The sequence below is a fragment of the Euwallacea similis genome, chromosome 6 (assembly GCF_039881205.1).
Source record: "Euwallacea similis isolate ESF13 chromosome 6, ESF131.1, whole genome shotgun sequence".
Lineage (NCBI taxonomy): Eukaryota > Metazoa > Arthropoda > Insecta > Coleoptera > Curculionidae > Euwallacea > Euwallacea similis.
The window spans coordinates 5,566,883-5,816,511 of record NC_089614.1 but is presented as its reverse complement, the minus strand read 5'-3'; the positions used below and the strand labels follow the sequence as shown (position 1 = coordinate 5,816,511).

The following is a 249,629-nucleotide window of genomic DNA, read 5'->3' as shown; positions in this document are numbered from 1 at the left end:
GAAAGTTGTAGGTCACAGATACTATTTTAAGCTTTTTCACCTACAGCGCTGAAATTCTCAGAATAGATACCTACCTGCCTTAATCTTAGGGGTCTACATATTTAGTATTAAATATTAGGGAAGTCTAGCCCAAATTGCGGCTGCAATACCAGCCTAATTCTTTGTTAAATGGTGTGTTAGTTTCTGCGATTGTTTCTATGCATTTTACTTAAAAATTTTAATGCGAAATTGTAGTTAAAGGGGGTATACTTTTTTGCGGTTGCGTAGACCTTCTTAGCAGGCTTTTTAATTTTTTCTTTCATTCTAGGAACTACAGGAACAAAATGCAGGTACCGAAATGAAAACAAGAATAATTTGTTTGTTGATATTTAGCTAAAAACCAACAACCGTGGAATTAAAAACCGTACTAAATCGCATTAATAAATTATTCCCTTTGTCTAATTATTTTAAGCTTAGTCTCAAAGTCCTTTTTTTTCGAATTGGTTATCCCCGCTTTAATTTTCTTTTAAAAACAAGGGCAAGATTTGTTCGCGACGAGTTGATAAATTTCGTCTAGGATCCACTGAAAGATGAAATCATCAAAATATCTCTTTCATTCGACATTTCAGGAATGCTGTTATGCAACTGTGATAATTTTCAACATAAAAGCTAAACTGTATTTTATTTAATCTACTTGACGGTGCCAGAGTTCATGGCACCCCAGACATTATCTCATTAATTAATACAAGTAACAATTGCTGCACTGTAGGCATCTTTAGTAAGCAAATTCTTATTTGTTACCGTTTTTTCATAGTTAGGTGACATTTCACACATGACACGCAAAACAATTAGGTGATTGTTGTTGGTTGGTACTAGAGTCGGGTACCCACATAATCAGTTCCCTCTCCAAAAACCCAGGATCTTTGGAATCGCTGACGCGAAACAAGCAGCACGCTCCGAGGTAGCTGTTATATTGTTGTATGGTTTCTACGCCATGAGCGACTGGAATCATAAATATTAAAAAAAAAAACATTTTCATAAATTGATAAGCGAGGTTATTGATACGAGAATTGCTACTGATTTGCAAGCTAATTGAACGGACTGTCGTCTGCAACAACTACGTTTAATTCCTCACGTACGCCAAGAAGAAAGTTACCCTACCACTTGGCCTCTTTCGCCTCTATGCCATTTTCTTGCTTGTATGCCATACTACAGTAGATGAAGGATGATGTAACACAATTGGTTTAAATGGCCTTGCGAATGTGCTTGTTAGCAGTCTCATCTCCACGATTGCTTTGCACTTGTAACCTCTGTTAAATGGGATCGATGTTTATATAACATTGGATTTACAAATTCAGTTGCCATGAGGGTTTTTTAGATAATTCCGGAAATTTCCTTGTTCATCTACATTTTATTAATGTCGTCGCGGATTTTTAAGAATCAGGTGATTAATAAAAAAAGGAAATTATTAAATGACTGTTATAAAGTTCCTATTTATCGCGCCGCAAATCAAAAGCATCATGATATATCGCGTGATAAGCATGCACGTTTCATGTACTTTGAACGAAACGATCAGTAAAGCCATAACTTACTTTTGTTTCATTGGGTGATAAGGTAATAATAAAAGTTTGCAGGCAACTTAGTCATAATCTAGAATTTTTTTAAATTGACAATAATCGTTATTTTGCACATTCCTTTTTAAGTGGTGCAAATGTAGGTAGTGGCAGCGTAGAGTAGCCGGCCAGCTAAAAAAAAAACAATTAAAAAAATTGCCTTAATTCCTTCAGGAAAGGGAAAAAATGGCCATATAAATATGTAACGATGAGACAAAATTAACAACCTACTTCGAAGTTAATTTTCAATTAATGCTATATACGTTGCAGTCGACGCACTTAGCATTAAAACATACGCTTCTTATCTTAACGGTCACATATGAATTATGGTTTGCCAATAATTTTACCTAATTGGAAATCTTTCGAAAAGGACGGGGTAATGATTGCATTAAAATTATATTAATAAATTAATTGAAAGAGTAATTAGAGATTCATGCATGCAAATTGGGTTTGGTGTCATGTTTGATTAAGACTTCCTTTTTAGTTAAACAAACGATAAAATTATATTTCGCTGATGTTGAAAGAGATTTTTTGGCGAATGTGCGTCTTAGTGTAGGCGTGGCATTACGCGAGTGAAACAGTGTTGATCGTCACCGATTCGAAAATCAGCGATTAGTTTTCTATTAAAAATACATTGTTACGTATGATCAGCTGTTAGGAATATTGATGAAAATACGGTAATTACTACAGACAAAAATTTGCATTTTTGCAGTTGGGAGTAATAGATTTGAGTAAATATATGCATATCGCACTACAAAATGCAACACATATAGTTAGCAATAATTAAGGTATGAACTGATCAAATAAAATTCTTGCCGCACGTCATCATGTTGCTGAGGAAATATTTAGGACATATGTAGATTATGTTTAAACTCTAAATCAATCCTCGGGAATAATCTATGGAATTTAGGTTATTTGGAATATTCTCAAAGGTCTTTGGAAATATACTCACTATCAGAAGTCTTGCATCTCCTACCTACAGTGTGTCCCACTTAAGTTGAATAGTCTTATATTTTTCTTATTTTTAGAAGAAAAGAAGTAATTTTTGGTACACTTATAGAGTTCTGTAAACTGCATATTTTACGACATTTAGCATACGCAAAATGTCGGAGCGTCGCCTCCTGCGATTTGATGAACAAAGCGACTTTTTTAATACATATTTGGCTTCGCGTTAGAGATATCGAAAAAAGTTATTGGAAAAAGTTGTTTACAATATTATTTTCAGCCTATATATCGGTTTTTATCGAAAAATTTGAATAAAAAAGTGATAACTATTGTGTTTAAATAACAGAGTGCCTGCTTATTGAGCTGTCAATTCAATTGTTTTTGTTTCCATAGTTTTTGCATTCATGGCCTACTACTAAAAATAGTTATAATATTAGAATTAAAGAACATTCCTCAGCCAGTTTAAGAGATTTTACATAATATAATTATAAAACTGAAAATTCGAATTTTTCGATGAAAATCGGTATATAGGCTGAAAATAATATTTTAAACAACTTTTTCGAATAACATTTTTCGATATCTCTAACGTGAAGCTAAATATTAAAAAAGTTGCTTTGTTCATCAAACGCAGTAGGTGCCTCCCCGACATTTTACCTATGCGAACTACCATAAAATATGTAGTTTATGGAGCCCTATAAGTGTACCAAAAATTATTTCTTTACTTCTAAAAATAAGAAAAATATAAGACTATTCATCTTAAGTGGAACACACTGTATATTGGTTTTAGCAAAGTTTTGTAAAATCTTTTAAATTCCTAGTGACATGTTGTTTTCAATGCCTTTTTATTGTATATAATTGTAAACAAAGTGCTCTTTTTATTAACAATACTATTAGGAATGTGTTAAATTTATGTGTGTAATTAGCATGGGGGTGCAAGACTTTTGAAAGTCAGTGTATTTGTCCAGAATGACAACTCTTATTATCTTCAAAGTGGCATACGTGCAAAATTCATATTTAATATGTTTAAATGTAGTTTAATAGGGCAAATAACATATGAGCCTAGTAAATACTATTATCCGCTTAACATCATTATCGTACACTTATTCTATTGGTCAAACGACCGTTCAGCAAATTGGGACTTATTTTTGCAATATGTTATAATGGGGCATCGTCATCAGAAGGATCAACCATTAAATTTCCATTAAGGTGTTCCTTATAATTTAAAGCCATAGACACTTTTAAGTGGAAGATCCTGTCCTGTTTTTGGTATTTACCTCCCTACCAAATGTTTAAAATTAGATTATAAATATTTTTGTTTGTGTTCTACAAGGGAAAACATAATTTTTTGGATTACGAAGTTAAGTAAATGAAAATTGCAACAATTAGATTGACGCAAAACGGATTGCCGAAAAATATGTGTATATTGTGGTGAAATCTTATGCAAAAGGAATGTTATGAATGTAAATTATATCGCTAATCTTATTAATCTCGTGATAAAGCAAATCCTGAGCGTCAGATTCACGCCAAATTTCCTACTGGGAAATTTGGCGACAATATGTACAGGGTGGTGCAGAAAATCGAAGCATGCCAAATTTTTTTTTTTTTAATGAAACACTATATTTTCTTACTAATTCTAATTCTATTACTAATTCTGCTTCTAACTATTAGTATTTCCTTTTATTACAAAATATGAAAATTTTTAGCAGTTTATAAGTTTATTCCATTTATAATAAAAATCGAAAGAAAAATAAGCTTTTTAGAATTATCAATAAATCCACATATTATTAATTGAATCGTTTCATAACTTGTCCAGTTAAATACAAAGGATTGTTCTACTAGAGTATATTTTTAATTCTATAGAAATTTTATACAAGATATGAAAAAATCCAAACTTTCTACATTTCGCGCCTTAAAATCTTTTTTTTAATGGAACACCCTGTATTTTTTTTGAAAATGAATTCTTTTAATTCCCTTTCATATGATATATGTATACATACATATATCTAAAATGAATAAATCATCATCAGACATAATTAGCTCATTAAAATTTATAATCAGCATTTTTTAATTTAAATTACTGATTACATATTTATTATTAAATTAACTTAAATAAATAAAATAATTCATGAAAAACTAAATATCTTTTATATTAAACTTTTTTCTAAACCTTACAGCTTTTGAGTTAAGGTAGTGGACGATTTTACGTGGGCCATCCTGTACGTATAATGTAAACTATTACAAACAAGTTGAGTAACTTGCAATCGTACCTCAATATTCATGAAAAGTCTAGCCGTATACAATACATATTGTTTGTTTATTATTTTTGTGCAATTTAAATAATTATTCTCATTATCAAATGCAGAAGAATCAATATTTTACTTTCATATCACTCGTTTATGTGGTTAAATAATTATCCTTAAAATATTTCTGTCAGTCTGCCTTCTGAGAAAGAGATATCTCATTATCTTGTTTAGGATAGTGGAATCCGCATATACATACGTGTGAAAAATAATAGCGGTGTACAGATACTTTTAAAAAAATTCTTTAGTTTTGAATAACTTTCAATATATTTTTTTTCCAACAAACATAAAAGTTCACTAATCACGCAAGGAAAAACAAAACAACTTATGAAAAAAAACCCTTATTCAAATAAAAAAAATATTTATATTCTTCTGTTAAAAATAAATGTTTAAAAAAATAGCAGTATTTCTTGAAAGTTAGAGGGATTTAAAAGGAAAGTATTAAAATTAAAAAAAAACAACTTATTTAAGTAGACTAATATTAATATTTTATATTGTATCTTTTTTGGGGCAATAACAGCCAAATGTCTATTCGGCATTGAGTCGACTAAGCGTCGACACCTCTCAATTGGAATTACATTTCAAGTATCCAGGACAATGTTTTACAGATCTTCATTATTAATGAATTTTGCTGCAAAAACTCCTTTTTTAACATCTGCCCACAAATGATCAAAAGGGTTGAAATCTGGAGATTGAGTAGGCCATTTTGAAACTTCAATCCTACTGTCGACAAATCATGTCCTTGCCTCTTTGCTCGTGTAGTTAGAACTATTATCCTGCATAAAGATCCATCTGATGGCCATATTGTCCTCGGCATACAGAAACATACATTTCTCAGGATGTCACCATAGGCAACTTGGTCCATGATTCCATCAATACGATGTATCACACCTATACCGTAATACAAAAAACAATCCCATACTATTGTAGAGAACGCACCATGGTTTATAGTTTTCAAGGTATACTTTGGGTTGTATTCAGATTGTGGAGGTCTTCTAACATATCGTCTCTGTCCAGAAGAATAAAAAAAACATTTTTTGATTTGTCTGACCAAAGAATATTTCTCTATCTAGACGGGGGCCAAGAGGCATGCTCTCTTGCAAATTTTAGGCAGTTGGAGATCTGTTTGTCAGTTAGTTTAGGAATTTTCCTTAGGCTTCTCCCATGAAAATTTTCTTCAGCCGATAGCCTCTGTACTGTAGGGGTGGTCATATTAACTCCAATTTGTATTTTTATTTATTTAGATGTTAAGAAAGGAGACACTTTCCCCACCCTCTGTATTCGTCTATCATCTATTGGTGGTTTTTCTGTTTTATACCACGCGCTCACAGTTTTTCTATAAATTTTGCTGATCATTTTGGCGGAACATTTTTATACATTTTAAATACATTTATAATTTTTCCCTTCATTTCTAAGGGCTAAAATACTGTTTACCATTTTTGTCGTACAATGAGCTTTTCTACCCATAGTATTTCGACTAAAAATCGTCAATGTATAGTTCAATCTTATTACTTAAGTTATATTTACCTTAAATGAAAACTTTAAAACTTTTAATTAATTAAAGTATGAAATTAAATAGTATTTTAATGCGTACGACAGTCAACACTGCTATCTTTTTGCACAGATGTGTAAGTATGAGATTCGCACAAATAGGAGAATCCGAAAAAGATTTTATCATAAGTTTTCTGTAATTGTAGGCATTCAAAACCTAATACGGTATCGTGAGAAGGCCTGATATCCATGATTCCCAAAGTTAATAATCAACCCTCTTCAAAACGGTCCTTAGGATCGCAACTATTTTGCACACTGCACACTGCATTCTATATTACATCTTTTCCAACATTAACTTAACGTATTATTACATTAACAGTATTTCTTGATACTTGAGTGTTTTGGAATTTGCAGTGCTCAGAAATGAATAACCAGATGCCGTGAGAATAACATTTTCAATACAAATTTTGATAACGCCACTTAAGCAGATATTGTACTTATAATGATCACACCACGTGCACCAATTGCGGTTCGTGACGTAATTTTCAAAAATAAAAGTTATTTTTTTAAACATGAATTATTCGGAAATTAGGTCCTTTTAAGCATATGATAAATAGATTAATGGGAAGTAATTTCCGAGTATTCATGATTCCGTTAAATGATTCTACGTGTTTTTGTACACACCACCGACCCTAAATAGTGACTCAGGCATTCTTTACATTCCACAGACTCCATAAATTACCAATAAAACTTACGCTTTAATATATGCACATATGAAGAGATCTTCAGATAATGTTTGCTTTTGATCTTTAAGCTTGGTGCAACCCTGAACGTTTGCCCACACAACGAATAGTAAATACCACGAATCGAATCCCGAACAAAACACTAATTTGGGCGGGGTGAAATACACCTTTACGAACCCTACAGGTTTGTTGCCCCGTCCAAATTAGTATTTTATTCGGCTTTCGGTTTGTTGTATTGTTCGTTATGCAGTTAAATATTCAGGTCTCTGTCAAGCTTTTTGAGACTTTATGCGGAAATAAATACAAATGGGAAAAAAATGAGATAATAATATTGATGGCTATGTAATTTCCCCAAGGTTAAAGGAAAATACATACACGTAGATGATTTAATGCTGTATGGAATTACTGTCTTTTTAAGGGATTAAAATTTATTTATTTAGTGGTGTAATACACTTGACCGAGTAAAAATGTTTGGTTTTTACTGACTGAATGTTTATCGTGCACACTATACGCAACATTGTCTTAATACACTTTCCTATAGCTGAGAAATTTGAAATTATTTTCACTTTGTTTGGGATGCTAAAACTCCACTTTTTAATTTAGGGTGCATCACATAGGAGTTTCGCGTGCAGATTGTTCGATTTTTGAATCAACTATTCTCTAGGGTTGATTTACTACCTATAGAAATCCCATATGTCCTATTCTTTCCGAAAAATATCAGGATTAATAAGATTAATAAAAGTACGCCTTCGAGGCGCTGTAAAAGTCTTTATGCCCTGAAAGTCCGATTTTCGGTACGATATTATATGTATATATAGGACGTCCCAAAAACAATGACATAAATGAGTATTAGGTGCTGGAGTGATTCAACTGAACTTGTTTTGTAAAGATATGATTTGTTATGAAAGACATTTTTTTTAATTCTGTAAATGGGGGATAAATCTCACAATTTTTGATACGATAGTCATGTAAAATATTTGTTTCAACATAACTTTCTTATCAGTGCTAACAATTTCAATATTTTTACAAATTCTGATGTTCCAAGTTCTTCTATATCAAGAATGTGTTTTGAAAAAAAAAATTTAATTTAACCGTTTTCGAGATATCGTCAATTAAATTTTTTGGGGCGTTGCCAAATATTTATGAATACCATCGACATTCGCTAGTATTACTTGACAAGCATGAAAATGGTTATATTTCACACGGGTAATATTTTTACACACGTGCACAATATCGATAATTAATTATAATTGTACTACTGAAGAGCTTATTTCAATAGTGTGATAAGTAAATTGCGTTATACTTTTAAGACCGTCACGACGCCACGAATTCGCCACTAACGTGATGAGAAATATAGTTTTTTTTATTCTTAAACAAAGCAGTTGTCTCATTTTAAAGCACCTGAAACTTTACCCCAACAATAGAAAAAAAAATGACAATAAAATCTAAAGATCAATTGAACTTCTGGCAAAAGGAAATAGGAAATGGTCTTTCAGCTTCTTGACAAGTAATTTAATACAGTTTTGGCAAATGTTCCTTTAGCCTTAAGACATTTTTTTAAATTCATGCAAAAGGGCGCTCATGCTCATTTCCCTATACATATAAAGGATTTTTGAATATTAATGTTCCACATCGATGGATTGGTCAGGGTAGTGAACATCTGTGGCCACCAAGAAGTCCCGACTTAAATCCATTCGATTTCTTTTTTGGTGTTTTATGAAGTCACTGGTATACAAATTCATATCTAAACTAACCTGAATTAACAGAGAACTTGATTGTTTCGGATAATAGTGAACTAAAATTTTTACGCTAATCTAATGTAAAGAAAATTGGTATTATTTTACATTTTATTTGCGGGGTGAGGCGCATCAAGGAATGAATATTGAGAAATAATTGAAAATGCACGGAATGACTCCATAGAAAAATCTCGAAAATCGTTAGAGACGCAGGTTTTTTTGCCAAACACCTTTCTGATGTAGAAAACGAGTTTGGTACTTTGTAAAATGAAAACAAGCAATTATATGTAAGACAAATTTAATTGAATCCCTCTATTTTTTATCTGCTAACATGCTATATTAATTAGTACCAATGTTTCTGAGACACCCTGTATATTTATTTTTTTAAATTACTTTCGCTATGTTTGGGATCTGAAAGCTTTATTCTGTTTGCACATAGAGATCTCTATATCAAGCTCTCTTGCTTTTCGGGTAAGGATTAATAAGAGCGTTTTAAAATGCTTTTTAATGGATTTTTTCCATGATTCATATAAAATACCTCGTACACCAGTATGCTCTTTTAACGACGTTGCTATTTTGCTGACTAGGGCTAATTTGCTGATGGAGACAATTTGAGCCTATTTTATAAGTTTTCATACAGAAAACCCTTTTTGGCAAATTATAGGTACCGTAATTTTGGATAATTTTATTTTCTACACTTTACGCAATTTAACTTAACTTATTCTGTATATATTTTTTTATGATAACGGTGGTCCTACATGTCAAGGTTTCTATGGCATTTTTCTGCAAAATTGAAATCGATACAAAAAGCTACTACATAGGTATGTAGATACAAACGCAGAAACAAATCATTTGCTTGTTCAACATTGGGCAATTGCATTTGGGCCAAAAAACCGACTAATGGGCGCCTGGCACCTTTCTTCGAAAAAATATCATAAACTTGTTAGTCACAAGAGTCACAAGTCGAGCCAGTTGGCTCAGAATTCCTGAAAAAAAATGGGGCTACGTGATCACGCAACTTCTCCCGACAGGTCTTTGCACCTTTTTCGTTAATTTTATTATTAGATTCACGTGCGTGTGTACGTTTAAATCGAATTCTATTATACAATTACTCTTCCCATATTGGTTAAAAATAAGACAATAGGCAAACTGTAACAATAGCGCGAGAATAAGACTTGCTATAAGGGATGTTCTGCACGGGAAACATCAAGTATAGTTAGTAGTACCGAAAACTGAACAGTAGATTAGTCGAAATTCCAGGTTTGGCGTTGGGATATTGAAGATTGTAAGGTATTTTTTTGTAAGACAATTTTGAGGTATACGTTAGTTTTCTGAAGGCATTGAACTTGGATATAGAACCCTGCAGACCAGTCTTCTTCGAAAAAAATCTTGGTAGTACCGTTACGCCCAACAGACGAGCACGCCGTACGTTGCCCATCTTAATTGTGTGGTATCATGAGAGGGCCATTTGTGGCAGGGCCAGCACAGGTAAAAATTGCCAAATTTTTACCTGGGCTTCGTAGACGTCTAAAGTGAAGTTGTTGCTTTCCAAAACGAATCAAACGATCAATCGTATTTACAGTAGATAGTAGAAATTACCTGGATTATATTGACGACATGTGAAAATGACGCGGGCTGGATTTTTTCTATGAATACGATTAGTGTCGGTTTTCTTTGATAATTACAACTGTAGCGACGTTCCATTACTGACCTGGGCATAAACTTCCTAAATACTTTAACGGTTTAATCCCTTAATTGTTAGACAATACAATTAATCTATCACAGGATCTGTTACGTGGCAGGTGTAATTACGTAGACCTTAATTTCACAATAAATTAAGTCATACCTACGTGCAAAAACAGAAAATCTTATTTACGCTAAATGTGCGTAATTGTCAATTACATCCGTTTTTGATTCTGCTTTTTAGAAAAATATGCAAGGTTTTGCAATACGTTCTATTAACTTTATTTGCATAGAGCTTTCGCGACATAAGGCTGCGTCATTGCACACAAGAAGGCAAAAAGTGCGGTTTTTAAATGGAAGTTCAATCACAGGTAAACGCCTCATTAAAAATTGTGATTTCCAAATGATGTGTTTTTAGGGGAAACTGAAATTGATTGAATGGCTCAGTTCTGCTTCCCAAGAACAAAGCGTCAACAAAATTTTCGCAAAAAAATTTCACGGTTCTTAACGGTTTACAATTATTCATATTTTTCCTGTAAAATACATGAGAAATAAATCAGCATGTAGGCGAAACTGGAAAATTTTACTTCCTATTACGGTATCGGTATGGTAGTAATGTGGTACTTTCCGCATTCTAAAATATAGATAACCTCCCCTAATGAATCTTTACGAAATCAACCTGATATTGTTAATAAAAATCATGTGTCGCCAGGTACATGACCAAAAATAGGCAAACATTTTCCAAATAAACAATTTGACAATTTCAAAGGTAACAAATAAATCCTTGTGAAGTTTGGAAATTTTCTGGAAATTTTCCAAAAACAACACATGACTGTAAAAGTTTAATGATCACAACTGAGAAAACATTCCTGATGACGTTAAAAACTTATATCTGACCATTATACGTAGGGACCACGTGAATATTCGTTATTATGCGTATTCGATTTTAGGTAAATTGCTTAGATTGCATTTAGTGTTTAGTACGGATGAGCATTGTCGATATCTGAATACCATATGCAATTTAATAAAATGAAATTTTGAATATCCACCATTTAAGCCCCGATGCTACTTAGAAGTGCCGGACATACTCTGCTTCGGACGAATTAAAAAAAAATCATTTTACATATCACAAATACATGAAAAAAATATGGAAAACTGCTGGACTTAACTTGAGTACTGTAAAAGTCATTTACAATATGAATATTTTTTTATTTGAGTACTGTAAAACAAGAGGCGCGCTGAACGCCTTTTATAGTAGGTATAGTATGGATCCAGAAAGTTTAAATGATAGAAATTATTTTGGAAAATTGATGGCTTCAAAATACATCCTGGTGCGCTGATGAGTTAATGCATATGCAGTGCTATAAGAATTTTCCGTAATTTCCAAAACACGCATTTTAATACGGTAAAAGTAGGGCCGTACAAATCACAATTTCCGAGCAATAAGCGGCCAACAAAAAATAATAATGAGGAATATTTGGAAAATTGTGGGACCTTAGGCAAATAGACCTATAATTTAATGTATACTGAGGGCTGTAAAGGTTTTTTAAAATTCTAAAAATTATATCGTAGGTGTAGGTAAAGCAGGGACGTACTGGGCGCAGTTTTGTATGAATAAACTGGCTGAAAAAATGTAATAGCGGAGGAAATAATTATTATAATTTACTGAATCTAAAATATTATGATACGCTAATGACTTATTGTAAATTATGCAGTATAAGGGCCCTCTTAAATTATAAAAACAGCGTTTAATCCAATAAAAACAAGGACGTACTATTAAGATACACTATATCATACGTCAATCATATACATATGTATTGTATTTTAAGCGTTCTACGGGTGCTTTAGATATTAACAAACATGCATTTAAAAACATTAAAGACAGAGGTGCACGTAATGCAAGTTCTAAGTAAGAACCAACATACCAAAAAATCAAATAGGAAATAAATCCGGAAAATTGCTAAATCTTAAAAGGCTAATAATTTAGTGTATACTGAGGGCCGCAAAAAATTTTTATGAGTTAAAAATTCTGCATTTAAGTTTAGTAGAGCAATAGAGCATCGGATGCAATTTTGACGTAATAACCAGGACCAAAAGAAAAATAAACAGGAGAAGTAAAGTTTAAAAATGGCCAGATCCGCTACAAAACTTTTTCATACATCCATTGACTCTGATTTTTGCAAGAAGTAAATTGCGTAAATATCTCATGTGTTTCTATATCTCTGTGCTTTATTACTTCAGTACCTTCAATCTTATTTAAAAAAATACTCCAAATTGAAATATCTGCTGACCATGGTGATAATTACAGAAATGTAATTAATAATGAAACTCGAAAATCACACCATCTTGTAAGCACTTAATCAAATTTCAATAGAAATTAATAATATAGAAAAATTGTGTAATGCATATATTAATTACCCTGCACATAAGATCACAAGCAACATGCACTATATCGATAAGTACACTCATTTCTAGTGACTGAGTAACTAAGTAGGGGCAACCAATATAAAACAGGCACTTAAAGTCCAACGTTACGTTCAGGTTGTTCCGTGCCTTATCAGACAGTTACTAGCATAGCAAGCTTCATTCTTTGCCGACTGAAGGTCTGTGATCTCTATCGCACGTTTGTGATATTTCAGAATTGTTAGTGATAAAAATGTGCGTAGGAAGAGTGCCTAGTGGTGAAAAGGAGGTTCACTATCCAATAAGTGTAAATCTGCAAAATGTGCCACCTGTCGATGTTTGTACCGAAGAGAAAGAAGAGATTAAAATAATACATCAGAAGATTGACGTGGAGTTGACTCCGGATATATTGGCTGTGACTACTATATGGACCAAATATATCATTTTTACCATAAACGATTATATTAAATCAGTCAGTGATACTAAAACTTATAGGTAAGCCATGGCCTTATTGATTGCATAATAGCATTAATTTTTGCGACCACTGTGGTAATACTTTAAGGAAAAAAGTCATGCACTAGCGTAAATAATTATGTAGACACTAAATAGAGTAAATGAATTGCAATAGATAGGGGAACTCTCAATTGACGTCAACATGTTTTATAATTTTCTTGCTACTTTGCTTAAGAGCTCACACCTGATAAAATAACAACTTAATGGCCCCCCAGACACGCGTTTTTAGATAACAATGAACTTGCCTGACTAAAAGCACGTTTCACATTTATGATTATGATATATGATATTTATGATTATAAATCTCCAGTAAATAAAACATAATTTTTTTTCATCGTTACAGGATATTATGTTACACCACTCAACCAGCACATGTAGTGACATCCTTAGCAGTACTACTTGTGGCATTCCTGTGCAGAAGTAAATCAGCGGTTGCCACCTTGTCTCCGCTTTGGACCCTTTTGTATTTGGGATCCTTCAGTGCCCACTTTGGAGCCCAAATCTGGATGACTTTTGTTTCTGGATTGTCGCTCTACTTCACCATGCCCAGGCATACTTTTGGAAACGTGCAGAAAGTACTTTTTCCAAGGTACTTCCTGTTAAACGCTCTCTTCAGCCTCATCACTTTAGCTATATTCTTCCGAGTGAAGAATAACGAGCTACGTACCACAGAAATTGGCATTCAGGTCAGTTTTTGCTAATTAAGAAATTGCTATTACATAAAATAAATAAATTTGAAAAACTTGATATAACACATGAAACTGTAAGTTTTTTTTTGTTACAGGCGGTAGCAATGAGTCTTTGCTTCCTCACTGAACTAGTCATTTTCCTCTACTTTACACCTCCATTGCTTTCCCTCATATCTCGTAAAACTGCGATAGAGAAGGAGGCAGGAGTGGGGCTTGAAGTGGGAAAATTTGAGCCTGGAAAGTTGAAGAGCTGCCCTCACTATATGAAGATACACAAGGACTTCAGGAAAGTGCATATGAAAATCGCCATGGGGAATGTTTTTACCATGGCGTGTACGACGTTACATTTATATTACTTGGCTAGTAAATTGTGTATGCTAAGTCTGTAAATATGACTTACTACTTATTTATTTATTTATTTATTTATAAGTTTTTCCAATCGAAATATTAGAATAACAAATTATTTATTGTTTATCGTACGTAGGTATACGTGCTTAGGTTGAAATTGCAAATCAGTATTACTTATTCGTTGTACGAATTGTGATGTTCCTTTTTTATTAAAGACAATTAAATATTAAGATCAAATTAACACAGAAAATCGAGTTTTTCATATGCGTAAAACACACCGTATTGAGCAAAGTGTGAAATAAAAGCTGGCAAAATTGCACTGTATTTACCATCTTCAGTAGTTCTTAATTGGCCAACTAATTATGTAAGCAGGCAATTTGTTAATCACATGCAATGTTGATAGGGGCAATAATGCATGTTTTAATCTCTAATTGGTTACATTAGAACTACAGAAAAAAGTTTCGTTTTGCATATGGTTGTGAGTCTAAGGTGTTAATAAGCAGGTGTCTGAAAAATTTTATATTAAAGAAGAGAGTGGAGGATGCAAAAAATCACTGTCAAGACTCCATCAGAATTTCCTGAGGGAATAGAGAATGAAAAGTTTCAAATAAATCTATACATGTATGTGTTGTGTCTGGTAAAATTGTGTTAAATTGTTCAACTTAAGCAGCATTTAATCAGTAAATTATTAAATTACGTAAGTTTCTTAATAACACTATAAATGCAATTAGAGACAAGGATACAAATTTTTGTCTTTGTAATTCGCTGCATTACTATCACTGGGAAGTGCTTTTCTTCCATATTATAGTTAATTACGTGTGTGAAAATGTTAAAAATTACGATTAAAATTTCCTGACAGATCGGCGAATAAAAACTATCCAAGTTCAGCTTAGGATATTTAGTGCAGTTTCAGAAAAAAAGATAAGTATTTCAAAGTTAGATATTTAGATTTAAAAAATGTTAAAAGAAAGCGCTATCGTTTTTTTCATAAGCTGTTATGTTTTATTTTCATTACATACAATTAAATATTAAGACGAGTTTAATAGTAAATGACTACTTTGTATTTTCTTTATGCGCGACCCCAACACAATTTTGACTTAACGTGCATGCCAAAAGCTGGTATAAACGTGCTATGTCTATCAGAAATACATTAAATGCAATTAGGGGTAATGGTGCACAGTTTTATCCTTAGTTGGCTGTATTATAATTATGACCTTACGAAATTGTTCCATTTTCCGTACAACTACCTTTGACCCTGACAAGAAAAGATGATCAGTTAAAGATAATAATTAGTGACGTGGGTGAAACATTTAGTGTAAAGAAATACTACAATGAAGAGTGCAAATTCAATGTTAAGACTTATAGATAATTTCTTGACAGAATGGCGAATGCCGAAGATTCCTTTAGACTGCTAGTTAATAGTAGTGTAACGTATGCACGAAGAAATATAGGAAATCTACGTTAAAAGCTGGCAAATTGTGTTAAACTTTTGAATCTAAATGTCATTTAATATGTTAATTGATTACATGAGTAGGCAACTTTTTTATTACATTCGATAGAATCGCTAGTTTCTATACATTTTTTTATCCAAGGAGAAGATACTATAAACATGAAAATTAGTGTGATGTATAAAACTTTTAACGTAAAAAGATACAATATACGATATAAATAATTCGATATAAACTCATTTCAAATTTTTTGATAGATTGATAAATAAAAATAATAAATTTCTTTTGAAGTCTATTAATTTGCGCTTATTTTTATTATCACGAGATAAATCGAAAAGTGAACATACAGATCTTTCAAAATCGCCTTTTTCTGCCCCTATAAAGCGGTCGTTTCATGTTTTTAAAGCTCACATTGTTCTTTATGCTTGAAAAAATCTTAAATGTTTGTCGAGCAAAAATAATATTATTTCTGTTCTTACATAAATACGTTTAAAATAGAAAGGTTCTACCATCAAAAAAGCAGAGGCAAATTTTTTCTAGTTTCCTAGAAACATTTTCTGGGATCAACCATGCATTACTTATATGAGTGTCCTAGGGAAGACGCACATGTTTTCAGTTCGTTTTCAACCAACCTTGAAATAAACGGTTGTATGCACCGGTATGCATACACCAGTTAAAATATTAGAATATAACAATTGTTTTGTATTTGCATTTGAATTGGCGCCGAATTTCTTATCTTTGCGTTAACGCACCTTCTTTACGGGCTTTGAAGAAATTTATTCTGTAATAGAAAGAACGTTCTTTGCACAACTTAGCAACAAGATCAGTTTATTATGCATTACAAGCTCATTACGATAGTAAACAAAGAAACTATGCAAAACATTTTCTTGTAGAAGCATTCTTGAATATATCGGTATAAATTAAGTGGTTCTGCATTTGTCCTGCATAATTCTGCTTGTGAGTTCCTTGATTACGGGCAAGGTTTATTTGGCAAGTAAAAGTGAAGGGATCTCTCCTTACATATGTTACTGTTTATGGACTTATTGCCTGATAGACTATTACCATGAAGGTATAAAACGTGTATAATCATTGCGACGGCCGTTCAAAGTTGTCCTTGACCGAAAGCCGGCGCTATTTTTTTGGTCCAAATTTCGTGCCTGATTGGGTTTTATACACCAACTACAAAAGGCAAATAATTGCTTTAGAACTTTGCTTAAACGATTTTTAATAAATATATAACTGGTAAAAAACTCTTCGTCACTACATGGCGAGGTGATTCGGAAAAGGAGGCAATAGGGATTTATTGGTGAATATCTCTTACTTCTATCAAGGCAAGTATTTAGCTTGGTGACTCGACACCAATAATATATACAAGGTAAACGATATAATTTTTCTCGCACTGCAAAACGCCAATTGTTATTCAGTGAAATTAGTGAACTGTGACTACTTGGTTCCTACGTCCGAGCTGTTCCAGTGAATAATATTAATCCATCTAGTAACACGTTGAGCTAAAAACTCGAAAAAGTACAGAAGCATGTGGGCAGTGAGTGATTCTTCTTACTTATCAGCCGAACATCATACTCCAGCGGGAGCCTGGTAAAAAATTAAAGGTTACACATTTTACCAAAATTGTCAGCGGAAATGATTCTTATTATTATTCTTATTGGAGCCTACACTTATTAGTTTCCTACACTGAAGGTGGGAGTGCCTTTGATTGCAATCAGTTTAATAATATAATACTCCCAGTGGTCCATAGATACATTTTAGTAACACTATACCCTAATTACTGGTAACATTTTTCGTGCAAGTTCAGGTATGTAGTGATTTTTATTTACAAAGGGCCAACGCTTAAAGGGCATTCGCATGAACATTGAAACAGATTGAATTGATGCGCCTGTTTATGGATTCTCATGTATCAAGTGCATTTCTAATTTATAGTAATTTTTTATAATTTATCGCTGAATTTTTGTCTTCTAAATTATTATTATCTAATATAAATAAATGCATATCTAGGCATGTTAAAAAAATTGTTAAGAAATAAATATCCAACAAGGTATAATGTAAAGGTATTGTTCACGTCCGACTGTAACTGAGGCTGTCAATTGCGCAAGGTTAAGAACAAGATTTTTTTTTATTAAATAAAGTTTTTCTTACACATAGTTTACTCATGAAAGTAGACTACTCAGACAAATAAAAAAGCATGAACATTTTCTATCTTTTGCTGAAAGGTGAAGGTCGCTTAAGAAACTCTTGTTTTAGAATACACTTGCTACCCGTAATCAGCAGGTACTTTAACTGATTACCTTTTCCTTCCATGTTCAGATGTATTGACCTTTTACTTTACTTCCAGTTCTGCGGAAAAGTGCGGCCAGTGAAGACTTTGAAACTTATTTTATACCGAAAATGTGCAGTTGTTAATTGTGCAATATGTGTATTTAGGATGATTTAATTAAAAGTTTTTAGTGACTACTACGTGCTTCTGTACGTTTTAGAAAATATTATATTTAAGTAATAAGTTAAATTTGTTATTTTAGAATCATGATTAGACTGATAACCCTAGCAGTATTATTCCTAAGCACTGCAGCTGACCCAAGATCACCTAGAATATACAATGCTCTAATAACATCCAATAAAAATCTATCCCCTAGTCATGCACAACCTGTGTATGAACCGGTACTTAGGACCACATCATTGGGATATGCTTTTCCTTCTTGGTTTTATCACACCTCATTTCTACAGGGAGTTCCAGCTTCTTATGTAAGTATTTTCGCTACTAAATATCAATGAATTTTATATCTTAATTTTTAACTAAGATTCATTCAGACTATTCTGGATTGAGGAAAATAGAACCCTTAATACAATCTGATGGTCAAGTGCCACCAAACAACCCATCGCAGTTTGGACCTCTGGCCGCAGTAAGTTCTTGAACTTAAAAAATACCCCTTAATCAGCCAAAAAATTTGCAGCAAGGCTTACGCCTACCTAACGATCCAAACATCAACCCTCAACAACAGTCCTCTGATGTAGGTCTATTACCACCAACAGGAGAATTCCCCAATAAAAGCAACCCTTATGCCTTAAATTTTGGGAAATATTTACCAAAAGAGGAAGAGGAAACTGATCCAAAGAAAGTGATAGCAAATCTTAAAAAAAATTCTAATATTCCTGATGTGCCTCCGCCTCCATTGCCATTCCGAATTCCCAAAAAGGAAAAACAGCAAGAGGCTTAAAAATACTTTAAAGAAATGGCTTTATGATATTTTTTTATAAAAATTTGTAAATTTCCAGTGTGTTAGAGACAATTAGTAGTTTGTAGATATTCCCTTAACATGATTTATGTACCTAATCCATAATATATTATGTGCATATCATTACAAAGAAATTAATTTTTATACCAAAATTATGTACAGCATTAAGGTTCATTTAAAATTTCATGATTATTAGTGTATCATATGTAATTCTGACATCCTATTTCAAACAATAAAATTGTCACAGGATACATGTGAATACAAACACTTCTCATATCTTAAATATCAAACATCTTCAGGTATTTTTGATTCTGGAGGCAACTGACTATTGAATTTCTTCACAATCTCAGATAGTGTAATGACTCCTGTAACTCTTAATATTTTATTACGAGATTTATGACCCTAAAAGTAAATATCACATAAATATCTTTATATTGAAAAACTCAAGTTCTTCAATTACCCTTTCTAAAGACACAGCACTTGATTTCAAGCCCAAAAATGAGGCAACAAATTTCACTAACTCTATATTTGCAGAGCCTTCCACAGGAGGAGCATTGATTTGTATGCCTATGCCATCTTCGCTTACATCTAAAAATTGTAATTTCCCTGAGCATATTGGGAAGAGAAAACAGATATTTTTCATTCTTTTACAGACCTGTAATTGTGTTCTGTTTAGCACCAGGCTTGGCATGTATTTGAATTAATATATTTTTATTTGAGTCTAGTTTTATAGGTCCTTTTGGCTAAAATTAGTCACCAATGAGAATATAACATACAGTGTGGCCCCAATTAACAATACATGTATTGGGATCTTGAGAACTGTAAGAGATACAGACTTTTATAAGAAAATTATAATGGGTTTAAAACTTGCGTTAACTTACCATTTTCCCAAAAATTTAAAAGTTTTAGGGACACTGACTTTTAAACTCTTTTCAGTAGTTCTCGAATAAAGTCAAAAAAGATTTTCAAAATAGAAGACTATAAGGTTTAAGGCACTTTTTTTATGTAGAATGAGATGATAGATCGAGAAAATCTATCACCAGCTGATTCTGAGTTATTCATAGCAAAATTATAAGGTCTTAAAGACACCACTTTGTTTTTTTTTTAACCTGTTTCATTTAAAGTACTCTATTTTGTACTTTCAAAATGCGTTGATAATAATGGGGTCAGCAAGGTCTACATTGCCTAAAAGGTCTATTTACCCATTTCACCTCTTATTCTTTTGAAAATCCCAATACATGAATGACCAATTTGAACCAGTCTTGATAGAAAGAGCTTTAAATTTGAGGTTCAGTTAAGATTATTTGTAGCTTTAGATTTATTTAGTAATATAATTAATAATGTGAGAGTACTGTACCTTAAATTTGTATCACCCTGTATAAAATGGATTAAAAATGATACAAAATATGGTAAAAAGGAGTACTTACCATATTTGTCTTGGCAGTGGAAGATGCAGAGGTTTCTTTGTCAGATTTACTTTTTGATTTTTTGGGCATTTTGTTAATTTTATATGAATAAAATCTAGTTACTAATATTACACTCCAGGTCTTTTTAAACATTCAGCATGAAATCGAGTTACTCATAAAGAAATATTAACAAAAACAACTGAGTTTTGCTCGATATTGATAAAAACTTATATATTTAATAAATAAATAAAATTTGTTTTGATTTGCACTTTTAGCTAACTGGAAACCTCCTACCTGGATTGAGCATTTCTTGATAGCTCCACAGGGAAATTGGGAAATCAATATTGAATGGTACTATGAGTTTTGAGGGTTTCTTAAAATTTTTTGATACAATCAATTTCTTTTTAATATAAGCTAAGTTAATGAAAAACGTTTGAGAATAATGAAATAACAGAGATTTCAATATTTTATTTTGATTTTAAATTATTTCTAGTAAAATACTAAATTTTTAAAGAATGAAATGTGGGGTTTGTGGTCACATCAAACCTGGGTTATTAATTTTTGAACAAATAGAAGTGCATATTTTTAAATGACGTCATTAAAGGATCGGATATACGCACTTTCTATTGGTTGCAACCGGTTTCAGATTTTAGAATGAATATGCTTTTTCAACACGTCCATAGATGGCAGTAAAACAATAACAAATAAGAATGACACTGACAAACAGCTGATTTAGATATATATTTTGATAGTCAATAAGTAAATTTCGCAATTAATTGAAGAAATTTAATGAATTAATTTGCCAAAAATGCCCAAGAAATTTGCCACGGAAAATACAAAAGCGGTGGCTGCACGAGAAAGGAAAAAAGCTGCAAAAGACACCGAAAACCAGCGGCGAGAACAAGCATTGGAAGATGCTAAATGGAGAGACGACGACAAGCAAGTTCTAAAAAAGCAACAAAAAAAGGTTTATAGTAGAGCTGAAATAATTTGAATATCCAATAATATTAAATTGTACGTAATCCACCACTTTCTTACAACTCTTAAATTGTAGGAAGCAGAAGAGAGAAAACGCCAAGAACAGCTCCAACGAAAGGCAGAAGCAAAGGCATTATTAGAACAAGAAATGAGTTCGGGCTCCGTTAAAACCGTAAAAGCTCCCCCTCTTGTTAAAGTCACCAGAGCTCAGATACAAGCTAAAAAAGAAGATCCTCCAAAGAAAAGAGAAGTGGAGAAGACCACTGAAACACATCTTGATTCCCCCTTAGTGGAAAACCTTAATAGGTTGCAAGTTGATGGGGAGGAAGCTAGAAATATTGAGGAAGCTATTAAAATTTTAGGGTAAGTGGCATTCATTTGGTGGGTTCAAGGAAGAACTGCACAAAGCCCATTTGACAATTTTAGAAAAAATCATTCAATCAGCTCCATTCCAAACACCCCCTTAGGCATCTTTTCTTCAAACAACACACACTCACACAAACAAAATAGGTCCTGTTTACAGAATCACCATAAAACAATGTCCTGGATCACATGGAAGACTGCACATAAACATGATTTGCCAATAAAGCCCCAAGGCTGACAAAGTTTTTTAAAATCCTTAGAGTATAAAAATATGTTAAGGCTTCCCCAGCCAGCACGTTTTTACCCCAGTCAAGTTTTTGATCTAGAGCCACATCCAGGAAAGACAGATTTTCAACAAAGTTCACATTCTCATCATGAAGGCCAACACTGAGATTTCCTTTTTTGTGATCTCCAAATGTATGACACTGCATTTTCTAGTTATTTAGCTTAACTCTTCTTCAAGAGCATTACTGGTTTAAAACATTTTCTGAGGTCAATATCTCAGTAAAAATTGACTTGTCAAATCCTCTACTCCTAGTTCCTCCCTCTAAATTCATAATCAATAGACTTCACCCTGTATATGATAAATGTTGTTTAAACCCAGAGAATAATAAGGCCTTTTTTGTTTTCATTCTTGTCATTCAGCATGGTTTGGTTTTTGTGCCAAAGTGAATTATTAACAATATTTGGCGTTTATTCAAAGAATATGGGTATAAAACCGGTTTTTGGCGCTTGTTCAAATGTTAAATGGGAAATACAGCGAAAACAATATTCTGACGATATGCGATGTACCTCTTGCATAGTGCGACAGAGAACTGTTATTTGTCTGTTAGGGTGTTTATGATAATTTCAATATTTTTGTCATTTGCGCTGGTCTTCCTTAAACCCATCGAATTTGTCTTGCAGTATGTGGATTTTTTTTTCATAGTGGTACAACTGATGATATTGACAAACATCCAGAAAAAAGAATGAAAGCTGCCTACACGTCTTACGAAGAAAGGAGGCTGAAAGAATTAAAATTAGAGTATCCATCACTGAAACTATCACAACTGAAGCAAATGATTTTCAAAGAATGGCAGAAGTCACCTGAAAATCCATTAAATAAGGCTTAACTTGACTCACTATTAAATATGTACTATAACTTCTTTTTACAATTTATTGTTAGTCAGCAATTGAACGAAAAAATTACATATAGATTTTTTTTAAACATTTCCATTGTTTTTAGTGTTTTTCTCCATAATGATTTTTCACACCTTATTTTTTATAGAATGTTTCTTGTTCCTATACTACTTCCTATACTACTACTTCCACTACCTTTTTTTTAAACAAAGACACTGAGGTAATAATAGAAAACAATTAGCATAAAAAGGTTTAAAATTTCTTAAATTTCTTAGTGAACGTAGGAACGTTTCGCATCTTAAGACTTCTTGCAGGATAACGCTAAATGATGATGAATTGCAAATCAAATATACTTTATCATTAATTACGTATTATTTTTATATTATAACAGATTAAACTACATATTTTAGTAAGTATACGTCTGGAAAATGGCGCTTATTCATTCAAGTCTATATTAAACTAATGCTTTTTTATTTACAATTATTGATCGTCAGTTCGTGGTGTTTTATCTTCGAAGATTAACCTGTCATTGACATAATTATTAGGCCCATAAATGGTCGAAACTACTATAAAAGAAGGTCATTGGTTTGAAGAAACCTGATTATCAAAGAGGGAATAATATCAAAAGTTGAATACGCTATGTATTTTAGTTTGGTGTTGTCCTGTTTATTAGCTTTTGGTAAGTGGTTTTAGTTTCGTGTATGTTTGCCTAATTTTTGAGTTTAGCTAGTTGCGAAAATATCAAACGTGAAGCTGTAAGTTACATCATCTACAGCCGAAGCAACTTAGATGGCTCAATTTCCCGGTCACCTGAAGATTCAGCTTTCAATATTATCGTGGACGCTTTTAACCCAAATTTACCGACAATTGTATTAATCCATGGTTGGCTAGACAATTATGAGTCAAATTTTAATACTTATATCAGATCTGCTGTTCTCACAAAAATTGATGCCAACATCATTAAGGTCGACTGGAGTTCTTTCTCCACACAACTGTACGTGTTGATTTAGGGGCATAAATTGAGATTGTAGGAGTGTTTTTATTGTTTAGCTACAGCATTGCCCGTGATGCAGTACCTACTATAGGAGCCTTAACTGCAGAACTCATCCAGTCAATTTATACATACTATGACTACTCTGCGGACAACGTCACTTTGGTAGGATTTTCTTTAGGAGCCCATGTTGCCGCCACTGTGGGCAAAAACTTAGAAGGAAATATTGGAACTCTCGTAGCTTTAGATCCTGCTGGACCAGGCATCAATTCTCAAGACCTCTCTTACAGCGTTCACCCAACCGATGCTCAATATGTGCAGGTATGATTGCTATTTTTTAGTAGACCTTAATGGGTTTTTACCAAACTAATACAAACTAAGGTAATTCACACTAATGCTGGAACTTTGGGCATGATCGATCCAGTTGGACATGCGGACTATTACCCAAATGGAGGTTCTAGACAGGCAGGTTGTGGAATCGACATAATTGGAAGCTGCTCTCACAATAGGGCTTGGAATTATTTCGTGGAGTCTATTAGCGACAATCAGTTTATGGCTGTTAATTGTGCGACTTGGGATGAGTTGCTTACGTCGAATTGCCATGGGGGGAGGGTCTTTATGGGGGGACTGAGCAACATTGATAGGAGGTAAATTGAAATATATAATATATGTTTTGATTGGTAAAATTTTGTATTTTTCTTTGTTGTAGTGCGAAGGGATTGTTTTACTTGGAAACTAACACTGCAACTCCATTTGGGCGTTCTTAGAAGGGCGTGAGTAAGTTTATAAAATCGCTTCAAAGCTATAGTAAATGTGTAGTTACATTTAAATGTCGTTATTTTTTTCCTTCTAATTTTTATTACTCCTTTTTTTTTATACGAATAAAAGTTGTTCAATCCTCGGGGTCTTCTCTGCAATTATTAATAATTATTGTCGGTCCATGACCAAAACTTAATCTACTTCCTTTGAAAAATTGTAGTTGTATCCCCTGAAACTTTTTATAAGCTGAGCCTTCAGGCTAATATTCTAAGAAGGTTATCATAAGGAAGGACAGCATATTAAGAAGGCTATCGTAGTTAAAAAGCATCCTTTTTGATTTATTGAAGGATATTCTAAAACGTAATCCCACAATTTATTTTCCTCGATCGATCTCAAAATGGAGCTCTCTGAAAGTTTGAGAAACTATTAGGGAGCGAAACTTTGTGTGTAAAGCTGTTTTTAATGCTGATGTTCGTCCAGTTATGGTGGAAGGATGATAATTGTAACTTATACGATTTTCCTGAAAACTTAACTGGTCCTATGAATATAGAACAGAGGAACAATGGGTAGGCATACCTAATTACTTTTGACCAGTTTTCAAACTTTGAGAAGTACGTCAGATTAAAAAATACATCAAATTAATTATTGTATTATGATACTTCTGTTTTCCAATAATAGATTCCATCAATAACTAAAATTTAAAATATGAAATATCCATTTCTATTTAACCTCTAGCAAATGGCGAGGCGCTATTAGTTTGAAGATAGTACTGTCCCTTTCGCCTGTGAATACAGATTATTGGTACACTCAAAAGCTCAAGAATGAAATCTTACGTTGATCTGACCACAGGAAAGTATCCCAAACGACCGGTTGGATTCAGGCTGCACAGACCATTTTGGAAGGCATCGTAACTGTTACAATGAGTGGACAAGAAGTGGTTATTGCTAATGCTTTCAGCATAATAAACGTAAGCCCTGGAATGGGCGCACGTTCCAGCCAAGTCGATGCCGCATCCAGGCTGAGTAGACCCTCCATTGGGATAGTAATCACTATGACCCATATTGATACGAAATCCTAGTAGCCCGTCATTGGTGTGGATTACATGAACGTAGTTTGCATCGGTGGGATCCAGGCGGTTGTTGATGTTGCTTTCAGTGAACAATGGGCCTGCAGGGTCCAAACCGATGATTGTATTTATTAACCCGATGGTTCTGGCTCCAGCATTTCCTAAAATATTTGAAATTAGGTCAGAAATTGAAATATTGTAGTTTTACCAGAAACGTGAGCTCCAAGTGAATGTCCGACTAGGGTGACTCTGTTCAAACGGTAGCCTAATTCGTTATTTAATGTAATCAAGAAGTTTCCAACGTGATTCCCAACAGCCACAACTGATCCTTGGGAACTGATGTAGGTGCCCCCTGCAATTGCACTCCAATCTACAACAATCACGTTGATATTTTTTCGAGGCAGAAGTGCATTTCTGATTTCCACGTTAACTGGAGAGAGGTAATGGTTGTTCCATCCATGAATGATTACCACTGTATCTCTGTTCAGAGAGAAACCTGTTAACCCGACTATGTTCGTTGCTTGGTTTGCCCTTATTTTGGTACCTGTAGGAAATATTTTCAGATTTTTTTATCTAGAGAGTTTAATAAGAAATTTTTACCTGAAAGATTGTTAGGAGTGTAGACGTAAAACGCCACTTGTGAGTTAGAAACGGAAAGCAACGTGTTGTTTCCAGCAGTTTCTAAATCTTCAACTTGAAACACTCCATTGTTCCTCTCAAGAAGCAGATATCTTGGATTATTGATCAGCTCATCAGTTATTTCCAAACTCTTCAGTAGAGTCACTATATTGAATAAGTAGTTGATTGACATAATCGGTGATGATATTATTTTACCTGATTTAGCTGAAGTAGCAGCAAAAACTGCCAACAAAATCACAAAATATTTCATCCTGGAGTCTCTTTGAACACCGCCCGTGGCGAAACTACTAAAATGACTTCTGGTACGGTGGTTTATAAATTATGGTAAAGATAAGGTTATCGTCAAAATCAGGGTATTTTAAATGGGATTTATTTTTAATTAGGATTTCACTAAGAATACGTACTTAAAAAAATGAAAAACAAAAGGTAATTTGGATCAGAGGTAAGTCACTCTGAGAGGATTATTGTGCTATTAGATGTGTATTTCGAAGTTTTTCGAAGGGGTCGACGAAATTTTGAGGAAACAGTAGATTTATCTGGTTTTAAAACGTTTTTGGTGCTGGTACAAATTTTTGAAGAGACAAATTTTTTCCTCCAGCTTACACTCCGTAGCGATAAACATTGTTTTCAAATCTGCTGGGGGTATGGAATGCATAACAGTCTAATCAGTTGAGTGTTTTTGAAGAGTTTAGGTATCAAAATAGTTGATGATGCTATTAAAGAGGATGAAAGTGAAAAAAACAACCATTGTCAATATTAAGTGCGGGAATTAAAATTTTTGTATGCACTGGGATTATTATCTTCTCACGTAATGGCTTAGTGTTGTTGCCTAATTAGCACTTCACCTAGCAAGTTTTGTACCTTTAGGTCATTTAATTTCGAAAAGGTAAAAATAGCGAGTTGACCTTATCAGCAGCATATACTTGAGGAATATCTATCTATACCCAACTGCTAGTCCTTAGCGATAGATATACCAGTGTATCTCTAACACAATAAAAAGAGCAATTAACTATATATAAAGTGGTCACTTTTACGACGCATTCTATGGGGATTTTCGAAACGGTTAAAGATACAAGGTTGGTTAAATGGAGAAAAATTTTCGTATTTTTATGTTACTTGACTTATGTGTCAAAAACAGTCAGTAACTTGGAAACCAATTATGACCTTGACAAATCCAGTGTTACTTGATTTTTCAACAAATATTTAAATATTTTAATTTTTATTATAAAATAGTTCAGAAGACCCTTGTGTTGCACCTCGCCGAAACGGAAATCTTTCGTGTTTTTCAAAAATGCGAAAATCCAATATGCCTCCCATAAGAAAATCGAAAGTTGGTATTATTTTCACGTAAACTAGTAGGTCTAGGATATTTTTTACCTTTCCATATTGAAGACACTAGCGGAAAATATAGAACACCCAAGTTTCAAAATAATTGTATGAAAAATAAATAAGTTATAGACAAAAACAGAAAATCGACTTTTTTGGTATTACTTTGATATCTTAGTAATTACGTAGGATATTTCAATTTTGCTTTCAGCTTTTTGCAGAGCATAAAAATACGAAACTTTTTCTCCATTTAATCAACGTTGTGTCTTTAACCGTTTCGAAAATCCCCATAAAATGCGTCGTAAACGTGACCACCCTGTATAGTTTTTGTGGTAGAAAGTCGCTCAGTTTTTGCACTTGTGCTCTGAAACGTATTAAATTTATGTAAGTGATCGAGTTTGATAATTGTGTAGATATAGGATGGTGTTTATATCTTATAATGAAATCCCAGGTCAGGGAAAGGATTATAAATGTGCGTTTATTAACGCAAAGTGAACAAAACGGAGGACAGAATACCTCATGAATTTACGAGCGTGGACACGGCTTCCGAATTGCCAACGGCTTACCGAACCGAGAAAAAAGAGATCTTATACATACCCTGCAAATACTTAAATACTAAAATCCATGATGATAAACCATGGGCCTGGCTACCCTGGCTAGGGTGCCATCTGCATTACCCGCCCCATTAAACCGTGGCGTCTTAGCTGGGAATTGGAATTGCAACTGTAGGGCCGACGAAGTCTATTACAGGCAGTTCTAATGCCGACCTAGTTTACTGTGGGGGTTTCCAATGTCGATCAGGTCTAGCATGGAAAATTCCCATGCTCCAATTAATTCCTCCCAGAGTCGCATCTCAGGGGTATATCGATCTTAAAAATAGTACATGTTATCTAACATTTATCAAACTTAAAAGTAACACCTATCTACAAGAGTACATCAACAGTCAGCTGCAGCTGCAGCTTAGTTATACAACCTTACATTTATTTCATATATATAATTTGTATGTAAATTTTAGTAAAGTGTTTTTGATCTACCTCGTAAATAAAATGATGAGTAAATATAGTGTGATTGATTATCAAAAAAAGAAAGTTAAATAGTTAGAAAGTTAAAAGTTTCAGAATTTTAATGAAATTTTTCTTGTACATGCAAGTAGTTCTTTTACGGGGCTGGGTCAAACCAAAATTTACAACACAGTACAGAGTAATTTTGAATATTTGCCGATTTTGAAAATTTTTTAAACGTTATTTGAAAATTTTGCCGAAGGTTTCTTTAGGTTGTTTTTGAGCACAGTAAGGAAAAACGCCATAAAGCGACTTAATTTTTTTTAATTACAGGCAGCTATTTGATTTATTAACAGTTAATTTGAAAAATTTAGAATAAAATAATCTATAATTCTTTACAGTTTCCGAGATTCTAATGGGAAATCTGGGTCATACTGTCGTTGCTGTTTTGACTAAAATCAAACTATAGTCAATGCTGGTATAGTATCATTTATTTAATTTAACAATTAATATCGTAGTGGCGGTTCTAGAACTACTCAGCAGAATCCCTATACGCTCAACTTCTGATCTACCCTCGCGCGAATGGCGAAGCGTTGCTGGTTTTCAAATAATATTCCCCTTCTTCCCTGTAAAAAAATCCATATTACTCAAATAAAGCTTGTCAAAACCCTCCTCACGTCTCTTTAATCGGATATCCTCCCATGTAACTGGAAACATTATTATCACATCGATTCCTGTCATAGTTCCTGTAAGTGTCACATTTTTTAGTGACGAAATTATTAGACTTCAAGCTTTCAGCGAAATATTCATAAGCTCTACTGTGGGAGCAGGCTCCAGTGAGGTCAATACCGCAACCGGGCTGAGAACTTCCTCCATTGGGATAGTAGTCCGCATGCCCCATGTTGATGCCGAATCCCAAAGTACCATCATTGGTGTGTATTACATGGACGAACTTTCCATCAGTGGGGTCCAGACGGTTGTCAGTATTCCTAGAGGTGAAAAGAGGGCCTGCAGGGTCAAGACCGATGATGGTTTCGATCAGACCTTTGGTTCTGGCACCGACATTTCCTGTGACAATTTTATGTTAGAATTTTGATATCTGTGAGGAAAGACCAACCGGAGATGTGTGCTCCAAGTGAATGTCCAACGACAGTGATATGTTTGATTTTGTGATTAAGTTCGTCATCTAATCGAAGCAAAATGTCCCCAATGTAATTCCCAACTGCCAATACTGAGCGTTGAGCACTAATGTAGTTTCTGTTGGCAATGGGACTCCAATCTACCACCAAAACGTTGATGTTGCGTGTTTTGAGAGCTGCAGTCTTGATCCTATCATTAACAGCAGCTTCGTAGTCATTTTTCCAGCCGTGAATGACCACCAAAGTTGGTCTATTGATGTCAAAACCGGTAAGAGCGACTATGTTGTGTAGATCTCTTTCTCGGATTTGAACTCCTATTTCGTTAGTGAAGTCATTTAAAAATGTTGATTATTTATGAGTTTTTACCTTTATCCGGATTTTGTGGGGTAAACACGTAAAAGCTAATATCGTCTTCAGTGGCAAAAAGTGTGACGTTCGAATCATCAGGGCTTTCAAGATCCTCCACTTCAAATAAACCTTCCTTAGTCTCCCACACCAAGTATCTAGGGTTGTTGAGCAGATCGATTGTGAGCTCTGAGGGCTTGAGCAGAGTAACTAAAAAGACTTAGTAGTAGTTTTATGTAAAACATCTCAGTTTAAAAATACCTGACTTTGTCAAGCCAACAGAGATAACTGCACAAAAGATGAGAAGCAACTTCATGATTGATTTTATAGCGAAACTAAGTAACTACTAATCAAAAGCTATGCTTTTATAGGGAGGGTTTCTGTAACGTTTTTAATAAGCTGCTGATTCAAATAGTAAAGTTCAGTAAACACAAAGCTTAACGAGATTTCGATTTTTAATTCAAAATTGTATACCCTATAATCGCTGAAATACTAATGAGATTAGCATTCTTTTATAAGCATAATCTTGTTTATTGATGGATTCTGATCTGGAATGTCTATATCGATAAATCGAAATATGCTTTGTTCCCAATTTGCGCGGCCTAATTTGGTTTTTAAGTAATTAGTGTTCATTTTGATTTGTCTGGAATATTCAGGTGAATGGACTAATTTCGGTGTTTATCAAGAGAATCTTGGTAACTATAGGAGATGGGATATTATATGTTGGATGAAATATTCTTAGAAGTTCCAGGCACAGACTAAAATTTAATAAAATGTACATTTGTATCAATCCTTTAAACCTAATAAAAACCTAATAAAAATTTAGACATTTTTATTAAAAATTTCCTGCGGGGGGAAGTACCTACTTTCTGCCGCCTTTCAGACTTTGGGCGCCGATATCTCGGGAATCCACAAAATAATTTTCTTAGTTCAATTAATGATATCACAAGATATAACATTTTTTTAAAAATTCGCTTAGTCTTGAAATATTCCTATGATGGCCCCAAAGTATTTGTCCTAATAAGGACGAAAGTTCCGTAGGCTTATATCATGGAACTTAATGAACTTGGAGAGAAGAAGTATTGAAAAAGTCGATAAGAGCACAAAACAACATGCCAAATGATAAACTGAGAGCTGCATCAAATTAAATTTAGTCCAATAAATAAATTGGTTTGTCTAACTCTGCCGGGTTATAATATCAGTTTTAGTTTCTGAAATATGGAGTTACTTTGAATTTTTTTATCATGATTTTAAAAGCTCCTCAAACTCCTTTTTTCACGGCTTCAGGACTACATGGAGATGCTACAAATCGATATAGGATCCATATCAAACGATAAGAACAGAAAGCAGTGTCAATTGATGAAAATTTCAATGTGTGTGGGGGAGGGGGAGTACCTTTTCATTACAAATTTTCAAACGTCACTATCTCTGAAATCCATGGACTTATAGTATCTCAGATTAATGCTCGTGATGAACCCTATAGGTCTGCGTAGTATAGTTGTTGAATTGTGAATTGAAATGAAAACAAAATTTGTGAATGTTTTAGTTTTTAAGATATGAGGCCGCTTTAACATATATTTTAGAGGTTTTGAAAGTGCTTTAAAATAAAAAGTACCTCAAACTGCAATTTGACAGGTAAAGTTGAAATATTCTGGTTCAATAAAGGGTCAATATCAAGTCAGTCAGTTAGATTGAAAAATAGTACATAAAATTTCGAAATTTTTTAGAAAATTTCCAAGAGGTTTTTTTTGACAAAGTGTCAAAATTTGAGCAAAAAAAAAAATGGAGCACCTGCAGCAATTGCCCTAAATAATATCTCAAATCAAAATTGTATTAACTCTTTTAGTTTCTGAGATATGAGGCCGCTTAGATTCCTATTTTCATGATTTATCTGACTGCATTTCCAAAGTAGGTATATAGGTATTTTTATCATTAGATTAGCCCGATAAATACGCCTTAAAAATCAATTATTACGCTAACGTCAAAACTTGCCCCTATTAATAAAAATTATGATAATTATTATTATCCGCATATAATATTGAATATTGAGGCCCTAATTAATTTCCATAATACTTCATCCTATCCCCGTGTGAAAAGGGACTTGCTGTTGGTGTCAAGCTAATAATTTCCAGATACCCAGAAACTTCGAATTAAGATTCCCTCCTTCAAAACTTCAACTAACCCTCTTACTCCTTATCTTCTGACACTCCTCTAAAAAAACTTCTAATCGTTAAGCTGCAGACGGTATTGGCAAAACGGTGGACCGGAAGACAAACTTTCAGCAAAATACCTTCTGTGGGAACAGCTACCAGCTATGTCCAATTCACATTCAGGTTTGCATCTCCCACCATTGGAGTAATAATCTGCATCATCCCTTTTGATGCCAAAATCGAGTTCTTCATTATTAGTGTGAATAACGTAAACGTAACTCCCATCGATGGGGCCCAGAAAGTTGTTAATGTAGTTTTCAGAGAACAATGGGCCTGTTGAATCCAGACCGACGATAGTGCTCACCAACCCCAATGTTTTAGCGCCAGCATTACCTTTATGAAAAATTCGTGTTTAGCATGATTTATGGTTGTTTGTAATTTTTGGTTACCAGCAATATGAGTCTCTAGAGAAAATCCAGCAATAGTAATCTTTAACAGATAGTGGTTGAAGTGATTATTGAGCTTAATTAAGAAGTCCCCAATAAAGTTCCGTACTGTGCGTAAAAGAGGTTTGATCCTCTGGGTTGCAAGTTTTCGATCTCACAAAATCCTGGTTGGGTTTCATAGGCAATATATTTAGAGTTGTTGAGTGTTTCCACAAGAACTTCAGAGGCTCTTCGCAATTTTGCTATGAAAAGTGAAACAGATTATTCAGGCTATTTCAGGTTCATGACAAGGAAGGGTCCGTTGAACATGTAATGGGCATAATTTATTATTCTAATAAAATAGTTTTTCAAGCAAATAGCTTTTCATTTTAAAATGTTAGATTCAAATTTTAAAAGAAATGTACAGGGTGTTTCAAAGTTTGTGTTAAATAATTGAATGGTATTCGAGAAAACAGCAAAAACGTCTAAAATATATTAAATTTGGGGAGTTAATTATTTTAGATATTTAGTTTATATTTTTATTTGTTTTTACATACATAATGCTCCACTTCGATGGAATTATCAAATGAATATGAAAACATTTTTTCTTTGATCAGGCTCCCTTTTAGCACGCCTAAATGCTTTTCTGGAATAAAATTGATGGCTCATTTTTTGATATTTGTAGTCCTTCAATTTAGAAAACAATGTGCCTTTTGAATTGTCTTCGTTTCTCTAACCGTGTCCAGTTTCCGGGTTATTTCGAAGAATATGAATTAAAAAGCTTAATTATGTACTAGTTGCAAGAATTATTAACTAAGTAGGCGGAATATTTAAATATTGCATGAGGCAAAATTGCATTTTTAAAGGTTTTTCATAATGACTAGCGGACTAAAAAGACGTAGGGCGCGGAATTTCAATTACCTTATACCGGCTGTCTCAAAAAACGGGCAAAGCTATAACTCATTTATTTATGAGCGGATTTTGATGAACTAAAAATCAATTAAAATGATATTGTTCAGACTATTAAATTACATGAAAGTTGATTTTTTTAAATTCAACTTCTTGTGGCTTAGGTGTCAAGTTCAGAATTTTAAATAGAACTCCGCATTTTTTTAAAGTTTTTTGATGAAAAGTATTTTTCTGAATTTTATGATGGATGACAAGTTAATGATAAAGCAATTTTTAACTAAAAAACAGTTGAAAAATTTGAACAATATGAGTACTGTAGCCATCTCTATCGTCACGGGGCCATCTGTGTTATCCTGGGGTCATCTATATTTAGTCCCTTTTTATCCAATGTGTAAGGATGTCCGGCGCCATGGACAAGTGGAGCTCATTAGAACCGAACGAGACGGGCAAGATCAAGCTGCCCTTTACCGTGGGAACCACATCGTTCTTCGTTATAATTTTCTGGGAGCAATTATGCTGCACGTATGACAATTGTAAATTAGTTCTTTAATGCAATAAAAATAGTTATTAGTGTTATTATTAGCGACAATTATCAAGTGTCAAACTCAGTTCAAGTTGAACGTTCAAGTGCAGATGAAAATATTTAAAAAAGAACAGGTATGCTTGAAGCATATTTTCAAAGTATTGAGAACTCGACAGAAGCAGTATGTCTTTACTTTACCCGTTTTCCTAATAGAAAGAAGTATCTAATAGTAATAAATTGAAACATTTAGAAGACAACTTATGACACTATGGATCTTTTCGACACACACACACACACAAACACACACACACACACACACATACACATACACACACACATACACACACACACACACGCGCGCGCGCACACTCACACACACACATTCTCTTTCATACCACGCTTCAAGAAGCTTATTTGCCATTCAAACATTTATATTTCATTATAGCGTAGTATGTAAAGTTACACCGTTTTCTTTTTAAAGAAAGAGAATAAAAAATGAAGGTAACACGGAGAAAATGGAAAAAACGTGAAAATGCTATTCGCTAGAGCAATCAGCAGATGATGTTCGAATATTTAAACCGTGTCACCCTTTGAGAGCGCTCTAATCAACTTAGTTTACAGAGCTTTTGGGGATTATTTTGAGTGTATGTTCGATAATCGAGACTTACCCGGCTCCGCCAAAGCGGAAAAATACACGAGTGCGGCTAACATAAAGAAAACCCTCATTTCGCAACCCAGAGCATTTATAACCGACTAACTGCCTGTGTTCTTGTTGAAATGTATTTATTTGCGAAAAAAAATTAACGTATTTCATTGGAAATATATTTCAAATAATCTGAAAATATCAGCCGTCTGACGAATAAACGAAATTGTTTTATGACCAGCAGCATTACTGTGTGATTTTTAAAAATAAGTTTCAATTATGAACTTTTAAAAAATAATCCTGCTTTAAGCCTAAAATCGAGCCGAATAGAATTATTTAATACCCTTTTAGGTATTTGCAGGATTACTACTGTTTAATTCCACGGGCAAATATGTGTCTATGAGCCACTCATGCATTGAAACAACAGTTAAACAGTTTTATTTATTAATATAGATATGACATTTTAAAGGTCTATATCTCCCAATGCGTATGGTGATTCCGAGTTGGTTTCCAGGTAAAAGGTCCCATCGACACTAGAACGAATAACCCAAATTGTTCCTTCACTAAACTCCAATGGAAAATAGCTTACGTGACATTTACAGCGGCTCCTCCCATTACAGCGGTCTCAGCTCTCTTGCATTGACCTTCAGTGTAGTCTGAGTAGCTATCACAGAACTTAGCAATAAACTCCTTTGAATGTACGGCTTCGATGAAGTACAGGAATGATCTGCCATGCGAACAACTGCCTGTTAAATCAACCCCACATCCAGGCTGCGACTTCCCTCCATTGGGCCAATAATCTGCATCACCGATGTCGTAATTCACCCCCAAAAATCCAGCATTTGTGTGAACTGCTTGTACGTACTGAGCATCACCCTGGTTTAATCTCCCGTTGGGGTTATTTTTGAAGAATAGTGGTCCGGCTGTGTCCAGGCCTGTGATGCTGTGTAATTTCCCTTCAGTTTCTTTACCTAATAGAGACAAAATGGTGAAGGATTGGCCCAAGTGGCGAAGGATTTGCTAAAATAACATACCAGCAAATCCTGCAATATGGGCCCCCAGACTATGGCCGACAATAGAAACTTTGTTTAAAGCGTATTTGTAAGCTGCAGATATGTTCTTTATAAATTGGCCAGTATACTGGCCAATAGGCCCTACTGAAGAGGAAGCGTGAACGTAGAGTGAAGCTGCTATATCATCCCAATTTACAATTACTAGATTTACATCAACTTCTTTCAAATAAGCATCTCCTAGTTTGGTAGGGAATGAGGATTGGTAAGTGTTGTGCCAGCCGTGAATAATGAATACCGTTGGTAGATTTATATCAAAGACGGATATTTCGGTAATTTTAGCAGCCTCAGAAAATAGGATTTTAGTGGGAGTCTGATCATTCCTGTTGCAAATATAAAAAGAAACATCTTCTTCAGATATTTGCAGGGGACTAGAGTTTAAAGAGAGGACTCCTCCAGACTCTTCAATCTTCTTTGTCAAGGCAACGAGAGTCTCGATTTCCTTTGCGTCAGCAAGTGCAATACCTTTAAAAATCATGATTTATCAGTAAAATTTCCTGAAATCAATAATAGCGGATTCAAGTGTAAATTTTTATAATTCTTATTAATATTTACTTAAGTGGCTATCTTAAAAGTTCATGAGCAGGAACAATAAAGTACTCCTCAGTTCAGATGTTTTGAATTATCATATTGTCGAGTAGAATATATTTAGATGTATTTGATGTATTAAAAATGATGCTTAAGTTGTAAGTTTTAAAATAATAAATACTTAAGTGTTAATTTGATAATTTTACTGATAGAAAAATGGGGCGTTATTAGATAATCTGTAACGTGCATGTACAGAAAAGGACATTTTTGTATTTTGACTCTTTTCGACTGTATAAAACTGTTGCGATGTATTTTAGTGGTTTTGATTGACGTATTTGACAAATTTTAATTTTTTCAACAAGAAAAAATTTTAAGGTATGTTCAAAAATTTGTAATTTGTTTATTCCAATACTCCGTATCTCGCAAATAATTCATTCTATTTACACAAAATAAAACGTGTCTGAAAGATCATTTCTGGCAGAACCAGAGCCGTGTACTGGTTCATATTAAAAAAAAATTAATATCGTATGTAAAGGACAAAAAAACGTCAGGTATAATTATTACTTTTACATTAACATTGTTCGCACAATTATATAAATTGAAAATAAAGTTTTTATTGTAATATCTTTTAGATATCCTGGAAGATATTTTGGAACATATTTAAGAATTTTCTTGTCTTTTGGTAAACCAGAAAACGAGTTTTCTCAAAGTTAAACATAATAATATTTAAGTTTTTAGAGTAAAGCTTGATCGTATTGTAAAAAATTTATCCGGAACTAAGTAGGTTTTCAAAAAATATATATATTTTTTGTGTTATCCGAGGCAACGACATATGTTCTACACTCGTTATTTTGATTTTTTTTTCACAATTTTGCACGGCGTTTTTCTTTACCCTGTATAGCATCGAGACAATGTTTCTTACAAGTCGAGTACTCGTCGGTGATTCTAGAAAAAACGGACTTTTTCAATCTTTCGTCCATGAAAATCAGCTAAGGCGGTTTCGAAATACAACGACTAAAAATGGTGGAAAAATGTCGATTTTGAAAATTTTTGTCAGAAGTTTATTAAACTGCTGCAAAGCCTTCTGGCAAATTAGTGCAGACTGTTGATAAAAATAAAGAACTTCAAAAAACATTAAAAGAAAATTGATAATTACTTAAAAAATCATTAAATTGCAAAAATCAATTAAATTATCCGTTTTGCTTCAGTATCGAAAAAGTCATACCTGTCTCATCATTGGTTAAGCTATACGGTGCTCTTCCAAGGACCACTGCAGGCACTGAAAATATCAGACACAAGAATGATGATAGAGTCTTCATCATGATCATCTGTCTCCAGGGTTCTTACGAGAACTGATAACGAAAAATATACTATTCATGATTTAAATATATCTCGTAATTGGATGTCTCAATGACCTATTTATTTATTTATCTTAAGTTAAGTAACAATTGCGTAGGCACTAATCAAAGCGCGTGGCCTTAAAAGTATACAATATCCCCTTCTCCCTTATCTGATAGGCATCACTCTGGAGTAAAGTACGAGTTAGAGATTTGATTCTGATTATTTTGAAAAATTATTCGGTTGGATAACAATTTGACCGTCAGCGATCTGCGCACAAGGAAATTTCACTAAAGTGATGGGTCCTGCTGTGAGTTTAGCGCAAACTTCATTGGAAGCAATGTTCACGTGATTTACTGCTAGGCATACAGGGGATAGTGGTGGACATATCGGAGCAGCGCCTGGATCTAAATTTGATAATTAAATCAAGTACAATTAAAAACAAACTTTTGATATACCAACCTATTTTCATGTTGTAAAAAATTTGGCCGTTAGCTTTGAATTCTATGTTTAAAGTCAGCTCCTGGGGCACAGCCTTAATCTCGATGCAATCTAAAAAGTAGCATCATATAGCGAATGCAAAATATCAGTGATATGAGCGCAGAAGAAGGATTCCTATAACGTGAAAATAAGATACGAATGGAAAAATTTGAAGAAAGTATTAGAATGTATAAATTTATCGACACTAGAAGTAGTCATCGAAGTACTGCGCAGTTTTCAGATATTGAATGGATTCGTTGATAATTCGTGTTTTGCAAGTTAGTCTGTAAAATTAATATTTCTAAATATTGACCCAATTATTTCGGTTTGCCTTTGTTCAGAGCTGTTGGTAATCGAAATACTTTAACTGAAAAATACAATAATTTAATTACTACACTCACTGTTTTGAACATTTACGACGAATTTGCTTCTGCTAATACAATCTCTAATTATCAACAAACCTATTTGAATAAAACAGAATTCGAAAAATAATCCCATTACACAGGTCAACAAATAAAAATTTTAATTTTTGTGTCTGTGCTTTAATGGTCATTTTGTAGTTTTTTATTGTCAAAAACAACCATAAACCTCGTTTGTAATTAAAGAAGTTAGATATTGGCTGTTTTACAATTGCCAATAGAAACATATTTCAAGTTTTATGGATATTTAAAATACAGGTTTTTAAAGTTTAAGAATTTGAATTAGTGGGAAAAACACGTGTGAAATTTCGTTTTTTGCTATATTTTACTAAACTTGGGCAATACAACGTACCCATGTTCCGTAATAGGAATTTTAAACGTCCAATACTCGTCTAGGGGAAACAAGGGCGGAAGTGTTTTAACTCTTATTTCAATACCTCTAAAGATAATCGTTCCTAATTTTATTTTTTTGCAATTTAACTTTTTAATGTCTTGATTCTGCTTGTAAATATACATTTAGCTCGGCCATTTAACAACCTTGACCTGTTTTTTCCTGCAATAAAGTTGAGCAAAAAAATGTATTTGTAAAATAAGTAGTGACTTTCACGCTACCTACTACAACATTAAAGTTTTTGAGTTAAAACTTTTTTTATAATTAATTAGTTGAGGAAAGGGACAGTCAGATTGATAACACCTAAACACTAAATTCGCGCTGCTCGATATTCGACTCTTAAACTATGCCATCGCTACCTTCACAGTTTTGTCAAGAATTATTGAACGTACTTACATTCACTTTGAGGAGAGAGAGCAAAATTGACAGTGGCACAACATTCATATATCAAATTTGATATGATTTTACATCCGGATAAGCCAATGTATCTCTCATATGATGTCCCTTTCGCTTTGGCAATGCACAGGGCAGTTATAATGCAGGAAATTAGATGGACCTCCATGGTGGACGTTGACTGAATGAATGCAACAAAGATTGCGTGAATAACCACAGTGTTCCAATTATTTTTTGCATTTACATGCACAAACGTTTTGTGGGCTATTAAATTGAGCTAAGTGACGTTCTCGGCGGAGCTCTTATTATTTAAAAGTTAGAAAACACGTGTTAAGTTAGACAAATTCGCGCATTATTTTTTCTATTGCCTTGCACATCCATTTTGCAGACTGTTAACTTTTTAAGGTGAGATGTAAGTTTCCTAGACTCACAAATTTCAAAACAATCTATTACCACTACTTTTGTTTACGGCCGAGTTCGAGCTTGCTCTTTACCACCTTAATAAATCTTCCTACAGGGAAATTTCCTTGTTCTGTTGTAAAACTAGGCTTTTGGAGTTAAAGGTTCTGTCTTGGAGGGCCATTCTTTGAGAGAGGTTGCTTTGATTAATTTGGAATTCGAGGTAGAAAAATGGTCTCTTTACTCTGGGGTTTGAAGCTTTTAGTTTTATTGGTATTGAAGTTAGAAAGCTGAAACAGAAAAGGCTAAAATCATCGGCAGTGGCAACGGCGAACAATACGATTTCGATTATATCCTAAAAACCGAACTATTTATTTGGCTTGACAGGATTAATTTGGGGAAGGACCCTTGTAAGACCTTTTTAGGGTAAAATTTGTACCCCACATGAACAACTGTAAATCAGCTGGTCTATCTGTTCGTAGACAGACCGAAGCTACGCTAAGTGACTAATGATGTCACAAGCATCTTTAATTAATTTACCACACCGATGTTGATAACTAAGATAAGGCCGAGCTGTCACCCAATACTTAGGTTTTAGGTGACCCGGATGGTTTTGTCGTAGTACCATTATTTTTATCTCACGGGTCTTTATAAATTAAATTTCGACGTTTTAACAATCGGTTCGGATTTTTCGGGCTGATTAACATTCTTAAATTCCTTATCTCCCTGAAGGTTGAATAACCATTCTCTATAATGCAACGGTTTCAGATTAGTAAATTACACGTTGTTTCATGTCTCCTGTGTATCTAAATAAGTGAGGCAATATTTTGCGCAAAAATTGTTATGTATATGAAAGATTGCCTTCCCGACCATTCTCGGCCAGTTTATTATCACCTGCATGCCGTAGCCGATTGGCGCCTTACTGCCCACACATCTCAGTACTACTCAGTAGAAACTAAAGAAAATTCGATGTAAATTATAACTTGTTTTTAGCTCGCCATTTTTACGCCACTTAAGAGATTGTTGAACAAAATCGTCAGCATTAAACACGGCTTAGAATATTCTCTCTTGCCATGCTGACACACTTCAATTGCTATTATTACTACCTGCGAAATTTTCATATAAGTACACGCTTTATAGAAATCTACAAAGCCAAAAACCATGTAGGTTAGTTGCTTCAATAAATTCAAGTGGGAGGTACCCACGCGATTTTGCACCTTAGCACCAGCTGTAGAGCAGCAATTTCTTCATACAATAGATTGTTGTTTAAGCAAATACATTGCCCCTAAATATAGAGTGCAGTAAGTATCACTTAAGCAGCCGTACTCTGAAGAATTTTTGGTGCGTCTTAAATAGAACCCACAATCTGCTTTCCATATTTTGCTTTGCATAACGTATTTTCATATTTTATATGCGCAAAGTGGATGGACAGAAGGTGAATCGAATTGATTTTTTTAGATAATTCATTGGTCGAGAATGCTAACTAAACGTTAAAAAAGAAGGGATTTTGTCGCGAGCTTTTTCTCCAGAACACTCTCCGTGACGACCTGCACGATCCACGTGGAATTCGGGCCGGGTCGGGCTACAGCTCCTTCGGGTTGGTATTTGGCCAGGGTTCGGTGATCAGGTCCAAATTATTTGAAAACGCGAATAACGAAACTTTTCAATAAGAAGACGAGAGTCAGTGGAAAATTTTTCCTTCATATTATACAGGATGCTCCAGAAACATTGGTATAAATTAGTGTTGGGTCTTAGAGTGATTAAGCTAAATTTGCTTTAAAAAACGTGATTTGTTTTGGATCTACAAGGCGTCAGAACAATTTTTTTTATTCAGTAAATTGGGGATAAATTGGAAGGTAAAAAATAGAGTGCCTATGATGAACATATTTGGACGAAAGGTGCTTGTTTTTATCATTTGTAGGACATTCTAGGACAATAATAACAAAATAAATAATTGATACATAAAAATGCGAAAAAATATTCATAGACAACTGCACGTTTTTGGTTGAGACCAAAACTACTTTTTTTGAACTGACGAGTTGGGATGGAATGAGTCGGACACAGGCCGAACCCAATAGTATGTTATTCCATCTTGATTCTCATTCGATCTTTCAGGTTCATTGTAAATCACCAAAGACTTAGAAGCAAACCAAGGCCAGGAAGAAAAAAAAACCTCTAAAAAATTTTAAAAAATGGGCTTTATTGTAACCCATTTATGCATTCGTATTTGGTGTTAAGAGGCAAACGATAATGGCTTTTCATGAAGGGAAGAAGATTTTTAATTAATTTACAGAAAGTATGAATATTTCGCCCTGGACAAAGTATAATATTCTTTTCTCATATAATGGAGAGATTATTATTTCCTCAGGGGCCAAGTTCGTGCATCTGAGGAGTAGAGCATTTCTGAGAAATGATGTCAAACGTTGGTTTATTCATGTTGGCGCTATTCTGTAAAATTGGCTAACCTGGGCAAAATTTTACTCAAAATGAATTTGCACTTTCATATTTAAGAAAAGTTCTTGGTATAAAAGATTTTTGATGTAAGGAAAAGCGGAATTGACAATTATTTCATTGTTAAATGTCTGGTGCACTATCTATACGTTTCTTGTGCAAATAACTTTTTAAATTTCACAAAAATTTCTAAAATACCCTCGTTTTTAGTTCGAACACTGAATGGTGAATTGAAATTGTAAATTTGGTGATTTACCATATTTTCGAGCTTTCAGAGTTTAGACATTCAGATCTCCAGATGTGGTCCCTTCATAACTAGATCTATTATTTTATAAAGAATATCCAATTCTTCATTTACGTTCATTTATCGTTCCAAATTATATCCATATCCAAATACCCATTGTGCAAGAGTATTAAAATATGAATAGATTACTCTTATCTGAAAGTTGATGGCTTTCGATTTATAGGATGTAAAAATTTCAATTATTTTTTAGAATTTTGTCTATAGGTCTGATAGTTTTTGAGATATTTAATTGAAATCTAAGTTGGCTAGATGGCTCACAGTAAATAGAATATATGGGACAACACTTTTCATGGGATCAAATATACTTCCTTTCCTCAAATTCTTTTGTAGTATACCACTGACAATTTATTTCAAGAAAATCGAATTCGCTATTCAGTTTAGAAAGTTTTTCATCCTCTTTATTTTAGTGTACAGCTGTTACTATAATAGTTATAGTTATTTGCAGAATTATGGGATTCAATATTCCGTTTTTATTATAATTTTTTAGGAATTTCCTCGGAAATTTTGACACTCTGTATATCGAAAACTGTCACCTCTCGTAAGACATAAATTTAGCCAAATCGTAATACTTCCCCAGAAAGAAAATGAAGTTGTAGTTTAATTAATTAGACGGAGACCGCTCTGTATAAAGCGCAATGCACAATAAAACACAAAACAAAGTTTGCTCAAGCAAAAATCATTCACCAGTTTGTCGAGAAATTCGATGTTACATAAGCACCTTCGAGAGTAAATTTGCAGCCAATAATATATTTACTGTCTGAACGCGTATGTATAATTTTGCATACTTTAAGTTTATTAATGTAGAACAAAATTTGAAAACGGCTGTTGCTAGACACTTGCGTCTATTACGAAAGAACTACTTCAAAATGTTCAGCTTCTTTCGTTTCGGTGATATAACACATTTTTTCTTAAGGAAACTCATACATATACATATGTGGTTCGATACCTTGTATGTGCGTAGCGTTACAAGTATATTTATTCTATTTGTTTTGCGTTTAATAGAAAACATATATTTTTATTAGATGATTCACTGATCTTCAAATAATATTGTTCTACGAAGCCGCTTTATTTTGCAATTTTCTGCTACTCCTTAAAATGGTGCAAAATGAAATCGAAACATCCTGTACTAGGTAGAATAAAATCGGAAGCCACCAATAAATGTTTGCTCAAGCCAAACAAAAAAAGTCGAAGATGACACTTAGCACTAGAAGGCCTATAAAAATTTAGTTAAGCCTTGTAAATATTGTACGTCTTTCAGCAATTCCCACGAATTGTGAAATGTCAGCTAATAAAAACATAGGCGCAGGTATTTACACAAAGTCATAAAATTGATAGGCTTATTTCACGCATATCCTTTTTCGGACCTTCGGAAGATGGTAGACTTCTGTAGGTATGCTTTGTTCGCCCAAGTTAAATATTTCTCGAATCATGTCGGAGTCGGCGTTTCTGCAACCGGACGATGAAATATTTAATACAAATACAACGTGCAGAGAGCTGAATACGGAATTGCCGTTAAATGGTTTCATTAAATATGAAATAATAACTATTGCCTGTTATTACATTTAATTACTTGGAACAATATTACCAATTTCCGGTGCTCTGCACAGTTGATGTTAATATCAAACAACTACGTTGACAATTAAAACCCCTTTATAAAGTAATGCGCGTTTCGGGGTTTATTAAATTTTTAACCATTCTATAAAATGGAACTGATGTTACATTTTCCAACGCATTTGTCATGCATTTAGAAATTTGTGGCTTTCTGATCGGCAATAAATTTTACAGGCTATTTTTTGAGACAATTGAAAGCAATCAGAAGCGCTTTATTTCTGGCGCAGCTTACGAGGCGGAAAAATAAGCTTTTATGAATGTATCAAGCTGTTTATCAATATGTGTCCAGAGATCCTCATTAAAATTATCCTACGCGGGGCATTGTTGAAATGGGATTAAATTTTTAAAGTACAGCGAGGCTTCCTATACATGGAGATGCAACTAGATCATTGTAATATTATTTCTCTTGCGGCTCAAACAGCTTTTAATTAACTCCACCTCTCATAGTCTATACGTTCAGTGAAAGTACGGAATGTGCAAAGGTGTTGGACGAGTTGTTTAATTTTTCTTAGACGTTTTCTGGCCTGCAAATGTAATCGTTAATATTCCGTTTTCTTGATTTCGTCGAAGTTCAAAGATTCATAAATCATGCTCTATAAATTCCAAATTGACACGGAGATCTTGAGCACATAGCAGTCAAAAGGAAAATTGCTCTCTAATTTTCTGACGTTCGTTTACAGCGATTGCTTCTTGCATCGTGTCTAATCTCGCACACTCCGATTGCTGTTTATTGATTGGCCATGCTTGATTTCAGGCAATTTTCTTGTATTTCAGTTTCATCATTCAAGCACGCCGGATGTTTACCTCATTAGCGAATGTCTGAACATTTTCTGCTTCAATTTGTTACCTACATCAAAACAACTTCATTTTAGGCTAGTACCGCGAGGATTTCATAAACTGACTAAAAACCAGTGTTGTTTTGCCAACTTTTCCCTGTAATCCTTGACTCAGGCCAATAAGTCATAAAACTTATGCATTTGTGTCTCTACTGCGGTTGCTGCTATCTCTCTTTGCACTTCTCTTGTCCGAAGACCGCAGATGTCTACATTTTGCTTCCTCATCTTTGATATGCTCATTCGGCTTTATTTAAAATTAGACCAATCGATCCGTCATAGCGACAGCGAGGATATGTAAAAATTTGGTTGCAATATGTCTTTAGGTCAGCGGGGTTTTGGTATTTTTACATATTGGGCTTGCCCCAGGCTTAACTAGCAGCCTTGTTGTCAGGTTTGGTTCGAAATAAGTGAAAGTAACCGAGTTTTAGTCTAAGCTTTTTTGTGCCGAGAGTTTTGTTTTGATGACTTGCTTTTTTATATTTAATTCTCTCCACTAACTTCAAAGCCACTTTGCATATGCATACTTGGTAGGAGAGCGATCTCTCCTGAAAGAGAGCTGATTGAAGATTTTTTCGTTTTTTTCCATGAATTATTGACGCACTTTGAAGAGCTATGAGTATCAAATAGTTTGCGTCACGCAAACGTAAAAAGCTTTTCATCATAACTCATGGCGCTTATAAAGTATGGAAACTGAAAATGTAACAAATGCAGCATTTTAAACATCGATAGGTCAAAAACAGATAAATCGAACAGGAAATTTTGGGAGGTAGGCAAAGTCAATAGGGATTTTCATAACGTCCTGAATATCCTGATCTACATGAGAGAAGATAATCGAAAATCTTGAAGTAACTCGGAGTAACTAGGCCTTTCAAGGAATTTGAATTCACAGAAATCAATCAAAATACGAAATTTCTGCTATTTTCAATTAAGTAACTTCATTCGGTGTGAACAGAAATTTTCAGAAAATTTCGATCTTCTTTCTTTTCAATCTGACTAGAAACTTTTAGGAATGTTCAAATAATATGGTCCAATAATATGGTCCAATTTTCCAGCCACCAATCTCCAGAAGGTTCAGAATTGTTCGAGAGTACAGAAGTAACTTAGGCCGACCTAAATAATTCTTAATGGAGAATTTGGGCAAACTCGATGCATGCAGAGAAATTTTCTGGCATTCTGAAGTAATCTAGATCAAGCTGACAACGACCGCTCGTAAAGTTTGAAGTAATCCATTTCAATTTAAACAGAGAAGTTTAGACCTTATGAAGTAATTTTGTCCGATTTAGATAGCACTTTTCAGTAATTCTCTAGTAATGGATCTACTTGAGAAGGAGTGTTCGAGAAACTTGAAGTAACCTGGTCAGATTAGAAAAGACATTTTTGATAAATTTCAAATAACTCCCAAACACTCGAATGTGAAATGTCCAAAATATTAAGTAATCTGGCCCGAGGTGAACAGGCGCCATCCCGTTGAAGACCTCATAAGGAATTTTTGAGAAGCTCGAATTGTAAGTCCAAATTCAACATAGAATATTAATAATTTTCAACCAATACGATCCAATTCGAACTGACATGAGAGGAAATGTTCGAGAACCTTGAAAAATTTACAAGTAATTTGGTCTGATATGAACAGAAGTTCTCAAAAAAATTCCATCTAACAAGAATTTATTGAAAAATTTGCAGCAATCTAAACTAATCTGAATAGGAAATTTCGACAATCTTCCCAATTCAGATCCCTATTTTTTAATGTGATACAATCTAAACAGGGATTTTCGAGCAGAACGAATCAATTTTGGCCTTATCTGGGGATCTAGTTAGTTAATAAGATCATTGTGTAATATGGTAGTTCTTCAGCATAAGCAGGAATTATTGCAATTTGCACTTGCCATTAGAGAATCGCATTAGCGTTTCGATGAAAGTTATTTTTCCAATCTGAAAATAACCTAGTAACTAATTTTTCAGAATTTTGAAGTAACCAACACTAATCTAATTAGGGATTTTATGAAATTCTGAAACAATCGGACTCACCTGATGAAGATTTGGAAAAATCTGAAATAGACATCAGCAACATTTTACGGAATTTTCAATAACGAGAAGTTATTGTATCGATGTAACGTTAATCGACCTATTAAAAATCGTTCAAGAATCAATACACGTATACTTTTTTTTTAATGTGGAGGCGGATAGAAAACCAAAATAAGACACAGGGTGGTTTAAAAATAAAATTTTTGGTCTGATCCAGCTTTGTCAAAGGTCTTGCATGCATCATAAAAATCAAAAACCTTCAAGTTTTGTAGATATTTAACATTTTTTCGAAAATTTTAAAAGTATTCGAGCTGTCAATATTTCATCCGATTGCTGTCAGTTGGTGCGTGCAGAAAATCTTTAACCGAAACGCGGTTAGAGGAGTTCTCATTTTGAATTCTTGTCATCCTTATGATGTAGGTACTAATAGGAATGTCTTAAGAGTCCCAGATGGGCTCATATGAACCAAGTAAAAATTGAAATTTTCTTGAGTACCACCTAAGGCAGAATATCGGAACCGTGAGTTGGCAATGCAGCAGTACCAACTCTTTACGACAAAGCAGGAACCGTGGGGCAGAAAGACTGGTCGACTACACACGTCGAGAAGAACTTGCCGCCGACGTGCGTTTCTCTCAGTTAATTATTTGTTGTGTGGGCAGAGACGAAAGCAAAGAATTCTTTTTGCTGGCAAAAAATTGCCATCATATAAAAGGCAACCGCAATATGTCTGATTACTGAAAAATCAGTAGCACCTATAAGCAGGCAGCGACATAAAGAATCTTCGTTGCAATAAATAACTGATGGCAAGAAATTTTTCTATGGTTGAAATGGCCTTAGTGTGACAATATATATCGCAGCGAATCTGTCTGCCGCAGAGCTCGAGCCAGAGCAAATTACTTTTCACACCTCTGGGTGTGAAAATACTTTATTTGTTTATATGACCACTTTTTGTTTTATTATGGGACCTGTAGCTGCCAGAAGCAGGACTCGAATATTTTAAGAGTCACTCGGAAAGGTGGAGTGAATATTAAAAACTTAAGCAACAAGTGTTGACTATTATTAGCCCTCGGGGCTTAAGTTACTCTGGGAAAAAAAAACAATTGTATCGTTCTGTTAAAAGCCGATTGAAAATTATTCGTTGTACACTCAAATTTCCTGTATAAAATCGTCCTATTTTATTCAGAGCATATTCGCTCCATGAAAAAAGTCAATTTCAACTTTATTTCAGTCAATTTTTACACGTGTGAGGCTTCAAACGCAAACGAACGAAGGGATAATAAATGTAGATTAATTATTCAAACTGGTAGTGCATCTGTTTAATTCGATATACATTTGAATTGGTTATTCCTAATGGTCCAGACAAAAACGCCCAGCTTTGATTTGATATCTGATCGATTGATTCGTAATTGATGATTCCCTGAAACGACTTTAACACCAACCAGATTTCACGTTACTGATAATTTCTTGCTCTAGTCAAATACTGTTGATGCACCTCTTCAGTACGTTAAAATGGCTTTCAAGGCAGTCTGGATAGACGTCTTGCTGTTTAATCGTCCAATAAAATCTAATGACCGACTTAAAAATATAAACATCTTAATTTTATAATCTTTTGTTTTTGATCTCTGCTTTATGGTCCAGTATAGCGTTTCGTTTCGTGTACACGAACAATTTGTATAGTCGATGTCCGTAATGTATGTCAATGAGCCAACATCTTTCAAACTTATGACTCACATACACAATGAAATTGTGTTGTAGGCGAAATCATTCTAGCACTTTATTGTAATAGATCTAACAGGCTTTGGTAATATTAATTGATGCAAATTTAATAGTTCATTTGAATGCTGCGTTAGCTAAGAAAATTACATTGCCTCGACATCAGATTTATGGCTGGTACTCCTGTAGATGGATTACAGGAACAAATTATTAGTTCTTAAAGTCCAGCACGGTCTCATTGTGATTGGTAAATTGGATCTGTGGCGTTGATAAAATTTGGTTCAGGTTAGATCAAATTATGCTGCCGGCCAGCGTGTGCGGCATGGCCACCAAAACCACGAAGAAGGAGTCCGACTTCGAGAGGAGATAGTTCGGTACCACCCCCCACCTAGTGTGGTGCTTGACGGCCGTTTCTGGTGTGGATGAGCTATCGAAAAGAGGAAAGGGGGTTTCAGTGGGTATTCAACTACAGCGAGTCTCACACTACCAGCCCGAACACGATCTTACCACCAACGGTCTGGTGTACGTAGACGCATTTCTGCAACTTATATGTACAAAAGAAATTACGCTGATGTAATAAAATCGTTAAAGAGAAACATTAACGCAGAGGAAATGGGAGCAAACTAGCTATCTGAAAGTTAAGTGGAAACACAAGAAAAGAACGGATTCCTAGATGCAGTAAAAATGCATCCAGTTGATAAAGGCAAAACTGAAATCGCAGCGGACATCAGAACAGTATTCGTAAAGGATCTCAACAGGAGTACAGGGGTAGATGAAATTGCGGAGAAAAACCATAAGTCCAACGAACGAGGTCATAAAAGTTCAAATATGCACCAGCAAACATAGGCGTTTTGTCTGGCTACTGAAAAAGTTGCGAACAAATTTTTAAGGGACATTAAAAGGGCGTTGGACAAAGTGAAGAAATGAGAAGCAGGACATCATAGATTAGTACAAACCCACCATAAAATATGAACACCTAAAATCCTATATCGCGAGTTAAAAAACACACTGTATTGATCCTGAGCGCTCAAAAGAATAAAGGCGGTGTTATCTATTGCAAAATATGTATTTGTATTTGTGTATTTACAAGAAAGGGCATAATACAGATTTCAATTATCCGAATTTCGAAATCGCACTAACTCCTGCAGGAGTTCCAAATTCTAAGGCTATAGAAGAAAAAAACTGAAAACATGTTGTCTCATTTGCTAAATACACAGGTTTTGTTATTCCCAGAGTTATCTATAATTCACGACATGATTCAAATTCTAAATAGTTTGAAACTGTGGTAACTCCTGAAAGGTGAATTATACTGACGGTATATGCCCAAGAGTAAAGGAACATTAATTCCGGCAACCGTAAAATACACCAGTCTTGTTGTTTATAAAGCTCCGTAACATCGACCCAATATCAACCGTTAATTGCAAACATCCCGATTTTGTAGTATATACATTTTATTATTTTTTCTTAATTTTTGGTCTTTGGTAGTCTCTAAGCGTCACCCACGCAGGATCACTATGCGACACGCTCAAGAAATTCTGCGATGTAAATGCTATATTTATAATAAAAATGTTGAGAATTTGTAGATAATAAATTCCTGGCTTCTACGACATATTTTATTACAAGACACATAGCTCAATAAAGTTGACGCTGAACGTTACTGCTGTGTGGAAGTCTTTAAAAGGATTAAAAATTTAGGACGCTTCTGTAAGGTGTTCTAAGTATATGTATACAGCTTCTTTAGACACGCTGCAAATAAATATACTAACACGAGCACTATATGGAAGTAGGTGCCTGAATTTGCCAAGGACTATAAAGCGCAACCTATGAAATATCAAATATAAGTACAATAGGAAAAGCCGTGCTGGAATGGTGGAGGAAGAGCAGGAATTTAGATGGATCGGCATCATAAGAGACGACACAAATCATGAAGTACTAGAAGAAAACGTGACAAAAGACGACAATGATAAAGTCTATTAATCAAATAAATTTATATAGGAAAAGGGCGTCACAAAACCTATTAAAACAAGATATATTGGAAACAGCGACAAGCAGCGTGTTTGACCAGACATTAAAGGCGGGTTCATATGAGCCGCTTTCCTTCGACGTGTTAAAACGTGTTATCATTTAAAAACCATGTTTCCTCGCTCGTTCGGAAGTTCTAATCGTGATTCTTATACCTATGGCAAAACAAGGACCCCGATTCGAAATAAACCTCTTTGAAATATTCATAAATGCACTAAGCTCATACATAAAGAAAACATGAAAGGAGCTAATTATACGGGGCGACTTTAACGTAAAATCCAACATGTTAAGTGGACAACAGACTGACAGGCCTGACGCAATAATAGAAGAGTTTGTGGAAAACCGTGATTTGATTCCGCTTAACTACGCAAATCAATCCATATTCTAGAGTTCACATAGAAGCTTGGTGATAGAGGGCGAGTATTAAAGTTGAATACAAAGCCAGAAATTGGACAGTTACATAACGGAACCGAGAACGTAAATAGATATTATAATACTTCATAGAATTTCAAATAAATAAAATTCAAGACAAACTCTTTTAGAGATACAATTAAAGCTGATGAAGGATAACACCTGCAACAGGACTAAACAATCCAAAAAAAGGGAAAGGGAAAAAGCGTAAGAGTTCAACTCCTGAACCCCAACTCATCATCGCTCATCCCCAAGACATACAAAGCAAGCGTAACAAAGCGTTCAATAGGAATAAAGAGGTGCATCTATGATAAAAACCAGCATACTGGTGATTAAATGAAATCACTGCAGAACAGAACAAGAAGGAATAAAGCGAACGAGAAGCATACAAGACAAACAACTATAAAATCGCAAAGACGTAATTGAAAAAACTAATAATGAGAAAAAAAAGGAAATTCCCGGCAAATCCTATGCGAAGAACTAGAAGATGATATATGGAGAAAGGCGGTTAACAAATTGTATCTCTCGAGTAAGGCAGCAGCTATGTTATCTAGGGGGGTAGAAATGGAATGATTTGAGAGCTATTTCCTAAATTACCAATTATCCAATGGCACAAAAATAGAATGGAAGGTAGGGAAATTAAAACTTTTCTAGCGGAAGATGTGAAGCATGCTTAAGCGCTTTATAGAACAATAGATCACCATGATCAAAATAAATTCTACCCGAGGTACATCTTAAAGATAGTGAATGAATGTTTAAACATCGCATTCTTCCAGTCTATATAAAAAGCACCGACACCAATACCAAATATAGAAACCAAAGACATTTTCCGATACCTCTCAAACATAATGACCCATCTGTCTCTTGAGACTAGGGCAAAAGTGCTAGAAAGCTTAATCAAGAGCAAATTAAAAGAGGAAACTGATGAGAAGAATTATTTTTATGTTATAAATTCATGTTCTTTCAGGTATATTAAGCATTATCACAGATTTTGGATATTTCAATCCAGAAACCTAAAGTTTTCTGCTGCAACTGGCAACATTATAGTCAGTATTGATCATCGTTAATGCCATCATTAACGCCAAAATTTGCACACATGCGCATTTGTGACCAAAAATAATTTGTTGCAATTTTTCTTGCAACTCTTGCAGCTTGCAGTTTCGAACACATAATTTATTGCAATTACGCGCAATTTAGGTGACATTTCTAGCAACTTTCAGGACAACAACTTCGTGTCTCCCCTAGATTTCACCATTCAATGTCATCATTTATCAAGATGACTTTCTTTTATTGCTTTTTTTTTAATGGCTGTTAATTAGAAAAACTTAAAAAATAATGGACCATCCGAAACTATGAATCCAAAATTTTACAAGAATTTACTTGCAACGTTGGCTGCAGTGTTTTAATCTAAAAAACAATTTCTTGCTCCAAGAAAAGTTACAGCACTGATAAATTATTTGCGAACAGGAGTGATGGGTTAGTTTTTGCTGCTCTATTCGAGGCACATATGATTTAACACATTCCTGTTTGCCGCTATTTAAATAATCTGAAACCATAAAATCAATACAGAATGTAGCTAAATCGCCCAAGCTGATCAGACCAAGCTTTAAGTAAGTTAAAATAGCAAAAATTTTGCTTAACTGTTCCAAAACTGTTAGGTGTCGAAGATTTGCCTGGAACGATCAAAAGAGTGCCAAATTCAACTAATTCGACCACAACTATAAAACTGAAATACGAATCAGATCGAACACGGAAAATTTCAATTTAAATGATTCAAAACGACGATTTTGCCCCGAAACCGTAAAATCAATGCGTTAGAAGAATCTCAAGCATTCACTGGAATATCCGACGCATGTCTTGGATAAATTCATCTCTGTATTCTCTTGTCAACGTGATGTGTTATAGCAATAGTAAATGGCTCAATCAATGCCCTACGTCGACTGTTTTTGTTTTTGATCATCCGTTACATAAACTAATGTATGGTAATATATCAGTTCGCAAATGTACATGAATTCAATCAATTAAGTGTTTCCCAACCAATCAATTAACGAGAATTTCAGATCTTTGGAAACTTCTCGGTACATGTATATAAGCTATTAGATTTATGTATCCCTGATGGATTCATTAGACATCTAAATCTCTTATGCCAATTGGAAAAGGGACGTATTAGAGAGCCAAGCAAACGCAATGATAACAATTATATAGGCAAGGGTGGAGAGAATGGCTCCTAATACGTCTACCTTGAGGTATTAATACCTCTGCATATTAATTATTAACGTATTATTAGGTTTCGCGTCCCATTTTGTTGGTGATATAGTGAGCAGTGATAAATTTGAACACGTTACATTGTCGTGAACTATTTGTTGCAGAGATTTCACCTCATTATAGCTCTTTTCTTGTCTTTAAACGATCTTTCGGGTTAAATTAGTGACAACTTAATAAACATTCGTCGAGCAATAAACGAGTTCAAATAGCCACCCAGATGCAATGATGGATTTAAGCAATACTCATTAAACCACTCTGGACTGTTATATTAATGAAGGCCAATTTAATGCAATGATTTTTAAAAGACCTTATAAATTTAGCTCCTCTTCGTCAGTTTGAAGGGCCTGTGTTTTGACGATGATTACACGTGATTTAACGTTGGTTTTATGAGTCCCTACTAGGTAAGCTGAAACGGTTCTAGCAGGGATTCAATTTAATGAGGGCTCTGATTGGCAGTATCTTTTATATCTTGAAATGTCCGTAAATACTGTCATTTGGGCATTACGATATTGTGTTTCCGTATGAATAACATGTATAAGTTCTAATGCGTGTCGTTTATTTGTGGAATCTCTGAAGACCATAAATCAACCTAGAAACAATAAATTATTCCATGGCACATAAATAACTTTTTGGCATCAAAACCTAAAATATATATCGCTTCCTGTTTTATAGTCCAAATCATAATATGTATCCAACTACCTTAATTAAAACATTTTATGAATGCCTATAATTAAGCCATTTTTAACGCGGCCTTTCCCCCTTTGGGTCCGACTTATGATTTAATACTCCTAATAATAGTCCCATTAAATGTATATTATGGCTATTCCCACTGCTCATTGAAGTAACTTCGATTCAGCTATAAATTTCCCTTCAGGGGTTTTAGCAACATATAAATTAATTTTTTTCGGGTTGTTCTATGCAGCTTATCGTTTGTCATCTAACGAATAAATGTGTTAATAAAATCAAAGGCGCTTTATGGAACTGTTTGGCGCTCCTACATGAAGCAATTCGAATCAGGTAAATTTATACAGTCCGGTCCTGCGGTCCCTGGTCAAAAAAGGCGACAAATTTATACGAGCGAGAATCTAATAAAACCTAACCATTATTTAACAATAATTTATTCGGCAAATAAAAAAGAGAAACATCGCTTCTTTCACGGATCGACATTGGGTGGTACTGATTTTACATCCAGTGTCAATAATGTAGTATTGATGGCGCCTGATATAAAAAAATGCGTAGGATGAATTCGAATGCCTCGAATTTTAGATGGCGCACTTTAGATAATTTTATTGCGAAATAAATTAGTTTATAAGTTTATTAATCATCCGAGCTGTGGCTGATTTATTCAGTTTTTCGGTTTATTGCGCGGTGACAGCGACAATATTCATCCATGTAGAACCCTGAAGTTGTTCCAAGATAAGGGCTTAACATAAATACTCATTATCAAGTCTCCACCATCTGAAATAACACAAATATACTTTGAGACTTCGTATTCACTCATTAATCTTAAACAAGTTTAAAATCAGGTACGTTTTCCATTTTATTTAATTAGGAACTGTCGTAGAAGGTACCCGCCTAATTAAATGGAGTATTTGTCCGACATCGTCATAAATAACTGAGTGTCATGTAAGGTTTTGCTAGAAAAAATTATGATCAAACTAACTTGCACTGTAAGGATCTGGTCCCAATTAGTATGTACAATAGGACACTGGGAAGTGTATCAAGTCCATATGCGTGTGGAATATAACGAATGAATGTCCGGACATTAGAGATTCATAAAACGATTTTTCCATATTTAGGACTTATTAACATGAGAGCACTTTGGCGGACATTTTGCTTTTCCCACGCTTCGGAGTTGTGTAAAGATAATCGAGTTACTCCATATAACCCAATTTGATCTACTTTACGATCTACTCGAGACCTCAAACTTCTACTTCGCTAACTAATTAGCCGGTATTTGTTAATATTTATATACTTGCGACTTTAAATGCCGATATGGTGAGATGTTGTTCCGGTCAACCGTAAGCACCCTGTATAAAATTGAGTCTATATTCGTGTATGTATATTGCTGTCATCGCACTCACGCGAAGGCGCAACCCATACACAAGCTATAACGTAATTGCACATTGAAACAAAATATTAAATTTCAAAGTTAGCAGATAAAAGTCATTATGTATGCTAATTTATATGCAATTAAATGAAGATGTCAGGAAATTTAAGTCCGTAATGGTGTTAGATGATTCTTTAAATTTACTTATCCTACATAAGCTTTCAGTCATAAACCATCTTATTAGCACTTATGGTTTAAGGTGGGTAACTAGGAAGGGGGTCAAGTTTGATGATAGCCAGTACCAACGAATTCAGGTTTATTAACTGTCAAAGTACGTAAGGTTACGTTCAAATTTGCTAGAAATCCAAGAAATATTGTTAGCATTTTTAGGAAACTTGCAGTGACCTGAAAGCAATGGAAATTCTAAATTCCCTGAAAATTGCTAAAACCATTATTCGCAGTCATTTCAGTCGGGCTATGATTGAAAAATCCCAATAATCTAAATTAAACTTTTTGAATATTTAAAGAATCTGAAAAATTGGCCGACGCATATTCTCCTGAAGTTCTCTCAAAATCTAGGGTATCATGAATGTGATAACGGTTCAGATAGCCATTATTTTTGCAAATATTCAACATTGGTCTGTAGTTTTGCGTATTAAATTTCACTTCTGGAAACGGCAAAATTGCTTGGATTGAGAAAAATATGGAGACATTAATTTTTACAAGGATATTTTGTGCTGAAGTCTCGGTAGTTTGGTGCCGTATTTGTAAAAAAAATCGAGCAACCGAACTCGCAGTGTTATGCAGGGAGCCGTACTGTCTAATTTTGTAATCCTACAGGGTGCGATAGATGTATGGAATGATTTTTGAATTATTTAGATATTTAATCAGACCAAAAATTGTTTTATAGAAAAATAAATTAACATGTTTGTCTCTATCTTTTGTGTTTGTATCGTTTTTTCATCTGCCAAACCATTGTCGTCATTTGTTGCTATAGCAACTAAAATCTCTTTTCAAATGGTCGGCTTTATAAATCTACAACTTTTCTAGAATCGTCCTGAAATTCTTAGCTCATTTCGTGTAGTATGCCTCATTCGGATATCCAATTGTTTCCGAGATAACGATGTTTCAAATATGGCGTTTTTCCCAAAATAATTAAATTTGACATTTGTCAATTTTTTGAAAACTTTTTAACACGTGTCAAAAATTGTCATACTTCCTTTTGTTTTGAAAAATTAAGATAGAAATGTAAATATCATTTTGCCATGACTCACACTGCTTGGAATTGAAGACTGACAAAAGTGCAAAATATGCCATGTTTTTTCCACTCTGCACAAAGGACCCTACGAGAGGTGATCGAAAACTATAAGTGATACAAGAAAGTTAAATACAAAAGTTGCTTGGTCTAAACAAATTTTTTCTTGTTATTTTGCATATACAGTGTGTTTGAATTTTCGTTGATACGCCACAATATTCTTAATATAATTATTCCATTCATACATACATAACAAATTAAAATAGAATACCTTTTATATTAATGTACTTTTATAATTCCATTAATTAATAAGTAATTAAAGTAGTTAATAAGTAATTTTGAAAAATGTGGCAAAAATGGTTGGTGTACCTGGCTGTATCTTCTTTAAAGGAATATAATATACGAATACATTAGTTTTTGACGGCCATTTTTAAACGGTCGAAATTCGAAGAATGGACATTTTTCGATCAAGGCCACGTGGAACTTTTTTAATGTTTTAATTTGACGAATTAACTATACGACGAATAAATAGGATATTCTATTTAAAATAAGTAAAATAGGATTCAGAAGTGACGACCGCGAGGCAAATGTTGATACTCAACCGAAAAATGCAATTTGAATAATGCAGTGCATCAGGCAAGGACGTTTTAATGTTGTATTTTATTGTTGTTGTGTCTGGAAAATTTTTAAATGCATTTGAGACAAGCTTAAAAGACATCAGCAGCATCAACATCAATTTCAATTCTCACACACGTAACAAGCAGCAATGAATTTGCCAGACGTGTCAGAGTATGACAAACGACTGTGACAGCGTAACCTTGACAGCAAATTTGTGTTAGTTTGTCTGAGAGAGAAAAATTAGATCTCTAGCTAATATCTCCATATCCTTTTCTATACACAACATAGTAAAAGGTAATGAATAATCTAATCATTATAGTGCTTGTCATAAAGTGTTATTCCCGCAGATGGAATATATATCTATAGGGCCTTCAACTGGTGGTTAACATATTGGAGCATGCGCACGTCAAAAATGTGACACTCTAGTTAGGAATTTTTAGCTTCAATGCAAGTGCATTGGTTTAAATGGACAGTGCGCAGAATTATTTAAGAGATAGGTGGATTAGGGCGAAGGGGAATTAAAGTTATATGCATTTTTAAATCACATTTTAATTCCAAAATCTTTATTACTAGCTTGACATTAAATTTATTTTTGGAACTTTTTACACTTACAAAATTTCTGAGAAAGTAAAATTTTTGAGAAAATCATGAATTTGAAAAACACTCGGGGCAAATTGTATCGATCAAACAAAAGTAAAAGGAAACAAGAAAAGTGTGGTCAATTTGACGATTAATTCAGTTCTCCTTGTCCCTCTTTGACATGGGACATGGGATAAGGGTACACTTCATCAACATCCTTATTATGCGAGTTTATCAGCAAAAGGAGCAAGTAATAGTGATTTATAAACATTAAACTGTCAAGTGCATAACGATCTGGAATATCGCGAAGAAAAACAAAGGCGAAGTGTCAATGCAAAATGCGCACTTATCGCATGAAGTGAAATAAAAATAATGAGAATATCGTACTTAATTGCGTCTTCAAATCAGAGTGTGTGGGCAGTGGTCATAGTGGCCAATGAGATCCGAGTGGTGAAGAAAATTCAAAGATGTTATAGCACAGGAGGAGCTGCGGTAAGAACTTCAACACTAGAACGGAACAGTCAAACGGTGTTATTCCACGCGGTTACTTCTTTCACCGCGATAGAGACACCCACGTGTAGGCCGCCGAAATGGCCCGATTTAAATCCATGCTGTTTTTTCTGACTTTGTCTGCGGCTGGTGCCTTTGGAAATTCGCGTTTTCTTTCCGAAAACCCAGTTTATTTGCCGAGGTGCAAATTCGACGAGCACATTTTGAAAAACGATGATAAGTTCGAAAAGGAAATTTCGAAAGCGGATTTCGTTTTTACCGGGAAGGTGACTAATGGTGAAATTTTCCATAAAGACAATTCGATCATATTCAGTGTGTCAGTGCGACGGTATTTCAAAAATACTTTGAAATACCCAAAATCGCGGGAAGTGCGGGTTTTGAAAACACTAAACGAGGGTGAAGGTGTGAAGTGCAGACAGCCCATTAGACCCAAGTTTACCGCCATTTTTATCGGGAGAAAGTTGAAGAATTTCAGGGACGCAGACATTTTCTTGGGAATTGGACCTGTGCCCGTTACCTTGTATAATTTGGATAGAGTCAGTGCTGCTACTAAAGGTAAGTCCAAACGAAACAGTACGCTTTGTCCCATATTTTCAATCTACATGGCATGGGCACGAACTTAAATTACTAACTTTGAGAACCTTAAAATACCTTCATGGGGAGCTATTTGTAAGGAAGTATTTATTATTGCGGCGCACACTGAGATTTTGTGAAATTTGCTATAAACACAGCTTGATTTAATATTTATACGAAGGCATTGTGCGACGCGTCCTATAGGGCTGTATACCTGCCGTAAAACATATTTTCCTTTATGTATCTACACCCTTTCTTTATGAAACTAGAGCAGCATTGGCGTGATATTATACTTCAACACCTCGGAGGCGAATGGGAAATTGTTTTTTGGCTGCTGAAAATCAAATGATGGATAATACACATGAATAACCGCTGAAAGCAAAATTTAAAAACCTTAATTAAATTCAAGTACCTCTTGCTTAGTTACGACTCTCCAAACGTATAAATCTATGTTCAGGCGCATGCTTTTTTGTTTGTTTGGCGGGGACATAAGAACCACTTAAATTCATACTAATAATGCATTACTTGCTGAGCATTAACACACTTGACCGCCCAGATGCTAAGGCCATATATTCATGGTTCATTTTGCACTCATCGGAAAGAAGATTTGGAATTGGTGCAAATGAAAGTTGATTGGGGAATGCCCAATTCTATGCTATAGAAAGTTATGGAATGGTTCAAATATCCAGAACAATGGTTCAATGATGGATGAATGAAAGGAGTTAATGGAATTATTGCGCAGTTTAGGTGAGTCAGATGGCATGTACCAACTCAATCACTCTTATGGTTGTTGATTTGGATTTCGGCTTCGCTAGGATGTTCATAAACTATGTGCAGGCTGCTGATAAAATTAAACTGTACGTAGCTGACAGAAAAGGAACGGAAGTTGCATATTTTGAAATTTCTTTTTTTCCCATTTTTCAGTATTTACGTGAGCAACTAAAAAGGAGCAGTGGAAAGCGCGCTCAAAAAGTGCATTTTTAAAAGCTTCAGAATCTAAATTGAGTTATATCTATGCTAAATCAATATTTGATGAATAATGATGATCTTCCTAAAAATTTTCAATGGCAGTTCTAATCTTTGCCATCTATCAAACTTTTGTCGTTGATATTTCAGGAACTTGAAAAAGGTTTGAGTCAAAAATGCATCAAGTTATTAATCGTTCCGATCAGGACAAAAGCCTGCGCAAACGGGGTTTGTTAAAGTTAGTTCAGGTTAGTTCGATATATTCCTGCGACAGGGATTCGCTCTAATTCCTAGTTCTGCTATTTTGGAAATGCCTCAAAATTAAAATTCCTCAACCTGTGCTATCAATGCTTCAGGACGTCTATTGATACTCCAAATAATTAGATCCAAAAGTAGAACCTCAAATATTTACGAAAACCACCTACGTATTCATACTTTGAGTGCCAATATCTCGGGAATTTGTGGATTGCCTTAAACAATAGCTCTAATTAATGGGTGAGCTTTCTAACCTTGAATAAAACAGGTTGGAATATCTCTTTTAGTTTCCGATATACGGGGTCATTTTGATTCTTATTTTCGCGACTTTCAAAATGCCTCAGAATGAAAGTTCCTCAAATTGCATTTGCAAGCCTCCAGGAGTTTAGTACAGGTCTCATATTGGTCAATAAGATCGAAAGAGAGCACTTCAAAAATTAAAAAGTTCGGAGCAATTTCCAAAGTGGAGAAATATCTCATCTTTCAAGGGCCGATATAATGGGAACCCCCGGAGCAGCTTTAGATAACAGCTAAAATGAATCGAGCTTTATAAGTCAGTACAAATCGAACTGGGCCATCCCTTTTGCTTTTTGAGACATGGAGCTACTATTTCATTATCGCCATTTTGGGAGTGTCTCAAAATGAAAGTTCTTCAGACTGCATTTTCAACGCCCTGGGACCAGAATTAAGGTATTCAGGTTCACTACAGGATCCATATCAGAAGATTATTCCGAAACAGTGGAATATTTTCAAAGGGGGAGAGGTACCTGGGTTTTGCTAGAAATCAAAGAAATGCCACGAACTCCGATGATTGTAAGAGGAAATTACACTACTACGTCGAGGAATGCTGCATATTGCATCAGTAGACGCAGATTCCTAAGCCAGGCATATTAATTTTCTGCTTGTTGGCACTCATTACGACCTCAACCGTCTGATGAGTGCCAAAAAGCACAAAACCGGTAATGACCTGCCTCGGGATTCTGCCTCCACTGATGCAATGTGGAACATACCTCCACCTGGGAAATTTTTTGATGTCAAGTATTTCCCCTAAGAAATCAGCGGGAAAAAGAGTGAAGTTCAATGTTGATAGGGATACTAGCCCTAGGAGTAGTTGCTTCTGTTTTCTCCTCTATTTTTTGCAACTTCTCTGAGATTAAGGCGAATTAAGCTAAGAACAGCTCTTAAATAATTTCGAACTTTCCTCAAAAATTCCCTTAAGGCACCATCCACTTAAGAAGAGTTTATTTCTAGTTTTTCACTCAACTCTGTGCTTTATCCCTTGCCGATTTCGTTTTTTTTTCTCGTGCGCGCCCGTCAAATTTGGTCTGAAACTGGTCGTTAAAACTGGTAATTTGAAGAAAAACAAGCAAAGCGGCCGGTATTAATAAAGCAAGAAGAAATAAGATGTCGAGCTGACATGCCAAGAAAAATGATGACATGTAATACTTTAGGACATATTTTAAAGGGAAATTAAGCTCAAATAATTTTCGGTTTACGAGATACCGGCTATAGGCTGTACAATATATAACAAGATCACGGTTGGCGTGTAAGTTGTAAAATTTGCATTTTTACTTCCTTAGGGTAAACTTTGGCAGCAATATCTCGACGTTTATTAAGCCCATGACCTTTTCCATTCCAAAGAGCGTAGCCAGAAGACAGAAACGTCGTTGTTTTACACACAGCTTGTGACACTTCAATTTTCTTTAATGTGGAATTAATACGCCGACACGCACAAAACCTTTGCATGGTTAATAAATTGTATTAGTTTATTCTCTGGCTTTTTTTCGATCACGATGTTTGCAAGTTACAAGCTTCATGTAATTTTACATGACGTGTACACACTTAATAGAGGCTCCACTTAATACTGAACATGCTGTAATCCGTTATGTCCAAGAATTACTTAAGGTAATTAAATACCATTTGTTATCTGGTGTGACAACACGGGTTTGTGATTAATTTCAAATTTTTCAGGGATTTAATCAAGCTATAAGAAAAAAAAATGAAATTTGCTCCCAAAAGCTGCGGTACATATTTTTATTAAACACGTTTTATGAGGTCTATAAACTGGCTAACAAAAGGCCACCGAACAATTTTATTAACGTTAAAGCTACAAACAATGGTATAACCCGATAGAGTCTGAATATATTTAATGTTATAAACATTTATCGTGGCGGTGCATTTTAGGTTTTGTTGATGATTAGTTTATTAAAATAATATTAACAAAACTTTTTTTCTGCATTCTGGGGGATTGCATGCAGGAGCTTCAAAACAGTTTTATCGCTTGCGTAAATTTGCTTTTCATATACTTTAAGCTCTAACAATTTCGGTTTAACAATGTGCTTAAACTTTATTCATAATATTGTGTACATAAATAATGTATTAGTTTTCCTATGGGGATTGTGTGTTTTGGAAAGGTTTCTCAATGTTAGCTTAGCTCTCTTACCGCACAGGAATATCGAGAAAGTTGCAGTATAAGCTCAAATTTATATACCATTGTTGCACAAATGCAATATTTCAACTTCACACAGGATAATTTAATTAGCTCATTTTTTAAAATGCGTCCCTGAGATCAAGTTTTCTTTTTACCCTTCTATTGATTTTCACTCCAACTTAGGCACAGAGCCACTTTACTTGTCATTTTATAAGTTGTTTGGTCTGAACCTTAGAGGAAGACGTCCGATTTTCCTTTGAAAACTCACCCCTTAAGCTGTGACCCTTTTGACCTTTTAGTTACTTCAATAACTCAAGTTTAGTTGTAAATAAATCCAGGAAGTTTTAACTATCAGCGACAAGGAAAGAAGGAAGGAAATTTTGTAGTATTTTATGAGACCAATAAGTGGAAATGTACGCTGGCCTAGCATTCGATATTTTATCTACACATGTTTATAGAAATATGGTCATCATATATAACTGGAAAATACGAGTTCATGGATAGAATATTTAATTGGAATAAATTTTATATCACAAGAACCAGTCGTTTGTCAAAGAAATTTGAAATTATGGGTCTTATTTTCCACCGGGAATAATAGCCTATATCATATGTTCGTCGAATAATACGTTATATTCCTTTTCCATCTGAAGGCTTCTAATTATGCCAGTTTAATGATATAGTCTATAGTAATAGTTTAGAATAAGTAGCTCGACCATGTCCAATGGCCTTACTCAACTAAATAACTTTCTATAGGAAGCACTTTATTTAAAGCAGTAAATGCATTAGGCATTTGTAAATATTGTCACATACACCTACTACAGTGCCAAATATGGAACTGTCGTTTTGCAATATCAATTGGCAAGTAACAAATATTGCTATGACTTCCATGAATCTGTGTTTATTTTGGAACGAGCGCAGAGCAGGAAAACACAATAACTTCGTATTATATTTGTATTATTAATTGCATAATGTTTGAGTTGAAAGCGAGTTTAAAAGATACGCTCTGTCATGGAGTGGCTGTACTAATTGAGTCAGAGACATTAGGTCTGTTCTTCGCTGCAAGGCCTTGTTGGAACTAAATTATTTGAGAGGCAAACTGGTGATTATTTCGAGTAAGCAAAAAGCAAATAAACATAAATCATAAATTAACAATAATCACTTTAGCTTTAGCAGTAACGGAAGGACTGGCCTGGGCAAAATGAAAAACTTGTCTTTGAGTTATAATTATTTTTGCCGTGGTTCGCCCGAAGGAAAAGCAAATAAAGCTTGTAATTTACTTGAAAAAACAATTAATTATTTTATTTATTAATGCCGTTTATGCATTGGCGCCACAACAGCCAGAAATGTAATGACCGAGATAGAGACATCATTTCCGTTAATGTCGGGTGGATCAATCAATGGTACTTGAATATTAAGACAATATTCCAATTATAAATAAATAAGAAATTTTTTGTGATAACCGCTTTATCAAAATTTATATAATAAATATCTCGAGAATAGCAGAGCCCTTTGAAGAAATAGCATACTTACATCATGTTAGTCTTCTGAATGACGGTCTGCGAAGTCGTTTAACAGAGCATCATTCGAAAATAGCTAAAGGTGAAATTTGGCCTAGGGTTATAGTTATATAAGATTCTCGATTTCCATATAAAGTTAATTCCGCATCATTTTCGGCTTAACCGAAAGTCATCTCAAGTTTCTTATTTTCAACGCAACTTTGTGTGTATTTTTTTCAGATTCGGGAAACGCCCCCGTTTTCATTAATTTTATTCAAAGCTAACTACAAACTGTTGCATTGTAGGCACCACTCACATTAGTATATTATACAACCAGCACGAAATGTTACTCACGCGAGTCCCAGGCGAGTTCGGTAAGATATATGAGAAGAAAATGGTGACTTTGTGCAAGTTGCAAATAACGTTTTTCCTACGGCTACAACCATTTGTAAAAAATGAAAGGGATTTACTGTTTAAAACTTCCAAATTCGATGCAACTGCCCTTGAAATTGCCGCCAGGCTATTGATATTTGCTTGCCGTGGGAAATAAGCTTATTTCTTTATTGTAGCGCGCTCAACGCGTAAGAAATGAAATTATATGGAAATCGAGGGTCTGTCGATATTATTTTTGAGTCGGTAACAATGCCATATCCTGGCAGTCGTAGGAAAATTTATTTTCTTAAAAGAACAATTTGTCGTATTTTTATTCGGAAAGTTTAACAATGGTGATTTGTTAGAGATTTCATAAATTAGCTCAAAGGTTGCCTTACATTTCTTCTATTTTAAGTTGCAGCATTTCAATTTTAAAATTTTAAAATGTAGGTATTAAAGAATGGAAAACAAAAAAAATTTAATTTAAACCTTGGCAATCGTCGTATTGTTCCTCTAGAGCGTGGAGATTTAAGGGCGATTCATATTATCGGTCAAGTCACGTCAAATACTCTAACATTCATGTCAAAGAATTTAAGGGTTTACTTTAAGTGCTTCTTGTTCCATAATTTTAAAAATTTTCCCGTAAGTTGCCAAGGGGAGTACCTACTTTTTATCGTTCCTGAGGCTTTTACCGTCGATATTTCGGGAACTTGTGGCCCAAACGAGATCAAAAAATGTATCAAATTAATCGTATAGATAATTTCTGCAAGTTACAACAGCACCTCAAAAATTTTAAAACTCTCTTGAAATTTCCACAGGAGCAGGTAAAATATTTCCCAATTTTTCATTCAAAATTTTCTCCATTCTCTGTACTTTTGTCGTCGATATCTTAGAAATGTGTAAAGCAATTAGCCCTGCAAAATACATATGTTGAATTTTTTGGGTCTGGTGGAGTTTTGGCTCCACTGGCTCCACGATTCTACTTGAATTTAGTTGTGACATTTCTTATAGTTCGCGAGATATTATACAGTTACATATCAGATCCATGTCCTCGATATTGACAAGACAGTCTAAAAGAGGGTCTTGAAAAAATCAATTTTCAACCTTGTGCCGACAATTGAGGTATCCAGATCCAAGTCAGCTGAATATAAAGCGATCATTTTTCATTTCGTAAATCGTGATGCAAACTAGATGCGACTTAAATATTAAAACAATGATTCGATGATAAAGAAACAAGAAAACATAACTTGTCGGTAATAATAATTGCTGGTACTGCCTATGTTTGGCTGCAACAATGTAATTATGCTACCGGTGAGCCTTAAACAATACTAATACAGTTGTTATCTAGTTGGTAAGATAAATCATGGTGATTAAGTGCCATGCACTGGTACACTATTAAGCGCATATTGCTGGGGCTAAACTCAAAAAGGGAATTTTTTTTTTTTGCACGTCGATACTTAACAACACACACGTGGCTTTTAAATGTATTGGAAACGGGTTAGGGCGTAGTAAAACTCACAAAGTTGCAGGTTTATTCGGCAAATGCCTTACCCTCATTTGGGTTTAAACACTTGATCGTCTGCTTTATCTGACATTGCAGTACCCAGAAGTTCTAAACTCATAAATTGGCCGTTACACCCATATGATGTCATATTATTCAAATGCTATAGGCTCTCTTAACCTGTCTTCGAACTTATCGACTTCGTCGAAGCGTTATTTACCCAGAGGGGTACACGGGGTATTATGATAATTAACAGTATGTGGTATTTTCATAAAATCGGGGCCTTCGTGTGTCTGCATTAAATTAAACAAACTGGACGAGTCCAGGAAAAGTGATTACAAATATCAGGATGTTTGGACAACTGTTAGAGACTTGTGAATAGAGAACTATTTGGCTGATAAAGTGATAGTGCAAACTAACGCTGCTTTCGTGCATATACGTGTTCAAATCAGGGTGTGTGCCTTGGAGCTGTCGGGAGAGTGGGTTAAATAATATATTATCGTCTTGCTCTAATAGGAGCAATAACTTTTGTGCCCTGCATAGTTTTCTTCCTATCTTGCATCTTATTTTATAAATTATTTTTGCTAAGCGTTCAGAGCAAAATCGTTTTGTTCCATTTGACAGTGACAAATTTACTCCCCGTTGTATTGGGAGAGGTAACACATAACCGTGTATTTGAAATCAAGTGTTGGCGAGGAAAAAATAAATGACACTTGTCAGCAACGCGATTGGTGGCGGAATCGAGATTTATTCCACGACGAATTTTCTCCTGAGTTTATCTCCTGCGTCGTTACTCGCTCCAATTCATTTTTCCTCGATTTAAGACTTTATTGAAATAAATTAATGTCACATACATTTACATTCGGCCCAATAGAATCGACGACGTAAGATGGTAACTCCTTCCTGCACGAACGTGTGATAGTCATAAATCCTTACTGCGCAACAAATACAGGGTGTCCCAGGAGGAATGGTACAGACAAGCATTGGTCGCTGGAGTGTAAAAAAGTAGGGCGATTCAGCTAAACTATACGGAAAAGTTGTTGGTGCAAAAAATCGACCAGATTGAATTTTCAAACGAGTTGGATTTGAAGAATAAAAATTCTCATTGCGAATCTAGAAGAGGGAACTTTGTCCGAATTCTAGAAGATTCAAAGACTCGCACTAGACATATCTCTAAAGCTATTTGCATACCATTTTACAGCTTTTCAAAACTTGTTGCCAAGGGATTTTCAATTTTGGTTGCGATAGCGAAGGTCTGCAGCCACCGCGAAGTCCCGACTTAAACCTGTTAGATTTAATTCAGTTTTTTAATTATTTGTATACAAATGCCTAGCTAACAGTAAAGAAAAATTATGGGACAATATTTGAGAAGGTTTAAATGCAATTAGAAACAATAACCAAACCATGTTCAAGATGCGACAACATTTTTGGAAAATGTATTGGTGTAGACGATCGATATTTTGAAAATTTACTTTAGTTAATTTTTTGTAATTTTTTTAAGATTGAGCTAAGGCTGTTACTTCAACTAAAGATAATAGGCTACATTTGTTTATTCAGCTCAACCTAATTTCGATGTTTTCATCTGAGGGACGGAGCGCGTCAAGAAACAAAGAGATCACTTATATGAAAATATTTAGAAAACCGCCAAACGTTAGAGACACGAGATACTTTTAGAATACCTTTTTAATGTATGTAGAAGAGTTCAGGACATCAGAATTCGTAAAAATATTGACGTTATCGGCGCTGATAAAAAGGCAGATTGATTTTTTTGTACCTTGGCATCAACCAGCTTGAAATAGATATTTTAAATAAATTTATAGCACCCCAAATTCCCTCTGGGAGCAATTTTAAGTCTGTAAATCAAAAACTGAGATTTATTCCCAATTTACGGAATTAAAAAAGTGCTTTGTTACCTTATAGAATGAAAAAAGCAATTTCTCTATAAGGAAAGTTCGGCCGCATCGCTCTATATTTTTTCTCTCTAACACTGAATACTCATTTGCATCAATGTTTCTGGGACACCCTGTAGAAGCAGGCTTGTAACACAAATGCAAATTCTTACGCGTAAGACTGGTCACTGGTCGATCGGTTTGAAAAAATAAAGCTCTTTATCTAAACTAGTTCTGTAATGACAAAATGGAATTTTAAGTAAGCTTGCAACGTATACATATGCACATTATTGCTCTTTTACTAACTGACTATTCGTTTTAAGCATATAGTTTTAATAGCGGTTTCCTATTTATGGTCTAGTTAAGATATGGAGGTGTCAGGATTGGTAAGAATTTCCAAAGTGTTCTCATGAAAATGACATGAAAATAATATATGGATTTCGGCGACGAAATTTAGGGTCCTACACGTATAAAATATACAAAGGGGACTTCACACAGTGTTAACATTAATTTTATGCAACCACCCAGGTAGAATTCTTTTAATTGTATATTATATGTATTCAGCAAATTCGCAGTATAATCAATCGTTCGCCAATATCATTTTTTACATTTAATAACGTACGATTAAAACGCGAAGAAGAGAAAGCTGTTGTGTCAATCAAAACCCCAGGCCAAGTTAATGTTTCATTCCCTATATGATGGGCACGTGCAGAACCTTGAAGGGGTGAAAATGCATATGTTTTTGTGGGGTATGAGGACACTCTTGAGGTGCAGAGCAGTTATCACTCAAATAAAGCCAGTGTGCCTAGTTTTTTCTATCATTCTAATCATTAAAATTCTAAAAATTCTGCTCTAAAAAAGAGTTCTAATAATTTGAGGGATGTTTTTTGTCTTTCCGGAGATACGAAGCTGTTTTAATCTGAAATTCATATAATCAGCATAAATTGATTGTCTCGATTAGTTCTCCAAGCTTGCGCAAACGGATTGTAACATCAAAACAAAAGGACCTTATACTGCAGTTTTAGATCTCCAGAACCTCAATTATTGAGGTATCCAGGTTCAATATTTGTGCCTTTTATAATTATGGGAATAGTGCAATGTTCGAGAAACGACTTAGGTATATTTAATAAAATTTCTAACAAGGCAACTTTGCGATATTCACTTTTTCCTCTAGAAGCCAAAACTTAAAAGATATTATCACATTTTTTTACACCATCGGCTATTCTAAGTGTTTCCTATGACGAATGTCCTGTTCCTATCGCCAATGGTTTTTGAGATAATGGCGTTTAAAAGTTCACAATTTCCCTTTTTTTCCATAAGCGTTTGCGATAAAGGAAAACGGATAGTACTATCCCATCTGAGTTTCCAAAGGTTTGTTTCTGAAATTGTCAATAATTTACAAAATTTAGGAAACTAAAAAATCTTTGTCATTTAACAGATCTTCAATAACTAAGATGGAAAAGTGCAAATCGTTTTACTCTGTCTCAAATCGCCATGGAGCGTCAGATCCTTTAAAAGTAAAAAATCAAAATTCTATGCACCGTTATCTCAAGAACCAATGGAGGTGATACAGGAGTTGGTTTATAGTGTCACGAAAAGACTTGTGTTTGGTGCTAGAAAATAATAGGAGATCAATTTGAAGGAAAAGATAACTCCTACTCTCTCTTCGATTTTGCAGGTTTGTTTAGATGGTTTCATGATGTCCTGAAAATAACAGGTTCGGTATCAATAGCGATCGCACCGCCTCCAAAGTGTCCTAGAACTTGACATAAACTAGAAGTATGGTTTAAGGTGTAAAGAAATTTTAAGAACGGTAGGGTCAGATTGATCAATGACCTCTATTGGTCTACTGTCATAAAACAAAGATTTTCCTACTCTCAATGTTGCCTTACCGCCTTTTAAGCCGTTTGTTGGGTGGCGAAAGATCTTTCGTGACTCGATTTCGGACCCAACATTTTCGCGCCCGGTTTACGTCCTCGTGACTCAGGGTTGGCCGTGTTCCCACGTCCTCTCGAACATTCAATTTTAGCCCCTGACGAGCTGACGACCGGCCGGTTCAAGATCCTAACTTAAGAGTTCTTTTTAAAAAGGACGTGGGGCACACTTAGGTTACTACGGGAAATGTTCTTTATGACAACAGAAAAGATACAAGAATGACGCACAGAATCAAGAAATGTAATAATGTCCTGGGTGTGTTATTTGATATAAGAAAATTTCTTCTCTAGAGGAAAAAGCTTAAATTTGCAAACATTGCCGTTATTTAGGCGGCAACACGTTTAAGTCCACGGTAAGAAATTTTGATATCTACACGAAAGCTGTTTTTGGAATATTAGACTGTTTCCATTCTTTGGAAAGACACTGCGGAATTCATATCAGCCGATTGCGATTGTTGGACTGAAAAGCAGCGTCTCAAAAACTCCAAAATTTACCGAATTTGTCCAAACTTTTAGGAACACTTTTACAATCTGTGCTTTCAAATACTTTATGGAAGATAAATTAATATCTTTGTTTAGCTGCTTTTTGCCTACCTTCAGAAGTTTGTTAATTTCCAGCGAATTCCGAAAGTATCTTTAATCTGAACCGGTAATTTTCTGGGCTATAGGTGGAGATTTTGGGGGCGTCAAGACGTCCCTGTCTCATCAATTCCGTTATTAAATGGAGATTTTAAATCAAAATGTTAGCAGACATATGCCTTTAGTTCAAAAGACAGACGGTAGTTTTTCGGAACAAAAGAAAGATAATAAACGCCCCTATGGTCGGATAAATATGAAACGTAATTTCCGCAGTGTTGGTGTGCAATTGTGTAGGTTTTCTTTATTTTGCTTTTATGCACGATACATTAATATAAATCTTAAACTTTATACTCGCTCTACCAATCATCGCTGACAAACGAAATGTCGACCGTCTTCAGCAATAATGTTCACCAGCTCTGTTCCGAATCAATTTATTTATCTTCTGCGAATCCTTTGATACATCAACTCGGTAAGATACTATCCCTTGATAAATAACAGATTTCTTTATGAGTTTCGAATTTTAATTTATGTTTCGTACGTTCCTTTTCGACCCTCTAGTAACCGAAAGTCGCATGGTAAAAGTTGCTGCATAGATTAATATTTAGATAGATACACAGCTATTCCAATTGCGTCTTATGGCCATCGATCTTCTCTCGCTAAAAGAAAAAGTAGTAGCTTGACGAATATGCTAATCAAAGATAGGATTCTTCGCGCGTCCAATTATGCGCATCGGTACAATTTAAATGATTTAATTGCTTAGTATGATATAAATCGGTCGTATCAATTCTGTTCTGTAAAAGCCGTTGTCGAGGAATTCATTGAATTAACAAACTAGTTATGTGTTAAATTTGCGTAGGTGGCCGGAATAATGTGGCGTCATCGATCTTCCATGCTGATTTTTATGGAACAATCAATTAGGTCGACGTACACAAACGATCCTGTTTTATGTAAACACTTATTTCATACCTGAATTCGTTGGCCATCATAGCGGTTTTGCAATAAATGCTGCCAGAAGTACTCAAAATGCGACTACCGGCCTTAACAATAGCAACAGAGATTAAAATTTATGTATAAAATTACAGAGGTAGAACACACAATGTAAATAAACAGTCTAATCTGGTGTTATGTATAACAACTGAAAAGAACTAGCTCATGGTAGGTGTATAACTTGTATGTCATGCTCCGAAGTTGGAGCTAATCTCCACTTGACGCACCCAGAAATGCACAGCAAAATAAATTATTTAAGGTTTTAAGTGCCTGCTGCCTATGCATCAGGTGTATTAATATTTTAATTAGCCGATTACAATAATCCCTTATTCATTAAACCCGTGGCAAGCATGTGATTTTGCCCAGCTATTTAGTGTCACGATCATTCACAGGTCGGAATTTTTAATGCTTCTAATGCCTACCTGGTTGTTACTTACACCCAAGATGTTCTACTTTAGACAGGTTAATTTAAATTAAGACTATGTTCTGTCAAGAATATTTATTAACAATTTCTATCTCACCTCGAAGAAGTCACACAAGTCGAAGCGCCTTCTGTGGCTGTTAAGTAGTTCTCCATTCTACACCATTAAATACATAGAGGTGTTGAACTGTTTAACTTTCAAACAATTTTCAATAGAAACCACTTACTATTAGAACTTATTGGATTCTGAAAACTTGTTAAGCGCTCTTTTTCACACACAGTCATCGATTTGAAATGTATATTGACCCACGGGACTCCTTCGGGGATCCAATTTCGAAATTTCTTGAAGCTTGAAGATACCTCATTTATGGATGTACCCATACAAACAGATAGGAAAACGTGTACCTCGGAAACTGAAGGAGAAATTGTAACTCAATGCACTGAATGTTCCTATTGGCGAGTTAATATAGCTCAAATTAATCATCCCGACGACCCTATAAACTCGGTTGTGATATTCCAAAATAAGGTAATATTTTCAGATATAGAATTCTCCTATTTTCTCGATTGTGAGAGCGCCTTGCAATGAAAATTCCTTAAACTGCATCCACGTACAATATAATGTCCATATCAGTTGATCAGGCCGAGGAACGCCACCTCATAAATTTCGAAATTTTCCTAAAAACTTGCAAAGCGGCCAGAAGTATGTACCTCTTTTTTGTCACGATTCAAATTTTGAGTGCCGATATCTCGGGAACTCGTAAAGCGATTGCTTTAAATAATCAATCTTCTCGATGAACCTTCTCAGTATGCGCAAACCGGATTGTAATATCTCTTATTTTCTGAGATATGGGGTCACTTGACAAGCGCCTTAAAACTCCTCAAATTGCATTTTCAAGGCTTCACGATCTCAATTTAAATTCTTAGTGTCTTTCCTAACGACTAGGTGCTATGTTCAAGGTTCACTTTTTCTTATACGCTACTTTCTAACCTGACTTAAAGGTTTCTGCATATACAGTTACGTCTATAGCCCCGTATATCAGTCTTAAACGCCATAAAATATTTGCAAATCTTCAATGTTTTACGATTTTTAAATTCTCGTTATTAACAATATTATTTAATTATCGTTTAATATCCTTATTAAAGAGCAATGAAATGCCATATGTTTATCGATCGACACTTCATACATATAAAATAAAAACTTTATTATGCAGATAATAATTAAATATGCACTAAATTGGACATAAAAAAGTGTACTTTCATTTGAATAAATGCTGTAAAGGAACATCCCTATTTGCGAGGCAATGTTCACAAGGTTTTAAATTTCAGCCAAAAAATCGGACGAGTACGTACTAAATGTCGATCTGCAGTGCGATCGGGCCAAGTTATATGTCCATTTAGGCACTCAAACTGACTTGTTTTATTTATATTGCCTGTATCTATTTATTATATTGGTTTTGTCTCAATGTAGAGGAGCAATTTCAGTGCAGAAAGGAGAGTTCCAATTAAAGCTACGCAGATCTGCCGCAAATACAAATATTTATTACCAATTAAAATAGTTCAGTAGTCAAATTAGCAACTAATTACTGTAATTTAATTACTTATTAGAGTTATACTGACTTGGCTGTAGTATAGACGATTTATCACTGAACATGCAAAATTTATATGTCCGATTTTAAAAAGTCCATCTCAACCTGAGCCTCAACACTCAACTTTTTGATGTTTCCGAAATACAGGGTTTTACAAAAGTTTGAGCCGCTGCCTCAAAAGAACTTTTCACATTTTAGATAGGAAAGTGTTTTTTTTCCTGATACCTCAACGGTAAGTTACAAACTGTAGAAATTTCGCATAATTAGATCCAATATAATCTCGTGAAACAAAAGTTTGAAAATAATAAGCGGCGTGAAGTTTAGGGGATATACGCTCTCATTTTTTGTTAAAAAGTGTTAAATTACCAGATGGAAGCGCCATATCTACAAAAGCAATTTTTTTTAATAACAAATGGTTACTATTTATCAAACTGGCTATATTTGATCTTAACCTGCACCTGAACTTTATTCTTAAATTAACGTGTAGAATGCACTTCTGTAGTAACGGACTGGATTTTTGTAACATTCTGCACAAATAATATCTGACAATGATGTAACTAAAATGCGGTATTTTCCAGACTTAAAATTAAAATGTGCTATATCGACATGACACCATTGAAGTGCCAATGTTTTCAATTTCAGAGCCAATTAATTTTCTTTTTTTAATTTTATCAGTTTTCTCTTTGTTTTTTTACTACCAATGCTTTTTTAAATTTTTTTGTTCGAAATATCGACTAAAGTCGCTTAGGTGAGAATTTAACTAAACTTTTTTGTAAGTTTTAAATTCGGAAAAATACCTGTTTTATGGCAATGTTTGCCAGATGGGAGAGGAAATCTACTTCTGTTTACTGATTGAAACAGTGCCTTACCATTACAATTATTAAGTTTTATTGATAGTTTGGTTCTTTATTAGGAATTGGATTAGATAAAGAGCAAATAAGCAATTAAAAATTACTAAAAACAAATTGTCAATTTTTGCCATCGTTCGACTGAATTCCTACTCATAATTATAGAGGCAAAACAAGTGGCTTGCAGATTACAGGGATAGAGACTTTTTCACTTTTTTGGTGTTAATACCGAGGAGAGAAATTGTCTAATAAGATATGTGGTGCTATCAGGAAGCCATTTGTAAAATAGGTCTCTGACACCTGTTAGGACGGCACTGTCACAAGCACTTCTCTCTTGGTTGGGTCTGCGGCGGTTCAACTTCTGCCCACACGAGAAATTCAGTGTAGGCTGATTAGTCTTAACATGTAACAGACCGCTATCTCTAGGCTTCTATCGGTGAAGTCCGAACATTGGGTCGAATTTTTCTAGGAAAAACTATCGGCGCCAAAATGCCTACTTTGCCACGAACGAACACTCCAAGGCACAGTTATTCATTACAACAACCTGCTGACACTTTTAAGAAAATTTAATGCATTCATTAAACCCATAGTGTGTGTTCTCGGAACACAATGGACTTAATTTATAACGAAGTATTTACTATGGGAATAGCAGTGACCATTAGGATTTTTTAGGCATGCTGGTGCATAATTTTACCAGTAGTCCTAGGGCTCCTTAACCAGAAGGAATAAACAACAGCTCTGCACCAGTGAAATAAATGACCTATAAGCACAGACTTGACAGTGTTAATGTTATTGTTATGATATTTATGCGGACATTGATTGTTCATTCATTTAAAACCGACTCACTGTGACTTGCTTCAATAACTTAGGGCTTGACTGGAACAGGTAGACCGATCAAGATAAAGCATTGGGAATAGCGATGCATTTTAATACGGTGGATCAATATCTGCCTCCACAATAATAGTATTAAAGCTAGGAATTCTGAAAGAGGCATTCTGCGTTGTTTTTGAGCAAAATGTAGATTAAATAGAAATGGGGATAAATAATGAAAATTAACTCCTAAACAACTGTAAATCCAATAAATAAATCCCCGATACATTTATAACACGGTTATATAAAATAAATAGCATGATTATCTAAAGTGCTATGTAATTTCACAGTAGTTTGCTCACTTACAAGGCGTAATGTTAAAAATTAGATTGTGAGGGCCCTGTATAACAGATAACAACACTTGTGCAAGAAGTGATAGCATCTTAAATACTGGATTATGTGAAGGAAATATATGTGAATACGCACATAGTGAACAAAGAGGCGTATAATTTTGCACTTCATCAAAGTGCGGGCTGGGGGCGATGTTAGAAGAATGGTTGGTGTAGAGTTCTTCTAGTTTGATGTTTATTAGTTCACTAATTAAGGCTTAGAGCATTTTCTTGCAATTAAAATTTTTTCTGCATTAATTCGTTTACGAGTATGAAATATATTTTCTCTATTCTGAATTGAACTGTTTCTGTATGTGCAAATGTTGGTGAAAATTTCGATGTGCACCATTAGAATTTCGGAAACGAGGAAATATACAGGCCTTTTTCAGGCACGACGTTTTGTGCCTATGTAATCAATACCTCACTGTGAAATATAAATCAGGAAGGAAATTCATAAACTTGCTTCATGTACATTTAAAACATTCCAGGAAAAATATATCAATAACAATGATGGTAACTCCACTGAATTTTTGGTTTCTTCTCCGAATTTTTTTTGTTTCAAAAAGGACAACTTTGTCACGATTTAACCAATCTAGTATTTTTTACAGCGTCTAAGATTTCAATACGCCTATTGGATCCACGAAAGAAGATCAGTTTAATTCGAAATAGATAAATTAATACAAAATATTAAATAATTGATATGAGCTTCAGATAAATTGTATGGAAACAAATCGGCGGCAGCGGAAAAACTTTCTTGTCATTAACTCTACAGTTTTTGAGATATTTTGTATAAAATTTTTAAATATAATGTTACTGAATATTTCTGTTAGAATGTTTATGGTTTACGAGATATTAGATGTTATTTATGGAAGGAATATCAATGCATACTGATTCAAATTGATAGGACCAAAATTTCTTTCCTTATGGCCATGCAGAAGTCTATCGAATGATTGTCTTAATTTCGGAAATGTATTTTTTATTCAGTTCTAATTCAAACTATTGCAACTAAAGTACCACTTATTGTTACTTCGTTATAAAGATTTTTATTTTTCTTTTTGACATCATTTTTATTTCTATGCAGTATAGGTGCACTGAAACTCGCAAAAATTTGCTGTAGGAAACTATGGTTCGACGTGTGTCAGTAAGTAGAAAAACTGAAATTCCAAATGTAAAATATTCCTCTGGATATGTTCTGGTTACAGGTTTACTATTTTTCGCTTATACCAATTGATTTGGGTTCGATATTTGCCCTGGATAACTCGATTGTGATCCCTTCGCATTAGAGTCACTTTCAAAATACCCATAATAGACTTAATGATCCGAATATCTTCGAACATTAGATTTTCGTTGCCAAAATGTGTTTTCCTAAGTAAAAGAACCAAAGTTGAAAAATTATCGTTTAAAGCATTGTATAAAAGTACAAATTAAAAAATAATATTATGCTGATACTAAATCTTGGATTCAAAAATGGGCCGGAACACGGCCTAATCATGGCATTTCAATAACTTCACATTACTTTTCGACTTTTTTTGTTTTAAATTGAATTTATTTTGATCTTCAAATGGGTTCATTATAAAAAGCTTACGATAATAAATCTCCCATCATTTCTCAACCTAAATAAACTTTGTTATAGTCAAAGAGGGTAAAAATCTCATCTGAGGTTGTGTAAACCCGAATTTACTCCAACTGATCTTAACATAATAAGGGTATTCGAGGAGATCAAACTGAAAATATGATGAATGCTAAAATCAATTAACCTCTGCATCATTTTATGATTTAATGTGTTCTGTAACATCGTTTTAATAATTAAAAATAAATAACGGGTCTGAGGTACTGAATATGCCGTTTTATGAAGATAAAAAAGAATAATAATCCCTACCTTTATCCATCGCCATTAAAGCATATTGTATTAACACTTTTGTCAAGAAACATTCAAGGCCAAGCGTCTTCCACACTTTTTTACAATGCTTTTTCTCCCAACTTCAAACAAAAATCAAACATTCTTCTTATTAAAGCCACGTGCCCTTTTTTCTGAACATTTACCTTCGTTATTTCTGTCTGTGATTTTTGCCCGAATAAAATGAAATTCTCTAAGTTATTATAAAAACGTTGTTTCAAAGGGCTCCTTTAATAGTTCATCCAAAAAAGAAAAAGATATCTCGTAAAAGTGAACGATCGACTATAAATATGATTTGCAAAGCTGTAAAGAAATTATTTCGAAAGTGGCATCTTAAATTTATCCTTTAGCATAAAAGGGCAGAAATCTATTGTCGACAGGCTATATACTTTTTACGGTTTTTATACTGCCGCTTATACAGAACCCGTCGAAGGGATTTCAATGTGTTCAATTTTAGTTATTACATTTTATCACTCTCCTTTGTTCATAAAAGAGGGAATTCTTTACAGAGGGAAGTGTTTAAATTGACTATCCGAAAGCAAGCAAACCTCGATTTAATTTGTTTTTCAAAAATCCTTTAAAGATTAAGCCGCTCAAGAATGGCATTCATTACCATTGTCCATATGCCCTATCGGCCTACGCTGGAAATCTAACTATTTGAATAAACTGCCTCAAACAAATCATTCACAGGGTGCATAAATGTCTCTACAATTGAATGTAATAAAGATATGTAAAAACGTGACGATTTTGTTTTTGTAGTACTGCCAGGTACTGCCAACGCAGAATACGGCACTAAACATGGAACCTTATGTTAAGAAAAGTTGTCAGTTGTCTGGGAGTGGTTTTGTATATACATATTCTTTAAACCCAACGCACCTAAAAAAGGTTTATATTGTAAATCTTTCGTTTCCAATATTAGGAATGCAGATAAAAGTACATGGAAATGGTTCTTATTTACTTCGAGTCGTAAAGATTACCAAATAATGATTATACGTAGGCCAAGGATGTTATAGCGGATATAACTGTGGTCACTGAGAATATATGCTTGTATCGAGTAAGAGTCGTAAAAAAGTTCGAACATTCAGATTAAGGTAGAACTCACCTCAAAGCTTTATCCTATTTTCATTGGTTTCATTTCCAGTATCAGCATCCTAATAAATATATCTAAAAATTCTTGTAAACCACTTTCGCCACACTTCGTTATTCAGCCCAGTATTTCAACTTCATTATTTTCGAGCCTCAGGCCCTCCAATGCTTTCCCATAAAAGGAAATTTAATACCTTTTTTAAATAATTTATTTTTAATAAGTATGAGGCAGGAGATTAATTCTTACAAAAATTATACATTTTAATGCATCGCGAAAGACACATCGCCGCACCCTGAGGGAGGTTACATCTTCTTCGTACCCAGAAAAAATATTTATTGGCAGGTACCACCACTGAACAAAATCCCGAACGTGTTAAGGAATGTAAACCGTCCGCCTACATAAAGACCCAATTGATGGGTATCAATAACCGCACGCATTTATAAGCCAAATAGTATCAAAGGAACTTCCCAGGCTTCATCCTTTGATATTATAAAAACTGTTTTTCGTTACAAGCGGCATTAAAGCGCAACATTATTTACCCCAGAACACGCACATAAAGTGCTAGTTTTAGCTCTAGGAGTAAACCTAGTTTTATAATTTCGTCAGTGGTTTCGTGGCAATGCAATGCCGAGCTAGAGCGATTCAGGGACGACTCGTGTAACAATTATACAATATCCTAATAATATCAACAGACACTTCTGTGAAACTGTAATATACCCAAATTTATTGAACTGATCAGTTAAGGATTTATGATATAAACTGAAAATTTCAAAGTAAATGGATGCTAGAGAGGGAGTCCCTCAAATACTCGTCTATGTCGATGCTTCATCCTAATGTTGACCTCGAAAAGCAGAATTTCAAATTTCTATTAAATGTCATGGCGAATAACATCTAATTTTTTGCAACGAAAAATATAATAAAAAAATTGATTGGAATAATTGCATTGGTAATGGGAATGAATCGTTCAGATTGACAAAGTGAAAGCTCTTTGTCGTGCTTCGCTCGGTTGCTGGCCTCAGCTTCGCTTCGGCGTTTAATCACTAGGTTCAGTATGAAAAAGCCCACTTTTACTCCTAGTAACGTAATCTACTATTTAATGATAATACCTATATGACTTTAAAATCTTTTATTATCATTGGGAAGCTTCAAATAACGTTGTTTTGTTTTGTTTTTTTATTGTTATAATAAATTCAAATACAATCATTTTTTAATGACGTTGTGCTCATTGTAGTTATTGCTAAAATAACATTAAACATGTCTGTTTTCAAATGTGCTTGACAATAATATAAGAGAAAATAATGTGCTTTGTGACTTTATGATCTTGAAAATCGTGGAAAAGCAGACTCAGGTATTGGTTGGGGGTTGTATTAAGAGTTTATCTATTTTCCATATGTCTATCCGTTTGCTGAAAAGTGAACTACTGAAGTGAACTGACATATACAGTGTGTCAAATTTGATATGCAGTGAGAGAAAAAAAGAATTGGAAATGTTGTTTCCAGACACCTACAAAGTGAATTTTTTAAAGAACTTAAATGATATTTTTCCACTTTTTGAATTTCTTATGACATTTTCCAGGTGCCTCGAAACATTCTAAATTTTATCAATTTTTAGGATCATGTTTTGATCAATTTTTACAAACCTAAACTAACTTTCTTTTTTTTGACTTCATGGAAGTTTTCTCTTGATTCGCTAGTAACGTCAATTGATCAGGATTTTTTCTATGTTTTGAAGAATATGTATTGCTGTAATTTGTAACTAAAATTAATGTAAATTTTCAATTTTTGGAACGTCCAACTAATTTGAGATAATCTGAGTTTTGTTCATTTTGAGGAACACATTTTGAAAAATACCTGCAACTAGTAATTTTTTAAAGTAATTTTTTTCACGTTTTGATTTGTTTCCTAGTTACCTCAAATTCGTTCATTTTTATTAACTTGTTAAAACTGTAGCTAGTAGCTGCGCAATTGAACTAACTTGATTTTTTCCCATATCTACACAAACTGTCCCAGAAAATGTAGGAGCAAATATACCTTTACCAAATATGAAGAAAATTAATGTAAACATGGACTCGCAAAAGCTTCGTTGCTTGCGGTAGCTCGGGTTAGTAGTATTTTCTTTTCCGAAACTCAACCGAATTTCCAGGTTTTAGAGCAATATTTTGCTACTTCCTCGAAACTGGGAACAGCCTGAATTTTTTCAATTTTTAGGAAATTTTATAAAATTTTTGCAAACTGCACTAATAGGATTTTCTCACTCTTTCGCTTTATTTTCATGTACGAATTATTTTCTTTTACAGATCGCTATACTTTATCTTTAACGCCTTGTTTTCAGATAATTGTAATAGGAGACATATCAAGAAAAACGTTGTAAAGTTCAAAATAAATGGACACAGTTTAAGCTTACGTTCGTTTATCAGTTAAATATTTCTTTAATTTAAATTGAACATTTTAAATTTCGTTTACATTATGGGGTAAAATAAACCTTCTTCTATACCGTTATAATATCGTCGGATTAATTTATATTAGCGTCACAGGGTCGTTATTTATTAGAGGTTTAAAGAGATTTGGACGTGCAAAATATCACGACTGTTGTGAATACGTAATGAGCGTAGTCCCTGTAGGGAAAAACGTACGCACCTTGCAAAATAGATTGTATAATCCGACTATATATTCTGGGGCGAATAATGCTCATCCCCAATGGGCCTGTTTAACTCAATTATGGTCGCAATGTCTTGCTTTTATAAAAAATGCTGCAATTTTTCCTCCATGATCATCATTGAGCCTCGCTCCTTCGCTCTTTACGCATAATGTTCAATAAATATTCGCCTCGCAAGTTTTCAATATATTGTAAATTCTAATATATACATGTTGTTAATTACATGACTTGAAATGGTGGGATTGCAAACTTACGTTGCCTTTGTATTTAAACCTATTATGTTAAAGCCCACATAGGTTCATCTTTTGACATAGTGAGAGGTGGTGGGTTTCGAGAATATAATAGTAATGATAAATAACGGCAAATTGTCCGCAGAATCGGAGGCAATTCAAGCTGGCGTTTTTAAATAATGAATGCAAAATTACCGCCATTTTTATTCGTGCAGAAAGGTTGCGCCTCGGGCAAGAACACCAGACTAGTAATTTCTTTAGCGATGGTGATTTGCATGCCCGAATTTCCGCAAAACGCTTTTATTATTGGCAGTGTATGTTAATAATTAGAATAATTCCAAGGCGATTATTTGTTTGCCATCTGTTCCCCAAGAGTACTTAAATCCCAGACATATTCGATATAAAATTGCTGCCTATATGGAACTACTTTTAAGAGAAAAGTCCCATTCGTTGAAGCTCTTTTATTTTTTCTTTAAGTGACTAATTCTAGCTGGGAATAGATCAGGAAACTACTCAATCAAATCAAAAACTACACTCACGGAAATGTCTTCTAATAAATCTGAAACCTCAATAGACAAAACACAAAATATATATTTAGTCTACACATATATCCGAGGGATTTTCAAATTGACAATATGGTAAAAATAGCCGGGATTAATGATACTTTGATTTTCACAGTCCAAGTGTAAAAGAAAATTTACATTGAATCAAGGTTCTAGTTGTGATTTTAAGCATGAACTTCTGAGTTTATTCAGCCATCCTAAGCGGTTCTGGATATTCAAATTGAAGTGTGACGATTTCAACACACTGTCACATGCCCTGAGGACTTGAAGTTTTAACGTAATTTATGAGGGTTTTAAAGAATTTTTCTGCAAGTCTCACTGGAATTCTGAGACGTTTTGGCGAATTTTCGACCGTTCAACTTCGAATTAGCACTATTTCGGAAGTGTTTTGACGTATTTGGGATAGTTTTAGAGCTTCGATGAAATTTCTGAGGAATTAGGAGGTATTTTCTTGAGTTGCCAATGAAATTTGACACTTCTCCCAAGGAACTCACGACGTTTAAAATGTCACGATTTCGTCAGAATTTTCACGATTCGATGAAATTTTTGAGGTTTGAAAAAATTTTCTGGAAAAAGGGGGGGCGGGCGCGGTTTTGCAGGAAAAGCTTTTACTGAAATTGTAGTGTACTTGGGAAAGGAGCCTCGGGGAGTGTTACAGATGCAAGTGGAATCTTGAAGGTCGACTTATTTTTTTTTGGTTCAGATGAATCATTTCATGTTTAGGCAGTTTGATAAAGAAACTCTCGAGTTTCACAATCAAAGTTTCAAAATCGGAAAACTAGGTACCTACTTTCCTTCTTTTGGAAGTTTTCAGATATATCTGAAGCGCTGTTCTTCGGTAAAAGATACGAATCTAAATAAGAGATATCGTGCTATAATTAAACAGTAGCGGATTCGGCTCCCCACCCTCAAACCATTTGCAACCTTTCTTCATTGTTGCTCTGATCGACCAGTTTCTTCAGTGACTCATTCTCTCTGACGCTAAAGTGCTAAGTAATTAACAACAGATACATTTGAAGTAAGAGCTAGGTGAAATTAGCAGGATGTATTCATTTTTAATAGAGTTCTAGTTTGAGCAAAGCGGCTTTATATGTTGTGCTATGTTTGCATATTAATAAAAGATACAATGGAGCTGCAAAGAATGCATTTGCACAAGCTCACGCTGCATTGTAACTATAAAATCTGACAAAGATTATACCTCTATTTTAAAAGGAATCCGTTGTTTGGCAGTAAAATACTTTCTTAGTACTTTGCCGTGAAAATATGTACGGCGCAGCCTTCAAAATCTAATTAACGAAGTAACTAATAACAAGTGCCGAGTTAAACAGATTTAATAAAAGGAATTTCTTTGTGCGACCCCCCTGGCTACGGTCCTGGGATAAATTAACTCATTAAGGCAGCTATTAATATGTTGTCAGGTACCAAAGGGAATGCGTAGGAAAAATATGTCAGTTAAGAAGCTAAAGCCACGTTATCGCCAGATCTGTGAAGCGACCGCAATTAATCAAGCTGAAGTTTTCGACCAAAGTCTGAAAAAAATCCCTTATGAGTATTTTCAATATAAACTCTTTATGACCTTTATTCATGTAATGAGTTTGATTCCATGTCGCAATTTCTCAAAAAATTATACTTTTAGATTAAGCCAGTTTTAATAATTAAAAATCAAGCTGTTATGTAGCTTCCAGTGGGTGGACGTAATCCGGTTACTCATAGGATGAGAACATACATCGAGGCGATGTGGTAAGGTTTAATGATGTTTGACGAAATTTCTGTATCGAAGGTCGTTTAGTTTCCATACGGTTCAACACATCAAGAGGCAGTTAAATCAGTTTTTTTTTCTGAAATTGCCTATTTCAACCATCTAAGTGCATACCCGCATAGTTTTCTTAATTTCATCATAACAATAATGAGGCAAAATGGCAATCACGGCAGGCCACCGGTTGGTTGCGGAGGATTCCTCGCGACCAATCACACTTGGCTACTTCAAGTATATGGTTAATTTTTTGAGAAGCTAATTTATATTATATGATAATAGGGCGATAAATCCTGTCGCATTAAAGTAATGGTGTCGGTAACAGTTTTTTGTTTATACACATTCGCCTACGCGTATCTCCGCCCTCTACAAACGAGTTGGCAAGGCCAAAATGGCACAAAAGAATATCAATGTCGCGTATGTCTGCGAGAAAACAAGATAAAAAATCCTGTAATTTATCAAGGTGCAGATATCTCGACGTCATTATAGATATCCATTGTATATATCTTGCACCTCTTCAAAATTCACATTACGGGGGTGGCAAGATAATTATTTTTTAAACCAGATATGGCACCTCCAACGTCGCGACCCATGCAGGCTTTGTCGCATTTTATGGCTCGTATTATGTTAAACAGGCCATATACAAAGCGGCTCAAATTAAATACATTGATTGTTATAGTCCCTGATTTTTGCCATTAATTATCGCCCTGCGATGTTAAAGGTATACGGGTCCTTATCTCCATTTGAATCTGCTGGCTTTAGTGTAACGCAACTTGACCATTTTGGGTGTTTTATTGTCGCAACAAAATGCAGATTGTATAACCAGATAAGGCCAATTATCTCTTTTGCCTTTTTAATGAAACGGCAACGCTTAAACACACAGTTCCCACCTACGTTACCTTAATTGGTCGCCAATATGCTTTAATAAACAACATATCCTATCAGAGGGCTAATCTATCGCTTTCGACGGAAAGTGTGAAATGAATTTGAAGATAAAACGCGAACTCGAACAAAAACGAGTATAAGTAATTAAGGTAATTAAGGTGTGTTGTCAACTTTGTGTTTTAAAACCGTTTTATTCGCCTCGTCTTTAGCGAATATCGGTGACGGCGAGTCTTTTGCAGCAACTGATTCGTGCAGCATAAGCAAAAAATGCGGCACGAATTGCGAATATCACGAAATTTCAAACATTTCTGTGACAAATCCCAAGTTTAATGTCTCTTCCAATTTGAAAAAGGATTTTTGCAGTTTTACTTGAATTAAATCCAATAAAGAAATGTTTCGGAAACTTTCAATAAATGTGTAAAACTTGTTGCAGAAAATGCGAATATTTTCTGCGTAAAATGCGAAGTAAAAACGATTCAAATATGAAAAAGTTTCAAAATATAGGGCTTTTTTAAAAGATCACGCATGTGAGACTGACGAGAATGGCATCTTATTGTAGCGCTGAGTTAATGAAAGGGTGTATTATGCTCCTGTTCTGGGAATCGTAAAAGTTTAAAAAGTACTTTCTAATTTATTAATTAAAGGCGGTTTATTTCTACTTTTAATTGAAAGCTCATGTACTATTCAACTAGAAACTGGTCCATAACCGGCTTTAGAAACGAAAGCAAATTTGGTATGATTCAATTGTAAGTACATAATCAACATGAACTTTTCAAGTCCTTTATTTGAATAATCTTAACGATATTACCCCGGGATATTTGCTCTTAGTTTTTATGCTATTCCTAAATGTTGTGTAACGATACTTGAGGCACAGTCATTAAAACGAGCATATTTTCATAATTTCCATTTTTGTTCTTAATAACTTCCAACGGCTATGGTAAATTAACTCTGGGGACATTAGCTGTTCAATTTGCTGTTCAAATTGATTTTAGGTATTCGTGTGGAAATTTTAAAAGTAATTTTAATCGTTTAGAAATCTCTCTGAGCACCGAGAAAATTCGTATGCTGATTTATTTGTAAAAACATTTCGCATTGACAATCCCATATATTAAGAGACTGAGGCCCCATTTTCTACGCCTATGCTAAATAGCTCCTCTAAATTTTCAACTCACATTGCTTCGACTTCTACGAAATGACTTAAGAGACTGCATTATTTTATGAAAGCTGATGAATCAACGGTTGTTCTGGTGGAACCTACTTAAAAAATGCTGTATAACTTTTGACTTCTGCATGTTTGAGTGTTTTATGGGCTTATGGATGAAATTTATGTCCCTGATACTGGAAAATGCTACCGACGCAGTAGAAATATGATACTGGTATTTTAGATTAAGTATCTAACTTGTTGGCCTCAAGACTGCTAGGCATGTGGCAACAGAATAATTATAAGGATTTATTCGTCTCAACTCATGTTCGGCTAATTTTTATTACCCTTCCTCCTCATCAGTCTTTTATTTCAGATTTTCACACATATATTTCTTGTGGTGATGCCTTTTGATAACCTCATCAATATAAATATTCAATAAGACACATCTCATTTATTTGTAGCTGGAGGCTGAAGAATAATTACCATGAGATACCATACTTCTCAAAAATGCCAGAACGAACCAAAATAACAAATTGTAGTTGAGAGGAGGGTAATAGCGGAAATTGCACGCCAGTTCTGGTGTTATAATAATATTATCCTGCGTGTATAACTATTTAATCTCATTTTTTTTAATACGATTACTGCATAAAATAAGCAGATTATTCATTACAGCATTAATAAAGTATAAGCTTCCAATGCAAATGCTTTTGCATTCTAAATATATGCTCAGCTTAAACTAGATCATAAAAGTTCACTTTGATATATGTTTATATTGCTGGTCAATACAGAAAACTGGTTTTAATTATGTAGGTAAATTGTATTTCCTAGAGGGCAGTTTTGGCCCGAGTAGCCAAATTCATTTCATCTCAAATATTTGATGAGCAAAATCGGTTTCGCATAAAAAATACCAAATGATCAGTTTAGATTTATCTAGTTTAGTCAACGTAGATTAGTGCAAAATTTTGTAAATTTCTAGTCTGGGATAGTTGCAAAGTTGAAAATTCGATGATCAAGTTAATTCAGGTTAGTTCAGGGTTAATCGGAAAAGTACAAAAAACCAATTGATTCAATTCAAGTTAGACGAGAATTTTTATATTTACGATCCAGGTCAGCTTGGGTCAGTCCAGGGAAACTGGGACATTTGCTAAACAAGGCAATTTAGGTTACTGGGAAATTTTATACATTTTTAGTTTAGGTCAATTTCGCTTCAGTTGAAAAAAAAATTTCTAGTCAAGTCAAATCAGATGAGTCAAGAATCTTGCAACTGTTTGATTTACACTGAAGGTAAACGGGATCGTGAACGATGTGTGTGTGCGTATATTTCTTATAGTTCTCGAGATATGAGGTATTTTTATAGTGATTTCATGATTTTGAAATTTTAGTAAAATGAAATTGAATGATAATACATTTATAAGTATCCAGAACCTTAAATGAGTCATCTAAGATCAATATAGAATATACAGAATGTTCCAAAAAGGTTGTGCCAAACTTAAGAGGATTATAGGGGACATTGCGGTGAACAATTTTCGCATAGAAACACCGAGTCAAAAATAAACCTTACCGGCTCCAGAGTCATTTTTATTCTAAAGACTTTGGTATTCAATTTAAGGGAATAGAATAAAAACAAACAACATAAGCACTTTTCTCTCTCCTGATACAATTTTATCAGTTGCATTCCTAAACTCGATGTTATTGAAAATTGATTTTAATTTTGACGGCGCACCTGCACATTTTGCCTGTACCGTGCACGTTCATCTAAGCCAACATTTTTATGAATGATGAAAGAAGCGAATCTATTAGGTGACCAGCGCGACGTCCTGATTTAAGACCGTTAGATTTTTTCTCTGAGGGTACACTAAGTCCTTGATGTATGAAACTCCTGTAACCACCTAACAGGAACTATTAGGAAGAGTGATGGCAGCCTCTCTTTTCGTGCAGAAAGATCCGCACATTTTATAGCGGGTGCGCAATTCAGTAGTTCAAAGAACAAATATGTGTGACCGGATTGGGGGGTCGTTAATTTGAACCTTTGTTATACTTTTTGCGTTATCTTTAATAAAAATAAATTAAATATCGAAGTCTTTTGGTGTCCTCGAAGTACCATTAGGTTTTAAAAAAAGCTAAAACGCTTCATTTTTTACTAAGTATTTGTATGTAAAAACTGATCACCGTAATGTCCCCTATAACTTCCTTAAGTTTGACAAATTCTTTTGGGAACACCCTGTATGTCAGTCGATTTAGACCGAAGGACAACACCTATAAGAATTCGGGGAATACCTCAATTAGCCTGTTGTCTCATTTTTTAAGCTTTGAGTGGAAATATCTGTGAGGCAATTGCCTTAAAAATGCTTTTAATTAATCGTATTCGGGAACACCTTGACACCTATTTTCACATTATTGGAGCATGCCATTAAAGTAACGATTATGACCCGGCTGAGGATCTTTGGTGAGGTGTCCATGTTCAAAACATCATATTTTGTTATTTTTCGATTATTAGACGTCAATGTTTCGAGGGTATCAGAAGCAAGCTCCCTTAAAAAAATATACAGAATCAATCATCTGATAATAATCCCCTCAAACTTTTTTGAAAACATGAGTATTGCTTTCGAATATTTCTTTTGTTAGGTAATTTGCAGTCGATTCCGTAGAAGTCACACTGGATTCAACGTTATTAGATTACATGAAATATTCTAAATTCCGCGAATCTCGCCCGAGTTTTTCAAATTACCCTCGAAGGACTGAGAATATACCATGAAATCCTTTAAAGTATTATATTACCCCATAGCCTTTGGTGATATTCAATTACGCGCAAACTGCGAGTGCCTTTCGGAATTGGCCTGACAATAAAAACTGAAAACATATTTACATACGTATTAATGTTAATAAAGCTCTAAAATTTACGGTTATCTCGAATTCCTTCTGGTATTACTTAACCTAAGCAAAGTACGTGGGATTCGTGTATTTAAATATCACCCTTTAAATTCTAACTGCACGGGCTTGCACACAGTTATTAAAATACTTCATATGCAAATACAAGGCTTCAGTAGATGCTTCACACAGTTCTTCATATTCTTGAAAATCACCTTATTAGCCAGATGCTTTACTGGTAATATCCATGACTATAATAGAGTTTAATAACGGGTTTGTGGATAACCAAATAATCGGCTGCACTAAAATGTCATAATATTAAGCAGTGGTCAGTGAAACTGAACATCATGGCCAAAGCATAAAATTGCTGTTTGCTGAACATGCAATTACTGCAAATATGCCAATATGGCTTTTTGGTTAATGGCTTCAGAGAATATCAAAGAATCAATAAATCTCTCTAGGTTGTAGAATAGTGGCCAATATTTTCAAGGCCGTTACTGTCAGCTACAGAATCTTTATTGACAGTAAAGCAAGAGTGACGGACATTACTTCAATACCCTTATCCTGTTAGGAGGAAAATGGTATTACTATAATGCTGAAATTCGTCTGTCAGAGGATTATTATTTATTGTCTTTTGCAGTGATTTTTATTAAATCCACACCACATTTCGAGGGTAATTTATTTAAGTAAAGGCCTTAAATTTAGCTTTTAATAAGACAGGGTGTTATAAAACGAAGTGACGCATTATAGCGACTTTATAGTGATTATTGCTATAAATTCCTGCCTTACAAATTAACTCTTTATCGCAAGTGCTGTGACCAGATTCGAAATGAAGTTATTATGCGAAGTTTATTATTATTAATAAGACTGCAAGTGCCTAAAAGGAAAAAACATCGATATATTTTAATCGTGAAGGTAAACATAAATTACAGCTAAATAGCCGTGTTGATGTCTGAGATATAAAACGTTAATAAACTTTGGCAATCATACGAGAAGCTAATTTAAAATGAAACGATGGCAATGTTTAACAAGAAGGAAATTCTCAAATGTCATAATGAGTGTTAGTCACTAAACAATCAATTCCTTTGATGTCGACAGAGCGAGATAAATTATGTTTATTCGGATGCTTGAAATGAAAAGTTCTTTTAAGCGCAGAGCAATCTAAATACCTTAATCTAGGGATGATGTTAGTTCGAGATATAATTCTGGCATTTTAATCCTGGCCCAGTGTTCGAAGCAATTTATGATTGTAAGAATAGGTTTAAAAGATAAAAGTAAATTAGGACAGGTAGGAAGGAGGAGAGACTCGAAATATCAATAAAAAATAAAGGGTCCACTCGAACACCGCTGTGAATGGGAAATTATGAGGTGGGCTATAGAAAGAAACGGATTAAAAGTAACCCTATGGGGTAGTCTAGTTTATATTTTATGTCCCCCTTAACTGAGGTTATTATTTTGTACTCATCAACTTGCTAACATAAAATCACCGAAGCCGCCATAACATATACAAAGTTAGTGAGCACAAAATGATATTATTTTCAGCCCTCCAGGGAAAGCTATTTATTTCCACTTTTTAAAGGGAAAACTTGGCCAGAAACCCTTCTCTTCCTGCCCTGTCAGCTCTGCAAACAACCAGGGACAGTTTGCAGTTTATGGGTTAACCAACATTGTTATATTTTATATCGATTTTTCGACGAACTAAGAAATACAATTAATCTTTTATGTGTTACACGTCCACATGACACCTTTTAAAAACTTGTCATCTTCAACAATTTAAACGCGGTATAATGGTTATTAAAATTTTGATTTATTATTTGTATTGTGCAAATATCAAGAACTCTTTCAATCTAAAATCGCCCTCTTGCTTCCAACAGATACGAATTTTATATTACTTCTAGTCATCTAGCTCTATAGGGTTTTGTCTTGATTTTAGTGCCTATAGAGGCGGATTTGATGGACGTCATTTAACGAATTCTAACATCCAATAAATTATAACGAACCGACTGTAAATTTTTATTGCTAGTTGTAAGATAGGATTTTTATTAGTCATTAAACCAAAAATCATCCCTTAACCCTCATTTAGGATTTCAAACATTTAGGTGTGTCTTTGAAAGTCAGAAACATGCACACCTCTATAAAGTTATTTGATCATTTATTTCCAAGTTTGAATTTTGAAAAAATCTTCGGACCTGCATTAGAGCCAAGCAACAGGTGACTACAAATTACAGAAAATATTCAAAAACACAGCAGAACATATCAAACTGTAGTAGTTCTTTGTGTCACAACATTGCCATCGACCAGTAATAATCCGTTCCAATGGTGTACCTGGAGGCGGATCAAGCACGAATCCATACCAAAGCGATCATACAAACAAAATCACAGTTAATGTTCTGCACTAGAATGTTAATAAAATCAAATTACTCACTGGGGATTACGAGCACCTTCACTTCAGGCATCCCAGCTCTATACGCTGACTCATTCATTATCACGTGTTAAAGTATTTATAAACTCTCAAGGTGGACCATGAAATGTAATTTATATAACATTGTAATTAAATATGCACTGCTTAGAACCCTTCAGATACCTTTTGATTAGCGCACCTCCTCCTCAGAAAAAAATGACGAAGTGAGGAAATGGCAAACCAAAAAATTGGGGAAATAAGGGAATGAGTAAACGCTCCTCCGAATATTTGACTGATGCTCAAACAGTCAGCATTCCAATACAGGAACAGAGGGAAGAGACTCCCCCTAAATCAGTGTGTGAATTGATATGCAAGGGAGAACTTCTAAAACTCACATCAGAGGGAAACGTCATACAACGGGGCTTTGTTCAACAGGCAGTAAATAGGGTTGAAGTCGCTTAAGCTGCTGTGTGAACTGATGGATGCGGAAAAAAGTTTTTAACTCTTAAGATGCATATTGGAAGTTAAGATTTACGTCTTCAGGTACCTAGCGATTTCTTCTTTAACGTAGAACTCACCCAATAATATTCTAAATAATTGAACATTACTATGAATGCTAACTAACGCGCTTTTCAGTATCTTCACATCAAAATTCAAATAATCAGAACCATTTTACTCGGCTTAATACTTTAAAACTTCACGTTTTCGATGGTATTACTGTTCTCAGTTTTATCCTTAAAAGATTGAACGACCGAAATGTGTAGCACCCCTCTCCCCCTTAACATTTCAGATCCCCTGATCCTGTTGCTTTGTACTCAAATAAGTGTTTGCTTTCCTTGTCCTTCTCATCGATCTTGGCGCTTTTACAAAACTTTAGCACTTGATATGTAACACATGGCTTTCTTGGATATTTGAAAATTTAGAGACTGATTTAATGGTGAAACTAACAAAAAATTAGTGAGATCTAAAAATTTTAACGTATACTGAACACGATAATATTGAATTGCTTTCTCCCTGTGAGGACAGTGGCAAGTTTGCTTTAAAACTATAGTGCACACTCAAAAACCTTGGAGTTTCTGGATGTAGACTCCCTCAATCGATGCTACTACATTTAATTCTGTCGGGGTCTAACAATCGTTCTTGAATCTAATACATAAAGCATCTAAGTTGCAAGCACCAAACAGGATTGTCGAAGTTACGTACTCCAGAGAAATAAGAAGATGAATTTTTTGCATTATTCATGTGATAATTCACCAAGGGATCGTCAAACTAAAGATGAAACTCAGTCAGTGCAAAATTAGAAATGGGGCACCTAGGGCTAACGCTCTGTAAATACAGAACTAATGATAATGTAAGACTACCCCTCACTGAAAACCAGTTACTTGACTCCAAAATAACTTCAAACACATGATGACCTATTTCCAGGCTTTTCCATACACTGCACAATAAAACTTGAATATCTTTAGACCAGATTTAATTGAAATTCTTAACTCATAACTAGATACCACATCAAAGCTTAACCAAAGTTGACCCATTTTTGAAAGAATTTAAAGGTTCTCGATTCTCTATACAAAATTGTTTTCCAACAGAACTCTATCGCCTCCATCTATTTCGCATTGATATATCGTCTGCGATCAACGTTACTTAGACTAAGACTACTATCTTCAGATTGAATCCTTCTAGTTCATTTAATACTTATTTAAATAGTTACAGATTTAACACTACATTGAGGTCATTCTAAAAAGAACTTTCGATGAGGTGCGCAGTCGAACTAAGCGAGTGCCTGATCAAATACCTTAACTGCCAAATACTAAGATCATAGATCTATCTGAAAAATATTGAGCTGCCTGCTCAACACGATATCATCAAATCTCATCGTTCTTTAGTGCTGCATTCAAAACTCAGAACATACACAGAAACACCCATACGAGGATAGTCCCAGTACACGACCTAACACTTAAAGAAACAAAATTGAAGAATATTACATTATTTCTCAACATAGTCTCCTTTGAGATTGATACACTTTCCCCAGCCATGTTCTATGGCTTTTATATTCTGTTTATAGTAAGAACCTTCGAATGGTTCAAAATAGGTATCAACCTCATGCTCCATCTCTTCATTATTGGCAAATCTCTTTCCACCGAGCCATTTTTTGAAGTTTGGAAATAGAAATTAATCTGAGGGGGTTAAATCTGGCGAATAGGGTGGGTGAGGAAAAAGTTCGAAACCAAGTTGATTGATTTTGGCCATTGCGATGACGGAAGTGTGGACTGGTGCGATGTCTTGATGAAACATGACTTTCTTTTTCCCCAAATGCGGTCGCTTTTTCCTAATTTCTTGCTCAAACGCTGCAATAAATTTGTATAATATTCGCAGTTTATTGTTTTTTCTTTAGGGAGCTAATCAGTAAAAATTATCCCACGCGTATCCCAAAAAACTGATGCCACCTCCTTTCCAACACATGGAACGGTTTTCGTCTTCTTTGGAGCGGATTCTCCCCTTTGAGCCCACTGTTTTGACTGCTCTTTCGTCTCAGGTATGAAATGAGAGACCCATGTTTTATCCATGGTTATGAATCGACGCAAAAACTCGGCTTTATTACTGCAAAACTTTGCCAAACACTCTCTTGAAACATTCTCACGGTGCTGTTTTTGTTCCATTGTGAGTAATCGTGGCATCCATCTTGGGCACAGCTTTCTCATATCCAATTGTTCAGTCAAAATGCGATGTGCAGTACTTTTTGAAATGCCTATCACGTCTGCTAACTTGCACAATTTTAGCCGTCGGTCTTCAAGTACAATTTTGTGGATTTTCATAATAATTTCTGGAGTGGTCGCCGTCGTTGGGTCGATCGCTGCGGAGCTTGTCTCTTGTAGCTCGTATGACCTCTGCCACAAAATATTTTCAGGTTTTTAACGAAGGATCAGATTCCCTCAGAGTAGAATCTAACTTCGCTTTGATGTTAGATGGACTAAGACCTTTCGAACGAAAGTATTGAATCGATGACCAATTTTTTCATGTTCACAAAATCTCTAAAAGCATTCACTAAAAACGGCTCCAAAACAAACACAAATCAACGTGGCACTCTCAAACTTTAAAAATAAGCCTTTTAAGGTTATGTCTCTGTAATATCAGCAAATTTTTAACAAAAAAATCGCCATCTATATGTCAGGTCGGACACCTCTGGGACTATCCTCGTATTTCAATAACCGGACGTGAGAATGTTAATTTTTAAGATGAGAAGTGCCTGTAAACATTCTTCACAGTTTTGAGAAAGCAGACATTCACTGGGTTCTATTATTCAAAGGTCTAATCCTAAGCGTTACCAATGTAAATCGAAACGATGTATCACAACACATTCGTTAGCATTTTAAATCAACTACCATCAGGCTAAGAGCTCAGATACTGCTCTCGATAACTTAATATGAGCATAATGGCCTGACAAATCTCAAATCTGTCATCGTATAGCTATATTAAAAAGACCTTACAAGAAACTGTACTTAATTGCAATATGATGCAGACTTGTTTATGTTTGTTTTAATTTTACCAACATTGTCACAGATCGTGATTGGAGACTCATAAATCAGTCGAGTGCTCGTAAGTACTGCAACCCCCAATATAAACGATAGGACATACCTTTATGTAATATATTGCCCAACGGTTGCCATTGAATGCATTTTCATTTACTTTTGCTTTCTTTAGTCCCTTACATAGAACGTTGAGTCGCCGCACCTAGCTTTATTCATAGAATTCCAGCAGCATTTATGGAAAGCTTGATCCATAAACTATCCTGGGGAATTCACTGAAAGGGGTGGTTAAATGAATTGGAAAAATATCTGTGCAGGTCGTATGATAAAGTGTCGTTTTCGCTACGTGGAGATATCATGGGCATGTGAATGGAAGGCTTTATTAAATTACGCAAACACTTAAGAGTTGCCCTAACCACATTAAAACATTTCACTCGTGAAGACCCTTAGAGCCCAGTTTGCCTAGCGAGGGTTGGAGCAATATATTTCAAACTAAACTATTCACTTATTTAGTTTTCTTCGGGCCAAACTAGCTGATGAATTAAATCATCTCGAAAATTATTTTATGTCTAGACCATGCACGATACATCACTTTCAATTAGTTATTGACAGAGGAGTTGATAGAATAAATGATTATGCAGCTATAAATGTGAATGTTCCAACACTAAATGGATAATTTCTAAATACACATAAGTTTTTTTTGTAAATAGCACAGTTTCAATTATAATTAAATCGATAAATATTCTAGTGCATACATATAAAGTGCGGTATTACATGGCTCAAATTTATGGCGCAAACAATTAACATATCGTGGATATAAGCACTAGGCAGAAAATCCTATTATTCACGGTTAAGTTAAAATCAAGAACGATAAAATCAATAATGGAGATAACATCTCACCTTCCATGTTCGACGCATTAGCGAGTAGCCGTTAGCTTAGTAAAGTTGTAACTATAAATTAATCGGCTATGGGGGTAAACCGTGAAGTTGTCTAGGAGTATTACGATTCCCAGGGGGATTGATCTAGGGGAGAGGCGTAACTAGATGTGACGTCAAAGACACCTGTCTAAACAGTTCTGCTCGCCTCAATCAAAAAGGTTGCTCCCTGAGAAGCAATAGTAAAAGCAGTCACCAGCTGCGACCATTCCCCAGATATCATGGTTTTAGTGGAGGGTAAGTGGAGGTTCCTTGGGAACACCCTGTGATCGTGTCAGAGGAATGCCGTTGAGCTTATTCCTTAAAACAATGATTTTTTTGGAAAATTTTGTTACTGTTAAAAATGTTGAAACTTCGGTATTTGATCACAGCAAGTCAATACACATGTAAATTTTCAAGCCGAAAAAACTCTCAAACATATATTTCAATTTTGCGTAGCTTTCGCGGCTTTTTTAGCTCTACAACTTCCTCTTATTCTTCATTAGCCCTGTTATTCTGCCTTAATTCTTCTTATTTGTGCAAAGTGGACGTTTCATGGGAGCAAAGGTAGATGTCTTCAATTGCGTATGTGCACTTTTTTGATACAAAAATTGCAGGTTTCGGGCATGTTTCTAGGGGATGTAGGATCGATACTGCGTTTAACGCTGACGAGATATGACATATTTTTCCGCACTCCGTTCTATCTTCTTACGATATTTAACACCAAAATCTGATTCATTGTCAGACCCTGTATATTGAACTAGAACAGCAATACTTTAATATTGGCATACAGAATTGAGTTCTGCGGTTTATCCCTCGTTAATCGTGCCAGCTCCAGAATAAGGAGAAATGTCAAATAGTTTCTGTAACTGTAATGCCGGACTTTCTATTGGTTTGCAATTAATATCGGGAATTGTTTCTAACTAAAACTCTTTATATGAGGTGATTAATGCTTTGGTGTTGGTGCAATGCTAATACCAACAGTTTGAAGTTGGAGTGCAAGGAGACTGTGTATCGTTAACTGATAAGGAAGACATTTCGGGATTTTGAAACTGTTCATAATGGCTTCATCGAATCTTCGGAGTTGGGCAGAAGTTGGTGTTTAAATGATGTAAATGTAGTTGGTCCTATGAGTAATATTCCACAAACAAAGGGATTTGTTAAAGCTGGGTGCGGACGATGATGAGTCGCTTTGGCTCAATTTGCATAATATAATATTCATCGTGTCATTTTAATAAACAAACACCGGCCAGCGGTTATATTTGCAGATTGTCGACGCAACTACTGCTCAGTGGTTTTTGGGTCTGATCACTTTGTAAATTAGCCTTAATTATTTGAGAAATTGATTGTACACCCATTAGGCTGCAACTCGAAACCTACTGCGCAGTTCTATTTACATAACATACAAGGAAATTTGTCTATATGGATATCCCTCCGAAGTGACCATCTCTGCTCTTATTCGGGATCAATGTCCCATTTGCTTAAGTGAATCAAAATACACAATAAAACTTAGGTTACTAAATTATACTATAGTGTAAGGCGGCGTTTTCTGTGGGACTACTTCTTAATAAATTTCTTTGAAATAGGTACTAATTTACAGTGACGCTTAGGATTTATGTGTGTGGAGGAATTTCTTGTTATATAAATTTCTCAGGTGAAAAATCTCACTGTCGACCGTTGAAGTCGCGAACTTCTTAATTAAATAATTAACGTACCTATATCTCGAACATTATCCGCAGATTTGCAAAACAGGCGTATACCCTCGTTTACTTTAGATAGTAACTATCTCTCAGACGTATTTTAAGATATGCTGCTGTTTCATTAAACTGTCTGAGCTACTTAGCTTCTGTATATCGTCCGCTTTCAACAGTTTGTAATTAAATGCTACTTACCTAGTTTTGACATTAACGAGCCTCCTGATTTCAGAACCCAACTTCATGTAATTCTCTAACACTCTTAATACATTAATACGTGTACCTGCAATTACATCAATAAATTCGGTTATTTTGCATTCTAATGTTATAATGGGAAACAAAGCATTAAATCTCCGAGAATTAGTAGAGAAGTAGAGTTGAGAATAAAATAGTCATAAATATGAAAATGTCTTCTTGTTTGGTCTCACCGCAAACGAAAGTGGTAAAAAGACGGAATTTAAATGCATCAAGTTGGGTCGTGTAAGGTGGACCATTTGTAAGACCACCCCATTCATTCTAGAGACATATAACCTATTGTTGTCATTCATAAAAGGTAACTTAATGCTTTATATCACTGCGTTTATTCATGGGACTTGGATAAGGTACACATAAAAAGCACAGTAGGTGTTTGTAAATTACGGTAATTCATTTATTTTGTACAGCGATTGGTCGCAGTTTATAGCTTATATTAAATTATGAGTTTTTTGTCACAAATTCCTTATATGGAAGTCTTTTCTATTGTGGATTTCTTTCCTTTAGAAAATTAAACCATGCCATGCTATCGTAACCGTGTTACGTTTCGTGTCTCCAAAATTAACAATCCCTTTTTCCAAAAATCAATAATTTTCAATAATATTTCAAAGCAAAAATGCGCAAAAATTTCAAGTAAAAAATTTCTAAGCATGGCGAACTTTTAAACTTTCAAACTTCGATTTTCAAGACATTTTATGACTTTCCTATTAAGGATGAGAGGTGGGTTTTAGGGATCTAAAAGGCGCTCTTTAAAGACGTGCTAATATTTTAGGGTGTAATAAAAATATTATAATTTATAAATAACTCGAAAACGGTACGTAACAGATGTGAGAAAAACGTAAAAGATAAAATGTTTCTAAATCGAGCCGTGAATTCGATTCAAATGGTCCGTATCATAAAAAGTTTGGGGTGATTAAAGGGGACCTGACTTTTGAAAATGGATAATGTTCTATAGGCTGGCACAGTAATTTGTGACTCATTTTGTATTTCTTATGCTGGATAATACATTGAGCGTTTCATATTTTCCTACCCAAACTATATCTCTATAGTTATTATAACGATAAAACGTTAGATTTTTCCGAAAAATCAGAAAATACATACTGCATTAAAAATTTAAAGAATACTCTAATTCTATTACTGCAGGATTGCTCAAAAGATTTGAGATGCCTTTTATTTTTCAAGTAATAGTTCACCTTGTATTATTTTTTGAAATTGGGGTTCCTCGTACCTTCCTATACAGAGTGATTCCTAAATGCGAGATATAAATTTAATGGAATATTCCTTGGGCCGAAATTAAAAATCCCAAAACTTATTTTTAACGTATTATGTAAAAAGTATGAAGCTGAATAAAAAATCTAAACTATCTAATTTAAAAATCTAAATCACTAAAAACTTAAAACGCGCCAAAAAGTTTCCGTAGTAATGTTTTATTTTCGTACCTCTATGATTAATGATCCATGAATTATTAAGAATAAACGATAATCATAAATTTTGATTTTTTTTAATATCTCCGGAAGTAGGTAGAATTTTCAGAGTCTTGGAACAGATTCTAAATAAGCGTTAAATTACGCATACTTGTCTTAATTAATCCTTTCATCTTTAACAGTTTTCACCCACACATCACACGGATAGATAAAATAAAAACGGACGATTTAAATTTATTTAAATAGATAGTATGGAAAAAATCTAAATCTGACCTTTCTTCACGTCTCGTTTTTAATATTTTAGTGTCTGTAAAAAACGGTTTTCATCGTCCAGTTAGGGAGCGACAGCTGTCAGCTAGCAATTAACTGGCAGATGAAGCGTTTCTCAACCTAAAGTTAAAGCTTAACTAACAGTGGAAGTAAGGACAGCTCTCTGAAACGCCTCCACAATTAACAAAGACACTTTGACTGATGGCAGAGAAAGTAATAGCTACATAGCTTCGTGCAGTTATTATTTTCATTGCTGATAGTTACCTCTGGCTGTAAGCTACTTTATATGCAGTTTTAGCAGAACATTGAATAGCCGGCCCTAGCTCACATAGACGTACTAAAACTTGATGGAGTTACAGAGTTAAAACACGTTTTCTTTCCATTAGAACCAAGCATTTTTTTCTTTTTAATGGAAGTACGAAATAAAAAATCCGCGTTCTGAAAATCCTGTAATTGTTCTGTAATTTTGACCTTTAATTACCGCCCAGCTCTTCTTCCTCTTGCTTTGTGGATTGAAATGCATTGAGAGCATCTCACCTAGTTTCTTAACTAATTTTCAAACGTATGTCTTGAAATCAAGGAAGGATTAGTTGATCCATTGACATGTAGAACAGTGGGTTTTTCTCTTATAAATAGAATATTAGCGCATGCATTAATAAGATCAAAATTTCAATATTAGCGGATAAGCACTGCTCGAGCGAATACATATCTTTAATTGCCTTAAGTACACTAGTAATTTGCATTTCGCGATACTTATTTGACATGCATTAAATTATTCCTGGCTTTCCACGTTACATATCCTTAATCGATTAACCACGGGTTATTAATAATAATTGTATTTGAACAAGCACTTATTTATCATATCTACCATTGCCTGGTAAACTGTTTTATCTTTGGCTTGACATTTCCTTTAATATTTTTAACTGCCATTAATCAGGGGATATTTTCAGTAGGTATGCCCAATCAATAATTAGGAGGCATAGATTCTTAATCTTCTAAGAGTATTATTAAGGGATAAATTGCAAGTCACCACTAACATATTGTTTTCCTTAATCCTTGGGCTTGACATTTAATTTATTTTGGAAAGTGTGACAAATCGGTACAGTTGAGCAGCTTTGAATCATCTTAATACATCTTGCAATTAAGCTGTGCATTAATATTCTTCGTTTGGGAATCAATAGATGCGAATCACTACCAGCTGATGTTAGGGTGTAATTTTCTAATCAAATTGAGAGACAGTTCGGCAAAGTGAAATGCACATGAACTTTCAAAACTATCGAGGTCGCGATAATTCCATTGTGGTGTGTAGGCATTCCTAACAATAGAATCTAATGATAAATTAAAATAAAAAAATTATCTATTAGTCTCCCAATTTAGAATAAAAACAAGTTGTTGTGCTGCACTAGGCGCCAGTGTTAAAGGATTTATTAGATCTGTAGGTGTGAGATTGAACTAAATAAAAGACAACAGTGAAGCAAATGGAATATTTGTATTGAAATAAATGACTAATCGACTGGATGGGAGGCCAATATGTCCGAGCCCACACTTTCATGAGGGTCTTTTCGTGTAGAAAAGGTATCTTCCGTTATTCTTTAAAATATCTAAACGATTTCCTCTGACATGTGGTCTAAATATTTCAATATGCAGATTTTTAAATTTCAACGCCTCTTTGCTCTTGGGAGTGCCAGTCATGACATAATGCTGTTAAACTAGTCAGCGATTGAATTGGTACGTGTTCGCGTTAGTTCCAGTGTACTGTTCTTTCACGGTCAATTTAGCAAATTACTGTTTATCGCAAGGTAGTCTGAGAGGAAATTGTCACCAGCAATGTCACGCCAAACCATGATTAGTGTACTCATAATCGTGATTTCATTGTCTTTTTATAACAAATTTATTACGACTATTTTTTATTCGAAGGCTGTTCAAATGAGAATAATTTCCCTCCTACGCCGTCCTCTGTAGCCATATTAATATGCTGATTTTTTTAGAATGCATTTGAAACAAGTTTTTATTTGTCACTCGGTCAGCATTAATTTCGAAAATATTTTAATTACCTGATATGCAGACATTCCTGGTATACGCTTGTCATAGGTTTTAGATGGTTTATGCTTTTTTAAGTGTGCCTTTTTTGGAAGATACACGATTTTTATTCGATATTGACTTTGCGATTGCCAGTAAATTTCATTCTCAGTTTCAACGGTGTTAAACCTTCTTCTCATCATAAATTTTCAATGATAATAATAGGCGTATAAGGATATTAGTTTAGAGAAAGAATTTTAATATCTATTTCGGTAGTTTCGATAAGCGAATGACCCGTAATTGAGGCATACAGCATCAATATACGATTCAGTCAGTCGATTTTAGCGAAAAACAGCTCCTCAAAAATACTCTTTTTGAATTTTGAAATTTTGACCACCGATATACATGGAGAATTTGTGGACCTTACATGGTCAAAAAGTACATCCTATGCAAAATGGGTTTCAGTATTTGCTTTCATTTCCGAGATCCGAAATCGCTTTGATATGCCTTAAAATGGATTGCCAAGACCCGGACCCATGACAGAAGTATCCAAGGGGATATAGAATTAAAACTAATAGATTCAAGTGAGAAACAGCTTCTCGCATAAATATAGACATTTCCCTGAAAATATCCAAGGGGATACCGATATTTTGCCACTTTTCTAAATTCAACTATCAACAAAGTTGTGGGCCAAATGTGGTTAAAAGGTACACCAAATTAATGGTTTTTATGGACCCTATAAACCTACGCAAAAAGGTTTTTCTATATCCTGTAGTATCTGAGATACGGTGTAGCTTCAATGCTTATTTTCGTGACTTTCAAAGTAGCTTAAAATCATGGAGTTGCCTTAAAATGCATTTCCTAGACTCCGGACCCATAAATTCGTAACAGACAAAGCCTATTGACACATCAGGCTCAGCCTGAGCACTCTAGAAATGAGGTTTCCATTGTCAATATAGGATCCAGATCAATCATTTAAGAAGAAAATAGCACCTAACAAATATCGAAAATTTAAGGAGGGAAGGGGGGGAGGAGGTAACGGGCAGGGGAGTTTATTCTTGCCACTTTCCAGCTTGAACAGCCGATATATCGACAATGTGTGGACTTAATATGTTTAAAAATACATAAAATTCATTATTGCAATGATATATGAGGAATAAGCTTGTGCAAATCAGAGTTTAAATATCGTCTTAAATTTCTTAGATATGTAGTAACTTTGATGATTTGGTAAGTTGAAAATGGACATGCCTAAAAATGCACTTGTAGGGTACCAGGATAAAACTTGACAAACGGAAATGTTGTTCGTTTTCTTACATATACCGGATGAACCAAATTCAATGTACACAGTACGAAATTTGTGACATTAATATGACATACCGGAACTAAAATTTCGTTAATGTAAAATGTCAAATGTCAATTTACTATTCGTCACAACTAATATCAACTTCTTTTAATAGTAACGAGTATCTTTGAATTAAAAATTGAAATTTATTGAAAAACACAACTTTAATTAATTAAGTGAAAAAATTTTTTGTTTGCCCCGGAAAAATTTATCACGATTCTATAATTTTTGGTTCATTATCTGTAACAATACAACATCGGTTACATCCTGACACATATGTTTTTGACAGACACAAATTAATTTAATCTATTTTTCAATGTTGCTATAAAAAAATGGAAAAAATAATATTTTTTCGATGAACAGTTTTAGTCATTACCACTAAAGTCGTTATTAACAAGAAAACATTAATATCTTGTCGAAAAATTTGAATTTTTTTATTATTTGCTCTCCGCCGTGTGGTGATGAATAAGTGAAATATACAAACTTCTTTTTTAACATAAAATTAGTGACGTTTATGTTAGAGGTGTGTTTATCAAACTTAGCACGCTGAGTTTATGTAAACTAATAATATCTAATACAAAAAATATTTTGGTTTGTATTTTAAATCAGTAAAATTCTAAAAGAGCTCTAAAAATAAAAGAATAGTGATCAGCTCTCTGATTCATACAATGGGGACAAACAGAAAATTTAAATAATCTTATCAAAAGGATCAGTATAATGGATGGTCGAAAAGGTAATTTTGCGTAGATTTCGATTTTGAATTAAAAACTATATCTTGCCTTTTAAAAAACAAAAGTTGGTGCTAATTGCAACCAATCGCAAAATGACGTATGACATTTGACAATAGCAAAATCTGTTCCAATATATCACATTGATGTTCCAAATTTAAAATCTCTATCAGTAACAATAATTAAAAATTGACTACATATACTCGATATGGAATTCATCCGGTATAGGAAAATTGTGAACCACTTAAGCATGATATCTCTGTACACATGAAAAAATTAATTCAAAGTGAATTGCCCACCTCCAATCCCCGTCAGTTAAGGGCATATAAATTAATCCGGTGCCTCGCAATTAAGCAAAAATTTTTTAAGCACATGGTAAACAGAAGTTATTAAAGGGACATGAGAGTATCGTTCAGGATTTAATTTAACAAAAGCTCGAACTGTGCAATTAATTACGCGCTAAAACGTACGCCATTGATGTATTAATAACCTGTCAAAGGTGTCACGGACATGTCAGGGGCGCCACAAAAAAAGCCAGGGTAGAAATCAAGGGCTCGGTTTAAGTGGAATTGGACATGTATTATGCCCTAAAGCAGAGCGCTCTTGCCCAGGGAGATTACTTCCAGCATTTCGAGGTTGTCAACTGCACCTGTTCCGATTCCATGCTCTGGATCAAGCCTTACAGCGTCTTCTTGTTAATTATATAAAAAAGTTCAATATCAAACTGTATGGACAAGTAAATATCTTCTATACGTTTGAAATGAAGTGTTCATAATTTTTTAAAATTATTTGAGAGTAACGTCTTATGCACGGCAAAGGTTCTTGCAGCAGTGGATTGCCCACCATTCTCAGCTAAAATTAGCTGGCAATAACATTCACCCTTTCCTAAGGGCTCGGAGAAACACTGTTGTGAACCTTTTGGTGACAAACCAGCCACCGCCTTTAGAAACATGGGGAAAAAGGGTAGAAAAACGAAAATAAACGATAAACTAAAATGCGTGAGAGATGAATATTTAAATTGTGTGAAACACTATGAAATTCCTTTTCTGAATCGTTGAGGGATGAGAATTTCGTCGACTTGAGTCATGTTACCATTCCAAAAAGTCGATTTAAGATATGCGTTTCTTTTTATATGTCCGAGGTTCGCCTCTTGTTCACACAAAGCAAGGCAGGTGTTATTCATGTTTACCAAACAAGAGGCTACACATCGGTTTTTATTAAGTAAAATACATACACTTTTTTATTTTATGCTTGTTTAATAAAGGTCCGTGAGTAAAGAGCAGCAAGCACCGTTCCTGTTAATCCTGTGACCAGCATCAAAGGCGTACTGGCATACATATATTTGACCTACGAAATTCTCTATTTTTATGCAGTTTTGGCGTTCTTTAGTTGCCCTTTTTAAGGATCTAAACGTTACACCAATATAAAGTTTCTCACTTACGAAAAGAATTTTATATATGATATTTTTTGTGTGTTGTTTTGCAGCTACCAAAACTATATTAAAACTAGAGAATTTCAGAAGTCAAATATTTGCTAACATGCCTTTCACAAGGGTCGAAAGATTAACTGGAACGATGTATCGTTATCAAAAAAATGATCAAAGAAGAAGATCAAGAATAAAAAATTTTACGTAATAAAAACTTTTTGAAACAGTTTTTATTTGGTAAGCATGGCTAACATTTGGTTACCTATCCTTGAACAAGAGATCGGCCTCGGACATATAAAAAGATACTAAACACATTATATAACTCGTGTCCCAAAAACCGTCATCCCTCAGCGATTGAAAAAAGGGATTTGGGCAATTTCATACAATTTAAATATTCATCTCTCATACATTATAGTTTAACATTTCTTTTCGTTTTTCCACTCTTTTTCCCCTAGGTTCTGAAGACGATGACATGCTTGTCATCAAAACATTAACAAGGGTGTTCGTCCGAGCTCTTAGCAAGGAGTGAATATTATTCTCACTTAGTTTTAACCGAAAATAGCGTGCAATTTCACCGCTCCAACAACCAAAATTGTAAAGACGTTTGGACACTTATAAAAAAATTGTGGCTTCAAAAATTGCGTAAATATTTGAGTAGAATAAGATCGGTTTGTTGAATTCATCCAAAATTTACCAAGCGTTTGATTCACTTAGTAATATATTTGACCATAGACTAGGAGGGACGTAATAAATACATTTATCACTCTGTCCGGAAAGGATAATAACTTGGAACGGAAATGTCTACTAATCAAAATTTTATTAGCACGCCTGACGCGAGTAGTAATATAGAGAGTTAGTCTGTTGCTCGCAAATGGAAACTATGGATAATAAGATTCCTTTGTCGGCATTAAAAATTGCTTTTATATGGAAAGCTCGGTACTTTTTATTATTCACAAATAAGGAAGGAGCATCTGGAAATCTTATTTTGGAATTGCTCATACTTTTCTTGTTCTAACGCCACTACAGAACTGGCGGAAGTAAGTACGAAGAGAAGACAATTACAATATTGAAGAGTACACTTTGAAACGACTGCATTGTGCCATAATTTTGTCGAAGTGATGAGGGAGAATTCTTGATGAAGAGAAATAGTTTATAAGGGGATGTATATGACTGTGTATGTTGCATCAATGTTTCCAGTTAGATTATGGTTCGTTCCCACACTCTATACGCTTCCCAACTGAAAATTATGGATATGGTTTTGGGCAGTGGGAACCCACCTTGCCAAGTATGAAATTCATGAATTTCATGTGATGCTGTGCTCCTTTTGATTGCCTCATTTTGGATTACATGTTAATTCTTAATTCTTAATTCTTCTAGACCTATTTAAACTCATCTTGGTATATGCAGTGCTCGCAGTATAGGGGTTTTGGAATTTTTAAAGGACCTTTATAACTTTGAAAATTTTATTAAGAAAATGCTGTTACGAGTATCCAGGGATGTTTGCAAATTTTTGGTACTTTGAAACCTTCAATGGTTAATATAATAAAATTAATCAATTAAACAATTAATAATTAATTTGAAAAAAATTCTCTTGCGAATGCGTCACTACATTTTTCTTTTTTCAGTTTCGATAATTTTTTTAAATAAAAGTCCCTCATAAAAAATCTCGGCTTAATTTGGAATCAAAATGGTCGTGGAAGAAAATATTTCCTGAAATTTTTCAGCAAGCGAAGGGTTGTTAGCATCTTCAAATTTAGTACATCAGTTAGCACCAAAGTATCCATTATACGAATATTAATGGGCTATGCCAGCTGCATAAATCTAATCTAACGATGTTGTAATTTGTAATATCTCCTTTAATTTCGGAGATCACTACGGTTTTAATTTTGGTAATTTTGAAAATGTATAGAAAGTAATCAATTTTTCTGAAAAGGAATTTTCAAAATTTTTCGACCTAAGAGAAGGCATCCATTAGGGTCGAAATACGGTTGAAATGAGTGGATTTCTCGGAAAATTTCAGAGCCTTTAGGCACTTTTTAAATAAATTTCAAATAACTTTATTCTGAGCTACCTGAAAATTTGAAAGAGTTACTAAAGCCCTAATATTAATATTAAATCAAATCGCGCAAATCATATCAAATCAAAAATGCAAATCGGTCAAAAAAAGTCTTTATTGTCGCCCAACATGAAACCATTTCCTGGTTGCTTTTTGCGGACTAAATACCGGAATTAGTCCCATGGAAATTTAATATTTCTGAGACCACTTGAGAATTATATATTCAATAATAAAATTCATGTCCCTAGTTTTAAGCATGTGTAATAACAGAACACGTATCCGGATTCCATTGTTATCTGATACAAAATGGGTTTGCGTGGTATCGCGGCCCATGTATTTTAAATCTGGCAAAATTTGCGGTTAATAAAACTTTATAATGAATTAGCCCTATTTAAGCCCAGGGTATGTTTTATATCCCATTAAGCCTTACAATGTGGCCGAAACATTGAAGGTTAGGCCTGCATGAGATTGCGGACTTCAAAAGGCGATGTGTGGGCTTGAAAATTAGTAAAAACGGGACCTTAATCGTCGAAAATAAACAGGCCGGATGTAAATACTGTCAACTTAGAATAAGATATTCATGCAAAATAACCTTTTGGGCCCTGATTCGTTTCGGGATAAGCCAGAAATTAATACTGTCTGATTATTTTCGCATTTTTTTCGGCTTTAACACAGCGTGCAAATGATGGTATAATTTAATCCGCGGAACACCCATACCCGAAGTAATCTCGGGACAGGATTAATTTTTGAGAAACTTGTTCTTAAGTGAAGCAAAAAAGATGTATTTGGTAGCTGACGACCATATAGATAACTGCTAAATACGTCGTATGAGGGCATTAAACGTGTTTTTTTTTAAGGGTAATTACAATAAGCATTTTCACCGAAGAAGAATAATCATGGGCCATTATCATCAGCGAAATTGCCGCTTTTTTTAAACAAGAGACATTGTGAACAGCCTCGAAATACATTTGCAGCCACCTCTATCAAATTATTCCCCTTGAAGACAAACTGTCAGTGATTGGTCCGTTGTGATAAATAGATTAGAAGGATCAGTCTTTGCAGCGGCACTGTATAGTTTAACACCTTCCTAGAAACCGATATCTAATTAAGGATTATCCAGCAAGGGAGGATATTATCGAGACGTGCACTGTGGCTTGTCCAAACTTAATAGAGAGGTACCAGGCTTGCGATGGATCAATAGTGCAAATATTCATTGAAATGTTAGTACTCTATGTTTCTACTAAGAACTTAATTACACCCTGCAGCTGAGGGGATAGTTTATTTGCGGTAAACACAACAATACTACTGCAAATTATCTGAGTTAGGATGGAGCCGGGTTATCGACTAAATTAGTGAGCTCAGACTTATTTAAATCGAATTCTCGTTTAGCCCAGCCCTAACTACCCTCGGTATATAAAAGTAGTCCAGTAGGTTTACTTCGTTTTGTTGTGAGACTCAGTGTGCTGATTTAATCCGATGGGATATCCAGTGATGTTAGGACAATTAGAAGTTGTGGCGGCTGAACAAAATCCTCTGCCAGACAGGATTGCAGGCGAATAATTTTAATGCAGCAGGTACAATCAGGGCTGGATTCAGGATAAGTCACAATAACATCCAGCCCTCCGCATTTCATATTATTCTGGCAAAACTGTCCTCTTTATTATTGCTCGAAGGTGGTTTTACCTTGCTGGAAATTTCCCAAAATGCGACAAAACGTATAAAAATGGTGAGAATTATTCTAAAACTTGACTATCAACTACCGAATGCGACCGTCGCGTCGGTACAAATGATAAGTTTCCCCTGAAGTTATGGTTATGCAAATTGTTTTAGAAGTTTCCCGAGGAGCAAAGGCGGTTTGCGACAAGAGGAGAACTTTTTTAAGGCGGGGAAACTAATTGCAATACACAAATCGAAGTCAACCAGAGGCGCAAGAGAACCCGTTTAACCCCCTTGCGATAGTCCAAACAATATAATATAAAACTTAAAAGCTTGTTATACTTATTCGCTGCAAGCTAATAACAGTTTTAAAAGAAAACTTTCCTGGGCGAAGTTTCCTAAACAAATTGCAGACCCTCTAATGCCCACTTACATTGCGCTTTTAGCGGGATTAAATGTCTCTATGTGTATAGAATAGGGTAAGGACTTTGATTCAGAACCGCAAATATCATACGAACCTCAGGTTCGTTTAGATGGAATGATGGGGACATCGCAAGGATCCGGTTCTAGAAAATAGAGATTGTTTATTTCGTTGTAAACAAGCATAAAAAGTGGTAAGATACAGCTTAAAAATTCATTTTTGATCTGAAAATGGGAAGTAAACAAATCTGAGTAAATGCTAGGTCAAATCACGTCTAAACCGATAAAAAGAATCTCAGTCGCACAATTACTTTTGTAGTGTAAATTTGCTTGAAGGCGGAGACGATCAATTAGAAGACGAGGCTGAATATGCCACATTAAATGAAGATTTGCATTTGATACGCATTTGCATAGTTATTTTCTGTTAGAAATAACAGCGACATCAAAACTTTGATGTACAAGGTGGCAATATTTAGTAAAGGTATATAAAAGTATTGTAAGTTATTTGTCAGAGATGAAGAGAGCTATAAATATGAGAGTTGGATATAAAGATGCTTGACATATACTATCTGTAATGGAGCATAACGTAGTTGCATGCTACTTTCCTTTGAAAATTACAGAGGATTCAAAATTTTAAAATCCAAGTTGCAAATATTTATGACGAAGTACGTAAAAGTTTTAGAAAGTTAGAACTAATCAAACCTAAAACTTCCTGTATCTATTGCAGAATAATGCAGTTGCGTATTAGTTTGTTTTGGAGATAACAGGGCTTTGAAAATTTTAAAATCTAAGGTGGAAATATCTGGGAAGTGATATGTAAAAGTTTTAGAAATTATTTTTCGCAGAGAAGAACAACGTATGATTTGGAAATGGGAACTCAATATGTTCTCAAATATGTCAGATTGGATGAAGAACAACAGAGTTATTTTCTTTTAGAAATAACAGAGACTTCAAAACTGTTGAAAATTATTCCTCACAAACCTTTGATTTGAAAATAAAATTTTCAAACGTGCTATATCGAATGACGAATAATGCAGTTTCACAGGCAGTTTTTTTTGGAAACAAGTCGGGCTTCGAAATTAGAGTGCAAATCTTCAGGAAATAGCAAACTAATCTTCGGTATTTTTATTCTTAGAAATGGGGAGAGCTTTTGATTTGCAAATAGAGGCCTGAAGTGTACTTTTCTGTAAACCTAACGTCGGCTTCAAAATCTTGAATTTCATCAGGTTACAAGTCTTTAGATGGTGACAAGGTAATATTCAGAAAATTATATATCACAAATGAGAAAAGCTTTTCATTTAAAAATGGGAATTACATAAACCGGAATTGTGGTAAATGAATGAACGCAGTCGCGCCACTAATCATTTGGATATAACGTGGGTTTTAGAATCTTGACATTCGGTGCTCGAATCGTTGAGAAATTGTAGATATATTTTTCACAGAATTTTTAAGAAGCTTCAAGCTAATCCTGAAAAAATTATATCTAAGAAATGAGACGAGCTTTCGGGTCGAAAATGGATAGTAAACAAACCTGAACTGTGCCATTTTAAATGAAAAATGAAGCAGTTTATTAGTTAAATTTTTTAAAACTATTTCACACAGACGAGACCAGTCGCTCGACGGTGCCAGTAGCGAAAAAAATTATTTGCATCAAACGCAGTATGAAGAACTTTTTTCGCCAATTGCCATTTCGTGTTAGAAAATAAACATTGCAAGCGAAAGGCCCTTCCTGGATCGATTATCTACTTGATTTATTCTTCAATTGTGTTTGACTGACATCCACTGAACCAATAACCATTGCAAAGACTAAATAATATTCTAAATCCATGGAGGCATTAATGTTTCAATAGATAATCCGAAAACAAAAAAAGCCGACCGACAACGATATTTTATCCTCAATAGCACCAGATATCCAGCCATATATATCATCCTAACGATATTTGATTTCGACAGGTATAATTGCATATCCCGAAAACTTACAAAAGTGTATAGTTCCTGAACCGTATTTGCGAGTGATATTTTTCTATTCTTGTCGGTTTTGCTTTTCCGTTTTCCGGAAATTAAAAATGCACACAATTAAAGTGCGATTTGATTGCTGGCTTTTTATTACTTGGCTCGGTAGCTGATAGAGTGTGATTATCCCCTTTCAATAAACGAAATAAAGACCGTTATTGAGCGACTCTGAAATGAAATTTTGCGAAGTAGTAACTGGATCCTTGTTAATGTATTTTTGTAAACCTCCCTATATCCTCGTTGATTTAGAACGAAGGAAGAGAAATCAAATAAGACGGGCGTGCACTTGTTGTTTCAAACAAGCAGCATCGTTCATCAATACGTAAGACAATATAATTTCATAAGAGTAAGCTAGAGATAGGAGGGTAAATTTATGTTGTAGGTAATCCAGTAACATCGATTCTCCGGAAAACTGAAACACAGCGTGGGCAAACTAAATTATGACACCCCGGAGTTCACAAATATCGCCAAGGTTGTGTTAGGAATTTAGTAATTCACGGGAATAATGCGTATAAAGCGACTGCGATTAATTAAAATGATTGAATATGCATGAATGACTATTTGGACTAAGATTAAGCCGGAGCTGACGAATATAATTTGTTGGGAGGGCGTAGACTTTCAAAGGATGAAATCACTCTTTGCGGTGCATTTCATTGTGCCTCGTTGCGAGCTGCAGAAACGACCATAAAGAGATTGCAAAAATTATAACTTATAAAGTAATTTCATTCTCCACTTGGCAAGATGGATTTTTACGCGGCTTTGAAAGCTTAGACGTATTTATGAAACATTCCATCCCATCCCGATATTGTACTTAAAATTCACTATCTGTGCCGCGAAATATGGTCTCCGTCCTGTGTAAATTTTCACAGCTGGTTTCGATCTGGCAGTTCTCAAGGAGATACAAGAATTGATCATCTGGCAACAATACCTCCATTTCACCCCCCCCCTCCTCATTCAGATATGAGTGTATTTTACATTTCATTTGAATTCTGACGTTGTTTACATTTTCCTTAGGTACCCTTCTCCATTAGCCTCCGAGGATGCGTTTGTAACTGTTAGTCCGTTTTAACCCTTGGCAAAGCTGGCACCTCACCCGCATTCCGAAAGAAAACTATTAGGGGGGCCTTATAAAAAAATACAGACGGAGAATAATTTGTAAACTGTTCTTCGCAGAATGGCAAGAGACGAAGGTATCGGGAAACTGTCATTTATTAAGTCAGTCAAACGACTGCTAAAAATTCGATATACACGCCATTTCAGTTTCGGTCAAGCTTGGGCATTTAGAGCACGCCTTCTTGAAGGATAGCACGACAGACGAGTATAATTGCGTCCGGACGTGATCTGAGTTAATCGGAAGTAGAATAAGAATAGGCAACTACGGTTAAGTCTTGCAGCAATAACCCAACTGACGATTTTAAAATTTTCATTTGGTACACTCATTAATTACCTGGCCTTTCCGTTCCGATCTGTGTTTCAAATTAGTAGAAAAGTTTGTGGTCAGTTCAGGTTGTTAATGGGAAGTTGTACGGGGTGTCAGTACATGAAACAGAACCCGATTTGATGTAGTACTTCCTATGATTTTCAGTTGTGGATGTTAATAGTATAATTAGAGAGGTTCGTGTCGCTCTGGGGTATTGTAGCGTCTCAAGTAGGAAAATAGCTTGTTCCGAATAATTTATGGTCGAAAATCCTTTAATGAGTGAGGAGTTGTCCTAAATTATCATCTCTAAACCGAAAATTTTAATTAAACAATTTTTCCACGATCTCGGTGCGGCAATGACTCGGCAAGATTATCGTTCTGTCAGACGTTTTATATCTAACTGACCCGGAAAACAGATATTCAATTATTGGAATACCACCACATTCCCAAATTCTGAGGTTGATAAATTTCGCCCCAATTTACACGGAATATTGATAATTTAGATAATCTTCCTGCGTAGCGTTTAGAATTTTAATAACCATCTGAAGGATTTCCAAGGCTTTAATTCCCATCAATCTTAACTGAGTAAATATTGATATATCCATCACTTCCCAGTTTAATAAAACACAAATTCCAATTAGACAGATCGTTTTATTTTAATTGTATTTCCTCGAGCACCCTTTCGGTTGTGCCTTTTAATTTATGATATTTATAGCTGGGCCCAAAGCCGGTGGAGTTGATTTCAAATCCGAAATTTACTGGCGACGCTTAAATCTCGATCTGACGCAACAAAACAATGCAAATTGCCCTAAGAGTGAAACTGGCAGAAATTCGTAAAGGACTAATCTTGTGCCTTATTCCGTACGCGTAATTGCGGGCTTTACCTCTCGGTCTGGCTACGAATTATATAAATGTTGAAATAGACCAAAACTTGTGACATTCTGTCTAATTAGCTAGATGAAAAGGATCATTTGTTCGTATGGTTTTCAAGTGTGGATTTGTATCGTGTCAAATTACTATAATCGCGAAGATAAGCCACCATATGTTGGCTTAGCTCGGTTCTCTAAATATTATGCTTACCTCTAATATTAGAAGCAGTCATGACCTTGAAATGAATATGTTTTTCAGACAACCCATTATGAAAATAAACTAACACACGGAGACAACAAATGCTAATACACGCGTGTGTTAGGAAAAACAAATGAACAACGGAAAGAGTGTCTTAAGCAATTAGGCGGCAGCGACTTAGCGATTAGTCAGTATATCTCAAAAGCATGGCCTATTAGGTCGTTATGGAACATGCGCAAATCTGTTTTGATCAAATTGCAGTAGTGTCGGATTTCCAATACGATGACCCGGGTTCGAGTCCTAATCGATTAAACTTTTTTTAATTAATATTTTTGTATATGGTCCATGGTCATGGTAAATAGTGTATATAACGTGCAAGAAAGTTTTAGAGCGCACTCGTCTCTATTGTCGTCCTCGTCTGCACTTCGTGTGCTACATTTCACGCTCTTGCGTTAAGAGTTATTTTTTTCACTTGTCATGGAAACAACCACTGCCTGACCTCAGTGCCCAGCCATAGTTGTAATGTCTCCTTTAGCTTTCGGGATTCTGGGTAACTTTAATAACGATTTTAAAGATTTTAAGCGTAGCTCCAAGTTTATCTTATAATGCATTTCCAAAGCTTCATACCGATAAAGGACTTAGCCTGGGTTAATATAGGATCCAAATCAGGCAATTTAAGGGAAAAGCAGCGCATCGAATGTTTCGAAACTTTTGAGAAAATTTCCAAAGGGGTGAAGTACTTTGTTTTTGCTTCCCGCTTGTCAAATTGTTAGGGGCGATATTTCATGACCGATTGCCCTAAATATTAGCACGTTCGAGGTTTCGAAAGTGCCTCAAAACGAAAGCCATTCAAACTCCCAGCAAACACAAAACTACGGGTCTTCTGCATTAAAGATGCAGCGCGACTTGTGCAGCAAAAAGGGTAACGAGCCGTTAAATCGCCGTGCTACCATACGCCGGTACACGGTGGTATTGCAAAATGCCAGAAGTAGACCTGCTTATGTCAACGAAGTACTGTTTTTATTGGTATATGTGTGAGAAGTATATCATGATCAGCTAAATGTTATTCAACCGCACAGTAAGTACGAATGGTGAATTATTTGGCTCGTTGAGGCTAAACACAAAGACAAGAAAGACGATATGCAAAAGAGAAAGTACATCCCAACAAATAATAAAGCGTTGGTCCTGCGCATTAAATGTACAGGACGACTTGTAATAGACCGCCTATCCTGTGCTACAAAACTTGTAACAGACCGTTATCAGTAGATATGTTCGGGCGGTCGTTAAATCGCCGTGCTGCGATACGCCAATATTTAATCGCTGAATTGTGTCTGTTAGTAGTATATCGCCATAAGCCTATAAAACATTAATTATTGTTACTGTTATTTTTGCACCCCGTAATTTCGTTTCTTTCGTTTCCCTCAACACTGAAATTGTTTTGCCGCATATCGTGTAATAAGCTGGCATGAATATTTCGATATAACCCTAATCAATAGATTATTATACAAAATATTTACAGGCCATACACAAGTGAGTAGGCACAATCTACATGCTCAGGTAGAATATAGTTGGCCTTTGTTTCGCTGTATAGGCGTTTCAATACTACCGTGAATTTGTGTTTGCTGGGCTGGATTTTTAACGCTCCAGGACCTCAACTGTAGTTTTCAAACTTTGAACGACGATAGCCCGGGAACCCGTGGGGCAATTACTTTAAATAAGAGCTCAAATTAATCGCCTCCATGAGCTCTATAAGTTTAAGTAAACCCAGCCGCAAAATCTTATTTAGTTTCTGTGATAGGTACTGGGACATTTTGATTCCCAGTTTCACTATGTTGAAACATTTTCAATGATCCAGGATCTCAACTAAGGTATTTAGGTCCAATATAGGATTCATGTCAGTCCATTAAATCGAGAAACAGCATCTGAAAAATTCAAAATTTAACCTGTAAATTTCCAAAGGGGAGCGCTAATATCTCGGGAATTCGTAAGCAATTTCCTCAAATAATAACTTAAATTGGTCCCTTCTCCGAGATATGATTACTTTGACCACTGTTTTTGGGAGCTTAAAATTGTCTCAAGCTACATTTTTAAGATTTCTGTGTATATCGGGTTCTAATATCGCTTTAGTTCTGAAACTAGGGGGCTGTTTTGTACAACCACTCCGTATATGAATTATAAAATATGTACGACTTAACTGAATTTGTAGGTTATTTTTGACATACATTTCCGTAAATATATACACCTCAATTTAACATATTTATTGTCCCCGAATTCATTCATCCTTATGTAAATTCATCGGGAAAACTTGCGGTAACATTTAGCCCGGAATGCTCGGTATTGACTCCCAAAAGGTTGTTGAAAGTTATTAAATTCTCTAGATTTTCTTTGTAAAGAAATTCGGTTAATAGATTGTTCCTATTCCCACAGTTTCTCTGTTTCATTTAGAAACAATATTAGACATCGCCTGGGAACAAAAACTTGAAACAAAGTCGTGGATTAAACCAGCTTTTCCACTTTAGGGTCCAATAAATGAACTGCTGTAGCCTGATTGTGCCCAAAAGCACTGAAACTCCCTCCCTGAAGACACATATGCTTAGAAACTGAAGGTGATAATAATTCATTTTAGTTAGTTAACATAAGTCTTATTTTGGTTGTCAGTAAGTGCCTTGTGAGCATGCGCCAGGAAACTATCTGACACGGCTGTCGAGTAAGCAATATATTTTTGTTTCAGATGAGAAAGTTCTTAACTTGGAAGTGAAGACCTACGTTCAGGACGTTGTGGGTAAGTTAAAACCCTATTAAATTTAATTCGATTTCAACTCTTCAGTCAACTTAATCCCGCTGGTACAAAGTTTAAAATTCATTTTTCCCCTTGAGTGGCTAACCAGCGGTTATTTGCATTTATCAAATTTGGCTTTTTTAGGCTTGTAGCGACACAATTGTAATTAGTTTGTGCCTGACTTTTAATCTTTGCGATTGCATCGACCGCCAGAACATTATAAAATAATAGTCCCAACCCGACGTAATTAGTAGGAATTCATTTTCGGTCAAAGCTGAATGCACAAATTAAGCAATGTTCTGTGGAATTGAGCAATTCAAGAACCGATTAAGTAAATTGAATTGGGGAAAAACGATATTGAGGCGATCGGCTTATCGCAATCATCAGTTCTTTAACAAACAACAACAGTTAGGTATACCCTGAAACCGAAGCTTCTGAAAGAAACCGTGGTTCAATAGCTTTGTCATATTGATTTCTGGTGGTTTTATTTCTTGGCAAGTTGTTTGTTTACATAGCAAACATGCCAGTTGGTTAGTCGGGGAAGCGTTTAATAACTGAGCTTCAATAAGACCACTACGACGCCGTCTTATATTGAATTTTAAGCTCTTTTGTTTGCTCAACTAGGGTTAGCGCAACTTTAAAGAGTACGATACACATCTATTGTTAAATATTTCTTGCTGAGATATCAATTGCTAAAACCCCTGCAACTTAATGACTGTTAATGATGTGTTATTTTCAGCCGGCACATTGCCTAGTCGAAGAGCTTTTTACGTCTTTTCCCTAATAATTCTTGAAACGCAAATAAGAGGTATTAGAGACGGATGTTCTCGCTTAGGTCATAAATTAAATAGAATGGCGCACCAGCAAGCCAGCAATGACGCCGCAAGGTTTTGCTACACAAATAATCCTTGTATAGGCCTTAACCGGTGCTTCTTGGTTTATGTTAATATAAGGTCGGGAAAATTGCATTTTCGTGTAGACTCCAAACCTAGGCTTAGTTATCTTCAATATTTAATATCGAGTGGCTTTTAGTAGTTTTTAATATAAAAAGATTAGTATGGGGGTAGTTCTCGAATGAAGGCATGCAGAAACGCAAAATCAACCCAGAGAATCGCTCTAATCCCGTACATTTGGAATTCGGCATAGCACAGCCTCAGAGGCGAAAACCGAATTCCAGTCAAACAGGAAATTCCTTAGCTGGTTTCAACATTAGTCGGTCCCGTTTCCACTCATATAGAGAAATTGGTCAGTCCTAAACCGAATGCGTACTTCATTAGGGCGAATGGAGTCAATTAAATATCAGTGACGGAGGCCTAACCTCTGAAACAATACCTTACTAAATGAAAATTCCTCACCGCGCTTATAGTTTTCATTATAATTATAGAATTGTTGAAGCACCATGCTATAGTTATTTGTGTTAATTGCTTTATAATTGTTACTTGAAGCCGAGCTTTCAAACATATCGATGAATATAATATACCTACTCAAAAGGAGCACAGGCATTATTTTTCGGCATTATTTACCCAAACATGACATACATTTCTTTGTAATAGAAACTATTTTATTAGTGATTTCGAACACAGTGGAATTAAATCGATATCAAATCACCATGAGGCAACCATCGATCGAGGGACTTATTGTAACCTGATTAAAATCACAAACAAATACATCTGTATTATTGTTTCTTAATCATTTAAGTGGGACAAAATTGATTATTAAATAGGATATTAACATAATGTGTGACAGTAAAACAATAGAAATTAAATATTCGTACATTTTATACGAATTTTTTAGAACAGAAACGAACAAGAAAAAATGCGGGTCCGTATTATTTTAGCCCAACAAAAATTAATTATTTCTTTTTTTTTTAAATGAGTTCTTTGATATTGTAATACGTGATTCTTTGCAAAAAATTGCAGATTTGCTTCTTTTTTTTTCATTATTTTTCATTATTTTTCATATAAGTATTTGTAGTATCTGCAAGCTTTCAGGACCGTGGAGTGAATTGGGGTACTGGGTGGGGTAAAATAAATCAAAATCATAGTTGGATAATGAATAAATCATGTAATGAAACTAACCTAACTTAACCTAACCGTAACCAAACCCACCAAATCCTAAACTAAACCAACCAAACCATTCTTACACAAATAAAAATAATAAAAAATATTGTTTAAATTTTTTATTATTTGGTTGGTGTTGTAAAAAAAGAAAAAAATCAGCATTTTTCTGCAAAGGATCACGCATTACAATATCAAAGAAGTCATTTTTTCAAAAAAGAAATGATTAATTTTTATTGGGCTGAAGTGATATATGGACCCAAAAATGCTAATCAGTTTCTTGATTTTTTTTGAAAAGTATGCTTTTTAATTTCAATTTTGATTTGCCTTTGTAAATGTTTTCACCATTTTACTGTATTGATATACATCCCAGTTTTACATCAACGTAAAATTTTCTCCATTTCGAAGAAAAATCCACAGCACAGTGGCATTTAAATAGATTTTTTCATCCAATTTAAAAAAAAAAGGTATCCACCATAGTGAAAAGTGTGAATTTCTATTTAAAGAGACAACGATGGTTTATTTTTGAGGGAAAATTCTATTAAGTTTTAGAATTTTTTTTAGCTTTATATTGATGCTCGATAGGATGGCAGAAGATAGAAAAGGTCTAGAAGAAAATTTCTTCTAGAATTCGCAGGTATGTAGACTAAACATTAATTAAAATACATTTTTAGTGCTGTACAGAGTAAAAAAAAATGCAACGTAAAAATGTAAAACTTTAACCAACAACATTTCATATCTACTGTAAATCTTGAAATGTAGTTGTAATATCATCTAACAAGAGACTTGGTCAATATCTCGGAGCATGTTCAGCATTATTTGTTTTTCTGCCCGAGAAAAAAGTTACAGAATATTTCCAAATAAAATGTAAAATAAGCGACGCGTAGTATTGATTAAAACTATTAAATGATATTTTATTCCAAATGAAGAGAGAGCCATATTAAATGATTAAATACCAACTAAGTTGGGAATGAATTAACACATGACTTAACGTTCATTTTTTACTAATTGAGCTTTGGCTGAAAGCTGCCGAGGCAAAACATAGATTATAGCTCTATTTCACTGATTTTTTATTCAGGTCGGTTTTAGAATCAGTCCATCGTCGCATTCTCGTTGTAATGTCGTTTAATAGCCTTGGTCGATATTTTGGGACTTGTTCAGCGGTTTTTTGTTTTTTACCCGAGGAAAAATTTACAAGGCAATTTCAAAAAGTTCTTTTTGATTTGTTGCTCTATACAGTGAGTGTTTGTTATACGATTTTAATGAGATAAACTCTAAACGCTCACTGAATACAAATTCATTGGCGTAGAGTTGTAGTGCATAAAATTCTGCTTCGGCATGTTTTACCAACGTGGAAAACAACTTAATAGAAAATATTGTTTAATCATCTGTTAATTGGTCCTCAAGTTAGTTGCCTTCACTTCAGAATTTTTAATAAAATGTAATTTAGCCGGTTTGGTTAATATCGTGCAACGGTTGTGGCGAATTTTAATTTTTTGGCTTGCAAAAGAAGATACTGGTGATTTAAAAAAATATATGTTTATGGAAGAAACGTAGAAGGCTTTCGATACATTAGAACGTTTGTTAAACTTTTAAAGTCTTGATAAATTATTTAGTTTTTGATTGTTCATTTAACTTCTTACAGTCATTTAAATCGGCATTATAAAACTCTCCATCTGAAGAAAAATTCGATATGGTAAAATGATACATTTTGTGTCATAATAATGTAGTTAAAGTTATTAATGCAAGTCGCATATATGAAGGTGTTTACCTTCAAAGAATACCATCAGACCATGAATTCAGATTGAAATCAGACCGATACAAAGTAACAAACCACAACATATACTGTAGCGAAAAACAATAAGAGCATGTTATCTGTTACTGAAAATACCGAAAATCGCTTCACAAAATTGAACTTACTGAAGGTATTTCAAAATCAGTAGTTAGGTTTGTTTTACACAAATAAAGATTTTAACGTGTTAATTAAAAAAACATTAACATTTAAATTTAGAACTTGTCAATGATTTCAACCTAGAGGTGACGAAAGGCAAAGAATATTTTGCGAATGATACAATTGGAATGTGTGAAGAAAAGGCACACCTTTGAAGCATTCTTGGCCCGCCTGTTCTCTGGACATCACCCCGTTTGATTTTTTTGGGGGGGAGGGCTAGGTCAAAAATCATGTTTATCGACATACATTTGAGATAGATGAAAAATTAGGAAGGATAGTTCTTAAAACTTTTAAAACCATTATGCCAAAAATGTTGCTTAAAGTTTTAATTGCGGCACTCAAGAGATGTTGTTTGTGCTTTGAAAATAATAAACACTTGTTTGAACAATTTTTGTAATTTAGCTAATGTACGACCAGGTCAAAAATAAGCTGTGTCACTTTTGTGGCGTTAACAACCCGTAGGTAAATTAAGCAGGCACGTAAAATAATAAAAAGTAACAAAAAACCAAAACATTGCGTAAATTACGAAATATGATATGTATGTGATTCAATTTATAATAAAAAGTTGTCATAAGGTCGATCAAAAACTTACCAGATCCATATTTAGAAAAAAAGCATATAAAAAACCGCAATGGGAACGTCATTTTGGTTTTCATTTTCCTCTTGTCACAACTTGAGAAAAAATTAAAAAGGAATATGAAAATTTTGGTTTTTCCCAACCAAGTCTACATTTGTTACTGTTTACGAGATTATCATGCTGCACATCTTTCTTTTGAAAACACCGTATATCAAGTTAGTTTTTTAGAAAAAAATATTATAATTCAAACTGACTGTCATTATATGATGAATTTTTCCTCAATAAATAGTAGAAGTATTTATGTGACACGCGAATTCGCATCATTATAAGAATAGAAAAAAACTTTAAAGTGATTGATATTTTCATTTAAAAAGTAATAAAATCGCCGCGTCTTGTAACTTCTGTTCTGACCAAACTGCAACGCAAAACCTCTGTTGCCAATTTCCTATTCCTAGTAGGGAAAAATAGTTTTAAATAAGGTTATTTGTCAAAACTACTGAGTCTGGATATAAATTAATACAGAACCCATATTGATCTTTGATTGTCCTGTTATATTGCCTTATTTGAAGTGCAATAAACAAGCCTATTCAATATAAGCGATACCATAATAGAGGCGGTACAAGAACGTGCTTAGAAATACAGCTTAATTCCGGACAATAGGGAAGCAGGTGATCGGGAGGCCGAGTGACCAGCAGGACACCGTCTTGTGAATGCGCTCCCCACCATCGCCGTTTCAGGACTAGTCCTGTAGTCCTTCGTCCAACGCAAGCCGACAGTTGAACGTAGGCTGCAGGACTCAGGCGACAATCCTGTTGCAAATCCTGTAGCGCTCCCGGCGCGAAAACACGTGTTTCCATCCGTCGGTGTTCGGTGTGGAATTAGCACTAGTTCCGCTAAATATTTTCCGGAATGATTTTCCTGCCAAAGTAGTTATTGTTAGGTGAGTTTTTCGGCTGTTGAACCCCAAAACGCTGATTGTGCACTTTGAAACGTGCGGGATAGAAAAAAAAAGCGAAAAATCAATCAAAACTTTTTTAGCCCTGGTTAGCTTTATACGATCGGAAGTGCTTCAAAGTTTTATGAGTGTGCTTCTGAAAGGCTCTTATGTATATTTCTGGATTACGGCTTCAGAAAGTGATTGTCGTTTATAGCCAGATGTCAAGAACAAAAGTTTCTGCTCTTCGTAAATTTTTCCCTAGTATGAATGAGTGAAACAACAATGGTGGCATGAACTGTGAAACGCGATACTTTGCTGCTAATTGACTTTGACTCGAATTTAATCAATTTACAGGGATCATGTTCTTTATTGTTTACCTTTCAGTTTCACCAGTGAAACCATAGAAAATAAGCTTATGTCCAAGCTGTAGAGCGGATATCAATGGCAATTTGCAGCACCCCACTTTCTCCACAGTTAGTTTTTAACTTACGCGCTTGGTAAGGCAAATTTATGCAAAAATTATGCAAAAGATTGAGTGATTGAACCGTCACACAATAGCCCTAATTGTATTTAATTTTTGAAGCAAATTTGTTTATATAATAAAGCAGTATAAATAGAGACGCCGGGAACAACGGAATGGTAACAAATTTTAAGTATTGCGTGCCTAGGGCAAATATTTATTTCCATTCGAGGCGGTTTTCTTATGTTAAATCTCCCAAACAGCGTGTTCAGAGATAGAGGGCTGATTTCAAATACAAATTAGGAATATCTAGATCAAAAATAAAAGAAGAGAAATTTCAATTTCATGTATGCCCTCATAAATAACTGGGTAAATGTCTATTGAACTATCGAGTAAACAAAGAGCTATTGCAAACAAAAGTATCTGGTAGAGCCTGATATACACCGCCTTAATCAAAAATAAATGAAATCGTCTACCCTGATTTATTGATAGGCATAGCTGTAATTTATTATTTAAACACACGCATATGTGAAACCTAGTTATAGGTCATTTACAACAACCACTCTTTGTTAGAGAAAATTGCCGACTATTAATATAATTAGATACTTCTAAAATTGGTAACGAATTAATTGCAGAATTCTTCATGTTATACTATTATTTTCTAAATTAAAAAATATCGTATTAATTTAATTATTACCGTGCGTTTTACGGTTAAAGGTCCTGGAAACCAAAGCACACCCATCTACTCCAATCCTCCTTATATGTAGAGAGTGGAAAATAGGTCTACAAGATCGTTAATGCTTCAAAAACTGTTTGACCTAACACGTATGATGTAAAGGAAGTTAGAAATTTGATTCAAGGAACAGCATACACACTAGTTATTAGTAGTTAACTAGTTATTACTAGTAGGAAACTTTGTTATTTCAAATGGAACAGTCTATATACAATGTGTTCCAAATCGGTGATAAATGTAGTGGGATGTTGGAAACTGTAGGAAGTACAAAAAGAGTTAAACGAACAAAGTTTTAGAGATTTTTTTGCGAAACTGTTATACGTTGAAAAAATTGCTTTAGCTTACCATTCTTCCAAAACGTGGAATAATAGCAAACACTGCTTATTTAACCTTTTTCCAGTTTTTAAAATAAGTCAAAAATGACTTTGAAAATAAAAATCCTTTTGCGTAGAATGAATAGAATGCATAGAACGCACATGTTAAAAAATAATGTATTGTTACTCGTTTCCAAGTTACATGGGGCGACTTCGTAAATTTTTATGAACGCCAGTTTGTTTTTTTTTTAAGTGCCTAAAAAACCTTTACAGTTTAAACACAACATCAATTTTACACTTTAAAACATGATAATGATAATGGTATCAACAAGGAACGATGTCTTTGTTGATACGATAAAAGGGTGTCTCAGCCCTTTCAGAAAAGGCGAAAAATCAAGTTAGTGTTAATAAAAATTCACGAAAAGCCCTTTCCTTCTACTGTGAGTATATTTTTCATATTACACACAAACCGGCATGTCAGCAAAGTTTTAAAATTTAAAAGTTGAATTTTTTAAAACCCAGCATTAAAATAATAACGAAGTGTTTCTTGATGGTATGTAAAAGATGTTATGCCACTGATAAATTACTTATTTACCCTAAAGTAGACATTTTTGTTAAATGCTGGATTTTTAATCATAAACTAACTCTCCTATATGATGATATTGATTTCAGTACTATTGTAAAATACAGAGTATCCCAGAAAAGACATAAACTAAAGTATATCACAAATTTCTTAATTAAAATTAGGCATATTTAACTCGATTTCCTATAAGAGTGTGCGGAGATGTGAGATAAGACTTTAATGTTGATTAAAAAAGTTGTTTTATGTTTGTATTAGTATATTGAGGAGTACTACAATATGTAACGCTGCTACATAAGTTTCCTAACTATCACGGGTGTCGCAAATGTTATTCACTCACGGCGAAAATTAATAGTTACTATTTTCATGAAGTAGAAATTGGTTTTTTTGTCTTTAGCCAATATTACTAATATTTGTTATGTATTGCATTATCCATGTCAAAGAGATATGCGTTATATTTTCAGTAGCGATTAACAGCAAATTACTCTGTGCCCGAATATCAATTTTTTATGAGTTTTCGAGTCACTGTTAAATAAACCGGGAAATATATACATATATGTATACACAGATCGGAAAATTTAAGGATATTTTTAAAAAACCATAAAACTGATAATTTATTAATATGATGATAATTATGAATAAATCAATATATTTTAGAAATTTATCAACAAAAACTTAGTTTTGTTGTATATTAAATATTTTATAACGCTATAATTGCACAACATTGTTTTCTAATTAATTTCAAAAGAACTTCAATCTACTTATAAAAATATCTCTAGATATTTCCGATGTGTATATGTACCTTCTGATGATGAAAAAATATACCTACAGACTTTTTTAACTTTAAATGATAATTTTGGAGTAACTAAAACCATTCATTTTCCTCATATGCCTGAAAGAAAATATTTTGTCTGTTTTAGAAAAAAATTGCCCATGTTGCTATTGGTCGTAATATGCTATTATATCTGATTATTTCAATGAATTTTTCCTTGGAAAATTCCAATAAAAGAGTAAACTTCATATTTAATCTATAATATTTTTCGATAAAGAAAGCGTGTCTAGACTTTCCAAAGCCATTCGATCCAGTTATTTTCCGGAACCCCGTACGTCAAAGAGTTGGCCATTTTGTGACATCAAAAATACTTCCGTGAAAGCTGTTTAGTAAGCTTAGGCACGTTCCCGTCAGATTGTTTTAAAGTAAAGAAGCCTAAACTTCAAAATTGGGCAAAACTTTCGTGGGAATAAAAAATGTATTAAAAGGAGTGTAGCTTCTTGGATATATAAACGCAAGGAAAAGTTTCAAGGCTCAAATGTATAAAGACATAAGTAGCCTGTTGGTTTTAAAAAGCCTGCTGGTTTTGAAATTGTTTTGTCCTCCCTGTGGGTTCTGAAAGCAATAAAATCCCAAAGGGGAAACTTTCATACTCAAGTTTCCCTTAAAGACAAAAGAATAGTTTCTCCTAAAACATTTGCTTTTCTCTATACACTCTAATGACAGCCCTAGGAAGGATTTTTATCCGCAGGAAAGAGGCTTTTATAAGGTGACCAGACGGCCTACAAATTTAAACCCGCAGTGGGGCCGTTTTATAGTTATGTGTCACGATATACCGCTATATACGCGTGTAAAATATTTGCTTCAAATGATATATCTCTGTTTGGAAAAAATATTTCGAAATCAAAGGGTTTCATGATAATATATTATTTTGCTTTAGCTATGCGAGCACATCTGAATCTATTGCTTAATTGAATGTGTACACCCTGTGTCCTTGATAAATGTGATCAGCATGGAGATCTCGCAAACGGTAATAGACATAACCTTGGCAAAGTGAGAGAGAAAAGTTGGGCATTAAAGAGAATAGTTTCACGGTGCAAATAAATCTACAAAATATTTTCTGTTTTTCGACCTATCGATTTTATGATTACTTTTTATTATAAATTCGTTGATATTTCACATTTAGTCTTAAGTGTTTTTTGGTTTTCGTCTAACTCTGACCACAACTCAGAGGAAAAAATAAAAAACACATTCGAACATTTCAGCTATTTCTAAACAACTGAAAAACCAAAAATAATTTTGCAGATCTGTTTGCACCGTCGAAGTGCTCCTTTAAATGCGCTATTTTTCTCCCATTTAATCAAGTCTGTAACCGTTTATGAGATCGCTATGTAGAACTCACGGTATTAACATCGAGACATTCAAGCAAATAATCTCAGTATTCGCCCAATATAGTTATATCTGGATGTAAACATAATTGTTTTATTTCCTTTAAGACTTATTTTCGAAATTTTGAAAGAGCTTTATGAAAATGCCTCAAAATATATTTTTAAGACTTAAAACCCACAAGTGAGGTATCCAGGAGAATAATATAGGATCCAAATCAATCGAATAAATCGAAAAACATCGCCTCAAAATTTTTAAATTGTCGTGAAAATTACAAAATGGGGAAGGGGACTTTTTTAATTCATTATTTATTCGAATGAATCATCTGGATGGCGTTTATAAGCCAACTTGAGTTGTAACGTTTCCTTTGTTTCCGAGACCGAGACACTAGGAAACTTAGATATCTATTTTCGCGATTTTAAAGGTGCCTAAAAATTAATTTATTTACCTCAAAATGTATTTCCATCAAGGTTCCAGACTGATAAATCATCTAAGGTCAAAATATCTAAACCAAAAAACAGTCGATTTAAACGAAGAACTGCACCTCGAAAATTTCGAAATTACGGTGATCATTTGCAATGGATGGGGAAATACATCTGACTCTTAACAATTTCCTCGTAAAAAAATACCAGAATGTAATATCTCGTAATTTCTGAAGTACGAGCTCACTTTAATACTTATTTTCGTGAAGATATTTCAGGGTCACGTAAGATAAAAGGCCCATTATGAAATTCCAAAAAATTCCTGAACGGATTTAGTCTTATTCCGATTGCTGTTCTTTATCAAATTTACACTGAGTATTTTCTATGCCAAATATTGCGATTATCCTTAATGTTTTTTAGTCAAACTAATTTCCGTTGTAGGCAAACTTTGTGTAAAATGTTATGGCGCAGCTGTAATGGCCAGTCGGTAATAGTGATGTTACACACGTTTTACATACAGATATAGAGATGTTACACATCACTATGTCTGGCTGGATGCACATACGTAATTTTATTCAAGCATACATAATTAAACACTTTTTAGCAGCTTTTTGCCTTCCATTAGAGCAATATTTACAATTACACCTCTTCGAGGTACGTAAACAGGATGAAAATTATTTTACTTCGTTCAAACGTTGTCCTCAACATTTTTCTTCAATTATTCTCATAAAATGTTATTATTCCAATCGTTTTCCGGAAAAATTATTTCAATCAATACATGTGCGTGTGTAGGAAGATAAAAACGGTCTGGAATTATTAGCCGAGCTATATCATTTATGGGCATTTGAAATTCTATTATTTAGAGCCACTTCTTTGACGCGATAACTATTTTTACTTCAACTCTAATGAGTATTTGGCACTTTTATAACGCATTAATTATGTTATATTTTGTTTTTGTCGGTTGTCGCAAAGTTATAAGGATAATATTAAGTTTTCGCTATCTTGGGAAATGCAATGTTTGTCCAGGGTTCCCAAATTCGATATTCCCAAGTACGAGGGAGGATTTGCGGTGGCTCGTGTTAAGGTAGCCCCAGCCTCACATATGATTTTCCCAAGGATATTGCTGCTGAAGAAAGATGGCCTCATATTTGTCAGGCAGGATCAAAAGTTGATGGGGAAAGATTTCTCTCGAAATTCATATGAACTATTTATCTCCAGACGAGCTAGTGTGCATGCGTTGTCGATTTAACGATGTCGGAAGAGAACGTATTTTTATCCGGTTATGCCTCAGTGGAAAAATTCTTTTTCTAGAGTATTCCGAAAACAGAAAAATCCTCGGATTACAACTAATATCATTTCCAGGAAAGAAGCAACGATAAAAGAGATACAATAAATAAGTTAAATTACTCGTGAAGCACTCACCTGTATAAAACTTTGTATATTTGAGCACACTGAATGGAAATTAAACTTCCTCGCTTTTCTGTTTTTCCCTCTTTAAGCCCTCAGACTTAATTAAATAGTGGTGTGTACCACACTTCACCTAAAGAGAGTAAGAATGACCTAATCAAAAATTTTTTTATAAGTGTTATGAAGATACTCTTGGATCTAAATGCGATTTTACAACTTTCAAAGATGAGACGCTATCGAGGAGATCGAATAGAAAGGTTGCCCTCACACAACCACTACGTTATTAACCTTTACCGTAAGGAATGTAGCCCTTTCAGATATGTCTTCCGACCTTTTCCTATAATGCTCTGTATTTTCTTTTCAACCTCTTGAGAGGACCTTTTGCTGGGGAATTGGGACATGTTTTTAAATATATGGATTTATTACATGCCCGACATTACTCAGGGACTTTTCATAATCAATTTAATCTCGCATGATATAGTGGAATAATCTATTTAACTTCGCCCTACTAATGGAATAAAATAACATATGCAATAAAAGAGTTTCCAAGGTAATTCCAGATAGCGGGTTAGACATGTAGACTGGCAGTGTTTAAGATAAGCATGAACCTAGCCCAAGGAGGGATATAGATTTCTATTTGAGACTGCAATTTCGATTAACTCGAATTTCAATAGAGATGACCGATTATATTACTGTTTTGATTACCTGAACGGCATGTCTATGTATACAAGGTGTATCAGAAACAAGTACGTTAATTTTAACTGGTGGTAGAAGTGAAACTCTTCAAGTGCAACAACCTTCCCTGATACTTTTTTTTCGATCATCCCTCATTACCAAGATAAAATAAAAAACAGTTTTGAACAAATTTCACTACTCGGCACTTACCTAGTCGATTGAGCGATAAACACATTCCAAAACAACTGTAAAGAAGGTTAGCAAGTTTTTGTACCTATGCAGTACTAAATAAATTTGATTTGTTGAGGAAAGTACGCGTATCAGCAGGTCAATCTCCGATTCTTTTTTCTGAAAAATAATGTTAACTTGACAACAAGCATCACTCGCGTATCATGATTTTTAAGGAGGGAAATGTAAGAATAAAAAAGTGGTTTTCAAGGAAAATGGTATATAGAAAAAATGTTGTTCTTAACGAGGTTTACCACCAGTTAAAATTAACGTTCTTACTTCTGATACACCCTGTATACAGGGGAAATCCTACCTAGTGGTTCCACATATTTTTTTCCTAAATAATAATAATATTACGATTTGTCTAAATTTTCGAGATTCAAAGTTGACAGGTTTTCGACATAGAAAGTGTTGAAGTTTTATTTATTTTTTCGAATTTTACTGAACCCAGTGTTGTAATATTGCGGCGGATGCGGATGTACATAATATGATCATGACATCACTTTACTAGGAAACCCTAGCTTTAAGCGTTTGCGAAGATTTTGCAATTTAACTTAACAAGGCTATCCTCGTAGTTTATCATAATAACACGTTGTACAAAATTTGTAAGCTTTTATTATTTTTTTATTATTTCTTTCGTAATGCCAGTAAATGAGTAAAATGTAATACATATTTGGTGACTTAGGATCGATAGATCTGAATCCTTACATTTTTGTTGTAGAGTATACAAGACGTCGATGGCACTATGTCAGTCCTCTTTAAAGGAGTGTAAATTTTTTATTACCCCGTACAAAACTTTGTCTAATGATATTTATATTTCACAACATGTTTTATGTAGAAAAGGTCTATCTTGTGAAAGCCTCCGAGGACCTCCGATTTTGAGATATTAGAAGGTTCGCTTGAAAGGAACGTTCTGTTTGCAGCGTGAATTCTCCAACATTTTGCTATTGGTAATGATTTTTGCATTTTCTCAGACAGCAATTTATTAGAAACACTGGATACTTTCGTTTCAGCAAGCAATCAAGACATTGTTTTTAGCCTAGGCGCCTCATGATAAATAAATAAATAATCATAATAGGTGCACAATATTGCGAGTAGGTATCTATTAAGTAAAAGCTAAAATGTAATAAATTAATGTAGGCGTCTCTTGATGTAAAATAATACATGTCCTGGAGCTAACTATCACAGACAAGACTGATTACGAAATGAATATTTTGGCTTTAACTCCTGATATCTCAAAAAGGGAGGTTCATATACACTTCCGAAAAGTATATCTCTTTCGAATAGAACGTTTTGGGGAATGAAATTTTTATTAGTATTAAACTTTATATCGGGTTAGTCTCGGTTAGAGAGGGCTCACGCTGCATTCACGGCACCCTCTGTATTGTACAAAATAATGTAGACGGAGCCCTTAAAAATCTTCACATATCAAGTTTTGCTGAACTTCTGTCAATACAAGAGAAATAATAAAAAACAGTGAACTTTTGAACTAAGCCAGGCCGGGTTTAATGAGCGTATAACGACCTTAGGAACCTATAGTAGACTTTTCTACAAACCTTCTAGAGACACCTTGTATATACAATAAATCAATTTATTAACCACAAAAGCATTTTGTGAAGAGAATGTAAATTTCCCTTGCGGCAAAATTTGAATTTTCCTTGTAAAATAGAATAGATAGAGGTGTTACAAAGTCTTATACATTACTGGTAAGACTGTTAACCTTCCTTTAAATTGGGGCCTTATCCTTTATCTAGGTATAAAGTTCGCATAAAAATGTCAATATATCCCAGACTTAATGCTCTACAGGAGTGAGTTATTCCTAAGCGCTAGTTATGGAAACGGGATCCTAACGGATTTGCGTGAATAAAATTTCTGAAAGAGAAAAATGAAGAAAGGACTTTAATGATAATAAGGAAACATGTCCCTAGCGATTTAAGCGAAAGCTACCTTGCGAAACAAAAGGGATTACCAATGCTTTCTCGTTAGCTAAATTATTCAGGCCTGCCAATTGGCAAATATAAATGAGCAAAATTCATCAACAAAGACAGGCCATAAAAGGAAAGTTAGTTTTCGGACTTCAGGACTTTGGCCCTTTGTTGTAACAATAGGAAACCAAAACAGGATCTTAATTAGATGGCGAGATTAATTGCTACGCCCATGCGGATAACTCCACCAATCTCTACTCCGGTGAAATATAAAATTACACCTAAATTGTAAATTGAAGGGCAATAAGGTATCCAGAGACTTAATTGAGGTATCCACGTTGAAAATATAGGATTTATATGAGTGAATTACGTCGATGAACAGCACCCAGGTATTTCGAAATCTCATTGAATATTTCCAAAAGAGGGGAAGAACAAGAGATATAGAGGTTAATTTAAGTTAGTTGAGAATGAGCATAGATGAATGCGAATCCTATTTTTACGATATACGTAAATTGCATTCGTTATTCGCTAGTCGTTATGCGTTCAATTCGTTGTCTATGTTTGGTTTTCCTTCTTTCGTTCGGATTGTGCATATTTGTAAGGAATTGAGGCGGTTTTAATGATTTTTTGTGTATTTTTCGGATTCGTACGTACGACAAGCTAATTACATTTATAAAACTATTAAGTAAACTTCGAGCCAAATCAACCGCATGATGATAATGTTTACCCTAAAATTCAACCACAAAATGTGCTTGATTGTGTTTTTAAATTATGCGCCTTCAAAATTAGAGTAAAAGCCGGCATGTTCGTGTTGATTTGGCCAGCAGTTTATATAGCGGTTACAAACCAAAAACGTATAAAATTTCTAACCCAGAAGACACGTCGCGATTTTTTCTATGTATATGGCGCACACCGCCCCAAATTAGAAGCTGGAAATATTGATTATCGATAATTAATGACGATTTGTGATTATTGTTTTTCTTCTGGACACCAAAATCGGGAAAGCCGGGTTATTTTGTGTTCCGAATAAAACGGAGTCTTGCAGATTTTATGAAAAAATATCGCCCTGCGCCTCCCCAACTTGCCCTATCAGAAATTCATCACTGTCGACAAAAGAAATGCACAATTCAACTGTAGGAAAACTATTTACAAAATTCCAAAGAAGGCAGCTGAGTTCCTAAAGTTGCCAAATCCAGTAATGTACCCTGAATATTGTTTTCGTCATTCTGCAGTAACGATAGTTGCAAATTCTAATCCTAATTTGGTAATAATACACGCTTTTGGGTGGTTGGTAGTTATCTTCCACAGCAGAAAGATCTATTGAAAAATCATTGACCAGCAAAATTCCATCGGGTCATGGAAGCAGAGAAGAATTTACCCAAAAATTCCATTTACGAGTGAGCAAATAACATGGGAAACTATTGTTGCAAAAAAAATGTTTGTTCTAAATATGTTCTATACATTTAAGTCAGATTGTCTATTTTTTTCTTTTATTTTCGTTGGAAATAACGTCTCACAGACATATAGGGGTTGTTGGCGCGGTGGAATTGCACACTATTCTCAGTTAAAACTAACTGAGAATAACATTCGCCCTTTGCTCAAGGCTAGGACGAACAGGCTTATTAGCGTTGGAAGAAAATTATGAAAACAACAAAAAATAATTGGATTAATGCGTATGAAATCTAGGTTTGTAGAGATTGTGAAACACTGAAAATTCCTCGTTTCAATCGCTGAGCAAAGACACGAGCCATGACATCATTTTAAAAGGTTGATTCGAGATAAGTCATTCGTGTTTGATCATTGTATCCAATTTAATATCTGTTGCTTAAAACTTCATGTTTCAATTGGAGCTCTATCTCGTACACATAAGAAGAAACACTGATAATTACCACTTTGAGTAATTCGTAGTCGATATACAATAACATCCAAATCAACTGATTGAAGGGAAAAACAGCACCTCAAAAATTCCAAAAGTTTCCTAAAAATTTCCTGAGGGGGAAATTTACCTACTGTTTCGCCACACCAAGTTTTGAGTAGCGGTATCTTGGGAAAACGTGAAGCAATTTCTTTAAATAATAGCTCACATCTTTTAGTTTTTGAGATGAATTTCGTGCTCTTCCCTTTTCAGTTGAACACCTGAAAAACACATAGAAATGAAAAACTAATAAAGTTGCTAAAATTAAGCGTATTTCAGAACTTCTCCATTAAATAAATGTGTAGGCTGGTTTCGAGCTGCTTCCATAAAGGAAAAAGTGCAGTTTTCGACATCGATGATTCCATAAAAGGTGTTATTTCAAATTATAACAACAAAATAACCCTCGAAAAATATATTTGGTAAGTTAGTGGTGTACAAGCCGCATATAGTCGCGACATAGAGTGAATATCAAATAAGAAGTTCAGGGCTTCAGCAGCAGCTGCGAAAGGGCTGTCAACCGCATTTCTGCCTGTCCCTTAATATATACCAACTTTTCGCCTACTTTCGCAGAGACTTATTCGATGTATTTGAATACATTTTTTAGAAAGTTCCAAACTCAGTTAGATTTTGAGGCGGGGGAATTGAGCTGAGGGCGATATATCACCTATTAGACCTATCCCTCTTTCGCCTCTTTCGTGTTGTATATTTCGTGTAGATGTCCTAGTTTATGGGTGTAATTTATGTGATTATTCCCAAAAATATACAAACTAATTCGTTCTCTGCTTCGTTTAAAAATTGATTTTTAGTTTAATTGTCTTTCACAATATTTTACTATTCCTTGGATACTTGTACATTCATAAATTTTCCCTTGACTGCTTTAAGCCTTTAACTGGGGAAATAAATTTGCTAAACGACTTTTGCGAACTTAGAGTTGCCCTTTTAACGAAACTGTCGAAGGAAAAAATATTTAGTGGCCATTACAGCTCTGTCGTTCCGCTCACTCTCATGGCAACGCTAATGTCGTGAATCGACAATTTCTTTTCGCAATTCCATTCTGCTTCCTTTTCGAATTTTCCGCAATTAATTTAAAACTTTTAACATAATTCATTTGGTTACAGAGCCGAATGTCAGATTTGTCGTCGGAAAATATTCGTTATTGTAAAATTTAATCGAAAAAACTTTAATAACACACAGAAGTTTTGATTAAAACTTTGCTACCGAGCGATAATTTCCAAGTGTCATTACACTGGCCTACATTTGCATATAAATTATTGTTTGTCATTTGTCAGGGCTATAATAACTTAAAAATTGGTCTGGTAATTTCATCGTCAACGTAAATTTTATACGGTTTTTCAATTTCCTACTTTTGCTTATGTACGTCCATATATCATATTGTCATCATTTCGTATTTAGCCTATTTAATTCTCTGAAATATGGTGCATATTTTCTGAAACGTTTAAGTCTAGATGACATTTGCGATTTCACGGAGGTAAGAAAATATGTCTTGACATTGCTATGTAAAGGCTGAGAATGGTTACATTAAGTGATCTTGAAAATGCCTTCAACTGAAGATGTCTCGAAATACCTTAGAAATCTCCTGAAGGACTGTGACTAGTCTATTTATGGATGATAATGATATAAAATCTAAATTGTTTAATTTAGGTGGATAGGAAAAAATCCTCAAGATTTGGGAGAAGGTATCTTGCTCTTTGCTATTTTTCAACGTTTGAGTGCAGACAACTGGAGAAAAGCTCAAATTAATCATCTCGATTAACTCTGAAAGCCTCCACAAAATGGATTATAATATCTCTTTTAGTTTCTGAGATACGGGTCGACTTTGAATCTTATTTTCGCGTTTTTGACAGTGCCTCTAAATAACGAATTTAATTGAAACTGCATTATCCAGACTCTTGGAGCTCATAAGTTATATAGAATCTGAGTCAGTTGGTTTAAGCTAAAAGCAGCATCTCAGAACTGTAAATGTTTTTTCTGAAAAGTTCCAAATTGTAGGAAGTATCCAGGGTAAATTGGGCGAAAAGATACGAGATCACTTTGATGCTCCTAGCCCTCAATTGACGTATCCCAAACAAAAGTAAGAAGTTTTTCTTACTAATCCCCCAGCTCTCACGTTTCCATATTTGAGTTGATAAACTTTAACGGAATTTTCGAATGTAATAAATTGAGATTTTGGACCACTGGATTTAGATCCAGCCATATGGAAATGAAAGAATGAATGGTTCAAAAATTATTTATCTGCAGGCCCGCCTTGGAATAGTTTTTGTGCGGGAAAAACTTTAATCAGTTTAATCTTCGAAGTAGGTTTACGTCTACCCTTGTCCTGCAAAGCAAGGAAAAACTTTATTAAAAACTGCTTCCCAGTTGGCTGATACGCTTCACATGAAATTCGCCTCTGTTTAGTCCGATGGGCTCCTGTGAATGATGGCTGTTCATCTCAAAATAAGAGCGATAAAGCGATATTGTGAGAGAAGAGATATGATTCTTTTAACACTTATGTACAGCTCCTGCGATGAACTTAAAGTCCTATGGAGATATAAAATGCATAAGTTATGGGGCTGTTTGGAATTGCCCTGCTAAAGATCAGTGAGCGACAAGCAAGCAAAGTTAAATAGCAGCTTTTGTGTGGGAGCTTTTCTAAACAGTCGGGGGATGAATATTTTTGAAAGGGTTTTGTTTCGCTTTAAACAGCAAATCAGCTAAACTTTGTTCGCCTGCTGTTTGTTTAATCAGCGATGCATAATTAGTACAATTAGGTTTTCAGGTTTTGCATCACAATCCTAGCTAAACGTATTTGTTGGAATTATTTGAAACAAAGCTGCAAAGAACTTTCAGGAATGCTTAAAGGCGCTTTCCCAAATTATTTGCAGGAAATTAAATCTGACTGTTGCGAAATCTGCCGATTTGATATATCAATTTGTCACTAGCAGTCTCTTTTAAATTCATGGTGGCAGTGAGAGTCTCCCGTTTATCAATTTCCTCCTTCGGCAATTTTTCAGATTTTTTTGTCGAACGGGACTTCGAAAACTGATAAGCAATCCAGATTGATTGAAAAATTATTTAAATGGCGTTTACTTTTTTGCCAGGAGTCTGTCGACATTAAAAAGCCGTTTATTTTTTAAATACAAATAATACACAGAGCAACTTCGCAGCGAAAGCATCCCCATTATGAATTTTTATTGAAGGCTTTTCGGGATTTATCGCTATCAGGTATCAGCAGCAAAAAAAGCGAAAGCCCCTCAAACACACAGAACATTGCGAAAGTTAATTTAACTTTGCTCCGACATAATGCAATATTTTAGTTTTAACCCGGTTAAATGAAATTCCATCAACAACAACAATTTTGTTTACTTTTGCATAATATACGACATGGGCTTCAAGAGGTTGTAAATAAAAAGATAAAAGTTCCGTCACGCTCTCAGTAGGAACTCAATCTCAGTCAAAATGGAGGATCTGTCACTTGATGAATTAGTCTTTGCAAGGCTGGTTATTAGTCTTCCGTCTTTTTTGCTGAAACAAGTAGACCCTTCGTCGGGGGGAAAAATTTAAAGATTAATAATGAAGAACGCATTTAATACTTTTGCAGGTGTTGTTTTTTTAAGTTAACATTTCAACGTTGATATACCAGAAACAACTTTGAACTCCACGCTTGAGTTGGTTTAAAGTTTAAATTAACACAGTTTTTAAACAAACATAAAAAAATATTGTTTTATGTCAACCCCCCCGACCGGGGGTCTAACTAAAATTCGGAATGAGCCAGTGTCCCATAGTATTACTCCACTCGAATAATTATTTTCAAGTTGGTTCATACTTGAGTCAAATTTAATGAGACCTCTTGATATTGTCTCTAAGTCTTCTCTAGACTTATGCCGAATGCGACTGAAGTACAATTATGAAACTTGTGAAGAAACATAGTGAAAAAAAGAAATTGAAAGCCATGTTGAGCCAGGTTAAAGCAAAGAAGAAAATTTAAAAAAAATACCCGTTTCTGACTGTACATTTTTAAAATCCCTAGAACATATATCGAACAAACGAAATTGAACCGATTCAAAGGTTTTTGAAAAAATTATATTTTGAAAATACGAAAATGTTGTGGTAAAATTCAATATATACTACGTGACAAAGAAAGGTAAACACCCATTAAAAACCATTTTATTTTGATAATTTTTTGCATGTTGACTTATCTTAAAAAAAGAAAGAAATAATCAAAATTTCAAGTTTATCTGTTAATTTTTTTTTGTTTCCATGGGTCGTTCCTTAAAAAAATAAAATTTTGTTTAAACATTCCTGTTCACATTTGCATCGCAACTTTTGTAAAGTGTGTTGCAATCGGTCATAATTTTTACTCATTATGCTTAGAGTGCGTAGAATTGAACAGATCCGTCAGCTTAGTGACTTTGAGAGGGGGCGGATTGTTGGGTTGCGCGAAGCAGGTCTGTCGGTCAGAGAAGTGTCTAGAAGAACTAACAGATCCTTAGGAACCATAGTGCGGTGTTACCAGGCGTGGACTCAGGAAGGCCGTGGGCACAGAGCCAGAGGCACTGGGCGACTCAGAGGAACCACAGAGCGCGAAGATCGTCGATTGCGACTTTTGGCCTTTTGTCCTATCGTCCACATTGGGTGCTGCCTCTCACTAGCGAACATCGATCTAACCGCTTACAATGGTGTAGAGAGAGGATTCAGTGGAACCAAGAATGGACTCAGGTGATTTTTAGTGATGAATCCCGCTTCTGTCTGGGGATGAACGACGGTCGGACAAGGGTGAGAAGGCGACGGGGTGAAAGGCGAGATCCACAATTTGACAGAGAGCGTCATGTCCACCGTACTATAGGCGTTATGGTATGGGATGCTATCGCATATGGTAGCAGGTCACCCCTAGTTTTTATTAGAGGCATGACTGCCCAACGCTATATCCAAGAAGTGTTGGAGCCATATGTGATTCCATATTTTCGAACTATCCCGAACGCTATTTTCCAGCAAGACAATGCTAGACCTCATGTTGCTAGGCAAACAATAACGTTCATGGATCAACATCAAATCACCCGTTTACCCTGGCCACCTCGATCGCCAGATCTGTCTCCTATTGAACATGTCTGGGACATGATTGGCCGCAGACTGTTGAATTTACAGCACCCTCCACAGACTTTAGCAGCCCTTACTCATGAAGTTCAGATTGCCTGGAATGAGATACCTCAAGAAGACATTGACAATCTTATTAGATCCGAGCCCAGGCGTATCAATGAGTGTATAAGGAACCGTGGATGCTCAACACACTATTGAAAAAAAAAGAAGTTCTTCCTCTGATCTTGTTGAAAATGTAATCATTGAATAAGTATGTGGTACTGAACACGTACAAAAAAAATTATCAAAATAAAATTATCTTTAATGGGTGTTTACCTTTCTTTGTCACGCAGTATATTTAAGCCTATATTTTGCCAAGCCCCCTGATATCTGAAAATTTGAATATCGGCGAGTATAAGAGCTAAAAGAATTTTCAACAGAATTAGAAAATTTAATTGGTGATTTCAGAAGTCTTTTGAGAGGGCGTATAAATGAAGAAAAAATTTAAGGAAAGAATAATATTTTTGGCATAGTTTTAATTAATTCCTCTTAGTGTAATTTCCAGAAGAGTCTCTCTTATCCAGTATTTCACTAAATCAAAGGCGTTTTTATTCATTCATCATTTTAATACGTTGTCATCATATCCATAAAGATTCAGTGTACTTTTGAATGGGAAAATTGCGTTAAAAGCCAAACATTTTCCAGAGCATATTTTTAAACCAGCAGTGGTTTTCCGTCCATTGATTTTTCCTTCACCATCCCTCTAGTTGTCGCTTGTTTCATGGCTGCGCCGTTAGACTTCTAAGGTGGTTTACGATTTAAATACACCCTTCTAGTGGCATTCTTCGGTAAAATGTAAAAAAAATGAAAATGCGGTATGAAGCCGTTCATGAATATTTAGTTTCTGTTTGCCTTTTATACTTAATTATAGCTGAGTTCCCTAGCGAGCAGCTAGAATCGTTCATTTCATGCATGCAACTCTGAAATCCGCAAGACCAAACTTGTCCTGGTTTTCTACGTCATATGTTATGAAATTCCTGAAGAGATGCTTTGCAGTATATACTAATATTTACTCTAAATATAGTGCCTTTATAAAGTATTCCACGTCACAGACCGAAACGCTTTATTTTAATGGGAATATTTCGATAAACCCTTACAACCAACCGCACATTTGTCAATATTTGTGGAATGCCATTCAGGATTATGTTTCGAGCCGCCTTCTTCTGTAAACGTTGTTATTTCATGTTCGAACTGCATTAGAAACCTTTCCCTATTATTTCTTGACTCTCTCCACGCTCTGGAATAAATTCCTTTTATGGTATAACACTATCAGCTACACAATAGACATCAATATTAGAACAGAGAAGGAGCTGTGTTTTATATTTAAATTCTTTTGACTTTTCCTATTGTCTTTGTTCCCCAAGGCCTTTTCCAATTCTCACTATTTTTCTGGCAGTAGTTTCTTAACAAAAAGACACATTTTAAAGTGCCCGTCTTGTTTTACTAACTACAAAATAAATACGTTTTAGTGTTTCTGTTATTTCCTTTTTCTTATGTCGAAAACTTTTGACTGCAGCTCTTCCGATTCCATTAGCTTACAAGATTGATCAGCTTTCGAGTAGTTTTTATTGATATTTAGCAGTTTGCTACAGCTCGAAGGCAACTTAAATAGATGTAATTCCTATTTTATTGCCCGCTAGCAGTAAAACTTGTTATATCTGTAAATAGTTAAACATTATTTATAAAGGTGAGCTCTAGCATTTTATAAATATTTAAACAGATTTCTATTCAGCTGGGAAACTTACAAAAACCTGGGATCTTGCGAGTTAAGTTAGTCAAATAACTGAGTAGAATATGTGAAAACTTCCCACGTTTAGCTTGTTCGTAATGTTAGTTAGAGAAACCGGGCGGTTCTAGGGCCGTAAACCAGGGATGTTATTTGGAACAATAATAAAATAAGAGGAATTTTAGGAAATGTAATGGCGTAAAAGATTAGAACTAAAAAGCATGAAATTGCAAGTTAAACGAAGTAATAACTTTCGTCACGATTTCTTGGTTCTACCGCAAAAAGTCGATTCCGTCTAAATATACTTCATTACCGCTTGGGCTTTGTCTGTCCCTTAACGAACGATCATTCTTATCGCAAATGAGATTATCAGCCTTATTACATCCATTAGTTTGCAGCATTAAGGATTCCCGCTTGAATGCAGTTTTTATTGTCGATATAACTTCACCCCTCTTTTTTAATCATATCCCCCCCCTTTTTTCCCTGATTTAGAGATGGCCATCATTTTTTGCATTCCAAGAGAATTAACTGGAAAAAGTAACCACTTCTGGCTGTAAAAGAGGCTGTTATTACAACTCCTTCGCCCAAATTAATTTTCCTGGTAGAAATTTATGAAGGAAATTTTCTTAAACCGTAAGAGTAGTTTTACGGTACATCATAAAGTTGTCAGTTACGCTTTGTGACCGAACTGCTTTGTAAGAAATTTACGCAGAACAGCAAAGGCTTACGTACCCTGTTATGACAGTTCACTGGTTCGTGGTGATTAAAGTTTATGAAACCTCAGGCTGCCTAATGCCTCATATAATAACTTTCCGGATTTCTACAGGACGTCTACTCAAGTTATATACGAAGCTGCTGTGAATTGTTACACATAACAGCTTTGTGCTTTATTTACTTCAATATTTATGAACCAGGCTTATTGAAGCGTCGTGCCTGTCAATAAATTCTTATTAAAGGTTTCACGTGCTTAACCCTTTCGTATAAATTTTGCCTGCGAAGGGCAAACACTTGCGGTAAATTATAAACAATGGATTTTCATTCTTTATTAAAACGATAAAGCGAAAAATTGGGAAAATTGTGGTTCCTCATAGCGCAAATTTCTAAGTAATGGTCGATTATCTAGGATGTTTTAGAAACATAAATTTAAAGTCACAATCGCAAAAGGAAAGTTTTTTATGGAGCAATACCCTCGCCAAGAGACGCTTTTTATGGAGTGTATTTAAGTAAAAGCAACCAGTAAAACAATAGACAATTGAGATATGTAGGTAATTAGTCAACACCATCATCATTATAATATTATTCCGGCAAATAGCAAAATAATGGAAAATTAATCGAATACAAATTCAAGTCATTCTAGACATCTGCAGAAAAAGACATGTTTGATATGTAAATAGCTGACCTTAATGATTGATTGAAAAAAGAATTATTTAGTGTACACCCTAATTAAAAGTAAAAATATTAAACTAAAAAGTCGAAGGTCGAGTCAGAATTGAAATTTATGGAGTAATGTCAAGGATTTTTTAGCAACTCGAAGTTAAAGTGACAAAAGAATCTCAAAAGAAATACATGAAGCATGGCGTAGTACACGTTTCCATAGCGAATTAAGTGCAATTATTTCTTTCTTTCTGTTAAAGTTGCGGCCTCTCTATAGCCTCTTTCCTAAGCCTTGGATGATTGGCATTGGGATTGATGAAGGTTACCCACTATGTTGTCTAGTTACCCGCTCACCAGCAGATTTCTCTGCTTGTCCCAGTATGCAACACGTTTTATGTTCCCTGACGTGGACGTTAAAACTATATTTTGTACTGCCTACATACAGTATATAGAGATGCAGCTGCGTGAAATCCAATCACTCTGTCCACCGACTTCATAATTCATTGAATAAATTGTTATCCAGAAGCTCTGTTAGCCATAACCATTCTGGCTAAATACCCTTTTCTTATTTATGGTTTCCCAGTTAGCAAGTTCTATTCGCTCCTCAAGATATGCAGTTTCAGTAACACCCCTTTTTTAACTCAGTTGATGATTTAGACATTTTCTTAGATGCTGATCAGTGTTCATTGGATTTAGATACATCGTGTGTTCAAAATTTCCATTTGGTTCTCTGGATACAAGAAAGTTTCAAAAAGATAACCGATCATCCTTTACTATTTCCCTTTTGAAGAATTTACATTTATGGAAATGAGGCTCGCTAAGAATTTTGTTCTTTATTTTACTATTATCTTTATTTAAGAATTCTTTTATTTTATCAAAGATCGCCTTGGAGTAGTCGGCTACTATCGAGTTAAGTGAGTTTTCCATCGAAAGGTTGCCTGTTTCTTCACAGAATTTCCCACCATAGAAAATATGTTGTCGTCTTTAAAATACGTTGCACTATTGGAATAATTTGATTATGTCTTGAGGGGAATTCCTTATTATGTTTTTCCTTGCATCTCTGATCAGTACTGTTGGAAACAGCGGATCAAAATCAAAGCTAAAAGACTTCCAAGTGACATAAGTTATTGCAGCTTCTCCACGAAGTGTATTAAGTTTCTACTATTTTGGTTCAAACTATTTTTGATTTCAATTCGAACTGAATAATATACCATTTTAGCTTCTAACAAAGCTTTTTCCGATAGGTCAAAAACTGCAAGAAGAAAATAAAAAATCGCAGAAAACGTGTTAGTAACAAACTGTCACATAACCATAAATTATATGCACCAAGCTTTTACACATTACCATTACAACCAACCTCAATTTTCAAGCTAGAGCTAGTTAAGTGACCAAAGTTCATAATGACAACTCAAGAAAAATAAAATTTAATCTTGGAAGTCACGTGGTGATCAATCATTTATAAAGGTTCTGTACAAACCAGCACTGGAGCCTTGACTTTAGTACTTGCATAGGTTGATCTGTGCATAAAAGAAGTACAAAACTTAATATTAACACGAAGGTAACGGAGCACCAAGAATGATGCAGATTGAAATGAACAGACAAATCTGTTGCGCTCTTAGATGGTCATCAGTTTTTTTAGCAGTGACCAACCTTCATTAATCCCAATGGTACCATCCGAGTCTTATAAGAGAGTGTGTATAGATATCTTCAAGCGGAACCATGGCTTTCACAGGAAGAAAGAAATTACATTTAATTCGGATTGAAAGCACGTGTTACGGCACGCTCCATGTGCGCCGATGCTTCGCCACCCACCACCAGGAGAAGAGCCAATAAATAGAATGGACTCTTCAGTTACTACTTCAGTCAACATCGAGAGATGCGGGAGATAACTTCACGGAATGTCCATAGTAGTTACATACAAAACCTCAAGAAGCACTGCTATTGAACCATGGCTTTTATGCTCGGAAAATATTTCTAGTTACAACCAGAGATACCTTTCAAAAAGAATAACAACTAACTTTTATGGAAGCATATCAAGGATGTTTTAAAAACATGATACTAAGGACATGCAAGATAATATCAGAAGAAATCGTCGTAAATTTTTAACCAGAAATGCCCTTAAACACAGGCAATAACAAATTTTTAGGGAGGAATATCTATGAAGTTTTAGGAAGATGAAATTAAGGACAATAGACATTATGGCTTAAGAACAGGAAATTAAAGACGAGTACTTTTTGAATTCCTAATTAACATTAAGAAAAGAATCGCATTTGATTTTTCCAGATAAATAATAAATGGTCTGGCTAGACCATGACAGTTAAGTTTTGCTATACTGAGACTGAATATACGATGATATTGGTCTTTTTCTAGGGCTAGGTTTTGCTCATCACTACGAGAATATCTTTATGAATAATCGTTCCCCCAAAGTAATTTATGCATCCCATAAAAAAGGGGTTTTGAGACATTCTAATAGGAATATAATATTTAAGCCGTTAGTTGGCTTGAGATTTTAATTAGAGTAATTTAATTTGGAGCCAAATTATTAGAATACAGTGCTTCTCCTAATAACGGGCAGCAATTTGATCCTCAGAATTATTATTAATTCCATTCTATTTTACATAACGACCTCAGTCATTTAGTTCTCTAAGGGAGGAGATACTTCCGAAAGGGTTGGTTATCGTTTCCTCTGAGTGTTGTTTATTAAACTTAAGAAACTAGGACCAAAAATCCCACGTTCGACATCTCTGCCTCATAAGGCGCAACTTTCCTTCGAAATCGCGATTAAATCCGGAGATATTATATTAGAAAAGCAATTTTCTTTCCAGCCGGTATTTCTTTCACCTTGATGAATATTTGAATAATCGTGCTATGCACCTGTTAGCTTAATAGATCAAGACCTTGCATATAAACTGTGTGATTTTACACATATGCGATTTTATTAAATTTTTTAAAGGGTTTAGGTTAACTTTTCTCCTATGAAATGCCCTAAAGTGTTTAAAAATTTTGCAGGAAAATTGCAAAGAATTGGTAAGATTCATATCATAGAATGATTCAGACTGGGAATTCTGCAATTTTGTAATAATATAGTAAAAGTATGTAGAGCTGGAATTTTAATAATTACTTACTTTATTTAATACAACTTTCTTATGAATTGTTCATGTATTAGACGAAAGATGGTTAGCGGTTTGATAGCTAAAATATATTAGATGGAATATATTATAACTAGTTATACATATATTATAGCTAGTTATAATATATGATAATAAACTAACATAAATTTGAGCGATGAAGGCTAGGAATTTTGCAATATTTGCTTCAAAGGAAAATCTTATATAGTAAAGACTTGACGCGTTATTGTATCAAACTGGGAACACGAAATTATAATTAGCTTTCCACGAAACCATCTCGCCTAAGTCTAGGTGGGGTTATTCAGTTGCCTGATCTACAAACCTAATATCTGAAAGTTTATGTCAGCGCTATCAGAAGCAATATTCTATCGTGAAAGAAAGGAGCTCCTCTGACTAATTTCAGCGGCATAATACGATTTTCGCCCCTTATTATCTACCTTAATGTACATAAGAGCTCTTGGCTTTTCATTTTGGGTCTATTGCTTCTCGGTTTGTGTGTTATCTTCGTTGGGTCTTCTGCGGTTTCTGTACATTTCGAAGCCATTTTCAGCAACCCGATATGCTTCTTGCCACTTCCCAATAAGTAATACGTGTTTTATTAACTATCGTTATACATTATAGAGAATGAAAGGGGCAGCTATAATTTTACGAAGAGCGGCGCTGCTTTTAGTCTCAGCGAAAGTGGTCCCCTAATAGGTTTGAACCTAATTTAATCGAGTTTCGGGTTTCGCTTCCTTAATATTCTCTCCAGGCAAAATCACGCCCCGACAATGAATTAAAAACAACCGTAGCCACTTTTTTCATATTCGTTCCCGATCTCCTAGACCGGAAATCTCAAATGCCCAAATCAAGAATTCCCCCTGCATCGAAACGAAAAAAGGTCTCTTTAATCGCCGCGGTGACGTCACGACAAAGCCCCAAGAAGTGTTCTCAGTATTAGATTTATTTTCCACTAAATTGGATTTTTTCCTTCGTGTCACAGAAGTCATAAAATCAAACAACGCTCTGTCTTATTGGCTGACCGCTGCGGTAGAGTTCGGGATTCACCTTAGTATTTTTATTGCCAACCAGATTTATGTGTATCCTGCTTTATCTTGTATTAGACCACACGTGACTGTCGGATGGCGCTTCTCATTAACGGAAAAGAATGCTGCTATTACTTTTAAAAAAATGGAAAGCAAGCAATAACAATTAGTTAAGCGGCTAGCTCATAAATGTCGCGGTATTTTGCAGGAAAAACCCCTATTTTTATAACAAATCGATAGCACTTAATCGAGATCAAGCGCGCAAAAATCTTGTTAACTTTTTACCTTTCCGCATCATAACTTTTTCCTGGCTCTTTTTTAGTAATTTGTTCCGAATTCCCGTACCTTTTTTCCGAGAAGTTTAATTATTCGTACTTTTCGCAACAAAAAAATAGAATATTTATCCCCAAATGAGTTACAATGAGGTGAGATTCTAATTTCGCTCATTTTCGTTATTTCTAATGAATGGATGATCAAGTAAAGAGGTACTTTCTCTAGTCAATATTTACTTGAACTTAATTACTGAATCATTCCTATCATCTCAAACAATACCTGGAAAAATCTTTAATTGGAGGTTTTTCATGCTACATTTCCAACATTCTCAGCCCTCAACTGAGGTATCAACATACACTATCAAAATAGGTTGATTTACAGCAGTTTTATTACTGAAAATTACTAGTCTCTTGGAAAATATCTGATATAACTATCTCCAAATTTCAAATCGATATATCAATTCGTTTCGAAGCTACAAGGGAAAACGCGGACTTTAGACGCGCACTGTATATGGTTCAAACTGAAGTTCTGGAAAATAGATATCTATTCTTTTTCACTATTAAAACTTTGACCGATGATATCTTGAGGATTTGGGGGATAAATGGGAACAAAAACACATTAAATAAATGCTCTCGACGAGCTCTATAAAAGTCTTTTTAAATTGATAACTAGTATATTCTGAGTTTCCAAGTACTTTGTTACAGGTTTTCGTAATGTGGAAACTACCTCAGAACTAAGTTGTCTTAAATCAGGATATTTTAATTTGGACATTAGCCATCCAGAAATTTGGAGACAGTAAACTGATGTACCTCGTACATGGTGTAAAGAACATGTCGCTTATGTCTTGAAGGGAAAATGTACAACTCCGGGTTCACCTTGCGAGTTTAAAACCCCAAACAAAGAATTTATTCTGGACATTCACAATAAATTAAGCAACATGTTTACAATGGGGGAAGAATCATTGAGAGATTGTCTAAAAGTGGCAAATATGATAACTGTAAAGTGGGACGATGATTTAACATTTTTGGCTCAATGCAACTTAAAAATATGTTCAAGTGAAATGACCCATGGCGATTGGCATATTACACATTATCACAAAATCAGGAATTTTCAAAGCTGCTTTTTTTCAATGTTTAACAGTTTATATCTTGAAAATTTGGATTTCAAATAAGGAAAAAACAATATTTAAATTAATGTTTTTATGATCTCTGTAAGTCTGTTGAAATCAGGAAGTAATATTTTCGTAGCTTCAGGGATACAGAGTTACTTTCATAGTTGTCGCGATCCTGAACGAGAGTCGAAGCCCAGATTTCTCAACGTGCATTTCCACGCTCCTGATCTATAAATAAGGTACATATCTATGGTTGATACAGGATCCCACCGAATCGACTTAAGTGAAAAACATTACTTTTACCATTGATACCTTGCAAAGTGTTCCACATGGGGTAATACATCAAATTAATCTTCTTCATGTGTGTTATATGTAGTTAGTTTTCGAAATGCTACACTATTTGGTAACATTTTTAAGTCTCCTGAAAAGTCGTATATAAAGCCCCTCTTTTCTGCACCAGAAACTGGTCCAAGCGTGTGCTTTGCCTTTCCACTACCTAACAATTGATTCAATATTTGAAATCATCGCCTCATTGTTTATAGTAATAAATAACCTTTTCCATATAATCAGACTGAGGTCGCTGTAAATTAGCCAGTTTTGCGACGACACATAACGTCATTGAATAATATATACGTTTGCATATCTCCCTACACAAAACCCTAAAATTTGCGAGCATTCGAATGGTGAAATGGGCCCCTTTCCGCTATGTCATATTCTGAGTATTACAGTATTAGTCTATCGAATTTGAACAGGTACAAACAGCGTGAATTATATAACGCGCTATCTATGTAATACTCCTAATTGTATAATGTAAATTCATTACCGTTTAGGTTGCATTCAAGAGATTTATTGTTGATTCGTGTTAATGTTAAGTGAAGCTGTAACTGCTTGAAAAGCAAGTAAAAACTGAATCATAACCAGACTTGAGGGTTTAATAATACATTATAGTCTCACGTAATTCTCGCTTTGTTTTTGGACTTGCAGAGTGTAATAAGCTTTGCCCCTAGTGTCCAACTTTATAAATTATTTGCCAAAATTACATAACGAACGTGTATGCCACCGGCTTATTAATAAATGAGCGTTCTGCTTAACAATACGAGAAGTTCTTAAAGCTTTAGACACATGTATTTTCGTTGATAGATCCACACATCATGACTGAGAAGTCTAGAGGCACTAAGCTAGCAACGGTCATCAATCTTATTTCTGTCGTCCATCATTTATCTTTGTATTTTTCAACTACTCTGTGGCTGGATTCACCTTACCACAAACTTTCAGCTCGAAACGTTTAAAACGGGTCAGACCCTTTCTGAAAAACAAAATATTTGTTGTTCGTAAACACTTTCGAACTCCCAAATGGCATTTAAATGTTTGCCGAGTTTAACATGGGCCACATAAGATGGAAAAAATAGGTCGAAAGCTAGATTGGATCAGCAATTCACTTTTTAACTTGAAACGTTGTTTTCGTTTCGTCATGACGAGTTTAGTTGTGAATTTCCAGGAAATAGAATCTGTCATTAACATTGTACAGGAAAACTCTATTAAATTCGATATTGCTGAAACCATTTTGGAGTTTCAATAAAATTATCAGGGCTGCTGTGTACTAATTCAGGGCAAATTTTCCATGTAAGCAAATTAGTTGCGTTTATTTCATTATTACGTTTACAAAAATGTGTTATTTACACCTCAAAATACCGAACGGGAAATTCTATTTACGGATATTGTAAACGCACAATCATTGTTTGGAAATAGTGAAATGTTTTCAAAATTTATGAAACTAATTGAAGATCAAGGGACTCTTACGGAACTCCTGGCTTTCCCTTGGTTAGTTAGAAACTAAATATGGTGTTATGTAACAAATAAAAATGGTTTCGAGAGGTTTAGTAAATCGGCAATTGGGCAAACAAGTAACAAGAGATAGTGGTGAAAAACCATCGACGTTTCGAATGATTTTTTCATCTTCAGGATACTAAAACACTTTACAGTATAAACTATAGATGACGCAGCTCTTATTTGCGAATAGTGGTTTTCTTTCTACGTTTGCGGAATGAACAGGATGGACTTTTTATGACGCGTCGTAAAATAACATCATATCTAAAGTAGTTACCGAGAAACTCTCAATAAAATAATTTTATACTTTTAGAAAATAATTAAAAATTATCAGATATGGATAGCTTTTTCCAATTTACAGCAGAACTGCTCTGTGTGTAGTTGTGACATTAGTTGGTGTTGTGAAGATGCAAAAAACAAAATCTGGGAGTTTGGCTGCAGAGCTTCACAACTAACTATCGATTACCACATCTAGATAGTCCACTAAACCCTTTCACAATAATCCTCGCCAGCATTGTTCTCTCACAGACTAACTGAAATAAATATTTTTTTTCCAGATAGTGATGTGACTAACCCTCTAACCTAGGATAATGCGCCAACTAACACACACCCATGTGCGCTATGTCCGGCCTCCAACGTAAACTAACCCGTCCTGGTACGTTGCTGTGGCCATGAGGCAGCATTTATACGGTCATGCGCCTCCTTCTGCGCACTCAGCTACGCGCGTGATTGACTCTTACGGAGTTTATCACGAGCCACCTAGGTACAACGTGAATTTCCACGATGACCGCTATCATGACAGAAACTCGGAATATTACGAGACACATATTACGTATACGGATCCGTTGCGCGCCGAGCGTATTCCTTACAATGACGACGACGGGTTTGTTCCTCAAAGAGCGCAGGTCTCGCGCGCCGGCGTGATAGTGAACGTGTCGGGAAACAGTGGCGCGGTTCGGACTTCGGCTGTGCCTGCAAACTGTTATAGTACGCAGAACAACACGCACGCTGTGCAGAATAATAACCACAATAATTCCAATGGCGCGCACCAAAATGCGCAGAACGCACAGGCGCTGCAACAGGCTCAAAACAGGGAGGAAAGGGAGAGTGAAAGTTCGCTTTGTTGCTGCTGTAAAGGGCGAAGAAAAAGCACATCTTCTACTGCTAATGGTAGTGGAACTCCTGCATCGATTTGGACGATTTGGTGTAGGCCTACCATTTTGTTACTGATGCTGGTACTGATAGCTTCAGTCTTTGTCCTGGCTTCAGGGATCATGCTTTACTACCACTGTATGTATTTAAGAATGTTGCATGTCCGTTTTAAATGTGCCTGATACAACTGTTATCGTTTAATTACGTAGCTGGATATATCTCGTAACTGTGTGTCACGTTCATGTGCTTTAGATACATACGCTTAGCTTATGCGAATTTCGGATCAAAATATGGGTTACGAACGGACGAAATTCGTTGATAATGTTAAAGCGACCCGTTTTGCTATTTAATTTATCGTTATGTGCACCACCCCAATTCGATTTCAATTTTGCTTTGCAGCTAACTCATCGATTCTTACGTCTATTGTTGCACAATCTATTTCCTTGCAACTTTCAGCTAATTATCTCCAGATTCTGCATCGGGCAGGATATTCAACTAAGAGCTACATATTCACCTTTCATATAAAGCTAATGCCGAGGACATATTAAATTTGTGTCAGTAATTTGCATTCAAGAAATTCGAACGCGCAAGCCTATGACCAACTAGACTCTTCTCACAAGAAATTAATGGAGTCGAGGAGGGTCAATTATCCATTCCCCTTTTGTTACGTTTTTAATTCAAACAGCTTAACTTTACGAGGAAATATTCTATAACTTCTTTAAAATTAATTTATGGTTGGGGAATCCATAAATGGGGAAATTGAGGAAACAAAAAAAAACGAGAATCCTTAGGTCGTTTAAATTTTCTTTAATCCCGAGTGAAGTGCTTCAAGCTGGTAGATACGAAAACTTGCCACAGTAGTGAATATAAAGTGTTATTGTAGCTTTCAAGCGAAAAATATCGCTGAGAAAAATTATTGAATATACCATCCGGGATTTTAATTAGCACTTTTTGATTGACGCTGGAATTTTCATAGCTACAAATGGGTCTATATTTGTAACTCAACCGTAATTTTAATTTTAAAAATAATCCCCTACCAGTTCTTAAAGATTGCAAAGTCAAGTAAAATTGTTCTGTGCGTGTGTTGGATTGTCCATTTTTTGTTTATTTATTTTTTGGTCGATTATATCTATTATTATATTGTACATTGTGGTATTAGTATTATGTTTGATTCCCTAACAAAATAGAGAAAAAATATAAAGTTGATTATATGACTCTGTATAGGAATATTTCAGATATCGATCAGTATTACCAGCAAAGCTCATCCGTGATAGAAGTAACTTCTTTCCAGTTCGATAAACAATATAGGTCAGTTCCTCTATCAACTTGAAGGATTTTCAGTGCGTCGATATAAAAACTTTGGGCCATTTAAAACAACCATCTAACTGTAATATCGCGGGTCATTTCTAAATTTGGACTGTAAAACTCGAATTTACCTGAACAAACCTCATTCTGTCTACTATAACATCATTTCAATCACCACGATAACTGCCCTAATGCAACGAATTGCCAACTTTAGGGTCCATAATTTCATATTTCAGCTGTCGATCCATTTAAATCTCGAAAAACTGATATTACATAATAATATTCAAAATGTATGGAAATTGCGCTAATATTAGATAATTTTGGGAAAGCTCAAGCTAACCGGAACTAACCTTGATTGACTAATTTATTCCGAAACCTGAACTAACCTATTTTAAAAAACATCTTTCGGGTTTTTTTAATAGAGAAATCAGAAAATAAGGTTTTTGTATCAAGAGTACTGCCGATTTCGTCGTCTTCAAAATGGGGACGTTTTTAGGTGCCGATCCATACAACCGTCCTTGCTGGGCCAAAATGGAGGCTACGTCCTTTTCAATTCAATGAACCTTATTTGCCAATTCCTCTATCTTGTCAACTTAGCTTTTTGTTGAGAGAGGTTCTATTATTCACAGCCTCAATTTGTCGATCTTAGCGCATACCTATAAAAGAGCGACTCAATTATTGATCTATAAAATTCCATCTCAATTTAGCGTCATTTCAGTGAACATGAGCAATTAATTCCTAGTTTAGTTACACCGATTTTTAAAATTCTTTATGCGAAATTATCACTTTTTTAAACGTTTTATCCAAATTAGTGTGATTGTTGATATGAATATTGCGAGTATTTGCTGACGTTTTCCATATATCTTTCCGTATAACTATATCGCTTTCATCCAAGAAAGGGAGTTATGACTTTTCCAAACTCATATCTGGGCAATATTCTTGAGAGATGCTTGTCATTCACTGTCTCAATTTGCCAATTTTAAGTGCTGTACTAGAATCGTTTAACGTATCGATCTATGAAACCTTAGCTTTCATAGCTGACCTCTAACGAAATTGCTACTTGAACTGTTCGAACTCACTAGGAAATAAAATGTTCTTGCCGCCATCACAAAATAGTTGTTGAATTACTACTGCAGAAAAGTGGTTTGATGATAGGGCCTATATGCTTGTTGGAACGTGTTTGTATGCATTCGAGGATCTCCCAAATGAAAACATCCAACCCTCTTAGTCTGAAGCGTCTACGCGAGTTTAATAAACAAGAAGATAAATTATTATATGCCGTAAAAGAGGGTGTATTTTGCATAGACCTATCCGTGCTGACTTATTTCGCTGAAATGTGTGTATGAAGGAGAATTTTCAGTTATTTCTGGCATTAAGGGTTGTTTACGTGCAACTAATTTAACAACCAAGTTTTGGTAATATCAACAGTTTATAGTTAACGAGGAGCCTTTAATCGGGGTAATTATTTAATATATTTTCAGCAACAAAGCCGTGCTGAAGCCAAAAACCTCCCTGAAACTGCAGTTGGAATTAAATAGCTGCAAGCATTCTCCCAATGGGTTTTGTTGTTGGCGTATTTTTCTTTTGTTCCTCTACACATTACAAAGAAGCGTTTTATTTATTTCGTCTGGCACCTGCTCTCTGTCTTTGTTAACGACTAAAATTAAATGTAGGACTACTCCGATTTCTTAAACAGATTCCGAAAAATGGACCCTTGATTACTGGTTGTACGTGATTTATGTGTGATTTAGAACACACGCGTGATTCGGGATTCCATTATCGGACATAGAAGACTTTTCAAAATTCTTCTGGGACAATTCGAATTACGTGATATCGACTAGGCTGGAATAACAAATTCCGATTTGCGTTCCCTAAAGTGACGATACACCCGATCAGCTTATTCACCGTGAATGATATATAGGCAGCGTGGCAATTCATTCAAAATCTTAAGAAGTAAGCAAATAACGAATCCGAGAAACTCAGTAAGAAACCCATTTTTTTGCAATTTGAATTCGAATTTCCTGATTTCTCAGTTGACTGAAGCTCTAAAAAGTTCGCATTTGGTATCGGTGTAATATTTACGAATCCACTTCTGGAGGTAGTAAATATATCTTTTAATTTTTGTTTCAGATATTCAGCAGAATAGACCCAACATAAATCCCGCTCCAGGTAAGACCTTTTTAAACCGAAGAGAAGATAAATATTTTTTCCATTTCAAATCCAATGCGCTATTGATTTAACGGCAGGTAATGTAACGACTGCCTAACAGTTTGCAGGCACGGCAAATGGTCGTTAATTTGAAAATTGATTTTTTTCTCCAGATATTCATCAAAGCCCCAGGTTTCAACCTAAAAGAAAGAAAGTGTGAATAACGTGTTAACTGAATGTATCCACAGCCAGTTTAATTCCAACCTAAAAACGCGTATGTTTGTATTTACTGTTTGTTCTGCCGCCCGAAACATTTTTGCGTTAATTGTGTTCTTTTGGGTCGTTAATTTCCAACATTATTTGAGATTTAATATGAGGCTCATTAAATTAACCAACTCTACCGAACGCACTCGCTGAAGCTCTAAATCAGCCCCATTGCCCATAAACAGCTCCCTGAACAGGGTGCGGAGCTAGGAACATATTAACAGTAACATGCTTGCTAACTAGACAAATCTACAAGCTATTCATGCTGGTAGACAAGCCTGAAATATGTTTACTGCCCATCCACTGTGAATGTCACTTCAATTGGGAATAAAACAAAGCACCACATCGAATAGTCCATTGTTTTACTTTAAGGAAATTTGTTGGGGGGTGAAGCATTATGGTGTCAATCAAATACAGGAATTTTTACTAACTCTGTTAAATCACTTTCCTACTGCCATTTTTTCTCAATTTTAATACATGTCTGGCAAGCAGTCAACTGCATCAAATTTTGTTCACTCTAGGGACCCAGTCCTAATTTATTGCTTTCAGTCAGCAAGTTAGGACTCTCTTAAACTGTTCTTGATACAGCGAAACCACTTATATGGACTAATGTTCTAGGTACCAGGTACTGACTAATTAAAATCGTCCTTAGAGAATATTTTTTATAGTTTCTTTGATTTGAATAAATACACTAAATTGACACTAGAAAGTATAGTAAAGGTTCAGACAAGTCGTCCTCTCTTTACAAAGGGCTTTCGACAAAAATATTGAAGAACTATCAGAAAATTCACAGATCTTCGAAAGAATTAGAATTTTTTAACTTTCAGAAACTGATCTTAGAGAACAGAGTATAGGTCTGTAATTTACCCAGCCTGCTTTTAAAGCGAATTTTCTAAAATCTTGATTAAGGAAACTTGCTCTTGGCTAACTATAAGTGATCTTAAAAGGAACAAGGGTTTTTTTGATCCATGTTTAAAATTTTAAACAATCTTAACGAACTAAAATCGAGCTTTTCACCTAACATAAATCTCTTTTAGAGAGGAAAATTTATCGCACTTATTATTTATAAAATCTAAACCGAAGCCAATTTTAAAGAGAATTTTTTTCGTTCTTTTTTTAATTTCCAAATTTCTTAAAATAGCGTTAAAAATGAAATTCTAGATTAATGACTAATTGTGAAGCTGTTGAAACTTGCGCTTGACAAGAATGTTTAAAATTCTACACAAACCAGAACCGATCTTAAAAATTTCAAAATCCTTAATCAATTAGAACTGATTTTTTTTCCTCCAGAAACTGACTGAAATTACGTTAAAGGGCTAGTTTCAGGTTAGCGATTAAGCCTTTCCATGGAAAGGATTTTGAAAAATAATTATTATTATTATAAAATAATTTTCCAGTATATTTGAGTAATCAGAAACGATCTTAAAGAGCATTTCTAGGCCTTTGTGATTCCATGAGTTGGCTAAAAGAACATTAAAGAAAAAGGTGCAGGTTAGTGATTTGTGTGTGATTACTGACCGGACCATGGAGAACAATTCCCATGGCTTTTTAGTAACCAAAACCGACCTTTGAGTTTTATACCTCTAAAAACTTACTAAAATAATATTAAAGGAGTATAAGTTTGTTTTTTTTTTCATTTTTCCGATTTGCATCAGTCAATCCTGCCCGTAAAAAGAATTTTTAAACATGTTTGACGATCCAGCATTTTTCATATCCAGGAATTGGACAGGCAGTAGCAAAACTCTCAGATTGGCTTTTATTTTTAATTTCGAAAGGTAATTCGATAATTATTAAAAGGCTTTATTTCTAGTATTTATTATCTCGCATTTCAGTAGTTTTATTTATCGTGTTTAATATTTTAGGATTTTTCTGCATTCGACGCAAAGTTTTCTGGATATTTGAGCTGAATGACTAGAAAATGAGCGCTAAATCATATTTTTAATTTAGCTGGGTAATCATCATGCAAATTACGAAATTCCCTTCTTTATACTCTCATACATACATGTATATTTTTTATGCTTAAATTTTTCAAGCCTTAAAATGGAATTTTACTTTTATTTTTTCTCTTCTTGGCATGCGTTTCTCTTACTGTCGAGATTGAAATGATTGGTCTGTCAACACTCGGTAGTTATGACCCAAACCTTATTAAAAATCACGGATTTTTTCACCAACTACCGCTGAACACGTGTTTTGTATAGGTTATTAATCTTGGATAACGATCGGTGGAAAAAACCTTTAAGCTCAAGGGTGTTGTATTATATAAGGGAGGAAGCGTGCACGCTTGTAAGGGGAAAATCCAAAAGATTATCAGATATGGCACCGTAGCGAATTTCGTACCGAAATGAAACGAACAGTTTTCCTTCAAACCTTTGACTGGGGATTTTTTTAAAGTATATGGGATTTTCTGCGAACGAGACATCAAATCGAATTGCGTAACTCTCCCATCTATAATCTTTGACATTTTTGAATATGAGTAATTTTATCCTTAAGACGGATTTTCGCGTTGCACACTCTGAGTTATCCGAAGTGGCTTAGGGTTGAAAATTTCTGTTGGTTAAGGAAACTGAGGGTATAGCAACAATTCCAGAGTTAATTAACTCTAATTGGTTTCTAAGATACTTTCAGCCCGAATTCGAGGGTTAACGAGGAAAGAGTAAGATCTTGTTTTGTAACTCTTCGAGCGAATTTCCTAATTGTTTCTTGGAGTGTAAACACATTCCATGAAAAAATAGTTTTGGAGCGTTTTCAATTATCTAATTCAGAAATACAGTACGAGTCCCAATCCACAGCAGCATGATTGAAATTAGCCGAGTAAGTGTTACATAAGCTCAATTTAATTTAGAGCATCGAGTTGGTTGGCAAAAAATCTATACTTGACTGTACGAATTAGGGCTGATTTCCTTTCGTTAGTGGCAATCGAAACACAAAGGGTGGATTAGTGAAGGTGTGCGTTTCAGCACTGAAACGTAACGAAATCGCCAAATTACCCTCACCTCGGAATATTAATAGACGATTAGGTTTTAATTAAATAAAATGAATTGCAAAAAGTAGAAAATCGGTAGTTGGTAAAGAAGGCAAACTTTTGTGTGGGTTTAGTTGGAATTGCCACATTTGTGGGAAAGGAGACAAACATATGTAATTTGGTGCAATATGCAGATTTTTATGTTTAGGGCTTTAAAATTCTAATATTAAGCTCGCACGAGACACTGAATATAAAAATGGGAGCCGTAGAGCTCTAAATATAGAAATTTAAATCTAATGAATAGCAAGGCCTGTACTGAATGAGAATTTTCCGTTCTGTTGTTCTTGCATACGTACGAGACCTGTATCTGTGTGTGAAATTCATACGGATCAGCATTTTTCATGTTAAGCTTTTGAAAGCAACTTGAGAGGGGCTCAGAAAAAAGGATGCTCGAAAACAAAGAATGATGAAAATATTTCAATATCGTTTGAAAATTGAGTTATCCGATACGAAAAACTTTGCTGTCCGTCCTTTCAAACGATTTTCTAATTAATTATTATTAGAAAGGGTTTCTCTCTAATCTTGAAGGGTCTTTGTGCCCCAAGCATTTTGCAAAAAATCTTTTTTTCTCGACGAACTAACGGTGACATTTATCCCTTACAACATTTCTTCTTGCATAACTGAAATCTTTGCCAAGTCCCTATTTAACTTTCTGAAAGGGCCCCATTAAAGCTTTAATTAATGAATTACCGATTTGCTATTAACACTCGAACCTAATTTCGCAGAATCCAATTTGGATATCGCTTTCTTTTCAGCACAGCGGCTTATTGTTTTAATTTCGCGAGGTCCTTTCATCTTGTATTCACGGATAAGCAGTTAATTTTTCGATTTCTGAACTAAAACTAAAATAATTACGAAAATACAACTTCGCCCAAGGAGGGCACAAACGTTGACTCTCCCTTTAATTTTCTTGCTGAGCTGTTTGAAATTTGCAAGAAACCAATTTAGACGTCTTAATTAATGGATAATAATTCCTCCAGCCAGCCATATTGTTAATTGGAAGTTGTCTATTTAATGCCATCGTATTTGTTTTTCTTAGAACGTGGATTAGGCGACGTTTTACTCTCTATCGACTCTGGTTGTTATCGCAATATTAATCAATGTTTGATCGAGTTTTAGTGTTACGAAAAGTTTTTAATTCCTGAACTTCCTTGTCTGCTGAAGTGAGCGCTGGGTCTTCAGGGATACATATAGAAAATTACTCATTTTGATTTGAACTGAAATAATCCGAAATCAGGTATATAACGAAATTAATTCAGGTCGAACCGCAACAGTGAATGAAATTGTTCATGTCCCAAAACCAGTATAACCGCAACTGTGTATTATCCAGGTTCAAGTATCGCCGTTATTTGCGTTTGATTTTTATTTCATCTCTCCGGTTGGAAATTTCACATTCCCGAACGTGCTTCCCTGTAAAAACAAATTAAAACTTTTAATCAAAAAACAAATAGCAAGGACTCCGATGTTTAAAAATAATTTAAAGCGAATTGTAAGCGCAAAAGCGTTTACATAATTTAGTGCTTCCTGGCGTATCTTTAATTTGGTTATGTCAACTGGATACTGTTTTATGCTTAACGGAAAATTGTTTTGCGTCTGGGTTATTTAGAGCATATTTTTTAATTATTTAAAGCCGGAATTAACTCATGCCTCCAAATTAGGCAAATTGGTAACATCGCCGCTCTTATTTCTTAAAAAAATATTTTCACGAAATGAAGCTTATAAAAAAGTTGGACATTTTTTGAGAAGATTAAGATCAATTGCGACTTTATGCCCCTTTCCAGCTCTGCGTTTAATTAACTCGAGTCGAACACCCCGAAGACCGGTTTCGACCCTATTAGGTCTCGTCAGCTCGTCATTTCTACCTGTGTTTAATTGACTCTTGAGATGAACCGAACTGAACAGACCTAAAAGCGCCTATAGACATGCAACAAACATCGTATCGCAACACCGTCCCGCACCATTTTCTTGTTACGCGTGGGAGAACGGCGTGTCACGGATTTATACGTAATAGAACATCGTTGCATATCATATCAACAAAACATGCTAGCGTTACATCAAAATCAAAAGAATAAAATTGTCATAAATGCGGAAAATAAATCGCGACAATGTTACGGAGATCCATCCAGACAGTAGTGGTATAACATCATCGCGTATCGTTTCTTTGACGTGACGGGGAAATGCCGATAATCCCTAAGACACCTCAATGTTACGCGACGTTATTACGCAGCGCTGTCCATACGCGTTCCGAGGCGGTGTTGCGTTACACCTGCTGTACGCACCTTAATAGAGTCGAAATTGATTTTTAGGTTGCTCAGCTCAGATTTTTCCCGCGACTCTTGAACTCACCTCCATGAAAAATTATTTTCAAAATCAGTTTCTGTTCTCCTAACTCCAAAATGTTTTTTTCTATTTCGAAATTTCTGCAGATTGGCTAAAACTATTTGAAATTCCTCCAAGTTCAGTTCGGATTATCTGACTATTATATCATTGCAAAGTTAGTTCCGATCAGTTGAGGTTAATAAAAAATATTTAAATTTAAATATTTTTAGATCTCTTCGGATTGCCCAGAACAAATATAGTTAGCTGAAACTGTTCAAAATACCTTTTAGCGCAGTTCTCTATAATGTTCTGGCAATTATCCCTCTAATAGACTCTTTATGTTACTTTAGATATATTTACGTTCGATTTGTGCCGATAAGCAGCGAAGAGCAGCGATAAAGAGATCCTGGAAACCTTACGTTAGTTGGATTCGCACATAAATTAAAAAAATATATTTTGTAACATCAGTTCTTCGGAGTTAAAATGGCTGAAAATTACATCCTGAGATGTTGGATTAGTAAAAAATCTAAAAATTAGCGTTTATATCATAATATATATCATATTATATGTACTATAGTTATATTAGTTGGATGTTAGCTGGATATGAGTTTATTATAAAATTTTAGAAAGCTTAGCTCGGTTTCTTTTATAGGTTACAATATCACAACACATGCATCGCTCATTTCGACTATGCACATATTGCTTTTTAATTAAAATACAGGATGTATCAAAAAATGTGGGCTGGCTATACATAGGCTATACATTCTACGTCTAAAAATAGGAAAATATTTTTTTATATCAATGTGAGTTTGGAAGTGCTTCCTAACGAAAATACATGCCTTTTAAAGATGGCAACCAAAAAGTGGTTTTTATTTAATACTATTGGATTTTTTTGGGCAGAGTTTTCAATTTTGGTACGATATTTGCTAGTGTTAGTACTTAGTTTTAGCAATTAGTCGCAATTTTCTATCGTGTTAAGAGTCGAAGCTGAGGAAGGGGCGCTCTGGATTTTTACACCTAACACTTTTTACTGATATTTTTTTACATTTTTTGTTACATGATAGAAAATTGCGACTAATTGCTAAAAATAGGTACTAATACAATACTAGCAAATATCGTACCAAAATTGAAAACTCTGCCCAAAGTAATTCCAAAAATATTAAGTAAAACCCACTTTTTGGTCGCCATCTTTAAAGGGCTGTATTTCCGTTAGGAAGCACTTCTGGGCCTATGTTGATTTTTGTTCTCATTTTTAGATGTAAAAGCTTGCTATCTATAGCCAGCTCACAATTCTTGATACATCCTGTATACCTAGTATTCAATTTAAATTCTTAAAGTTGAGGAGCATAACGTTTTTACTAGACCCTCCAAAGTAATTATCAAAAATTACTTTGCATTAGTAGGACATTTAAAAATTGTAAATGCAATTTTGTAAAATCCTCTTCTATCTTCAATACGAACCATGCTTATCGAGCGAAAGACCGACGAAGCAACATATTACCGCAATTGTTCAACATTAACCTATTCTACCTTAGGTAAATGGTTTTAAATATTGTATCAGGCTTTAATGTAATGTACCGTTATCGATAAAATAACAGAAATTTGAATATTTCGAGGGATTTCACTTCAACACCTAAAATTACTATTACTAAACGACGCAGAAAAACCCATTTTCTACAAAAACCATGTTTACTTTATGTCCTGCTACATTTTATGTGGGAGAAGTTTAAATAGCTTTTTCGTATAATTTCTATCCTCTAAAAAAAACATAGAAGTTGTAGGTATACAGGGTGTCTCAATTTAAATCTAAATCGTTTCAGAGAGAGGTTGAAAGCTTCAAATAAGACGACTTTATAAATAAACATAACTTGAGACACTCATGTTAACAAACGTTTAGGGTCTCAAAATTTAAGATCTTTTCGCTCCATATCAACCGGCTTCTACAGCAAAATCGAAAATCTCCAGAGTGATATTTTTTCAGAAGTCAGGCCCCTTTGCTGTCTTAAACGTTTTTGTGGGACTCCACTGATATTTAATAACTGAAATCTTAAATTTCCTGTTGAATTTAAAAGCTTTTTTGTCTTTTGTATTTTTTTTATAAGTATCACGTGTTCCCCAGTAATTTGCAAAAGTGTCTGGTGAAATGTTCCATTTTTACCGTGGTGCTCGAATAGGTATTAGCGAATTTATAGGATCCTGCTAACTTTTTCCCAGTTAACATGCTGCTAACGCAAAAAACTTAATAATTTAATATTTAGTGTTAACTTAGCTAGAAAGCCGATATTTTCGCTTTCCATGTACTGATCTGTTCCGAATACTTGCCAGCGAATCGTGGAAAAAATGGGGAGTTTTTTTAGACACTTTCGTAAAAATTCAAGAGACAAAAAAGCTTCTAAATTGAATGAAAAATTTGAAATTTTGATTAGTAAATATAAGCAGCGTGTTACAAAAAAATGGAGTGGAAAAAGTGGATCGCACCCTTAAAAAATATTATTATGTAGATTTTCGAACTGGCTTTAAGGGCCAGTTGACGCGAACCCTTGTGAGAAATGTGAATTCCAAATTTGAACTAAATATATAAAAAATCGGAATTGGAAAAAATACTGATAAGTAAACGTCCTGCATGTTTGCTAATATACGTTTTCTAAACATTATTTATTTCCAACTGTTAATTACTTGAGTAATTATGAAAATAATAATGAAAACTGCGGGCATGTAAGTACTACGAAAATAACTTTATTTATGTAAACTTTTCGTGGACTATCCGCCACGTCGCCCTCTCAGCGTAATTCTTGATCTTCTGTTGGATTAAAAGTCAGTCCGGTGCCTTTTTCTTAATATGCATAATCAGCTTATTGCATTTAACGTTAGATTGCTTACGCTGAGATGTGACGTTACCGTATCAATATCCAGTCAGGCACACCTGCACAAGAAATATTAGTCACTATTTTCTTAATTGGCTAATGATAATACAAACGTACTTTCCTATTGCAATAAATACAGAACACCAACGTCGTCTTATTTTACAACCTTATCACCCTCTAAAAGAACGCGGGTTGAACCTGAAACGCCTTGCGTTATTTGTCTTAAAGTTGAAGAGGCAAGTGCTTTTCAGATTACCGTCGTAATATTATCATCAACTTCTTCCATCGCGCTCGTTAATTTGAACACTTACTCCTGAATAACCTTCATCAGAAATCAGCGAAAGACGGAACAATACACAAAGGTCTTATTTGTCTTTTTGTAAATTTTAACTTAAACAAAAGCTGCATCTTACGAACTTACATTTGCATCTATACAAATATTAGCGAAACGGAAAAAAAATACGTTTTCGCCACTGAACAGGGCCTAAAGTATAATTTTAGTTTCAAAGGGATATTATATCAGCTGGCACCAAAGTTGCACGTTAAAGTGATTACAAGCACAAATAATGGATTCGCTGATTTAGGAAATTCAATATCGATTTCATCTTTCCATAGCCGTCAAATGCGATTTATAATTAATTGAAAGAGCTTTTTAAAAATGAAAAAGCGAACGTCTTTGTAGGAATTTTATCACAAACTAATGAGGCAATAGAAGGAAAGTAATAAAAACCGTAATGAAATTAATTTGACTGATCCGGGCGGAAAGTCGACGCGTCGCCGATAAATGCGGTTTTTCTTTGGCTGAGAGTAGAAATTAGATAGAAACGATCTAAATCTTCAATTCGCGCAAGGTTTCATAAATAAGAAGATAAACAAAATTAAACGTCGCCTCTGTGTTATCATTTTTCCCTTCTAAAATAAAGCAGATTTATATTTAGATGCGTTAATGAGTTGCTTTGGTATTGTAGCCTGTTTAGAAGTTTAAATTGACTATAAGCTATACATTAAGCGACTTTTAGAAAATAGAACTTTGAGCAAATATCAGCTTATTTTCCCAGATATAAGTTTCCAACTGGAAGCAATGCTGAGAAGTCTTAACTGAGCAATAATTAACTGACAAGTGATAAAAGATAGTCAAAATTGCAAGCCCACGTTCCTATCTGGCGGATTCACAATGGTTTATCTTATGCACTAGGTGATATACACCATAGTGACGGTGGTAATTTCCAAAAACGATAAATTTGGATGCATATCTGGGGTATTATCCACGAGGCAGGTGCAGTTATCAGGAATAGGCAATAAGGCTTAGTGACTTGAATCACGATTGATTTGAAACATGTATATCCGATCCAGTATTCGACGTGTCGCAGTTGCAACACACTAAAAAGTTAAATTCAAGAAAATGTCTCGCAGCATTGTTTATCATATTTGGCTAAACTTTTGCCCCAGCACTTGCAAGTTATCGCAACTCGAAATTTGATCAACATCTAGAAACTTTCTACCGAAGAGCTTTCTTTTTCTCGCCAAAAGAGCAAAAGTGTTTAAACCTAATTTGAGATTCAAATATAAGGACGAGAGAAAATTTGCTAGTTAATTTTTCCCGAATAAATTTGTTACGAATTAATAAAACTTTGCCGAACAGAAAATGCCTGAACTTTAAATGCCCTCGAGTTGTATGTCTCGATTCAATTTAACTCCTTTCGACATTATTGAGTACTCCTTTCTTTAATTCAATCTTATTTCACGATTAATTGAATCTCCAATTTTTGGTTCTCTGCCCCTAGCGGCGATCCCCAAGGTCGAATTAGGTCTATTAAATTGATGAAAAATTTAAAATTCTAATCCCTACGGTTAGATCTCTCATGCCTCCCCTTGAAGTGCTGTTTATGTAACTAACCAATTAAAGGGCATCCAAAGGCAGGTTTCTTTAAATCCTGATTATGTTATTTGGTTTATCTTTGCGCCTTTATTAAGGATCCTTTTCCGGGAGATAAAGTTCTCGACCTAGATATAAAACTATCAAGAGGGACAATTTAAACCTGGGAATTACAAGTGCATCGCAGTAAGAAGACTACGTGTCGGATTTATGTTAAAATTGAGTTTTTCAAATGACTTGAGTGCCTCATTTCGATTTGTAATGATACATAGAAATCTGACGTTGGCCCTCGTTAAAGCGAAATTTTATTTCGTGATATACTCAAAGGTCTCGTACTTCGAGTAAATAGTTTCGTGGCTGTCTGTACACAGTTTATTGATCTTACTTTCTTAGAAATTCCAGACTGTTACATTAAAAGCTGCGGTTTTCGAAGAGTAGTAAGTTCGAGTTCACAGCAAAGCCACTTAGACGTAATAAAATACAAAATACAGAAAACTGTAGGATGGATAATTTTAGAAATCGCTTTTTGTTAACGAATGTGAACCAAACATAAATCTAGCTTATGGTCATACAAAAAGATGTGGTCAAGTAATTGAATTTTATGTTGCTGACGTTTCCAGGTTTTTCTTTAAAATATAACGTGGATCTCAAGCTACAACCGGTAAAAATTGCCGGATATATCTTCACATTCCAATCTCCGGCACGTAGCGGCCGCATTTTAGTTCTGTCTCTAATAAACTAATGGCGAAACGAACTAATTCTTGTCTACAGTCCCACAAACCAACTATTAAACTGAAGTGGCTCAACTTGGAGCTTTCAAAGCTAAAAGTTTCACTCAAAAACTTCTAAATAGTGATGCCAGAATCATTCGCGTTCATTACCTTCGGTTAAATTTCCAGCCGTTCAATTAGTTGCAGTTAAATTAGTTTAGGCTGAACAAGAGATATACACATATATGTGTATATGTGTCGCATTAAAATATTATTTACTATTAAATTCGGTTAGAGCACTCGAAACCGTGGATAATTGATAACAGACAGGACGATTGGGTTCCGTCTAAATAATTATTCCCTGCTATTTACCACTGTTGCCTTATTAATGGTATGCGCAGCAACCGAAGAGGGTTACGAATCGTTAATGTCTTGATATTTGTATTTCTAATGAGTCACTAAGGTCAATTTACCTTTAAGCCGTCTCATGGGTGAGGAATAATCAAAACCGGGCCGTTAATAGGGTTTGCGGACCTTTAATGGGAAAGTGCAAATGACTATTCTTTATATCAAATCATTTCGAATTATAACCTGCGACACAATGAAAAATGTAAAACTTTATAGTACATTACTATTTTCAAAACTGTAGGGATGACTATAGAATATACCTCGTGCGCAGAATGATCCACAGGACTCGAATAGATAAGAATATTGGGGCACCCAGCTAAAAAATTAAGAATGTAAAACCCCCTATATATTTTCCTATATTTGGAAATATGCACCATTTCTTTCTGAAATCCTCCTATTTAACTTTTACTCTAACTTTAACGCTAAAAGAGTTAGGGCTCTTTGATACGTTGTTGAGACACCTTGTATATAATTTTTTTCCTTAGACTCGTGCATAAAACTTCCCTCCCCTTGAATAATGACTATAATAAAACACTTTGTGTAGAGGGCACTTTTGTTTACCTACTTTATTGAATAATTTGGTAACCAAAGTCTCGTTTTTAAGATGTTAGAATGTTTGAAAACCCTTTTAATTTAATACCTCTGGCCTTTCTTCAGGAGAACCAACAGGTTCAAACCAGTTATACTCACGTTGTGTAGCAGGAGAAAGCAAAATTTTTAGATTATGTAGGAAACCTCTGATTGTCTCGGGCATGCACAACTTAAAAATATTAATCACATTAATATGAGTTTTAAAGTTTTTGGAGAAGTTTGAAATTTAAAACCACGTTTTTATGCTCTTCGGTTCGGAAAAAATTCTATACTTCAGCTATCCAAAACTTCCAAGGTAACGAAGAAAACTTGAAGCTGAATGATGGATGAATAGCTATACAAATCTAAGAGATTTAGAATTATCTTTAAAATTTTCCTCGAATCAGGAATCGGCAACTTCAGATTATTATAAACTCCCATTCTAGATTTAGAAGGGAGACTTGAAAGTGATTAGATGTAGTTTCTTATAATCCAGGAAAATTAATGTCTCAAGCAGAATTTAGAGAAGAATATACAGTATTATTAAGACGTAAACGACTTGAATCTGTTTGTTGGGAATAACTGTAAATTTAGGAGATTCAAAAACTGCTCATATTATTGCAAATTTCCTCCTCCCATTCATCGTTCCTGTAGTACCCACATTTTGAATCACAGGAAAGGACAGATTACGTAGTTTATACAGGCCACTTCCGATTACATCCGTAGATAGCTTAAAATCTGGAGCTTCCTCCGTTTGAGTTTTACAAGATTTTGGAAAATTTTGAGATTTAAAGCAGCATTTTCTAATTCTCTACAGACTGACTATAGTAACCCTACGTTATACATAGGAGCAGCGAATTGTTATAGTTTTTATGGGACACTTCTTACTGCGTTCTTGGATATTTTAACAATAAAAATTTCTTTCATATCTCGACTCTAAAATTTGGTTTTTTCCTTTAACACAACTGAAATCTTCTGAGCATTCATACTGAATATTATTTTACAGAGGCTTTTTTCTGGTGAATTTTCACATAGAGCACTCTTTGGGAATTTTTTTAAAGCCTTAAGAGTTTTTTTCACTGTGAACGATTTCTAATTAATTTAATGGTAAAAATGTAAGGAATACCTAACTGAAAGAGAAGTTTTCTGAGAACTAAAAATCTTTTAATTTCTCTTTCTCTGTCTCTTTAAAAAAAAGTGCGATCTAAAAACGACATGAAGACCCTTAATATTTATGAATAGTAAAAACTTCACATACATCTTTCAAAAACTGTAAGAGGTATGAAAACACTTGAAAATATGAAACTTATTCGACGGCTAAAATTACGTCAACAGAGGAGCATTTCCGCGCACTTTTGCATATTATTGTTGTCCTCATTTCACTTTGAGGAATGTATCTTAGAAGTTTGTCACTTGAATTTTGACGAACTTTGTATCTCAATTTTATTTAGTTGTCAGTGGTACACTTTGCATAATTTTCAGTTCCTCTCTCAAAACGGTAATTACCATGAGACAAATGGAGAATATGTCTGAAGAAAATGATCTTATATTCACAGTACGATGAGGTGTCTATGTATAAGTTTCACTTAGTTCAGTTTTGTAATAGATTAATGTAAAAAGTTTTCACTTTACCCGGGTAAACTTACACCATTAGGGTGCTAAGTACAGTTTTTCAGCGACATTTCTTCGTCGCCTTGCCCTGGAAATATTAAACTTTTCTAAATGTCAACCAGATACTTATAATTTTTCAAGATTTAGAGGTTGGGTACCGACGCCTTACAAATCCTTCCCATTTCGTCGAGAAATTTATTACCCACACACTTTTTCGCCAGTTATATTTTATTTTTAAATACACCGGAGGATATTTGTCATTTCAACCAAACAGAATCCCAACCATATCATTTTTAGCGGCTTAAATAAAATGGAATTTTTAATTTTAGGCATTAGTGAATGTTGAAATCGTATACATAAAGGAAATGAGTTCGGCAGTTGCTTGAAATTCTTTGCGCCTATTTATGTCCTCATCAATATTTATGAATAAATATGAAAATGTATTAAAAACTCGCTACGTAACTGAGATGAGACTTTGCGTCTCTCCTTAACGTGCCTTCCCAAAACCCCCCCTGGTTAGGGCCAAAGACATCGTACCGTGGTAAGTAGGAGGATGTCGAGGAAAATAGACCTTAAAGTATTCCGTTATTTCGTTGAAGTAAAGACGCAAATACATGCGGATTTTCAAAATAAATAGCCAATTTGTGTAAACATCTGACCCTCTAGTGACATATATCATTGTCCCTAACGAGATTTTGTTAACGCCGGACCTTATGTTTCACTGTAAAATATGGGCTATATCAGTCGGGAAAAGATAAACAGTGAATGCGATCTTTTTAGCCCAAAAGGTAAAATAAATAAATCACTGACATTTTAGAGTAAGAAAAAGAGAAATTATTCGTACAAATCCCTCGGGTGTGGGAAACGTCACATCTGCTCACCGATATAATTTCGGCAGTATATCAACCAAGATTTGAGGGTCGTGGTTTAATTTTACAAATTTTGCTCTGGTATTGTCATTAATCTCATGCATCTTATCGCAGCAGCATTTCAGTGAGTTCACACTGCAAGCTACCTACCACACGTCCCGAAAGTACTTTAGAAATGACGAAAATGGGTAACAAAATTAACCGATAAAAAAATTAAAATACGTGATTATGCAAGTTGGGCACGTATGTTCATCGAGCCTGATTGCAATTTGGATCGTTTTCTTTATACAGACATTTTACCCTTTGTAGTGAAAAGCTGTTGAAATTGCGATGTTTTTAAAACACGAAACTTTTTATGGAGTATGTACGTGTTTAACATTTTAAATTGGTTTTAGCTTCATACGGTAAATACACAATGTTCCTAGGGAGACGTAATATTAAATTTAAAATGGATTTTACGCGCTATTAAAGTATACTTGAAAATGAACAGTGAGGTGTGAATTTGGCACGGTGCATGTGGGAAAAGCAATAAAGTATTACTAGGAATAAAATCGATAATGCAGCATCTGCTTTTTTCTTTATCGTGTCAAATTTTCAGGTCGCCAGGGGACGTTAATTTTATTTTAGGAGAATAAATTGCGAATTAAAACCTAGTGCGGATATAATTTAACTTTATTTCTAGAAAATTGAACTTGTAAATTACACCGAAACACATTCGATCCCTGTTTTAGTCACATTCATTTAAAATAGCCTTAACATCGTTACTGGAATTAACATAAATTTCGCATTTTTGGCTTCATACCACAATATTTTCCATTTGAACTACATATATTAGAATTTAAAGCATATTTAATTCTCTACTGAAAATATAACGATTCCGATATTTTCCAGCTTAATTGACATTTCAAATAAACATATTGCATTATGGCTATAAAACACGTTTTGTGTGTTTAACACATCTGTTTGCTTTATATACTCCACTATATAAAGCTTTTAAGTTCTATTTGCTGAACCGTAATTGAGGTTTTTATTCCACCGAATATAATTTCTATTAACAACAACCTATTAACATTTAAGACTTCTCTTCGCTATGCTGCACCTGAAATAGGTCAAAAGTCAAAACTTTACTTGTGATGGGTTTCGATATTTGCGATCCTATTCCAAGTTATCACTTAGTAAAATTACTCCTGGGGCTTTCCATTCAAAGGACGCTCGTGCTTACGTGGGACCAGGTCTCACTCTTTCGCCTCTATTTTTAATTTTTTAAATTGGTAGTATTTTCATGTACAGCAAGGTGCCTATTTAACGTTTTCCATTGTGGGAAAATATCAGAGCAATTTTATCAAAATAAATCTAAAAAAACACATTAGTTTTGATTGGGATCTTCCTCGAAAGCGTGGTTAAACATGTTCAGGTTAGTGGGAAGGTTTAAAAAAATCTACAGAACGTGAGAGAAGAAAATCAGGTTATTTCAGGTTGCAGGAGTTCCTTGAAACATACTTATAGTCGTACAAAAAGAGAGGAAAGTACAAAAGTGAAGAGAAATTGAAGTTACTGCACTCTTATTCATTTAATGAACAAGCTTTACGAATCTCTGCTGATAATGCTAGTTTGCGAAAATACCGGATGCTCCACACTTGCAACATCTCTTGAAAATAATTATTAGAGGAAGAAAAAATTATATTATATAACAGGTGATCATTAAAAGAAACCTCGTAGCAAGGGATGAACAGTGAACGTAAGACATCGATTAAGCCACTTTCTAGCCTCAATGAAAATCTTCGCAATAGATACCAGATGAATTTGTCCAAGATATGAGTCAAGTAGTACGGATATGAATTCATGCTGAAGGTTTTTGTTTTTAATGATAACTCTTTATAATAAACATAATCAAGTCGCACTTGTGGGTTATCGCATCCAAGAATAAGGTAATGGAGGTAATAGGTTTTTCCCCAGGGTTCTGTTGTGGGCCCTAATCTGTGGAAATCTGATTGTTTTCTAGAAGTAATTCAGAGCGTTTTTCATGAATGACGAAACAATTTGAAAACACTTTGGGAATAAATTATTTTGAATTTACAACTAAATCCCCTACTCAATGGGAACTTCAAGTTTTTTCTTATTTAACTTAAAAAACTTTCTAGTAGAAGGCAAATTTTCGGTTTCTTTATGTTTTTAAATTTTATTCAGGTTTCCAATAGAGTTTTCTATTTTTAGACCAAACAGGACGAACGTTGAATAGTCTAAAAAATTTAGTTGGCATTTTCAGTATTATTTAGTTTTTGAAATTAATACCTTTGAAATGTAGATTTTTGATCGTAACTATGGGAATTGGGTTTTCATCAGTATACTACAGCAGTAGAACCACAAATTAGTAATAACAAGCAAAGAAAAATAAGAATTTTTATTTTTGCTCCCATTACTCAAAGGGCAAACCTTGAGCCAGTCTCTGTAATTTCGGGATAAAGCTCCAAGAACGCCTCAACGTTTAAACATAGCAAATATATGAATGAAAATGGTGCAGAATATTATATTTTCAGCTTTATCCTCTTTTGGTAATAATTCTGTTTCAATGTTTTCTCATAGAGCCGCTGAACCTTATTTCCTCTGACTTCTCTGAACCCCTATTTCACAGGTTTTCTTTATTAGGCAATATTCCGTATCTGTGTAAACTTATTGTATACCACATTAGTGCCATCTTGGCCTATATAACCAAATTTAACATTGAAGAGGACATCAAGGCGAATTTGGTCGTTAAGATGGTATCATACTTTTCCAACGGGCAGCTAAATATTTCAAGATATACATCATGAAAAATCCAGACGTCCTTTCGTAAATAAAGTTCTAGTTTATTGTACTTTTTACGGTTGTGAAATTTCGTCTTGGGAAACTTGTATTATTGAGGAAATAAAAACAGAGTGAACATCCCTTTTTAAATCTTAATGTGCAAGAGTGTCACAGGCTCGGACAAGAAAGTGTTGCTGCCCCAGGCTCCAAACAAACTAAATTGAAGTCTGACATTGCCCGAATGGAAAACGTATTATTTAGCGTTCATTCGATTTAAATGTTTTTGACCATTTTCCTTGAGCTTTAAGGGAGATATTTATGGAATGAAAATGGCAACATTTCTGGTAGTCTTCTCGTGATTAATAAAGCTACGTAAATAATTGTATAACATTTGTCACGCACCTCCAAATACCTATTAAGTTTTCCGGAAATTTCCTTAAGCTTAGCATCTCAAGGAGTTGAGTCGTACCTAACTTAAAGGAGTCGTCTGGAGGAGGACTATATATAGCATTGAATATAAACCATCCCTGTTTAAACTCCCGGGAGTAATTTTGCTAAGTGATAAGTTGAAACGTTTTAAATGTGTGGGACAGTTGCTGAATTTCACACTAAAATTATATGCGCCTAGCAGCAATAAAACTTCTACAGTGAAATTAAGATTTACATATCTTATCGTTCATTCTAACTGCGCCTTAAAGTTACAATATTTTCCTTGTTAAAGTTTGTTTCTTGCATAAAACAAGCTTTTATCTGTCGCAATAACTTTGTCTTTTGCTTTTCAGATCCGGAAAATTACTGGAATCATCAAGGCCGTGAATACGGTAAGTTAACCAATTGTTTATTAGAGTAATAAATCCCCTCAAAAGGCTAAAACAAGTTCAAACTTCAGTCCCCTGTTAAACTTGATAATGATCCGAATTTTGTCTTAAGTCTTAATTGGTGTTTTACTTAATTCACTTAGCTTTATACCTGAAGTTGCGAAAAGTTCATGGCGACAATATAAAGTCATTGTTAAGTCTATTTTCAAATGGTATTTCAACCAAAACAATTTTCATAATAAAATTTGAGTGAAATGATAAATTACAAACTTTTTATTAGCGAGGTAATGATTCATTTCAGATTCAAATGTTTTCGTAACTGGAAAACATCATGAAACAATTAGCAAGCAAGTGATTGATTCTGGCACTTCGTGCATAGTCCATATTGCGAACGAGTGCCATCAATCGACTATCATTAAAAATATGCCATATTGAATGTGAAAACGGTTTTTGGAATTGGATTAAACATTTGTCGGTAATTCGTTCGGAAAACTGTTGGAATATCTACTAAACTCAAATAAATATTTCTGTCAGTACGTGTAAAAGAAAAGTTTTAATAGTGAAGTTCGGATTTCGCAATCCATCTCCCGAAGTCAATCTATTAACTAAATAGGTCAAATTATATTGAAGTTTGTTATGTGTACAGTCGTATTAAAAAAGAAATACTTACTTCGGTGGCAGCCAAATTACTTCCGAAAATGTATTGGCTGTGAGAAGTTTTTCCTTCTGTCGAAAATAGAAATTACTTTTGAAAGAAAACTTCCTGGGAAACAGGCTTACTTTTTCCGTTGAGTTTCAAAATTTTCTCTCTCAAGTATAAATCGGCGTAATGAAGTTAGGCAACGTTGTTTGGCATTGTAATGGCTCCAATTAGAATTTTTAAATGTTGTCTTCTTTTCCCAACTCGCTTCAAAATTTAGATTTTCAAACTTAATTTCCCTGTTTCGGCTAATCTTTTTTATTGTCAATTAGCGAAATTTGTTCGTCGAGTTTCGACTTTAAAAATATGGTTGAAATTTTAGTGGAGGGTCCCTCCAGGACCAAGCAAATCCTAAAAAAGTGCCACATTAGAGCGATACATTCCCCAAAGTCCGCTTGAACGATATTTCATGGTGTGTACTAGAGGTGAAGGTAGATCACAATTACTCTAAATTTTTGCATTCGCATATCTTAAAAAGTAATTAAAAATAGCCGTAAATATATAATATTGATGGTTGAGGAGGAAACTGCAGTAGTAAAAGGATATATATCCACTTCCGACCAAACAATATATTTACGCGTTTTAATGTCTTTTTTAAAAAAATTCTGATGGTACCATCATTAAGCTATTAGTTTCTATACGAAAGTACAGTATTAAAGCAGATTTTTTTCAAGCGAAACAATTTTTTCGTGCCCCCTTTAAAAATTTTAACGGCTTTTTGATATTGGCCTTTTCAGTTGTAATGAATGTCCCCAGTTCATACTTTTTCAGGAATCTTGTCGATCTGAATATTTTCCTATTCCAGCAGGTGCATGAGTCTTCTGAATTTTCAGAAACTCAATGAAATCTCATAGCTTTTATTCCCGCTAAACCTTTCTCATGCTCCTACTGAAAGTGATTACCTAACTACTGGGTACAAAAAATAATTACGGATACCTTGATCTTCTCTTATCTAACTTAATATTTTGAAGAGTTTTTATATTCCACCTCCCATTTCGTTTTTGAACATTATTTCTAAATAACGGTAACTAATCATCTCAAAAGAGCCCTAAAAACGTACATAAAGAGCATATAAAAAATTTTGGCACTTTTCCTGAAAAACTCGGAAACTAGATGACTGCCATTTTAAAAATTTTATCCGAAAATTGTCGGAGCAATATACCTAAATGAATCAAATTAATCGCCTCGACGAGCTCTTATCAGCTTGCAGAGTTCTAATACCTTTATTAGTTCCTGAAATAGGCAGCCACTCTGATACTTATTTATTTTGACGATTTCGAGACTGCTCTTAGATGAAGGTGTATTAAAGGACATTTACAGTTCTCCAGAATCTCAATTCAGTTATCCAGGGTCAGTATAGAATCGAAATAAACGAACACACGCGAACAGCACCGCCTCAAAAATTTCGATATTTTTTTCTGAAGATTTTATACTTGCTGACTTTTGTTTGGTAACCCTGGCAACCTAAAAAATTTCCGCAAATTTTCGTCGTTCCAGTAAAATTAATGATTGAAGTCTTCCCGATCTGTCGAGTCTCATTAATCTGGGAGGAAGCTTCGCAAAATTGTGGAATATTAATAAATGTTATGAGATATTTATTAACTAAATTTGACATAAATTTTCAATATAAATAAAAAATTTGCTGAGTTCGATTAACAATTGCGTTATACAATTATTTTGCAACATATCGACAAAATATAGCTTTCTGTGTTCGAATTTAAGCCAATTTTATCGAACCTTAATAAAGTTCTTTAATTTTAGTTCATTAAATTTATTTAAAAATGAAAATGTAAGATATCTTTAAGTGATCGACATTGGTTTTTATGTAATTAAAGTTGGGAAATGGCATTTTCTTTCATTAGAAAAAATATTTCAGTAAGCATAGAATTAGGATACTAGTGTTCATATGAAAAATAAATGATGTTACTTCAACTTTAGTTGATTAAAGTTGTTAAAAAATGAAAATATAAGACACCTTTAAATGAATAATGTTGAATTTATGGCATGTGACGGAAGTAACCTACTTTTCTTATTTTCTTTTGAAGAAACTAATTTTGTGAATCCGAAACATTTTACAACAAACTTCAAACACTATAAAATATAACTCACCAACCTGTTAAATATTACTGTATACCCGATAGACCTTAGTAAAATTGGTATTCGACGAGTATAGAAATTTTATGCCATTCCATGACTCAATTTGCATATTAACTTAAAAGAATGTTATTTCTAATAAAAATTCGTGTTCCCAAAAAATGTCTAAAATAATTTATTCATTAAGGATATAATTTTTTGCCACATCTTTTTTTGTAGTTTCTTCAGTATAATCTTGTGAATTCATTCCAGTCCTTGAATTCACACATTCCACATCCGTCTCTGATATGTTGGAAATATAAATAGGGGGTGAGTCAAATCCTAAAAAAGTGCTACATTAGGGTGTAATATTCTCTAGAGGCCGCTTTAACGATATTTCATTGGCGCAGTCCCCACAGGTGAGTGTAGAGCTTAACTAGTAAAACCTGTGATGGATGCTTAAAATCCTCACTGCTTGACCGGTTACGGATATAAATTAGTAACAATCTCGAGCTTCGTCTTCTGAAAATGTCCGACACTTAGGCCCAAAATGTCGTTCCGAATGACCACGGTCTAGAGAGGCTCATTGCCCGGTCAAGCATTAGAATAACTCTCTTGGATCCCCTAGGAATAAACATAAGCGGTACCTATATTGAATCTCCAACAATCTGGATACGAATTCCAAACCTTTGTTAATCAACTTAGGCTTCTCTGTAATTTCCATCAAGTCTATTTTCCTCGTAAATTTAGGTAGTCGTTTAATAAAATATTTGCCTTGCTTGAAAACTCTTGTGTTACGCCATTGCTCACTGAAGGAAGAAGAGAAGAGATATATAAACTCCGCTAGGTGTAAAGGTCTAATGGGTAGATTTGTCAAGAGGAAGCGACATACTTGGGCGAACGCGAGAATTTCCATTTATTTCCTATTATAAGCTGATTTCTCACCATACATTATGGTCATCTTTTTGAGAAATCACTTCACGTTCCCAAATCCCCTTATCTTGTTGCAGCTAAACGCTCAGAAAAAGGGCTTCGCCCTCCTCAAATCGCATATTGAATTCTTAAGAGTTTGATTTTGTCTGGCGATTTTAGACCGAACTTAACCATTATCGATTTCTAGCTTTTCCAGAAGAATCCCACCCCGCAGGATAAGACCCATCAGCAAAGTTTCTGCGAATATTCTTTTGCAATAGACGTAATTCTTTAAGCGGCTTAAATACCTACCAGAAAATATTTAATTACTTTATATCAGAGCCGGTGCAAAGAACTTTTTGGCTTCTCCGAGGATTTACGAAATTAATACGATCAGGAGTCCTTAAAATATTTAAAGCCTGCTTAGAACAAAGCTAATAGTACCCGCTTTGCGCTTCAAAGTGCCCAACTTAATCTCTTAAAAATATAGATTATTTAGTAGGGAACTAACGCCAAGTGTTTATGCTTTGAAGAATAGACAAAGTTATGTTTTTGTGAGTAAATGGAGTTGGCCGAATTGAAACAAGTGTATTAGTTAACCCTGGTGAGTGTTAAGGTTTTCGGTTTTCCAGTAATTCCTCCCTCCTACGAGTATCCATAAATCGATGTTTGCGACTGTTTTCTTTTAGAGTCTTTGGACTCTTCATTAGCCATCAGTACAGAAATCAAACAGCTTTATATACACAAAATTGTACAAAATTTTTCTTTTTGAGGTCTCTAAAAATGAGCAAGTTGAATTGTTCTTGAATTGCATGTAGATTTTGAGACTATTAGCTGTCAGCACGGCTGATGTACATGTCTATAGTCTACTATAGTTTAGGTAGGGTCGAGATAAGCGGTAAATAACATTTGAAAAAAAATGCTAAAGATTTTTTAAGGGGGGAGCTTACCTAATTTTTGTCATTTTCAGATTTCACGAATTTTGATACCTTTATTCGTAATTTTGGAAAAATGAAGTTCCCCAGTTGAAGTATTTAAGATTGTACCCAATCATCGATTTAGATGAAAAACTGCTCCATCACTGTTTCTTTAGCAATCAAGTTGAAAATGCTGCTATTTACACCTAATACTCGTATTCAAGGGATTATTGTCCACTAAATTTCACAGTATGTGTCCAAATGGACACATTCTACCCAAATGGGGCGAGGGTTTATTTGAGTTTTGAAAATGTCTTCCTTTTAAGGACTTACATGTGCGCCTTAGCACACCCTCAAATGTTACTGTTTCTTTACCAATCAAGATGATATTTTTACAGTGCATGGAGCATTATTACCCCAGAAAAACATTGTCGTATAAGGCCTATTCTGTTAACCACAATTCTGAAAATGGTTTTAAATGTAGTTGAACATATCCCGAATTATGGTTTAGTTACGATACTCTTTTTCACCAGTACATTTGAAAACGTTATTGTTTATTTTTTGTATTTTTACAATTAGAGTAAATCCTTTGGCACAGAAAATTAATTTGGGTTGTCACGAAATTTGCAGGGCAATATGCGTCAAATTAGATATTAAATGAATCGTCTCGATGTGCTTTATAAACTTACTCAAACGATGTTATTATAGCCCCTTAAGTATCCGAGAAACGGGCACACTTTGATATTTAGTTTCGTGATTTTAGTAAGAAGTAGTAAGAAAGTAGGGGTGTTCCAAATTGCATTTCTAAAATTCGCGACCATAATTGGGGTATTCAGGATCGATATCAATTTTGAATTTAATTGAAATTTTAATGAAGTATAACTTGAACTAATGCAAGTATTTTAAACCACTTTTTAACAGGACTGAAATATTGGAAGGGCGAAATTCAGACTATTTAACAGGAAAAAAAATAAAATTTTCATTACGCTCTGCAGAACGAACTAAATAATCCCTAATGGGTAAACTTAACATGCGTAAGAAAATATCACTCGAATTAATGTGGAACTGGTAAATGGGAGAAAATGAAAAGTCTTTAATCTTTGAACAAAACGTTTTACAAATTAGGTCCCTTCGCCTGTTTCGGAGTTTTTCATAATTACAAGCTCTTGGATGAACAGATCTGCCGTTCCAAAAGGAATCTTGTTTCACAGAAAGATTCGGATTAAAACTTTAATGCGGCTTCGACTTAATTGTAATTTGCTAAAATGCGAAGTATTTCTCCAGTATTTTCCCTCTTATGTTAATTCCGTATCCTTTAACCACTTCGGCAATTACGAAATATGATTTTCCGAATTTATGTACATGTAGAATATTATTTATCGGGAAAGCGAAGCAGAATCAGTTCAATGGATTGAATTATATCTGTTTTGGAAATTAGATTATACCTGCTTCGGAGTCTAATTATTACTGTTTGATATTATTCAGTAATTATTGTAACAATACTGTGCACGGGATAGTTATAATTACGCGTCGATATTATTTATGTCATTAAATTTCGATGGGCCTATTGAAATCATATTCTTTTCAGAGAAAAATCTAATCTATTATTAATTAGTACATGCGGGGCTCGAGGGAGGCTAACTAACTTCTAACTCATATGTAGTTCACACATTTCAAACAAAAAGCTACTCATTGTACCCGAGCAACTCTTAACAAAACGTAAAACTTTTTACGAACACGGAACATTAATATTAATTATTTCTGACATACATTAAAATGCTTTATTTGCGCCATTTATATTGCCCTGGGGCTAAACTCTGTATAAAGTAATTAGAACGATTAATATTGCTCATAGAATTTTTTGATTAGTTCATAATCAGAAATGGGAAAAATTTCAGATAAATGATAGTGAAGCTGTTTTTGATGACTTGGCCAAGTATGCCAGGACATATTATGCCCATTTAAACGCTGACAAAAGTAATTTTGTCACATAATTAGATGAAATTTGTCAGGCTTTTTTCCACCTCCGGATATTCGCCTCAAGCTCGGTTTGCTCACTTGGTTTTCCCATTTGCCAGATTGTCACGTTTATTAAAATTGGAAAGTACGTTCTTTCCACCCCTCTCAAGGGAGCATTCGGTGCATCGCGCAGAAAGAGAATTGACTAATCAATTGTCTCGGATGTTTTAATTTTAAATCTCCATTAAAAAACCAGGAGGACAACGCCTAGAAATTCTAATTGAAGACATTACAAAGCCAGGCAACGTTTCCTAACTTCATTACGTCGATTTATATTTGAGAGAGAATGCAGAGGCCAAATGGCAAAAGTAACGCTCGCTAGAAACTTTTTTCTCTGGGAACTTATTTTTTGGGAATGCTCAACAGAAAACTCATGGGCGATATATTGTCCCAAGTTTAGGTATTTTAACAATTACCTCAGTCTAAAGTTTTTTTAAGTTGCTTGGTTGAAAGGACAGCTAGCTTCAGCAGTTGTATTATTGCATTGAAAAGTAACTACTCTAATAATTTCACAGAATTGCCTCCCATTGAATAACTCTCCCCAAAAAATTACTTTTCCTAGCATGTATCCGATATAAATCTGTGCTATCATTGTACGGCTAGATTCTCAGTTTCCAGGCGGAGGTTTCCCATTTATTTTGTATATCATGTTCTACATATTAATATATTTCAACGCAATATGTCGTTGTGGTTTGCGAACGAACCCCTGCTTCGGGGTTTTAATAAACAGAAGAAATGGAACAATTTTCTTTTTATACCCGCGTTCGTACCCTAAAAAAAACCGTTTTCCCAACCCATGTATTTTCCATGCGACCACCCCGGGTATTTAAAGGTGATTTTCTTCAGTCACGTAGCGCCTATAACTTGAATTCTTATTCTATTTACTTTTGTCTAAAACTGGGATTGATATATTCATTATTTACGTGATATGTAACTAAGCCATTGTAGCGGAAACATACGGCGAAATAGTAATAAAAGTCCGAAGAGCTGACTCAGCAAAATCACTGACTTCTGCAGCAAGCGTATCAGCCGACCTCAAACTGGACGTTACAATATTTCAAACTTATCTCATATATCTAAATTTTTACAATGTGAATAATGTTCGGGTTTTAGAATTTTAAACTTATTACATTTCACACACATGAAGATTCCTGCGCATTCGTCGTCCGTTTAATGGCTTAAAATTTTAGATTCTTGGATAGTTGCTGCTACTTATACGAGTGTTTTATAATAGTATGTTAAAAATTCAAGAGATTGAATCTGTGGATGATTTTTTTGAAGAAAAAAGCGAATATGAACATGGGTTTATTTTCGCCTCCAGTCTGAAATACCGAGTGATAAAATTTTGTTTTAAGGTTTTTTTCTCATAAATTCGTTCCAGCATTAACTACGAGTATTTTTATAAGAATTGGGCAGTGTAAAATAGGAGAAGAGACCCATCTTTTAAGGGGACACAATTTCACCAGTGGCGTCCCATAGATGTGACCCTGAACCTTTTAATGCAAAACTATTATACCCACTGTTTTTTTAAATAAAAATAAATTTGTGAATGTATATTAATTAACAGAAATAAAACTCGGAAATTTTTATTGATAATTCCAATTACCAGTTGTCCACGGGACGAAATTTTCAACACAATCCAACGCTTTATTGAAAGTGTCCACTAAAAGTCAGTTGATTTGTTCGCATTATTTATGGATAAACGTGATGAACTATGATTTCAATTAATGCCTCACACGCGTTAATTGAGCGACATAAAAAAACAATTTGCTTTATACTCTTGGCTGTGTATCGAAATTTAGTGTGAATTAGTTACTCTGTACCGACGCTGTCAATAGTATGCTCCCAAAATGCCAGTCAAACCATCCATTTTATCTGTGGTTTTTGGTCTATTTATAATGTTTGATAAAGTTTCTTCCTTTTCTGACTGATGTGAATTTGTCATTTTTTTAGTAATTTCAGGTTGTTGCTTTATCAGCATTATTGGCAAGGTTTCCTTCATAGGTATGCAAATTCACCACAAGCTCATTTAATTATCCTAGAACTCATAAAATGTACTACTCAGAATCATAAAATTCGATGTTAGATTTGTTGCAGCCAGCTAAAAGTGACAAAACTGGCATATTTTAAATAGATTAAAAAATATAACACTACTCTTTCAAAAAATACACCATTGTTCTTTCCTAAATTTGAACTGCCAAAGATCTCGAAAATTGAAGACTTGAAATTAAAGGCTAAACCAAACATCAAACAGTTTGGCCTAGCTTTATTCTGAGGTGATGATAAATTGAGTGTCGTGCCTGGTTTATATTTTTGAGAAACGAAATTCTTTTTCACCGAAATTGAGAAACCCCAACGAAATTGAAATTGATGTGTACAAGATTTTTCTGTGAGAACGAAAAAATCAATTTTCGATTTTAAACTCAATGTGTTGAAAATTTCTGACAATTCTGGGAAAAGGAATCATTTCTGAACAATTTTTTTCTTGAAGTAAGAGAAAAATCACTGTTTTTAATTCAACATTTAATAGTCGTTTCAGGTTTGAAAAGCTACGCCACAATCTTTTCTAAATTTTCTACAAAATCAAGCATAGAAAGTGGACTTGATGAATTCTGAGTTATTCTGGAAGGGGACGACAAATTCAAGCACTTTAAGGAAAACCACAATTTTTACATCGAGCTTTCAAATCCAGTTTCAAAAAATTCTTATAATTAAATACTAGAAAAGGAACTCAATGATTTACGAAGAACATTGTTGTTTGTAATGCAGGAAATGTTCAAACGTTTTCGGAAAAAATCACTGTTATCATCTCGAGCTTTCAAATTCAACTCGAAGGCTCAAAGCATTCTCTGTAACAAGGCAAGAAAGCGAACTTGAGAAATTCAACGTCGTTCTGCAGTGCTTTTAGCTCTTTGAATATTCCTTGCAATTGCGAAAAAAAGAGATACGACACTGTTTTATCTTGAGCTTGGAAGCTTTAAGAATAGGCCCTAAAATTGAAAATTTGAGATAAACCTGGCCTACCTGAATTAAATGTATTTTAACTTAAGGACTGTTCTTATCCCCAACTTTCAAGGAGACCCAATTCCAAAAATTTTCAAAAATTGTAATGCTGAATGTTTGGAACAATTTGTATTAAGAATTCCTGGAAATGATTTGTGAGACGTGACCTTCGTTAGACACAGCTTTAATTCCATTTATATTTGGCTCAGTATGTTCCTTGATTGAATTTAATTTGAGGCAAAAGATAGTTTTCCATCTCATTTCGGATATATATCCGATGATCGAATGGAAAAGCGGTCGCGATATTATGCAGGCTTTCATAGTAAGTAATCAGAAACAGAATCGATGCCGTCGTCTAAGAAAGACTTTAAAGCACACAAATAGTCAAGATATATCAAAGAAAGGCTCGACTGAGGACAATTTAGGAACGAATTCCGGTGCTTTGGGAAGAAGGGAGCCGGGATGAGATGAGATAAACGATAGAGTGAGTGGATTGTGGGAGTGAAATAAAGTGATGAGGAAATTTCAAAGTTAAAAGACAATTACTGAGGAAGTCAGATAGAAGTTATCCTCGTATCCCGGCTTCAGGCAGATTTTATTCAATCATATCGTTGGGGTCATATAACATGAACGTTGAAAGCTAGCTTTATTGCTCGGAGAAGCTGAATTTAAGGGTGTTGGTCATGTAGAAATGAAATATTAACGACCACGTTGGCTCACCAAGATCCAGAATGTTAGAAAATAAATTTTCTCTTAGTAGAAACTAGTCTGGCCTGTCACTTGTACATCAGCAAAACGTTGGATTTATTTCAGTCTACTTCCTTTAGCTTCCGTCTATTACCGTTGAAAACATAAGCCTCGAGGCATTAAAATATCAAATAAAACACCTTTTCCTCTCAGCTGTAGTTTATTTTTCCCATTTTCGAGCAAAAACTAATGGCAGTGGTTTTCGATTTAAATTTTAATCAAGACAACGCAACTAAAAATAACGAGTAAGCACTAGTTGGAATTCAGTATTATCTGCTTATAAATTCGAACTTCAAAATAGTTTTCAAAATCGTCGAAGGCCTAAAACAAAGTTTTATAGTTTTAAATAAGCGAATACGCCACAACAAAAGCTAGAAAGTTTATGTATTTATCTACCTAAAATTTTAATTGATGTTTATTTTTCTATTAAATGTACCCGCAATAGTTTAATATACGACTGACGTTTTAATATAATAATGGATTTGATAAAACCATTTATTTTTTAATTTTATAGCGTTCGTACACTCAAATACATTGTTAATTTAAAGCAGAAATTTTCGATCGAGGTTCGAGTAAGCCCATTTAGACACTAAATTTAATTTTAAATGTAACACACGAATAAATGTTTTCACATATGCACAATTTATTCGAATAGTAAATTTTTACAACGCTGGCAGATCTGCTCTTCGAATACCTCGAAGAATGAATCGAAAATGAAATTCAAAACCCCGTTATGTATTTAAACATTTAATAAAAACATGTACCACTTCATCTCCATACCCCATTGCGCCACCGAATTAAAAAACATTATTTGTTTGAGGAGTTTTATTGAATTTTAACGGGCTTTACTGGCATAGACAATCGAACGTGAAATAGCGGATTTGATTTTTAAATTTGTTTACAATGAGGTTTCGCATTTTGTCCCCCATAGTAAATTGTATCTATTTAATTTGATATTTTCGGCTTATCGTTCGTTGCATTTGTTTGAGGTAGTTGTGCCGTTCGCTAAAAGCGATCAATTCGGTTTCTGAAGTCAGCGACCATATAATTGAATCAGCTCCCATTAAGCGTTTTGCATCAGATCTCCGAAAAAAATCTCGACTAAATCCATTTTCGAAATCGCTTAAAGCGAATTGCTTTAACTTGACACGCGCCAATTCGCGAATTTATTTGCCTAAAACATACTTCCACCATTACAAGGGAATTCTTTCAGCGTTTCAACGTTCTTCATATAATTCTCTTCCTAAATTCGGCTTGGCTTTATGCCGCAGGCTTCGCATAATTTCGACGAACCCGACGCACGTTTGATTATTAAAATATTATTTTCATTTTCAGGAATGGACTATCCAGGTAAGGAAAACCTTCCTTCTTTGAGCAATAAATAAATTTCAAATCACGAGCAGGTAAGCCAGAGAATTTTGCTAAAATTGTACATTTTCCACCGTTCCGTTGTGGCAACAGCCATTAAATTAGAGATTTCTTGTAGCAAGCTCAAATATAACATTTTGCGACTGGGCTCCACAACAGTCGAAATAGGGATAGGTGATTTAGTAAGGGATCTAAGTAAGCAATTACCGCAGTCCCTCTGTAACATGTTGACTTCATTATCGGCAGTTATACAAAATTGCGTTTATGTTGAATCAGTTGTGTTTAATTATTGTTGAAATATTTATTGATTTTAGGGTGGAAATTTCAGAAAAATGAGTCCTTTGAAACTACACAAGCAAATGGGTCGAATGGGACAATTATTTATCTGAACGTATCTGTTTTGGCAGCGTTTGTATTCAATTGATAAATTTTAAGGGTACAAGTTCACATCTGCCCCATTTATATTTAGGTCGGTAGATCTATATATCACGTTCGTATTTATTGCCTAACTGCCGCCTATGGATATATTATTCTATTCTGAAACCAGCTAAAATAATATACGTACATTGTCGAGTTTCTCTTGTTTCCTCATTCACGTTCCGAACTTATATCCGTTAGATGATAAAATATATTGTAATTCGTTTTTTGTCTCGCCCTTTTTCCGACTAAGTATCAACTGGCACAGCTCTGCCATCCAACATATGGTTCACGAAATCCAAATCGCTCAATTTTTATATTATATCCCTGTAGATATCTATATAGATAGACTTGACTATGACAGACTGTTCTCTTCTAAATTGATCTCCGAATTATCTAGATAATAAGCTGTCATGAAATAAATGATTAGAAATCAATAGTTTAGTATACTATAATTTCATTTTATTGCATCCTTCAATTACAATGAACACAACATCTTAGAGGGAATTAAGTATATGACTCAATAATTCGAAGCTCCTATACAAGCTTTTACGTGAAACGAATATGTGAAAAAACGACGACATTAAAAAAGATAAATATAGGAATCACCCTATAGTTACACCATACCCTTTAGGTGGCATAAGCCAACTTCCACTTAATTGAAATTCTGTTTGCATAGCATGAAAAACCAATGAAATGCGATCCACAGTATCTGACGTAAAGAGGAAATTTTGATTAAAGAAGTGTGATTTTGGAAATATTTAAACACTTTAACATTTAAAAATTACTTTACAATAAAAACTGAATATAATACGACATTATTTAATAACAAAACAAACCGCTAAACGATACTAGAAAATCCATAATTTTTGGCCTTGCATAATGGCCATTCATTAATCTGATTAATGCATATTCAAGAATATTACCTGATAGATTTGATCAGAGTTTAGAGATAATAAAAGTACTTTTGGAAAGCATGAACTTACGTTGTCGTAGTGAATTATTCAATGAATGAATTGGAAACATAAACGTAATAGCTGTAATCATCGTTTAAACATTGATTATAATGTAATTGAGTCGTTGTACATCCTAATTCGACAAATTCGTTTTAATATTTATACGTAAATACATTAAATATTCATTTAAAAGAGTTTACATAAAGTTCATATGCAGTTTTCAATAATGGAACCTTTAAGGCTCTTTCCCGAGAAATGATCAAATGATGTTTAATCGTATTTAAAACTAATAGCTTTTTTGCATTAAAATGATTCCGAAATAATTCTAAATAATGGAACAACTAAAATCTTCAATAAATGAACAATTCAAAAGAGTGAGAGGGAAGTATCTCTTGAATTCAGAAAAAAATTTTCAAACAACCCTGGACGTTTTAAATGAATATTAAAATCAACTTAAGGAAATGTTACGAGGAAAACCATAATTAAATATATTATTCGATCCAACTAGAATCGACCCAAAATTTCTAAAAATGAGTCCACGGTTCTTCAATTTTCGTGAGGAAACTGTTCACTGAGGCGATTTACCTAATAAACCTAAAATTTCTAATTTGACCTTATGAGTCTTTAAATCAAAGTTCGGATAGAACTGCCGGGAAGGTAATTTCCACAGATACCATAACACAGTTAACAAAAATTTTGAGTTCCTAATAATCTTGGTAGCACTTGTATCATTTGGCCATAAGTTTTTATACTACATTTCTTAAATTATGTCGGGTGACGGATATTTCAAAATTCAATCATCAAACTGCACTTCATCCAGATTTACTTGAAATTGGGATGAAACCACAGATATTTAAATTACGATATGATTCATAGAACATTTTTGGAAACATCCACAGAATCGAAAAGTGTAAAAATACTCTACATATCTCATTTGAATTAACAAGATTATGGTATCTTAGAGAGGAATGATAAATTTGGTAATATCGTCTTTGATATAACGTCCAGTAGAAGTAGTAACAGATTTATTCTCACTCAGCACGAACCTAGCATGAAACGATTCAAGAACGTTGCTAAGCATGCGCATTGCTGATTTCAATTATAAGCCTGAAATATGAACTGCCCACAAATATTCCCGAATCATTCTGAAACAGTTTTCTAACCGGTGGAAACCAACCTAATTTTTTGGATTTTTTGACTATTTAAGGACTTTTGAGAGACGGTTTAAGCACATAATATTCATCAAATTTTCGTTCATACACGAAATTACCTATAAAATACTTGCTATAGAATGTTTTCTCATAACCTTTTAACGTATGATACACCGTTTTTCCAATTACATTTTTTATGAGTCGAAGTGCTAATGTGAGTTTGACAGACTCACAGGTAGAGTCCAATAGAGCCTGATGAAATTGGCCACTACGTTCGATTGGACCAATGATCTGTGACAAGATGGCTTTGCTTTTGCCATTTTGCTCTTTTACTCGCCTTTACAAACTTAATGAAGCATGTCATTTGACTGAGCTCCGGAAGTATCAACGTTGATTCTCTGTTAAATTTCTAAAGATTTGATTTTCGATTTCCATTGGTATATCTCGGAATGATTTTCATTCATTTTGCTCGATCGGTAATTACCTGCTTTATGTAGCGTGGTTAATTATCATAACGCGTTTCGTTAGCTACTCCAAGTTTGTAATTGAATATAGAATTGGCCCTGTTGAATATTGCGAGTGTACTGTAGAGGTAGATAGGCTGGTAATTATCTCTTTGACGAGCTGAATTAATGGTAGTTAGGCTCAAATGGGCCAACTATTAATTGGCGTCATTTATTTGTATAGATTTTCTAGTTAATGTTAAAAATGTCGCTGAGCATCAGTTACAGGATAGGGGAATGCACGTAATAAGGGGAGCGAAGCCCGAGAATTTCCGGAATTCCGTGTTATAATTCGAAATATTTGGCATGTTTGATGTATAAAACTTTAATTCGTGACAGACATAGTGACAAGTAATGAGGTATTCGTTTCTTTCAAGTCCAGGTGAGCTTCTACCGAATAATTTATATCACTGGTAATTTGGTTGAGTTCACGCATTAATGTTGTAAAAAATAAATTTACCTTTGTACAACCGTGCTTTTAACAGACACGCAACCTTATTATTTCTTTATTCTAACGACCGGCCGATGAACAAAGAGTCCGAAGAAAATTGATCGGAAAAAAAGAGGGAAAGTCAATTACCTAGAACTTTTTAGGCATCGGACATATCACAAGGCTCAATTGGTTTGTGTATGTAATCATAACCACTGTGGCGGAACCAGACTCTCTGAACTAAATAGAAAGATAATAAAGGTAGAATAACGAGCGCATAATAAGTAAGTGTAGGTGACGTTATTGTACTTGAGATAATGACGTCGAAGGGAAAGGAGTTTGCAAAGCTGAATAAATCTGACGTTAACGGTGGAACGAAGAAGTTTTTATTACTTCGGGGTGACGTCGTACGTCACTGGCGCACTGCTGTAAGATTTATACATATTTAAGTGCGAGTGAGATAAAGCACAAAACTCCTCTCTTCATAAATACCAGATAAATTTACTAGAGTGTGACATCACCCTAGGAGACTGGTGCTCTTCGAACTTTAATGAAACACCGTAAAAAACGATTTGCTGAATAAGTCTTCCCTTAATTATTGTCACGAAGGAATTGCTCACCGGAAAACGTTTTATTTAATCCAATTTAGCCGGATCAATGCGGAACATCCTAGCTTTAATAGACCTATTTCATTTACTTTTATTCCTGCTAACTAACCCCAAAAAGAACATTCGGTGCAAACTTGTTTTTCCGCCTTTAACAAGAAGATAGAAGCCAAGACGCTTTATCATATAGGCAGATCTGATAGATTAATATTTCCTTCACCCGTTCGAAAAGAAAAACATATTGGTTTTCTCCCGAGATTTGAAAGGGACTCAGCATGAATAATTCAGCGATGAATCGTTAGTCAGAAATCTATTAAACTGTTTCACAGCACTCTGTAAATAAATGTTCCAGTCATGAGCTTAATACTTAACTTTACTACGAGGAAAACAAGCGAAAATGCCATAGATGTAATACTACCCAATGTTTAACGATTTTCTTCGTTTGTTAAATTGCTCTTGAATTTTCGCGTAATGCAATTCGAGTGGTATTACAAAGAATAGTTATTGCTTTGGACAGAGTGAGACCAATAGGTTCTCTAGATACCTACTTTTTGCCACTTTAATACATAAACATGAAAGTAATATCTTTCAGTGTCTAAGATATTTGATGCCCATTTTCGCGATATTAAAAGTGTCTTTAAAGGAGAGGTGTCTCAAACTGCAGTCCTAAGGCTCCGAGACTTTAATTGAAATATCCAGGTTCCTAGTGGATCTACATTGGTCGATTAGGCCGAAAAGCAGCTCCTCGAAAACTTAATTTTCCTAAAAATTTCACAATTAGCTTTGAAATAGGAACCTTTGTTTGTCCTCAGTTTTTGCTGCACAACCAGCAAAATTTCCCCACATTTTGAGATGCGTGCCCTAAGCCAAATTAGTAAGTGGATTTTTTACGTTTCACAGAATCACCCTTGTAGAAAAAACATTACCTTAATATTTACAAAGGGATAACTTAAAAAGCCGTTTCCTTACCGAATACTATGCGTGTTTTTTTAGGAAAATTTCCCCTCGTTTCGTGTCTTCAAATAAATTTCCGGAAATAATGCAGACATTGGTGATATTATAAGTGGCCATTTCTTAGGTTCTTTATTGGAGTCATAACAAAAATTTGTTTTGCAAAAGTCATCAACGTGTAGGTGCGTTATAAAGACATAAAAAGTAAAATATAAATTAATAATACTTCCAGCAGTATTTAATATAGACATATGAAATTATTTTACCAGGGGAAAAGGCAGTTAACGGTTAAAGAATTACAACCTCAACACGATGTTACATGACATTAAATGTGTTGGCTCTCAGATATTTGCTAATGTCATCATAGGCGTTTCTCATTAACCATTTTTTTAATTCTGACGGTGAATGCCTCGATAGGCAATATCCTCATCGAATGTGGTAACTTGTTTTCGAGAAGAAGTCTAACGTAATTTGTATGTCTCTACATGTCGTTTATTTCAGATGTTTATCTCTAACAACGTCCGAACTTACACGTGTAAAGTAATGGTGAAAACCGTATTTTTCTAGTACATTTCGTAATTTAGGCGAACATAATGTAAAGACTCCAAAATATGTATGTTGATATCATGAAACCGCTCCCTGGCATTATCTCCGTCTTGTAGTCCTAAGATCACTCTCAATAACGTAAGAGATCTTTTAAGCATCTGAACTATATCTATCTCCAATGTAAAATACCATAACTGCAATGTGAGAACAATAGGGACGTAACTTTAAAACCATCAAAGCCAACAAGTTTACTAACATTTTTTATAGAAATATACTTTCTTTTAAATTTATATGATGTGGCCGTGTTAGAACTGGGTCCAGATAAACGCCTAGGCATTTAATATAGTCGATGTTCGCTGATGAATTGATTTTGCGGTCGCTAAAGATCCTGTTCTTGTTTTTCATCATTTAGAGACAAACTGTTTGATAGAAACAAAACCAATTCCTCAGACTATATATTTAGCACTTGAAGGGGCAAGTCCTTCGACTGCTTTTCAGATGCTATGAAAGCCATATCGTCGGCAAACAATACAGTATCGATACCCAGAACCCGCACCTCAATATCATTAATAAAGGTCAAAAACAGGAGGGGTCCGAGCACCGAACCTTGCGGAAATCCATGTCGAATATCCGTGATCGCTGAAAAGTTACCATTAATCTTTGTGGACTGCCGCCTATGTTTGAAATACGAATACAAAAGTTTACAAATATTTCTAGAAGAATGATAAAATATAGATTTACAAACTAAATTATAATAAGAAACACAATCAAAAGCTTTTTGCAAATCCCACAAGGTAACATTACCGTAACGTCCGTTTTCCTATTCCTCCTTAATATTACTGCATACAGAATAAATAGCATTACTTCTATTCACACCCTTACTAATCCAATTTTTTTCTTAAAAAATAAATTATATTCTTCAAAAAAGCCGTTTAACTGCTTTTGCAGAATATATTCATACACCTTTGGCAAGATAGATATGTGGGATTCTTAGGTCGAATAGATCTAACCCTTTTGTACATATGTAAAGACTTATCCATTTTTACGATAAAGTCGAGGCACAATCGGAAGTCTTTGAGCTGTAAATAAGTTAGGTCTGTTAATTTGAGATGAAAGAGTTGTGAGGGGGCTGATGTTGCCCCTATAGGACGCCTATGTATGTCGCAACCTGGTTAGAAGTATTTTCGTCAATTAAGAGGGTTTCGCAATCGTTATCTTCATGCGATTCTGCTATTTTATGATTAACGTCTATCTACCCTTTGTCGGTACTTGTGGGAAAGGATAGCCGCCCTTTGTCGGCGCGGATGAGAAGCGCGGCCGCACTTTGTCGGCATCTATGGAAATGTACCGACAAAGTGTTATCAGTACCACGGTAACGACTCAGGTGGTGTCATAAGTCGGTAATTGCCTTCTAGCCAGGGTACGGCGCTGTTTTAATTACCCTTAGCTTAGTACTTAAGAGCGCCCCGAATCCAGAAGGTCCTTTTTCTTTCGAGTGGCTCACCAGCACTATTATCCGCAAGCAAAATCATAAGTGTATCCGTTAATATCAATAAACCCTAGACAACTTTGGAAAAACCTACAGATATAATGAACATATGTAGGTCCATATTTTTTTCATCATTCCTGTTACTACCTTTAAGAATTGAGTCTTCAATGCATTTATTTATGCTTTATCAAAGGCACAATTAAAGCACCCTCTCAATATTTAATTAGATCGACTCGCATGCCATAACGATCAACGGAGAATTTATTTTTGAAGTAATTTTACTTTTTTAAAACCGAATTCTGGAACGTCTAAAGCAGCCTTATGCCTAGGAATGTTTTTAAATGATTATTAGTTAGATGAAGTTTATTTACAATTTTATGAGGCACTTATTTTTATCTCGACAAGAAAGTCACTTAGACTGTTGGGGTTCAGTGTTATTAATAATATCCCAGTAAACTTTAGGGTTTCTTCAATTTTCCAGAGCGATGGCGTCACACTTTAGTGCTTTTGCTTGGGCGAATTTATCCTGATAGTACCTTCTAATTCTATTTCTGTATGCCCTCAATAACGGATTCGTAAGCAGGGTTCTGCTTTTTGCCTTATTTGCCGTGAGCATTTACCTAAAAAAATATTGAAATTGTTTCTGAAATAGAGGTATGTACCTCAGACTCCGCGTCCACGGCTCGAGAACCTCAATCGAAGTACCCAAGTTGATTATAGATGACCAGCACTTGAGAAGACTCTCCCAACCCCCCTTGCTGCGACATACATATGTATGATGCATATTTGAACTAAAATGATAAACAGTTGCTAATTTAATAAGAACACCATTAGCAGCTAACGTTCACTATCCGATTCCTGAATATCGGCAATGTCAATTTATATAGTCACCCTTTAAAGCTCAAATTGTTTATATTCTCCGAAAATGAGCGTTTCTGAGATGATGCAAATATTTGCATATCGTAAGACGTTAAGCGTACATATAACAAAAGCAGCTCTTCATGCAAAACGTTTTATAATGAAGGCCCTTATTGGTCTTTTTCATTATTAATCGAGAATTTCTATTTTTGGGCTATTAACAGATTTGATTATGAGAATTTCAGCCGGGAAAATCCTCCCCAATTCATTACTGTTGTTCTGTACATAAATTCGCTCTTGGGTTATGTCATCACAATTATTAATCTCACATAATATGTTGGCTTCATCGAAAGGATAATTAATTAGAGCGGCAGAACTGCGCTCCTAACGAAAAACGGTTACAAATTGGGTTGACAAATGGAACCGGAGGATATGGATTTAATATTGAAGATAAGTTCGCTTGCTTCGCAGTTATATTAAGCCGCACCGCCATATTTCAGTTGTTTTAGTGGAGACATGTTCTGTGTAAACATCTATCAAAGGGAGCATGAATTTCTGCCGAGACTTGGAAGCGAGTGTTAAAGGGAATGTGATTTCCAAGTCGTAGAACTCATATTTTATATCATAATCATTTTATCTAACAAAGCAATATTGTATCGGCCTGCGTGTGTACTTTTCGCATACAACTCTAAACTCCCGGAGCAATGGAAATCAGTTTGACTAGCTATAGAGCTGTAGTGTTAGATCGATAGTAATTACAATTTATCATCCCTGATTCATACTTTGAAGGCGGATCCACTTGGCTTTAACTATTAAGGTCTTTTAATATAACCGAAATAAAAAATGGCCGATTTGCCCCGCGGCCCAAAGGCAAGTGATTTGTTAAACTCAATAGAGCAAATAAATTAAAGTCACGCGTTCTGGAGCAATATTTTCGCCAAAGCCATACCTAATAAATTATTGAAATGGCTCTCAAGTTCTCTCTATCAGCATTCAATATAACTAGACAAAGGGGTAACGACAGTTGCAAATTTCCGGAAAATCTATTTCCAGGTAGGTTTTCAATTATCCGGCCTTAGGTACGACAGTCTCCTTTCTCGACTAAGCCCGCACCTTATGGCTGTCATTCTAAATTTTGCAACTTTCCAACGTTTTATATTTTACATCCCCCACGGGCTTCAGTCGTCTGTGAAATATCTCCATTATTTTTAGTGGGATGGGTGCTTCAAGCAATAAATGCCATCAGTCGTCTTTCATTTACAAATATGATTAGATGGGGTGTCTCAGAAACAATGGTACAAATGAGCATTGACTGTTAAAGGGTAGAAAAATAGAGCGATTGAGCTAAACTTGCCTCATGCCAGGGTTTCTTGTTTTTATTCTATAGGGTGTCAAAATAATTTTTTTTTCATTTTTAAATTGTGAGTAGCTCTCATAGCCTCGAAAATGCTCCCAGGGCCATTTTTAAGTACGATAAATTCATCTGAAACATTTGGTTCAAGCTAGCTGATAGGTATCGCAATGGACACTTTGTACCGAAATATAATAAATCGGCCTAATTTTTTATGCGGATAACTGCAACATCTTTATGAAATTTTGCTGCATTTTACGAATTACTGCTCTGAACTCTTCTGCATCGAAAAGATATTCTACAAAAAATCTCGTATCTCGAACAGTTTTTGAGGTATCTTCAATAAATCATATTTTCCGGTACACCTCCAAAGACATGAACATCGTCAATTGACACAATGTTGAAATGAAAAAAATGTTTGTGTTTATGTGCAAACCAATTTTAGAAGTCGCCGTGCTGCTAAAAGATACTTAGAACTTTCCAATCATAGAGAATTAGATCATCGAAGTTTCAAACCACTTTATACGTAATAAACCGGGCAATACTGGTTTATTTCGTTGAAAACCTTAAAATTCTCAGTGGGGATCAGGAAGAGGAAATTTTCATCTGAATATTGGAGGACCCAGAAAGTAGCACCAGATGCGTCTCTGAACCGAAAACAGTCAGAACATCATTAGTTTCTGGATTTCTATGAAAAGAAAAACTGTTTCAATACTATTTTACGCCTGACAAAATTTGCCGCCAAAAAACTTTCAACCCAGAATTGATTTCTGCAATTTGTTGCTCCAAAAGCATCGTCACGACTATTTGTTATTTAATTAAAATAAAATCACCGACGAAAGAAGATTTAGAATTAGAGATATATTTAGTTAGATAATAACTATTCTTACAATGCACAAATCCTCATTTAATGAGAAAACATCACTTCAACATGAATTTTCAATTAATGTGTGGTGTTGAACTTCTGGCAAAACTTGAGTTTCTTGAGAAACGAATTACATCTAGTTTTGGAGGATGTCCCTCTAGCCATAAAACAATGTTTTAGGTTTATGCAAAATGGCACTTGCATGTAAGGGATTTCCTGAATATTAATTTTCCACATCGATGAATTGGTCGGGGTAGCAAACATCTGCGGCCACCCTGAAGTTCCGACTTAAATCTATTATTTTTGTTTTTTTGGAGATTTTTTTGAGTTCATTAATGTACAAATCCGCACCTAACAACAGGGAAGTATTATGGGGTGATGTTCAAGAAGGTGTAAATACAATTAGAAACAATAATCAAATCCTATTCGAGGCGCGCCAGAATTTTGGTTTTAAGACTTGGAAAATATGTCGGTGTAGACGGTCGATATTCGAAAATTTAGTTAATTTTTTACAATTTTTAGGATGTAGGGAAGACTTAATTCAACTAAGGATCTTATTAATTTCGTTAAATAAAATACACGTTAACTACAGATATCTGGATTGTTCTGGACTTTTCTGCTTCAAATAACAGTAGACTCTAACTTTTTCCCCATTTGAACAATTTTGAATGACGGGCGGGGTGCATCAAGAAATTAATATTAACCAAATTTTGAAGAAAATACACGAAATAACCTAATTGAATATATCTCGGAAACAGTTAGATAAGACTTTTTTGCGCAATTCTCTACAGATAATGAAAGATTTTCGAAAAATTTCTGAAAATTTACAAAAGGAGTAAGGCACCTATTTTTTGTTCAGTTTTGTACCTTTGAGCAGGCATATGTGGGAAGCTTAAGAACTGTTTGACATAAACAAGCATCTCTTTTAGTTTGGGAGAGCTAGGGAAAATTTGGAGTTGTTGAAGTCTTAAAGTCCTCATAATTTCTTTACGTAATTTAATCGTTCCTTCCAAAAAGACATAACTTCCTGCAAAGCCCCATCTGTATGCAAATTAACAGGTCTCAAAGTGAACCTGACCTGGCTACGTCGCATGATGAAATGAAATTTTGAATTAGATGTCACATTCATAAATACACTAAGACTGAAAATATCCCTAAAGTTGTTATAAACGAAATCGCAACCGTCAGATGCAGAACTTTCATTTTTCGAGACCAGTCTGTATCAAAATATTTTGTAATTACGTAGACAATTAAAGTTTAATTAGAAATTCATTCTGGAGTACAGTGGGATACCCAAAATCCAGGTTTGGTAATGACACCTGAACTGGGTGAATTGGCAATAATGCTGCTCTGTGTTTGATGTTGATGAAGGGGTGCGCTTGATTGCGGCTATTATTTCAATATAATTTTTGGTTCATTTGCTTCTATACCAGGGAAGCTTTTTTAATGGGAAGATGGGATGCAGCAAAAAGCGGTTAACACAGCAGGCAGTGAGGACAACGAACCCAACGCCCTTTGGAATGAGCGCAGCAACCGACTGTAATCCAGATGTTAGTAATTAGACATAATTCATAGTGCTAAACTGGAGGGGTATTTGCTATGTTAAAACTTTGTGTGCGCCATAAAGGTATTTCGGGGTGAACAGTACGACACGACTATCAATTTTGTGGCAGACGTGTATTGAAACAACTCTAAAAGTTTCGTTACGATATGCAGTAAAACTGACTTGTGCATAGGAACTTCGGTGTTTGCTTGTGATATTGCGATTGAAACCTATACTGTTTGTTTCCTAATCTAACTAGAACAAGCCGGGCAGCATTTAAGTTTTGAACCAGCTCTCCGAATTGCTTAAGTAAATTTCATAAATATTTATAATTTGTTAGTTGGTGGTATTAGAGGACTAGCAAATACCTTGGGATCGGACCTCCGGGGCCGGCCCGAATTCGGGAGAAATCTAAATGAGTTCTCTAGCCTCTAATTTATATAATGTATATTGGGTTGGTCCGACAACGTATTGAATCACTGAAGAATTTATTAATTGTGTTACTCAAGTTTCCTGCAGCCTCCACAACGGACGGCGCCCTGGAATAAATGTTAAAATCGCGCCATATTTGATTAGTCTTTTGTCAATAAAAGAGAGAAAACTTAGTTTATTTATGGAATAAACGACATACTTTTGCCTTTAAAATTCGCTCCGCAGCGTAGGGTATTAATAACATTTGTCCTGGGCGCATGGTTCAAATTTTATGAGAGCTCTAAAAGTTTCAAAACACCATAAATGAACGTGAGCTTCTGTCTGAGCGTGTTCCCTGCATGCTTTTTTCTACCCTGCAAGATATAAACTTTAGTTGCTCTAATTTATTACTTCTGTAGCTGGCTTTACTGTGCGAAAGTTAATAGATAAAGTATATAGTTCTTTCTAGAGTTTAAACGTGAACACGAATTTTGCTTTATCGAGAAACACATCTTACTGTCGCAATAAACACAGCTATAATTCCACTTTCAGTCTTATCTGCAGAACTAGATCAAACAAAAATGAAAACTGCCCTCATTAACCATTCTGGATGCAGCTTCAGGCATGAACGTTCTTGATGGAAGAGCGGCATTAAAAAGTAATAACCGATATTTGCTATTCGTTGGACCTAGGCCCAAATTTGAATAAAAATTGCATGCCCTGCTGCAATGGGTAATAAAACATGTATAGCGAATACGTTTTTAATTTTGGGGTTGTAACAGGGAATACGCCTAGTGTTAATTATTGAAAAAACACCCACATTATACCCACAAGCTTTTGCACCCGGGTTTTGTCAGATCAATTAAAATTCCGAGTTGGAAAATATTGCCCGAGTAGGGACTGTAAATATACGTATGTTTAAAGGGCGATGAGAATTTTTAAAAATAGTGTATGTAGAAAATAGTCCATCGTAATTTTCGAATTTGGATTCTGCCATGAAGCTTGAAATGTTGGGGAGCGTCAGCTGATGTTGTCAGTCTACAGGATGGTAATTGTTTTCTGTTCATCAGACACTATAACTTACCTCTAAAGTGCCAATGCAAAACACTCCTTGAAAGCCCATGCACATGTTTCCATGGCAGTCCAAGCCTGAATCTTATGAAGAAGTTTCAAAAGAGCAACACATATCCCAGAGAAGCCTGCAACAGTTTGAACATTGAGACGGAAGAAGCTGCGATAAAATCGAAGAACATCCTCAAATTAGGACATGGAAAATTCCTAGCGAAATGAATATTACTAGTGTGATGGTGTCACAAATTTAAAAAACTCAGAAATTTATCTTTATCACATGCAATGTGTACAGACCCTATTACCTAGGGATTTTCCTCTCAGAATAGATTTTTGCACTTTGTTACGTATTCATTAGCAGGAAACCTGGATTTTCTAAAGTAATAGGCTTTTCACGGATGAAGCTTAGTTGCTTCGAAACGCCATCACTAATTTTCACAATAACCATATTTGAGCCCCAGAGAATTCGCACACTCCCTAGAAAACAATCATCAAGTATAATTTTCTCACGATATTTGCGTTGGAATTTCCGTTATAATTTTATTAAACCTTGTATTCTTCCACAAAGACATAATAACGAAAAGTACCGAAAATTTTTTATCCAAAACACTCGGCAGTTTTAGAGTAGTGAACTAACCTGAACTAATCTAAACATTTAGAAGTGGATATTGCTTTAAGGATGAAACAAAACATGTGGTCCATGCACGACGGTGCACCACACTTACCATAGGAAGAGCAGTAACACGTGTATGGCCTTCCAGATCACCCGATATGAATCCTTTAGTTTATTTTTGGTGCAATTCTTGTAAATATTAATAGTTTCTCATTAGTAATACTATTTAATTTCATAATTTTGATAGTTCAATTGTTTGATTGTTGTTATTTTAGTGGTAAATACACAAACTTTAAACCTTTTTTTTCAAAACAACTGCTTTTAGTGAAAAATACTTTTTTTTTCGGTAAAAATGAATAAGTTTCTTTAATCAAAAATGGCATTCATTGAGATGCAAAAAAGTTATATATAATAAATTTTATTTGCTGTGTATTTGAATTAAGGTATATCATAGCATACGGCGCTCTCTGTCGGTCGACAAAAATAAGTAAATATTTGAATTTCCCCTCATCAACTTTCCCGGTATACAAAATTTCATCAGAAGACGGCATCATTGTCCAAACATATAACCAAAAAACGAAATTAAAATTTTAATTTGAATAGCCATTTCTCGAGAAATTAGCCGTTGTGTGCTTATGTTAATATGAACTTTTTGCCTTAAAATTCTCAAATATTCACCTGTTAGGGTCTGTATACATACTTAATTAACACCCTGTGTATAGACGCTTCCAGACTGAGGCTTCCATTATGCCTATTTATGTCTGTCCAAATTTAAAATTAAAACTTAATTTTTGACAAACATTATGTCGTTTTGTACAAACATTTCGAAAAAATCTATGTAAAATATACTGCCGACAAAAAATTGAACCAAAAACTAAAAGCGACATTGCCTATTTTTGTTTTAATGAAGTATTATGGTTGGCTCAAATTTATAGAACATATTTATCATATGTACATGTATGTTTGTGTCGTATTTCTTTTCTTGATAGTGCTATAATTTTTTTATAGGCCGTTTAAAATCCTACAAAAAAAATTACATGGGATTATTCAAAAATAAATCTCTGTTCAGAGTTATATGGTTCAGCTTGCGTAAAGAAACCAACAAATAATTACTATCTTAAAAGACAATTTTTAAAAATATTTTGTTGCCATTTTCCAATATTAAACTGTCGTTATTTCGAGCATTCAATCCTTAAAAAATATTAGATTTATTAGCTCGATGAGCTCTACATACACCAAGTAATACCTCCTTTAGTTCAAGTTTATTTTCAAGACTCTTCACCCCTCAACTGAAGTAAGTAATTGTGTGGATGGTTATGTAAATCGCATTAGTAGATCTAAGTGAAAAATTACGTAATGCAACGTTAAAAAAATGTTTTACTTCTTACCCCCCATTTTATAATTTCATTTTCATCATTGATGGCAGAGTTCCCAAGTACGTATTTCACTTCAGAAATAAACATAGTATATGTAACGTAGTATGCCTGCTATGTTTTAATTTTATTTTTGATTAAAGTAATTATTCGTCACGTTTGATCTGATTTGTAAGGCTGACAAACAACTGAACGGAACACCAATTTTAGTAGAATTCTCGCTCTTAGAATTTCAATGACATCTCTGAATTGAAACTAAAGGCGAAGTTTGTAAACCGTATACTCGAACTAACATAAGTAAAACTTTGACAGAGCCCTGCGAGAAGACGTATTGCGCTTGGGGGGCCCAGTGTGTCAACGCTCCTGATGGAAAAGCTCTTTGTCAGTGTCCTACGTCCTGCAAGGTTAAGAGCGACCCTGTATGTGGGACAAATAATGTGACATACGACAACCAGTGCCTCCTGCGAGTGGCCTCCTGCAAAGCACGGCTGGACACCAGGGTTAAACATAGTGGGGAATGCGGTAAGAACTTTATTCTGTAATTGGTATAATAGAATGTCAATTAGGGTAACTTTGTTCACATATTAACTACGCCTTTGTGATTTTGCCGGAAGTTTGCCGTAAGTTTGGGACAGCTCCTTTGAGCGATGACGAGCACCAAAATATTCTTATAGGGGTTGAAATTAATTGGGATCAAACTCGAAGACTCTTGACTCCAAGGTATAAAGGATCGAACGTTTTCATTACTCTTTATCCAAGTATTCTGTAACAAATGCGACCATTTCCGTAAAATACCCGCCCTAAAGCCTGCATTGTTTCAGTGGACATGGCGACCCGTATGTTTTGTTTTATACTTTTATAAATCCCCCCAGGCATTGAGGTAGGCGAAGCCTATGAAAACAAATAAAATTTAAATGAGGCAATGACGGCGTTTCTTGGAAAATCTCCACGAGCTTTTAGCATTAAAATACTAGTTTCGGTTTAAGTATCCAGTTAGTCATATTTCCATAGTACACTATGTTTCTATGGAGTTTAGTCACTATCAGATCTGGCACGTTGAGTATATCAAGTCAAGCGAACCCTGTCTGCTTTCTTACTAAAACAAGCAATTTTCTGAGCTTTTTATTTTTCCCAAGCACATTTTGCCCCTAGGGTGCCTTATAAATTCAGCAGATTCCCTGCTTAAAAGGAATGTGTTTTATGCATGCTTCAAAAACTAAAGGCACTGCACCACTAATACTTTTTTTTAAAAATAGATAACCTTTGAAAATCTTAGAGAATTTGAGTAATATAAGTAATTTAAATCCCATTTAAATCAGGTAAACTTGAAACCGCACAAATTTTAAAATCATCAAAGACGTTTCTGGCGTCCTAGAAACCTATAAAGCGTAGACTGGTTACTATATCTGGCAAAATTTTTTTTTTTTTACTGATAAGAAATTTAAATTCGTTTTATTTAATTTTAAAAAATCAAATTATATAAGTATATATGTATCATGAGTACATGTGAATGGGGCCAGGAGGCAACTGTGACACCCGGGATCCGTCTGTTACGCTTATTGACCACCTGATATTTTTTTCGATTACTAATAAAAAAAATTTTCTTTTTCCAGTTTTTTTTCAAAAATTCCTTAGAAATCTACGGGAATACTTTGAGATTGTTAAAAGATTTTCGGGACTAATGTTTTATTTCAAATAAATTTTCCATTACTTTCGATTCCTTCTATACCCTCAATTTAAGTGCATGTATTTGATATCAACTAACGAAATTACTTTCTGAATTTGAGTATTCAAAATAAATTTTTACTTTTTTCGTGTACATTTTTACTGATTTAGACACATTGTATTCAAGTTTTTACAGTATTCTCTATAATTTTAAAGACTTAGATATATTCCAAGTTTCAAGAGATTTTCTGAGGTTACTGAAATTATTAGAATTCGTTTTTTAATTATTAAAAACTGAAATTCATAGTAATTGTGTTATGTTAAAAAAATGCATGAAAATTCATGTTTAGAAGCGATTTTGCAACTGGGGCCTGGTGATTCAGTCCGTCCCTGGAAATGTACGCCTTTTTAAAGATTGTATCTAAACGACATTAACCGGAAATAAAAACGATGAATTCATGTTACGGTTCCTACGAAAGTTTCATTCAATTTATAACAGTTTAGGTTATTGAAAAAGATTAAAGCAACTTGTATCAATACAAGTTATAAAAATAACAAATTGAATTCCGATCAATGCGAATTACTGTGAAAAATGTATCCATTTAGGTTAATTCCGACTTCCGAGGAAAATCAAATGTAACCCAGATGACTAAGAAAAACGAACTGAATTCAGATCAAATCAGGTCATTCGGTAGAAAACCAAACTCAGTTTCGCTTAATCGAGAGTTGAGAATAATATTTTAGAGTGGTGGATGCCCAGAAACATTGATACAAATGAGCATAGTCGCTTAGAGGATAAAAGAATCGAGCGATTTAACCAATCTTGCCTTATTCAAGAGTTACTTGTTTTTAGTCTGCAGGCTGTACAGGTAATTTTTTTAATTCTGTAAATTGGAAGTAAGTTCCATAGTTTTTGATCTACAGACTTGAAATTGCTTACACACACGAACTGTTCATTAGCATATTTGCGAGTAATTATCCGAAAAACTTAATTGAAAATATCTCGAAAACAGTTAGAGATACAAGTTTTTCTGTACATTTTCTTTTTGATATAGAAGAGTTGAGAGTGTCATGATTTGCAAAAACGTTCAAGTTGTCGGCACTGATAAAATAGTTGAGTCGATTTGTTGTATCTCGGTAAAATACAGGTTGCGACTTGCTAGCTTGACACAGCTAGCTTGAAATATATATTTTACATAAATTTATTGTGCGCAAAAATCTCCGTAAGAATAATTTCAAGTCTATAGATTAGAAACTGTGAGATTTATTTATAGAATTAAAAAAATTGCTTTGACGTCCTGTAGAATGAGAACAAGTAACTTTGATATAAGGGAAGTTCAGCTCTATTGCTGTAGTTTTTCATCCTTTAGCACCTAATATTCATCTGTAACATTGTTTTTGAAATACCCTCAACGATTATGGTTAATTTTACATTTTTACACATTAAATTCTCTTGAAGATTAATAATATAAGTAAATTCGTTTTAGAACCACCAAGACATAGATCCTATGCTTGATGAAATACGTTCTGTCATCGGTTTGATTCTGAGAGAATTACTTTCCTTACATGAAAATGTACTCCCACTGTAACCAAAATTATACCAATGTTTGCTAATGGTATGTTAAATGATTCGTTAAGAGCAAGAAATGTAATGTTTAACATCATTTGAATTTCCTAGTTGGCGGCGATGCAACACGCTTGAAGTAGCGGCGGTTTTTACTGATACTATGTTTTAAACCCTTTATGTGTTACTTAAGGTTATTGATATATAAATTGAACTTTAAGTAAAATCGATTTTCTTGAGAGAAGAGCTTTCGCAAGGTAAATTAATCTTGTAGGAAGACTAATGGAGAACTTATTACTGGAAGGAGTAATAGAAAAAGAACAATTAACACTTCCGGCGTATGGGATCTTAATTTATAGGGCTCAGTTCTAGTACGTTACAACAGCTGGGCAGCGCAATATAAAACGTGACCTAAAATAGCTGCGCTAATGTTATATGCCGCGTAATATATTTAAAGCGCAAAAAATAGGCTGATAACTAGTTTGTAGGTTTCGAACATATTTTCACGGGATAATACCAAATGTGTTAGAGTTTCATTTCCCTTGAGACGAAACAGCGACTATTTTCCGAGCTGCATGGATCCTTAAATGGATAGTTACTGCCCAGTGTGTGACCTCGTAAAAATATTATCTTGTTATAAAGGTCCTTTGAGTAAGCACAATTGGGGAAATATCGTTTTCGCTTCCCGTTCGCAAACATGTACATGTTTTTGCTTTTGAACATATTAAGGTGATGAAGGTCGGGAGTTATTGAATTCTTGATCATTGTTTGGCAACATTTCAGTTAGAATCCAATTTCGTTAATGTATAGAACGGCCATTATAGTTTCTGTCATGTAACAGAAAAGGTATAAAGAGTCAGTGCACTTTGCACTAATGGGACTTCTGATGAAACAGCTCCCCAGGTGGTCCTTATAGCCATTTATCAAAACCAGGGCAAAACAAAGGAAAAAAGCGGTGTCATCTTTGCGACAAACTAATCTGTGGTGTTATGGGAAACTTAAAATCAATATGGCGCTTGCTCGGCGTTGTCTTCATATATGCAGTCACGCTACCTGTGGTGCAAGTTATGTTTCGGAAAGGCCCTTCTGTTCACTTCAGTGGCGTTTAGACCTGTGTGCGGTTCGCGCGTTCGCCATATCGATCCCACAATTCCGCTCACCCTCGGGTTTTTCAAATATGTGTCTAGTTCCCAGCTTCTTGTATCACTCCGCTTAATCAAATCCGCCCCAGTAAACCAATAAAAAATGTTTACTCTCTAACTAACACTCCACGCGCATGTTTTTCTCACTACTAAATACCTCTTAAAATTACACCTCTCAGGGAATAGATTACATCATGTCAATTAAAGCTGGGAGCGTTACCCTTGCATGTCTTTTGATCTTAAGCGGACACGCAAATTTATGTCGAACTTGCTATGTTTCCCCCAAGGGCAAATCAGGTGAGCATCAACTTAGTAGTTGATGCACTAAGACAAGATTACACGCGACAACACGACATTAATACAGAATTGCAAACACCACGTGGAAACAGCACGTGCATTTGCAAGCATGCGTATTGCGACCCGTATAGTTTTAATGTAATGGAGAATGGAATTACATGGGGTGATTTTGTTTTGCAGTCGAAAACGACCTGTGCAGAGAAAAAAACTGCCATTTTGGGGCTAGTTGCATCATGAGTCCAGATGGCCGAAACGCTAGCTGCGTCTGTCCAGAGAAGTGCCACAGTTACGGTGACCACGTTACATCTCATCCTGTATGCGGTTCCGATGGGGTCGACTATAAAAATAAATGCGAACTAGATAGAGCTGCTTGCAAAGCGCACGCCAATATCACCGTTATCTTTAACGGGAATTGTGGTAAGTTAGGTGTTCGAATATTGGAAAAGACATATGCAGACATGGTTGAGAAAAAAACGTAATTTTTTTCTGGTTACCTCAAGCTATTGTAAAATTGAATTCAGGTAGATTCAGGTTGCTCAGTTTAAATGAGATTATTGAGGTCTGTTCAGGTACCTATCTCAAGATAATTAAGGTTGATCGGTCAGTGCAATGCGATTAAGGTGGTTTGGGATTCCATCTAGTTACTCCACAACCGGTCATATATTCAAAATGGTGCGCTTTCTATATACAAACGAACTAATGTTAAAAAGGCGTTTCAAAAGATCTACATTCTTCTTTAACCCAGGAATATTCCCACACGAACCGTTAAAAATGTTCTTCTAAGACTTTTAAGACAATTCTTAAAATACAGTTCATTGAAGGAAAGAAGCAACACAGACGTGTCCTTTTTTCAAACTTGGAAGGTCATTTATGATACATGCTGTAGAATCGAAAACAATTCCCTATTATACAAATTCCACTTAATCTGATTGAAGCTCTTTTTTAGTAAATTATTTAAGATTTTATCTGGAAGACCGCTTAAGTGGACATGCTTTAACATTGAAAAAACATTTCTGGGTAGAATACCTTATCAACTAAAATAATCCGAATTTTTGGAATTCAGAACATTAACTTGATGAGCAAGAAATAAATCCTTCTTTAAATCTAAAAGAACACATTGTACATTCGTCAATGTTGTTGAAAAGTTACTAGGAGGAAGCTCATACAAACTAGTAAAAATTCTCAACGATTTTTCGGCAGTTTAAGTACTGAAATGAAGATCCAAAATTATGAAAATAAATTACTTTTTAAACTGGGAAGGACATTTAAATTGCAAGGTTCAATGATGAAGAAAATTCTCCAAGGAAAAACTTGTTTAGAACTGGTCGATATTCTCTTTTAGGACATTCTGCGGAATTATTTAACTTTAGAGCATCGAAAACCCTATAGATCTAAGTTCTTCTTTTACCATTGAAAAACATTCATTATGACACAGGTTTGAATGTTAAAAAAAACATTCAAAATAATGAATGAATTTTGCAATCAAAAATGAAAAAACAAGGCCTGTTTGTACAACCAAAAGAGTAATTTCTAATTTGTTTCAGATCCATGTGCTGGTGTTGAGTGCACGGAGCCTGAAGTATGTCAGTTAGACCCTCAACGCAATCCCGTATGTCAATGCGGTGATACTTGCCGTTTAGAATTTACCCCTATCTGCGCCTCAGATGGAAAAACCTATTCGAATGAGTGTACTTTACGACAAGAGGCTTGCCGAACCAGAAAAACCCTCAATATTATTTACCGCGGAAAATGCGACTCAGGTTTCTATATTTTTTCTTACTTCTATGTTTCTATTTCGAGGCTAAAGTCAATTTTCACCTAAAATAAAATGAACTCCTATTTAGTCGGGTTTCAACATGTAAATGAATTAGACGACTTAGAACTGTCCATAGAAGGACTCGATAGCTTAGAATTGGCTCTAGCAATCGTTTCCGCTGCCTATCTGGAACAAAGTCGGGCTGGTCCAGAAACCCTAGATTAGTTCCTAATTCTCATTTATTTTAAAACCGATAGTATTATTGCCAGAGTTAATTCGCTATACTTTTTGAAAAGCAAATAATATTTCCTCTTGTGGAAGCATTTCTCGTAAAATATGGCTTTAACCTACATCCGAGAGAACATAAATAACTGGAGGTCGATTATCAAAAGACATTTTATAGGTGTAAACCCATGCACGAGTGCTCGATGTACGGCGGGTCAAGAATGTTCAATAAATAAATCGGGCATAGCGGAATGTGTGTGCCCACCAGAATGTGAACCGACTATGCGACCAGTCTGTTCGAAGGATGGCCGAACATTTTCATCTGAATGTGAATTAAAAAGGACCGCCTGCTTATCTCGCACAACAATCGAAATAGCATATACAGGGGTATGTGGCGAAAAAGGGCCCTGTAGCGAACACGAGTGCCAGTTCGGTGCAACTTGCGTCGAAAAGTCGGGCTCCGCACATTGCGAGTGCCCCGTGTGCTCCTCCGAATTCGACCCTGTATGTGGCTCAGATGGCATTTCATATGGAAACGACTGTAAGCTTAGGCTGGAAGCCTGCAAACACAGGAGGGATATAACGATCTTATATGGTGGACCTTGTAGTAAGTTTTTATAGGGTTGTGATAAAGTTTCTGGGTCGGAATTAATGTTGCTAGAGGTAATCCGTGAAAGTAGGCATATGACTCGGTTTTTATTGTTATAGCTTGGTGTTAATTTAGTTTATCTCCTAGTTTTAATTAATGTCTTAAAACTAGTTTACGTGCTTAAAAAGCGGGCACATAACTCATCGAAACATGATACACACTTATTTTTTTATTTTCCACATTTTGCAATTTATTTTTGTGTTTGTTCATAAAGCAAAGCAAATGTGTTGTGTCTTCAAAATTCCCTAGGGCTTTGACTTAAAACCTTTAAAACTGTCTTACAACAAACTTCCCTAATGGTTTACATAGCATAATTTTCAACACACATTCTCCAGGCATGCCTCTAGCGAAAACGTGAAAACTAGCAATATTTTCCAAGATTAATTCTAACTTTCTAGTAAGATCATATTGTTGGCAACTATTTTATATATAGCATTATTATGAGAATTTTGTTGTTTTGTGACTTAAAGCTCGACTTGAGCTGACACGTTAAACATTCAGCAGCTTATATGAAATCTCTCATTTGAAGAGGGTCCAGACAGCTGCAAGCTGTTTATATTGCAATTTAGTATAATAAACCGTTTTTTCGCAAATTCACAGATGGTTGCGAAAACAAGAAGTGCGAATTCTATGCAGTTTGCGAGAGCGACGGGGTTGCAGAAGGGCGCTGTGTTTGTCCGCAAACATGCACCGACAATAAGGTAGGGCTTTTTGGCAGAATTTAGTTCCTCAATTTCACTTTAAACTATCGTTGCAAAACCATTTAAGTTTAGTGTGCATTTGTTTATGTATTTAAGGGATGTCGCTATTGGAATTTAGTATTAGGGGAATGGCAAATAAAGGAAAGCTGAAAATTAAAGACAAGTTTAGGTGAATGGTCGAGCCAGATGGCATATTATTTCAATGAAAATATACACATAAAGAGTGGCTGAGGAACAATAGTAGAAATGAGTATAGCTTATTAGTGGATAAGAGAATAGAGCGATTTAGCTAAATTTGCCTTACCCAAAATTTGCTTGTTTTCGTTGTACAGGGCGTCAAACTATTTTTTTATTAGGAATAAATCACACGGTTTTTGATATATAGATTCTTGTGCTCAGAAATAATTTCATGGCGTACTAAAAATGGTAAATGTTCATTTTTAAACCATCGATTTTTATGCTGCATATTATAACTGATGAAATTCCAACTCCTCATTTTTTCTTACGCTTTAACCAGCATCTTTAAGAATTTTAAGCATTTTAATCTTGTATGTCATTATTATAATAAAGTTGCATTAATAACAAGAAAATTCTCCTCAAAGAGTAGTAAAATGAGCGTGGTTCTAGGTCAACTCCTTTTATTATAGGCATAAGCACCTGAAAATTTACTACAGGAAAGCGAAGAAACGTGACCGCTGAGATCACACCTATTAACGTTGGTTCCTACTTTTCATAAATCACAATTTTCTTATCTGCCTTTAAGTAAAACGTATGAATAAATCGTTAGGGAATCGAGTCGGTAAAATCTAAAACCGGCTGGGAATCGCACTAATGAAAAGAATCTTATTTAAATGTAACTATGTATATTTGGGTCACGTAGGGATTTATTGAAATGCCGTGTTTATATTCCGAGCTTGTTCTCATAATTCCGGCCAGTGCATAGATGATAGTTAAATACATTTGTTCCCTTAGCTTAACAAGGGCCCGGTCTGCGGAACAGATGGAGTCACTTACGCAAACGAATGCGAGCTCAGGAAAAGCTCCTGCAGTACAAAACAACACATTCAGGCTGCTTATAAAGGAAACTGTGGTAAGACATAATTCGAATTACCTAATTATATTCGTAGAACTTGTGTGTGGGTATTTGGAGGGCAAATAACACGGTTAAATTAACCGTACTATAGCTACATGGGCAAATAAAATTTTTAGAAACGCTTTAGGTGCAATAGTAGTGTTGACACACCAAACAATGATTTCAGATTTATGCGAGAACGTAGAGTGTAAATATGGGGCCCGTTGCGAAGCAGGGGAATGTGTGTGCCCAACGAATTGCGATGGTTCCGGCGACGAGCCTGTTTGTGCATCAAACATGCGGACGTATCCAAACGAATGCGAAATGCAAAAAGTCATGTGTCAAGATTCGAATTCGGAGCCTTTGAGTGTCGTTTTCTACGGAGATTGCCGGGAACGCTTCCCTGCAGGCACCAGTAAGTCTCCTTCATATCCAAATTTACTAATACATCTGGTTGACGCCTAAAGTTCATACAAAACTTAATTCGTTGCATGTCACCGACACGCAAATCAGCGCTCTTACTGAATTGGCGGAAACGAAAAATGTTGAAAATTTTCAGAAGCAACTCAATGTCTAAGTTGAGGTTATACAGGGCGTTAATTAGATAAAAATATAGATATAAAAGACAAATATTAAAGAGTGAATTTTTGAAGAATTTTCAGGCAAAAAGCAGATATGTTAACATCGGTCCGTATCGGCTAGGTTCTCGAGATGTAAGACATTCAAATTAAAATTTTAATTTAATTTTGCGATTACATTTTTTGAGATAAAACACGCGGCTTTCTACCGAAATTTTTCATAGCGGGAAAGTTGACGATGGGAAACTCAAATATTTACTCAGTTTTTCTTTACTGATAGAGGGCGCCGCACACTGTAAGTTTTAGCTGAATTTAAATAACCATAATTCAATGTATCTCATTTTTCGAGTAAAAAGACTTATTTTCAGTTAAGTTTTATCGATAAAAGTACTCTTCGTACCACTAAAGCCTTTTTAGATTTACCACACTTGATTTACCCACACTCTTGAACCTTCAAAATGTTGCTTCACTATTCTTTCCCGTATCCTGTAAAAGATTTCAATGTGTTCTATCAATGTGTAAAGTCTTCAGTATCATCACTTTTAATGTAAATTTTAATGAATACAATTTAAAAACTAAATTAGTCAGGTGCTCATCTCTATAACGATCTTTTTCATTAGCGGGACACATCTTAAATATAAATAATAAAATATAGTTTGTATACTAACCCATAGCAGGCCCATCATAGTTATACTATCTTCCCTCACATGTTACTTACGTATTGACCGGGATAAAAATTTATGGCTACCGACATAATTTGGAAACATTTCCGACATTACTGGTTATTTTGTGAAAAAAAACCTTAATTAATTTCTCTAGTTTTATATTAGTTTATCACTGATCTTCAGTACTTTTATCGATATTTCCGATAATTTATGAAAAGCAAAGCACTTAGCCGTGGTTTTAAAGCAGTTTAAGTGGCGCTGCTCAAGTCAAGACTCCGTGTTTAATAAGATTATTTAGAAAAACTAGACGAATAACTCAGATCTTGAAATTAATTAGGTTTGAGATATGCAGCAAGTACATAAAACTTGAAAGTACGAAGTCAGAAAGTGATATCAACTCATACAGCTTGTGGAAAGGTTGAACTTAGCGAGATTTGAGTTCGAAAAAGGCACAAGTGGTTGCATGGCACAGGACAAGTCGACCTAACTAATAATTTAACTGCGTATTATTTATTTCCTTCAAAGACCCTGTAACATTAGAGTTTCGTGTTAGAGGTGAGACGATTTAACTAATTAGGGTGCTCTTCACGTTTTTTATGGTTAAACGTATTTTTACTGCGTCCTGGCAAAAAACGGGCTTGAAGATTGCACTTTTAAAGATAACACACTATACTTTGTTACTTACCTGCAAAGCGGCAATGTGCAGGAAAACCATGCATGAAGAGCAAACCTTGGAAAACCATGCACATCTTTCCATGCCAGCAAAATAATAAAATTTATTCATAGCGGATTTTAAGAAACTGACAGTGATCGTAGAAACCTGAACTTTATGTGTATTTTTAAGAAATTTTTAATGCGAATTTTTAAGTAATAAATTATGGGTTGTGTTTAAAATGGTCCAATTTACCAACGCAAATATGACAGACATGAATATTGCCCACGAAATGGCTCACGGTAATGCTCGAGTTGCAAAACGAATGTATCAAACGGGATTTCCCCATCGAGTTTCTCCAAAATTTTATTAATTCTCACGCAAGACTTTGAGACACTGGCTCAAAAGAACAACGCATATCCCAAAAATGCCTGCAAGAGTCCGAACAGTAAAGACTGAAACAACTGTAATAAATAAAATCGAAAAGGACAAGCAAAGTGGTACACGAAAAATTGCTAGTGAAATAAATATTACAGATGTAAGTGTGTGGCAAATTTTAAAATCTCAACAACTTTATCGTTATAATATGCAAAGTCTGCGAGCTCTATTAGCTAGGAATTTTCCTCTGAAAGTAAATTTTTGCACTTGGTTACCTACGTAATTAGCAACAACACCGACTTTTATGAGTAGTATATTTTTCACACGCGAACATTCGTCGTCTCTTAACGCTCTAACTAATTCTCACAATAACCATATTTCGGCTGCAAAGAATCCACATACTTTCATAAAAAATCATCAGCTCAAGTACAATTCTCTCTCAGCCTTTACATGCGAATTATCAGTGGTTATATTATTGGACTTTGCTGATTTCCACAACATCACGGAAGATTTTTGGCATACGGTCTTCCTGAGCATTGGGACGATGCTGAATTAAAGACCAAACAAAGTATGTGGTTCGTACACGATGGTGGACCACCACGATTTAGTTTAATTGAGCGTCAATTTCTGGACAACTTCCCTGACCGTTCGATCGGAAGAGCAAGGCCACATGCATGGCTTCCCGGATCACCCGATTTGAATTCTTTAAATTATTTTTTGTGGAGTTACTGCAGTCGCTAGTTTAGAAAGCAGCAGCTCAAAATGGAGATAACGTAATACACAGGACGTTTACGCCGGATGCCATTAGTAGACATACGCCAGGTGTATTCGAAACTGAGGCTTATTGGGGAGGAGGGTTTATTGTAAATATTATTAGTTTGTTATTAATAATGCTATTTAATTTTGTTATTTGGCTAGGCCAGTCGTTCGATAGTTGTTGTTTTGATGGTAAAAACTCGAACTTCAAACTCGCTTTTATTTTATAACAGCTGCTTTTAACGAAAAGTACCGAAGAGTACCTTTTATCGGTAAAAATGAATGGAGAATGATTTTTTATTCAAAAATGACGTGCAGTGAGCTAGAAGAAAGTGATGATTATTTAAAATCAAATATATCACAGTATGCGGCGCCTACTCTCGAAGAATCAAACACTGAGTAAATAATAATAATGATGATAATAATAATAAACACCGACAATCTAAAAAAATTTTAATTCTGGTCGAGAATAGAATTTAAGGAGCTTGCTTCTCAAATAAATGTCTATTTTTAAAGATTTTTAAAGAAGGAAACTAGGCACTCCTAAATAAATATTTTTCTGCAAGGTTCTCTGAATTCTAAGTTTAATATAATTCTTAACGTTCTTTTCAGACAAATAAAAACTTTTAGTGCATACTTACTACTTCCATACATAACAATCCCAAATCTAATGATATTTTCGAAACTTGCATAATAAATTATTTTCCTAACATGAAACTGAATATATTCGCAAATTACTCTCATTGTGTAACATATCGAGTTTAGCCTACTTACTACGTTCTGTACGTGATACTCCCCCGACATACATATATAACTATCGATTATCATTTCTAAACAATTTAGTTTTTCTTGTATTGGAACTTTTGCTGTTTGTAGTTCTATATTAGTTACCTCCCTCAATAAGAAACTTTTTAATGAGTTTAAGAGTGCGATTTTGATCTTTGATTCGTTTAATGCTAACCAATTTTCTCTAAACAAAATGCTATTATCAGGCATAACTTTTTTAATGCCTTGCTTAATTTAATTTTTATTTTTTCTTGCTATTTCAATATCACTGTCATTAGAGCGAATTCACCATTTGGCGTGTGTCGTTATTGCGTTTAAGTTAAATCAAATTGTCACTATAAAAAATAAACGTCACTGGATCCTCGGTACTATCCTGTAGTATTTCCATTTTGTCATTTTTTTATTCCGATGGTACTCTGCTTCCACCCTCTTCCAGAGCAACGACCCGTTTTCTTGCAGACAACTATGACTTGAGTTCAGTTGGGTGGTTGAGTTAAGTCGAAATTCATTGTGTCATAAATCTTGCTTAAGTTAAAAAAAAATCCTCTGTACTGCTCTCTCGCATTGTTTCCAAAATACTCGCAGTGAATTTAAAAATTGCCGTATTTATAGATCTGCCCAGTTTATACCCCTGTTGATTTTTTACAGCATATCATGTTTCGTAATAAAGCTAAGGATACGGTTGCACGTAAATTTTTCAATTCTTGTAAAAAGTACAGATAGCAGACTCGTCGGTCGAGAGTTCCCCATTGCTTTGTAGTCACCTTTTTTAACACAAGAAGGGCAAATGCCTTTTTGAACCTGCCAGGAAGTATCCCAAATGTAATAGCGTTATTTAATACTATCAGAAAACCCCATATTTGATTTATCACAGATTTGTCGTCAGGACCGGTAATTGATTTATTTTTAAATTGATGTAAAATTTGTAGAATTTCTTGTCTGCCCGACAGCTCCAAACTAATATTGGCAACACTAAATCCCATGTCACTCTCAAACGGTATTACTTGTAGCTCCGACACTCATTTTGAAGCAACACTGACGAAATACTCATTAAAGTTATTAGCTGCAGCATATTTACAACCGTCGGTTTTTGTATCGAGTTTGATCAGATCAATATTTGATTTTCCCATCAGCAACTTCCCCGGTATGCAAAATTTCGTCCGAATGCCACGTTATTGCGGCATTTGGACGGTTATTGAAAATATAATCAAAAGATAAAATTAAAATTTTAATTTGAATACCTTGCATCTCGCGAACTTGACCGTGCTGGATTTCATTGCACGTTTAATCGTGTATATGCATAGAGACTCAAATTGGTCCTAGACATATGGGCACATTGGAAGTTATAAGAGCTAGAAAAATGGTGAAATAGAAAGAGTTAAAGGGACTTTAAATGTCACTTCGATGTTGTTTTCAAAATGTTTTTAGGTTTTTCCGTTTTTGAGTTGCTTCCGAGAAATCATAAGCGTTTTTCAAAAAGTACTGGAATTTTCCGAATTTAAAATATTCTTCAAATATCTATAACGGTTGGTAGAGCAGTTTCTTGCAAATCATCCAACTATGAATTTAATTTTTGATTGCGACGTTTTTGTTCTAAGAAATCTACATCAACTTGTTTTTTTTGTCGATCTGATAATGCTGAAATGTGATAATGCTGAAATGAATGTTCAAACCTTTCTAAATTCTTATCTCCCTTACAAGTTCCTCGAATAATCTTTTCTTTAACTGTGACCTCTCAGTACATAGATTTTTAATTTAAACAGATCGTATGTCGGTCTATCTAACATAAACCAAGTTATTGATTTTGGGATATCTGTGGTAAGTGCAGTTTCGCGAAAGGACATTTCGTAATTTGGAGTAAATGATAACGCTAAATGCTCTTCTTGTTCTTCGTTACATTGTTTCTTCCGGCTTGTTATTTAGCTGCACTCTCTTTCGCCGCAACTCGGGAAAAAATTTCCCCATGCGGGACATCCTTATCCTGGGCACTCTGTATATGTGTCGCTATTTTTCTAACACGCGTTTTTGAATTAAAAAAAAAAAACTAACAAAATTGTTGTGACCGATAACCGATGTAACGGCACGCGATTTTGTAACTTGATATTTTAACGACATGCAATGGATTTTGTTTCGTACGGCCCATATGCACCCATTAGTTGAAACCGCCTATCACTTTTTAAATTATCGATGGTTCTAATCCCGCCGGAAAACGAGATTTGCTCGCATAAATGATTTAGGATTAGGGTGAAATCGGCTGTTTCAGCAAAGCTAATGAAACGAAAGTGCATTTCACTTGGGACGCATAATCGCCTTAGTTTAGTTAACTTCACGCTATTAACTTCTAATGGTGCCCTGTAGCAACGCTTGGCTCATTGACGAACGCTCCACCAACTGAACCGGTCACAGGGCAAACGGACAACTTCATTTTGAATACAAGCTCCAATGCAAGGGAGGCTTGCAGGGATATTCACTGCGATTTTGAGGCCACATGCGAATTAGGACCAGACAATTTTCCACGTTGCACCTGCAAATTCGACTGCGTCAGTGCGGCCCTGGCGAATCCAGTCTCCACTAAACCAGTTTGCGCTTCCGACTTAAGAATTTATCCCTCCATATGTGCGATGAAAATGGAGGCCTGTCAAAGACAAGAAGAGCTGCGACTCAGACCGCTAGAGCTTTGCCAAGGTTTGATTAACTAAGTACTCGGCACTTCTATCTATCTTCGCGTTTCGATTAAGTTTCGCTCGATCTTAAGAGGTTTGCCTAAAGTAGACTTCACTAATGGTTTACCGCGTTTTAGGACACTTTACACGTGAAATTAGTCCTTATTATGTTTGTTCCCCCTCTGATCACTTGAAATTACTGGAACGCAACCAACGACCGCCTTCATCTCAGGTTTCTATGCCAAATATTGTCCCGAAGCGACTAAATTAATTATTCTGAAACGTTTCGATACAAGATAAACGTTTAGAGTAGCTTCAGTATCAATTTCTGGAATTGGATTAGGCATTCAGCAGCGTTGACGTCTTTACGACGAAGCTTCTCTAAAAAGGAAAGCTAATAAGTAGTTCTCTGCGTTCTTTAATTCCTTTTTCTAATGTAATCCGATTCGTTCTCGAACTGATCTCAAGTGATCGGGGATTTATCAAATAAACACATTTCGCTTAACTGCTTTAGTGAAGGCTGCTAGGGCACAGCAAATAAATGGCCTCGGCTTTCCTTTTCATTCACTTAGGATAGATCTTACCGAATGATTAAAATTTCTCTTTTTGCACTGTTCAAAATACGCCTCATTATCAAATTAAAACTTTCCCGAAAACGAAGTGATTTCTCCGATCTCACCAAAATTGAATAACTGCCTTAGACTGTCGGCCAGGATTTATGCTCCCCACCTTCGAAATTAAATTAAAACTAATGAAGCTGCCGCGTTTAAGGTTATTATATGGAACTAGTGGAAGATCGGGAGCATAAATCCACTTGCCCTTTTTTTGTCCCATCTGTAGTGTTTTAATAGGGATGGAAGTGAAACCCTGTAAGGGTGAAAAACCCGTAACGGATCCTGCAACGGGGCGGGAATTGGATTGTGGTAACGGCCCTTTCCGGCAAGACTGTCCTTCTGGCACTTATTGCCACCAGACGACCCGTTTTTCGAGGTGCTGTCGCAAAGGTAAATTGAGAAGTTTCCTTTTAATTATTTCATTAAAGCAAATAATACCGCCTCCAATTCCTTCATTAATATAGCATTTGTACGGGGAAATTGGATTTCCCACGGAATATATATTGTCGAATTGCTCAACTTCGCTTCATCGATCAGTGAAATGTTTACCGTAAATCTACAACTAAATCGTTTTTTCTTTCTCTCATCAAAATTACAATGTTGCAGTTCATATGTAAATCTTCTCATATATATTCATATGTAGATCGTCTAAAATGTTGAATGGCTACGACTTTTTCAGCGTCAAGTTTATCCATCTTATTGAACTCTCGGTGGTTGACTTTAGTGTGCCAGCAACCCTTATTTTTCCACTATTTTGCCCTTTCTCTATTGTTCTCTTCTACAAGCCTATGGGTGTTTTAACATGTTAATATATGATAGGAACAGTAATCCAAAGAAATCGATTTTTTATGGAAGCATGTCCACAATTTCTGTTTTTGAAAGCGTGCATTTTGAGTGGGCAAAATCAATCAAGCAAGTTTATTTCGAACAAAAGCTCAGGAAAGAGATTTGGTAATGATTTATTCTCTCAATTTTCTTTCCATTCATCTAAACTTCGCCGGACTTTCCAGTCTTCATCTCTATTTTGAAAGAACTCTTGGTCTAATGTTGTTTATTTTGAATCAGTTTTTTGAGGCAGGTGCTTCCATATACTCGTTAAAATGTATTATAGTAGCTCCAGTGATTCATTTTTCAAGGGTTCAAGAAATGCAGGATCTAAAATTCTGTTTTCGAGCATGTTTCCGCCATGTATTCGGAGGGATTTCTAGTATAAATCAGATTTAATTCATTCGTACTCGAAGCCTTATATTTTAATGAAATTTATCGAAGAAATTACTAAGACGTTCTTATTTGGTTTCATCTTTCTTTAATGGAATTTAAATCATTCATTCTTAATCAGATTTCTTCGTTTGTCAGTCATGGTGTTAGTATTGCGAAAAATTTATTTTTTTAAAATGTGAACTATAATGTATAAGAGTGCTTGTTGAGACGTAAATCCATTAAAGCTTTCGTGCTTATTTAGCCCTCCGCGACACGAATTGATGTGGTTCCAGCAAGTACCGAATCTTATTACAGTAACTTATAATAGTTTTGAAAGTTAGTCGAAATAACTCTTAAAACATGCTAATTATTAACAAAGAAAATACCTCGGTAGGAAAATGCCTGCTCTAGTCCAAGGAATTGCCTCTAAGGGCTTGTTTTAATTAGTTGATACTACAAAGAATCGCCTGTTTGGAAATATTAATAATTTGAGATGCCGCCGACAAGCTAGTGTCTTGGAAAAGTTTCCAAGTTTTTATTAAAACATCTCGAGAGTCAGGTTTAAAGCTACGTTTAATATCAAAAGTTTTTTTATATAAAATTTCGGTCGTAATATCCAGCGCTAACAAAGTGGGAATGTTTTACTCGTCGGACAAACTTTAATTTTAAAATCGGAAAAATTCGTTCGGGCTTTAAAAGTTTTTATCACGGATCAAAGCCGTCTCATATCAAATCAATTTTTAATGCAAACATGACTTTTTTTAGATAAAAATTTCACAGAAATGAAGAGCTGTGAGGATAGTTGGTTCGGTTGTTGCCCCGATGGTAAAACCCCTGCGGAAGGACAAAATTTCGCAGGATGCCCATTGTCGTGTGGTTGTAACCGACTGGGGTCCTATTCTGAATACTGCGACGTAAAAACTAATAAATGTAAATGTAGACCTGGAGTAGGTGGAGACAAATGCGACCGTTGCGAACCTGGATTTTGGGGTCTGCCGAAAATATCCTCGGGATTTAAAGGATGTTTACGTAAGAGTTTCCTTTGTTTTTATAATTTTACTTCGTAGGTAGAAAACGGCAGCGGAATTTGTCTTGCCAAACGTTCCCGTCGAAAGACATTAGAATATACAGCAAATTGCATTTCTTTTTCTTTCAGTCAATTATTATTGTCCTGTCCCTTCTTTCGACGGGAGCGATTTATTTTACAGTCGTAGGCACAGAAGTTAAATTATAAATGAGAAATTCACTTTTTCTAGCCTGCGGTTGTTCCATGTTCGGATCCGTAAGAGACGACTGCGAACAAATGACCGGAAGATGTGTTTGCAAACCGGGCGTTCAAGGTCAGAAATGTACAGTCTGCACTAACCACAACAAAGTTCTCAGTTCTAATGGATGTGTCTCAGGTAGAAATATCAGAAGAATACGTCATCATCGAAAATGTAACATCTAATTGAATTTCTAATAATATTCTATAGCTGATCTGACGACGACTCCTCCGGCTACGTGCAAAGAATTGATTTGTTACTTTGAGGCGACATGCGTTGAAAGAAGCGGATTCGCTGTATGCGAATGTCATGAACAATGCCCCCAGGACAATGAGGTGCAAGTACGTAACCCGAATATATTATTTAAAAAGTTTTATCAACACCACTTTTTCCAACAACGCTTTACAAACCCTAAGAAACCGGCGATTCCTGCGGAATCCCAATAGTCCTGGGAATGGGAAAAAATGTATTTCCGACGCTGACTAACTTTATTTAGCTTTGTTCAAACTCCCTCTGAATTTGTAATGGCTTCTTAACCAGGGATATTCGAAGCTGACATTAACATAGGAACGAAACGTGAAGGTGAACAACAAAAGCTCTTGTTAGATTTCGCTGCAGTTCTGAACTAGTTTTCACGAAATTGAGGTTGAACGAACAAAAACATTTCCCGAATATTAATATTCATCATCCCTTTCGTTTTATATCTATTAAAATCTACGTATTGGTCGATGACAGGCCCCATGTTTTTTTGCTTAAAGAAGACGTATTTCAGACGGTTTGCGGCAGCGATGGACATACGTACAACTCCCCTTGCGAATTGAACGAGGTGGCATGTCGGCTACAAAAAGACATTGTTGTTCAAGCATTTGGAACCTGTAAGGGTAAGTTCCGAGGAAGAATTTCGTATTTAATTTTATCTTGAATTTGTACAAATTTATACACTTCAGAAACTACACTCAATCCCAAAAAATTGTACAAATGAATTCCAAATTCGACTTTTCACAATTTAAACATGGAGTCGTTAAATATTGTTGTACGCAGTTGTGCATTAACACAAGAGCATTCCACCGATTAGCTATACAAAGAAAATCCGATTGCTTTCGGAGATATCTGAACAAAGCGTAAATTTGCATTTTATTTCTATTAGTTTTTTACCTTAAATTACAGAGAAACATAAAAATGCAGATCACATTCATTTTTTTTTACTGATAACTACCTGAAAGTGTGTTTTTTTAATATACGACGTTTCGATTTTTCAATACCGTCCTCAACGTTTTTTCTAATGCAGAACTTACAATTTTTTTACGTAAAAAATACAGGGTGTCCGTTTCCGAAACTCGACCATGAAGATCTCGGTAACCATAAAAGATACCAGGTCGGTCAAATTGGAGCAAAGTTACGCAACATGGAGTTCAAAAATAAGCCATATTAAAATTTTCCACTCATCAATTCGTATAAATTTCGGAGGTATTTGAAATAAGCTGAGGGAAAAATAAAAATGTTTCTACAAAATTTCAGTTTTCCTTATCTCTTATGGTTACCAACTAGATAAAAGTAGGTATGAAATCATATGCATCAACTCTTTGACCGCAGTGTATATCAACTTGTTGAACTGTGTTTCTAAGCATTTCAAGCACCGAAACCATTAATTTATACAGATGACATGATTCCTGGAACCGATTGGCCTCTACGGCGGTATACTCCTCTTCAATTTACCCAGCCAGATGAGGCAAATTCTCCTCTATCAAAGTCAACAAGGCACCTTTTGGTGCCGGACTCTCGGACCTACTATGGAAGTGCAACCAGACCTTTAAGTTCTGATACCAAAGACACCAGGGGTGAGATTTTCACAAATTCGCTTTAATTCCGCTTGGTTTAACATTGTAACAACTAGTATTGGCTCGTGTAACTACTCAGTTAATATAAAAATTGCCTCAATGCTGGTGTAATGACTACTTGCATTCGCTGTTCCCGAAACTTGCTGCTCTGGTGCTTTGTACGATTTAAGATATAATATACTAACAGTAAACTTGGCGAAACTAACCTCCTAATAAGGAAAATTCGTACAAAACTCCATGGGCTGACTTAAACGAATATTTCTAGATGGAGATATTGCTCTAGCTTATAGACCAACTCCGGCTACGGTCAGGATAACAGCGTTACTAGGAGACTTGTGCTCCAAGAGCTCCGAATGTCTGATATTAAACAGCTATTGTGTGGCGGGGGCTTGCACTTGCTTACCGGATTATTACGCTTCGAACGATAGACAAAATTGTATAGGTAAGACGCCTCTTCACTCTATTCAATTGGGCCGACGTTGGAGGGATCGATGAGTTCGTTTGTCCAAAGTAATACAAGTAAAATACGACCCATTTGGCGGATGAGACCTATAGGTGCTTTTGGCTAAGTGCATTGGCTTACCAGTTCAAGATAAAGAAAAAGGGGGGCTATATTAGGATATAAAAGGTTTGCTCTACTGTGTATCCAATCGTTAGCAATAAATAAAAATATTCACCATATAGGAAAGAGTTTCCAGGGAACAGTTAGCGCTATACATTTTTTTTAAATATTGACGAAGGGTGAGATTATTATGTCGCTAGACGAGGAATAAAAAATTTCATCTTTTAAGTTATTATATTTAATATTCTAGGCCCTTAATCTCCTTCAGTCTGAAATTAAAAATATTCTGCCGTTGGGTTAAAAAAACTCGTGTCCGTCATCACTCTGACATATGCTTACCATCAGAATTTATTTATGCTTAGTGCCTTATTTTCACATCACCGCGAAGTTCTAAATATGTTGTTTTTAACGGTGCTTTTTACTTTTCATTATAACCATACTTTAATATTTTTCTTTGTACGAAGTAGTACACGGCACTTCCTTCTCTTTAAAATTTTAAATAATTGTTTCTCCGTGTGTAATAAATAGAAGCAAAAATAAGCAAGTAAACACCCCTAAGCTAGGTAAATGTACTTTAATTAACACAACATCGACTTTGTTTAATGCTTAAAATGTTGTAGTCGATATTTTAATACCTAGTTTTCGTATGTTTCAAATCCAATTTTTTGTAATTAAGCTTATACGAAGCACAATTTAATATATTTCACCAAATAGTCATCAATATAATCACATAAGTTTAAACATGGAAAAGTGTATTTACATAAATGAAAACTGTCAAAAATGAGGATATTAATAAAATTGATGGGAAATGGCAAAAATTGCCCCAAAAGGGAAACCAAAGTGTAACATTTTTGTTTCTGTGTTATCTCATATAACCTGAAATTATCCCCTATAGAAGATATTTTCTATAATTTGAGTTACCTAATTTTCCTCTTCGGAATTGCACGATTCTTGCTCCTCATCAATGTGAAACTGTTATTTATTGTTGTTCGACATTAATCAATCTTCGATTTATCTCTAATAAAAAAAAAGTCGATAGTTAAAATCCCCAAAAGAATACATGATAATCATGATTTGTGAATAATTTCTTAACGATCTCCTCTTCGGAAATAGGTCAGAACATAATTTTTTAAAAAATGAGAACCTCTCCTAGAATAAAAATCTCTGAAAAAAATCTTTTGACGAATACCTGCTATAATTTTTCAAAAAAAGGTTTTTTTAAGTTTCTGAGGTAGACTCAGAGTCCACGCCAGGAATCCCTACAAAAGAGCGAATTTAGAATTTTGGAATTGAAATATATTTTAGAAGTTTCTTCGAAATAAGTCCCTCTTTATTAGATTCAGACTTCACTCCAGAAGTTTCTCCTAAATGGCAGAATTTTAATGAAGTTTTATTTGTTCGAATAATTCAGGTTCCATCTCACAAAAAGGCCGTCTCACAAAATTATAAACTTTTCCAGCTTTCTATGAAATGCGTCGATAAACGAGTAGGTATTCCAAATTGAATTTGTAAATAGAATCTTTGAAAGTTTTTGATGGATTGTTGGAATTTTTTTTCAATAGATCCATTCATGTTTTCAGCAAATTTTTTCCAAAAAAATTAATTTTACAGTCAGTTTTGACGTACCTGGTTATTTTGAAACATAGATCCATCTGGTTGGTTTTTCCATCAAACATACTGAATTTTGGTAAGCTGAACAAATGTATAAATAAATTCCATTAAGGAAATTGTAGAAAAGTGGAAATTTTCATATTGTAATGGCACACGAGCTATGAAATATGTTACATAACCATATCCGAAAAGCGAGTACAAAAAGAAAGTGCAATACGAGACACACTTTCTGAAAGTGGGAAAATTGAATGTCTTAAGAAAATAGTTGAAACGTGCTTTTCAACATCTTGTAATAGCGTACAAAATTTTATCAAACTATCGGTCTGTTTTATAACTGACACTAATTTATACGTGTTTTCACTTGAATGAAATAAAAGCTGTTCCAATCCAGTTTGGAAAATTCCATTTGAAAATTTATAAATACATTTTTATTTAGTATGATTTTTTAACTTGCTTTTCCAGACACTCATGAACCGTTCCGCCCTTTTCCGACACTTTATCATATGTACTCGTACGCATCCCTGACTCCCTAAAAACTAGCCGTTAATAAAAACTAATCTCTCGTTACTCAATTCTGTCCCTTCATGAATTTAACATCTATATTTTCTTCTCTGATGTTATCTAATTCCCACCTACCATCCATATTTTTTCTTTTATTTGTCACCATTTTCAAATAAAAATAGTATGTAACTTGGGGATGAATGGTCTTAGTTGGTCTTAATCATTTAAAAAATAGTGTTAGATGTCCAGAGTCAAGGCTAATCTAGAACTCAATATGTGAGTGATCACAACTCACGTCGCTCTTCAGGTCCATTCTTCAATACTCTCTTGATTATCCTTTACTCTTACTCTTACTCTTTAGATGTTGGCATGAAAATATGTATTCGAAAAGTAATTTCCCTCGAAGCAGTCTTATGGCCGTTTATAGGTTGTATTATACATATAATATTTGAAACTCCGCAACAACTGAAACTCTCCTGATGTCTCGAGCTCTTCCCACTCGCTCTCTTTGTACTTCTTTTCTATGCACCTCGTGCTGCTACTGGCCTGTATCGAATAGCTATGTAAAACTTTACAATGAAAGAGTTTGCCAACTAACAAACAAATCTAATATTGCAATGAGTTATACAGTGTGGTCCAAATTGGTTCTACATGTATGGGGTTATCATAAAGAGAGACTGAGTCGATAAAATGGAGGAAGTTTTAAAGAATCTTACGAGAAACATATATTTGGTTTAAAAATGGTTTGAGGTTTTAAGGTTTTTTCACATGCCCCCTTTCTCTTCCTTTGGATAATCTGCTGCCATTTTGATAGAACAATTTTACATAGAAACCTTACATGCACAACTTTGAAACTTGGAGTGAGAAAAAAAGGTTAATTTAGTACTGAAAAAACGAGATAATGGTATCTACCAGTACGACGGAGAAAAAGTTTTCTTAAGCAATTTTAGGAAACGCAACATATCACTATGGCATCCACAAGACATGTTGCCATAAAGCGTTCAGAGACAAATGGTATCACATTTTCGTAAAAAATTGCCCTAATAACGCTGCATTTTCGAAATCACCTTATGCTTAGTTTAGAAACTACAGCGCAAAGTTTAAAATGCAGTGTTTCACTTTTTTCCATTTTTCTGAAAACTGTAAAACTTAAAGCAATTTTTAAACCGGATGTGAGTTTCTTATGAAATTATGTAGAACTTTTCTCATTGGCCCGACGCTATATCTCTTACGTTAACCGAGATCCCCCATACATGTAGAACCAATTTGGGACACACTGTAGACTTTCGAGTAATCCGCAAACTTATGCTTTCCCACTTCCTTATTCAGCGACTAACATAAATCCTTACACTAATGATAAAATATAGCGCCCAACAACAATACATAACTGAATTTCTTCGTATGCTCTATATATTTCTTATGTCATAGTTTGGGTTTCGGAGGCACATATTTTATTCAAGATTTGCGCTTTCTTCTTAGAGTTTGATGGATGCGCGCATTTGCGAATATTTTTTCCTGTAGGATAAGAACAGAAAGGGTAACGACGCACAAACCGTATTTGTTTTTCCCTTCTTTAAAATAAAATGACAAATCTTCAGCTGCAAAGTCTGACTTTTTAGCACGGTACTTTCCAATTTTGGAACATTTATCATAATACAGTCAAGCGCTCTTTAGAATCTAGACTGGACAAATCGAATATCGAAATCGGTGACATTTGTCGCAGGGAAATTGTATACATTCCGTTGTTTATTTGGTGGTGATATTAATGCCCTACATGTGTAGGTGTAATTTTACAAAATGAGGCTGATCAATCATTCAGGAGAGGCTCTAAATTGTATATTTACAAGTCACTAATGTATCCATCCAGTTTTGATGTTGTGTTGCACGCGGTGTTGAAAACAATAATAAGTATTAGTGCTACTCTAATTGCATTGCACATTAGCTGAATACACAAAATTTGACCTACTAAATTCTTGAAAAACGATCTGTTTGATTAATACCCATCAAAAGCAATACAGAGATATAAAGTGTTTTATAGTTCAGTGCATTGAATTAACTTATAAATCACGATTTTCGCCCAAAACTAATAAAAATGAAGGCTTTTAGAGGACATTTAATGACCGTGCTTTGAAAACTGCTCTAAACATTTTATGATGCATTAAATTTTCTCACCGCGGCCTTTTGTTTGTAAGGGTAACCTAAGATATATTTAATTATCTTTTGTGTACCCACATAATTACAGCCCCCACATCCTTAAGCCCATTAAATAATGGGAAATTGGCAAATGTAATCGAAACCGCTTAAGGGGGTCTTAAAAAACTTTTACGTTGATAAAATCGATGTTTTCACGCCGTTCCCAGTTCCATCATAAACTCGATTAACTGTCGTAACAGTCAATTAATTGGAATACTTTAAAATTAGAACACGCATACGTTTATTTCTACCTTACACGCGAAGGCACAGTATTCCGTTGAAAACCTTGTCGAATTGAGATTTACAACCCGGATTTCCCCACTCTTAATCCATCATTTTTTGTTTGCGGAATATTACAGCAAAACGTGTACGCTCCCTGAAACTTAATTCAAGGACAGAGTAACTCTTTGTCACTCCAAATAAAAAAAAAAGCCGAAATGATATATCAAATTAACTGAAACGTTAGCAAAAAGTTGAAAATTGTCGAGTCTCTGCCCGATTTTCCTAGTTCAAAGCCTGAAATTTAAATCTAACGTATTATACTATTGTTAAATATTATACTCTGCAACACTTTGAAATCTCACGTGTCGAGTTACTTTGAGTTCAGTCAAATTTAATTCCGACGAGAATGTGTATTTGAGTTCGTAGAGGATTAAAGAGTCGAAAACCTGGTGCATAATGCATACACGTTTTGGAGCTGCTAAGGCTAAAGCAACATGAGAATGTGTCGTAAAAATGTAATCTTCCATGGAAAGGGTTTATTACCTTCGACGTAGGAAAATGTGCCATTACAATAATGGATACATTATTTATTGCAAGCGAAATTCCATTAGTTCTGATTGTTAACAGCGCGAAGGCCTTAAGCAGGACGCAAACGTCTCTATAAAGCGAGGATAGGAAACAGGGGAGCAAATTCTTTCCCAGCAACGCAAAAAGCTTATGAAAAATGGCTCAAGATGATATCGATTCCCTATACAGGAAATAACTGTATCACGTAAATTTATTGTCTTCTTTCCAGTTTGCTCATAATTCTGTTCGATGTGAAAACTCACGTTATGAATTTAATATTCATTTCTCGGAAATATAGGTCATTTCATTAATACGTCGCTTCAGTCCATTAATAACGAAGGTATCGGACGAAATTAAAAATTGTCAATTTATCTTTTCAGGAGGGAAGCCAATCTTGAACGCGATTAGATAGATAAATTGCAGGATGTTCCGATTTAATATGATTTATCAGGAAATTAAACGTTTTCTCCCTAAAGCCGAAATTACAAAATTAGAACAATCCGGCATTCAGTTTCAGTCAGCTCTAACTCTAAATCAGCTTCGGGGCGTAGCTCCGCTGGATAATTTCGTCGAGTATGTTCGCAACACAGGTGTCAAATCGGAAAATAGTTTTTGAAGCCAAATAGAACCAGAGATATAAACTGCTAAACACTTGAAGGACCACTGAATGCTTTTTTCTTTTGCTCGATGGCAAGACTTTATAATAAATGTGGAGCTTTGTCAAGTGGGTAGTACATCATTCTTGCAAAAACGATTCTTATTTCCTTGATAAATGCAGGAAAGTGTCTTGTGGATTCTTCGTTTAATTCGTTTTTGAGTAACGCGTAACGTGGCTGTTCTAATGTAAATTTCACCTAGATTTCAGTAGTTTCAGTAGGTAGGTTTTTTACACGTGAACTTTAAACTTTGAAAGATTTCTCCACATCCTCTTTAGGGATTTGGTAAACATAGACATAGACAAGTCTTAAGGGGTTAACAGTTGATTCCTTGTTTCTCGCTAAATCAAAAAGCTCACGATTTAGGTCTCATAATTCTCTTTACATCCTAGAATTTATCAGCGAGACTTGGTGCAAATATTAAGAATAATATTTCAATTATTTTCGGTGTTTGTAAACCTTATGAATCATAATAGAGTTCGCACTGACAATTTTCAAAACTCCCTCTTAATGTTTCTAAATCTATGGAGGAATTATGATTCAGTATTAATTGCTCTATTGATTTTCGCCCGTGAGAGCTATGCTTTGAATCCATGGTCTCCTTCGGGTCCCTTAATCTTTTTAATGGCCAAAGTCATAAGGTTCATGATCAAAGGATTGATTAATGTACTCTCTAGTAATACCTCTAAGTTCCGTTAAATTTTGTTCTTCTTCTCCCCTCCGTTGGATTTGGCCGCCATGAAAATAGTTCAAGAAATACAAAAGCTCTTCGATTTTAATTCTAAGACATCTACAATATTTGTTATTTAAAGTAAACCGTTAAAATTTTCATCAAATGAATGGAAAAAATATGTTTTTTTGCAATTATTTATGATAATAAAATAAAATAATTTAATTAAACAACCACTTACTATTTTAAAATCTCATGAATCGAAATGTGGAGGCAACTCCAGAATGAAAATGTATACCTATAAAACAGGGAACCACTCATCATATATTGCCAATAAAAAATTCCACTACCAATTACTCATATTTAAAACTCTAAAATGGCCAGCGTGTGGATTTCGTAAACAGTAAGAGTTACGAAGTTGGTTGTTATATTAAAAAAAGTTGCCCAATTTAGAAGTCATCAAAACGATGCATCAAAATTTATACTGCTTCTACTACTTTTGCGGGTAGCCAGGAAAAACTTTTTCTTTCTTGTAAAAGATTTTTGTTTTTCGTGCGTGATTCAGGACTTACGTATAATATAAAGACAACAAGGCCGAATAAGACGTTATAATGACAGTTTTTGCTGCGGAGGGAAAATCTGTTCCAAAATTTTACATATAATTCAAAATGCCAAAGATACATCAATCAATATTTTTTTCGTATACGTGCCACTCTTAATTTCCACATTTTTCATGTAAATTTTTGTCCTTAAGCTTTCAGCAATCACTCATCTGGTTTTAACCAATATTAATTTTATTTTTAAAAAATTCTGGGAAATTTGCTATGAAGGTAATCCTTTAGACATCCTTATCATGGACACATTAGCCACTTTCTTTCGACTTGTGATGTCGTGTCAAAACACGCTACGATTTTTCACGGTTGACAGTTCCGGTTTTCCATTCGGTTAATCGCGTGATTTTTAAATTATAACGTATTTCGCTCCACGATAACAAGTCAAAAGAAAACAGCTTAGATATAACCAATAAATTAATAATAAAAAACTCTCGATTACTTTCCCCAATGGTCCATCAGTTTATATCTATTTTCAGATACAATTAGAGAAAATTAGAGGGTTATTCCAACTTTCGTCGAAGCATAAGTTTCTTTGACGGATCGTGACGTAATCTAAGCTATTGGGGTCCAATAAAGTGATAAACTGAAAGGCAAATTACTCGCCGGGTAATTTTACATCGAAATAATTTAATTTCGAAAACTTGCAGCGTGATCTCTACATTAACGGCTTTTATGTGAGGCCCTTCTGGGGTTAAACGTACCCTCCATGGATAAATCAATTAATATAACTAGATTTTAAGTAATATGATATCCCTGAAAATTGGTTTGTCCCTTTAATCGGTCTTAACTAAATTACTTCATGGCTGGTTGTCCTTGATCCCAGTAAACGTTCAGGGGAAATTACGTCAAAATGCCTCGAATTCTCTCCTTTGGGATATTAGCGTGGACAAACGAACTATCGATAACTTTTCGGAGCGAAGTATCAAATGGGGGAAATTATTTTTTTAGAAGACTCTCGACCTACAAAAGAGTTTAGGGCGTGTAGCTCGTCACCCTGTTTCCACTTGAGCACATGCATTGACCTGCCCGGAGCGACCTTCACCTGCATCTGTCCGGAAAACTACACAGGGCCCTCCTGCGAAACGGAAGTAGTCCTAAAGCAATACGAAACTCCCTCTTTTAGTGGGAGATCTTACGTTACTCTCAAGACGATAGAGGCTTATAACAAGCTAATTATAGAGATGGAATTTAAGTCTTACACTTACGATGGGATACTTCTTTACAACGCGGAAAACGAGGATGGAATAGGAGATTTCGTGTCTCTTTCTCTGGTTAATGGATTTGTCGAGTTCAAATATAATTTGGGACACGGACCGGTTATTATGCGCTCTCTAGACAAAATTGAACTTGGGAAGTTCCACAGGGTTGCAGTTAAGAGATACAACAGGGACGGATTGCTTAAGCTCGACGACGCTGATGATGTAGCTGCTCAGGCTAGTGGATCCACCAAAGCTCTGGATTTGAAAATCGACACCTATGTTGGATACATCCCCACAAATTATTCAAGGTTCGTATTTAAAAAAATTCAAAACAAAGCGGGGATACAGCCACAACGCAACCCTCTTTATTCCGAGCGAATTTCGGCAAATTGTTTTCGACGAAGCTAATTCAACGAATCAATATTAATTAGCGAAACAATTTTAACCTTTGAGACCGTAAAATAATACAGTTTCCCTCGGGGAAGTTTTTCGTTATTGAGGGTGGATATTAAAAATGCAACACTCAGCCTGGGTTAGTGGACTGAACTTCTTATACTTCAACAAAACTTAGGTAGACCTTTTTTTACAAATCGTTTAACAAATTCGGTAGGGGAATAGAGAATTTTTGGTGCCTTAACACATTTTTCATTATAGTGTTCGTGTCCCAAAGAAAACGTTTTACATTCACAAAGCTGGTGAGATTATATTTCTTTTTGGCGCCTGGAATTATGGTTAATTAGCACAGAGAAATTTTTATTAAATTTATGATAGAAACTTGACATCATCATGCGACACGGAGTGTCGAAATTTCAAATCTGATTAAGTTTTCATTTCACAGCTCCATCAGTTTTTTAGATACTAAGTTGAAATATACATGCAGGAAAGCCCAAATTTACTTGCCTAGCGAAAAGCTCTATGCAGTACGAAACATAATTACTTCAAATAATAGGTACACTCTGTATATTTATTTAAATTTAGAGTCTTCTGTTTATTACATCCATGCTAATAAAATCCTCTGAAATCTACAAAAATATATCAAAATGGCTATCATCAATCGCGATACGTGAATCTAATTTTTTTTTAAGTGATTGCCGAACTCTTTCTTTCAAAACCCCAGGTTGTTTTTAATATCTTCTAGAAAGGAAAATCCCCTTAAATTTGTACCACTTATTTAGAAAATACCTTGTGTACAAAAGTACGGAGAACCTAAATTTCGGAAAATATATAGGGCGTATTACTATTTGGAAAACAAAAGTAGTCTAGGACTCAAAATTTTTGAGCTACTCTGTAATGAAAATACCTACAGCACTTTTTAAATTATTAATATACAAAGGATTTTCTAATTTTTATCGCAAATTTTATGTATATTATTATAATCATAGAGATTGCATGGGTAAAAACAAAAATTGTTGTGAATCTATAGGATGGTTAATAATTCAAGAGACAGATCCCTTTTAATCACCTCAAGCTTATTTATAATGCACCAGTAAACATTCAGATCAAATTTCCTGCTCAATTTAGAAATGATTTACTTTTATTTCTTTCATCATATCTGGTGTACTCCATTTTCGAGTCGTTTAGAAAAATATAAGATTTATACAGTTTTTCTATTTAATTTCGCTGAGTTTTCTACTATTTTCATTTATTTCAGAATACTGGAAAATTAAGGTAAAATTGATATTTTTTTCATAGACACTCTCCCAAATAACTCGAAAGCTCTCCCAGATACGTTAAAAACTAAAAAGATGAAGGAAGTAAAGAATCCGAATTTTGGGATATGAACGGTCAGCATCACAATGCAAAAAAGGTCGTGATGGCAAATGGGGGCCCGAAAAAATAGCACCCTCAAAATGCTTACAAAAGTTTTTGAAATGTATTAGAATAAATTCTAGGAAGTAACCTAAACACTAAAGGAGCTATAAACCAAAAATGTAAAACATTAAAATTTTGACACCCTGTATCTTAGTGAGGAAGCGAACGAATCATATCAATGTAAGGTTATTGTGTTAATATAAACTTTTATTCCTAAAACAGCCACAGCCCGAATTATTACCACGTCGTTAAAGAACACCCTGTAAATCCCAAAAATTTACCTCTGAGACACATGACTCTATATCCTTTGGCAACTTACAGACCTATAAAATGTTCTTGTGCGTCATCATCTTTCCACATCTGATTTTAGGTCTTTCGTGAGTTGAGGAAACAAGATCATTTAATTCCTATTAAGTGCAAAAGACGAGTCCCAAATTCCCTTATTTAAGATCCTTCTCCAGAATTAAAGTTTTAGATCTAGTTCCAAATGAGCATTAATACTATCCAATTGATGACGGATCCAAACACACTAATCCCCCCTTTAGGAGTCTTATATCCGAATAATTGATTTCGGCCCAAAAACTCATCAGAACGCGTTGTCAATCTCCAACACAAAAACATTTCACACAAGCTGAACTTCACAAATTTTTCCAATAACGGGACGTGTCATTTAAAATCCGGCCCCAAAACTCCTAAAAAAAAGGGGAGAACAGCCCGCCTATAAGAGATCTGATACACGTCACAGATTACACGGGTAAATCTGTAGCCAAAATAATTAAAACCGGTTGACTAACTTTCAGGGTGTTCGAGAACATTGGAACCGACAAAGGCTTCGAGGGATGTATTAAAAAATTGAAGATTGGCAGGGAGGAAATTGAACTTCATATGTTCAGGCATGAAATGGTACTGGAAACTAAGGACGTCTACGATTGCAGCGAGCACGCATGTGACCACTCGCCTTGCCAGAATCAGGCCAAATGTGTGAAAATGGACGACCTGTTCCGGTGCGAGTGCCCATCCAGATTCTCTGGACGGTTCTGCGAGCAACTGGACGACCCTTGCATGTCCGACCCGTGCGCTTTTGGATCCATCTGCCAGGCTTTTGATCATGAATCGTACGTTTGCCAGTGCAAGCCTGGAAGAGCTGGAAATCGATGTGAAATTGGTAAGAAATATGTATATAATGTGTTAATTTGATATTGTTGAGTTAAAAGACAAGATAACAAGACAACATTACACTGTTACCCTGCGGCTCTAAAGCAATCCGATACAACATAAAAGCTTTACTATTTTACTATTACTGCAAAACTAATAATCCAGGAATTGTGTAATCGATCTAGCAGTAGAAGCATTCTAGGTGTTGCCATTTACAAGGGGAATTTGATTGCAGAGTATAAAAATGATAAAGTAGTTATCCCGGAGTTCAACGGACGTAGTTTCATTCGATTTCCTCCAATAGAAGGCATCGAGAAGACATTTTCGATTGAAGTTTCCTTTATGCCCAAAGCGCCTAATGGTCTAATTCTGTACAGCGGCCAAATGAAAAATGGCCTCGGAGATTTTATTTCCTTAAATCTCGCCCAAGGCTATTTGCAATTCCGATTCAGTCTGGGAGGAGGCAACGTGGATCTAATGTAAGTACATATTTGATTTTCTTAATCTTGTAACAAAGTTTTTGACTGTACCTATTCGTTTAACTTTCTGATTATTTTTTGCACTTTGCAAGCAAAATTGGTCTTTTAGCATCACAAAAGTTGCCCTAACATGTCAGAAAATTATGAAAACAAACACAACTACATGCACGTATCTTAAAAACTATAGGAGCGATAACGGAAAAACGGAAACATTTTCACTTCATCACTGTGTATCTGAGCTTTATAGTCTAGACTATTTAACAATAAATAGGAATTTTAACGACTGCTCCATTCCTTTAAACGTGCTGCAAAGAAAATTGCTATTGTGAGTTCTTTCTCTTTTTTCTTTGGAATATTCTTTAGAGTTTGACCGTAGTCTGTAATAAACTGTAACTTGTATATGGAAGTATTAAGAAGGCTCATTTCAGGTCATGATAACCATCTATGAATGCCATTCAATTATTGGTTAAAATACAAAGTCGATCTGCCAATATTTGCAAAAGTTCTACGGATGAAAGTGTTGTATTTTTGTATTGTTGTATTTTATAGTCGTGCCTATCTTCAATTGGTTTCGACAGGAAGTGGCTTCGAAACTTTTACATAATTTACGTTTTAACAATTGTAATTTCTAAACGGATTGAAATAGGGCCAAACGAGTAGCACTGTCCTATTTTAGCCTTGACAAATCTACAAAGGTACACTAATTTTGATATTTTCAAAAATGTTAAACAATCGTAAAATTTCAAATTTTCGAAGAAATTACGCCTAAATTTTAAGATTTTTTATGTTTTAACTAACCGTTATGTTTCATCTAAAGAGTTTGAATAGAGCGAAACGGCTTACACTGTACTATTTTGAGTTTTGACAGATCTTTCAAATCCTAATTTCAGACCCTTCTCTCAGATCCTAATTTGGAAATTTTTAAACATTTTCAAAATTTGAGGAATTTCCGAATTTTTGAAAACTTAAAAATTAACGTCGTTTCATAAACTCGCCAAAAGCAAAATAGTACAATGTGAGGCGTTTTGCTAAGTCTCAAACCGTTTAAAAACTACAATCGTTAAAATCGAAAAAAAAACAAAAAAAATATGCTGTGTAAAAAATGCTTTAAATATTTTGTTTTATTGAGAAACTATAGCACACGCTATATATTTTGAAAGTGTTAAAATGTGTTCCCATTAGTCTCAAATATGTCTGTTAAATTTTATGAACCAGCTATAAACTGATCTAGAGCAATTATCTTATAACAGTTTGAAAAAATTTAGCTTGTATAGAGAAATAAAGGGTGATCATTAAAAACTCATATAGTCGTTAATATTTTAGAGACATGTCACCCGTTATTTAAGTCATTAAACTGAGTTTATAAATCACCTTTTCGTCTGCCGCTTTGGAAAAATTATTCATTCAAAATAGAAAAAATCTATGCAAATCATTTTAGGCAATGATGACTGTCTAAAATTTGCTTTAATTGATAAAAATGATAAAAATTCCATCTGGCACAATTTAGACCATTAAAGTGCGTTTAAAAATTGTAACTTCTAAATCAAAGAATCTAGAAGGCCAATTTCATTTAATTTGAAATTGTTCATGTTTCAATCGGAGGATTATTCGCTTTTTTCGAGATACACTAGGAGAGATTCTGATTTCTTTGAATTTTGAAAGATATTTTAAATCAGCATTAGAACGCACACATTTACCCAAAATTTTATTACGTATCTCTTACTCTTTTCGAGATCCTTATATGGCTACTTAACAAGGAGTCCGTATCATTTTGTATGTTTTGTCATTATTATTACCATATTTCAAGAAAATACAGAAAAAGTTACGTCAGAGAAAATACGAAGCCTCTGCATGAAACTTCGCATTTAGTTTAAAGCTTTCAAACATAAACTTCCTACAATTTAGGTCCAATTTATATTTATAAATCCTGTTACTTTAAAGTTAAAAGCATATTCATATACGTTAATGCATGTTAGCAGCGTGCTAGTCTCCACGAAGACATAAAGAGTCTGACCAATAACTATTAAGAGTCAATTTCAAGTTTCTATGGAAATTAACTCGCAGATAAAGTAAACAGTACATTAATAATTTGGCACTAAATCAGCGTAATGAGTAAATAAGCAAATAATTAATTAATTCTGAAAGCTAGTATAATGCAAATCCGATGCAAAGAGCGCACCTGACGGGGTTATAATATATTTATGGGTTCGGAAAAGCCGACTATTCCCCAGAGGGTTGAACTTTCGTGGTTATTAAGTTAGTTTCGATCTATATGTTAACCTTATACGACACAATATTAGACTGACAATTTCAGGCCTACGTTTTCAAAGCGAGGCAATTCTCCGGCAGGTTTATTCTCAAACGATGCAAGTTTTGATTCAGTGCACATAATCCATCTCTTATTTGCTCAAATACGCTGCCAAGTTTGCTTATGTTTTTCGCAATTTGTAGTTGAAATACGTTACGTCAACTAGGTCATCACATTCTGACCAGACGCGTAAACCAGGGGCATCTCCGATGATAAATGATTCCGAAACATATTCAAAAACGGAGTTGTTCCCGGTTTCTCTTACGAGAATTTATCATTCAAGTTTACGCTATTATGGTTTTTTAAAAACGCGTTATATTTCACTGTGGCTCATAATCCATATCCTTTTCGTTTAGGACTCTGGATCCCGTCGTCATCCGCAAATGGCACAAGGCCCGCATATCTGGAAAAGGGAAAGAGGGCGTTTTGCAAGTTGACAATTCGAGTATAGTTTTTGGATACTCGGACACCGCCATTAAAGATTTCGTGCTCGAGTCACCACTCTATGTTGGATACTATCCGTAATAACCATAAAAAAATGGGGACAGCCTTTTGCATCGGCGGACGCCTTTTTGCCTATTTTTCAGTACTTCAATAAAGCAAAAAGCGTTAATTCATATATTGCCACCCCTCATAATCCTTAAATTCATGTCTGAGAGTATTAGCTGCGGAAAACTGTATAGTCGAAGCTTATACTGTTAAAAAAAACGAATACTTTAGGGGAGGCTTTGTATTTCATCCGGTCGTCCGAATTGGACAGACTAAAAGAGCGTACATAAAAATATAAAAGGATTTTCCACATTTTAGTTTAGTATAAGGACAGTTAAAAATCCTATATTCCCTCTGGCTGTAAAATTCCTGCTTTGAATAAGCGCGTTTGCTGGTCACCCTTAACCGTTAACTATCAGGGGCGTCTGTTCGATAAAAGGCTGCGAAATGAAAAAACGACAAATCATCGACCATTTCCGGAAATTTCAGGGAAAGAGAAGACGAGAACAACAATCTGTTCTCCTTTCCCGGCTGGAATAAGGGATTTCGGGGAATCATTCAAGGACTAGCCGTAAATGGAAATCCGTTGCCGATAACCAACATATTATCGGACTGCTCATACAATCCCTCCAACAATAGTTGCGCCTCGAATGTGGGATTCTATGAAGGATTACCCTGTCCCTTGTACAAAAATCCCTGTCTAAATAACGGCGTCTGTGTTCCAGACCTGGACCATTACACTTGCCAATGCTCTGCCAAATTTAAAGGGAAACGATGTGAGATTGGTAAGTATTCTATTCTAGTTTTCCCATTTATCAGTAATAGGATTTTACTCGCAATTTCTGACTCTATTTGGCTGGGGAACTTATAAGGGGGGAATAACCGGGGGAATTAGGGAATTCCATCCCCCTCGCTACGTATCACAAAGAATTTCAATTGCCTTAAGAAAATATCTCGAATTAATCCTGTTAATGCCTGCATGAAACGGGTTAAAATATCGCTTTTAGTTTGTGAGGGATCCCTTTAATATATTATTACCTTTTTACGATTTTAAAACTGGTCTTAGAAAGAACTTAAAAATGCATTTTCAAGGACCCACCCAATATCCATAACGTCCGAGCGAATAACAAAATAACACCTCGAAAAATTCGACGTTTTCTCAAAAATTTTCGAAATTGTGCCCTTTGTCGTATTTCAAAGTCTGCTCGCCAATATCTTAGAACCCCATGAAGATCTTAATAAAATATCTCAGATGAATCGTCTAGATGTACTCTATATGCCCACATAAACCCCACATAAATAAATATTTTTTCGACTAACATAAAGGTACTCAATCTGTACTTCAAAACTCCGGCCTAACTGTAATTTCGAACTCCAAGCCATTTTTCAAGTTTTGAACGCCAATATCTCAGGAATTGATGGAGCAATTTACATAAAAAATACTTCAATAAATCGTCTAGGTGGGCTTTATAAATCTGCGTAAACTGGATCTTCTACTTTCCAAATTTAAAGGGGAGATTGGTAAATATTCTATTCTAGTTTCTCAATTCATCAGTAATAGGATTTAATTCGCAATTCCTGACTCTATTTGGGTGGAGAAATTATAACAGGGGAATAACCGAGGAAATGAGTCAATGCCAACCCCCACAGTCCGTATCATTGAAAGTTTTAGTAGTTATCAAATATTCAGTTTTCTATTAAAGCAGTTTTTGTATTATTTTCAAGATGTTAAGTGGGTTAGTAAGTATAGGAATCAATGAAAGTGGAACAAAGTTTTATTTAGAGATAATGAGCTCTAGGAGTTTGCTTTAGTTTGTTAATGGATGTATTTGGTGAAAGGTTCATTAAATATTCCAAACAACACAAATTTACCCACTTCTCCTTTTATAATCTATTTTGAAGAAAGTTTTAAGCCAACAATAAATGAAAGAAATATCTATGTAATGCTCAGTACACGTTGCATTTGAAAAAATACAAACAACGTCATCAGAGTTTTCAAATAGGAACGAATGTTTGTTTTCCATGAGACTGTTGGTTTTACCAGCCTCGTAAGCTTAAGCAGGAGGTATGGGCAGTAGCTTTTAGTAGTTTTTCATGTTTAAAGGAACAAATATACAATATAAATTGATTTTGACTCCCAATAAAAATATTTTTTTAAGCAATTGTTGGTTTTTTCACTCTCGAGTACAGGGTACCCCGGATATAATGAGTAGAGATACGAGTTTCTTTTTGGTACCCAAAAACACGTAGTATTAGAATTCGTAAAAATATTGAAGTTATTAGCTTCAATAAAAGAAAGGTGGGTCGATTTTCTGTATATCGGAAAAATACAGGTGGTACCACCAATCAACTAACTTGGAACAGGATATGCCTAAATCTCTAAGATTTATTCTCAAATTAGAGAGAAAAAGAATACTTAAACATCTTGTGGAATAAAAACAAGGAATTTTTTATAAAGCATATTTGGCTCAAACTTGTTTCTCGGCTAGCCGAGATTTGTACCGACGTGTTTAGGACACTCCGTATAGCGAAAACACAAATTCGTCTTTAGTTGTGCTTTTGTCACTTCTCTGAACCCAAGTAATTTTTCGGCACTCCTCTTAAACTTTTTTGCAATACAGACATTTTAAGCCGGTTTCCTGAGCCCCCATAACAAACAGCCTCGTCCCTCCGCCTTTCCAAACAAATCCCAGAACACACTACCAACGGGAATACATTGGTGTAGTATATTCTGAATTCCCCATTGAGCCTGACAGTACGTAATTATATTATGTTAACCAGACAATATTCATTACAAACATAAATTACAACAAATCGTCTGGTAGTACCACCGCTGCGCACGATTTATTGGTGAATTAGGCCGGGCATAATGTCAAGCTTTATTGAAAAGATCCTACATTTATCTCTGTTAAAACGCACTTATAGAAATGTTTAGGACTAATGTGGATTTTGGAGGTTTATTATTGGGTGATGCATTTCCCTGGTTTAATACCGAGTTCTGCAAACGAGAAAAAGCTCCACCATATATTTTTGTTCAAAAATGCAATTACTATTTAAACTCAAAAAACATTTCCCCGATTATGCTATCTAAATAAATGGAAAAATACTAAACAAATTTGAATATATTGCATTTTTGGGTTTTCCATTTTATTAACGACTACTTTAGTGTGTAGCGTCAATATGTAAATTGCGATAAAAAAAACTGAACTTCGTCCAGGATTAATGGAGGAAAAAAACTGCATTATATTAATTTTTACAAGGCAATTAATATGGAGCGGAAAATCGCCTAAATAATCTAGATCTTGGCCAACCCCCACTGTTTAATCGTTATAGTAACTCCAATTTATAAACAACCGCCATCAATTAAGAATGGTAACAGTCATAAATTTGCGTCGCAAAAAGTTACATGGAAATTAATCTTAATTCTAATATAAGTTGGGGCGATTTTAAGAGCCCTCGTAATTCGAAAGTTAAATGGAGATTTTCTAACGCAAATTATTTTTCATTAGAAAGCAAAAACGAGTCGAAAGTTTGAGTTAATAGCTCACATTTTGACGGCCTGGTCCTATTTGAATACCCAATTTGAAGCTTATTTTAGCCCGAGACTGCCTTATGTCAATGCCTATACCTTCTATCAAACTCTCTAACGTTAGAGAAGTTGAAAATTGCTTAAAGAGCGAGCTTTTACGAGGAATCAAAAGAAGAAAATTTTACTCTGACCCTCTGTGCACGAGTTACTTTATATTAGATAAAATCGTGAAAATTGGAAGCCTAAAAAGACAGCACTGAAAAGTAGAAAATGACAAAAAATAAAGATTATTTTTAAACGGTTGCAACAAGTAAAGAATGTGGAGAAAGGAAGAGGATAATTAGTGGGCTCAATGAGATCTACATCTCGGGAATCGGTGGAGTAATTGCTTTAAAAAAAACCTCAAATTAATTGCATCGAAGTGCTCTATGAGCCTGAATAAACTAAGTTGTAAAAGCTCTACTAGATTCTGAAATACATGTTTAGTCTGATTCCGAGTCTCGCGATTTTGAAGTACCTCTAAAATAAAGACGCTTCAAACTGCATTTTCAGGATTCCAGTAGAACTGGGTAAATTTGAGATATACAGGTCCAATGTAGTCCATACTAGTCATTTGACCGCAAAACAGTGCCACCAAAAATCGATGGAGCTTTTGCCTTAAAAATAACTAAAATTAATTATCCCGATGAGCTGTCTAGAAAAACTGGAACCTGAACTTTGCCAAAGATCTAGAGCACGTTCTTAAAACTTTTATTTTTTGAATTTACTGTAAACGAGAATCTGTGACACTTACATATGTGCCGGAAATCTTCTTAATAAACCTGACTTTCTAAAAGTTAATTTCATGCTCAGGAAGGCCAGCATTACGTGTAGAAGAAAAATGTCAAATTGCCATAGAAAAATTCTAGATTTTTTTCAGGGCAACATACTGACTGTCCTTTTATAACAGTCCTGAGAAGCATGTCGTTATTTTCTCTCGAAAAATTATGATCGTTCTGAAAACTGTCGCCGCTGTGTGTTGTGTCCAAAAGAACTGCGTCAAAAATATCAAATAGCCGCAAAAATAACATTCGTATTGTTATTACAATGGACCTCAGAATTAGGATAATTATCAAATCTTCTACCCACTTGTTTCCCACACCGTATCTCCTTCTGCCCATTAAGCCTGACTTACGAAACATCATTTTGAAAGAAATTTTATGCTCAGAGAGATACATGTTATGCCTAAAATACCATAACACTGGCAAAACGTGAAACTTTCAATTAAGACAATAATAAAGGTTTTGTAACTGGTGAGGAGAAAAATGAAAATGTTTGTCAAAACTTTAGGTTGCATGAACGAGAGTCGAAAAAGGCAAATTTCATAATTAGGCCTTTAACAGCGAAGTGAAAGACATGAAACTGTTTGAGGTTACTGTTTCTACTTCGCAATAAAATATTTAATTGGAGAGACCAACAGTCGCTTTGAAAGCAAATTTCTGCGGGGATGCAAAGGAAACCCTTGCTTCATGACAAGTTAATTAGCATGCACCTATGTAATGAGTGAAAAAATACCTTCCTCTTTGTTTTAACAGAATTCCCTCAGCATTGAGCAGTGACTAAAATTAGACATTTCTTTCTCGTCAATTTTATCCTGCACAAAAATTCGTAACCGAGTTATCCAATTAAAAAGACGAAAAGGAAGAAAGACAGGCGCAAGGCGTAACTAAATCAATTTTTTTCTGTCGCTTTTCCCCACAAACTTAAAATATAACCGGAAGCGACCCGAACGATTCGAAGTAATATAAGTTATTCTTTGGGTGAGTTTCTAAAATGAAAGGGGCGAGCCCATAATAAGTTAGTTATTGATGGGAACGACTGTATAATTAATTGTGTCTCAGGCCTGACAGGGCTGCGAATAAAAGCTAATTAATTAAGATTTTTGGCACGGTGAAAATTTAAAAGTCCTTTTGTGGGATCGTCCAAGTGTGGCGGAGACAAAAACAGCAGGGTAGTCGTAGCGAATTATGTTACGATATATACAGTGTGGAAGTTTTGGATGGAACAGTCCATATAACTAAGATGACGAACAAATGTGGCCAAAATCCTCGGACACGTCGATTTTTATTTTTTCTTACGGTTTTTTTGATGATAAATCATGTATACGGGATAATTTAAAAATCAGGGTAGACCACCAACTTTGTTTTCAAACCTATTTTTCATTTCATTTTTGATTTCTACGCAAAATTCTAAGTGTGTTTCATGTACCATGTCCTATACCTAAACACAACAGGACTCTAGAAATTTACGATTAAACATATCAAAAACTAAAACTTTTCATTTCTTTTAAAATTTCTTTAATCATGAAAAGGACCGATTTAATACAAAATAGCACTCCCTCGTTACCACGTTGATGTTAGGGCTTATTTAAATGACATTTTTCCCGAACGCCGGATTGAGAGACGAGGGGTAATTGAATGGCCGGCACGATCACCTGACCTTACGCCTTTAGATTACTTTCTATGGGGTTACCTTTAAGAATAAGGTATACTTTAACCAACCAGCAACTATTGAAGTTTTAAAAGAAAGAATCCGTAATGAAATAAGAACAATTACCCCAGCAATGTTTTAAAATGTCAAACAGGAGTTCATTCATCGTCTTGCTTACTGTCAGGAAGTAGGTGGGATCCAATTTGAACATTTAATTTCATTGTTGCTTGTTGCTTTTTTTGTATTAAATCGGTCCTTTTCAGGACCAAAGATATTTTAAAAGAAGTCAAAAGTTTTAGTTTTTGATATATTTAACCGTAAATTTTTCAAGGCCTGTTACGTTTAGGTATAGGACATGGTACATGAAACACACTTAGAATTTTACGTAGAATTCAAAAATGAAATGAAAAATAGGTGTTTCCGTTTGAAAAACAAAGTTGGTGGTCATCCCTGATTTTTGGACTATCCTGTATACATGAATTTACCATCAAAAAAGCCGTAAAAAAAATAAAAATCCACGTGTCCGAGGATTTTAGCTGCATATGTTCGGCATCTTAGTTATATGAACTGGTCCGTCCAAAACTTCCACACTGTATATGTCTCATGTAATTCGGTCGAAGGGAGCAGACTTCATGAAGTAATTTAATTACGCAGCATTTGTCGAAGTTATTCCTGAGGTATAATGCAAGGTAGAATATAGGGATATCCAACAACTTAGGGAACGTTTCACTTAAAATTCCCTTATTGAGGCCAAAACTCCTGAAAACGTCCGTATCTCGATTTAAACCGTGTTTAATGAATTAATTATTCCCTGGCAGTAAATTTTTAAACAACCGGAGTTTCGCCGCAAACGAATAATTTTTTTAATTCATCCGGCTAATTGTTTCTTTGTTTAAAAACGTATGCCTTTTTCAGAGGACTACGGGGCTATCAAATTCACTGGCAACACGCATTTGCAGTACAAGCTGAAAGGATTTAAAAGGTAAATTTACCCCTTTATTTCTACCGCTTGCTTTTGTTCATATGAGCTTTATTTCTAACTCAGCCATAACCATACTGACACCGAAAATCAAGTCGTAGTCCAATTGAAAAGAAAAAGAAAAGAAAGCGGAGATCTCGATTACAGTGGAGAGGAGGAACTGTAAGTTTCACTTAACCAACTAACTTTCCTAATAATGATTAGAAATATGGGTTTAAGTAGATAATTTATTGGAACTAATTCGGTTGATGAAGCGAAATGATTAAGTCTTAAATTATATTCATTAACCATTAATTAACGCGATGGCTCTAATTACCTTCTCTACGGGGATTCAGCAATATGAACGGCGATTACCGGTGTTCAATAGACTTGCCAAAAGTCAAAGCTCAAGTTATTTTGCCCAGACCCACTTGGAAAGAAACTCGTTTAAAGTTTCCTCTGAGGCACAATAAATTTTTTAGTTCATTTCATGCGACCTCTAAGGAGGGGAAGAGCCTGTACGAAAATCCTTAACAAAGCTCGATTGTACATCAAACTGCAAGATTTATTTTCTAGGAGGAAAGCCGAATTGGGAAATGACTACAAATTCGAAATCCAAACCTTCGTAGCCGATGGCTTGCTCTTATGGAGGAGTAAAAGCAAGATGGTAGCCAAGGAATATTTCGCGATAGCCATTGAAAACGGATATCCACAAGTCAGCTTTAATCTTGGACGAGATAAGAGGTTTCTCTCCATTAGGTCAGCACCGTTAAATTTCCTTCTCGGGGCATTAAACAACTGAATTTTCAGGGCTAATAAAAGGATCGATGACGGGCACTGGCACACCGTACACGTAAGGCGAAAAAAGAGAATTGGAATGATATCTGTAGATGGGGAGAGAATAGTTAGAGGCAGATCCACTCCTGGATCTAAAAATTTAAGGACAACAGCTCGGCTGTGGATCGGTAGGTACTTGGACTTTGTAAAAACAAAAAGAAAGCAAATAGATTTTTTTTACAACCCATCTTGTCTCCCCTGGAAGATTTTCTCCTTCCTTTGCGGTCGTTTTTTATCCCAAATATAAAGAAAAATATTTCAAAATTAGCAGGGCCGACAACAACGCTGCATAAATAAAACCCGAAATGGAGCCATAGGCGACTACGCTTTAAAGAAATTACAAGTTTAATGTCGCGTAAAAGATAAAGTGTAAATTATTAGGCAAATAAAAAGAATTCGCTGTAATGAACTTTGCAAGTTGAGACCAAGTTTCCTAGTTTCGTAATCCTGGAGATATTCTTTTTTTTAATATAGATTGTTGAGTTTGCTTTATGTATCTATTTTTGAACCTTTAAGGACACATCGAAATAAAACTTTCACAAAGGGAACATTTTTCATTGTGTTTCCATATACTTAGTTACCCAGATTTGCATAAATGAATAAAATCCAATTCTAGCAATAAAAAATGAAGCCCGTCTTTGAAACGGAACTAGCGCAAGTTTTCCAATTTAGAGCCCGTTGATTATAACCCATTTTTCCTCCAAACCCAAAAGAAACTATTCTCAATCTCGTCATTAGATTAGAATCCTGTTTCTATCTTGCAATGTTTCCTGACCTCATCACCGTTGCCCCGTTTTGTTCCAAGAAGGTAATCTGTTGTGACCGATTTAAAACAAATTTTCAATCTTAATTGAATTGCGCTTTCTTGTGTAGACGAGATTTTTGAAAAATAATTTCTAGCCAATTGAGAACCCATTTTTGTTGTTTAGCAGTCATTTTTCTACAGGTTTTTTACACATCTTTTCATTTTATTTTTAAAATGTTATTTCATAACAATTTATTTATTCTCGCTAATTTAGAACTTGTTTGTCAAATTCAGAAATCATTTTTATTTTGCCGCTCCTTGTTTTCTGGATTATTTTTTACTAATTTAGGTTAGTTCGGGTTTTAAATCTCATCCTCCAGATTAATCTTTATAATCAATTTAGAATCTTTTTCAATCTGAATTTATCGTGTTAAAATCCCATAAAAGCTAGACTGTTTCGTAAAAATGAAACCGCACTTTTAATCCAGCCTCCTCTTGTGTTTCAAACTAACGCGGCAATTGATCTATTCTCGCCAATTTAGAGAGCTTTGTTTTTCAAGTTTAGAAGTCATTTTTAAGCTTCGTTTCCCCTTCTAGTGAAATCTTTTGTCTTAAATTGACCGAAACTCAACTTTTCCTGCATAAATCTCTTTCCTATTTTGTTTATTACGTACCATTTCCTCAAGCCAAAAATTGTACAGAACTATCCGATTTTGATTCCAACCAGTGAATGTTTTTTTTTCAGTTTTTTATTCCTGTTTTATCTTAAATAAGCCTCTTCTTAGGTGGTACGTCTTCCTTGCCGCCAGGACTACCAGAAGCCTATTACAAAGGATTCTACGGCTGCCTCAAAGAGTTGTTTATCCACAACAAACCTTTTGACCTCCTATCGAATATCGATGGTAAAAAAGTTAGCTTTTGTCACGTAAACGACGTCTAAAAGAAACCCCACCAGCAAAATTTATACTTTGCGGTATTTTATGTGAGACTGATACTTATTGACTTTCCAATAACGTCTAGGTTAGGAAATTATGTATTGATGTATATAGTATTATTATGATCTTAGGTATTAACGAAGCTAATAGTTAAAGTAATAAGTTTTCATCTAGTCCTGATGTAAAAATATTTTATAGCTCCCAGGATTTTGGTTGTAAAGAAAATTTTCATTTCTTGGTGGTGAAGTCAGTAATAGAGATTGATATAACAGTTGTAAATGAGTCTTGCTACTGCTTGATTTTCAGCGGCTTTACAAAATTACGATATATGTAATATGTAATATAGTGATATTGCGTGTGGTTCCTTCCAATGGCTTATTTCGAGCAATGAGCTAACTAAACTATAATTAATTTCGTGTAAACGGCAATAAAACTCAACATATCCTTTATTGTCATTCATATGTAATGCCATATCAAATTAGGCCCATATTCATATCCTTTGACATATCCCATTTAAATTGTTTCTTATTAAGATTAAAGGGATTTTACGAAAATATTACCACGTGAATTTTTAATATGTTCAAAACGGTGCCTAGAAATCAAAGTGTTTTAAACTTTTAGATCTGAACAATCTGCAAAATGATGGCAGTGAACGTGTTTTTCTTTCTACAAAGGGCCGAAATCAAACTTCTGGACCGTTTTTGAGCTATCGTTGATATACATATTTGTATGTACGTAGGAGCAAACTATTTATACAATATTTATAAATATTATTTCTTAGAAGTAAATTACGTAAAACAATCACTAAACGGACTTACTGTGTTTACGAACACGTACCTTTCTTAGTTACAACTAATAACAGTAGTCTTAATGAAGAGAAGGGTTGACATTTTACTTATTAGCCCCATTTGCAGTGTCTAGAATTTTTGTTAAACGATGTTATTTAAAAATATCAAGTTTATGGATTGTTCGTATTATATACGCTTCGATGTTGATTGTACATATATTTTTAGTAGAACTATAACTAATATTTTTAGATTACGTTAAGTTTTAGACGATTATTATTAAGAAATTGGACTATCTAGGAGTTTTAGGCAATAACAAATATCCTAGTTTAATTAGAATATTTTTATTTTTAAAATAGTGTCTGTACATTCTATTGCAATAAATATATTTTTTTCCACTGAAAATTTCGGTTGATGAAAAGCCCTCGATCGCCGAAGCAGCACTAGAAGTTTGACGAGTAAAGAACGCGAAAGCCACAAACAGTGCCTTCACTGCGCATGTGCCTCATGGATGGGCCTGTCACGTCTCCCCCAAGTGGCATTACGGCAGTACCGTCGAAACGACGACTGTTGGGGCACAGAGATAGTGGTCTCAAGTACTCCGTTCTGATCCCATGAAAACTGGACACATCCCTTGGACGTGTCTCGATGTCTGGTGGTGTACCACCAGCATGTACGCTTATGTCCCCACAGGGTAGTCCGTAGGCCAGCCCCTATCTTCAGGTTCCTGTCGAAAAAAAAGGTCCGTCTCTATGGTACTTGGTCCTGTTATATGTTTCTTAACCTGCCACATGCCATGGGCAGTTATCTAGCGATACAATAGCGTACACTCATTGGAGTATGGAGGATGGGAGTGCAAGTAGAGTGCACTGTGTTGGGTCCCTCTTTTCCCTTATATATATACGGCGTACGGGGGAAGGGTAGACCGAGAGACCTTTATACGGGGTCTCCCTGGTTTGCAGAGATATTGGAGAGCATCAGAAGGAAGCCGTCTTACTGGACAGATTGAGAGGGGGCTACCACTTGGTATTCCCCAACGAAAGGTAAGTCACTTTAATCTTCAGAGCTGTTACACTATTTAGATGTAAAATCCCGCAAACGGGGAGCGATAGAAAATCACCGCACAAATGACGGTCTTCCCTTCGGGGGAAAGCTTCATTTACGACCATGAGAGTGCCCGGTTCGAAGGATTAAATGGAGGCCAATTTTTCATCATTGCAAACTACCTCTGAAGGGGCTGTACTATTAAGTGAAAAATCACCCCACTGGTCAACCAGCATACTTATTTTTACTCCTCACGTGCCAATCCACCAATGATCCATAAGTCGAAATTGATGATATGGGCTATTGTGGCTGTCACGGACTTGGAAATTATTGGAAAATGAGTTGCCTTAATGCGCTAACTGAACGCTGGCGAAATAACCTTTAGCCTTCCCAGCTCGTTTCTCTTAACACCCTTGTGGAGGGATTCAGAAGAATTCGTTCCCAATTATAGAGAGGAAGTTGGTGGAACTCATCGCTTGGAGGTGCACATGGCAAGATTGATTAAGGGAGGCCATTTGGGTCACTTTATTTTAAGGTTGGGGGTTTTTGTGGTAGTGATTTTCAGATTTTATATTTTTGTATCCACTGATTGACTATTTCAGGGGAGGCTGATTTGACGAGAGATTATTTGGGGCGGATCCAGCCGCTTAACCCCAACACTGGTGTTGCTACTAAAAATGATAAAAAGTTACAAAACTTTGTGCGAATGAACAGAAAAGTAGGCAAAGTTGTTGGCAAGGGAAAAGGAATCGAGCGTTCAAGAATAGAAAGAGGATATTGGGCAATCTCGCGACAGGTCTTTCTAGATATTACAGAAAGGGGAGAATTTTCACGCAATTTAATGGATATTTTATATGAATAAATTGATGTTCAATTGTTTTAGGCTTAGCAGAAAATTCAGTTACCCGACCAATCGAATTGAAAAACGAACCTTTTCTGCAAAAATATTTCTTGACGAATAAAACAATTGATCTTCATAATTTACTGACCAACTACTTCTAAATCATACCAGAAGTGCAATGTTCGCCGAAATTTAGAAAAGGTATTTTTTGCCAGAGAAAAAGCTACCGACCGTTTAGCCTTGTTGTCCTTGTGACAAAAACACTTACATCTGTACATAAATAATCATTCGTAAAATGCAAAGACAAGAGAAGAGAAAAATTACATTTAGAAATGTTCCACTAGACTGGTTGAAAGGAAAAGGAAGCGAGATTGTCTTGTTTGTCTTGTAAGGTAAAGAGGGTTCAGAATGGTTCAGTTGTGACTATTATTTCGCAAAGAGTGAGACCCGCGATCCTTTAAAATTATATATAAATAAAAATACTTAAAAATACAGGTTTTTGCGAATTACTGCCACAAATGCAATTTTTCACGATATTTTTTTTACTTTAAGTTTCGCAATTTGACATTAATCGAATGCCCATTTCAATTTTTTTTCATTAAGTACAATACAAGAAAGCTTGAAAATATTGTACACTTGATCTTTCACAATCACTTAAAATTCAAGTGCAGACAAAGACTATAGTAGAAGTTCCCTTGATAAGGCCCTTCCTGGAAAACTCGATCTAGCGAAGGTCTGCTGCATTAATCCGTAATCCTGAACGATATTGATTTACAGGGAACTGCTAAATCCAGGATTATTAAAGGATCATTGGGCAGTTTTTTAAGCTTTTAACGACTATCAATAATCAATAGTTTCATCAGCACCATCTGCACTAAATTTCTTTAGGGTACACTGTTTAGCGAACTTCAGCTGTAAAACTGCGAGTCTGGCTAGTGCTGCCAAAATAGGACTCACATTATTCAACTAATCCGATGTCATAAATATCGATAAAATATTTGTTTCGATAAAAATGTTACATAAATATTGGTTTTATTATGGGCAAATGAGCGATGCACCACAACGCAAATAAACGTGCATCCAACCCATTACGAGTTATTAATTTTGAACTTATTCATACACAATCACATTGTCACGGCTTACTTTTGCTATCTATACTCATTGAAATGCACGGTTAACCCCAGTTCAGCAATTATTTATGCATAGGCGCTTAATGATACTATATGAATAATCATTTATTAAAATGCATTTTGTCCGCCGACAGTGTAAATTTTAAAATATTGCCAATAAATTTCCTCCTCCAATGTTACGCCTCTGGGCACGATTTGATGTGCAGCATTAGAGCTTTTACTTAAAGTCATTAACTTTGGGAAAAATTAACTAGCACGGGCTGAACATAAAGATTTTAGGGACGACAGCCTTCACCTGACTTTGTCAGCTTAAATCTGTTCCAGAAGGACTAATTTCATACGGGTTAGGGGGCGTGTGCTCAGTTACACAACATACATACATATGTCGTTCTTTCACATGCGAGAGTATTTAAATGGACAACCTTTGCCGAAATGATGGAAAATTCCTCGTTTTTCTAAAACAACCCTAACGGTTTGCGGAAAACGAGCAGCAAGGGAAAGAAGGCTTCGCAGTTGAGGAATTAAAATGTATGTATATGGGACAATCGTGTGTATAACGCCACACTTGCGATGATATATAGCGAAATAATGTTAAGATATATAACGTTCTCCACAGCACTCCATTTCTTCGCGGTTTTATCTCCAGACGAATTATAATAACATCAGTTTTGAATTCCGAACGTGCATCGCTGAACGAGGATTGCTTATGCTTAATTTATGTGTCATATCTTCTCCCAAGCCAAGATTTGTTAAATCTTGGGTTAGTTGAATTCCAAACACGAAAGATAAATGAAAAGATCTTTAGCAAATGACTAACTCCCTCGAGGAATAATGGAAGAGAAAAGCCCATAAAAGCCGGCTATAAGCATCCATACAAATTGAAACGTCTATAAAGAACTCCTTAAACAAAAAGTTTCCGCAACGGTTTAGGGTGAAGTATAAAAATTTGCATAAATTAAAGGCAACTTCCTTTTAAACATGGGTCGAAAACGGCCTCGCATTTTGTAGGAGCCACAGTTGTGTTTTGGATATAATTTTTAGCCCTGCGAAACTCAAAACCCTTGTAATTTAATTTTAGGACATGTATAACCTCAGAGGCTGCCATGGAAGATTTAGTAGACTAAACACATGTTGAGAGAAAAATTAAGGAAGAAATTGAAAGTGATATACGTGTAACATTGAGCAAGCGTTGTTTTGTTATTCAGAAGCATCCTTTTTCTTTTGGATTGGCGCCAAAAAATATGCCTAGTAATCCTCATATGAATAATGATTTTTTCCAACATTCTCCATAGCTAAACCATTAAACTGGCTTTGAGATTTTTAATTTACATCAGCGTTTCGCTCCTGTTTGAAATCTTTCCCAAATTTCTGGATTTGAGACTGTAATCCGAAGTTATAGGTGAAATTGCCTCTCTAATATGGGTATGTGTCTTTCTACACTTCGTACTCTTGTATAGATCAGTGCAACAGACTGGGACATTCGATTCGATCACAATATCACTTTTTTCAACTGATTTCCAGCAGATTTCAAGCTGCTTTACTTAGTTCAGGTTACGTCGCATTAATCCTAATAAGATTCAAACTTCAGATTACAAACTCCCCTCTGCTTCTTTCTCTGCTAACACATTGAGGTAGGTATAAGATAGTGCTTTTTAGCTTACCTCAGCATTTTTTCCGGTCTAGAAACTTTTCCAAGTTTTTTGATTTCCGATCTCTATGTAAGAAATTTCCTCTCAAATCTACCTTTCTATCTCCAGGTTTTTTGATCACTTCTTTGATACTACATTGTTAGATTTCAATGATCCTGCTGTTTGACTGGTTTAAAATTAATGCAAGTTACTTAATTTAGGTTAGAAACTCAGCTCTTCTGAGTTAAAAAAATATATGAAATGTTGCTCAAAGCCTAATTCTCATAAGCATGATGATCGCCACAGAAATATTAGAAAATGTGTTGAAATTGATCACTAACAATTTATCTGGAGAACAAGATTAAATAAATTAGTATAAAACTAAATACCTTCAACTAACCCTATTTTCACCTTTATCACAAAATCGCAGTTTTCTCGAAAACGGACGATTTCTAGAAAAATTAACACAAATAAAAAAAGTGTAAAACGAAATTTTTCATAGAATTCGCAGACTTTAATTATGAATTAAATTAAGATTGAAAAAATTCTTGAATGCCAGTACTTCGGGTTTCTACCTACTGGTTGGTACCGACTGGTTGTCAATAAAAGAAATATATTTCCAAAATTTGGTAGATGTATGTTAAGGCACTGCTAAGATACAGAGTTTTTTTTAGATACGTCGATTTTTCAAAAATTTTTTGAGGCCAATATCTCAGCAATCGTATGCATGAAAAAAATCATACGAAAAATGAACTATATTCTCTGTCAATTACATTGCGAGTCAACATGTATGTTCGGTTAGTTTCCATTTCCAAAAAACCTTAATTAGTCTTAACTAACATTTCTTTAAACATTTAATAAAAATATTACATTCTCGACAATCGTTAAGGTCATGTTACTAGGAAAACTTATTCAGGTCTGTCAAAATTTCTCATCTTATTTGGAGTTATTCAGGTCTCTTCTTAATCTATTTAATCTTGATCCCTCAGATTAATTATTGACGGACAATTTCAAAACATTTTGAAAGCATAAGAAAAATATTTCATATGAGTCTGTTGTTCACACGCACTTGTTCTATTGCTGTACACTACTGCATACATTGCGTTGCGAATCACCCTGTGTGTAACTTGTGTCACAATATATTTTACCTTTGACAAGGTCGCATTATAGTACAATTTGTCAAATTTTCTTCCATTAGATATACACATTTATCAATTTTAAATCACAAAGGAATAATTGTAAAATAGTCAAATTAACCTATATCCACCTGGATTATCCTGGAAAAATGTTCATATGTTTCAAATTAAAGTTGATTTATTGCGTTAAAATTTTTAAAACATGCAATTTCGATTAAATCGTGGAAACGGCACCGTTTCGCATGGCGTTGAAGCCGGATGCATTGATAAATCTCAGGTTTAGACACTTTTGATATACTAGTTAATAATTTACTTAATGACATTTTGAGCAAAATAGATTCATAACGACGACTGGAACTTCGTTAAAAACCGTAATATCTTTTGTACCTAAATTTCATGTGAAAGGGGTTTAAAGCAATAAAATCAAAATACAAAAAGGGTAGTT

At 34.8% G+C, this 249,629-nt stretch overlaps 9 protein-coding genes across 27 annotated transcripts; 5 read left to right on the top strand and 4 right to left on the bottom strand.

Annotated features, from left to right (window-relative positions):
- The first annotated feature begins 8,340 nt into the window (after positions 1–8,340).
- LOC136409758 (coiled-coil domain-containing protein 124) lies at positions 8,341–23,050 on the top strand. The gene is made up of 4 exons (XM_066391508.1): positions 8,341–8,351; positions 21,298–21,512; positions 21,600–21,886; positions 22,815–23,050. The coding sequence occupies exons 2-4, from the start codon at positions 21,354–21,356 to the stop codon at positions 22,996–22,998; spliced, it is 630 nt and encodes a 209-aa protein (XP_066247605.1). The 5' UTR covers positions 8,341–8,351; positions 21,298–21,353; the 3' UTR covers positions 22,999–23,050.
- Positions 13,016–14,673, top strand: LOC136409755 (transmembrane protein 205). The gene is made up of 3 exons (XM_066391499.1): positions 13,016–13,388; positions 13,750–14,092; positions 14,191–14,673. The coding sequence occupies exons 1-3, from the start codon at positions 13,147–13,149 to the stop codon at positions 14,482–14,484; spliced, it is 879 nt and encodes a 292-aa protein (XP_066247596.1). The 5' UTR covers positions 13,016–13,146; the 3' UTR covers positions 14,485–14,673.
- LOC136409756 (uncharacterized) lies at positions 16,705–19,581 on the top strand. Of its 7 annotated transcripts, none has more exons than XM_066391500.1 (5): positions 17,494–17,657; positions 18,151–18,258; positions 18,426–18,648; positions 18,705–18,806; positions 18,858–19,581. In XM_066391500.1, the coding sequence occupies exons 2-5, from the start codon at positions 18,206–18,208 to the stop codon at positions 19,119–19,121; spliced, it is 642 nt and encodes a 213-aa protein (XP_066247597.1). In that variant the 5' UTR covers positions 17,494–17,657; positions 18,151–18,205; the 3' UTR covers positions 19,122–19,581. The 7 variants fall into 7 exon arrangements, with proteins under 7 accessions (XP_066247604.1, XP_066247601.1, XP_066247597.1 ...); XM_066391501.1 differs by lacking the exon at positions 17,494–17,657 and adding an exon at positions 17,687–17,704; XM_066391507.1 differs by lacking the exons at positions 17,494–17,657; positions 18,151–18,258 and adding an exon at positions 16,705–17,222.
- Positions 19,405–20,907, bottom strand: LOC136409760 (UPF0235 protein C15orf40 homolog). The gene is made up of 4 exons (XM_066391510.1): positions 20,567–20,907; positions 19,795–19,882; positions 19,600–19,727; positions 19,405–19,541 (listed from the first exon to the last, which is right to left on the bottom strand). Exons 1-4 carry the CDS (start codon positions 20,696–20,698, stop codon positions 19,425–19,427), a joined length of 465 nt encoding a protein of 154 aa, XP_066247607.1. The 5' UTR covers positions 20,699–20,907; the 3' UTR covers positions 19,405–19,424.
- A 344-nt stretch (positions 23,051–23,394) lies between the features above and the next one.
- Positions 23,395–24,826, top strand: LOC136409551 (pancreatic lipase-related protein 2-like). The gene is made up of 5 exons (XM_066391129.1): positions 23,395–23,684; positions 23,732–23,999; positions 24,056–24,317; positions 24,378–24,643; positions 24,706–24,826. Exons 1-5 carry the CDS (start codon positions 23,645–23,647, stop codon positions 24,761–24,763), a joined length of 894 nt encoding a protein of 297 aa, XP_066247226.1. The 5' UTR covers positions 23,395–23,644; the 3' UTR covers positions 24,764–24,826.
- A 558-nt stretch (positions 24,827–25,384) lies between these two features.
- On the bottom strand, positions 25,385–26,789 carry LOC136409550 (pancreatic triacylglycerol lipase-like). The gene is made up of 5 exons (XM_066391128.1): positions 26,656–26,789; positions 26,422–26,604; positions 26,030–26,365; positions 25,589–25,982; positions 25,385–25,537 (listed from the first exon to the last, which is right to left on the bottom strand). The coding sequence occupies exons 1-5, from the start codon at positions 26,708–26,710 to the stop codon at positions 25,480–25,482; spliced, it is 1,026 nt and encodes a 341-aa protein (XP_066247225.1). The 5' UTR covers positions 26,711–26,789; the 3' UTR covers positions 25,385–25,479.
- Positions 26,790–29,252: 2,463 nt separating this feature from the next.
- LOC136409407 (pancreatic triacylglycerol lipase-like) lies at positions 29,253–30,677 on the bottom strand. The gene is made up of 5 exons (XM_066390884.1): positions 30,533–30,677; positions 30,293–30,481; positions 29,905–30,240; positions 29,465–29,855; positions 29,253–29,413 (listed from the first exon to the last, which is right to left on the bottom strand). The coding sequence occupies exons 1-5, from the start codon at positions 30,585–30,587 to the stop codon at positions 29,356–29,358; spliced, it is 1,029 nt and encodes a 342-aa protein (XP_066246981.1). The 5' UTR covers positions 30,588–30,677; the 3' UTR covers positions 29,253–29,355.
- A 4,671-nt stretch (positions 30,678–35,348) lies between these two features.
- Positions 35,349–37,899, bottom strand: LOC136409753 (phospholipase A1-like). The gene is made up of 4 exons (XM_066391495.1): positions 37,745–37,899; positions 35,956–36,456; positions 35,511–35,892; positions 35,349–35,454 (listed from the first exon to the last, which is right to left on the bottom strand). Exons 1-4 carry the CDS (start codon positions 37,845–37,847, stop codon positions 35,385–35,387), a joined length of 1,056 nt encoding a protein of 351 aa, XP_066247592.1. The 5' UTR covers positions 37,848–37,899; the 3' UTR covers positions 35,349–35,384.
- Positions 37,900–58,360: 20,461 nt separating this feature from the next.
- On the top strand, positions 58,361–243,810 carry LOC136409743 (agrin-like). 13 transcript variants are annotated; one of them, XM_066391454.1, is made up of 30 exons: positions 58,361–59,141; positions 116,068–116,118; positions 152,642–152,680; positions 170,739–170,777; positions 182,481–182,495; positions 197,956–198,165; positions 202,492–202,728; positions 203,856–204,071; positions 204,471–204,899; positions 205,542–205,642; positions 206,615–206,732; positions 206,902–207,129; positions 212,888–213,214; positions 214,044–214,196; positions 215,772–216,035; positions 216,263–216,409; positions 216,482–216,612; positions 217,044–217,152; positions 217,930–218,109; positions 218,375–218,551; positions 226,654–227,212; positions 229,517–229,881; positions 230,107–230,350; positions 233,015–233,179; positions 233,637–233,932; positions 240,061–240,127; positions 240,191–240,286; positions 240,680–240,862; positions 240,914–241,068; positions 242,471–243,810. In XM_066391454.1, exons 1-30 carry the CDS (start codon positions 58,667–58,669, stop codon positions 242,623–242,625), a joined length of 5,931 nt encoding a protein of 1,976 aa, XP_066247551.1. In that variant the 5' UTR covers positions 58,361–58,666; the 3' UTR covers positions 242,626–243,810. The 13 variants fall into 13 exon arrangements, with proteins under 13 accessions (XP_066247551.1, XP_066247554.1, XP_066247553.1 ...); XM_066391451.1 differs by lacking the exon at positions 58,361–59,141 and adding an exon at positions 148,612–149,344 and having other exon boundaries at positions 116,073–116,118; XM_066391453.1 differs by lacking the exons at positions 58,361–59,141; positions 116,068–116,118 and adding exons at positions 121,488–121,640; positions 148,612–149,344 and having other exon boundaries at positions 218,393–218,551.
- Positions 243,811–249,629: the final 5,819 nt, after the last annotated feature.

Bases quoted from the DNA above. Each gene is read 5' to 3' on its own strand.
- LOC136409755 (XM_066391499.1), top strand. From the start codon at position 13,147: ATGTGCGTAGGAAGAGTGCCTAGTGGTGAAAAGGAGGTTCACTATCCA. The intron at 13,389-13,749 runs GTAAGCCATGGC...TCATCGTTACAG, and splicing joins AGTGATACTAAAACTTATAG to GATATTATGTTACACCACTC. The intron at 14,093-14,190 runs GTCAGTTTTTGC...TTTTTGTTACAG, and splicing joins CCACAGAAATTGGCATTCAG to GCGGTAGCAATGAGTCTTTG.
- LOC136409756 (XM_066391500.1), top strand. From the start codon at position 18,206: ATGTTCAGATGTATTGACCTTTTACTTTACTTCCAGTTCTGCGGAAAA. The intron at 18,259-18,425 runs GCCAGTGAAGAC...TTGTTATTTTAG, and splicing joins CAGTTCTGCGGAAAAGTGCG to AATCATGATTAGACTGATAA. The intron at 18,649-18,704 runs GTAAGTATTTTC...TTTTTAACTAAG, and splicing joins AGGGAGTTCCAGCTTCTTAT to ATTCATTCAGACTATTCTGG.
- LOC136409760 (XM_066391510.1), bottom strand. From the start codon at position 20,698: ATGTTTAAAAAGACCTGGAGTGTAATATTAGTAACTAGATTTTATTCA. The intron at 19,883-20,566 runs GTAAGTACTCCT...GACTAATTTTAG, and splicing joins CCACTGCCAAGACAAATATG to CCAAAAGGACCTATAAAACT. The intron at 19,728-19,794 runs GTCTGTAAAAGA...TACAATTTTTAG, and splicing joins TAAACAGAACACAATTACAG to ATGTAAGCGAAGATGGCATA.
- LOC136409758 (XM_066391508.1), top strand. From the start codon at position 21,354: ATGCCCAAGAAATTTGCCACGGAAAATACAAAAGCGGTGGCTGCACGA. The intron at 21,513-21,599 runs GTTTATAGTAGA...CTTAAATTGTAG, and splicing joins TAAAAAAGCAACAAAAAAAG to GAAGCAGAAGAGAGAAAACG. The intron at 21,887-22,814 runs GTAAGTGGCATT...TTTTTTTCATAG, and splicing joins GAAGCTATTAAAATTTTAGG to TGGTACAACTGATGATATTG.
- LOC136409551 (XM_066391129.1), top strand. From the start codon at position 23,645: ATGTATTTTAGTTTGGTGTTGTCCTGTTTATTAGCTTTTG. The intron at 24,318-24,377 runs GTATGATTGCTA...ATACAAACTAAG, and splicing joins CCGATGCTCAATATGTGCAG to GTAATTCACACTAATGCTGG. The intron at 24,644-24,705 runs GTAAATTGAAAT...TCTTTGTTGTAG, and splicing joins CTGAGCAACATTGATAGGAG to TGCGAAGGGATTGTTTTACT.
- LOC136409550 (XM_066391128.1), bottom strand. From the start codon at position 26,710: ATGAAATATTTTGTGATTTTGTTGGCAGTTTTTGCTGCTACTTCAGCT. The intron at 26,605-26,655 runs GTAAAATAATAT...TATTCAATATAG, and splicing joins TGCTACTTCAGCTAAATCAG to TGACTCTACTGAAGAGTTTG. The intron at 26,366-26,421 runs GTAAAAATTTCT...TATTTCCTACAG, and splicing joins CACTCCTAACAATCTTTCAG to GTACCAAAATAAGGGCAAAC.
- LOC136409407 (XM_066390884.1), bottom strand. From the start codon at position 30,587: ATGAAGTTGCTTCTCATCTTTTGTGCAGTTATCTCTGTTGGCTTGACA. The intron at 30,482-30,532 runs GTATTTTTAAAC...AAGTCTTTTTAG, and splicing joins TGTTGGCTTGACAAAGTCAG to TTACTCTGCTCAAGCCCTCA. The intron at 29,414-29,464 runs GTGAGGAGGGTT...ATTTTTTTACAG, and splicing joins GGATATCCGATTAAAGAGAC to GGAAGAAGGGGAATATTATT.
- LOC136409753 (XM_066391495.1), bottom strand. From the start codon at position 37,847: ATGATCATGATGAAGACTCTATCATCATTCTTGTGTCTGATATTTTCA. The intron at 36,457-37,744 runs GTATGACTTTTT...TGATTTTTAAAG, and splicing joins CTTAACCAATGATGAGACAG to GTATTGCACTTGCTGACGCA. The intron at 35,893-35,955 runs GTATGTTATTTT...TGTCTCTATTAG, and splicing joins CCATATTGCAGGATTTGCTG to GTAAAGAAACTGAAGGGAAA.
- LOC136409743 (XM_066391451.1), top strand. From the start codon at position 148,726: ATGAGGCAGCATTTATACGGTCATGCGCCTCCTTCTGCGCACTCAGCT. The intron at 149,345-152,641 runs GTATGTATTTAA...TTTTTGTTTCAG, and splicing joins GATCATGCTTTACTACCACT to ATATTCAGCAGAATAGACCC. The intron at 240,863-240,913 runs GTCAGCACCGTT...CTGAATTTTCAG, and splicing joins AAGAGGTTTCTCTCCATTAG to GGCTAATAAAAGGATCGATG.